The following is a 288,358-nucleotide window of genomic DNA, read 5'->3' as shown; positions in this document are numbered from 1 at the left end:
TGCGCTACAGAGGAGGTCTAGGGCTAGAATTATTGCTCTCGCTCTACCGGTCACGGCGATACCTCACATGTGTGGTTTGACCACCATTTTCATATGCGGGCGCTACTCGCGTATACGTTCGCTTCTGCGCGCTAGCTCGTCGGGACAGGGGGGGTTTTAAAAAATTTTTTTTAATTTTTATTATTTATTTTACAATATTTTATTTATTTTTACACTTTAAAAAAAAAAAAAAAAAAAATTGTGTCACTTTTATTTCTATTACAAGGAAGGTAAACATCCCTTGTAATAGAAAAAAGCATGGCAGGACCTCTTAAATATGAGATCTGGGGTCAAAAAGACCTCAGATCTCATATTTACACTAAAATGCAATAAAAAAAAAAAAAAAAAAAAAAAAAAAAGTCATTTAGAAAAATGACATTTGAAAAAATATGCCTTTAAGAGGCGTGGACGGAAGTGACGTTTTGACGTCGCTTCCGCCCAGCAGTGTCATGGAGACGAGTGAGCGCCATCTTGGCCTCACTCGTCTCTATACATACCACGGCAGAGGACGCAATCGCCTCCGCCGCTACCGACGGCTCTGGTAAGCGGCGGAGGGCACCGGATCGCAGCGGGAGGGGGGGGGCCCTCTCCCGCCACCGATAAAAGTGATCTCGCGGCGAATCCGCCGCAGGGACCACTTTTATCTGAAAGCCGGCCGCCGCACGAAAACGGGGATACCGGGGTTATGGCAGCTAGCTGCTGCCATAACAACGATATCCCCGTTCAAACTTAGGACGTACATAGTCGTGCGGCGGTCGGGAAGTGGTTAAAATTTACAACAGAAGAACACACACTGAAACCAATTTTCTAGATCTTACTCTATCTGGATCTATCCAGGACAAGACTTTCAAAGTACACTCATTCATGAAAACCACCTCCAAGAACTCCCTTCTTGCATGCAACCAATTGTCACGCTCCTCATACCATCAAAGCAATACCCCGAGGCCAATTTATTTGAATGAGACGCAATTGCTCTAACTTAACTGACTATAACAAAGAAGCATGTCTACTCATACAGAGACTCTGTGAATGAGGGTACTGCAAATCAATGGTCAAAAAAGGACCTCTTGACTTATATTTTGACACTAGATCATCAAACCAACCAGTGTTTTCAATTACAGTTCCCAATTTTCAGGTATAAAAAATATCTTTCCATCTTACATAGTGATAAAAACAAAACCATCTTAGGAGGAGGGATCAGATACATTGCAAGAAAAACATGAACAATAGGCAACATGATCTCCTCTAGTATGTATACCTCCAATACAACCACTCACACTTGTGAGTGAACAATCCACCGGATTGTTCAAATGCAAAGCTATCAGGTGTTATAACTGTAACCTTCTAGGTGATCCCCATACTATAATCTCATGCTCTAACAACTTTTCTTTAACTATCAAAGAATTAGTCAATTGTCACACGAAATATGTAATCTACATCATCATGCACTGCATGCCAATTCCAATACATAGGCAGAACCACCAGACGCCTCAGTGAGAGAGTAACAGAACACCTGTCAGGCATCAGAACCAACAAAAACATGAACATAGCGAAACATTTCAACTGATTGCACCAACGTGGTATACAAACCCTTAAGTCCAAATAATTTAAAAAGTCAATTGCCCTATCCGTGGTGGAGAACGCTTCTCCCTCCTTTGTAAAATGGAGGTCTATTGGATCTTTAGGATGGATACAAGAATTCCCAAAGGCTTAAACTATGAGAGGGATATTACTCATTAACAGTGCCATAATCACCAATAAACTGACATTATATGCATTAGGGTGATCAACCTTCTGTGCAGCAGCTCCCCCCCCCCCCAGACTCCCCCTTTTTCTTACACAAGTCTAATCCGATCCAGCGATGTGCACAACAGCAGCTGCTCCTGCTGCTGTCTCCCTCCTCATTGGGCAGCTTGATAGCAGCAAGAGCTATTGGCTTCCGCTGCTGGCAATGGAATGCTGTGACACAGGAGCGAGACCGAGTCCCGCTGTCTGTGTCAATGGACGCAGCAGCCGGACTCAGGAGCGAGCACGCACGGGTGCCCCCATGGAAAGCAGCTTTCCATGCGGGTACCTGCCGAAGAGAAGGGTCCTGTAACGCCGACGGGGGACCTCAGAAGAAGAGGATTGGGGCTGCTCTGTGCAAAACCGTTGCACACAGCAGTTAAGTATAAACATGTTTGTTATTTTAATTTAAAAAAAAAATGAGGGTTCATGCTCAAAAATACTCAAATGAAGTTGAATTAAAACGATTCGGCAAAGCAGAGTGGGCAAGAATTTCTACACAGCAATGTGAAAGACTCAATGCCAGTTATCGCAAATGCTTGATTGTAATTGTTGCCGCCAAGGATGGCACAACCAGTTATTAGGTTTAGGGGCAATTACTTTTCCACAAAAGGCCAGGCAGGTTTGGACAGCTTTTCTCAGGCTAAGGCTGTGTAATATTAAAATAAGTTTGATGATCTGAATCATTTAACCACTTAAGGAGCCTCTTTCTGAGATTTGTTGTTTGCAAGTTAAAAACAGTTTATTTTGCTAGAAAATGACTTTGAACCCCCAAACATTATAATTTTTTTTTCTAACAACCTAGAGAATAAAATGGCGGTCGTTGCAATACTTTGTCACACCGTATTTGCACAGCGGTCTTACAAGCGCACTTTTTTGGGAAAAAATACACTTTTTTGAATTAAAAAATAAGACAACAGTAAAGTTAGCCCAATTGTTTTTATATTGTGAAAGATAATGTTACGCCGAGTAAATTGATACCCAACAGGTCACGCTTCAAAATTGCGCCTGCTCGTGAAATGGCGACAAACTTTTACCCTTAAAAATTTCCATAGGCGACGTTTAAAAAATTCTACAGGTTGCATGTTTTCAGTTACAAAGGAGGTCTAGGGCTAGAATTATTGCTCTCGCTCTACCGATCGCGGCAATACCTCACATGTGTGGTTTGAACACCGTTTTCATAGGCGGGTGCTACTCAAGTATGCGTTCGCTTCTGCACGCGAGCTCGTTGGGACGGGGCGCATTTAAAAAAAAATTTTCTCTCTTATTTATTTTACCTTTTATTTTTACACTGTTTTTTAAGAAAAATAAAATTGTCACTTTTATTCCTATTACAAGCAATGTAAAAATTAATTGTAATAGAAAAAAGCAGGACAGGACCTCTTAAATATGAGATCTGGGGTCAAAAAGACCTGATCTCATATTTAGACTAAAATGCAAAAAGAAAAAAAAATCATTAAAAAAAAAAAAGCCCTTTAAGAGCTGTGGGCGGAAGTGACGTTTTGACGTCGCTTCCACCCAGCAATTGTATGGAGACAGGTGGGGGCCATCTTCCCCTCACTCGTCTCCATTCCCAGCTAGTGACCGGACCCAATTGCCTCCGCTGCTGCCGACAGGTCCGGTAAGCGACGGAGGGCACCGGATCGCGGCTGGAGGGGGGCCCCTCTCCCACCGCCGATAAAAGTGATCTCAGGGAAAATCTGCCGCAGAGACCATATTTATCTTGTAGCAGACCGCCTGCTGAAGAAGGGATACCAGGGTTATGGCAGCTAGCTGCTGCCATAACAACAATATCCTCCTTAAAACAGCCGGCGTAAAACTGCGGCGGACTGTCCGTAAGTGGTTAAGTGTGACAAACATGCAAAAAAAAAAATAAAAATCAGGAAGGGGCAAATACTTTTTCACAGCACTGTACAAATTCTACCTTCAGGTGATAAGACACTGGCAAAAAAGAAAGCTGCAGGGATATCCCCCTATATAATCCCTCACATTCCCAGCTAGCCACAGTTATGTAGCAAGGAATAGGGAGAGCATAAAGAAGGACTGATGAGAGACTGGAAAGTGCTGGTATTCTGTAACCTCTTCCAAGAAACAGATTTTTCTGATAAGTTAACTGCTTGCTGGCCCACCCCAGTACTTATACTGCAGATGGGAAGCTCGTACAGGCACTGCAATGTAGCCTGTACATTGTGCCTTTCTTCCAGATCCATGCGCGCCCAGAAACCCAAGCTGTCAGGACCAGTTTGTCAGCAGGTCCCAGCCATCAATTTTACCTAGGACCCTGCAGATCCTTTGCAACCAATGACAGATTGGCCTGTGCCTCTATTTATAAACACAGGCAGTTGATCTAACCGTTCCTTCTCATCCTGCACCCTTTTTTGGTCCAGGAAGAGAAGACCACACCACACAGTGAGTAAAAGCAGAACACTTTGCACTCACACACCTTGGATCAGGAATCTTCAAACTATGGCTCTCCAGCTGTTGCGGAACTACACATCCCATGAGGCAATGTTAAAACTCTGACATTCACAGACATGACTAGGCATGGGAATTGTAGTTCCTGAACAACTGAGGGCCGTAGTTTGAAGACCCCTACCTTAGATACACATTTAACCCCTTGATCGCCCTCATGAATGAACCTTTTGATCACCCCTGTCACCCAGCCAGTGTACAATATTTTTCACTAATCACTGTATTAGTTTTACTTGTCAGTTGGTGTCCCTTCTAGCCAGGGTTAGATTGCCTGCACGCAATCTACCGCCATTGCTTGTATAGTGTCTGTACGAATTAATATTTTGATCACAAACAGAACTATACTAGTGTCCCCAGAAATGCAGTGTTAGCAGGATCAGCCCTGTTCACTATCAGCACTTGTTTAGCTCCCCCACCCCCAACAAGTGCAGTGTTATTAGAATACTGCCACCTCTGATATATTGCACACAAAACAGCAGTGTTAGAAAGATCAGGCCTGATCTCTGCTAAACACTAGCAGGTACATTTTATTTGTAGCAGTTCAAGCATTCCCTGACAGCTGAGTCGCACTAGGTACCTGTAAATTTAGTGCCCAAAATGTGCAAAGAAAGGTACACTAGTGAAGAGGCCTGCAGGATTCTGAATATGACAGATGAGAGCAAAGGGGAGTCCGCTCTGTCAGAATGAGGCTCAGAATCCCAACCTGTAGAAAGCAGCAGCACCCCAACAGGGAGCTCGGACGATGGAGAAGAGGTCCCTGCAAAGGTCAGGCATACCCAGACCCAGGTAGCTGAAGTGCTAGCAACGCATGACTTGTCTCATATGCAGCAGGGTGCCAGTACTAGTGCTGAACTACCTTTTGGTGAGCTGGCAAGCATCAGTGGCCTAGTACATCCTGGCATTTTACACACCAGCACTGCAGTAATCACATTTTGATGTGGCGAGTCCCATAAGTGTCGTCCATAAGCTGGTGAGGTGGCTAGAACTAGTAGCATTCTGCAGCCAAAAAGAAATCATACACAGGCCCGCAGTTTCCTTTTATTTTTTTATTTTTTTTTAAATTCCTTTATTTTTATTTCAACAATGCTTGTTACAGTGTGATATACATGTTATCAAGATCTATAACATTTAGTGAGTGATAAAAAAAAAAAAAGATAAAACAGAGGCATGAAGAGGACTTTAACAGAAAACTACCGTCGACTAAAGACGTGAACACATATTCATTCCTCTAGTTTACACGGTCTGCATAAAGAAAACAGAGCCTGAGTGTATGGGAAAGTCTGATGTTATGATTATCATACTATCCGTTTGCAAGCAGTTCCCTGAGATATGTCTCGTTTAAACTAAAGGCTCGTGTATTTATCCTTAGACAACAGGCATATAGATAAACCAAGATAACAAAGATTTTTCTCTTGAGAAGCTCTCCACTGACCGGTGGAGATATTCCCTGCTGATCAGTAGAGTCCGGCAAGCGGCAACTAACGTAGAGTAATGAATACCATGATATTCAACATATCTGATCTAATCTTCCCTTAACCGAAAAAATATAGGGGGTTGTGTGAGAACCTAGGGAGAGAGGAGGAGGGGGGAGGGGAGGGAAGGGGAGAAAAGCGGGAAACAGTAAGGGGGGAGAGGCCAGAGAGAATGAGAGGCGAAGTGGAGGGGGAGAGGAAGAGAGAGGTAAAGAGGGGAGGGTGGCGGTGTCACCCTCTAGCCAGGCAGGGTCCTCGTATCAAGGAGTGTCCGCATTAAGTCATCTCCCGGAGGTAGGCCTCGGTGTAGATGAAGTGTTGCCAGGGGCGCCAGGTCTCCCGAAAGGCTTCCTCCCTGTCATGCAGGGTGGCCGTAAGATCTTCCATGTCCCGCATATCATTGACCCTTGCATACCACCGAATCTTCGTTGGTGGGATTACCGATCTCCAAAATAGAGGGATGCAGGCCTTGGCCGCATTAAGCAGATGTATGGTGAGTGAGGCTTTATATTTCTTAATTGAACTTCTAGAAAGGTGCAGTAAACAGGCCCCGGGGTCTCCCCCCAGTGCGACACCCGTCAGATGTTCGACCGTATCCGTCACCTCTTTCCAGAACGGTTTAATCTTGGGACAGTCCCAGAAAATGTGCAACATTGTTCCCTCTCCTGCTCCACAACGCCAACATAGATCCGGCACCTGCGGGAGAAACCTGTGAAGAGTGGATGGTACTCTGTACCATCTGGTCACAATCTTGTAGCAAGTCTCCTGGACCCTTGTGGCCAGAGATGATTTTTGGGCAAAGTGTAAGATCTTTTCCCTTTGTGTTTCATCAAAATGCGCTCCCAGTTCCGTCTCCCACTTAGTAAGGAAGGGGGGGACAAAACCTTCAGCCGGGGCGATCAAAGAGAGGTAGATCAGGGATAAAGAGTGGCGTATGGGTTCTCTGCGGTGGCAGATACGTTCCAATTCCGTAAGTGGGCGTGGGAGTTCGGGCGCTTCGGCGCTTCGGCGCAAAAAGTTACGCAGTTGGAGACCACTCAGGAAGTCCAATGGCCTGTCTAGGATTTCTATTCCCGCGGTTGTCTTGAGCTGGCCACCGGGATCCAGGAAGTCATGGAGGTGTGGCCATCTATCTCCCGCTGATAAGGCTCTAAAGATCGGCCCCTGGCAGCCCGGCATGAAGTCAGGGTTACCCAGGATCGGCACCATAGGGGAAGGGATAGGTGAGATCTGGGTTTTGCGAAAGGTTTCTCTGATCACTCTCAATGTGTTTCCCAAAGTTGGGTGTTCGGCAATGGATTTCGGGATCGGAGTGGTAAGCCACGGCCAACTCCTGGCCGTACCGTCTGAGTCCTCCATCTCCATGGTGACCCATTGTTTGGCCTCTAGGTGACAGTACCAGTCTATCAATCTGGTAAGATGCGTTGCCCTGTAATAGGCTTTTATGTCTGGTAAACCCACCCCTCCCCTGCGTTTTGCCAAGTAAAGTAGTTGTAATTTTATGCGTGGCGGCTTGTGTGACCAGACAAATTCTCGGAGGAGTGCGTCGATTCGCTTGAAGAAGGAGGGCGGGAGATGTATGGGGAGGGCCTGTAGAAGATAAAGTATCCTTGGGAGGGCTGTCATCTTGATGGCATTACAGCGTCCAAACCACGTTAAAGTGAGGGCGTGCCAATGCTGCAGGTCTGTTTTAAGTCTGTGTAGGAGAGTGGCAAAATTTGCTTGGTACAGGTCGGCGGGGTCCGCGGTGATGACCACACCTAGGTACGGAATGGAATCGGTTGCCCAGTGGAACTGGTAGTTCAGGCGCAATTGTCGGGTATTTTGCAAGCTCAGTGTGATATTGAGCATGGAGGATTTAGACATATTTATTTTAAATAGGGACAGAGCCCCGTATTCCCTCAGAGAATGAAGCAAGACGGGGAGTGAGGCAATGGGGTCAGCCAAGAAGAAGATAAGGTCATCTGCGAATGCGGCGACCTTGTGGGTTCCAGATGTTTTACGGAAGCCCTCTATGTGGGGGTTGGCCCGTGTCTTACAGAGCAGGGGTTCTAAGGTGAGAATGAAGATTAGGGGAGACAGGGGACAACCCTGTCTGGTACCATTCCGAATGTCGAAATAGCCGGACCTGGTTTCGTTGACCCTGACCGCAGCTGTGGGGCTAGAGTAGAGTGATAGGATCCAGCTGAGCATCGACGACCGAAGGCCAATGTGTTCGAGAGTAGCTCTAACAAACGTCCAATCTACACGGTCGAAAGCTTTCTCTGCGTCTGTTGACAGCAGTAGAAGGGGTCGTCGCGTGGTCCTAGCGGCATGTATGAGGTTCAGCACCCTAATTGTGTTGTCGCGTGGTTCCCGTTGAGGAACAAAGCCCGCCTGGTCTTTGTGAATTAGATTTGGTATATGTGGGAGCAATCTGTTTGCCAAGATCTTGGCAAATAGTTTCAGGTCGGTGTTTAGCAGAGCTATCGGTCGGTAATTTCCACACCTAAGTGGGTCCTTTCCCTCTTTGGGGATGAGAGAGATGTATGCCCTAAGGGAGTCTATGGGGAAGGAGTTGCCTTTCGTAATAGAGTTAAGTGCAGCCACTAACGGTGTGGAGAGCGTCTCAAAGAATGTTTTGAAGTAAGTTGAAGTGAGGCCATCAGGGCCTGGGGCTTTCTTTGGCTTGGAGCTCGCCATTGCCACTCCCAACTCCTCCGCCGTGATGGGGTCTTCCAACCCCTCCACAGTGTCGGCCGGCAGAGATGGCATGCCTGAGGAAGCTAGATATTCATGTGGAGTGGATCCTCCAGTAGGGTTAGGGGCGCCAGGAGAAGTTTTATCTAGGTTATAAAGACCGCTATAAAATGAACGGAATTCCTCTGCTATTTCTGTTGAGGTAGAGACCCTCCGACCCGTGGGAGACAGAATGTGGGGGATGAAAGTTTTGGTGCGGGGACCGCGTAAAGCTCTGGCTAGGAGTGAGCCAGGTTTGTTAGAGAATTCGTACATTGTACGACGTGACCACGCTAGCCTCTCTTTCGTTTTATGCAACAGAAGCGAGCGAAGCTCTTCACGTGCTTTAAGTAACTCCTGGTATACGGAGCGTGCTAGGCTAGCCTTAATCTGAAGTAGAAGTTCTTCAGTTCTACGGGTTCTTTCCCTCTTGAGACGTGCCCCAATACCTATCAAAATGCCCCTGATAACTGGCTTGTGCGCCTCCCACACCACCAAGGGATTGGGGACCGAGGCTACATTAAGTGCAAAATATTCCCGCAGTTTGGCTTGGATCTCCGCGCGGGTCTCTGCAGATTGAAGTAGTGATTCGTTCAGTCTCCACGAAGGTGGAGATTTAGACATTGGTCCCATGTGGAGCGTCAAGTGTATGGGGGCATGGTCAGAAAAGGAAATGACATCTATGGATGAGTCCACCACCCTTGGCAAGTCCTGATGGGAAAGGAGCAGGTAATCTAATCTTGAGTACGAATGGTGGACTTGTGAGAAGTACGAGTAATCCCTATCCTTGGGGTGCAAGAGGCGCCAGGGGTCCATCAGACGAAGAGATTGAAGATCGGATTCAATACGTTTAAGGCGCGCGTATGAGAGATGAGAGGCACCCCGTGAGGTGTCCAACAGGGGGTCCATTGCGAAGTTCATATCGCCTCCGAAAATGAGCATCCCCTCCGTGAACTCAAGTAGTGTGGGTATCAGCCCGCGTAGGAACCGAGCATGGTCGGCATTGGGGAAATAGATATTGGCAAGAGTGACCTGAATGTCCGATACCCTGCCCTTGATCAGGAGATAGCGGCCCTGAGGGTCCGCCTGCTGTGCCATGAACTCCCACTGTACTGACTTTGCCACCAAAATGCTAACCCCCTTAGATTTGGAGATAGGTGAGATGCTGTGGTATGCCGTCGGGAACAGATTGTTAGTCAGTTTGGGAATATGCTCGCCATGAAAGTGGGTTTCCTGTAGAAAGGCAATTTGGGTTTTAGTTCTGCGTAGGTCAGCTAGTAGCTGGGAACGCCTTTCCGGGATATTGAGGCCCCGTACATTAAGAGAGGTCACCTTTAGGAGAGCCATTGTGGCGGCCCGGGCGCTGAGGATCGTTGACAGAATGAGGAGGACAATCACCTCTGGTTTAGGTTCACGTCCCCTCCCAGCTAGAGGGCAACAGCACCAGAGAATAGAGCGGAATAAAGAAGGTGAAAACAGAGTCAGAGCAGGAAGAGGAGCGGGTAGGTGAGGGGGGAAGGGGGAGGGGAGGGAGGGAGCAATCTAAGTTAGTCAAGAGACTACGCTATGATCTCCCGGCCGAGGCACAAAAGGGATTGTGCAGCAATCGGGAGGTCGCCCTAAGGGGGGTGGTCGGTGCGTCAAAGTGCGCAACAATAAAAAAGAAAAAATTTTTTGCTCACACTTAAGTGAGCAAGTCAAGCAGTATGAGAGAGTACTTTTGGGAGTGGTAGGGAGATGCACTGAATGGGGGGCCTTCAGAATCAGAAACATTAAGAAAAAACAATATATTAACCATCATAAGTAGGGTGTAATTTACCACAAAACTGGGCATAACAATCATAAACGTAACTGTGTTTAAGGCTAGTATGTGCAACTAAGTAAACCTCTAACAGCCATGATCTACTGGCGTTGACGCATTGCAGAGGCGGCTAGGGGTCGAGGACCCCGGGGGTCAACTCACCCCTCTCCTGGACAAGGCCAGGAGGGGGCCCCCACCGCCCGGCTGTCAGTGCGCCAAGGCAGCCTGACCAGATTTGGCTCATGAGAAGAATGTATGAGCCTCCTCCTCATCGACTACGTTCATATAAAATAAACTCGGGTGGAGTGCATGAAGTCTGGCCTACAGCAAAAATACCACATTTAAACAGTCATAACAATGCGTCCCCCCTCCCTCTTCCCCCGTCCATATTTGAGAGTTAACCCATGGATAAGAGAAAAAAAAAAAAAAAAAAAAAAAAAAAAAAAAAAGGGGGGGGGGGGGGGGGGGGGAGTCCTGGTGCATGGGTTTGAATGTTCCTGGAAAAATCACCATAAGGGGGGGAAGGAGCGGGGCATCTGCCCACAAGAGGTACTGAAAGCCTTACCAAGAACCAAAAAGTGGTGAGTGTTTAGTCCTCAGATACTGTTGGATGGGCTCTTCTGTCTTCTCGGTTTGGCGGGCGGGATCTTGGGCGTCGAGCTCTCTGTTGTCTGGGTGGTGCTGGACCTTGTGAGTTCTGGGAAAGCAGATAGTCAAACCAGTTGGGCACCTCGATCACCGGCCTGGAGATGAAATGAAAGAGGGCAGGGAGTTGGTCTGGCGTGCGGAGGTAGAATTCCGCCCCCTGCCTCCTGACGATGAGATGGAAGGGGTGACCCCAACGGTAGGTGGCATCTGCTTCACGGATGATTTCCAGTAGGGGTCGCATGAGCCCCCGCATGGTGCGAGTTTGTCTGGAGATGTCAGGGAAAATCCTGATGTGAGCCCCGTCAAAGTCTATTGGGCCCTTTTCCCAGGCAAGGCGAAGAATGTCCTCCTTGATAGTGAAAAAATGCACCCTGCATAGTACATCACGGGGAGAGTCTAGTTCGGATGATGATCTCTGTGCAGAGGGTGGGGGTCTGGGACCTGGTATACGGTGCACCCTGTCTAGTTCCAGGTCATCTGTCGGTGGTTTGCCCAGGACCTGGTTTAAGATGGCGACCACTGTGGATCTGAGGTCTGGGCCCATGGTGGCTTCTGGGATCCCCCTTAGGCGCAGATTGTTCCGTCTGCTTCTATTCTCGCCGTCATCTAGGCGTAGCTGAACGTCGACAAGATGGCGGCGGAAGGCCCCATACTCCGACTCAAGTGTAGTGAGGCGCGCTTCTGTAGTAGATTGGGAGGCTTCGATCGTGGTGACTCTCTCCTCGACAACATCCACTTGCTGTTTTAGGTCATGCAGTTCTTTGGTTAGTGCATTGACAATAGAGGTGGCCATAGCGTTTAAGTCCTGTTTGGTGGGGAGACCTGACACTATGTCTCTTAGGGAGCTTTCAATTAGGCCGCTTAGGTCATCAGCGTTCTCTGGATGCAGTGGCGTGTCAGCGGTTGTGAGAGCCGGGGATACTATAGGAGAGGGTACTCTGTGTGGCAAGGGGGGAAAGTCCTCCTCCGCTGCAGAGGTAGTTGCCGGAGCGCCCTTCTTACTTGAGGGTGTAGCGCCCGCCGTGCTGACTCGAGGTGGCGCCATCTTGCTCTGTCTCGCCGGTGAGGGAATCTGCTGCTGCCGCAGAAAGTAGTGTGAGATTTCGGGTCCCCTCCGTTCCTCAGTGACCTGTGGGCGCCTGCGGCCTCCTGGCATGAATGAATGCGCAGTTTCCTTTTAGATGCACTTTCAAAACCTGATTGGCAGCCCACAAGATTCATCAGCACCCGTTATTCCCCCATTCACTGCCAAACCTGGAATTAAGGTGGAAACAGCAAATTTAACAACTCCTCTTGATTGGTTAAGGGGCTTTCCATGGAAGATCTGTATCATTTCATTGCGGACCAAACCAATCTATATGCCGACCAGTACATCGCTGCTAATCCAAAATCAACTCTTGCCAGACAAGTCGAGTGGAAACCTGTCACGGTTTCTGATTCTAAATCTTTTTTTGGGCCTAACCCTTAACATGGGCATTACATAAAAGAATGAATTGCAGTCATTTTGGTACACAGACTGGCATTCATCATATCCCCCCATGTTCTCTGCTGCAATGACAAGGAAACGATATGAGGCGATAATGCATTTCATGCATTTTAGTGATAACACACTCTGTCATCCACAGGGTGAACCTGAATATGATCAGCTCTACAAAATTTGGCCCGTCAAACTACCTCTCTGAGAAAATGCTATGCCTAAAATGTTAGCGTTTATGAGGAAAAAGACCAAGTAGAGCCCCCCCCGAATGCCCAGACTGCATGGGGAGCCATGGCAAAATAGTATGGGACTTGGGGTCACCTTTGTTCTGCAAGGGGTACCATTAGTAGGTAGACAACCTCTTTACAAGCGTGGCAATTTTTAGATGCTTATTCAATCTTGGAATTGGCTGCTGTGGCACCGTGCAACCTAATTGCCAGGGCTTCCCTCAACGGCACATTAACACCCAACTTATAAAGGGGGAGAAAGCCTGCTTGTGCAATGGTGAACAGTTCCCAGGGAAGTGGAAGGGCAAACAGGAGGTTTTTTTTCCCATCTTCCATTCATGCAGATATGACAGTACAAATTTAAACTCTGACTGAAAGCATGGGAGACACTAACTTTGTCCTTACTAGGGCGCATAAACCTCTTGAATATGAAAATTCTCACTAAATTTACCTATTTGTTTTGGCGTGCCCCTTGTTAGCTCCCCAAATCGTTTTTCATGCCTCTTATCCAAATATTTTCCTCCTTCCTTTGGGGTCCCCAATCTCCTAGATACAAATTATCTACCTTGATGCGACCCACCTCACAAGGGGGCCTGGCCTTCTCAGACTGTTCCAATTACTTTCTGGCTACGCAGGTAGTTACACCTGCATGTTGGTTAAACCCCCCGAACCCTGCCATCCTTTTAGAAGCTGCAGTGGTCCGCTCTTTAGAAGCCCTTAAAATCTGTTTATTCAGGGGCCCCCAAAGCTCTCTACCCTCTCATCCCCTCTACGGGCTTGGATGGCAGGTCCTATGCTTGAAAACTTTCCCAGATCAGCTGTTTCCCGTAATGCCCCCTTGTGGCTTAATCCTACGTTAGCCCGTTTATATTTGCTTACAGAGCCTAGGGCTTGGACTAAGTATGGCATTAAAACAATCTCCTGTCCTCACTGCCCATTCCTTGCTTCCACTACCCCAACTTTCTGCAACCTACAATGTTCCTCTTAGTCACGTATTTTCCTATCTACAGTTCTCTCATGCGTTCCATAGTCAATTCCCGCATTCCTCTCTCCTTGTAGTGCAGTTGACCTTAGAGGAAGTTCTCCAAACAGACTTGTGAAATCCACATCTTGCCTGTTCATTCACCTCTTGTTGGTGCCCTAACCAGCCTGGATGGCAGTGTGACATACCAGCCTATGACATTGCTGACTAGGAGGATATTTGGGACCTTCCTTTCTGGTCTCTGGTCGCCTTACGGAACAAACTTATACAGTTCAAAGCCGCCCATAGAGCCTATTTTACTCCCTATAGACTCCATAGGATGAAGCCCTCTCACCCACCAGAATGTTGGCAATGTGGAGACCCCTTGGGTGATTACTCCCATATATTCTGGTCTTGTCCTGCTGTTACAGATGTGCAGGCTGCAATAAATGGTGTCATATCGGTTTCTCTACAACCCTGTGCGCATTTGTGTATTGGGTCTGGTGGAACACCTTATTCCCACTGTGGCTGAATGTACACTGACTAGCCTACTTCTGTTTTACTCTAGGAAAGCTAAAGCGTTATACTGGAAAAAGTCCCCCCCCTCAATTTCATTTTGGAAAAACATCAGTTGAACAACAGTTTGCCTCTCTTTAAAGACACCTAAACTAACAGAGGTTGCCCCAGGAAATATGATAGGGTCTGGTCCAAATTGTTGGCTGATCCCTCCAGTTTCAGAGATGACCGTCTGATAGATGAAATTGTTAGCCTAATCATTATGTGTATAATTGCCATGGGGACATGCCCCCTCACCTCTGACATATTGCCCATCATTTATAAATCCACCCACAACATGAAAAAATCCGCCCCTCACTGACATTAACTGGCCACGGGAGCGCGGGGCACAACCTGACAGAAAAATTTCTTCTGTCGGCTATTGTGCGCAAGTGCCGCCTCAGCAGCTGATCGTACAATCAGCTGTTGTGCTGTTCCGTATGGCGCATGCGCCGCTCGTCGCACAGGCACTTCTCAACACAACACCTGCAGTGCTGCAGGAGGAGATTTTGCATCCACCGTTATTAAAAAAAAGTGTATTCCCAATAATGAGGGGCCTGGGGTAGTCAGTGGGCAGATCACTCCTATGCTTTGGCATATAATTTCAAAACAAAATATTTATCCATGGGACATTAAATGAAGCATGATATTTGGATAATAAAATATCAATTTATTGAAATTGACACTGTACATATAAAAGTTGTTTAGAATGTCAAAGTGGTTAATAACATATAATAAAGTGGTCAGTTGCGCTTATATTAACCTCATCTGCCCATTAAAATAGTGAAAGGAGAAAATAAACTACTAAAAAACACCTCCCAATAATCTTAATCTACAAATTCTTTCAAAACTGATTTGAAATAAATAAATAAATAAATATATAAATGAATAGATTAATCAATCTAATCCCACCATACTGCATATAATTAACTCATAAAATGCATTAATAATAAAACTGCTCAAATGTGCATGTGCTCTTCAACATATCTACTATTCATATTAAATACATGGCATATGTCTGATTAAATATATTAAGCCGTGCTGCTTGAACTTCCAAGAATAAAATAAATAAAATATAAGTGTGCCAAAAAAATGTGCAAGAAATCTTTTTTATCTAAAAAATCCTTCCTGTGAACTGTGGACAATACAACAGTATTATGGGACGTACTAAACTGCATATTGGGATGATGGGATGATTGGATTATTGGCTGCAATACTGAGAACTCTCACTAGATGTCAGTGTACCATATCCACATATATATGGTAATGACTCTGTTGTTTCTCAAAATATGTTATTCTTTACTGCAGTGCTTGATACAATGTTGCAAGAAGCAGTTGCTAATGTTTAACTCTTCACTTGCTGATATATATGCAGCTGTACAACAGTTGCTGATATATATGCAGCTGTACAACAGGATACAGAAGTAATATAAAAATTACATTTGACCTGTTTTTGATGGGAATATGGGTAGAATTATTATTGCTCATGGGGATTATTGGAGGAATATCATGTTAACACCCGACAATGAACATATTTAATTAACAATAATAATATGCATATACTTTTTCTACATAGGGATTATGGGTGGAATATTGTAGTTAGACATACATAGGAATATATTAAACCTATTTCTGATATAAATATGTATATAATTATTTTTCTACATGGGGATTATTGGTGGAATATTGTTTATAAATATACATAGCAGCATATTAAACCCATTTCTGATGAGAATATGCATATAGTTATTTTTCTACATGGGGATTATTGGTGGAATATTGTTTATAAATATACATAGCAACATATTAAACCAATTTCTAAAGAGAATATGCATATAATTATAATTCTACATGGGGATTATTGGTGGAATATTGCTTATAAATATACATAGCAACATATTTAACCCATTTATGATATGAAGATGCATGTAATTATTTTTCTACATGGGGATTATTGGTGGAATATTGTTTATAAATATACATAGCAACATATTAAACCCATTTCTAATGAGAATATGCATATAATTATATTTCTACATGGGGATTATTGGTGGAATATTGTTTATAAATATACATAGCAACATATTAAACCCATTTATGATATGAATATGCATGTAATTATTTTTCTACATGGGGATTATTGGTGGAATATTGTTTATAAATATACATAGCAACATATTAAACCCATTTCTGATGAGAATATGCATATAATTATAAATGGGGATTATTGGTGGAATATTGTTTATAAATATACATAGCAACATATTAAACCCATTTCTAAAGAGAATATGCATATAATTATTTTTCTACATGAGGATTATTGGTGGAATATTTTTTATAAATATACATAGCAACATATTAAACCCATTTCTGATGAGAATATGCATATAATTATTTTTCTACATAGGGATTATTGGTGGAATATTGTTTATAAATATACATAGCAACATATTAAACCCATTTCTAAAGAGAATATGCATATAATTATAATTCTACATGGGGATTATTGGTGGAATATTGCTTATAAATATACATAGCAACATATTAAACCCATTTCTGAAGAGAATATGCATATAATTATAAATCTACATGGGGATTATTGGTGGAATATTTTTTATAAATATACATAGCAACATATTAAACCCATTTCTGATGAGAATATGCATATAATTATAATTCTACATGGGGATTATTGGTGTAATATTGTTTATAAATATACATAGCAACATATTAAACCCATTTCTGATGAGAAAATGCATATAATTAATTTTTCTACATGGGGATTATTGGTGTAATATTGTTTATAAATATACAGAGCAACATATTAAACCCATTTCTGATGAGAATATGCATATAATTATTTTTCTACATGGGGATTATTGGTGGAATATTGTTTAAAAATATACATAGCAACATATTAAACCCATTTATGATATGAAGATGCATGTAATTATTTTCCTACATGGGGATTATTGGTGGAATATTTTTATAAATATACATAGCAACATATTAAACCCATTTCTGATGAGAATATGCATATAATTATATTTCTACATGTGGATTATTGGTGGAATATTGTTTATAAATATACATAGCAACATATTAAACCCATTTCTGATGAGAATATGCATATAATTATTTTTCTACATGGGGATTATTGGTGGAATATTGTTTAAAAATATACATAGCAACATATTAAACCCATTTCTAAAGAGAATATGCATATAATTATAATTCTACATGGGGATTATTGGTGGAATATTGTTTATAAATATACATAGCAACATATTAAACCCATTTCTAAAGAGAATATGCATATAATTATTTTTCTACATGGGGATTATTGGTGGAATATTGTTTATAAATATACATAGCAACATATTAAACCCATTTCTGATGAGAACATGCATATAATTATAATTCTACATGGGGATTATTGGTGGAATATTGCTTATAAATATACATAGCAACATATTAAACCCATTTCTGAAGAGAATATGCATATAATTATAATTCTACATGGGGATTATTGGTGGAATATTGTTTATAAATATACATAGCAACATATTAAACCCATTTCTGATGAGAAAATGCATATAATTAATTTTTCTACATGGGGATTATTGGTGTAATATTGTTTAAAAATATACATAGCAACATATTAAACCCATTTATGATATGAAGATGCATGTAATTATTTTTCTACATGGGGATTATTGGTGGAATATTGTTTATAAATATACATAGCAACATATTAAACCCATTTCTGATGAGAATATGCATATAATTATTTTTCTACATGGGGATTATTGGTGGAATATTGTTTAAAAATATACATAGCAACATATTAAACCCATTTCTAGAGAGAATATGCATATAATTATAATTCTACATGGGGATTATTGGTGGAATATTGTTTATAAATATACATAGCAACATATTAAACCCATTTATGATATGAAGATGCATGTAATTATTTTTCTACATTGGGATTATTGGTGGAATATTGTTTATAAATATACATAGCAACATATTAAACCCATTTCTAATGAGAATATGCATATAATTATTTTTCTACATGGGGATTATTGGTGGAATATTGTTTAAAAATATACATAGCAACATTATAAACCCATTTCTAATGAGAATATGCATATAATTATATTTCTACATGAGGATTATTGGTGGAATATTGTTTATAAATATACATAGCAACATATTAAACCCATTTCTGATGAGAATATGCATATAATTATTTTTCTACATAGGGATTATTGGTGGAATATTGTTTATAAATATACATAGCAACATATTAAACCCATTTCTAAAGAGAATATGCATATAATTATAATTCTACATGGGGATTATTGGTGGAATATTGTTTATAAATATACATAGCAACATATTAAACCCATTTCTAAAGAGAATATGCATATAATTATTTTTCTACATGGGGATTATTGGTGGAATATTGTTTATAAATATACATAGCAACATATTAAACCCATTTCTGATGAGAACATGCATATAATTATAATTCTACATGGGGATTATTGGTGGAATATTGCTTATAAATATACATAGCAACATATTAAACCCATTTCTGAAGAGAATATGCATATAATTATAAATCTACATGGGGATTATTGGTGGAATATTTTTTATAAATATACATAGCAACATATTAAACCCATTTCTGATGAGAATATGCATATAATTATAATTCTACATGGGGATTATTGGTGGAATATTGTTTATAAATATACATAGCAACATATTAAACCCATTTCTGATGAGAAAATGCATATAATTAATTTTTCTACATGGGGATTATTGGTGTAATATTGTTTATAAATATACAGAGCAACATATTTAACCCATTTCTGATGAGAATATGCATATAATTATAATTCTACATGGGGATTATTGGTGGAATATTGCTTATAAATATACATAGCAACATATTAAACCCATTTCTGATAAGAATATGCATATAATTATATTTCTACATGGGGATTATTGGTGGAATATTGTTTATAAATATACATAGCAACATATTAAACTCATTTCTGATGAGAATATGCATATATGTTGCTATGTATATTTATAAACAATATTCCACCAATAATCCCCATGTAGAAATATAATTATATTCATATTCTCATCAGAAATGGGTTTAATATGTTGTTATGTATATTTATAAACAATATTCCACCAATATTCCCCATGTAGAAAAATAATTACATGCATTTTCATATCAGAAATAGGTTTAATATGTTGCTATGTATATTTATAAACAATATTCTACCAATAATCCCCATGAAGAAATATAATTATATGCATATTCTTATCAGAAATGGGTTTACTATGTTGCTATGTATATTTATGAACAATATTCCACCAATAATCCCCATGTAGAAATATTACATGCATATTCTCATCAGAAATGGGTTTAATATGTTGCTATGTATATTTATAAACAATATTCCACCAATAATCCACATGTAAAAATATAATTATATGCATATTCTCATTAGAAATGGGTATAATATGTTGCTATGTATATTTTTAAACAATATTCCACCAATAATCCCCATGTAGAAAAATAATTATATGCATTTTCTCATCAGAAATGGGTTTAATATGTTGCTATGTATATTTATAAACAATATTCCACCAATAATCCACATGTAGAAATATAATTATATGCATATTCTCATTAGAAATGGGTTTAATATGTTGCTATGTATATTTTTAAACAATATTCCACCAATAATCCCCATGTAGAAAAATGATTATATGCATTTTCTCATCAGAAATGGGTTTAATATGTTGCTATGTATATTTATAAACAATATTCCACAATAATCCACATGTAGAAAAATAATTATATGCATTTTCTCATCAGAAATGGGTTTAATATGTTGCTATGTATATTTATAAACAACATTCCACCAATAATCCCCATGTAGAAAAATAATTATATACATATTTATATCAGAAATAGGTTTAATATATTCCTATGTATGTCTAACTACAATATTCCACCCATAATCCCTATGTAGAAAAAGTATATGCATATTATTATTGTTAATTAAATATGTTCATTGTCGGGTGTTAACATGATATTCCTCCAATAATCCCCATGAGCAATAATAATTCTACCCATATTCCCATCAAAAACAGGTCAAATGTAATTTTTATATTGCTTCTGTATCCTGTTGTACAGCTGCATATATATCAGCAACTGTTGTACAGCTGCATATATATCAGCAAGTGAAGAGTTAAACATTAGCAACTGCTTCTTGCAACATTGTATCAAGCACTGCAGTAAAGAATAACATATTTTGAGAAACAACAGTCATTACCATATATATGTGTATATGGTACACTGACATCTAGTGAGAGTTCTCAGTATTGCAGCCAATAATCCAATCATCCCATCATCCCAATATGCAGTTTAGTACGTCCCCAGTATTATGTAACCAAACACCTCAGTGTCAGATATAATGTGACATTGAAACAAATTATATAAACTAAGTGAAAACAAAATGTGTCACTTTCCTGCTTTCACTTCTTCTTAAATCGCTCCTCCACTCAGATTGCGGGCATGTGAAAAGAGAAATTGAAAATCCATTGCGCAGAGATCAACCACTGATTGAATGCTATCTAACAGATAGGGTTGTTCCACTCACATAACCTCCTAGTAGGGATCGCTTTTATTGATCAGCTGCAAAAACCGGAGCACAGCGGTGAGATGCTTCATTCACCGCTGCTGCTATCTCACACACTGCAAATGCTAGGGACTTCCAAGGGTTCCTCCTACATGTTACGCCACTGCCACGTGACTTTTTCAAGGTTGCCCGTCCTCTCCATCTGCTAGGTATTTATAGCGTGTGTGTGCTGGTTGCCATAGCAATCATCACTTCAATAGCGCGATCTCCCCTGTTACCTCATGATCATACACATATATTACTATGGTTAACTCCTATACTGCCTCCATTTAAAAATACTTTATTACAATACTAAAAAACCATAGAACCTAAATATTAAAATGTAATACCCTAACTAGAACAATCTATATTGGAATTTAAAAGATATTTTATTTTATCACCTCATTGTATATTCACTATTTAATACTCCCCCTACTGTTTTAGGCATGGAACTTCACCTTTTGAAAAGTAATATATGTGTATGATCATGAGGTAACAGGGGAGATCGCGCTATTGAAGTGATGATTGCTATGGCAACCAGCACACACACGCTATAAATACCTAGCAGATGGAGAGGACGGGCAACCTTGAAAAAGTCACGTGGCAGTGACGTAACATGTAGGAGGAACCCTTGGAAGTCCCTAGCATTTGCAGTGTGTGAGATAGCAGCAGCGGTGAATGAAGCATCTCACCGCTGTGCTCCGGTTTTTGCAGCTGATCAATAAAAGCGATTCCTACTAGGAGGTTATGTGAGTGGAACAACCTTATCTGTTAGATAGCATTCAATCAGTGGTTGATCTCTGCGCAATGGATTTTTAATTTCTCTTTTCACATGCCCGCAATCTGAGTGGAGGAGCGATTTAAGAAGAAGTGAAAGAAGGAAAGTAACACATTTTGTTTTCACTTAGTTTATATAATTTGTTTCAATTTCACATTATATCCGACACTGAGGTGTTTGGTTACATAATACTGTTGTATTGTCCACAGTTCACAGGAAGGATTTTTTAGATAAAAGAAAGATTTCTTGCACATTTTTTTGGCACACTTATATTTTATTTATTTTATTCTTGGAAGTTCAAGCAGCATGGCTTAATATATTTAATCAGACATATGCCATGTATTTAATATGAATAGTAGATATGTTGAAGAGCACATGCACATTTGAGCAGTTTTATTATTAATGCATTTTATGAGTTAATTATATGCAGTATGGTGGGATTAGATTGATTAATCTATTCATTTATATATTTATTTATTTCAAATCAGTTTTGAAAGAATTTGTAGATTAAGATTATTGGGAGGTGTTTTTTAGTAGTTTATTTTCTCCTTTCACTATTTTAATGGGCAGATGAGGTTAATATAAGCGCAACTGACCACTTTATTATTTATTGACTTATCACTCATTTAGTTGCAGCTATATTATTTGATCATCTCACTTAACCATTCGGTTTCCATATCAGTATTTTAGTAGTAACTTTTAACCACGTCAGCGCTTGAGCCTTTAAATACTTAATTGTAGAAACATTGTAGTTTGTCACTTAAGCAGCAGACATGGAAATTTTTAATTTCATGGAAAACCGGTCTATTGTCTTAGAAGAAATTTTTACCACTAATCCCAGTAAAGATACAGGAGATCTAGATAGTATTTTCAGAAAATTTGGACATCTAATGGAAAAGAAGGTTAGCCTGTGGTGGGATGTTGCCACACATGAACAATATATTAAGGATAACATCATACCAAGGCGACTGAGATGGGATATTCCCATTAATGATGGACTCACTGATGAAGAGGGGATCAATGAATGGTACAAGTTTTTTAATGACAAGGGCATGGATTTACTACATTTTTTATTGAAAAGAAAGCAAAGGAAAATCGCATTGATCAATCAACAAATCGCAGAGTATAAAAACGCATTGGAAGCCTATAAAGATACACCAGCGTTTACCACACTCACAAACCAATTAAACAGAGTGCTAGAAAAGAAGGATATAGACATTAAACAAAGGAAGAGAAGAAAATATCTTAGGGATACTAATGATTACCAATTAGAACAAAGCTATAAGTGGCAATTAAATCTGAAGGAAGGAAGAAATGGATCTGTCACATCCTCACCAGAAAGGGAGGTACGGATGTTAACCCCTATAAAAGAACAAAGACAGAGATCTCCCATAAGATATTATGAGAGTGAACAAGAGAGACAATCTAGGAACTACATGGAAAAACCACCTAAACAACAGGAATATAATGGACCCAGAACACCGAGACCATGGTGGCAGAATAAGAACAACCAATCTAAACCATGGACTAAATCTCCTAGAAAACCATTCTGGAAACATAATGGTGGCAAAAAACCACGCAAACATTCCAATAACAATTATGATCACTCCAGAAATAGGGAGTATGACCAATACAAAGACCAATACCAGAATGATTACACTAACTCATCCAATTATGGACACCAAAGACAATACCATCAAGGGAGGTCTGGGGAACCCTATTCAGTCAATTATTATCAGAACTATCAAGACAGACAAGAAGCCAGACCATACCACCAGTATCAACAAAACTATGAAGGGAATCGAGAACAGAATGAACAATACCAATGTGCACCTAGATACAGCCCAAGCCAAACGCACAATCGCTATGAACCACTAAGAGACTACAGAGATAACAACCCACCCACTCCTTTTTTAGACCTTCGCAGAAATACAACCCCCCCAAGACAAACAAGACCGGCAGACCCAAGAAGTCCAAACGCAAAAGGGGATGCAGAGGAGGATACAAGGTCAAAAAGGAAAAGGGAACATTAGGGGAAGGAATATACAATCTAAGTGGAGTTGAACTATCACAGAATGAAATAAAACTGTTAGACAAGGGCTTGAAATACGCACCAAAAAGGAATCTCAATAAATTCAACCTATATGTGGATATACAAAAATATATGAGAAAACTAAACATTAAAAAATATATGTTAAGTAAACCAGTGGCCGTTGATAGGAATACCAGGAACGCAACAGAAACCTCAGGAAAAGTTGTATATAGTCAACTAAGAAATAAATCTCTCTTCAACCCTCAAGTGCATAATAATCAGCATATTGATGTTTTTAATAAAATGATTACACAGGAAATTGAGAAGATGAGAATAAGAAAAATCAGTGACCCAACAGCGATTAAAAATGGAATAAAAGAATTGGAAGAAAATAAAAGAATAGTAATCAGACTGGCGGACAAAGGAGGGGCAATCGTAATCTTGTCTAAAGAATATTACAAGGAGGAACTTCAAGGACAGCTCAATGACAGCAACACATATAAAAAACTAAGAGGAAACCCCACAAAAGAGTACAAAAGGGAACTACAGGAACTAATTAAAAAAGGAAGTACGAAAGATATTTTAACCAAGAAGGAGGAAAAATACCTTGTACCGGAGACATGTAGGGTTCCAGTAATATATACAGTACCTAAAATACACAAGGATCAAGTAAAACCTCCTGGCCGCCCAATTATTAATGGGATTCAATCCATTAATTCCAGACTTGGGGAATATGTCGAAAATTATTTACAACCATTAGTACCAAAAACACCAGCTTACTTAAAAGACACTAAACATCTGATACAGGAACTAAATAAAGTTATAATTCAACCCGAACAGAAATATATACTTGTTACAGCGGATGTGTCATCACTGTATACTAATATAGGACATGAGAATGCCATATCAGCAACAAAATGGGCCATGAATAAATACAGCAACCTAGTATCAAAACAAAAGAAATTTATACTAAGATGTTTAGCATACGGATTGCAACATAACTATTTCTGGTTCAATTCGGAATACTATAGGCAATTAAACGGTATAGGGATGGGAGCTAAGTATGCCCCAAGCGTCACTAATCTATTTATGTCTGAGTGGGAGGAGCAAGCGATATATAACAACAACACCCCTACACAATTAATAATGTACAGACGATTTATAGATGACTGCATCATGTTATGGAAGGGTGAAGAGGAACCACTCCGAAGATTCTTGGAAGAATTAAACAATAATTAAAAAAATATTGAATTGAATTATGAAAAACACTCAATCTGCACAATTCCTGGATTTGAAGATAGAACTAACCAATAATGGAATAATAACAAAAACGTTTTTCAAACCTGTAGAAAGAAATAGCTTTATTCCGGTGGACAGCTGTCATTTTGATCCCTGGCTTATAAATATTCCGAAAGGACAATTTGTACGTCTAAGAAGGAATTGTACTGAAAAAAACACTTTCCTTGAACAAGCAGGAAATGTAGGTTAAAAGTCTATCCAGAAAGGATACAACAGGATATTTATAGAAGAAAAAATAAGGAAGGTTGCAAATATAGAGATGAACTTATTCAGAACAAAATAAAAGAACCTACATTGATGTCACAAGATGTCCCCATGATTATGGACTTTAATATACAACACCGTAAAATAGAAAAGATTTTTAAAAAGCACTGGCCACTTTTATTAGCAGATCAACTGAGAAAAATACTACCGGACAAGCCAAAATTTGTTTACAGGAGGGCACCTACGTTAAGAGACATAATTGCAAAAAATGTTCTTGACCCCCCGAAAGCAACGAAAAAATTGTCTTTTTTCCAAAGAAATGGTTTTTATCCATGTAAACGGTGTTACGCATGCACAAACACCAAGTTGAACGGACAAAAATGCGTTCATTTCAAGGCAACAAGTAATGGCACTCAGTATGAGATCAAAGACTTCCTGACATGCAGAAGTGAAGGGGTTGTATATGTGTTGGATATGTGTTGTAATGCCCGTGCTCATTACAATATATTGGAAGAACAAAAAGACCACTATGGAAGAGAATTAGGGAACATATTCAAAATATCATAAAATTTCCCAAACATAGTGTTTCAAAGCATTTTTCCACACATCATCAAAAAAGTCCAATATTTTTAAAAACTTGGGCCAATAGAAAATAGAAAGAACTGAGTAAACAGGAATCAAGATGGATTTTTAACATGCGTACACTCACGCCACTAGGCTTAAATATAGATTTTGATCTTAACTGTTTTATATCAGATTTTTAAAGAAAGCATTTTCTAATATAACTTTTTATTTTTTAATATTTTTTATTTTATTCTATTTTAGTCTGAAGAAAATTTTTTTTAATTTTTAGGGAATTTTTTATGTAATAAAGGTTAGCATCAATCTGGATATATATTAATTACTAATTTCTTCATATGATGGTTAAAAGTCCATATATTTTAAATATGTAAAATCATATGTGGGAGCATGATATTGTCAAGATTTTAGAAGATGTTTTTTCAAAAGGTGAAGTTCCATGCCTAAAACAGCAGGGGGAGTATTAAATAGTGAATATGCAATGGGGTGATAAAATAAAATATCTTTTAAATTCCAATATAGATTGTTCTAGTTAGGGTATTACATTTTAATATTTAGGTTCTATGGTTTTTTAGTATTGTAATAAAGTATTTTTAAATGGAGGCAGTATAGGAGTTAACCATAGTAATATATGTGTATGATCATGAGGTAACAGGGGAGATCGCGCTATTGAAGTGATGATTGCTATGGCAACCAGCACACACACGCTATAAATACCTAGCAGATGGAGAGGACGGGCAACTTTGAAAAAGTCACGTGGCAGTGACGTAACATGTAGGAGGAACCCTTGGAAGCCCCTAGCATTTGCAGTGTGTGAGATAGCAGCAGCGGTGAATGAAGCATCTCACCGATGTGCTCCGGTTTTTGCAGCTGATCAATAAAAGCAATCCCTACTAGGAGGTTATGTGAGTGGAACAACCCTATCTGTTAGATAGCATTCAATCAGTGGTTGATCTCTGCGCAATGGATTTTTAATTTCTCTTTTCACATGCCCGCAATCTGAGTGGAGGAGCGATTTAAGAAGAAGTGAAAGAAGGAAAGTAACACATTTTGTTTTCACTTAGTTTATATAATTTGTTTTAATTTCACATTATATCTGACACTGAGGTGTTTGGTTACATAATACTGTTGTATTGTCCACAGTTCACAGGAAGGATTTTTTAGATAAAAGAAAGATTTATTGCACATTTTTTGGCACACTTATATTTTATTTATTTTATTCTTGGAAGTTCAAGCAGCACGGCTTAATATATTTTTTTTTTTTCAAATATTAGTTTATTTAGACACAAGAAAGGGCCTTACACCAGAATAACAACAAGTACAAGTTTACTATTTGAGGGCACAGGCTCTCACAGCAACATAACTAGAAATATAACTATATTTATTTCCATAGCATGAACAAATATATTCTGTAAGGCTATGTAACCATTGTTCAACATTGCTGCGGTCCTAATAAATGTCTGGATGTCCTTCTCCTTCTGTCTTATTTTCTATTTAAACTTAGAGTAAAATTATATAATTATCTAACAAAAAGAAAAAGTGAAAAGTGTGAGGGAGAAAAAGGAAACCGGAAAGACAAAAAGGAAAGAAGAGGGGGGGGGGGTAGAGAGAAGGAAGGGAGGGGGAGGGCACATGGAGGCGGCGAATACCCCTGGCCTGGGGCATAAGAAATAAATTGAAATGTCGGGTGTCTTTAGTCACCCGCCATAAGGCTTTGTCCTTCAGTGGAGAAAATAAAAGTCAACCAGATTTTGGTGTATAACTCATTTTTATGTCGAGCTGTAAGAATAGGATCCTCCATTTTCCTGATATCCTCTACCTTCCTGATCCACATGGCTAAAGCTGGGGATTTAAGTGACTTCCACAGCAGTGGAATGCAGGATTTTGCTGCATCTAATAAATGTCGGATCAGGGATTTTTTGTATTTTTTGCTCGACATGTCTGTCGCATGTAATAGGAAGAAGCCCGGATCCGCCGGGATAGGTCGTTCCATGAATTTTTGGATTGTATGTTGTATGTCCCTCCAGAACTGCTCCAGTAGGGGGCAACTCCAGAAGATGTGGAGAATCGTTCCCCGATCTCCTTGACACCTCCAGCAGAGCCCCGAGGAAGATAGAAAGAACTTCTGCAGTTTTGTAGGTGTGTTGTACCATCTAGTGAGTTATTTAAAATTTGTTTCTTGTGTCTTTGTACAAATTGATGATTTAAAAGTAAAATGTATAATATTTTGTTTTTTTCAAGGTGTGAAAGTGCACTGTAGTTCTTTTTCCCATGCCCCTAACGCGGGTATCTTGTGGTTTTCTGGTGGTGTAATCAGTAACTGGTAGGTGGCGGAGGGCTCCCTCCTCCGAGCAGTAAATTTCAAAAGTTGTCAAGGTCCGCTCGGGACCCTCAGGAGGAGGTAAGGTAGTGTTTAAGTTGGAGGGTTCTCCAGAAGTCCAAGCCGAACGGCCCCTCTGGGTTCGTAAGGTCATCTGCTGAGGGCCACCCACCATTCGTGACAAAATGTGAAGTTTGAAAGTAGCCTCTATCCCTTAGGGATCTGAAGACTGGGTCTGTGCACCCCGGAATGAAATCTGGTGTCCCCAGAATCGGGCGTAGTGGGGAGTTAGAAGACGTCAGTTTTGAGCGTGTGAAAAGGGATGAGCAGATTCTCGAGGTCACACCTATTAGGGGGGTATTAAGGGCATTCTATTTAAGGGTATGTTACTTTGGATCTGCTCTAGCTGCGTCCATAGTTTAGTAGGTTGATGCCAAATCCAATCTACGAGTCTGGTCAGGTGGGTTGCTTGCTGATATTTACGAAGGTCTGGGACCGCCAGGCCTTCATAGGCTTTGGGTAATGTGAGCAGTCTTTTGTTGAGTATAGGTCTTTTGTTTGCCCAAATAAACTTAGAAAAAAGGGCACTAGTCTGATCGAAGTAGTGAGAGGGTAATTGGATCGGTAAGGCTTGTAACAGGTACAGAAATTTTGGGAGTATACACATCTTAAGGATGTTGCATCTACCAAACCATGAATGCAGCCCTTTGTTCCATGTGTTAAGTAAATTCCGGACTGTGGATAACAGAGGAGGGAAATTCAAAGCATATATTTGTGACAATTTAGGAGGGATGTATGTACCCAAGTATTTAAGACCCGTATTAGTCCATTTAAAATTGAAACTGTCTTTAAGGGAAGTCAGGAGGCGTGGGGGCAATCCCACACTCATGGCCTCTGATTTGTTGAAGTTAATCTTCATGTTAGAGACGTCGCCATAAATTTGGAATTCTTGTAGTAGGTTGGGAATAGATATTGACGGGTTGGTAAGGGTAAACATCATATCGTCTGCATAGGCAGCGATTTTCTGCTGTGTCCCTCCCAATGTCACCCCGGTTATATGCGGATGGGCATGTACGGTCCGCAGGAAGGGTTCCAGTGACAGGGCGAAAAGAAGCGGTGACAACGGGCACCCCTGCCGAGTTCCATTCCTAATCGGGAAGGGATCCGACAGAACTCCATTCACACGCACCCGGGCTGTGGGGTCCGTGTAAACTGAGCTGATCCACTGAAGCATCCTGTCACCTAATCCAACATGTCTCAGGACAGAGATCATGAAATTCCAAACCACCCTGTCAAAGGCCTTCTCTGCGTCCGTGCTTAGGAAGACACAGGGAGTTGCTTTTTGATTTACTACGTGTAGTATATTGAGCACTTTGGTAGTATTATCCCTGGCTTCTCTTGTGGGGACGAAACCAACCTGATCCAAATGGATCAAGGAAGGGAGATATGTCTGGATTCTGGTGGCTAGTATTTTTGTAAAGATCTTAAGATCAAGGTTAAGTAATGAAATTGGCCTATAGCTCCCACAGGCCATCAAGTCTTTCCCCTCCTTGGGAATTACCGCAATGTGCGCTGTCAGGGTGTCTCTAGGTATGCATGATCCAGATCCCAGTGAGCTGAAGAATTTTACCATGTGTTCCCCCAAATCTGGCAGCAAGGTTTTGTAGTATTGGGCCGTAAAGCCATCCGGTCCCGGAGCTTTGCCCACTTTCATGGAAACTACTGCTTTCTGTATCTCCTCCAACACAATGTGTTCATCCAACAGCTCACTGAACTCTGCAGGCAATTGGGGTAAACCAGATCTACTCAGGTAATCATCTATATGTAGTTGTGGTGTGGGTGGCGTTTGCAGGTTGTAAAGTGAGGAGTAAAATTCCCTAAACTCAGTTGCTATCCTCTGTGGAAGTGTAACTTTTTGACCAGAGGATGCCGTAATACGGGGGATATAATTAGCTAGGGTCTGTTCCCTCAAAGAATTTGCAAGTAATTTGCCGCATTTGTTTCCCGACTCGTATGTTACACGACGGCATATTTGAAGTGCGGCTTTCGCCTTAAACTGCATTAAGTCCGTTATTTTACTCCGTATCTGTTTAAGTTCTGCCTCTCCATCTGGTGTCTGAGCATGTTTATGTCTCGCTTCTGCTCTGTGTAAGTCGTGGAAGAGAGATGTAAATTGCTCTGAACGTTCCCGTTTAATGCGTGCTCCGTGTTTGATTAAGACACCGCGGACTACTGCCTTATGGGCTTCGGCTTAATATATTTAATCAGACATATGCCATGTATTTAATATGAATAGTAGATATGTTGAAGAGCACATGCACATTTGAGCAGTTGTATTATTAATGCATTTTATGAGTTAATTATATGCAGTATGGTGGGATTAGATTGATTAATCTATTCATTTATATATTTATTTATTTCAAATCAGTTTTGAAAGAATTTGTAGATTAAGATTATTGGGAGGTGTTTTTTAGTAGTTTATTTTCTCCTTTCACTATTTTAATGGGCAGATGAGGTTAATGTAAGCGCAACTGACCACTTTATTATTTATTGACTTATCACTCATTTAGTTGCAGCTATATTATTTCATCATCTCATCTTAACCATTCGGTTTCCATATCAGTATTTTAGTTGTAACTTTTAACCACGTCAGCGCTTGAGCCTTTTTATATACTTAATTGTGGTTAATAACATATCATTATAAAATATGAATAAAGCGGATATACCTGTCCCTGTACATGTTTTACACGTCCAGGTTGCTTGAATTGAATGAAAGTGCATCCTATAACTCGACACGTTTTGTGAATGCAGATTCCACTTTTTCTGGAGTGGATGCCAACCAACATGTAATCTGTAAGAAATCAGCTCCAAACGTGATCTAGAATAACACCTCCAAATGGTGATTACTTCTCAATGTCTGGCCTGGGAGGAAACCATGGCACCCAATGGGAAAATCCAAGGGGCAGCACAAGAGGGCATGGATGGAATGGGAAGAAGCAAAATGATAGGAAACGACCAACAATCTCAATGCTTGCAGAGATGAGTGATAGTTGTCCATTTGGAACCAAGGCCTTTTGGAGAACTATCACATTTTGAGACACCCTAAAATCAAAAGGCTGGAAAGTTTACAGTTACGGTTCTGATAAGTTACAAAAAAAAAAAAAATTAAAAGTTGTTTTATTGAGTTAATGTTATATTGTTACTGTGTTTTATGGTTAATCCCTGCAGATCCACGCTATAGCCGAATGACAGCTACAGCGCGGACCTACTTTACTGGGAGGCCCTCAATAGATGTCCTCCCCTTTGCACGCCCCTGCAGGGTGCGCGCTGTGATCACAGAGTCAATGAAACTCGGGTGATCACAGATCCCGGACCCTTACCACGTGATCAGCTGCCAGCCAATGACAGCTGATCACGTGATGTAAACAGAAGTTCGGTAATCATTTTTTTTTCCTCACGCTGACAGCGTGGGGAGAAAAAAAGCCGATCACCGGCTTCTGTGAAAGGGACATCGGTCCCGAAGAGGAAGATGCACAGCTATCTCATCTGCGCCCACTAGTGCCGCCTGCCAGTGCCCATAGTGCCACGAATCAGTACCCACCAGTGCATAACAGTGCCAGCCATCAATGCCGAGTGCCACCTATCAATGCCCACCAGTGGTGCCAATCAGTGCCACCTAGCAGTGCTGCCTATCAGTGTCACCTACCAGTGCCCATCACTGCCACCTATTAGTGCCCTTCAGTGCCACCAATGCCACTTTATCAGTGCCCATCAGTGCAGCCTATCAGTGCCCATCAGTGCAGCCTATCAGTGTACATCAATGAAGGAGAAAAACTACCAGTTTGCAAAATTTAATAACAAAATATAAAACGGTTTTGTATTTTTTTTTTTATTTTGGTCTTTTTAAATTTTTTTTTTAACAAAAAATAAAAAACCCAGAGGTGATCATTTACCACCAAAAGAAAGCAATTTTTTGGGGAAAAAAATTATAAAAATTTCATTTGGGTACAGTGTTGTATGACCACGCAATTGTCGCTCAAAGAGTGACATCGCTGAAAATTGGTCTGGGCAGGAGGGGGGTTTAAGTGCCCAGTAAGCAAGTGGTTAACCATGGTTTGCTTTACAGAAATGCCAATTAGCTGCAGAACTGATCTGTTTATTCCGACAACAGCAGGGTGCTGCTCAGAAAATGCATACGTCAGTGCCTGCAGTGCTGGAGGAGAAGATTTCTCATCCGCAGTTATATATAAAAAAAAAAATGTGTAGGCCCAAGAATTAAAGGCTCAGGGTAGTCAGTGGGGGCGGATCGCTCCTATACTTCGGCATATCATTTTTTCACTTTTTTTCTGGCAGAGATTTCTTTATCTACATTGATGGATGTGGATGGAGGAATAAGTTAGCTTTTTTTTTTGTTCAGCGCCCAAGCTGAACAAAAAAAGGTCATTACATGTATGCCCAACATTAGAAGTGGGTGAATGCAAGTTGGTATATTCTAATGGTGGGCATAACACACATTTTTCTGGCAGAGATTTCTTTATCCACATCGAATCAATGTGAATGGAGGAATCCAGTTATTCATCCACAGGCTGCATGAAAAAAAGAACATTACATACAGTATATGCCCAACAAGGACCAGCAACGTACTGGCATCTTCCTGGCATTGTTTTTTCAGCTGGCGGTCAGCTTTCTTGTAAAGGCAATCCAATCTGTTAATTAGCCATCTCCACCCCCACAACAACTTTCTCTGGCTCTCCTGTTTCACCGGGGAACCCAAGAATGCAGCTGGCAGTTCCACAGGCTGACCAAAGAGCTGATCGGAGACCGCAACAGCTCCAATCATCTCTATGGTCTAAGAAACCAAAAACAATAAACATTAAGTAACGTCCAGTTTCACCGGAACCATTTTTAAATTGGGAAAACATCTGATCACATCAATCTTTGAGGATGTCGGGGTGAAGGGCCCATTAAAACTGATCCAGGCGATGGCAGCACTGAGGTAATATATTTTCCAGTCCTGGAATGTGGACAGCAGAGGTTGCTGGACAGCGATCTTTGTCCGTGAGATGATCTGGCTTGCTTCTTAAGGCTGTATGACTCCTGGTGATCCCTTGATGGCTTTAGACCACAACTTGAAAAGGCCCCGATTGCATGTTCTTGAAGAAGGAGATTTCAGTCTTTAAAAGCCATCCTTATTGCCCTCTAGGCTGGCTCTAGGATGTTGATAGGGAGTTTGGCTTCCATTGATGACCATATTCCCTGAACAGTGAGGGACTGGAACACTCATCCCCAACCTAAAAGACTGGCATCTGTCGTTATTACTTTCCAGTAATATGCAAGGAGAGACTTTTCCATTGTTAACTGCTTCCGGACCGCCCACTGCATATATACTGCGGCAGAAAGGCCCGGCTGCGCAAAATCACATACCTGTACGTGATTTTGTGCATACGGTGTAGGGGGCACCCGCCTGCCGTCGAAGTGCCGCTCCCGCTTTGATTGGACGCAGTGAGAGCCATCCAGCAGGTTCAGCGGCCGCCGCAACCCGCCAACCGTTCAGTGGAGAGACGGAGCAGTGGTCTGCCTATGTAAACAAGGCAGACCGCTGATCTTTTAGGGAGCAAAAGAGATCTACGGATCTCTCTTTTCCTCCAGTGTATCCGTCCCCCACACAGTTAGTAAGCACCTCTCAGGGACACACTTAACCCTTTGATCGCCCCTGGTGTTAACCCCTTCCCTGCTAGTGTCGTTTATACTGTGACAGTGCATTTTTTTTTAGCACTAATCACGGTATTGGTGTCACTGGTCCCCAAAAGTGTCACTAAGTGTCAGATTTGTTTGCAACAATGTCGCAGTCCTGCTAAAAATCGCTGATTGCCACCATTACTAGTAACAAAAAAAAAAGAGCCATAGGTCTATCCCATAGCTTGTAGATGCAATAACTTTTGCGCAAACTAATCAATATACGTTTATTGGGATTTTTTTTTTTTACCAAAAATATGTAGAAGAATACATATTGGCCTAAATTAATGAAGAAATTTGATTTTTTACATTTTTTTATTGGGAATGTTTTATAGCAGAAAGTAAAAAATATTGTTTTTTTTAATTTAAAATTTTCATTTTTTTTTTATAGCGTTAATAATAAAAACCGCAGAGGTGATCAAATACCACCAAAATTTGTTAGGGAAAAAAAGGAAATCAATTGTACAGCTCCACACGACCGCGCAATTGTCAGTTAAAGCAACACAGAGCCGTATCACAAAAAATGGCCTAGTCAGGAACTGGGTAAAACCTTCCGAAGCTGAAGTGGTTAAAGTGATACTAAAGTCTCATTTTTTTTTTAGTTAAAAATAATAAACATGTCATACTTAACTGCTCTGCGCAGTGATTTTGCACAGAGCAGCCCGGATTCTTCTCTTCTCAGGTCCCTCTTCGGTGCTCCTGGCCCCTCCCTCCTGTTGAATGCCCCCACAGCAAGCAGCTTGATATGGGGCACCCAAGCTGAAGCTCCAGGTCTATTCAGACATGAAGCCATGACCCGGCCTGCCCCCTTTCTCTCTGACTGACAGCAGCGAGAGCCAATGGCGCCACTATGCTGTCTCAGCCAATGAGGGGAGTCCTGGGCAGCCAAGACACTCCTACAACATCGCTTGATCTAGATGGGGCTCAGGTAAGTATTATGCAGGCTGAGAGGGGCTGTTGCACACGGAAGGTATTTTATCTAAATGCATAGAACGCATATAGATAAAAAACCTTCTGTCTTTACAATCACTTTAAAACTGGGGATCCACCAAGCAAGAGAATTCCCTACTTGACAAGAAAATAGGTCAAGAGAAGAATGCTTGTTCTAAGCCAACAAGATGTGTTGGAGAAGTTGTAAACAAAATCAGGAAAATAGAACAGCTTTAAAGGAGACTACCATGAGACTCAGAACTTTCATGGAAATTCTCAGAGGGATGTTCTTGACCTCAAATCCTGAAAGAAAGCAGTTTATTCTTTGAAAGGAAGACCTATATCTGGGATTGTCCAAAATAAGATTATGTATTCCAAGCAAAGAAAAATTAGAGAGCAGATTCTTGCAAGTTGATCACTCAACCAAAAGCTTGAAGTATCTGAATTGTCCAGTGGTTGTTTTCAGAAGGGAGACAAGTCCCTTAGATGAAGGATATCTAAATAACTTGTGATTTGATGCCCTAAGTTCTTAGAAAGGCAAGATGAGGCTCAAACACCTTTGTTGCATTGCCATTTGACCTATCTTCTGCTCCAAGTTTATTCACAAACTGAAAGTGATTGTTTTCTACTGCAAAATGTAGTAAGCTCTGAGGTGGTGGATAATTGTAACATGCAGATTAGGTAGCATTGATGTCGATATCTATCAACATCAATGCTACCTAATCTAGATGCCAAATATTCCTCTCGTCTCATTGAGACAAAAATGGACCTTGTGGATTTCAAGCAAAATTTAAGCCCCCGTTCACACAGGTGCGATTTGACAGTTCCAACTTGCATGACAAGTCGCACCCCATTGTCGGCAATGGAACCGTTCAAATTGACCTTGAAAAAGGTTCCTGCACTATTTTTTGCAGACTTCATTGCGACTTGCATAGACTTCTGATAAACGAAGGCGCAAGACGCAATGAAATCGGCAGTGCAAATTGCACTGATGTGCAGTTTTGAAATGAAGTAGTGCGATTTCAAATGTTATCTAACAAAGTGTAGCGTTATGTCAAACAAAAAGGCATCTGATGAAACTCATTCATAAAAAAAACAACAAATGAAACGTACATACAACAATATCATGCAAACAAAGTATAAAAAAATCAGAACCAATGATATAACAATCACTCACCGTTGCGCTCAGGATGAACACCCTCAAAATTAATAAAAACAGCAGCTACTTGTAATAAAGTCCAAGATATAATATCACCTCAAAAACATATATAATAAACATATAATAAAGGTGATCAGCAGGGCTTAGATAACAGAAAATAAAGTGCAGAGGATGAAAAAGAAATTCAGTGACACAAATCCATACGACGTAAGTGCTAGAGAATATCCATAAAAGAATCATCCAAAAGGATGATAGAGTTTTAACACTACACCGTGGGGCTGACTTACGAAAGCCGTGTGCCATCAGGAGAGGTGCATGGCGAGGCGCAACGCACATTTTCATATTTACGAAACGGTGCACCGGGAACAGAGTGGGAATCCCCTATTTACTATAGCGATCTCGGCGCACGGGAGAATGCAATCTGTGTGCCACTATGGACACGGCGCACAGCATCTTCAATTAAATATTAACAGAAGATGGAGGTGCCAATATTATGGGGTGATGCAAGGAAGTTTAGTAACAACTGCCCAAGTAACAAATATGGCCAAAGTAGAATGAGGAAGTAACTTTTTCAGAGCAAGCCTGCTGTGCCTGCAAGTACGTTTAGAACTGCGTAAGATCAATGTAAGCAGTGCGCATTCGCAAGCGTCTCTTGCACTCGTTCAAATGCGTTTGTTCACTGCGCAACCAAAATCGTAGTAAATGTCAAGCAACGTTAAATGCAATTGCGTGGGTTGAACGGGAGCACCTCTAAACTTGACTTTTTTGTTTTTTTTTACACTGGTTCACCTTTATGTCTTTTTTTAAGGAGATTTGCACACAGGTCACATTAGCATTTTAGGTTGCCAACATGTGACATGCACCTTGTTAAAATTATGTAAAAAGACTCTAGCTCTCCTAAAAGGGCATTTAACCTTCCCCCTCTAATGCATATGATTTCTTTGGGCTAGCTTTTGCATTTAAAAGGGGAACGCCACACTCCATTCTCCAATGCTCTCGTCTCCCCTTCTAATACATATGATTTCTTTGGGCTAACTTTTGCTTTTAAAGGGGAACTCCACACCATTCTCAAAAGGCTGTGAGCTGCCTTCACTAATCCAAAGCACATCCTTTTTCAGAGCATACAAGGCCAGCTAGGAAAGGGCGAGAAGAGCGTTTGCCCAACCCCCTTCTGAACCATACAAGGCCACATGCACTCAACATAGCTGGTTGCCTTTGGGGCATGTTGGGCTCAGCCCAATACCAACCACAAAGCACTATGTACCCACTACTTTAAAGGGGCTTTCCGCATTCCGTAAAGCCTTCTGTCTGCAGCCCCCCCCCCCACCCCAGCCTAGGGTTGTGTGGAAGAGGCCTTTGTCCCCCTGAATATGGGAACAAGGTGGTTGACTTTGGGGGTGTCCGAGCCCCTCCTGCCAAGCATCCACCCCCCTTTCATGGGCTGGCTTGCTCTGTGTTTGGCTAGGGGCACAATATTTTTTTCGTTTGGGGTGGGATTTTTCACGAGAGTTCTCATTTTAAGTCTTAACAGACCCAAATGACCTTGTATGTATTGGGGGGGAGACTATTTTTTGTTTTGTGATAAAATCTTGCAGCTGCAATGTAGATTTGTAACTTTTCTCTAAAGCCATACATCTTTGTAGCAGCATTTTGGATACATGCTACAGATGCACCACTATACAGGCAGTAACCCCCTCCCCCCAAAGTTACTAGCTTTTAAGCAATTTAGCATTTTTAAAGGCACTTCTCCGTGTTTTGTTTTTGGGGTTGTCCAAATTGGTGACATTGATATATGTCCCTTAAGGTGGGACCTGGGCCCCCATACCCATTTTAAGGCCAATGTCTAGAAGATAAGCCAGCCAAGTGGGGACTAGCAAAATTAACAAGTCAATTCCCATAGACTGCAGTGTTATTTGTTGTATAACTTTTGCCCATGTTAGGCTCTTTGTTTGCCCCCCTGGACCGGGGGGTGTTTGTCCCATCTGTAATTTTGTAGCATGCTGGATTCTGTGCTTAATTTTGGACAGGGGGGTGCTAGCTGCATTTGAGTTGGTCTGGGGATGCTCAGGGACTTTGATTTTTTTTTTTCAGTTTTTTGTGTGTGAACAGCACGTGGATGTTTCTGGGCATGCTCAGAGAGTGTGTTTTTTGGGTTAGTAATTTAATGACATCCTTAAAAGGTGTACCCACATTGAAGTTCTGTCTCTACATTGGGTGAACTTGCATTTTGTGTGTTTCATGGACTGTGCATGTGTTTTCAATTGCCTCATTAGCACATAAACCTATGTTATATAAAGCTTGCAGATAGCAGTCTTTACCTTGCCCAGAAAAGAGGCAAGATTGTATGTGGGGCTGGCAAGAGAGTACATTTGGGTGTCCTTATAGAATTTGTAACGCATGTATTTTCTCTTTGTATTTTGTTTGTTATGTCTTTGCAAAACATGTGTTTTAGAGCAAGTTTTTTTTTACTTTGGTTTATTGTATTTTTTTTGGTTGGGGGGATATTTTCCCCTGAAGTATTTTTGATGTTGTCAATGTGTGTCGTTTGTAGGTTGTTTCACTTTAATTTAATTGTGCTGCATTTTTTTGCAAAATCTTACTCAAGACTAATGTTTAAATCCTTAACCACTTCCGGACTGCCGCACGCCGATGTACGTCCTCACTTTGAGGACGGATATTGTTGTTATGGCAGCAGCTAGATGCCATAACCCCGGTATCGCCGTGTTCCACCGGCAGTCCAGTACAAGATAAAAGTGGTCTCTGCGGCAGGTATTCCGCAAGATCACTTTTATCGGCGGCAGGAGACGGGCCCCCCTCCGCGATCCGGTGCCCTTCGTCACTTACCGGAGCCGTCGGCAGCGGTGGAGGCAATCTGATCCTTCCCGTGGCTGTGCATGGAGACGAGTGAGGGGAAGATGGCCCCCACTTGTCTCCATGACACTGCAGGGTGGAAGCGACGTCAAAACGTCACTTGCACCCATAGCTCTTAAAAGGCCATTTTTTTTTCATTTTTTTGAATGCCAAATTTTTTTTAATTATTGCATTTTAGTGTAAATATGAGATCTGAGGTCTTTTTGACCCCAGATCTCATATTTAAGAGGTCCTGTCAGGCTTTTTTTCTATTACAAGGGATGTTTACATTCCTTGTAACTGGAATAAAAGTGACACTATTTTTTTTTTAACAGTGTAAAAATAAAAGGTAAAATAAGTAAGAAAAAAATGTTTTTTTAAAACGCACCCCGTCCTGCCGAGCTCACGTGCTGAAGCAAACGCATACATAAGTAGCGCCTGCATATGAAAACAGTGTTCAAACCATACATGTGAGGTATCGCCACGATCGGTAGAGCAAGAGCAATAATTCTAGCCTTAGACCTCCTCTGTAACACAAAACATGCAACCTGTAGAATTTTTTAAATGTCGCCTATGGAGATTTTTAAGGGTAAAAGTTTGTCGCCATTCCATGAGCGGGCGCAATTTTGAAGCGTGACATGTTGGGTATCAATTTACTCGGCGTAACATTATCTTTCACAATATAAAAAAAAATTGGGATAACTTTACTGTTATCTTTTTTTTAATTCAAAAAAGTATATTTTTTTCAAAAAAAAGTGCGCTTGTAAGACCGCTGCGTAAATATGGTGTGACAGAAAGTATTGCAACGACTGCCATTTTATTCTCTAGGGTGTTAGAAAAAAAAAAAGTATAATGTTTAATGCTTGGGGGTTCTAGCAAGAAAAACTGTTTTTAACTTGTAAACACATCTAAAAAAGAGGCCCGGTCCTTAAGAAGTTAATAGATGTGGGCGCAGTCTGTTCATTTCCTCTGCAAAATGGTCAGACCTCAAAACCCTATTCTGTTAGTGTCTCATATTAACATACATGTGTTTTTTGCTTTCCTTGCTTTTTTCCAAGTCCTGTGTTGTTGACCAAAAACATTTGTAGCAAAGTTTTATGTGTTAGGTCCCTTTCACACTGGTGCGGGGGGGGGGGGGGGGGGGGGGGGCGGTAAAACGGCGCCGTTTTGTGTAGCGCCGTTTACCGTCGTTTTAGCGGCGCTATTCAGCCGCTAGCGGGGGGCAGTTTTACCCCCCTGCTATCGGCCAAGAAAGGGTTAAAGCCACCGCAAAGCGCTGCTGAAGCAGTGCTATGCTGGCGGTATAGCCGCGCTGCCCCATTGATTTCAATGGGCAGGAGCAGTGTATACACCGCTCCAAAGATGCTGCTAGCAGGACTTTTTTTATCGTCCTGCCAGCGCACCAATTCAGTGTGAAACCCCTTGGGGCTTTCACATTGGAGACACAGCAGCGGCTCTTTCAGGGCGCTTTGCAGGCTCTATTTTTAGCAATGTAGCGCCTGCAAAGTGCCCCAGTGTGAAAGGGGTCTTATGTTAATTTTTATGGAACAGATTTCCCAGCTGCAGCTTAACTAGGCTGATTGGCATGACAAAACAAAAAAAGGTGTGATTTGTCTAAAAGCTACTTTCCTGGTGCCTTTATGGTAGCATATGCATGGATTGTGCGTATGCTGCCATGGATAGGCACCAGGAAAGGAAAATTACAGAGAGGTAAGTATTCAATTTTCCATTTTAGCGCAGTGGTTCTCAGCCTCAGTCCTCAAGTACCCCGACAGGACATGTTTTGAGAATTTATCTTAGCTAAAATAGCTGTCCAAAATACCAAGCCACTGACTGTGATTTAAAGCACCTGTACAAGATGAAGGAACACCTGCAGACATGGCCTGTTGGGGGTACTTGAGGACAGGGTTGAGAAGCACTGAGCTAAAATCTAGCTCAAGACAATCCTATTCTATTTGTGGGCATTTGAGGGAAACCAAGCGAGTGTTAGAACCCCTGCTTGTCTTTTTTAGATTGGGCTTTGTGTCCCTTTTCTGAACATTTCCTTCACTTCCTGTCACAGCCAAACAGGAAGTGAGGATAAAACGCTACCAATGTCTTTCCTTGGGGACACACAGGGCAATCTAACTAGTGTCCCCATTAGGCAAATTGCACTCTAGCACTTTGTTGTGTACACCCCAAATTATTAGGTATTTTGGGGGTTTATTAAAGGAAACTCCACTCTGCAATACAAGTGTATTTGCTGTAAATCTGAGGGAAAGCACTGGTGATTTTATCATCCAATCATATAGAAGCAAAGATGCTGTTTTTTTTTTTTATTTTCCTTGCATGTCCCCCTCAGATCTCCAGCAACTGCACTTCCAAGTGCACTTGTAGTGCAAAGTGGATTTGCCTTTAGTAAATAAACCCCAAAGTCCAAGATACCTAATAATTTGGGGTGTACACAGCAACATGCTAGAGTGCAATTTACCTAATGGGGAAGCTATTTAGATTGACCTGTGTGTCCCTAAGAAAAAACATTGGTAGGGTTTTACCCTCACTTCCTGTTTGGCTATGTGACAGGAAGTGAATGAATTTGAAGGAGAAAGTGGCAACATTTGGGAGGTGCCTTCATCCTATCAGGGGTGCAGACATCCCCAAAAACTGACAAGACTTCTAATCCCTCTGCACTCTATCCCCAAGCAAAAATAAGAAAGGATTTCATTTAGTTTGCAAAGACACATTCCTAAGTTCAACTGTGATGTATGTCAATGGCCCATTTAGACCTTGTTTAATAGAAAACACCAGTTGCCTTTCACTAGAAACATTTGTTAGTCCAGTCCTGGAAATCTGCATCTACTTTACTATTAATTTCCCTAAAAATTGGGTTCCTGCAGCTAGAGGCGCCAAATGCATCTAGATGTGCGACCGCTGTGTATGTGAGATGCGCAACTGCTGTGTGCGCGGAGGTCTGTACCCGTGGCGCATATCTGGTTCCCGAAAGCGGTGGCCAGCACACAGGAATGACATCACGCCCTTACAGGAAGTTGCTTGTACTGCTGCTAATGTCTTCCCACTACCATGCCCTGCTCACTGTTCTCTGAGGAAGAGATGATCCTTATTTGAAACTTAATAAAATTATTATTTTTTTTTTTAACATGGCATGGTGTTTGTGTGGGTCCCTAACACACATTCATACATGTTAGGGCCAATTTAGACAGGATCCAATTTACCTACCAGCATGTTTTTAGAGTGTAGGAGGAAACCCACGCAGGCACAGGGAGAACATGCAAACTTCAGGCAGATGGTGTCGCGGGCGGGATTCGAACCAGCGACCCTTTTTGCTGCTAGGTAGCGACCCTTTTTGCTGCTAGATGAAAGTGCTAACCACTACACCACTGTGCTGCCCAAATATATATCTAAAGATGTAGGTTCTTGTGTCCACCAGCAGTGGACACAAGACGTTGGCTAGAAGCCACACTCCCAATTCTGGAGGCCTAATAATGGTCTAGCACAGGGGTCTTCAAACTACGGCCCTCCAGTTGTTCAGGAACTACAATTCCCATCATGCCTAGTCATGTCTGTGAATGTCAGAGTTTTACAATGCCTTATGGGATGTGTAGTTCCGCAACAGCTGGAGAGCCGTAGTTTGAAGATTCCTGATCACTCTAGCATGTCTTGAAAAAAGGTGGTTTCTCATGTGCCTTGTATAATGCCCAAGAAATATCGTTAGGAAAATACAAGTGGTTCATGGCACATCTACATTCCAAATTTGGCACTTAAGATGGTCATGCACTATGCAATCTCATTGGCCAATCTCTGTACAACTCGATATTTCGGCAAAATAGGTAATAGGAAGACACACTTGAACAATAAATTCAAATTCTAGGAAATCAAACAGGCTCTTGCACTAAATCTAATTTTTTTTAAGATCTAACTGATTGCAGTGTATGGTCACCTTTAAAAAAAGATCAAGATCTGAAAAAATTAATTTATTGGGTTTAGAAACACTTCTCTGTTCTTTGTAATGTATTGAAATATTTGGGTAAAATAGGAAAAAAAACAAATTTCAAAGATATATTAGAAGTAATAGGAATGAGATTAGCATCAAAAGTGTTAATTAACTGAAAACACCTACTAATTTCCTAACAAGACACATCCAATGAGATGAAATTAACCAATTGTATTGGGCGTGCACTATTATCAATGAGAAAACCGCAGTTACCCTAGCACCAGTTTCAGTTTACATATTTATTATCGTTTTGCGCTTCAAAGTGCGCCGGGTCGCATGGTCGGTTACTGACTTTTCCAGTGCACCAATTAAGGTATGAACCGGCGCAGCGAATTCGTCTTAGTAAACCACCACCATGTGTCCTGCAGCCACCTCCCCGTCAGTGTTAAACTCACCAAAAAATAGCAGTAGTACATTACCCACAAAGGCTTAAGCCAACGATCTTCTCTCCACACACAATGGATGGATAGATGCAATCAATGGGAAGAGAACAAAGAAAAGGCTCCACTAGTGTGATAACGTCAAACACACTAATGTTTATTCAAAAAAACAACCTTCATACATTGCACTTACAATATATATAAAATCAGCTTAACCACTCCTGGATCAGCCACCGCAGTTTTACTGAGGCAGGTTGGCTCGGCTGGGCAAATTGACATTACCTTATGGCGGCCCCGCCGATCGGATTTGCTTCAGAACCGATCGGTCTCCAGGCCCAGGCTAATGATTTCTGGCCTGGACCTGCTGATTGGTCCTGACGAATGAAATCCTCCCCTGCATGTGTAAGTGTAAACACAGACAGGGGAAGTGATGTCATCACCCTCTCTGGAATTATTTTCCGTTCCAGAGAGAGGAGAGAGGTCATCCAAATGTGAGTTGCACCAACACTACACTGACACATATTTCACCCCTTGATCGCCCCCCCAGTTAATCCCTTCACTGTGTCACCCAGTGCAGTGTTCATATTTTTCTTTGATCACTGTACTGGTGTAATTTGTGACACTAATCAGCATTAGGGGAAATAATAGTAGCCCCAGATAGGTCTAGGGACCCCCCCTAACCAAGGTTTAACCCCTTGAACACCCCCTGTCACCAGTGATCACCGTATTCATGTCACGGGTGACGCCGGTCAGTTAGTTATTTTTTTTATAGCGTCAGGGCACCCGCCGTATAGTACCTAATAAAAGGTTTAACCCCCTGATCACCCGGCAGGTGATATCAGTTAGGTTTTAGCGTCAATTAGGGTCTGCGTCGCCCCAGGCAGCGTCAGATTAGTGTCAGTAGCGCTAACACCCACACATGCACCATACAACTCCCTTAGTAGTATAGTGTCTGAACGGATCAATATCTGATCAGATCTATACTAGTGTCCCCAGTAGTTTAGGGTTTCCAAAAACGCAGTGTTAGTGGGATCAGCCCAGATACCTGCTAGCACCTGCGTTTAGCCCCTCCGCCCAGCCCACCCAAGTGCAACATCAATCGATCACTGTCACTTACAAAACACTAAACACATAACTGCAGCATTCGCAGAGTCAGGCCTGATCCCTGCAAATGCCAACAGTTTTTTTGGTAGCCTTTGAAGCAGTTGCTGACAGTCAGATACTCTTTTTTCCTGTGAGTCTCACTAGTATACCAGTAAATTTTGAGGCCAAAACGTCCAATCAAAGGCACACTAGTGAAGAGGCCTACATGTTTCTGAACCTGACAGATAAGAGTGAAGAGGAAGTCACTCATCTGTCCGATTCGGGCTCAGAATACGAACCAGTAGACAGCAGTGGCACTCTGACAACGGAGTAGTGGTCCCTGCCAAGGTCAGGCATACCCGACGCCATTCTTCTGCTGTTGTTGAGGTGCAAGAACCGCAGGGCTCTCATATGGAGCAGAGAGCCAGTACTAGAGCTGCTCATGCTTCTGGTGAACTGGCAAGCACCAGCGGCCTAGCAAGTCCTGGTCGTACATCCAGCACTGAAGTAACACTTGGTGACGTGGCGAATCCCCTAAGTGCAGTTCAAGCTGGTGAGGTGGCTAGCACAACTAGTGTCCCACAGCCACCTAGAAGACAAACACAGGCCAGTCGAGCCCATAGTGCCCTTCCTGCTGCATTTGCCAATCCAAATTGGAAGCCCACCACTTCTGCAGCACCCGTAGTTCCCCCATTCACTGTTCAACATGGAATTTAGGTGGAAACAGTTAATTTTATGTAACTTTATTTTCATGGGCGTAGTTAAAAAAAAGTGAGTTGCGGTCATATTGGTACACTGACCAAATTCACCATATGCCCCGTGTTCTCTGCCTCCATGACCAGGACATGATATGAGCAGATCTTGCGGTTCATGCATTTCAATGACAGTGAACTATGCCTTGGGGTGACCCTGGATACGATCGGCTCCACAAAATTCGTCCCCTCGTAAACCACTTCAACCAGCAGTTTGCAGCCTTGTTTACTCCCGATCAAGTTGTCTGCGTTGATGAGTCCCTGATTAAGTTTTCTAGCCGCTTGTCTATCAAACAGTATCTTCCCAGCAAGCGTGCCAGATATGGGGTCAAGATGTATAAGCTCTGTGACAGGGCAACAGGCTATACATATAGTTTTATGGTTTACGAGGGAAAAGAGTCACGTGGAGCCGGAGAACTGCCCAGACTACATAGGGAGCGCTGGTAAGATTGTGTGGGACTTGGTGTCACCCTTATTCGGAAAGACTTGTAAGTGGACAATTATTACACAAGCGTGCCACTTTTTAGTCGCTATTTTGATTGTGGAATTGGCGCATTTGGCACCGTGCAATCTTCCCCCAAAGGCTTGTGGAATCCCAACAGACGGGGGAGAGAGCCTGCTTGAAATGTAATAATTTGTTAGCAGTGAAGTGGAGGTATACATGAAATGTTTTAGTTCTGTCCTCCCTTCACACAGATACGACTGTCCAAATTTCTACGGCGACTGGTTTTGTGGAGAAACCCCTCTGTCCATGAATACAACCTTAACATGGGAGGGGTGGACCTCAACGACCAGTTGTTGGCGCCGTACCTAACTGCCCGTAAGGCGAGACGCTGGTATAAAAAAGTATCTGTATATTTATTCCAATTGGCTCTGCTGAATGCTTTTGTGCTATACAAAGCTTCAGGACGAACTGGATCCTTCCTAAAATTCCAGGAAGAGATCATCACAGGCCTTCTGTATCCAGACAGTGCTGTAGCCCACCTTCCCAACGCAAATGCAGTGAGCCGGCTGCATGAGAGGCATTTTACGTATGTCCTCCCTGGTACCCTTACCCAAAGAGACACTCAAAGAAGATGTTGTGTCTGCAGAAAACGCGGATATAGGCGTGACACTCGCTTTTATTGTCCCTCCTGTCCTGACCAACCTGGTCTCTGCATTGGTGATGGTTTCAAACGCTACCACACACTAGTGGAGTATTAGTGTAGGGTACAGCATTGCACAGTCCTAGTGCACACGTACACAGGGTCTCCAAGATGAGATGGCCATCGCATTTTGAGAGACCCTAATCTGGAACGTTTACATTTACAGTTTATAAAAATGCAAAAAAAACAAAAATAAATAAAAAAGCCAAAAAGAGTTGTCATTTTATTTTTCTTCTCTCGCTATTGTTACTGTATTTTAGAACTGTAATGTTTTATTTTGCCTGTGTTTTATTGTATTTGCTTTAGGATGGTATGTCTTACTGTTGTACTGTAATGTTACTTTGTTTATTGTTAACCATCATTTGCTTAGCAGCTACACCATTCTCCAGCGCTGTAGGAGGTGATTTCACCAACACAGTTAAAAAAAAAAAAAAAAAAAAGAGCATATATGCCAAAAAGCATGGGGGCAGGGGTGGAGAGGCGATTTGCTCTTAACATTAGGGGCGGGCATATATTTTTTAGGCACAGATTGCGATAAAAAAATAAGTTGTTTTATTGAGTTAATGTTTTATTGTTACCATTAATAAAAACCAAAAAACAATCAGCACAAACACAATACAAGAACATACAAATGCAAGCTGGACACTAAAGGCAATCACATATACCCAGCAAATAACCAAAAAAAAAACAGATAAGTGCAGCGCATAAAAATAAATGAAAAGAAGAGAGAGTCCAATCCAGATGGAAAAATTCCATCACCGAACAGAAAGAATGACAAGATCCCTCGTGAGGAAAGTAAGAAATTCTTTCCAATGATGTGTGGCAATTCCTTCACCAGATAAGATCAAATACACTTACCAGAGTTGATGGACCCCCTATCACAGAAGGTCAAAAGCGCATATATCCCCTCAGGGATGTAGTAAGCCTCCCATTTGAGCAATCTTCAATCCCAGTCCGTGGAACTCCTGTCCAGCAGTGTAATCCAATGGCAAAGGGAGAGACCTCCAAACGGGGTATGAATAATGATAAAAGTAGTCCAAAAAGACAAAAGGGATACTCTAAGTGTACTCTGTTTATTTATAAAATGAAGGTAAAAAGTACAGTGCTGTCAAGCGCAATGCTAAAATGTACAATGCTATGATCCACAGATCAACAGCGTAGAGGTGCCAGCGGGTGACGTCCGCGAAACAAGCTCCGCCCCCGTACGTGGCATTATGTCCTATTGGACTTAGTCAGCAAGGGGTGGAACTAGGCGTCACCCTGCAAACTTATACAGAGAACCAAAATTCGCCCGTGGGACTTTAAATGAAGTGTCCATGATGATCACAGGTAAATAAAAAGAGTATAAAAATAATGACAAAATTTATTGAAATAAATATCATCCAGTACAAGTCATGAACATAGGTGACAAATACATAAGAACAGCAGCATGATAAAGTGGTCCTAAAAACATAGCCATAATGACGTAACATAAAAATATGAAGAGTCCAGATATACATGATACATCTCTAACCCGACGCGTTTCGCGAGCTCTCCTCGCTTCATCAGGGGCTGATGTGTATATCTGATGTCTGTAACAAGTAAAAAGTGTATTGGAGTATAGGTTATGATTGGATGACAACATGAAGCCAGAGCTACTGATCCAGTACCTACATGTCAGGCGATTGACCCCAAAGAGGTGACCCCAGGCAAGGGTCAGCAGAGGGTCTGTTGTTACAGACATCAGATATACACATCCATCAAAGTTATCAAAGATATATGATGAATTAATTCCGATCAGCCCCCTCAAAGAGATAATAAGCATAAGGAAATGGGAAGCAGTAATTGGAAGGCCCCTATCTAAAGAAGAATGGGAAAAGGTTTTCGAAACCATACATAGAACAACTATTGCAAATAAATATCAGGAGAGAAACTATAAAATCGTAATGAGATGGTATAGGAGCCCAGTTACCTTAAATTTAATCAGTAAAAGAAATACAGATTTATGTTGGAGATGTAAAGTGGAAAAAGGAACAATGGAACATATATGGTATGGATGTCATATGGTGAAGGGATTCTGGAATAAGATATTCGAGATTTATTACAAGGTGTCAGGAGTGGAGTTGACCCCGAGTATGGAAATCTCATTACTGTCTTTGATACCAAAAACAATAAGGTCAATTAAAAAGATATTATTCACCATATGACATCAGCAGCCAGAACAATAGCAAGAAACTGGAAGAAAACAAAGAGTCCAACAATAGCAGATTGGGTATGTGAAATGAACGAAATTCAATACATGGAGGAACAGATTAGAGAGGAAGGGTATATAACAAATCAATTACCTGCAATTTGGCAAAGTTGGGATGAGTTTCGGTCATCGCGAGAACTATTAGAAATGGTATAAGGAACGAGGTTATGAAGATTATTTTTTTTTTCTTTTGAACGAATGTGGTATGGTATGAATGTGAAGATAGGAATTGGGGGGGGGGGGGTAAGGGGGATTATATTCGTAGGTGATTAGGAGGAGTAGGTAAGGTATTGAATGTTGTAGACATTTACAGCCTATCATAAGGGTATACATTTTTTTTTCTTTTTTTTATGTATCAGAAATATGAATGAACATGCTGTAAAAACGTCTTGCATAATTGGGATGTTATGTTTGTTTTATATGAAATGAAAACTTAATAAAGAGAAATTGAAAAAAAAAAAAAAATCTCATCACATGTGACACAGTAGGGGTTGTGTATATGTTACAGTGTGATTTCAGTCTCCAATATGTGGGGAGAACCTCTCGACCTATGGGGGTCCGCACAGGTGAACATGTTAACAACATTAAAAGGGGTCTTTTGACACACACACAATGTCTCTAAGCACTTTAAAACTTTCCATAACTAGGACCCTAGATGCTTGCAATTTTGGGGTCTAGAAAAAGTGAATAAGCACTGGAGGGGAGGGAATTTTATTAGACAATTAAGTCAATGTGAATCCCTGTGGGTTCATGAAACCAAGGTTGGGGTCCCTAGGGGATTAAATGTTGAATTTGACCTCAACTGTTTTATATCAGATAAATAATGTTGGTATTACTGGTTGTTTTTTATATATACTGCTTGTCTGTATATTTTTCCTGTTTTTTGCTCCTTACTGATGTATTGTGATTTTGCCTTTTATATTGTTAAAGAGATGGCCGCGGGTATGTTTTGTCCGTTTTTATTAAAAATTCTGTTTTCTTTAATAATTGGAGGATCCACCACACTTGTCCATTTTTATTGTTGTTTGGTATTGCTAATCAGCAATTACTTTTTTTATACATTATTTTCCTTTTTATTTTAACCTTTTTTCGCTGGTGTCCCCGCTTGGATAAACGTCCGTTTTAGAAGTAACATAACTTCCGGTCTTACAGCAGCCTCCCTTGCTGACACCAGCGTCTCTATATAAGTTTGCAGGGTGACTCCTAGCTCCACCCCTTGCTGACGAATTCCAATAGTACGTAACGCCGCGTACGGGGAGTGGAGCTTGTTTCATGGACGTCACCCGCTGCCACCTCTACACTGTTGATCTGTGGATCATAGCATTGTAAATTTTAGCATTGCGCTTGACAGCGCTGTACTTTTTACCTTCATTTTATAAATAAACGGAGTACACTTAGATTATCCCCTTTGTCTTTTTGGACTATTTTTATCATTATTCTTACCCCGTTTGGTGATCTCTCCCTTTGCCATTGGATTACACTGCTGGACAGGAGTTCCACGGACTGGGATTCAAGATTGCTCAAATGGGAGGCTTACTACATCTCTGAGGAGATATATGCGCTTTTGACCTTCTGTGATAGGGGGTCCATCAACTCTGGTAAGCGTATTTTATCTTATCTGGTGAAGGAATTGCCACACATCATTGGAAAGAATTTCCTACTTTCCTCACGAGGAATCTTGTAATTCCTTCTGTTCGGTGATTGCATTTTTCCATCTGGATTGGACTCTTTCTTCTTTTCATTTATTTTTATGCGCTGCACTTATCTGTTTTTTTTGGTTATTTTTTACCATTGTTTGCTTTTCAGTTACGCCATTCAGCTGCAGCACTGATTTATTTATCATGACAGCAACAGTGTTTGCTCTCACGATACGTAAAACAGCAACTCCAGCTCTATAGGTGATTTTACCACCACAGTTAAAAGAAAAAAATGGTGCATGTATGCCCATCATTAGAAGCGGGTGGATGAAGGGCCGTATTCTAATGGTGGGCATACCCACCAACCAATCTTTTTTTTCGTTCAGGCAACAGGCTGCATGAAAAAAAAAAGAACATTACAATATATGCCCAACAAGGACCAGCAATGTACTGGTATGTTGCTGGACTTTAAATGGTTATAACAGAATGATTCCTGCAGGTTTAGGTATCATCTTGGCATTATTCTTTTCAGCCAGCGGTCGGCTTTCATGTAAAAGCAATCCTAGCGGCTAATTAGTCTCTAGACTTGCTTTCACAAGCAGTGGGAGGAAACCCGAGAATGCAGCCGGTGATTTCGCCAGCTGACCATAGAGCTGATCAGAGACCAGAACGGCTCCAATCATCTCTAGGCCCTAAGAAACTGGAAGCTATGAGCATTTCATGACTTAGGTTTCACCGGATATAAACAGCGCCATTGGGAAATTTGGGAAGCATTTTATCACACCGATCTTGGGGTGGTCAGATGCTTTGAGGGCAGAGGAGAGATCTAGGGTCTAATAGACCCCATTTAAAAAAAAAAAAAAAAAAAAAAAAAAAGGAGTACCTGTCACTACCTATTGCTATCATAGGTGATATTCACATTTCCTGAGATAAAAAAAAAAAAAAAAATGAAAGCTCACACGCAAAGACAAATGCAAGCGTCGTATGCAAACAGCAATTTCACCATGCATGTGAGGTATCACCGCAAAACGTCAGATCGAGGACAGTTATTTCAGCAGACCTCATCTGTAAATCTAAAGAGGTAACCTGTAAAGGCTTTTTAAAATGTATGTAGTTTGTTGCCACTGCGCCTTTGTGCGCAATTTTAAAGCATGTCGTGTTTGGTTTCCATGTACTCAGCATAAGGTCATCTTTTTTATGTCATCAAACATTTGGGGAATATAGTGCGTTTTAGTGCATTAAAATTTTTAAAAAAGTGTTTTTTTTTCCAAAAAAATTGCGTTTGAAAAATCACTGCGCAAATACTGTGTGGAAAAAAATTGCAACACCTACCATTTTAATCTGTAGGGCCTTTGCTTTAAAAAAAAATATATAATGTTTGGGGGTTCAAAGTAATTTTCTAGCAAAAAAAAATATTTTCTCATGTAAACAAAGTGTCAGAAAGGGCTTTGTCTTCAAGTGGTTAGAAGAGTGGGTGATGTGTCACAGCTTCTAATGTTGTGCATAAAATGCTTAGACTGCAAAACACTCACCATGCCTCTTAGCAAATACATTGGGGTGTCTACTTTCCAAAATAGGGTCATTTGGGGGGGGTGGGTGGGTTTGTGCTATCTGGATATCTCATGGTCTCTGTAACTGATAGGTAGTGAGGAGTAAAATCACTATTTTATGCCTTTAGAAAGCCTGAGGGCGATGCTTGGTTTTCTGGGTCCTGTACATGGCTAGGCTCCCAAAAAGTCTCACACATGTGGTATCCCCAAACTCAGGAGAAACTTGTGGCAAAATATAAAATATCCCATGGACACAATATGCCTCTCAGCAAATAGCTACTTTCCAAAATGGGGTCATTTGTGGGGGTTTTGTGCTATCTTGACATTTTATGGCCTTCGAAACTGTGATAGGTAATGAGGAAGTGAAATCACCATTTTACGCCCTTAGAAAGCCTGAAGCCAGTGATTGATTTAGGCTCCCAAAAAGTCTCACACATGTGGTATCCCTGTACTCAGGAGAAGCAGCAAAATGTACTTTGGGGTGTATTTCCACATATGCCCATGGCATGTTTGAGCATTATATCATTTAGTGACAACTTTGTGCCAAAAAACAAGTATGTCATTTTCCCGAAACTTGTGGCAAAATATAAAATATTCCATGGACTCAACATGTCTATCAGCAAAAAGCTTGGGGTGTCTACTTTCCAAAATGGGTCATTTGGGGGGGGGGGTTGTGCTATCTTGGCATTTTATAGCCTTCGAAACTGTGATAGGTAGTGAGGAATTAAATTAAAAATTCACACCCTTAGAAATCCTGAAGGCGGTGATTGGTTTTCGGGGTCCTGTAAGCAGTTGGGTTCCCAAAAAGTCTAACACATGTGGTATCCCCATACTCAGAAGCAGCAGAATGTATTTTGAGGAACTAATTCCACATATAGCCATGGCATGTGTGAGCAATATATCATTTTGTGACAACTTTACGTAATTTTGTTTTGTCATTTTTCAATCACTTTCAATTGGCTCAACATGCCTCTCAGCAATTTCCTTGGGGTGTCTAAAATGGGGTCATTTGGGGGGTTTGTACTGCCCTGCCATTTTAGCACCTCAAGAAATGAGATAGGCAGTCAAACTAAAAGCAGCGTAAATTCCATAAAATGTACCCTAGTTTGTAGACTCTATAACTTTTGCGCAAACCAATAAGCTTATTGACATTTTTTTTTACCAAAGACATATGGCTGAATACATTTTGGCCTAAAAGTATGACTAAAATTGAGTTTACTGGATTTTTTTTTTATAACAAAAAGTAGAAAATATAATTTTTTCTAAATTTTCGGCCTTTTTCCGTTTATAGCGCAAAAAATAAAAATCGCAGAGGCAATCAAATACCATCAAAAGAATGCTCTATTTGTGGGAAAATACGCAAATTTAGTTTGGGTACAGCATTGCATGACTGCGCATTTACCAGTTAAAAAAGCGCAGTGCCAAATTGTAAAAAGTGCTCTGGTCATTGAGCAGCCAAATCTTCCGGGGCTGAAGTGGTTAAATGTCAACCAGACCTCTACAGGGATTGGAGGTGACTTGTCAAGCCGGCGATAACTCATCACACTGCTATTGAACCTGCCAATTCAGCCTAGACATCTCTTGTTGAAATGAAACGTTCTTACTAGTTGCCGCACAACCACGCTCCAATGCTTTTCGTCATCTTGACTTCTTCCTGGGATTGGCTAACATACATTTGGAATGTGTAGTGAGTGCGGACTCTATTAATTTTTTTAGATGTCACCATACAAAAGGTGGGACCAAGATTGGATACTAGAGTTTATTTTAAGCCTACAGATCGAAATAGCTACTCTCAGTTAAAAGTGGTCATCACCCGGCATGGAAAAAAAATATACCAAAGGAACAGATCATGCGGGTCAAATGAAATTGCAGTAATGATAGTGACTTTGTTGCACAATAAAATGTTTTGAAAAAGAAATCTACTCAAAAAGGTTATGATCCAAAATATCTTGAGGTCATCATTGAAAATGTAGCTACCTCCACCAGGTTTCAGGATAATATAGTGGGTAATACCTCTGTAAGATCAAACCAACATCAATGGGGTTTTATATCAAACATTCATCATCAATATCGGGAAATAGAGGCTATTTATCAAAAACACTGGCACATACCTATGGATAGGGACCTAGGCCCGACTCTCCCCCCTAAACCTAGGTTCATTTGCAGGAAGGCCCCTAAATTTGGGGATAGGGTGGTTAAGAAGATACTAGACCCACCTGGACAACAGAAACTATTTTTTGATTAAAAACGATTTTATACATGTAAGAAATGTGTATGCTGTAGGACTATCAAACTATTAGGAGAAGTTGCACTTTGTTTAACCACTTGCTGCCCGACCACTGTCATATGACGGCGGGACGGTGCAGCTGTTATCCTGGGCCCCAGTCATATGACGTGACAGCCTTCCAGGCCCCCCAGGGGGCACGCGCCGTGTCACTCGGGTCCCGGTGCGCGTACCTGGCGTCCGCGATTGCCCAGTGACTGAGCAGGACCGTGGATCTGTGTGTAAACACACAGATCCACGTCCTGTCAGAGGAGAGGAGACCAATGGTGTGTTCCTTGTACAGAGGAACATCGATCGGTCTCCTCCCCTTGTGAGTCCCCTCCCCCCACAGTTAGAATCACTCCTTAGGAACATAACCCCTACAGCGCCCCCTCCTGGTTAACCTCTTCATTGCCAGTCACATTTATACAGTAATCAATGCATTTCTATAGCACGGATCGCTGTATAAATGTAAATGGTCCCAAAAATGTGTCAAAAGTGTCCGATGTGTCCGCCGCAATATCGCAGTCATAAAAAAAAAAAACACAGATCGCCACCATTACTAGTAAAAAAAATAAATAATGCATCCTATAAATCTATCCCCTTTCCCCTAGACACTATAACTTTTGCGCAAACCAATAAATATACGCTTATTGCGATATTTTTTACCAAAAATATGTAGAAGAATACGTATCAGGCTAAACTGAGGAAAAAATTTGTTAAAAAAAAAAAATTGGATATTTATTATAGCAAAAAGTTAAAAATAGTGTTTTTTCAAACTTGTCACTCCTGTTTTGTTTATAGCGCAAGAAATAAAAACCGCGCCGGGGGGGGGGGGATCAAATACCACCAAAAGAAAGCTCTATTAGTGGGGAAAAATGATAAAAATTTCATTTGGGTACAGTGTTGCATGACAGCGCAATTGTTATTCAAAGTGCGACAGTGCTGAAAATTGGCTTGGGCAGGAAGGGGGTGAAAATGCCCTGTATGGAAGTGGTTAACCACTTCAACCCCGGAAGGATTTACCCCCTTCCTGACCAGAGCACTTTTTACAATTTGGCACTGCGTCGCTTTAACTGCTAATTGCGCGGTCATACAATGCTGTACCCAAACAAAATTTGCGTCCTTTTCTTCCCACAAATAGAGCTTTCTTTTGATGGTATTTGATCACCTCTGCCGTTTTTATTTTTTGCGCTATAAACGGAAAAAGACCGAAAATTTTGAAAAAAAAATGATATTTTCTACTTTTTGTTATAAAAAAAATCCAATAAACTCAATTTTAGTCATACATTTAGGCCAAAATGTATTCGGCCACATGTCTTTGGTAAAAAAAATGTCAATAAGTGTATATTTATTGGTTTGCGCAAAAGTTATAGCGTCTACAAGCTAGGGTACATTTTCTGGAATTTACACAGCTTTTAGTTTGACTGCCTATGTCATTTCTTGAGGTGCTAAAATGGCAGGGCAGTACAACCCCCCCCCCCCAAATGACCCCATTTTGGAAAGTAGACACCCCAAGGAAATTGCTGAGAGGCATGTTGAGCTTATTGAATATTATTTTTTTTTGTCCCAAGTGATTGAATAATGACAAAAAAAAAAAAAATTACAAAAAGTTGTCACTAAATGATATATTGCTCACACAGGCCATGGGCATATGTGGAATTGCACCCCAAAATACATTTAGCTGCTTCTTCTGAGTATGGGGATACCACATGTGTGGGACTTTTTGGGAGCCTAGCCGCGTACGGGGCCCCGAAAACCAATCTCTGCCTTCAGGATTTCTAAGGGTGTAAATTTTTGATTTCACTCTTTACTGCCTATCACAGTTTCGGAGGCCATGGAATGCCCAGGTGGCACAAACCCCCCCCCCCAAATGACCCCATTTTGGAAAGTAGACACCCCAAGCTATTTGCTGAGAGGCATGGTGAGTATTTTGCAGCTCTCATTTGTTTTTGAAAATGAAGAAAGACAAGAAAAAACATTTTTTTTTCTTTTTTCAATTTTCAAAACTTTGTGACAAAAAGTGAGGTTTGCAAAATACTCACTATACCTCTCAGCAAATAGCTTGGGGTGTCTACTTTCCAAAATAGGGTAATTTGGGGGGGTTTGTGCCACCTGGGCATTCCATTGCCTCCGAAACTGTGATAGGCAGTGAAGAGTGAAATAAAAAATTTACGCCCTTAGAAAGCCTGAAGGCGGTGCTTGGTTTTCGGGGTCCTGTACGCGGCTAGGCTCCCAAAAAGTCTCACACACGTGGTATCCCCGTACTCAGAAGCAACAGAATGTATTTTGGGGTGTCATTTCACATATTCCCATGGCATGTTTGAGCAATATATCATTTAGTGACAACTTTGTGCAAAAAAAAAAATTGTCTCTTTCCCACAACTTGTGTCACAATATAAAATATTCCATGGACTCGACATGCTTCTCAGCAAATAGCTTGGGGTGTCTACTTTCCAAAATGGGGTCATTTGGGGGGGTTTTGAACTGTCCTGGCATTTTATGCACAACATTTAGAAGCCCACTCTTCTAACCACTTGAAGACAAAGCCCTTTCTGACACTTTTTGTTTACATGAAAAAATTATTTGTTTGCCTCTCATGCAGCCGACTGCATTTGGTTGGGGATGTGAATGGGGGAAGTACGGGCGCTGCAGAAGTGGTAGGTTCCCAATTAGGATTGGCGAATGCAGCAGGAAGGGAATTATGGGCAAGACGGGCCTGTTTGTCTTCTTCTTGGTGGCAGCAGGACACTACTTGTGCTTGCCACCTCACCAGCTTGAACTGCACTTATGGGACTCGCCACGTCACCAAGTGTTACTGCAGTGCTGGTTTGACTACAACCGGGGTGTACTAGGCCGCTGGTGCTTGCCAGTTCACCAAAATGCTACCAAAAAAAACTGTTAGCGATCACAGGGATCAGGTCTGACTCTGCGAATGCTGCAGTTATGCGTTTAGAGTTTTGTAAGTGACAGTGATCGATCGATACTGCACTTGGGTGGGCTGGGCGGAGGGGCAAAACGCAGGTGCTAGCAGGTATTTGGGCTGATCCCGCTAACACTGCGTTTTTGGGAACCCTAAACTGCTGGGGATGCTAGTATAGATCTGATCGGTTCAGATATTGATCCGTTCAGATACTACACCACTAAGGGAGGTGTACGGTGCGTGCGTGTTAGCGCTACTGGCACTAACCTGACACTGCCTAGGGCTGGTGCTTGTCAGTTCACCAAAACGCTACCAAAAAACTGTTAGTGATCGCAGGGATCAGGCCTGACTCTACAAACACTGCAGTTATGCGTTTAGTGTTTTGTAAGTGACAGTGATCGATCGATACTGCACTTGGGTGGGCTGGGCGGCAAAACGCAGGTGCTAGCAGGTATCTGGGCTGATCCCGCTAACACTGCGATTTTGGGAACCCTAAACTGCTGGGGACGCTAGTACAGATCTGATCAGATATTGATCCGTTCAGATACTATACCACTAAGGGAGGTGTATGCTGAGTGCGTGGGTGTTAGCGGTACTGGCGCTAATCTGACGCTGCCTAGGGTGACGCATATCACCGCCGGGCGATCAGGGGGCTAAACCTTTATTAGGTAATAAACGGCGGGTGCCCTGACACTATAAAAAATAAACGAACTAACCAGCGTCACCCGTAACAGTTATACGGTGATCGGTGGTGAAAGGGTTAACTAGGGGGCAATCAAGGGGTTAAAACCTTTATTAGGAAGTATATGGAGGTCCCTGTCACTATAAAACGCTGACGGCGAACCTAAATATTTACCTAACTAGCGTCACCAGCGACACTAATACAGCGATCAGAAAAATGATTGCTTAGCGACGGGGGGGTGATCAAGGGGTTAAAATTTTATTGGGGGGGTATCCTAGACCTAAAGGGGGCTAACAGTAACTGTCCCACCACACTAACTGTCACAAACTGACACCATGCAGTAATCAGAAAAAAAAACTGCTTGGTGTCAGTGTGACGGGGGGGAGGGATGATTGGGGGTGTAATGTATGCCTGCCGTGTTCTACTGTGTGTGTAACTCACATTCCAGTCTTCTCTCCTCGGCGCCGGAACGGAAAATGCTGTGCCGAGGAGAGATGACATCATTTCCTCTGCGTACAATACAGAGGCAGGGAAATGATCCCATTGGCCAGGAGTGATCGCGAGGGGGGGGCCACGAATGGATGGCCTCCCCCTCACCACCGGGGAGGATTTGCCGACCGCCGCAGGCACGGGGGGGGGGGGCCAATCGAACCCCCCCACACGTGGGCAGGCAAGGACGTACCTGTACGTCCTTTTGCCTGCCCGTGCCATTCTGCCGACGTACATCGTCGTGCGGCGGTCGGCAACTGGTTAATTCTCATATTGCGGGCGATGATCATACCATTGATGAATTTATCACCTGTAATACCACATATGTTGTATACCTATTATGGTGTCCATGTGGGTTGTATTATGTTGGCCACACTAAACGGTTACTGAGGATATGTATCGCAGAACATATGACCAATATTAGAAATTATTTCATTAAACAGTGTTTCTTTGCACTTTACAAATGTTCATGATAGAGACCTGTCACTGCTGCAGTTTTGCGGATTGATAGGGTCTTCTTTAAATGGAGGGGATCCAATATAGTAAGGGACTTATCAAAACGTGAAATCAAATGGATTTATGAAATACACTCACACCGAACAGATTAAATATTGAGTTAGATTTAAATTGCTTTATTAGTGGTTTACATTTTTCTGCCAGAAACCCATGATTTTAGTTTTTTTTTTGTAACTGTCATTATGTGCATCTATTATTGCTGTTTTAAGATGTATTATATGATTGCAAATTATATTTATAATTTTGCATGTTTAGATTTGAGGGGTGACAATTCAGTTAGCTTTAAATCTAGCGTTGTCGTCACACTAAGCCGTTGCTTGGAATCAATATGGTATTTGTGGCTCTTCTACTCGTCACTCTGGTAGCTCTGAGATGGGCATGTAGATGATAATCATTTGCATGTCTGAGATATAAGGAACGTTGCCGCACCGTAAGCCGATCCCAGGACGAAGTCAAGATGACTAAACATTTTGGGGCATGGCTGTGCGGCAACTACTAAGAGCATTTCATTACAAGAGACGACTAGGCTGAATTGGCAGGTGCAGCGGCAGTCTGTGAGATATCGCCGGTTTGACACGTCACCTCCAATCCCTGTAGAGCTCTGGTTGACATTTAAGCTGATTTTATTTATCTATATTGTAAGTGCAATGTATTAAGGTTGTTTTTTTGAATAAACATTGGTGTGTTTGACGTTATCACATACCCTTTGTGGGTAATGTACTACTCCCGAACACAAGAGTGTAAGGCAATATTTTTTGGCGAGTTTAACACGGACGGGGAGCGGGATGCAAGACACATGGTGTGGTGTGAAGACTCTATTCCCCCTTGGCTGATTCTTTTATGGACAGCCTCTAGCACTTACATCGTATGGATTTGTGTCACTGAATTTCTATTTCATCCTCTGCACTTTTTTTTCTGTAATCTAAGCGCTGCTGATTGAAATACATTGAGTTATTACTGTTTTAATAACAATATATCAATAATTAATATTGATGGAGGAAAGTTCCAAGAAAATCCATTCAGTTCTCATGTAAAAACTCAAAAATTGATTTAATAATGAAAATAGCAAAATATTACAAAAACAATGTCAAAATGTAGAATATAAAAATAGCATCAATAGGTTTCTTATTCTTGAAATAAAGATTGTATAAATGTATCTTTCTGTGTGTGCAGGGCTGGTGCAAAAATTTTTGACACCCTAGGCGAAACCTCATTTTGCCGCCCCCCCCCCCCCGGCTCTACCTCCAACCCCACCCCCTTTGTCCTGCAGTGGCTATGGCTGGCAGTTTCTGCTGTCCCCAAGGAAGCTATGGCTGGTGGCTGCAGATGGCTGTCCTGCAGGAAGGTACTGCTGGATGGTACTACTGGTGGGTATCCCTGGTGGCTGCTGTCTCAGGAGTGGAGGGATAGTGGCAAACAGGGGGGAGGAGGAGAGGGGGGGAGGAGTGGGGGGAAGACAGGCGACAGAGGGGGGAGGAGGAGGAAGAGGAGTAAGGGGAGGAGGAGGAGGGGAGGAATGGAGGAGGGGGAAGAGGGGTGGGGAGAGGGAGGAGGAGTGGGGGGGTGAGGAGGACAGGAGGATGGGGGGAGAGGAGGGAGGGAGAGAGGAGGTGTGAGGGGAGGAGGAGGGGAGGGAGAGGAGGTGGGGGAGTGGGGAGGGAGAGGAGGAGGGGGAGAGGGACCCTTACATCCAGGCCACGTGCTTGGGACGATCATGACATAACATATGTGAGGAGTCTGAGGACAGATCAGTCTATAAACACTATATACAGTGCACTTCAAGTTCACTCACTGGGGTTCTGCTCTGCAGACTGCATCCGACGACTCTGTCCAGCACAATCCCTGCCTCGATGCCTCCAGCTGTCACCACTCACCAGGTACTGACTACTCTGATCTGCTATAACATGTCTGCACGTGCAGTGACACTGCCGCTGTAACAGGACAGGCAATAGAACACCGGGGGGGGGAGCTGGCCTCTGCAAATGACGGTGACACGGGGGCGGGGCTAGTGGTCACATGACTAGGCTCGGGATACGACTCAGTCACTGAATCATGTATGGGCAGAGCTGGCAGTAGTGGAAGAGACCAGAGACACAGACAGGTCACTGATATAATCATAGAGGCGCGCAGCAGCAGGGGATGTGTTGGCTTCCATTCCGTCCGTACGTGTCCCCCAGTGCTGCGCCTCTAATGATACTACAGTTGGACGGAGCGCCTGCCTGGGTACATGTAACATACTGCAGAGGCGCTGGGCGGCATCCCCTGCATTATACAGCACCGCACCCGCACCGAACACTTACATAACGCGGAGACCGGTGGGAGACAGGGACTAGGGAAAACAGCGGCCAGGCGCCCTAGGCGGCTGCCTAGTTGTAGCACCGGCCCTGTGTGTGTGAGAATGTCTCCAAGTCTCTCGTGTCTGCTGGAGTGAGTGTCTGCCTGCCCTCATTACTAGCTTTTTACTAATCAAATCAACCCCCACCTTTTCCCATAAAGGCTGGCCTAAAAGTTTGTTTTTGTCTTATAGTTCCACAGGAAAACACAGGCTTCTAATGAACAATTTCCTCCCACCTCACTAAAAAGGTGGGGGTTACTCAGTCTCTAACATTCCCGAGGTGTGGGCTAAGAGGACCCATGTGTAAAATCTTTTAACTAAATCTGGACAAACAATATAAGTTTTCTTTTGACTTCTGAATCAAATACTATACATCAGTAAGTATATTCATTTAAAACGCAATGTTCTTAATATCCTAATCAAGGAATATTGTAATATAAAGAAATTATGATCTTTAACTACTTCAATACCGGGCCTATTCTGGCACTTCTCTCCTACATGTAAAAATCATAATTTTTTTGCTAGAAAATTACTCAGAACCCCCAAACATTATATATATTTTTTTAGCAGACACCCTAGGGAATAAAATGGCGGTCATTGCAACTTTATATCTCGCACGGTATTTGCGCAATCATTTTTCAAACTTTTTTTTTTGGAAAAAAAAAGTTTCATGAAGTAAAAAAATAACAAAACAGTAAAGTTAGCCTAAATTTTTTGTATAATGTGAAAGATAATGTTACGCCAAGTAAATAGATAGCCAAAATTTCACACTTTAAAATTGCGCACACTCATGGATTGGTGCCAAACTTCGGTACTTAAAAATCTCCATAGGCAACACTTTAAAAAATTTTTACAGGTTACCAGTTTAGCGTTACAGAGGTGGTCTAGTTCTAGAATTGTTGCTCTCGCTCTAACGCACACAGCGATACCTCACATGTGAGGTTTGAACGGCGTTTACATATGTGGGCGGGACTTACATGTGTGTTCGCTTCTGAGCCCGAGCTACCGGGGACAGGGGCATTTAAAAAAATTTTTTCACTTTATTTTTACATTTAATTTTTTTAATCACTTTTATTCCTATTACAAGGAATGTAAACATCCCTTGTAATAGAAATCTATCGTGACAGGTCCTCCAGGCTGTAAAGCATAAGATCGGAAAAAAAAATTCACCGATCTCATGCCGACAGCCGTGGCTTTGTTTATATGCGGGGTCCGGCTGTGACATCATTACGTCGTGCCCGGGTCACCAACGGTCATAGAGATGACTGGTGACCATGTGGACACCGGAAATCGCTATGGTCATCATGCGGCGACGTCCGATTCTTTCTCCGGGCCCCCGATGGCACGGGAGAGCCCGGAGAAGCACTGGATGGCGGTGGGGGGGGGGTGATGTCCCCTCCCGTTGCCTATAAGAATGATCAAGCGGCGGAACTGCTGCTATTATCATTCTTATCGTGCACAGAATCGCCGCCTGCAAACAATGAAATCTGAATGATGCCTGTAGCTATCATTCAGATATCCCTGCACAAATTCAAGGACGTTATATGACGGGGTGCGGTATTGAAGTGGTTAACTAAAACTCTGACACTTTTAGCATCTTAAGAAATATGAGACCTTTCTTCTCATGTGATGGGGGAGGCGAGAGGTCAACTCACTCTTAATTACTGCCATATGTTAGAGCTCTTTAGAAAAGCATTTTAAGAAATACAAAACGTATCTTAAGAAATCTATAGAAGTCTATACATTTCACTTCTCCATATCCAAACACAAATATAAATATTTAAATGTATCCAAGTCCATTATTCTCAGAGACGCTATCCATTTATAAATTTTGATATTCTAACATTTCCCTCTCAAAATGATTAATCTTATTTTCTTATCTAAATCCATTTATACCTCAAATGCATCACATTCTTATCCATACATAGTTTTAGATCTTAAGATAATTGACTTGAATATATTTTCAATTTTGATTCCATATAAGGAAAAGTGAACTTCATAAACCTTTTGCTTCATATACCATAAAAAATATTTTCACCATTATTATTTTCTTTTACCAAATAAATCAATCCCCTTAAATTTCACAATCCATAAATGTATCATTGTTGTACAATACTTTGAAGCATGGATATCACGTCAGACTTTCCCTCCAAATTGTGTTTAGCATAAGTCTATAATCCATACAACCTTTTAAATAATCTGTCAAAATTTGAACGTAAAATGTGTTTCTTAACTTCAATTCATTCAAATATGTGTGATGATTATTAAAAATAATTACAATGTAAAAGTTAGTCCTAACTCGTCTATATGACTCTTCATTAGCACCAGATGTTCCTTCTAACTAGAATTGACTCTATTGTAAGGATGTTTAACCCTTTCAACTCTGAAAATACACTATATATGATTGTAAAAATTAATGTGTAAAAAATATCTGATCTTGATATGATAAACATGTCCTGTCACATAAAAATGATTATATATATAAAAACTGCAATATATCTGATGGATAAATTAATTCATCAGTGGTCAAAAATCAAAAGTCAATTGTTTTTAGAATTTTCTCTTATTAGAGGTTCTCTTGAGGTTTTTTTCTTCTTCTTCCTGCACTTTGTAAAGTTGGAAAAACTTTATTGAACATTAAAATGACAACAATAATTATAACAAATCTCTTCTGTCAACTCTTCTCCCAGAACTGACGATATTAAACTTCAAGGTTTTGTTTTCATCTGGAAGGTCTAGAAATATTCAATTTCTTTTGGTGACTTACAAGTCCAATTTTGAAATAAAATGCAGTATCATTATTTTGAATTAAAATCAATGCAAAATATACCTTCATTTACTTATCCATTTTACATACCACAATTCTAACATTTTATTATGACATAAAAGATATATTTTAGTAATAACATTTCTGATTACCTTAGTTTGCTCCATTTTTCTTAAACTGACCTATACTCCTTAATTTATTATTCTGTGTATTTTAACTGTAACAAGACACAATTTCTCTTTTTTTTGTCATGATTCAAAACCTTGTTTTCACAAACAAGGAAAGGTTTCAAATCAACCCCAGAAGACTGAAGTGAACTATATCCATTCACTTCTCTATAAATGTTAGAGTAATGCGTGCTGTACTGTAATTTTTTGGCATCTTTCAATTCAGCATTTTCTGTAGAATTTTTGCTGAATAGCATAACCGTTCTTTGGGTAATAAAAGATAAAAAGGTAATGAGAGCAAGGTGTGTACGGGGGGGGGGGGGGGGCAATATCCTAGTAAATGTAACTATAAAAAGAGATATGCACTATAAGTGCATTTAGGTCGCCCTTAATGGATATTTGTACTGGCCAAAAATGAGTATTTAATCTCATAGATTGTTTTATATAAAAGTGCACTAGAGTGCCATCTTTATTAAACACATTCAATATATAAAAGGTGACAGTAGAAAATACAATTGTATAAAGTGCAAATACAAACACTGTACATTCAATTGCATATAGAGGATATAGCACCCGTGTGCCTACAGCCCGCAGCCTGTAGTAGAGGATCAGGCGGATGAGGTGTATGGCACGCAACCCGACATGTTTCGGAAATAGGTATGTATTACTCCTTCATCAAGGGATTTATGATTAGGTGCTCAAATCTATCTGTAAATATCAAAAGACAATAAAAAAGTGGTAGAAAATATCTATATCGTCATAAATTGTATGCGACTGCATTTTTGCAATATATGCGATTTTAGTAATTATTGAAAAAGTAGTATAAGAAAAGTCTAGTATGGACTAATTATACTTACATCAATTTGATTCATAAAAAAAACAGGCAGAAAATGACAAAGAACAGCGGTTAAACCAGTGCAACTGGGAGCAGGCTGGCTTCTGGTTCACATAGCACAAGGTGGGCAACCAGGAGTGCAATGCAGAGCGTTGCAGCACTTTCACAAGGGATGGCCGATGGAGATCTGTGTGTTTAAAGAGTGATGTTGTAAGTGTACAAGGCATATAGTTAAGCCAATGCTTTGCTGAAAGACAAAGTAGTCGTTCAGCTATAATAAAAGGGGAGAGTAAGCATGTAGGGTAAGTATTCAAATATATGGAGCAAAGTATCTAATCAAATTACCTTGTGGCTGTTTAGTGATCTCAAGACTCAGACCTCCAGGCAGCAGTTCAAAAGACTGACAGATGCCAAAGGAGTGTCTGTGTCTTAAATAGGACAGCTGATTGGACATCAGCCAATCAGTGTCCACTCCACGTAATTAGCTGCATCGCAGGCAGCCATGTGTGGAGATCAGGCATCCCCCAGACGACGAGGCGCGCGGCGTAGCCACGCCCCTAAGGGCGCGATGACGTCACGCGTCTCGACGTCACCGGCGAGTATGCGGTCCCGGCGCGAGTAGCGAAGCCCACACAGGGAGCCGTACAGGAGCTCGACCACATGCAGAAGGCCTATGGGGCACGCAGCCAAGTGCTGCCCCATGGCCATGCATGCGTAGAGCTTACCCGCCGGGTGTCCGTGCGCACGTACACATCCCACACCAAGGAAAAAATGCGCCATCTTGTGGATGGATTTGAGAAGTGAACAAAGATGAATCGCAAAAAGCCAGCCTGCTGTACATAAATACATGGATAAAAATAAGAGTAAATAAATGAAAAAACAAAAAAACAAGAAAAGAGAAACATACTATGCAATTGACCAGAGGTTACATATGGACAATTTTTGAAATAACAGTCAATTTCAAACAATGTTGATGGAGTAAACAAAGTCTTAAAGTGTTCATTAATTTAGAACAATTCATATTTCAACGGTATAGAGAACCCAGATATACACATTGTTCAGACATATAGTATAGCGATGATTTTAAATCAGAGACAGTCTAAATATATATAGACACAATGTCTTGTATCTATGCCTGTATATATCTGGAAATGTTCTACTACACCGATGAATACTATTTAATACATAAAGTATGGAAACTGACGAGGAAAAATAAAAATAAAAATTGGTAAAATAGGATTGTTGTTAGATTAGAAGGTAAAAGGAAACAATAAGTTATATTGGAAAGTCCCTACAAATCCAGTTCACAGACCCCTGATGTGAAACCGGGAAGAAACGGTTTAAAGTTGAAGGCCCCGTTGAGGCCAGGTGGATGGTTTGCCCGTAGATTATGTATCCATCTCAGTTCGCATTGGAGAAGACGCTTGTTAGAATCTCCTCCCCTTGGACTGAAGTGGATGCGATCAAGGGCTAAAAAGTATACTTTGGGAGTTGATGAGGGATGAGCCATTGCCATATGACGACCAATAGGGAGGTCTGGATCGCGTTTGCGTATGGTGCCAAGATGTTGGTAGATGCGTTTCCAGAACTCGTTTATGGTCTTACCAACATAGTAGCACCCGCATTCGCAAGTAAGTAGATATACTATTGCTGGGGTTTTGCAGTTAACGTAGTGCTTGGGGGTGAACATTTGGCCATTGGGCAGAATAATATTTCTTCGTTTGTCCATATATGTTCCCAATGCTTTACATGGATCGCCTCTGCAGGTTTTGTACTCACTATGGACTATTTTGTCTCCTATGGATGGTGGCCTCCTATAGGTGACTGTTGGAGCACTGGGGACAAAGGGGGCCAAAGTTTGGTCCATAGTCAATAAGTGCCAGTATTTGTTTAGAATGCGCTTTATCTGCCTATGTTCTGATGAATATGTCATGATAATTCTGGTTGTTTCATCTTTACTGGATTGTTTTTGTGCATTAAGTAAGTCGCGACGGGATTGATTGAGCGCTCGTTTATACGCTTTTTTTAAACAGGTGTTTGAGTATCCTCTTTCGAGGAGTCTCTTTTTTAGGATATTAGCTTCCTTTTTAAATCCAGCATCATCGGAGCAGTTGCGGCATGCTCTTAAATATTGGCTATATGGTATGGAGGTTAAAAGGGGCTTGGGATGGAAACTACTTGCATGCAGCAAGGAATTGCCGGCTGTGGGTTTTCGGTATAATTCACTGGAGAGATTGCCATCTGGTGATCTTTTGATCAATACATCCAAAAATGTCATTTCATTTGGGCTGTGGGTCATTGTGAATTTTAAATTAAAGTCGTTCTTGTTAATACAGTTAAGAAATTCATGTAGTAATTCAGTTGGCCCGTCCCATATCAGGAAAATATCGTCTATGTAACGTCGCCATGTAATGACATGACGCATATACATAGACAACGACTCCTGGACAAGCAGTGAATGTTATCACTCCCCCAGGTACAGATTGGCGTACGATGGGGCACAACATGTCCCCATCGCCACGCCCTGTACCTGGAGGTAGTGGGAACCATCAAAGCAAAAGAAATTATGGTGGAGTATGAACTCAAGAGAAGTCAAGATGAATTCAATGTATTTGGGTTCAGAGTCGCTATATTGTTGCAAAATGTGTTGTATGGCCGATAGCCCTTTAGCATGGGGGATAGTGCAATACAGGGATTCCACATCGATGGCTACCAATTGGGTGCCTTCTTCTATGTGTATGTCCTGAATAATCTGTAAGAAATGAATTGTATCGCGTACATACGATGATAGGCAAGTAACTAGAGGCTTTAGATGGTTATCAACTACACGACTGAGGTTTTCTGTTAAGCTTCCGCAGCCTGAAATAATAGGTCTGCCCGGTGGTTTTTTCTTTTGTTTATGCAGCTTCGGTAGCGCATAGAAAGTTGCCTCTTTAGGATGGCTAGTCCTAATAAACTCCCAAAGTTGTTTGGATATTGCATTGTATTGAAATGCAGTGTCAACAAGTGTATAAAAGTCATGAGTGAACTTATCCAATAAGGATTTAGAGATAGGACGGTACCACTCAAGATTTTGTAATATGTCCATGCACATCTCAGTGTATTGTGCACTGTCCATAACCACGACGTTGCCACCCTTGTCAGAGGGTTTGATGACAACGTCGTGGTTACGTGACAGCGCCTCCAGAGCCAACCGTTCATCACGGCTGAAATTGGAGTGTGGATGTGAAAAGTTTTTCATTTTGTTATCTGTTGATACCAATTTGAGAAAAGCTGCAGCGTTGGGGTTGGAGCTAGGCGAGGGATATAGGGTAGATTTGTTTTTCAATGTACATACTTGCGTATGTGAGGTAGGTGTAACATCCATGTTCCTATCAGGGTCATGGGTGTTTTCCTGGGTCGGAGGATTTTCAATTTCGTTTTCGTCTAGCAAGGCAACAAGATTATCTAATGCTTGAATCTCTTGATTTGTAAGCTTCTGTTCCGTCATAGGTTTTTTTGCATATAAGCTTTTAAGTAGAACCTTGCGGATGAATAGATGTATATCTTTAATGGCTTCAAATCTGTCCAAACGGGTGTCTGGGCAGAAAGTGAGGCCACGTCCTAGAACAGCCAATTCGTGTTCATTAAGTGGGTATGATGATAAGTTGACTACATTTAACGTGGTTGATGTTAATTGATCTTGTGGGCCTTGGATGACTGTGTTTTTGTTTGTTTTTGATGCGTTTGCATGCGACCTCGCATTTGATCTAAAAAAGTTCCAGGGAGCATAGATTGTGATTGTGGTGTAGTGGGCATAATGGATGATGTATTCAAAGACGATCCGGAACAGCTAGCCGGAGTCTGTACATCTGATGTGTCGCTGTTGAGGTGGTGACTTAAATGGGAGCCATTACTTGCCTGTGAAGGGGAGCTCTCCATATGTAAAGACTCGTCATATGATTCGTTGCCCTGGCGACGCCGTTTAAATTGTCGACGACCCTTGTTATGAGTGGAGGGCTGTAGGGAACAAGAGACAGATGAGTGCGCAGAGAATTCAGATGCGTTTTTCTGTTTATTTTTTTGTGGTTTTTTGGAAAATTTATTGTTTGTATTGGTTTGCCATTTGTAAGCTCTACCGTCTTCAAAGGCCTTCCTATCACGTTGTAGTTTTTTGTCCTTTTTAATTAGTATATCTTTGTTAAACTCTTCTAGATGTCTTTGGGTAATACATAGAAAGACCTGTTGAACAACTTTTTATATTATTAACAAATACTGGCTCAAAGCCTCTCTCAGCACTTGTTCTAAAATACCATTTACAGGCTTTCTGAATACATTCAACTGAGAATATTCTGTTACCAAATTTACCTGTATAGGTTTAAATTGTAAAGTTTTAAAAAATAGGCACTATTTGTCATATAATTCACCTGAATTAATTTTCGTTAAAAGAATTTTTAATGACCGATAAGGTGTTTGTAATGTGATCCTACTAGATCTCACAATCTTTTCTGTTACTTTTACTGCAAAATAAACAAACACTTAACAAGTGCTTAATATTTGTGTCAATAGTCTTTTCATATTTGTCAAACCTCTGGAGAAAAAAAACCTATTATTTCCGGTTCACCATCTTTTACCTGAGACAAATTTACTGAAATTGAATTCTAAGATACATCAGTTTTCAAAACAACAGGCACAGAAATACCAATTTTGATTGTATTCAATGAGGGAGCTTTCTGCAAGTCTTTTTTCAATTTCAAAGGCATCTGTCTGGGTTTGACTCCATTGATCAAACACATCTTTTTGTTTTAAGAAATCAAATAATGGTTTAATTCATCATCATATTCCTGTAAAAACTTGCAACAATTTACTTCACTCAAAAAATGATATAATGCCTTGTAAGATGTTGGAATTGGAATAGCAGAAATGTTTCTAACTTTTTCCTGTGATAACTGTCTCTGTCCATGACTAATTTGCATATGAAAAAATTTAACTTTATCTTTCATAAACTGAACTGACTCTGTGTTCAATTTCAGCCCTGCTGTTTGACATGTTCAGCTGTATTTTGTGTATACAGATGAGTGACATGTTCAGCTGTATTTTGTGTATACAGCAAAATTTTTTCCACATGCTGGAAAATACATTTTAGAAAATGTTGATAATACTTTCTCCAAGCACTCGTGCACTATTCCGTCACTAATATCCAGTCCTGGAATTATTTTAGTGAATGTATAAGTTTCTTTATTAAAGCTGAAGGCAAGTTTATAATGACAGCTTTTCGTTAATGGTACTGAAAAATGACTATTGGAGATTTCCAGTACTGAAAATACTGTGGCCTTGGCATCCATGTGTGCCATTAAATTAAAATTAGGAACAATAGTTTTGTTATTTGTAATACATTTATTAAATTTTTCATATTTATTGAGTTTGATTTGTCACATTGTTTCACTTTTTTGCACTGAACAACAGGGCATATATTTTGTTAGCACTACATTTTTTCACACTCCTTGTATAAATTTGTCACATTTTGTGTAGCAGCGGTTATATTTAGTTATATATTTGCGCAGTATTACTTCACCTCCCTATTAATTTAAAACGCAATATTCTTAATATCCTAATCAAGAAATATTGTAATATAAAGAAATTATGATCTTTAATTAAAACTTTGAAACTTTTAGCATCTTAAGAAATTTGAGACCTTTCTTCTCATGTGATGGGGGAGGTGAGAGGTCAACTCACTCTTAATTCTGCCATATGTTAGAGCTCTTTAGAAAAGCATTTTAAGAAATACACAATGTATCTTAAATATATAAAAGTCTATATATTTCACTTCTTCATATCCAAACACAAATATAAATATTTAAATGTATCCAAGTCCATTATTCTCAGAGACCCAATCCATTCATAAATGTTGATATTCTAACACTGATCACCTTTATTATGTCTTTGAGGTGATATTTTTATATCACGTAATAAAGTCCATGTAAATGTGCAGATCAAATGTCCCACAAGTGGTTGATGAATATATTGATCACACATAATGGAAATTGTAAAACAAGTCCATCCACCATCAGGTTGCCATACTCGCGCCCCCCCGTGGGTATAGGCTCACCTCTAGGGCTGCAACCCCCCAGTGAAGTTGGGTCAAAAGCGCCTGTGAGCCACCCCAGGACTCAATGAGATCATTCAGATCAGCTGGCTCCTATACCTCTCCAGTGGACTCCTCAGTTTGTCAGCAACAAAGAATATGCAGAGAAAAGACTCCAATAGTGCTTGAATTGTTTAAAAACTGGCAAATGTTTAATAAAAATGTACAGGGTACTCACATAGTATAGGTGCTTCCAGCACACTACACTGTAGCAAACGTAAGGACTGTATGTGTATAAACACAAAGCTGCACATCCAGTATCTCCCGATCGGCTGCTAAAACTTCTTTAGAGCTCGAGTGCGTTCACCATCCTAGCCCCTCCCGTACGCGTGTCAACACAGGGTCACGTGTCTTCCTCAGGCGGATCTCTATTTGATGGGATAGATCCTATCTATTTATATTGAACCAACCTTCATTTTGTTGTGGTTTAAACCGGCGGCAATTTTTCCTATGGTCTAAATCCATGCATAGCTAACATAAAGCTCAACACAGCCGCAATCTCATGAAATGACTTTCTTATTATTAAATAGCAACTCCAGCTAATGAATACTAAATAGGACAGTGATGGCAGCGGATGTGTGCCCGAGACACCCATGCAGTACATGCATATATATGTATGGAGGTGGGGATTATTTACCCCTTCACTTGCCTACCTACCACTATCCAAATATCAAAGTCCTCAGAATATGTATATCATATACTATTAGTGCACGGATACCCCACAACCCCATCAGCCACCTAACCTTCAATAGGATAAAATTGTACATATGTATATAAAACTACACAAAAAACTAGCCCCTATCCTATGAACAATTACCAAAGAATAACCAGAGAAAAATACTAACTACATCCTCCCATTTAGGGAATGTTCCATGACTAAAAAAGGAAAGATCCAAGGTCTAGATCTTTATTTAACCCCCCGGCACTAATGATCCCAATTGGTGTATCCACCACGATTCTCGTTTGCTTAGTTCCCTTATACAATTATTTCCCCTTCAATATCACTTAAGTGACACTATTCCCCAAAACTGTAACCCTTTAGGGTCCTGGTCTCCCTTTGGTGTTACATGAAACATCTTTAATTGTATATGACTGACCATTGTTGGGGTACTAAATGTTTTCCTTTGGTTATTTGGAATCCTAATACAGCTGTAACAACAGCCACAGCTGAGGAAGCCCTTAATATCCTAAAGGAGAGACTATTGGCTTTGGGGGTTCAACCACATTTTGTATGATTCTATCCCTTAAATTTGGTGCCCTCTTGTAAATAAATTTAGGTCTATCTGGGATACTATCCCCAATGTGTTTATCTTGTTTTAAAACCTGCCAATACTTCTATATTTTCAACTTACCTATATTGTATATTATAATCCAATACCATAGTGATTGTCCATTCCCCATTACTGATTTCTCAGGGGTTATTAACCAATAACTGCTCTCTTTCTATAGCTCAAATCCTTTCCTTCTCCTTAGCTAAAAATGCATCCTTATATCCCTTATCCAAAAACATTTTAGTTAATCTGTCAGATTGTACCTCGAAATCCTCAGTGATGGTGCAATTTCTCCTAATCCTCATATACTGCCCTCTGGGTATGTTGGCAATCCAGGGTTTATAGTGGCAACTAGTGACTGGTATATATGAATTTCTGTCTATTTCTTTAAAGTAAGTTCTCGTATATAACCCTGACGCATTAACATTAATCTGCAAATCTAAAAAATGTATCTGAGATTTACTAATTTCCCACATAAGATTAATATTCTAATCATTGAAAATCATATCCACAAGTACTGATCTCAAACCTTCAATGTCCTCATTCCATGTAATGATCAAGTCATCTATGAAACATTTGTAAACAGTTATCCTAAGATCCTGTTCATGGAGAATACCCTCTTCTTTTCATTTTGCCATATATAAGTCGGCAACGCTGGCTGTGAACTTGGCAACCATCGCTACCCGCTTAATTTGCAAATAGGTGTCCTCATACCAAAAATAGTTGTGATTTAAACAGAATTTCAAACATTTTAAAATAAATTTCACATTTCCCTTTTAGTCACTTTTATATAGTGCCCACTTGATGGCACGTATAGCCCCCTGATGATCAATGTTAGTGTATAGTGATGCAACATCTGCTGTTGCCAATACAGTATTTCCTCCAACCTCACATTCTTTAAAAATCTGTCTGTACTTAGTATGAACACACAATCTGTCTCCTCTCCCGAGAGAAACGGGATTTGTGATTACACACACAGATCCCGGTTCTCGCTCTGTCACGAGCGATTGCGGGTGCCCGGCGGTCATTGTGCCCGCCGGGCATGCGCCCCTAGCGGCCAAGAGCAAAAGCGACGTAAGGCAACGTCAATTTGCCCAGCTGAGTCAACCTGCCGCAGTAAAACTGCGGCAACTGGTCCGGAAGTGGTTAAAGGAGTTGTAAACCCTTGAGGTTTTTCACCTTAATGCATTCTTTAACCTTCTAAAAACCTTCTGTAGTGTAGCTGCCCCCTAGAGCCCTCCTTTTACTTAACTGCACCCGATCTTTCCAGCGATGAGAATGAGCCCAGCAGCTCCAGTCGCTGTCTCCGGTCCCCATTGGACAGATTGATAGCAGCAGGAAACATTGGGGCCAAGTCCTGCTGTCTGTGTCAATGGACACAGCAGCAGGACTCGGGTGTCCCCTTGGAATGTGGGTCTCCGAGGGGGCACTCGATTCGGGGAGGAGACAGGAGTGCCACTGGGGGACCCCAGAAGAGGAGGATCGAGGTTACTCTCTGCAAAACCCTTGCACAGAGTAGGGAAGTACAACATGTTTGTTATTTTAAAAAAAAAACCTTTACAACCCCTTTAAAACTCACTAGTTCTGGGTTTTTTTTCCAGCCAGAAAACACCCCTGCAAAAAACGCTGATAACAGCCTATGTGTGCATGGACACTTGGATAACATGCTGGGGAATTTACTGGCTGCAGAAAAAAACCTCTGAAGCTAAAAACAGCAGCTGTAAAGATGTCCAGCGTGCATGAGGCTGTAAACTGAATGGCTCATTTTACAGACACTTCAATACATTCCAAACACTGCTTTAATTTTTACAGCAACATTTGGAAGTATAGGGTCACCTGTACCCTGTCTTACCGGTCCACAATACTAGACTAAATATAAAGTCCAGGCTTCGCCCATTACAGTGGGCATACCCTCACGAGGAGTCTTCAGGGACTAGGTTTCATAGCAAAGGACCATAGACCTTGAACTGTATATCTCCCTGCAGCTAACTCAATGCATTGCATCAAATGCCACGTGAGTTCCCACATAGGATCCAGTGCCTTATGCCACGTACACACAAGCGGACTTGTCCGACGGACCGAATCCGGCGGGCAATCCGACGGTGCGCGGGCTTCATCGGACCTTCAGCTGACTTTTTCTGTCGAAAGTCTGACAGCCTTTAGATTTGGAACATGCTTCAAATCTTTCCGCCGTAACTCCGCCAGACCCAGTTCCTATCGAGAAATCAGTTCATCTGTATGCTAGTCCAGACATAAAAACAACGCATGCTCAGAAGCAAGTACGACACGGAAGCGCTCAGTCTGGTAAAACTAGTGTTTGTATTGTAGCTAGCACATTCCTCACGCTGAAAATTCTGTGATCGTTGAATGCAGCGCATTAATTGTCTTCTTTATAATGCTAGAAAGAACGAAGTTGTTTTGCTGCTCATATTCACACAGAGTTCTCACAAACTGATTTCTGGATTATTTCTCTTTGATCTCATGAATGATATTGTATTTTTTAAAAGCCCCATCTCCATACTAATGTTTACACATTTGTTTTTTGGAGTCTTATTATTTTTTATTTCATCAAGATTTTTTTTAGGATCGTTACAAAATTTTTTTATAGTTATCTCCATATATATATATTTTTTCTGGTGTAAGTTACCACAAGAACATTAGATATTTTCTATTTTTGGAACCTCAAGGAGGTTGTTGTCCCTTGTTAATTTGACATTGTCTTTTAAAAATGTATTTTAATAAAAACACATAGGCAAATGGAGTATGCTGTCCAGTTCTGGGCACCAGTCCTCAGGAGGGACGTACTGGAAATGGAGCGAGTACAAAGAAGGGCAACAAAGCTAATAAAGGGTCTGGAGGATCTTAGTTATGAGGAAAGGTTGCGAGCACTGAACTTATTCTCTCTGGAGAAGAGACGCTTGAGAGGGGATATGATTTCAATTTACAAATACTGTACTGGTGACCCCACAATAGGGATAAAACTTTTTCGCAGAAGAGAGTTTAATAAGACTCGTGGCCACTCATTACAATTAGAAGAAAAGAGGTTTAACCTTAAACTACGTAGAGGGTTCTTTACTGTAAGAGCGGCAAGGATGTGGAATTCCCTTCCACAGGCGGTGATCTCAGCGGGGAGCATTGATAGCTTCAAGAAACTATTAGATAATCACCTGAATGACCGCAATATACAGGGATATGTAATGTAATACTGACACATAATCACACACATAGGTTGGACTTGTGTCTTTTTTCAACCTCACCTACTATGTAACTATGTAAAATATTTTCTGAAAATAAAATATCCATTTATTCTGGTTAACAAAATAAAGATGAAGTCAACGCTGGAGAAACTTGGAATTTGTGAAGACTTTTGGCCCCAGGGCACACATCAAGTCTGTGGAAAAAAAAATTGGGATCTTGAGGAGTCCATATAATAGGGAGCACAATCTGGTCCAGGAATCCCAGAGATCAAGACCAGCAGCAGATGACATATATGTCCCCAAGCTGTGGTACTACACCAGCCTGCGTCTTCTGTCGGACCAGACTGAAGCCAGGTCATCACGTTCTCTTCGCTGCAGCCTTTCCTCCACGCTGCCCCGCAGCCTTCCTTGGAGGCTGTGGCTCTGGTGGTTGACTTGTGGCAGGAGGGGCTTGCTCATTTATTTGGGTTGACAGTTAACTCGCCCTTCAGCTCCTTGTGAAGGACATCAGAAAAAAGTTTTTCACACAGGAGGCATTGGCCCTTCTCCATTTCGAGCAACCTGCTGGCTATATAGGAGCCATAGGTCTCTTCAGCTTCGGAGGGGGGGGGGGCTCGAGGAAATTTGTAGCTTCTCACATGAGGCGCAGTGATGCCTCCTCTGTCACCGTCCCCTTTCTGGGCCTTTTTGTTTGAAGGCGGAGGGGAGGCACCTGCGATTGTGTGAGGCTCCTCCTGGGCCGGCCACCTCCTGGCTGACACTGGGCCCGGCCTCCTCCTGCCTGCCACGTTCCACACCTTCCTCCTGGCTGAGCTCATCCTGTGTATAAAAAAGGGACATAGTTTTAGTTTTTGGTTCATCAATCACACACAATTTTCAGCTCATGACTTGCAAATTCAATGTTAATACATATAAAAGAGTATCATTCTGACACTAGCATTTCTTCAAGCTAGTGACAAACATTTTTGGCCACTACTGTCAATTGATATGTCAATTGATATGTAGACATCATTTTTTGGGTTAAATCCTTAATAGGTAATCAATTAGAACATCTAGTTAACATCATTAATATTAGGACACTGCTATGTCTAAAAATAATATACCTGGCTCCAGATGGCTGCATCCGGTTCTTCCAGGATGGAAGTCCCAAGTTAGTCCTCATTAGCCTCTGCTGGGGTGGAGGGAAGGGTGCAGGGAGAGGTCGAAAGTGATTCCCTGGCTTCAGTCTGGTCATCAAGAAAACATAGTTTTCCGAAGTAACACAGCCTGGGTACATACACATCATCTGCTGATGCTCCTGATCTCAGGGAAGTTTGGATCTTGTTATGCTCCCTCCTATACATATTTCGCAAGATCCCAAATTTGCTTTTCCAAAATCTCCACAGTTGCTTCTGGGATGAAAGTCTGCACAAATGCCAGAAGTCTCTCCAGCGTTAACTTCCTTACTGGTTTAATTTAATATTGAGGGGGTTTGACCTCCCACAGATTCCTCATCTCCCTGTACTTCTCAATAAATGGTATCAGAAATTCAGGGTCCTTAAACTTGTTATTCATTTTTGCTGTAGCACAATACACAAGACAAAAACACTAATGTCAGCCTAAACTCACATAATCTTATCCCCAACATAAGTATGTCTCTTTAAGCAGTGTAGGCCGCTACAAAGTAAAGAAAATTTACCTTTGTTTTGGACGCTGATAACTTCACTTGCTCCGCGCACAGAACGTACGTACTGCACATGCGTGTCAACTTTATATACACTGTGCTTGCGTGAAACTCCGCCTGCGTCACCCGCCCCTGACGTTCTTTTTCATGAATATTCCCCGCCCCTTTCTCTATGCACAGAACGTACGTACGGCACACGCAGATTAGCTTTATATACACTGCGCATGCGTGAAACTCCGCCTGCGTCGCGCGCCCGATGTACTTTTTCATGAATATTCTCCGCCCCTTCTCTCTGCGCAGTAGGAGTAACAATGGCGGAGACACAGCAGGTGTGTACTAACTCCATTAACGAGGAAAGCCCGGAGCCCGAAATGTCCCGATCTGGGAAGAGGAGATTTAAGGCCTCCAATATGGCCTTTGAAGAGATGGTAGCAATTTTGCAGAGAAAAGATTATGATGGGAAGCATGGACCGTACGCCCAGCCTAATTTACGAAAAAGGTAAAAATAATGTCCAAAGTGGTGAAGACCCTGCATCAGAATTTTGGGGTACGACGCTCTAAAGACCAGCTGAGGAAACGATAGTCCGACCTTAAATTGAGGGAGCTGGATCAGTACAGACAAATTAAGAAAGTTCTTCAAAAAGTAAGTATTGTCGTGTATTTCCTATTCTGATTATTAACTTGCATGCTGCTCCATGAGCTTTTCTTTACTGTACAGTTTTAATCGTTATTTGTTCATTGGAAACATCGTTCGTAGAAACATCGTTAGCAAGTATATACGATGTATTTAGTCGATACAGGGTTTAAACATTTTGGTCTTGGAAATTTGTCTTATTAACCACTTAAGGACCGGACCATTATGCTGCCTAAGGACCAGAGGACTTTTTCCAATTTGGCACTGCGTCGCTTTAACTGCTAATTGCGCGGTCATGCAATGCTGTACCCAAACGAAATTTGCGTCCTTTTCTTCCCACAAATAGAGCTTTCTTTTGATGGTATTTGATCACCTCTGCCGTTTTTATATTTTGCACTATAAACGGAAAAAGACCAAAAATTTTGAAAAAAAAGATATTTTCTACTGTTATAAAAAAAAATCCAATAAACTCAATTTTAGTCATACATTTAGGCCAAAATGTATTCGGCCACATGTCTTTGGTAAAAAAAATGTCAATAAGCGTATATTTATTGGTTTGCGCAAAAGTTATAGCATCTACAAACTAGGGTACATTTTCTGGAGTTTATGACTGCCTATGTCATTTCTTGAGGTGCTAAAATGGCAGGGCAGTACAAACCCCCCCAAATGACCCCATTTTGGAAAGTAGACACCTCAAGGAAATTGCTGAGAGGCATGTTGAACCCATTGAATATTTATTTTTTTTGTCCCAAGTGATTGAATAATGACAAAAAAAAAAAAAAAATTACAAAAAGTTGTCACTAAATGATATATTGCTCACACAGGCCATGGGCCTATGTGGAATTGCACCCCAAAATACATTCAGCTGCTTCTCCTGAGTACGGGGATACCACATGTGTGGGACTTTTTGGGAGCCTAGCCGCGTACGGGGCCCCGAAAACCAATCACTGCCTTCAGGATTTCTAAGGGCATACATTTTTGATTTCACTCCTCACTACCTATAACAGTTTTGAAGGCCATAAAATGCCCAGATGGCACAAACCCCCCCCCCCCAAATGACCCCATTTTGGAAAGTAGACACCCCAAGCTATTTGCTGAGAGGCATGTTGAGTCCATGGAATATTTTATTTTTGACACAAGTTGCGGGAAAGTGACAATTTTTTTTTTTTGCACAAAGTTGTCACTAAATGATATATTGCTCACACAGGCCATGGGCATATGTGAAATTGCACCCCAAAATACATTTAGCTGCTTCTACTGAGTATGGGGATACCACATGTGTGGGACTTTTTGGGAGCCTAGCCGCGTACGGGGCCCCGAAAACCAAGTGCCGCCTTCATGATTTCTAAGGGCGTAAATTTTTGATTTCACTCCTCACTATCTATCACAGTTTTGAATGCCATAAAATGCCAAGATGGCACAAAACTCCCCCAAATGACCCCATTTTGGAAAGTAGACACCCCAAGCTATTTGCTGAGAGGCATGTTGAGTCCATGGAATATTTTATATTTTGACACAAGTTGCAGGAAAGTAACACATTTTTTTTGCACAAAGTTGTCACTAAATGATATATTGCTCAAACATGCCATGGGCATATGTGGAATTACACCCCAAAATACATTCTGCTGCTTCTCCTGAGTACAAAGTATAAAAAAATTGCATACCTATAAAGCAAACATGATAAAAACATAACAATAAAACATTGCAGTATAGAATACAATAAAAAAGAGCAGAATAAAGAGAGAACAATAAAACAATTATTTTTGGTTTTTTTATTTTATATATTTTTTGTGTTTTTTTTTTTTTACACTTTTTTTTGTAACTTTAACTTTTTTTAACTGGTACCAGGTTTAGGTCTCTCAAAATGCGATGGCATCTTGGGAGACCCTGTGAAAGTGTGTCCTAGTCTGTGCAGTGCTGTACCCTACGCTAATACTCCACTAGTGTATGGTAGCGTTCAAAACATTCACCCATGCAAAGACCAGGTTTGTCAGGACAGGAGGGACAATAATACCGGGTGTCACGCTTAAATCCGCGCTTGCTGCAGACACATCTTTTTTGGGGGGCTCGTTGGGTAGGGGTACTCGGGAGGACATATTGAAAATGCCTCTCATGCAGCCGGCTTACTGCATTTGGTTGGGGAAGGTGAGGTGGAGCACCGTCTGGAAACAGAAGGGCTCTGACGATCTCTTCCTGGAATTTAAGGAAGGATCCAGTCCGTCCTGAAGCTCTGTATAGCACATAAGCATTCAGCAAAGCCAATTGAAATAAATAGACACTTTTTTGTACCAGCGTCTGGCCTTACGGGCAATTAGGTAAGGCGCCAACAACAGGTCGTTGAGGTCCACCCCTCCCATATTTTGGTTATATTCGTGGACACAGAGGGGTTTCTCCACAACACCAGTCGCCGTAGGAATTTGGACCGTCGTGTCTGCATGAAGGGAGGTAAGAACGAAAACATTCTTATTGTCCCCCCACTTCATAGCGAGCAAGTTATTACACTTCAAGCAGGCTCTCTCCCCCAGCCTAAGACGGGAAACTACAAGCCACTGGGGAAAGCCCCGGTGATTAGGTCGCACGGTGCCACATGCTCCAATCTGATGATCAAAAAGGTGGCTAAAAAGTGGCACGCTCGTGTAATAATTGTCCACGTACAAGTGGTACCCCTTTCCGAACAAGGGTGACACCAAGTCCCACACTATCTTGCCAGCGCTTCCTATGTAGTCAGGGCAGTTTGTCGGCTCTACGTGACTATCTTTGCCCTCGTAAACCATAAAATTACATGTATAGCCTGTGGCCCTGTCACAGAGCTTATACATCTTGACCCCGTATCTGGCACGCTTGCTGGGAAGGTACTGTTTGTATGACAAGCGGCCAGAAAATGTAATCAGGGACTCATCAACGCAGACAACTTGATGGGGAGTAAACAAGTCTGCAAAACGTTGGTTGAAGTGGTTTACGAGGGGCCAAATTTTGTAGAGACGATCGTATTCAGGGTCTCCACGAGGACGACAGAGTTCATTGTCGTTGAAGTGCATGAACCGCAAAATCTGCTCATATCGTGCCCTGGCCATGGAGGCAGAGAACACGGGCGCATGGTAAATTGGGTCAGTGGACCAATATGACCGCAACTTACTCTTTTTATTCAAGCCCATGTTGAGGGAAAGGCCCAGAAAGAGCTTAAATTCGGAGACCGTAATTGGTCTCCAATCTCTGGCAAGGGAAGACTGGGGATTAGCGGCGATGTGTTGACCAGCGTATAAATTGCTTTGGTCCACAATAGATATATAGAGATCTTCAGTGAAAAACAGCGAATAAAAATCTAGTGGCATAAAATCAACTGTTTCCACCTGAATTCCGGGTTGGCCAGTGAATGGGGGAAGTACGGGTGCTGCAGAAGCGGTGGGTTCCCAATTCGGATTGGCGAATGCAGCAGGAAGGGCACGACGGGCCTTTCTTTGTCTTCTTGGTGGCAGCGGGACACTACTAGTGCTTGCCACCTCACCAGCTTGAACTGCACTTATGGGACTCGCCACGTCACCACGTGATACTGCAGTGCTGGATATACGACCAGGGTGTACTAGGCCGCTGGTGCTTGCCAGTTCACCAGAAGGAATAGCGGCACTAGTATTTCTCTGCTCCATACGAGGGACCTGCGGTTCTTGCACTTCAAGGACAGAAGAAGTTTGGGGTTTGGTACGCCTGACCTTAGCAGGGACCACAACTCTGTCGTCAGAGCTATCTGTCATGGAGCCGCTGTCCTCTACAGGATCGTATTCTGAGCCTGAATCTGACAGATGAGCGACTTCCTCTTCACTATCTGTCATGCTCAGAAACGTGTAGGCCTCTTCACTAGTGTACCTTCGATTTGCCATTTTGGGCTCTAAATTTAGGGGTACACTAATGAGACTCATAGGCAAAAAAGCTCCTGACTGTTAGCGACTGTATCAAAACGCTACCAAAAAACTGTTAGCGATCGCAGGGATCAGGCCTGACTCTGCGAACGCTGCAGTTGTGTGCTTAGTGTTTTGTGTCAGTGATCGATTGATACTGCACTTGGGTGGGCTGGGCCGAGGGGCAAAACGCAGGTGCTAACAGGTATCTGGGCTGATCTCGCTAACACTGCGTTTTTTTGGGGACCCTAAACTGCTGGGGAGTATAGATCTGATCGGATCAGATATCGATCCGTTCAGATACTATACCACTAAAGGAGGTGTATGCTGCGTGCGTGGGTGTTACCGGTACTGGCGCTAATCTGACGCTGCCTGGGGTGACGCAGACCTTATCTGATCCTAAAAACGTAACTTATATCACTGCCAGGCAATTAGGGGGTTAAACCTTTATAAGGTAATAAACAGCGGGTGCCCTAAAACTATAATAAACTACAAAAAAACAAACTAATCAGCGTCACCCTTAACACTTATATGGTGATCGCTGGTGAAAGGGTTAACTAGGGGGTTAAAACCTTTAGTAGGTAGTATATGGGGGTCCGTGTCACTATAAAACACTGACAGCTAACCTATATACTTACCTCCCTAACTAGCGTCACCTGTCACTAATACAGCGATCAGAAAAATGATCGCTTAGCGACACTGGTGACGGGGGGTGATCAAGGGTTTAACCTTTAATGGGGGGGTTAGGGGGGTACCCTAGACCTAAAGGGGGGTACCCAAAACCTAAAGGGGGCTAACCTAACTGCCCTAACACTTATAACTGTCACAAACTGACACCAATGCAAAAAAAAAAAAAAAAAAAAAAAAAAAAAACTGCTATTGGTGTTACAGGGGGGTGATCGGGGGGTGACAAGTGCGCCTGGCGTGTTCTACTGAACGTGTTGTGCACTTACTTGATGTCTTCTCTCCTCGGCGCCGGAACAAAAAAGACCGGCTCGAGGAGGGATGACATCACTTCCTCTCCCTCGGTTTAGATTACAGAGGGAGAGGAATAATTTTCATTCACCGGGAGCGGTCGGGAGGGGGTGGCCACGAATTGATGGCTTCCACCTCACCTCCCGGGAACGAATGCCGACCGCAGCATCTGGCACGGGGGGGGGGGGGGGGGGGGGGTTGTGGGGTGTCCCAGGTACGTGATTTTGCCTGCCCATGCCATTCTGCAGACGTATATCTGCGTGAGGCGGTCGTCAACTGGTTAAAAGAAGTTTAGGACATTGTTGTCAAGAAGTCTTTGAAACTAGAATGGATAACAAATTTCATTCAGTGGAATGTAAGGAGAGGACACTCAGCAGCTGTTTACACATCTGGACTCAGGAGCACTAGTGTGGGACACCAGAATAAATTTTTTAGGGTAACCCACACAGGTGCTCCAGTGGATACTTGTTGGGGTGTCTCTGTGAAATGTGGCCAAAAAAGGTAAGTATTCCGGCTGGTTTCAAAGGGGATTTTAATCATGTCTTGAACTTGGATCTCTGCACAAACAGACAATTGTACACCACTTCAATACAATGTTTCATATTCCTATTCCTGGACTCAAATATCTGTATGTTAACTATACCTTTTTTTTTTTCATTCTCATAGGGGAGAAAAGACTCAGACAACCTGATCCCAGGGCCCCCAAACTCGCCTGCTGGATTGGGAAATCAGCCCAAGCCCCACGAGGATGTGGAGGAAGGAGCGGTGGAGGAAGTGGGCGACATGGTCACCACAACCAGGTGAGTGTCTGACACCCCAGCTTCTGGTAATCTATGTATGCCTGCATATTTCTAAATACATTTTTTTCATCAATTTTAGGTGATGTTCTGGTTGTGGAAGGGGAAGCATTTACAATGGACAGCGCCCAAAGATTGATTGGCCAGATCATGGCCTGGAATGGGGATATTGATGCCATGCGCAATACCATTGACATCATGCGTAATCGGCTGGACAATATGCAGCAGGAAATAAAGAAGAACATGATCGATGTTTTGGGGAGAATCTAATCCCTTTTTCCAAAAAAAAAAACCCATCGATCATGTTCTTCATTTCCTTTTTTGCTGACCCCATTCTGGGTTTTGACTTTTAAAAATAATCTTTAATATTAATGTATTAATATTAATAATATATTCAATTTTTAATTGTAATAAAGCCTGTTTGTTAAAAAGAAAAAAAAAGCCTGTTTGTAAAAAAAAAAATTTTTTTTTAAAAACAAAAAAATATATTGTTTGAAAATATATATATTTTTAAACCAAAAAAAAAATCCTAAATGCACATGTGAATGTGCACAGATTAAAAATTATGTTTTAATCAACAAAATGTGTGGCTTGTTCTTTCAATGCTCAATACCAGTTTTGAAAGTTATTTGGTGTTTACAGTGACAATGAGGCTTATTTACTAAAGGAAAATACACTTGGCACTACAAGTGCACTAGGAGAACCTAAGAGACATCCCAAAAGAAAGGCAAGCAATAAATACATTGAGATTTTAGCTGATCATTATTTTTTATTAAAAAAATTAAAGATTGTCTGGCATTGCAATGGTCCCGGCCTCATCAGGTGCTCGCCCAGACCGAAGGCTTCATCTGCAATGAAGACAAAGGGTCAGGTGGCAATCCTAGGCCATCACTCTGGAGACGCTGGTAGAACTCCGTCTGGGCAAAGACTTCTCCATCCGACAATTCTTCCCCACGTCCACATACAAATTTATATTGTGCCGACACCACCGCCATTAACACAATACTATTAAACCCCTTATAATTAAAATAGTATGACCCTGAATGGGGTGGTGGCACGATGTGGACTTGTTTCTCATCTATAGCCCCTCCACAGTTGGGAAAGTCCCAATGGGTGGCAAAATGGGATGCCACAGTCTGCCATTCCTGTGGCGTTGAAGGAAACTGGGGAGTCAAACAAGAAAAAAAATATAAGTACTTTTGCACATGACATTGCAAGCACATTACACAAAAAACATTCTTGCCCAGCATCAATATTACATTAATTTTAAGTATTAAAGATTAAAATATAAGGCCCACTTATCAGATTCCTCACCCCCACTGATGGCCCATTGATAATTTTTTTTTTTTCTTTGGGGGGGGGGATTATAAAGCAATTTAAGGACACACAGACCATTTGGATACATTTTAGGGGGGGTTATAAAGCAATTTAAGGACACGCAGACTATTTGGATAAATTTTAGGGTAAAGCACCCCAATGGAGATGACATTGGGGAGGTTAGTGAAGGCAAATATGCATGCAGGACAAAAAAGAGCATAAAAAAATAACAGCATGCATGAGGACAAAGGGGACATTCACAGCATATTGCAATCATGGTAGTTGAGTAAAGAAATACATTACATTAGCACACATTAAATACAATAAAATGTGATGTTAAAGGATAAAAATCTTACCTTAATATAGTCCTTCTGCAGGACCTGGATGATGGCAGAACAGGTCTCTGGGATAATGATCCCCAGACCCTGGGGGGAAATGCCTGTCCAGAACTTAAGGTCCTGCAGGCTTCTCCACGTCGCCAAGTACCGCAACGTGGCAACTAGTCTCTGCTCCGGAGTGATGGTTTGCCTCATGCAGGTATCCTGCCTGCTGATATAAGGGGTCAGCAAAGCCAACAAACGGTGAAAAATAGGGTCCGTCATCCTGAAATCCTCAGGATTATTCTCACGGAGCAAAGGCATGTGAGAGAATTGGTCACGCTGGAGCAACCAATTCTTCCTCCATGAACTCCTCACCCTGTTCATGGACTGAAGAATGAACTACAGTACCAAGCACATACAATGCATTATTAGGTTTCTATTGCTGTCTGTGCCCTCATTTTGGACGATTTGCCGTATTTTTATTATTGAAAGTAAAATAAAATTAATAGAGGGGAAATCTTCTCATGGGGACACTAGTTCTGGTGACCTAGGGGTCCCTAATGGTTTCAGTTAATTTGAAGGGATTTCCTCTCATTTCCTGTTTTGGCTAAAGGACAGGAAGTGAAGGTAAATGTCACCAATGGGACACAGATGACAGAAAGAAAACTGACGGGTTATAACCCACCCATACTATATCCAAAATGGAACCCCCCCAAAAAACAGACATACTGGTGACTAATTGCTTCCAGGAGCCTTCCAAGACAGCCCAAGATATGGCTCTGCCTCCTGGTGGGTAGGGAACATGCTGACTTCAAAAATAAAATCCAGAGCCTCTGGCATCCTACCTGGTCTACATAAGCACAGATGGCTGGACCTGAAAGATATCACAGGAAAAAAAAAAAACCTCCTGGAAACAGAGTTACTGATAAGTCTAACTCCAGTTTTCCCTCCAGTTGTCTTCCAGGACAGCCCCCGAGATGATAACCAACAGCCTACCTCATTAGAGGGGACCACTGACTGGAACATTTAAGGCCGGATGCCTGATCTTGAGTAGCCACAAGGTCCATCGGAGAGTTACAAATGAAGGTCGAGAAAAAAGACCAGGTAGCTGCCTTACAGCTTTGCTCCGGGGTAGAGCCAGCTCTCTGCCCCTGAGGTGGATAATGCCCTTGTGGAATGTGCAGTAAACCATGCAGGTGGAATTTCATTCATAAGACTTGCTTGCTTTATCCATCTTGCCAATGTGGGCTTTAAAGGCTTGTTTGCCTTTCTTATTCCCTGCATACAGTACAAAGAGCTTGCGAAGAACGAAATGGTTAAGTTTCCTCCAAGCAAGTTAGAACACAGCGTTTCACATCGAGGATACTGAATTGTTTTTCTTTTTTATTAGTGAGTTTCTGACAGAGCAAGGTGTGGCAGAGCGTTGCCCTGCCAGAGCCTGGAAGGAGGTTGTGACCCAGAATTCTCAGCTGGATGGGATGAGGGGCTCCAGCGAGCTTGTAACATGAAGAGGAAACCGGCCTCTCAGTTTCCTCAGTGTTTTTTAAAGTTTGTTTTGGGACCTAGAGATTTCAAAGTGATTCGGGTGGGATGAAATGTCCAATCCTGGGTCCAGGTATTCAGAACAGCCAGCATACCGATTGGTCAGGTGTGTGCTGGGCTTTTAGTAGTAACCTGAACATGGTTCTGGGCTCCACCACGGTAGACAGGTCTAGCCCAGGAGTCAGGAGAGCCCCATGTGGGAGCCAGTGCAGCAAGAGGCTGCTAGCTGTGTGCACCAAGTTGGTCGGTGAACAGTCTGTATGAGACAAACAAGGGCCTGGAGCGTAAGGCCAGAGCAGCAGTACTGCAAGTGAGAGACAAATAGTCTGAATGTTGTTTTGTTGATGGGAAAAGGAATGCTGAAAACCCCTTCGAGGGAAACCTATGTTTATTTTGCTGAACTTTCTTTTAATAAAAATGGGCAAATAAGCCCGTAAAAAGAAGAAATAGCAAGTGGCAGTGTCCTTAAATCCCTACATTTGATGATAGTCCTTACATATGGTGGAGGTATTGCTTTGGGCAGAGATGGGAGAGTTCCAGATCCTCGCATACCAAAAACCGAGAGTAGCAAGAGAGGGTGTGTTTTGCAGCAATGCTGTGAGGAGCAGCTAATGTGAATGCAGTGGAGTCTGCATGTGAAAGTGTGCTGTTTGCAAGTCTTAAAGAGGCAGTACGCCAAATTTTTCTGTGCTAAAAAGTGTTGTGTGTCTGACTGCAGAGATGGGGCAGTCAAAACGCAAAAAGGAAGCAATGTTTGCTGAAATGAGCGAAAGAGATCTTTGGCTGGAAGGGTTACTGCCTGATCGAGCCCCATACATATCTGAACAGAGTTTGCCAATGAGTGCACAGATGGTGGCTGTTGCCCCTAGCAACGCTGATGCAAGGAGACCAGTTATGCTGATACAGAATTCAAAGCTTGCAAGAGGATGCAGTGCGGGAAACCTGGACAAGACACTCATGGAAGATCGAGGTTTGCGGTTCAGTGAGTGGGGCATGCAGTCTCCAAGTGCCCTTTGTCCCAGGCTCCAGTGCAAAGTTATCTAGCAAAGCAAAGGTCTGCATCTGTAATTGGGAAGCCTGCTCTGAGTGCCAGGAGTGAGCAACAAGCTTACCAAAAGTTTGAGAGGAGTGTGGTTGCCCATAGCAACGTCTGTGATGTCAGGTCTGTGGACTGTAAGATAAAGCTATTGCCTACAGGGGATTGTAGCAAGTTTAAAGCAACACTGCTTCATGGAGAGAGAGGTCTACGTGTTTGGAAGAGCCAGCAGAGTGCAGCTGGGATTCAAGGCTCTATGTACGAATATAAAATTGAATGACAAACAGGCTCAAATTGAGTTTTTGTGTTTGCTTATGAAGCCAAATGAGAATTCCTGATGTTAGATTTGATTTGCATATGTGGCTAAGTGTATCATAAAAAAATAGTTCAATAAAGTTTTGAAAAAATAAACTAGTTCAGCTAGCAGGGATTTCTCAGTATTGGAAAAAAAGGCCCATCATTTTAGGACACTAGCAAAAAACTGAGGACTCACTTACCGGGGTAGGATTATAGGGAAGGTGCCCAGGGGGCATGTGCTCAAAAGCTTTATTAGTGGTCATCACCTGAAGGCACAAGCCTGTGTCCTTTACTGTACAATTAAATTATGTGGTTACAGCAGAGCATCTGCATAGGATACTAGATGAGAAAAAGAGGCATGGTGGGTAGAGGATGGGTTATATACTGGGACCGGTTTACAATTTTTTCTGTTCGCCTATAATACTGCAGATGGCAGTATAACCTGACTGTTTCTGAATTTCCATATCACTCAGTGGACGAGAAAGAAAAGTGTTTACAAGTATGTTCATATACAATGGGTTAATCATCCAATAACAGTACACATTAACTAGCAAGGACATTTCTTGTTTTTTTGTTACAGTGTGGAAAATAATTTGATCCCATGCAGATTTTGTAAGTTCGCCCACTTAAAAAAATTATAGACCCTTCATTTCTTTGTATCATAAATGATAGAATATCAACCAAAAATCCAGAAAAAACAATACAAATGTTATAATTTTTTTTTCTTCCAAACAAGACGAGTAGAGTCGAGATAATGCCAAAGAGCTAAATTTTGGTCTCATATGAGCACAGCACTTTCTCCCAAACCTTCTCCGAAACATTTAGATGTTCATTGGCATGACAGTACATGTGCCTTCTTGAAGAGGGGGACTCGCCATGTTTGGAGGAAGAAAAAAAATTAGATTTTTGTACTCACCGTAAAATCAATTTCTCCGAGTTCATCGACAGACACAGCGCCACCTTAATGTTATCATTGGGTTATATTGCCTCTGCAGGATTGGACTAGGCAGAAAATAAAACTTGGCTACGCCCCATGGGCCGTCCTCAGTCTGTATATAACGCCCTCTCTGCTCTAGGTATTCAGTTTAGTGGCAAGCAGTAATAGAAGTATCAAAACTCCATAGAGGGATGGCTGCTGTGTCCATCAATGAACTCAGAGAAATGGATTTTATGGTGAATACAAAAAATCCCATTTTCTCCTTCGTTGGACAGACACAGCGCCTCCTTAATCTTGACCATTGGGATGTCCAAAAGCAGTGGCAAAGAAAAATGAGGGGTGGGGAAAATAACCCAAGGCTAACCACAGGAGCCCTAACCAGGTCACAGGAGCCCCATCTGAAAAATAAAAATTTGAAGAAAACCTTTAAACAGCAGCCTGCAAAACCCTATGGCCAAAAGAAGCATCCGCAGATGCCAAAATACCTTCTTTGTAGAACTTAGTGAAGGTATGCACCGACAACCAAGTGGCCCCCTTCAAAACCTGTGATATTGACGCTTAATGACAGAAGGCCCAAGAAGTACTAAGCGCTCGAGTAGAATGCGCCGTGACAGGGGAAGGAGGAATCCGACCCTTAACAGAATAGGCCTGAGTCATCGTCTGTCTGACCCATCTGGAGATGGTAACCGAAGAAGCAGCCAGCCCTTTCCTTGGTCCTTGTGTAACCACAAAAAGCGGGTCTGACCTCCGAAAGGACCCCGTAACTGCCAGATACCAATGAATTGCACGAACCACATCCAAGGTACGCACAGCAAATTCCTTGGGATGGACCGGCTTGGGACACAAGGATGGCAACACAATGTCCTCATTCAAATGGAAGTCAGAGACCAGTTTATGTAGGAATGATGGACAGAGACGAAGAACCACCTTATCTTTGTGGACCACCAAATAAGAAGTACGGCAAGATAATGCCGTCAACTCCCACACCCTACGGGCTGATGTAATAGCCACCAAGAATGCCACCTTCTGGGACAACATAGGTAAGGGAATCTCCTGAATATTCTCGAAAGTTAAATCCCATGGCGGCAAAAGAGACCGTACAGGTGGAGCCACATGCTGGACTCCTTGAATAAAGGTATGAACTAAAGAGTGCGTGGCTAGGGTTCACTAAAAGAAGATTGCTAAGGCAGATTCCTGGCCCTTGATGGTACTTAAGGCCAACTTCTGCGCAACGTCCCGTTGAAGAAAGGCTAAGAGCCGAGCCACAGTAAAGGAGCGAGGATGAGCACCAATCGACACACCAAGAAATGTACGCTTTCCGCGTACAATGGTATATCTTACCAGAAGTCGACTTCCTTGCCTTCAACATAATAGGGATTACTGATCCTGACAACATCTATTTCTCAGTACCTAGCTTTCAATGGCTAGGCCATTAAAACCAGTAACTGTAAAGCAGGATTGTAAATCAGCCCTTGGAACAACTGAGAGGTAGCACCCCAGGCACCTAATTTCCTGGACGTGGATAGAGGTAAGTTTGGGTAGTTCAGACGTCACCTGAACCTTTGCAGGAACTACATCCGCACAAGTAGACCCAGGGCCCCCTGAAGCAGACAAATTCTTCCCTTCTTTGGTACCCCCTTGACTATCACAAAGGAGTTCCACGAAGCTAGAAACCAACGAAGCTGTCCCCCCCAATTGTTGGTGAGGGAAGACCTTCATGCTGAAGGGGTCTTGTCTGCAGGACTGGAGAAGCCAGCTTTAGGCTTACCAGACCAAGATTGCTTGGAACCTCCTGGGAAAGACTTGTGGCAGGAAGGTACTCTTCCCTTCTCTGTGACACCCTTAATGATGTCATCCAAGGTAGCCCCATACAGACGATTGCCTTGAAAGGGCAGATCAATGAGAGCTTTCCTGGAGGCTTGGTCTGCAGACCAACCCTTAAGCCACAGCACACGTCTAATCACCGCAGCTGAAACGGAAAGCTTGTATAGCACAGGAGCTGCATCACAAATAAACTCCAGCCCATGGACCAACTGGTCCGCTAAATCAACATAAGCGGTGGGAACCTGCGCATTACTCAGACCCTGGCGCAGAAGCTTGGCCCATTCAGTTAGGGTCTGCGACACCAGGGCCGAGGCCAAGACTGGACGCAATGTCGAACCAGCCATAGAAACATGCTGCGTGCCACAGCCTTTGCTTTCCTGTCAGCCGGGTCCTTAAAAGATGGGGATTCCTCTACTCTACTGGGATCATGGTTGCTTTATTCAACCTGGAGACAGGAGGGTCCACCACTGGTGTAGTACACTTTTTTAAAAGTGATTCCTCAAAGGGATAACGTACTGAGTAACATTTGGGGATCACAAAGGGTGACTTTGGTTGTTCCCATTCTTTATAAGTAAACCTGTGAAAATAAGGCCGATAAGGAAACACTTTAGGTGTGCGAGGTGACTTATGGGTACCAAAAGACAGCCACGTCCTTGGCCCCCTCAGCCGCATCCTCCATTTTTAAGGTCTCACACACCGAAGTAATAAGTGCGTCCACCAATGCTTTTTCACTTGCTACTTTGACCGTGGAGGATTCATCCTCACTATCGGTCGGGTCAGGGGGTGTGATTTTAAGCCCCCCTGGATGGGCCACATCCTCGGCGACATCTGGCTCAGAATGAGACCGACTGAGCAGGGTACGCTTCCTTCTGGACTTTTGCCCACAAGCTACTTCCACCTGGGATACTAATGATTCTAGGACCGCCGTCAGCGGAACCATGGGAAGCTGGGGTTCCCAGGGACCTGCCACCTCCATGAGGGGATCAGTGGGTGAAATGTAACCCTGAGGCTCCATAGGGAAGAAGACCCTATAGTACAAAGGAAACTTTGGCACCACTAAGGGACACCCCAATGCCCAGGGTACCTATCAGCAGAGAGGGAGATACACAAGGACCCCCAAAGACTCAACCCACCCAGCCGGAAGAGCGCTGCAATTCAGACTTGGAAGAAACAGACAAAAAGTAAAATTTGCTAGGACCACAAGATCCCAGCAAGGAGCTAGGTCCTTACGCCGGACTAGACAGAAATAAACTGAATACCTAGAGCAGGGAGGGGGTTATATACTGACTTAGGACCGCCCATGGGGCATAGCCAAGTATTATGTTCTGCCTAGTCCTACTCCTGCAGAGGCGATATAACCCAATGGTCAAGAATAAGGAGGCGCTGTGTTAGTCGATGAACGAAGGAGAAATGCTGACTATGACTCTAAGAACATCATCCCTTCAGTCAAGCACGGAGATGGAAACATTATGCTTTGGGGCTTTCTCTGCTAAATGTACAGACCGACTTTGCCGCATTGAGGGGACAGTGAATGGGGCCATATATTGTAAAATCTTGAATGAGAACCTTCTTCCCTGAGCTAGAACATTAAAGATGGGTCATGCATGGGTCTTTCAGCATGACAATGACCAAAAACATACTGCCAAGGCAACAAAGGAGTGGCTCAAGAAGATGCACGCTAAGGTGATGAAGTGGCCTTGCCAGTCTCCAGACCTAAATCCTATAAAAAATTTATAAGGGAGCTGAAATTTCGAGTTTCCAAGTGAAAGCAAAGAAACCTTAAAGATTTGGAAACCTTAAAGATTTAGAGAACATCTGTAAAGAAGAGTGGACCAAAATCCCTCCTGAGATGTGTGCAAACCTAGTCACTAACTACAAGAAAAATCTTACCGCTGTGCTTGCCAACAAGGGTTTCTCCACCAAGTACTAAGTCATGTTTTGCTTGGGGATCAAATACTTATTTTACTCACGGAACTGCAACTCAATTTATAACATGTGTATCATGTATTTTTTCTACATTTTTGGTTGATATTCTGTCTCTATCATTTAAAATACACATATGATAAAAATGATAGACCCTTCATTTCTTTGTAAGTGGGCAAACTTACAAAATCTGCAGGGGATCAAATAATTATTTTCCCCACTGTATATGTGAAAGGCTCAGGCAAGAATGATCATATATTGTCTATGGGGCTTATGGTCTATTGACAGCCCACATTACCCACAAGGAAATTTCGTCTTCGTCTGTGATGTTACAAAACAAAGGTTAGGATAACAATGACCAACTGACTGCACTTAGTCATATATATTTGTGGTGATGAAAAAGAAAATCCTTGGGAAATCAAAACTCCTCTACCAAGAGAGAAAAAAAAAAACTGTACACAGTTGGATTCCACAAAGAATGGAAGTTCATGGCCTACACAATTGTTGTAGACTTACTATAACTATATTATTATTATTTAGTTCTGTTATTAGTAGGAAAAAGCCATGAAAATATACACACACACATGGGCACACCCAATTCCTTTAAAAGGGCAAAAGACATCCTGGTGAAAGCCCCTAATTTCTTAAAGGCTTCAAATACAATACATGAAATGCAAGTTAGGATTGTTTAATGATTATGTATTCTTTTATCAAGAACGAACACAAACATTGCAGACTGCACAATATAAATTATTATGCTGCAATCTAGAGGCCCGGTTAACTATTCACAGTCTCTTCAGGTTTTCCTTCTGGTTAGGTTTAAATCAGAACTATTTACACATATTGCACATATGAATGTATTTCCAATTATTTTTCTAACGTTTCTATAAAATAAAATAAACACAATAATAGCAACATTGCAAACTCTTTATTAAACCATTGGGGTGGGGGGATAACCATAGATTACCATCTAAATATACCAAACAGGCAAGTTGAACCAAATATTACAAAATAAACAAACATTTCAACTAATCAAGCACTATTCACAAAAATAAACTTGTGTATGAGCGCAAAGTTGCCCAGACCTATGGGGGGGTTTACTAATACTGATGCACACAGAATGTGGTGCAACTGTGCCTAGTAACCAATCAGCTTCTAGGTCATAGCCCTCATTCACACTGAAGGCGGGTTTGAAATTGTGCAAGTTCAGCTGAACTTGCACGATTTCAAACCCGCATTTCAGTGCAAGTCCGTGGGCAATTTGAAAGACATCTGTGCAGGTTCATGCACAGATATCTATTGAAATCAACCCCAAAGTCAACAAAAAGAGTGCAGGAACTACTTTTGGACGTCGGTGCAGTGCTGCAAAGTCGGCATCGCACTGATTGGGACAGTGCTGTTGCTGGCAATAGGCTGCGATTTGACATGTCAAATTGCTCCGATGTGAACGGGGGGCCTACGGATGGAAAATAGGGTCACTATCTGTCTGGATATGGCGGAGAGGATCAGATAGCAGCCAGTGTCAGCGGACATGTCCCTGCTGACATCCGCTGCCCCACAGGGGTGAATAGAGTGTCCGATCAGGTCCGCCTGAAAAACTGACAGGCGGACCTGATCGGAAAGCCCATGTGAAAGGGCCCAAAGATTCTTTTTTTTTTGTTTTAAAATAATAAACATATTATACTTACCATTGCAAAGGGCAGCCCCAATCCTCCTCTTCACAGGTCCCTCGCCGATGCCCCTGCCCCCCCCCAAAGAATGCAGTAAGGTAAAAAAACCTGCCTTTACAACCACTTTAACATATGACATTGGCATCCAAAAAAAGAAAAAAACATGCTGATAAATGCAAATTAGGAAACCCAAATGACTTACATGTGGTGTCATTAACAGTTTGTAACATATTTTAAACATGTTTCCCTTAAACATTGTAACCGAACTTGACTTCAGTCAACTACAATGGCAACACAGGTGATTGGGTCACTACGCGCTGGGCTACTGAGGATTTCAGAGCGAAAAACTTTTATAGCACTTTGTAGTTAGTTCCTAGTGCTTTTAGGGTTTCTCTGAGGCTGGAGCATTCCTACGGCAAACAAAAAACAAACATTATGCTCAAATGACTCCAGCATTTAATTTTTGACAGTTCTAAAGCAGATGACTGCCAAGTATTTCAGTTAGGTGATCTTTGCTTTCACCATTCCTTCAAGTGGTAAATTTCTTTAACATGCACAAATATTTTACAGAAAGGTGAATTTAGTGTCCAGGTTTTGTAGTACTTTTTTTGACTTAAAGCAGGATAATATACAAAGCATCCAGGTTAGGGTGACCTGTGAAAAAAACAAACAAACTTGTAGGTAATGCATAAAGCTGTTAGATGAACTTTAACATCCTTTACAATGGACTACAAACAGCATTTTCCAGCTTGCTAAAAGCAATCACAGATTAAATAAAATACACTTGGAGCATAAAATAAGCTTTTAATACATGCATACCCTTCTCCAGGGTTAAATTACAAATTTGATGATTTTCTAGGGAAAAACAATATTCAACAAAGAACAAACCTGACACTGTACTACAACACTGTTCTTTATTGTTACACTTCCATTTTTTTTAAACCCCACAATACTCGCCTCTCCTCAAACAGCACAATGTCCCTTGCTGGCTCCAGCATCTTCTATCCAGCTTCTTCTGGGTGCCGGGCTTCGGCCACTCTCATTGGCTGGTGCAGGATGACGTCGCTCCTTCATCCCAGCAAACAGACGCTGTGCTGGAATGTACACTAAGCTGCACTTGTACTGCACAGTGTACACTCCACATGCGACTAAGGGGTTGATTTACTAAAGGCAAATCCACTTTACACTGCGAGTGCACTTTTTTATTTTCCTTGCATGTCCCCCACAGATCTACAGCGACTGCACTTCCAAGTGTGCTTGCAGTGCACTTGTAGTGCAAAGTGGATTTGCCTTTAGTAAATAAACCCCTAAGTGCAGACAGGTAGGACTCTTGTACAAAGGACAGTGCATGTTTCTTCTGCAATAAAGAACCTGTCTGCTCGCAGTTTTCAAAAGTGGGACCTTGGTTCTGCTTTAAATAGTAGACACAAAGGAAAAATCTGTACAGAGCCGAGAGGGAGGAGATCAGTTTCAGCTGTGTGTACAGTTTAAGCCTGACCTACTGAGCTCTGTTAACAGGCATTTTCCACAATAGCAGATTTGTACAGGCGGCTACAGCATCACCTGCTAGGTAAAACAGAGATGAAATACTCAGAAGTTACAGTACTGTGCAAAAGTTTTAGGCGGGTGTGAAGAAATGCTGTAAAGATATATGTTTAAATTTTTTTCAATTTGCAAAATGCAAACTGAATGAACAAAAGAAAAACTACAATCAAATCAATATTTGGTGTGACTATCCTTTTGCTTCAAAAGCGCATCAATTTATCTAGATAAACTTAAACACAATGTTTGAAGGAACTCGGCAAGTAGGTTGTTCCAAACATCTTGGAGAAGTACCACAGATCTGTGGATGTAGGCTGCCTCAAATCCTTCTCTCTCTCTTTCAAGACAGAAGTGATGTTGAGAACAGGGCTCTGTGTGGGCCAAACCATCACTTCCAACTATGTTCTGCTTTATGCTGAAGATCGTTCTTAACCACTTGACCTCCAGAAGATTTAGCCCCTTCATGACCAGAGCATTTTTTGCTATACAGCACTGCGTTACTTTAATTGACAATTGCGCGGTCATGCAACGCTTTACATGAATAGTTTATGTCACCCCCCCCCCCCCCACAAACAGAGCTTTCTTTTGGTGATATTTGATCACCTCTCTGCTGTTTTAATTTTTTTGTGCAAGAAACAAACAAAATAAAAAGACTGACAATTTTGAAAAAAAAAAGTTTTACTTTCTGCTATAAAAAAAAAAAAAAAATTCTTCATAAATTTAGGTCATGTATTCTGCTACATATTTTTGGTTAAAAAAATCCCAATAAGCGTATATTGATTGGTTTGCACAAAAGCTATAGGGGGTTATTTACGAAAGGCAAATCCACTTTGCACTGCAAGTGCACTTGAAAGTGAAGTCGCTGTAGATCCGAGGGGGACATGCAAGGAAAATAAAAAACAGCATTTTAGTTTGCACGATTGGATGATAAAATCAGCAGAGCTTCCACTTATTTCAGATCTACCCCTTAGATTTAGAGCGACTGCACTTCCAAGTGCACTTGCAGTGCAAAGTGGATTTGCCTTTCGTAAATAATCCCCATAGTGTCTACAAATTATGGTATATATACTGGAGTTTTTATTTATTATACTAGTAATGGTGAAGATCAGCAACTTGTTTGAGTGTGCAAAATCAGGCTCACTTCTGCATAAAAACCAATCAGCTTCCAGGTTTTATTGCCAAAGCTTAATTGAACAAGCTGAGCTTAGAAGCTGATTGGTTTCTATGCAGAAGTGAGCCTGATTTTGCACTATCCAGCTTTACTAAATAAACTCCTAATTGACACTTTGTGGGAACCAGTGACACTAATACAGTGATCAGTGCTAACAGTATACACTGGCACTGTACTAATGACACTGGCTGGGAAGGGGTTAAACATCTAGGGCGATCAAAGGGTTAAATGTGTGCCTGTGTTTTTACCAAGGGATGTGATGGATTTTATTCCCTGCTTTGCAGGGAAAACAAAATCCAGCACATCCCCACTGACAGGACAAAGCTCTGCGTATTCAACCTGTATTCAACCACAATGAGTTTATATCCAATCCCGAATCTCAGGTAAAGGTAAATGCCTGTAGGACCAGATCACAGAGATAGATGGGGCTGAGAGGTAATGTCCATCAATCTGCTAAAGGTAGGTGTAGAATTGACCACATAAGGGGATAATAAATGTATCCACTGCTTGCTCCGCTAAATTGGATAATAAATAAAGCAGTAACATGTATACTTCAGTCACCACTTGGACATAACTGCAAAGAACATGAGCTGTAACAAATCTGGAAACACAATAGACATCTGATCTTGCCAGTAATAATATACTGTTCCATGGACTCTGGGTACCTGATAAATACCGCCGAGATGACCAATCAAGGCATTAGATATACCATGCAACACAGTGAAGACCGTCAAGTGGAGAAAACATGGCACAACAGTGACATTACCAAGTACTGGACGTCTCTCCAAAATTGAAGAAAAGACGAGAAGAAAACTGGTTAGGGAGGCTGCCAAGAGGCCTACAGCAACATTAAAGGAGCTGCAGGAATATCTGGCAAGTACTGGCTGCGTGGTACATGTGACAACAATCTCCCATATTTTTCATATGTCTCGGCTATGAGGTAAAGTGGCAAGACGGAAGCCTCTTCTTACCAAGAAAAAAATCCAAGCGCGGCTACATTTTGCAAAAGCACATCTGAAGTCTCCCAAAAGCATGTGGAAAAATGTGTTGTGGTCTGATGAAACCAAGGTTGAACTTTTTGGCCATAATTCCAAAAGATATGTTTGGCGTAAAAACAACACTGCACATCACCAAAAGAACACCATACCCACCGTGAAGCATGGTTGTGGCAGCATCATGCTTTAGGGCTGTTTTTCTTCAGCTAGAACAGGGACCTTAGTTAAGGTAGAGGGAATAATGAACAGTTCCAAATACCAGTCAATGTTGGCACAAAACCTTCAGGCTTCTGCTAGAAAGCTGAACTTCAGCATGACAACGACCTAAAGCATACATCCAAATCAACAAAGGAATGGCTTCACCAGAAGAAGATTAAAGTTTTGGAATGGCCCAGCCAGAGGCCAGACCTGAATCCGATTGAAAATCTGTGGGGTGATCTGAAGAGGGCTGCCCACAGGAGATGCCCTCGTTTTTATAATAAAATCAAAAGGTGCTTCAACAAAGCATTCGTTTTAACCACTTCCAGACCGCCACACGGCGATATATGTCCTAACTTTGAAGTGGAATATCTTTGTTATGGTAGCAGCTAGCTGCCATAACCTCGGTATCCTCTTCTTCAGCCGGCGGTCCAGTTTCCAATAGTAGCGGTCTCTGTGGCAGATTACTTTTATTGGTGGTGGGAGAGGGCCCCCCCTCTCGCCGCGCTCCGGTGCCCTCTGCCGCTTACCGGAGCCATCGGCAGCGGTGATCAGATCCTTCTGCTGACTGGGTATGGAGACGAGTGAGGGGAAGATGGCCCCCACCCGTCCCCATACCACTGCAGGGCGGAAGCGACGTCAATACGTCACTTCCGCCCATAGCTCTTAAAGGGCCATTTTTTTTTTTTTTCTCAAATGACTTTTTTTTTTTTTTTTTTTGCATTTTAGTGTAAATATGAGATCTGAGGTCTTTTTGACCCCAGACCTCATATTTTAAAGGTCCTGTCATGCTTTTTTTCTATTACAAGGGATGTTTACATTTCTTGTAATAGGAATAAAAGTGACATTTAAAAAAAAAAAAAAGAACAGTGTAAAAATAAACAATAAAAGGTAAACTTAAATAAGAGAGAGAAAAAAAAAAAAAAAGTAAAACGCGCCCCGCCGAGCTTACGTGCAGAAGCGAACGCATAAGAAAACGGTGTTCAAACCACAAATGAGGTATCGCCGCGATTGGTAGAGCGAGAGCAATAATTCTAGTTCTCCTCTAACTCAAAACATGCAACCTTTAGAATTTTTTGAACGTCGCCTATGGAGATTTTTAAAGGTAAAAGTTTGTCGCCATTCCACGAGCCGGCGCAATTTTGAAGCGTGACATGTTGGGTATCAATTTACTCGGCGTAACATTATACCTGTACAACGGATTCCTCCCGCGCAGCGCTCCAGGTTTGCGGGCTCCGGCTGTGTGAATAGCCAGGGTGACTTCTCTCACACAAGTGCGCGCGGGACCCCTCGGCTCTGGCACGGAGTTCTGAAGGGATGGCATGGGTATGCCGTCCCTTCAGAGTGCATGCGCTGGTGATGTCACCGGGAGCATCACTTATGAATATGTCTTATACTGTGTAAGTTTAGGAGATATTCACTGTACCTACAGGTAAGCCTTATTATAGGTTTACCTGTAGGTACAAGTTCAAAAGTGGAGTTTACCTCCACTTTAATACAGCAGATGAAAGACACATCATTCTTACTTCCCTTCAACATCAGATGATGTCCAGCAGGGCCATCAGCACAGAACTGGCAGAAACCAGTGGGACCCAGGCACACTAGGGTGTTTCATTTTTCCAAAGATGTGATTTTCATGACTTTGCTAACGCCCCGAGTCTCAGTGATGTAAAAGATATATATGCCAAATTACAAGAAGATTGGATAATATTTAGGGGTTGCACACATTGATCACTTTTATCAAAGCAAAGTCTGTGTGCTTCACTTGATAAGAAGTCATATACAACAATGCTGGATGAAGAAAGTCCCGTTCAAGGCTTTCTAGAAGAACAACGAGTGAAAATGGTTAACTACATCCAAAATGTCCTAAAAGAGGGAAGTCATCCAAGAGAAGACTACAAAGAGTTATTACAACTCTCACTCCTGTACTTAGGAGGGTGGTCTAAAAACAACTTCAGTTTCAGGATCCCAGGGGCACTGCATCAAGCAAGGTGGATGGCAAAGGCAATATATGCACTTAAAATTGTCCTCTTTACTAAACAGTTGAATATTCCTCAACGACAATTGGAAGGAATGAAACGGGTTGCACATTTTGTCAGCCTCATATATTCACTTTTGGCATGAGGCACTTGTAAGTCGATGGGCTCCAAAGAATGATTTGGATATGCTACTGCTTGAGCACTTACCCAGATGCAGACGTCAAAAAATGTGCTCTTACAGTTGCTAAGACACCTTTGGTATCTGTCAGAAACAAATGTAGGATTGGCTTTTTTGGACAAACGTATTACTCAGGCTGTTAAGGCAACTATGACAAAAAATTTAGAAACCAAACCTGCAAAGAAAAAGGAAGTGAAACGATTAGAGGGTAAAAACATGTTTTTTGAAGGAAAAGACCGGAGCCATTTTGTTACTAATAAGACAAAGATGTTCTTTGAATTGTTTGGGATCCACGACGTGACAGAATACTGCAGTGATTCTCTAAGAAGCCATGTGAGCGCTCTTAAGGTTGTCGATACCGCAGAAAGAGGAATTGCTCTGATAAAAAAGTATAACGAATCGGTCAGGGACGAACAATTAAAACAATTCTTGTTGAGGGTAGTCGAGCATCACAGAAAAGTCGTCACCAAGTGAACAAAACAAGGGATTGCATCGTCCAAAGTTGATTAATATAACACTTTTTGCCTATCATATTACCTATTAATCTTAGTGTATAGTTTTAATAGTATTTTAAGTTTGTGATTTCTAGTTTTCCCAAAAAAAGTACTTAACATTGAAAATTTTATTTTTTGCCTACTTTTACAAAACAGATCAAAGTGTGCAACCTCTAAATATTATCCAATCTTCTTGAAATTTAGCATATATAACTTTTAAATCACTCAGACTCGGGGCGTAAACAAAGTCTGCAAAAATTTTACAGTTTATTTTTTTCCATTAGAAAATGAAACACCCTAAGGCACACCCATCTATTGTCCAGAGAAGTCTGGCCAGAAGTGATCTTCATGGAAGAATTGCAGCAAAAAGGCTGCAAAAAAATTCAACTATGCATGAAAACTGGTGTGGCTAAGGAGTCAAAATTTGAAATATTTGGCTGAAGCAAAAGGCAGTTTGTTCACAGAAGGGCTGGAGAATGTTATAATAATGAGGGCTTGAAGGTAACAGTGAAGCATGGTGGATGTTCCTTGCAAGTTTAGGGCTGCATTTCTGCACATGGAGTTGGAGATTTGGTCAGGATCAATGGTGTCCTCAATGCTGAGAAATACAGGCAGATGCCATGCCATATCATCAGGGAGGAGTGTAATTGGCCCAAAATTTATTCTGCAGCAGGACAACGATCCAAAACATACAGCCAATGTCATTAGAAACTATCTTAAGCATAAAGAACAAGTAGTCTTGGAAGTGATCATTGAGTCGGTCTGGGATTACATGAAGAGACAGAAGGATTTAAGGCAGCCTACATCCACAGAATATCTGTGGTTAGTTCTCCAGGATGTTAGGAACAACCTAACTGCTGAGTCATTTAAAAAACTTAGCGCAAGTGTACCTAAAATGATTGATGCTGTTTTGAGGCAAAGGGGAGGGGGGGGGGGTGTCACAAAATATTGAGTTGATATGAATTTCTCTTCTGTTACTTTCAATATGGGTAATTGCTTTTTTTTTTTATTGATTTTTTGTTACTTACCGCAAAATCTGTTTGTCTAAGTTCACTGACTGACACAGCTTCTCTTCTTTAGTCTTGACCAAACAGGGTTTTATAGCGCCATCTACATCAGTATGACACTAGGCAGAAAAAAACTCGGTATCTCCTATGGATAGTCCTCTCTAGGCATAAAACCCCCTCTCTGCTATAGGCAAACCAGTTAGTTACAAGCAGTGTCAGAAATAAGAACTTCCAATAGAGGGGTGGGTGCTGTGTCTGTCAATGAACTCAGAGAAAGATTTTACGGTGAGTAATAAAAAAATCACATTTTCTCTTATGTTCATTAATGGATACAGCTTTTCTTCTTTGGTCTTTACCAAACAGGGATGTCTCAAAGCAGTGAAACAAGGGGTGGGCAAAAGAAGGCAGGGAACAACCAGGCAAACGCTCCAACACTCTGAATGACCCTGAAAACCTTTAACAGCAGCCTGCAAAACTTTTTGGCCAAAATCGGCATCCATGACAAAACATCAACCTTATAAGATTTTTTTTTTTTATAAAAGAGTGCGTAGATGACCAGGTCGCCGCCTTCCAAACCTGAGAAAACAGACGCCTGACGTTGAATGCCCAGGTGGCACCAACCACACTTGTGGAGTGTGCCGAACTGGGGAAGGGAGGCTCCTGCTCATTAACAGCATATGCCTGAAAAACCATCTGCCGAAGCCAAGAGGAAATTGTGGCAGAGAACACTACCATGCCTTTCCTCGGACAGTCCATAAGCACAAAGAGAGCAAGCCCAAGGAAGGGAGGGCAATGTCCTCCTTCAGATGGAAACCTGACACCACCTTCGGAAGCCTTGTGCAAAATCAGACGTGGAGGCTTACAAGACAGGGCTGCCATTCAGACACCCATAAACAACCATCTCTAGGGTTTAGATGGTCCAAAGAGAAAATATCCAGTGAGTGGCAGTTGTGTGGACTAGGGCTGCAACTAACGATTATTTTCATAATCGATTAGTTGGCCGATTATTGTTTCGATTAGTCGATTATTCGGTTAATAACCTTTAAAAAAAAGTGTGGTGTATAATTTAGTTAATGTATGCAACTTTAAAAAAAGGTAATTTATTCTTAAATATCTCTATGCAGTGGTAAATATAAATAACCAACTATATGGTTAGGGAGCAACATATCGAATCCACTCTGAGAATAACAGACAGAAGAGATATAATGTATAAACTATTAGAGGAGATATAATGTATAAACTATTAGAGGAGAGATATACTGTATATACTATTAGAGGAGATATACTGTATATACTATTAGAGGATATATACTGTATATACTATTAAAGGGTGAATCTGGTAAATATCTTCAGACTCAGTGATCACATTTTTTTATTAAAAACAAAAACAATGTCTTCCTTCAAAAAAAATGTAATTTTAAGAACTTCTTTCTTTCATTCAGTGAATGTACAAAGATTTTTCGTCTGAATATTCTCATCTGAAAATTGATCCATGTGGCCAGCATAAGGCTCGGTACACACCTATGCAGTTTGCTTTTCATCTGTTTCTGCAGTGCGTTTTGATTTTTGTGTACGTGATTTTGCTGCGATTTGCGTTTTTGCATTTTTTTTGACCAATTTGTTGTTGGGCAGATTAAAAAACACAAATTGCTGCAAAAACGCATTCCATGCTTTTCTGCAGCTTCTCTATTGAAGTATATTGAACCAAAAAAAGCACCATTTTGCGTGAACGTGTCCCATAGGAAACCATGTGCATGAACTGTAGTGCGTTTCTGCAAAAAAGCACCAAAAAACACATAGATGTGAACCAGGTCTAAGATGTTTAGTAACATAGTGGGGTGAAAAAAACTAAAATTAGCCCTTTATAGTACAAAAAAAAGCAGATAATCACTACTGTAAGGGGTTAATTTTTTTTTAGTGTAGAACTGTGAAAGTAATATTTGCAGTAGCGATTATTTGCTCTTTTTGTACTATAAAGGGCTCATTTTAGTTTTTTTTTAACCCCATTATGTTACTGGCCGATTAATCGATTATGAAAATAGTAATCGATTAATTTCATAATCGATTAGTTGTCGATTAATCGATTAGTTGTTTCAGCCCTAGTGTGGACGAAAATACCTTGTTGATGTCAGAGGAGAATGGGCAGACTGGTTCGAGATGAAAGAAAGGCAACAATACCACAAATAACCACTCTTTACAACCAAGTTATGCAAAATACCATCCCTGAACGCACAACACATCAAATCTTGGAGCAGATGGGCTACAGCAGCAGAAGACGACACTGGGAAAATTTGGTCAATATGTGCCTTGCCCTTTAAAAGGGTTTTGCCTCCATGCAAATTTTCATCTGTGTTTTTCTCCACATATGAACACCTTTCCTCCAAAAAGTAGCTCAAACAAAAAGAACCTCATTGTGCAATATATCAGCTTACCAGATCAATTTATTTAAACGAAGGGTTAAAATCCCACCCACAAAATTAGTGCACTTCATCCAGGGCACACGGCGGGATGATTGCCTCTTTAACCCCTTGGCGCCCGCGTTATCCATGAATTACCGGGAGGGCATCCCTGTACATCCTCCCATGCATGAGCTGGCTGCGCTCTGTGATCAGTGAGTCCATGAGACTCGGCTGAAAATAGATCGGAGTAAGGGGCCGATCCCGACCCTTACCAAGCGATCCGCTTTCAGCCAATGAAGGGTGATCACCTAAACAGAGCCAATAATCGGCTATTTTTTTCCCTCACACTGGCAGAAAAAAAACCTGTTCACCGGCTTCTGTCAGAGGGACGTCAGTCCCGTACATGGAGAGCCGCCGCCTCATCTGTGCCACCTACCAGTGCAAATCAGTGCTGCCTTGAAGTGCCCATCAGTGTCACCTATCAGTGCCACCTACCAGTGGCCATCCTTGCCACCTCATCAGCGCACATCAGTGAAGGAGAAAAATTACCTGTTTGCAAAACTTTATAACAAACTATGAACTATTTTTTTTTTTCAAAATTTTTGGTCTTTTATTGTTTAGCAAAAAATAAAAGCACCAGTAGTGATTACATAACCAAAAGAAAGCTCTATTTGTGTGAAAAAAAAATTAGAAAAAGTTAATTTGGGTACAGTATTGCATGACCGCGCATTTGTCATTCAAAGTGCGACAGTGCTGAAAGCTGAAAATTGGCCTGGGCAGGAAGGGGGTTTAAGTGCCCAGTAGGCAAGTGGTTAAACAAGCATTTTCCCCTTAAGGTTAGACTTTGGCTTCAGATACCTTTACAAGATGGTCAACATCCAGTTCCTGAGTAATGACGTCATCCGGTTATGCCCTCTCCTCATCCAATCATAACCACTTTAAAAGGAATGTCAAATGGTTGATGAAACACGTCAAGGGGTTAACTTGAAAAGGGGGAATCTTACCCCTTCAATCATAAGTTTGAATTTTAACTTGCCGAATCCACTTAGCGACAGTGGATTTCGACACTGCCTGTCCTTTCTTAGGACCCTCTGGCAGAATAAATAAGACATCAGTCTTACGAATCTGAGCAGTTGCCTTTAAATAGATTTTCACCGCTCTCACCACATCAAGACAATGTAGTGACTTTTCCCTGGAACATGGTTTTGGAAAAAATGATGGCAGGACAATATCTTGGTTCAGGTGGAAACCTGAAACCACTTTTGGTAAAAAAACCTGGACGAGGGCGTAACACCACCCTGTCCTCATGAAAAATCAAATATGGCTCTTTACAAGAAAGAGCAGCCAATTCCGAAACCCTCCTTGCTGAGGATATAGCAACCAAAATACCAACTTCCTTGTCAGAAGGACTAAGGGAATATGCTGTATCGGTTCAAATGGCTGTTTTTGTAACGCTGACAAAACTAAGTTCAAGTCCAAAGGACTCAAAGGTGATTTAACTGGCGGATTAATCCGCATCACCTCTTGCATAAAACCCTGGACTAAAGAATGTGTAGCAAGCTGTCTTTGAAATAAAATTGTTAAGGCTGAGACTTGGCCCTTAATAGTACTCAAGGCCAACTTCATCTCTATACCCAATTGTAGAAAGGCAAGAATTCTATGATATATCTCCGAGGGTGCCAACCCTTGGATTCACACCAGGAAACATAAGCCTTTCAGACTCTATAATATATAATTCTGGACGCTAGATCTACGTCCGGAGTCCCCCATCTTTGGCAAATAGCGCGAAAAATGCCGGGGTGAAGGGACCATTCCCCCGGGAATAACTGCTGGCAACTTTAAGTAGTGCGCCTGCCAATTCTCTACTCCCCGTAATGAAGACTGCCAATAGGCAGGGAACATTCCTTTCTGCCCAAGTTATAATATGGTTCACCTCTCTCTGCGCTGAGAGACTCTTGGTGCCCCCTTGGTGATTGATATAGGCCACAGCCGTGGCATTGTCGGATTGAATCCTGACAGGACAATCCCTTAACCTGGAAGTCCAGGCTTTCAGAGCCAGACACTCTGCCCGAATCTCTAGGATGTTGATGGGCAAGGCTCTTTCAGCCTTTGACTACTCTCCCTGGACAGTCGTTTTCTCTAGTACTGCTCCCCAGCCTACAAGGCTGGCATCTGTCGTTACTACTTTCCAGATAATTGGTCTGAAGGATTCTCCTTTCAGCAGATTCTGGGTTAGTAACCATCAACAGGCTTTGGGACACCCTTGGGGACAGCCGCATTGGCAAGTCCAAAGCTTGGATCGTTTTGTTCCAAGCAGACAGGATACTGTTTTGCAACAATCTCAAATGGAACCTGACCATCCGCACCAGCTCTCATATGGAGCAGATCTTTGCTGGAGGCAAGAACACCTTTTTCTGGGCTGTGTCTATGATCAGGCCCAAATACTCCAGCTTTCTTAGGGGTTTTAAGGAAGACTTCTCTAGGTTGAGAATCCAACCCAGACTTTTCAGGTAACTGGTTGTAATGCGTACACTTTGCTCCAAGCGAGCCACTGACTGGTCTATTAGCAATAGATCGTCTAGGTACGCCAAGACTGCCCTGTGCCCTTAAGGCTACAAACTGAAAGTGCTGCTGTTCTACTTCGAATCGCAGAAACCTTTGGGGAGCGGGAAATATAGGGACATGCAGATATGCATCCCTGATGTCGATGGACGCCAGAAGTTCTCTTCCTTGTAGGATGGAAACCACTGACCTGATCGACTCCATGCGAAAGAAGCGCATCTTCAGGAACTGATTTAGATTCCTTAGATCTAGAATGGGTCTGACTCCTCCATTTGGTACCGTAAAAAAGGTTTGAACAAAACCCCAAACCTTGCTTTTCTGTGGGGATCTGTATGATCACCCCCTGAGCCAATAATCGGTCTAATGCTTGAAACAGAGATAGCCTTTTCCCTGGATCTTTGGGAACGTTTGATCTCAGAAAACAAGATGGTGGAAACTGTAGAAATTCTGGTTTGTATCCTAGAGACACCGTGGAGATGACCCATCTGTCCTGAATTTCCTTTTGCCAGACTTCTGAGTATTGCAGAAGTCTTCCCCCCTGAGGGGGGGCGCCTCTTCATGATGAGGCTTTAGTATTCTGCTTTGCAGATTTCCGGCCTCAGGTCTTCTTTTGAGCCTGACATTAAGGTTTTCCTCTACAGTCTGATGGCGGGGGCCATCGCCACTGCCTAGAGGCGGATGCCCCTGGCGCAAGAGAAAAAGTCAGTTTAAATGAAGGACGTTTATACTTTTTTGACCGCCAAAAGAGTACTCTTCCCACTAGAAATCATTTGGATGTATTTATCCAAATCATCCTCAAATAGTCTCTCCCCATGAAAAGGGAAACTAGTCAGAAGCCTTTTGCAAGGTGCTGCGGCTGACCAATTTTTTAACCAAAGGGTCCTATGCATGTGTACTAGCACAAGCGCAAGGCGGGATGCCTGGTGAATAGAGTCTTTCCTAGCGTCTATGGCAAAACATAATGCCTTTGGTAGTTCGGCCAACTCACGGGCCTGTTTGCAGGGACCTCTTTAAGGGCCTCTCTGAACTGGTCCTTTAGGGACTGACAGATGCCTATTGCTGCAACTGCAAGCTGAGTAACCGTCCCTGCCAAGGAAAAAGAGGATTTTAACTGGAAGTCCAACTTTTTATCTGTTGGATCTTTAAGCAGTTGTGCATTGTTTACTGGACAAGTTAAACTTTTATTCACACTGGAAATTGCATGCGTCAACTGCTGGAACCTTCCATTTTTTGGTGAATTTCTCCTCCATGGGATAGAGAACCGAGAATCTCTTTGGAGGGAGAAAATGCTTATCCGGATGATCCCATTCAGCATAAATAAGCTTTTCTAGTAATGCATGGATTGGAAATGCATGCAAAGGCTGTAAAGGTTTTAAAGAACCCAAGGAAGAAACCAGACTTTCAGCTAACTCTGTTAGGGGTAGCATGAAAGCGGAGCAAACCATTTCCGTAATGATTTGTACCTCAGATTGTGAAGCTGAATCATCAACTGTTGTTTCCTCCGCAGAGGAAGAATCGGCTTGTTTTGTCTCTCGATTGCCTGAGGGTGATAACTCATTCTGTCTTCACTGTTCCCTTGGTAAAGGGTTTGAGGTGGGGGATCTAGCACGCTTCCTATCCCCTTGGATGGGGGATGCAATAAAAGCCACTAATCTTCCTTCTAAGCCCTGCAGGGCAGAGGAAAATGCATCTTCAGTCACTTATACAGGGGCTGAAGTGTGAGAAGCAGTTGCACCACCAATTGCTTCCAATGACTCACCCTGGCTTGCCATGTCTAGTATCTCCAGAGAGGATGACAGTGTGGAGGCATGACTGGAGTTCCCAGCGCCTGGGGGTGGAATTTTTGGTACCTTTGTGTTAGTTCTGGAAGTCATAGTGCTAAGCACAAAAGCAGAGGCATACAATGTTTAAAATATGGAAGAAAAGGCACAGGTGGACTTTTTACAGTTCCTAGGCTTCTTCCCTTACCTTATACTTGCTGCAGGATACTGCTGAAACAGACAGATCCAAACTTTACCCATCACGGCGGGCTGCGTTAGTAAACCTTCAAATACCGGGTCCCTATAATAGGCGTTTCACTCCTTTAGACCCGTATAGCACACCTCAGGAGCAACTTTAGGTAATATAGCAAGACCAAAAAGAGTCCTGGTTCCTACGGTCCAGCCCTCAAAGAGAAGCGTTACATTCTAAACCTCACTCATCTATGCGAGGCCCAGGTACCATCCTGTGGCCTCAGTGGCTTGGATGGATCCGGCAGTGGAGGTTATTTAAATCCAGCATGGATCCCTCCTGGAGCTCCTCAGATCACATCTTTACTCGTGACCAACACCTTAGACACTGGCGAAAAAACTGAGGTACTCCTGGAAGGAGGAGGGGTTATATAGGGGAGTGAACTTCCTGTATTGGGTATACCAGTGTCAACACCTGAAGGTGGCCCATAACCCATTAATTTATTACTTAGGCTGTGTCCCATGATGTATGATAAAGAAATGCTGTCTATAGCTTTTGTCAGAGCGCCGCTCACATGACCGGCCACCTCTCTCCTCCCGAAGTCAGGGGGGGATTCTCTGCCCCTCCTACTGCAGCTGTCCAATCGAGAGAGGCGAACAGTCACGTGAGTGCCGTTTGGCGCTCTGAAATCAGGTACAGACGGCATTTGTTTTATAAAACACAAACACAGCATTAGGAAACGAGATTATATTAACAGGATATAGTTAGTGGCTTAACAACCACTTTAAGGGGGAAATGCTTGTTTAAAGAGGAAATCGTTTCTATGTGCACTGGATGCAGTGCACTCATTTTGTGAGTGAGATTTTAATCCTATGTTTTTAAAAAATATATCTGGTACGTTGATATATTGCGCAATGAGGTTCTTTTGAGCAATTTTTTGGAGGAAAGGTATTCATATGTAGAGAAAGACACAGATGAAAGTTTGTATTTAGATATAACCCTTTTAAAGGGCAAGGCCCATATTGAGCTAATTTTCAACAGGCCAAAATCTAAGCAGCCTGTTTGGAAGGTAGAAGAAGCACTCTGTGGTGGGGATTAGTTTAGAATATTTACTGGTGCACGTTTCATTTTTTATGGACTCAAATTGAAGTGGAAGCAAAAAAGGAGGTGGACTAAATATAAAATGGAATGACACAGGGAAAAAAGTATTGAACATATGAAAAAAGGGAGGTGCAAAAAGGCATGGAAAGCCAAGACACCAGCTGAAATCGAACAGTAATTAGAAAGCAATCCTGTCCCTTATCAGTGCAAATTAATATCAGCTGGTTCAGTCTCAACTGATGGCGTATAAAAAAGGTGTCTCATTACCAGGGTGTTACACAAGAAACATCTCATGATGGGTAAAAGCAAAGAGCGCTCTAAAGACCTTCGCAACCTTATTGTTGCAAAACTTACTGATGGTATTGGAAGGATTTATAAACTTCTGAATGTTCCAGTGAGCACTGTTGGGACCATAATCCGGAAGTGAAAAAAAAAAAACAATTTCACCATAAACTGGAGTAAAAAGAATCAGAAGAGCTGTTCAAGAGCCAAGGACCACTTGTGAAGAGCTTCAGAAAGACCTGGAATTAACAGGTACAATTGTTTCAAAGAAAACAATAAGTAATGCACTCCACTGCCATGGCCTGTATGCACGCTCACCAAGCAAGACTCCATTGCTGAAGAAAAAGCAGGTTGATGTTAGTTTAAAGTTTGCTGCACAACATTTAGACAAACCTGTGAAAGGCTGGGAGAATATAGTCTGGTCAGAGGTGACCAAAATTGAACTCTTTGGATGCCATAGTACACACCATGTTTGGATGTTAAACGGCACTGCACATCACCCCAAAAACACCCCCATACCAACAGTGAAGTTTGGAGTTGGGACCATCATGGTGTCAGGCTGTTTTTCAGCATACAGTACTAGCAATCTTCATATCATTCAAGGAAGGATGGATAAATTTACCAAAATATTCTTGATGAAAATCTGCTGCCATCTACCAGGATGAAGATGAAATGAGGGTGGACTTTTCAGCAAGGTAATGACCCCAAACACAAAGCCATGGAAACTTAATTGATTTCAAAGAAAGAAAATAAAGCTGCTAGAATGGCCCAGCCAATCACCTGACTTGAATCCAATAGAAAATCTATGGAAAGAACTAAAAGATCAGAGTTCATAGAAGAGGCCCACGGAACCTTCAAGATTTGATAGTTGTGTGGAAGAATGGGCCAAAATCACACCTGAGCAATGCATTTGACTAGTTTCTCCATACAGGAGATGTCTTGGAGCTGTCATTACCAACAAAGGATTTTGTACAAAGTATTAAATACATTTCAGTGTGTTCAATACTTTTCCCTGTGTCATTTCATTTTATTACACATAACTTAATTTCTGAAGGTAATGTTTTGGTTTCTTTGTATGTATAGATTGCATGGGTTGTTACCGACATGTGGTGAAAATTTCATGTCAATAGCACCTTTAGAAACAGATTTACTTAGAAAAATGGTGACGTGTTAAATACTTATTTTACCCTCTGTATGTACACACACACACACTCAGTTGCCACTTTATTAGGTACACATACATATTGACATGGTAGTATTACATAGTTGCTACAAATTTGTCGGCTGCACATTATGCAAATCTCCCTTTCCACCACATCCCAAAGGTGCTCTACTGGACTGAGATATGGTAACTGTGGCGGCCACTGGAGTACAGTGAACTCATTGTTATGTTCAAGAAACCAGTTTGTGATGATTTGAGCTTTGTGACATGGTGAATTATCATGCTGGAAGTAGCCATCAGAAAATGGGTACACTGTAATCATAAAGGGATGGACATGGTCAGCAACAATACTCAGGTAGGAAGGGGCATTTACAACAATGTTCAATTGGTATTAAGGGACCCAAAGTCTTCCAAGAAAATATCCTCCACACCTTTACACCACCAGCCTGAACCGTTAATATACAGGGAGGGAAAAAAGTATTTGATCCCCTGCTGATTTTGACCTTTTGCCCACTGACAAAGAAATGATCAGTCTATAATTTTAATGGTAGGTTTATTTTACCAGTTAGAGACAAAATATCCAGAAAAATGCATTTCAAAAAGTTATAACGTGATTTGCATTTTTAATGAGTGAAATAAGTATTTGATCCCCTTTCAATCAGCAAAATTTTCTGGCTGCCAGGTATCTTCTATATAGGTAATGAGCTGAGATTAGGAGCACTCTCTTAAAGGGAGTACTCCTTTTTTTTTCTTTTTTTCTTTGCCACTTCAGCTTGAAGGTTTCTCCCGGGAAAAGATTTTTCAAATATTAAAATTCAAATTTCTTTCCCATCTTATCGTCACATCATCGTGGCTTTACATTTGCTTGGTACTCCAATTTAGTATATTACAAAACAAAAGAGGATACATAATTATCCCAACGATAGCTAATGCTTCCCTTTTACCCATCCCCCCCTCCCACCCCCTACCCCCCCCCCCGAGACCATATCCATCCAGTCCTCTGCATTCCTCTACTTATGTAGACCACATCTCAACCGCATTTGGAGATTCTTTAAATTTTTCCCAGTCTTTCCATTTTGTTTCAAAGGCCCCCATTTTTGTCCCTTCGCTAAATCTTAGGTACTCCAAGCACTGAATCTCATTAATTTTATTAAACCATTCCCTCATCTTTGGCCTCTCTTTCCTTTGCCAATACTTAGGGATTAAGCTCTTAGCTGCATCAATAAGATGTGGCAAAAGTGTTCTGAGATATGTTTTAGTCGGCATATCACTCATGTGGAATAAACAGATCCAAGGGTCATTTGGGACGTCCAAGTTTGTTATCACTTTGATAAATTTTCTTACTTCGCCCCAAAACCTTTTCATTTCCGGACATAGCCACCAGATATGGGCCATTGACCCCATCTCTGAGCAGCCCCTCCAACAAAATTGCGACTTATCCCTATGTATTTTATGCACCCGATCGGGGGTCAGGTACATTCTGGTCAGGCATTTAAAATTTAATTCTAGGAGTTTACTATTAACTGAAGTAGCTGAGACTCTTTTCAAGATCAGGGAGACTTCTGTATCTGTAAGATTTCTCCCTAACTCCTTTTCCCATTTCCCTATATAGTCCGGGGTTTCTAACCTTTCTAAATCAACTAGAACTTTATATATCCGGGAGAAACCCCCTCTCCCCTCTCTATCCACGCATATTTTTTCTAGTGGTGTTAAATTATCCACCGATCTTATTGGCTGTGGGAGTGAACCAACATAGTGTTTTAATTGGCTATAGCGCCAGGGGTTAATGACTAACATATCTCTTTTGTCCTGCATCTCTTGGAATGAGCATATTCGACCCCTATGCATTATGTCTTTTAGTTGTATATTTTCTTCTAGTAACCATTTACCAAACCATTCCTCTTTCCCTGGTGCAAACTGTTCTAAATCTTTAAGTGGCATTAAGGGTGAGTTATACTCCCAGTGTTCCTTTCTGTGAAGGGTGTCCCATATCTTAAGTGCGTGTTTAGTGATTGCATGCGTTTCAGTGCTGTACTTTCTCTGTTGAGGCGAAATCCATACAATCTTATCCAGTTTAGTGTCACTAATTTTATTTTCTATTACTACCCATTGTTTTTCTATGTTTTTGACCCATTCAGTCACTCTGGCTATAGCGATAGCTTCGTAATATTTCCTTATATCTGGTGCTCCCCATCCCCCTTTACCTTTAGTATTAATCAATTGTGAGAATTTTAATCTAGGTGACTTTCCCCTCCAAATAAATTTTGAAAACATTAAGTGTAGCCTTCTGAGGTATGTATGTGGGAGTGTTATTGGTATCATTTGCATTTTATAAGTTATTTTCGGCAGTATAACCATTTTATATATGTTGATTCTTCCCGCCCAGGATAGTTGACCCAGATGAATTCTACTCAATTCAGCTTTTACATCGTTTAACAGTGCTATAAAGTTCGCTTGGTATAGCGTTTCGGTTGATGTAGTGATTTTGACCCCCAGATAATTCAGTTCTTTTTTCCCCCACACAAAGGGGAAGTGTTTTTGGTAGGAGTGGTCACTCTCCTTGAAGTGGTTTATCTCAAGTGCTTCAGATTTAGTTGGGTTTACTTTGAAATTTGATAACTTTCCGTATTCTACTAGGTTAGCCATGATATTTGGTAGGGATATCCTTGGCTGGGTTATATACAGCAGGATGTCATCTGCAAAGGCGGCCAGTTTGTATTCCATATTCCCTATTACGACCCCACTAATATCCCTATTCTGTCTTATCCTTAATAGAAGGGGTTCTAACGTCAACAGGAAGAGCATGGGGGAGATTGGACACCCCTGCCTTGTACCATTGTACATGTCGATTGGGTCCGACAAGGTCCCATTTATTTTCACTCTTGCCGATGGTCTTGAGTATAAGGCCCTAATCCATTTACACATCCTCTCCCCACAGCCTACCTCCTCGAGCGTACTCATCATGAAGTCCCAGTCTACTCTATCAAACGCTTTTTCAGCGTCTATGGATAGAAGTAGACCTGGGACTCCGCTCTTTTTGATTTCCTGGGCTACTAGGAGGGTTTTGATGCTGTTATCCCGTCCCTGTCTACCTCTAATAAACCCCACCTGGTCCGGGTGTATGATCTTCTCTATTACCTGCTTCATTCTGCTCGCAATCACTTTTGCGAATAATTTAGTATCCACATTTAGCAGGGAAATAGGCCTATAGTTTGAACAAACTGTCGCATCCTTATCCTCTTTTTGAATAACCGTAATATTGGCTGCCAGGGCTTCTCTGCTCATTTCCCCCTTGTCTCCTATGTCGTTCATATAGGCACACAGTTTAGGGATTAGATAGTCTTGGTATTTTTTATAATAAAGCACTGTCAACCCATCCGGTCCTGGGCTCTTACCTACTTGTGTTTCTCTAATTGCCTTTCTAACTTCAATCTCTGTAATAGGGGACTCCAGTGTGGTATGCTCATTTTCCGATAATTTAGTCATTCCCACTTCACTTAGGTAATTTTTGATCTTCGCTTGTTTTTGTTCCCTCTCCTTAGTTGTTACATTTCTATTTATGGAATAAAGCTCACTGTAGAATTCTTGGAACGTCCTTGCAATATCTGGATCCCTATATTGGATCTCGTTTGTTCTAGATCTTATCTTGTCGATATATTTGTTATTTTTTTTTTTACTTAATATCTTTGCCAGGAGTCTACCAGGTCGGTTACTGCCTACATACCTTTCTTTTTTAACAAGGTTATACTTCTTCCTATTTTCCTGTTCAATTAACTGCCGTATAGCCTCCCTGCTCCTAAATAGTTTTGCCAGTGTTTCGCTATCCCCCTTTTTCTTATGATGTTGCTCTAATTTAATGATTTCCTGCTGAAGCACACGAAAGGTCTCTCCCTGGCTTCTCTTTTTCTCTACACCCGCCTTAATCATGATCCCTCTGATATAGGCTTTATGGGCCTCCCAGACCATAGTTTCTGATGTTTCCTCAGCGGTATTAACTTTAAAGTAAAATTCTAGTTCTTCTTTAATAAGTTTGTCTATCTTTTCATCATGTAGGAGGTCCTCATTAAGTAGCCAGCTACTGCTCCGTGTTTCATGCTTGCTTAATTTTATTTGTAGGCTAACCGGGGCATGGTCCGAGAACGTCATTGGCCCTATGCTTGTACCCTCAACCTCTTCCACATAGCGATGCTCCACGAAGAATAAGTCCAGCCTAGAGTATGTCGCGTGAACGGGGGAATAGAAGGTATAATCTCTTATGTTCTGATGTTGCATCCTCCATATATCTACCAGCTGCTGATGACGCAGTTTTTTCCTGAGTTTTTTCATCCACTTGCCTTCGGACCCCCGAGCACGCGACGTACTGTCTTTACCTGGCTCTAAACATATATTGAAGTCTCCTGCGATAATGGCCCTACCTCTCTTAAAGGTTTCAAACTTTGCCAAGATTCCCACTAGGAACCTTGCTTGGTTATTATTTGGGCAGTAGATATTTGCCAGGGAACATTCCATCCCTTTCAAGCTACCTCTTATGAACAAGAAGCGACCCTCCGGGTCAATTACTCTCTCCTCTATTGTGAACCCAACTCCCTTTGCAAAACCAATCGCCACTCCTTTTGCCCCTCTTATCGGGGAGTCTCCATAGATCCAGTACGGAAACTCGCTTGTAGCTATTCTCTTGCTTTTGCATAGGTATAGGTGGGTCTCCTGAAGGAGGACCACCTCTGCTTTCAGGGATCTCAATTCTCCCATTATGTTCGCACATTTTATGGGGGAGTTGATGCCCCTCACATTATATGTGACTATATTTATCCCAGCCATCCTGTTATTTTAGTCCCATTTACACCTTTACGTAGCCCCTCCTGGCTGAATAGTCGGATCCACCAAGGATTGGATTGGTCTCGTCCTACCCTTAACCCCCCCACCCCCCCTCCCTCAACCCCCCTCCTCCCTCTCCACCCGTGCTAATCTGCCAAGCTGTATAGAAACATTGCCTTATATGTGTCTTTATATTGCCTTATTAGTATACGTGACTCTACCATAACAAGACTCCTCTCTCATATGAAACTATTTCATACTAATAAGCTGGTTTATATCGGTGCTGGGGGGTGGGTAAGGGACGCAAAGAAGTACTCTCAGTAGTGTCAATCTATATGGATACTGAACACTTCTGTTTGACCAGTACACCGCTGCACCTGCATATGCGACTTTGCTGCAACTTGAGATCACAAATACACAATATCTCATTATAACAATAGGCTGACTTATTCCTGTGTCGGAAGTTGGGTGTATGATATAGCGGACTAATCCCATTGATGTAAGCAGTAAGCAGTATGGAAATAATCGCATTCTAGGGGACTGCCGTACTGATCCACATACAAAAGTGACTGTAGTATAATAATATATCGCTAAAATATAACACTATAAGTGGAGTAAATACTACGGTGCAACGAATTAAATATTTTGGGGGATCAAGGTAATCCCCAGTGCCAAAGGGAAAGTCAGAAAACACACCACACATAATAGAGGAGGAACCACTAACCAGGTATAGGTAGAAAAAATGAGAGGAAGATCAACAAAAGGACCTGCAAATCCACCCAGAACAAGTGCAAGCCCGGGAACCATCAGAAAATATATGATGAATGAAAGTAACAAAGAAAGTAATTCAACAGGTGCAAAGAATAAAACGCCAGATCGAACGGCTAAAATGGGTACAAGAAAACAAATGGCGGAGATGTAACGAGGTAGAAGTAGAAACTGCAGAAGAAATCCAGCAGGCAAACCAGCTCCCTACCAAGGGAGAAATCGCTGAAATGTTTGCGAAACTGGAGGCCTCAATCAGAGGTGAGATCAGCGCTGTAAATGAGAACATGAGCCACCTATTAACCAGAGTGGAGGAAGTTAAAACAACAGTGGACAAACAAGGAGAAGAAATAAGAAACTTGAGACAGCAGATAGAAGTGCTGCAGAAGGAACAGAGGTATATAAGGTACAAAATGGAAGACCAAGAAAATCGCAGCAGAAGAAAAAACCTCCGGATTAGAGGCCTCCCGGAAGCGCATGGTGAAAAAGAAAACCTACAGGAAAAAATGGAGGAAATTTTCAAAGATTTGAAGAGCCCTTGCAATATCAGCGGTAATTTAAACCTAGACAGAGTCCATCGAATTAGGAAACCAGCCGAAATTAGGGGAGACACTCCGTGGGATGTAATAGTGCGATTCCATAGCTTCCGGGACAAAGAACAGATTAGCATGAATTTAAGGAGAAACCCACAGGTGAAGTACGGTGAAACAAATTTACACATCTTCCAGGACCTAGCCGCAGAAACTCTAAGCAGAAGAAGAATTTTGAAGCCATTACTAGCTGCCTTAAAGGCGAACGAGGTCCAATACTCCTGGGGCTTCCCTGCCAATCTTACTGGACGTAAGGACGGCCGAAAGGCGGTGCTGAGATTTCCGGAGGAGACCCAGAATTTCTGCGATCGACTTGGAATCCCAGTAATGGAGATCCCGGGGTGGTGGGAGAAAAGCGGAAGTCAGGAACACTTAGGGGACCCTGTCAAAGGGAGTACTCCTAATCTCACCTTGTTACCTGTACAAAAGACACCTGTCCACAGAAACAATCAGATTCCAATCTCTCCACCATGGCCTAGACCAAAAAGCTATCCAAGGATGTCCGGGACAAGATTGAAGACCTACACAAGGCTGTAATGGGCTAAAAGACCATGCTGGGTGAGAGGGTGACAACAGTTGTTGCGATTATTCGTAAATGGAAAAAACACAAAATAACCGTCATCTCCCTCGGTCTGGGGCTCAATGATCATGACAAAGGTGAGGAATCAGCCCAGAACTACACACGGGAGAATCTTATCGATGATATCAAGGCAGCTGGGACCATAGTCACCAAGAAAACAATTGGTAACACACTACGCTGTGAACTGAAGTTTGCTAATGAGCAGCTAAATGATTCAGAGGAGAACTGGGTGAAAGTGTTGTGGTCAGACGAGACCAAAATCAAGCTCTTTGGTAGCAACTCAACTTGCTGTGTTTGGAGGAAGAAGAAAGCTGCTTATGCCCCTGAGAACACCATCCCCACCATCAACATGGAGATGAAAACATTATGCTTTGGGGGTGTTTTTCTGCTAAGGGGACAGGAGAACTTCTCCGCATCAAAGGGACGATGGACGAGGCCATGTATCGTCAAATCTTGGGTGAGAACTTCCTTCCCTCAGCCAGGGCATTTAAAATGGGGCGTGGATGGGTATTCCAGCAAGACAATGACCCAAAGCAAACAGCCAAGGTACCAAAGGAGTGGCTAAAGAAGAAGTACATTAAAGTCCTGGAGTGGCCTAACAAGCCTCCAGACCTTAATCCCATAGAAAATATGTGGAGGGAGCTGAATGTTCGAGTTACGAAACGTCAGCCTCGAAACCTTAATGACTTGTAGAGGATCTGCAAAGAGGAGTGGGACAAAATCCCTCCTGTGGAGATGTGTGCAAACCTGATGGCCAACTACAAAAAACGTCTGACCGATTGTCTGATTGTCAACAAGGGTTTTGCCACCAAGTACTAAGTCATGTTTTGCGAAGGGATCAAATACTTTTTTCACTCATTAAAATGCAAATCAGTTTATAACTTTTTTGAAACGCATTTTTCTGGATATTTTTGTTCTTATTTTGTCTCTCACTGTTAAAATAAACCAACTGATCATTTCTTTGTCAGTGGGCAAACGCAGAAAATCAGCAAGGGATCAAATACTTGTTTCCCCTCACTGTGTATAATTAAAAAAAAAAAAAATATAATATATATATATATATTTACACACACACACACACACACAGTATCTCACAAAAGTGAGTACACCCCTCACATTTTTGTAAATATTTTATTATATCTTTTCATGTGTATTCTTGATTTATACCACCATGAATGAATTTATTCCCTTCATGGTAATTAATATTCTAATTATGCTTACTGGCCTTGCGCCTCAGGACTGTTATAAGTACTTAAGGCTATCAGTATAGCCTTGTACCACGCCACTACCCTCCATGGCGCTCTGATGCCTGGACGTTACCTCTGAACACAAGTTGTCTGGTAAGATTATGCTGTGTCCATACTAACTTAACAAAACGCTCTGCAGCTGCACTCTGCTTGTGCAGGTAGATGGAATATCTGATGTCTTTCTCACTTTCTCTATAGATGGCGATTCTGGGACCTTACTAGATAGCTGTCTTCCTGGGTATGATTAGAGCTATGTCAGTGAAAATCTGTTTGATGCTAGGCTCACAAGTAACTAGCTGATTTATGCTGCTTGCAAGATCTGCTCAACCTGTATCACCCTACAAGGTAGGAGCAGCTCTTTGTGTAACTATCTAGCCTTATTGGTATATAAATATATATATATATATATATATATATATATATATATATATATATATATAGTGTCTATATTGGATCTGTTTGTGCTATTTGACTTACCAGTATGATGGCACATTTATAAGGAGCTGGTCTCAATATTGGCTAATTGGACATTACTTACATTCTCCAGATTAGAGTCTCTGGATTTCCTTATGCATCTTGGCCATTGGAGGTTGAATCTCTAAGTATATGGCTTTCAACCATTTATTAGCCTCTACCTGACTTGAAGACTGATTCAACTACTCTGGCTGGTACATTATTCTTTATATCTTACTCAGTTTTTCCTTCTTTTTTCCCCCTCTCATCTCCCTGTGATTGTCCACACTTCCCTAGTCCCTTCCCTCATCGCTTCCTGTCATTCCCCCCCCCCCTTTTTGTTCTTTCTCCCCCCTCTTCCCCACCCTACTTCCAACTGTGCCTTTTTTCTCTTTTACACACCAATTTACAGTCCCGTTTTCACTACATATGTATAGCGTTTAACCCTTTCATGACTAAGCCTATTTTTTGAAATTTGGTGTTTACAAGTTAAAATCCGTATTTTTTGCTAGAAAATTACTTAGAACCCCCAAACATTATATATATTTTTTTAGCAGAGAATCTAGAGAATAAAATGGCGATTGTTGCAATATTTTTTATCACATGGTATTTGTGCAGCGGTGTTTTAAACGCAAATTTTTGGAAAAGTGACACTTTCATGAATTTTAAAAAATCCAAACAGTAAAGTTACCCCAATTTTTTTGTATAATGTGAAAGATGATGTTACGCCGAGTAAATAGATACCAAACATGTCACCCTTTATAATTGCACGCACTCGTGGAATGGCGACGAACTACGGTACCTTTGAATTTCCATAGGCGACGCTTTAAAAATTTTTTTACGGTTACCAGGTTTGAGCTACAGAGGAGGTCTAGGGCTAGAATTATTGCTCTCGCTCTGACGATTGCGGCGATACCTCACATGTGTGGTTTGAACACCGTTTACATATGCGGGTGCAACTTCCGTATGCGTTTTCTTCGCTGCACGAGCTCGCGGGGACAGGGGCACTTTAAAAATTTTTTTTTTTTTTTTTTATTTAATTTATTTATTTTTGTACTTTATAAATTGTGTTTAAATTTTTTTTTTTTTTACTTTTATTGCTGTCACAAGCAATGTAAACATCCCTTGTGACAGTAATATGTGGTGACAGGTACTCTTTATGGAGGGATGGGGGGTCTAAAAGATCCCCCATCCCTCCTTTACACCTCAAAGTATTCAGATCGCCGAAAACGGCGATTCTAAATACCGTGTACTTTTTAAAATTCGGCGCCATTGGCAGCCGAGTAAACGTCGCTTCCGCGTTTACAACAAGAAGGCTGGAACGAAGCCGCTCGCAGCTTCGTTCCAGCCCGCCCCCAGCCGCCGAACGGACACCGGGCCTCCCGATCGCACGGGAGGCCCGGTAACAGCGGCGGGAGGGGGGTTTGTCCCCTCCCGCTCCTCCGGTATAACAGTCGAGCGGCTTTTAGCTGCATCGGTTGTTATACACGGGTAGCCGATCGCCCGCTGTAAACAACGGTACCGGGATGATGCCTGCAGCTGCGGGCATCATCCCGGTATAACCCCGGAAAGCCGAGTACGCATATCTGCGTACGGTCGGCGGGAAGGGGTTAATATCCTCTTTTCGGACAGCTGGGACCCTCTAGCTCACTACTCCTCTTGAGTCTATTGGTGGTACAATCTTTCTACCAGACACGTCCCCGCATGTGATCATAGGTCACCATATGCGTGTTGAATCTTTAGCCTTTGGGTTTACTTCCTCACGGTACTCAGTGGTTGTGATTGAGACGCACTACTGCAAAAGTTTTTGATGTTGGTAAAAAATGATATTAATAATCCTATGTTTTTGGTGTATGTCTTTTCTCTCTTTTTATTATTCCCCATTATAGATAACCCAAACAAGCTCCTGAAGAAGCATTTAAATTTGCGAAACATGTAGAGCTATACTGAGCTATATCAGTTTGAGGTCTTTTAGTGGGAATAGAGGGGTTGCATCCCCTCCTTTTGTATAAGGGTTATTCCCCGATCCATTTTCATATATCTATGTGGTAATATATATTACCATTTTTTGCAATGTATTGCGCTTCTTAAAATGTTTATGTCTATGTTCTTTTGTACTTTTTTGTATAAATAAAAGTTTACATTGAATTTTATGATTGGTGCCTACAAAGTCCATATGTTTCGTTCTCCTGGGTATACCCCCCCTCTTTTAATATTTATCTTTTCATGTGACAACACTGAAGATATGACACTTTGCTACAATGTAAAGTAGTGAATGTACAGCTTGTATAACCATGTAAATTTGCTGTCCCCTCAAAATAATTAAGCACACAGCCATTAAGGTCTAAACCGCTGGCAACAAAAGTGTTATCGCTCTCACTCTCTTACACTAGTCACACACACAACATGGCACCTCATGGTAAAGAACTCTCTTAGGATCTGAAAAAAAAGAATTGTTGCTCTACATAAAGACGGCCTAGGCTATAAGAAGATTGCCAAGACCCTGAAACTGAGCTGCAGCATGGTGGCTAAGACCATACAGTGCTTTAACAGGACAGGTTCCACTCAGAACAGGCCTCGCCATGGTTGACTGTATATTTTACTTACTACTATAAGGATTGTGGATCTACATTGTAGATTTTATAATTTAAATAAAACAGAATTTTACAACATGTTCGCATGACTTCTGCTACATGGTCTATAGCAATATGTCCACTAACAGAACGTTCACTGCATCGCCTAATTTTCCATTAGTATCTATAAAAAAAAAAACAATACTGTTGATTTGAATAGTTTTTTTTTCTAAATAACTTTAAAAACAGACTCTCTTGTCCCTTACAGACAAGGAAGCTGCCATCTTAGCCTCTGTTGATGTGCAGTTGCCATGGTGCTGCACATGGGCTTAGTGATGGCACCAATGAATGCCTTGACAATTGAAGTTGAGTGCAGGTGCTCAGCATCATATTCAGACTTTGTCTTTGGGAAATAGATGTACGAGTGCTGCCAGCATTGCTACAGAGTTGGGGGTCAGCCTGTAAGTGCTCAGACCATACGCCGCACACTGCATCAAATTGGTCTGCATGGCTGTCGACCCAGAAGGAAGCCTCTTCTAAAGATGATGCACAAGAAAGCCCGCAGTTTGCTGAAGACAAGCAGACTAAGGACATGGATTACTGGAACCATGTCCTGTGGTCTGATGAGACCAAGATAAACCTATTTGATTTAGATGGTGTCAAGCGTGTGTGGCGGCAACCAGGTGAGAAGTACAAAGACAAGTGTGTCTTGCCTACAGTCAAGCATGGTGGTGGGAGTGTCATGGTCTGGAGCTGCATGAGTGCTGCCGGCACTGGGGAGCTACAGTTCATTGAGGGAACCATGAATGCCCACATGTACTGTGAAATACTGAAGCAGAGCATTATCCCCTCCCTTCGGAGACTGGGCCGCAGGGCAGTAATCCAACATAACGAGCTCAAACACACCTCCAAGATGACCACTGCCTTGCTAAAGAAGCTGAGGGTAAAGGTGATGGACTGGCCAAGCATGTCTCCAGACCTAAACCCTGTTGAGCATCTGTGGGGCATCCTCAAAACAGAAGGTGGAGGAGCGCAAACTCTATAACATTCACCAGCTCCATGATGTCATTATGGAGGAGGAGTGGAAGAGGACTACAGTGGCAACCTGTGAAGCTCTGGTGAACTCCATGCCCAAGAGGGTTAAGACAGTGCTGGAAAATAATGGTGGCCACACAAAATACTGACACTTTAGGCCCAATTTGGACATTTTCACTTAGGGGTGTACTCACTTTTGTTGCCAGCGTTTTAGACATTAATGGCTGTGTGTTATTTGAGGGAACAGCAAATTTACATGGTTATACAAGTTGTACACTCACAACTTTAAATTGTAGCAAAGTGTCATTTCTTTAGTGTTGTCACATGAAAAGATATAATAAAATATTTACAAAAATGTGAGGGGTGTACTCAGTTTTGTGAGATACTGTGTGTGTGTATATGTATATGTATATGTATATATATATATATATATATATATATATATGCCCTTTTTTCACTATTCATTATTTGCATATACGTGGATGTTGCACTGCATTTTGGACTTGGCACTTTATATTTTGTGATGGAAGATATTCAGATAATATTTTTTTAGTCACATGGATTTAGTATATAATGCATTTGAAAGACTTATATGCTATGTATATTGTTTTGTTTTTGCACAGTGTTTTATTTATTTTTATTGCATTTTTGGTGTGGGAACACGAAAACAGCTGCAGCAATCATTTATATTTATTGAATGCTGGTTCATAATTTGCATGGTAGGGAGACTCTGGTATAATAAATGAGATGGTATTGATACCATGGCACCACCAGAGCATTCATAGTGTTCGTCAGAGGATCCTCCATGCTTGCCACAAACTTCAGGACTTGTCGGTTGAGGCGAGATGCCAGCAGGTCTACGTCTGGGGACCCCCAGTGAAGACAGACTTAGTGAAACACCTCCAGGTGTAAAGACCACTCCCCCCGATCCATCGCCTGGTGGCTGAGGTCATCCACTTGTCAGTTAACGCTGGAGAGAGGTACAGCGGACAGAGCTGGAACAAACAGTTTTACCCACCGCAAATTATGAGACGCATCCAGCGCTGCTGCACCTCTCATAAGGCTTTGGTGATTGACATAGGTCAACGTGATGACATTGTTCGAATGGATCCTGAGTGGAAGACCCCTGAGCAGATCCATCCAATGCTCTAGGACATTGATGGGCAGTCGAGTTTCCTCCGGGGTCCAGCAACCTTGAGCTAAGTTCAAGCCCATGACTCCTCCCCAGCTTGGCATCCGTTGTGAGCACTGTCCAGCGAAGGGGAAGAAAAGACTTCCTGAAAGTTAGGGGTGGAGACCGTAGCTACCAGTGGAGGGAGACCCTCGTCGACCGGTCCAAGCAAATCTGGCTGTCCAGAGAAGCAGGCGACCTGTCCAACCTGGACAGGCTTACCTTCTGCAGGGTCCTCACTGGAACTGGGCAAATGGGACTGCTTCAAGGGTAGCCACCATCAGACCCAGAGTCTGCGTGCAAAACCGCAGGGGAGGCTGCTTTGCAGGACAAGTGTCATCCAAGTACCTGGTCACGGCAATTCCCTGCTGTCTCATCCAGTCTCACACCTGAGGAGCAGAGGCTAGACCAAAGGGGAGCACAACAAACTGATAGTGTGCTTCACCAATCGCAAAACGCTGGTATCCCTCGCAGCAGGGATTGCACAGGCATCCTTGATGTCTATGGAGACCAGAAATTCCTCTTTGTGAAGAAAGGCCACCGCAAAGAGGATGGATTGGAGCTTTTGGACCCGTACAAAGGCATTCAAGGCCTTGGGGTCCAGGATCAGGCAAACCCCTGTCCTCCTTGGGAACCGTAAACAGACTGGAGTAAAAAAACTCTGGAACCGTGCCACCTTGGGTTCCAGAACAAACCACTCCTTGGAGGAGCAGGTCCTGCACAGCCCTGAACAGGGCCTGTAGGTATGACAGAAAAAGCTAAAAAGAGTATAGGGGAAAAAAGGCTGTCCAGTGGAAGGAAAGAAAATCCTTTTTTTATAAGCAGAAATTGTGGACCCATTTTTTTGGGTGTCAAGAAGGCAGGCCTCAACATCAGACGCGGTTCCTTCGCCACTTGGCCTGAGGGAGGAAGGAACCCTGGCCACCTGGAAGGATTATGATAATTTTATCCAACATAACCCAAAAAAAGACATTCGCCCTAAACAGGTAGGACTGCCAGGACAATTTTCGAAGTCCGATTGGCAGACAAAGACTTGCGCCAAGGATTCACCGGCATACCGCCGTCAAAACAGAAGTCAAAATTCCTCCCCAAACCTTGGCCCATTTGGTTAGTGTCCAGTATACAAGATCCACCACAAGAAAAAGAGATCCTCTTCCACAGAAGGACCTCCTCAAAGGGAGAATGTACCACAAAGTGTTTGGAATGACATAATGGACATTTCAGACGTTTCGGAGTCTTGTAAACAAATTTGTCAAAAACATGCAGGACAAAGACACCCCCCCCCCCCCCCAACAGCCTGTGCATACCGAAAGGGACAAGCACTCCAGCAGAGCCCTCAATTTTAAGCGTCTCCCGCGCAGAATCAGAGAGCGGCGACAAAAGGGGGAGCTTGTCTTGTGCAACTACAGAGCCAGGCTAGCTGGTAAATCTTTGTCTGTTTGTGTTGTGCGTTGCCCTTCCATGAGCACCGTACTGCAAAGACTAGTTAAAAATTGAGGTTGCCTACTTTTTGTATAGCTTGTTTGCTGGATTTGGCGTGGAGACACACTGGATGCCTGCAGCCGCCTACCTCCATTGTGCTTTATCCACTGCTATATGTGTTCCAACTTGGGACACTCAAAATGTAGAGTCAGAACCGCAAATACACAGAGGAGCCTTGATGTAGGCACAGCGGCTTCCACATATAAATGTGTTCAAATAAAACCAGTTTTTAATGTGAACTGTTAAGGCACTTTCACACTGAGGCACTGGGGCGTCGGCGGTAAAGTGCTGCTATTTTTCGGCTGCTAGCGGGGCAATTTAAACCCCCACTAGCTGCCGAAAAAGGGTTAAAAGTGCTTTGCTGGCGCTGCCCATTTTGTAGAACATGCCCTGAATGAGTAAACCACCTGCAGGGCACCAATAAAAAGGCAGCTGGCCACAACTACTCCAAAATGGCCATTGCTGCAGCCCATCAGCGAAGAGCCGTCATTGGGGCCAGAAACAGGAGGGAAGGAGTGTCCAGGCTAACATGTATGTGACAGCCAGCCCCATGTCAGGTCCCCATATGGAGGAGAGAGCAAAGAAGGGTGAACGCTCAAAGTCAAAATGGCAGGTGTCGCAAAGCCACGGCCTGAATTAGTGGGCAGCCTGACCGCATGGTGCGCCCACCCCTGGGAGGGCCCAGTGGAATATGACCCAGTAAAAAGGGTAGTCCTAAGCATTCCCAGCTCACAGCTGAGACACACACCAGGAGCATTGGATCTGGCCCTGCACCTCATCGCATTTTGACATCTCTCCAGGACACAAACCAAGGCAACCAGTCATATGTCCCTGCAAGATACTTAACTCACTGGCCGCCCCAGTCCATGTGCGCACGTTGGCCAGACAGGGGGGACTACTGGATTTAGATTATCCAGCTTGTCGCCCAGCCTGCCTGTTGATTGATGATCTCTGCAGGACAAATCCCAGGGAAAGAGAAAAAAAAAAGGAAAAAAGAGCTATGGAACCACAGGTCCCAGCTGGAAACTAGGTCCTTACTCTTGAAACTCTAGGTGGAAATAACTGGCTTGCCTATAGCAGAGAGGGGGTTTTATGCCTAGAGAGGACTGCCTATAGGAGTTTTTTTCCTGCCAAGTGTCCTACTCCTGTGGGTGGCGCTATAAAACCCTGTTTGGTCAAGACTAAAAGAAGAGAATCTGTATCAGTCAATGAATATAAGAAAAATAAACTATTATCACTTCTATTTTTGAAAGCATTCTTATTTACAGCATTTTTTTCACACCTGCCTAAAACTTTTGCACAGTACTGTATATTTCATATTTACCTGGCTATAACAAAGAAGGAATTTTGACTTGCCTGTAAATTGTGCATCTTGGAGTACAGTACAGGATACAGGCTTGATATTCATAGACCCTAGGTTATAAGCGAATACAAACACGAAAATTGGACAAGAATGCAATATCCAGTTAAAAGTCTGTATTGCTTTATTCTATAGAAAATATAGCACACTTAGAATTAGACTGCTCTTTGTCAATGTGGATCACAGTGGACTATCCTTGTACAGAATTATTTTTATGTGGTTGGTTTACACAAGAATTCTTGTCAGATTTTCTACTGCTTCCTTTTGATTATTATTGACTTATGCCGGATAGTAGTGAGAGGGGATTTTGCTTCGATCAATACATGTGTTGTGGTATCTTAATTTCATCTCCTGTAGCAGTGCTATAGTTCTCTGTTAGGTATCAGCAGGACTGACGTAACAGTGGTGGGTCCTAATGCTGGTAACTGCATTGAGTGGTCACTTTTCTCCGAGTTTTAAATAGCCATGGTTACTGCATGAGGCAGGCTTGACAAAGAGGGAAAACCCTTGAAATGCACTACTGTCCCCTCCCTTGACATGAGGCTTTGCCGCAAGGATTAACAGCGACGGACGCCACTCGAAGAGTGTATAGTGAGTGGGTCCCTGCAAGCAGTTGGAACCAGGACTCTTCACCGCTAATTCACAGCCCCTACCGATGATGCATAAAGGATAGTCCACGTTGGCAAAGATCAGCTTAACTTTAAGGTAAATATATTTTATATGGAATAAAGCAATACAGCTCATGCCATATGGACCTTTAAAAAAAAGACTCTTTCCCTATTCTTTCTTTCCTCGTTTTACCTGCATTTGAACCATATGCAAAGTTTTCACTTATGCCTTTTTTTGGTTTACAGATTTATTGTGTAGGTTATAGGCTGGTACCTTCAGGTAACTGGACACTGGTAATACTTTTAGACATGCCCCCCTTGGGCATACCCATATAATACTAGGGGGAGTAAAACTGGGGCAATGTTGGAGAAGGATCTGGGGGTTCTGGTAGATCATAAGCTCAATAATAGCATGCAATGCCAAGCTGTGGTTTCCAAAGCAAGCAAAGTCCTTTCTTGTATTAAGAGGGATGGACTCCAGAGAGAGAGAGATATCATTTTGCCCCTGTACAAATCATTAGTAAGACCTCATCTGGAATATGCAGTTCAGTTTTGGGCACCAGTTCTCAAAAAGGATAACGGGGAACTGGAGAAAGTGCAGAGAAGTGCAACCAAACTGATAAGAGGCATGGAGGAGCTCAGCTATGAGGAAAGATGAGAGGAACTGAATTTATTCACTCTTAAGAGGAGATTAAGGGGGATATGATTAACATGTACAAATATATAAGGGGCCAATATAGTGAACTTGGAGTTGAGTTATTCACTTTACGGTCATCACTGAGGACAAGGGGGCACTCTTTATGTCTAGAGGAAAAGAGATTTCATCTCCAAATACGGAAAGGTTTCTTCACAGTAAGAGCTGTGAACATGTGGAATAGACTCCCTCCAGAGGTGGTTCTGGCCAGTTCAGTAGATTGCTTTAAGAAAGGCCTGGATTCTTTCCTAAATGTACATAATATAACTGGGTACTAACATTTATAGGTAAAGTTGATCCAGGGAAAATCCAATTGCCTCTCTGGGATCAGGAAGTAATTTTTTCCCCTGCTGTAGCAAATTGGATCAAGCTTTTTTCGCCTTTGTCTGGATCAACTGGGGGTATAGGATTGGGTATATAGGATTGTATGATATTTTTTATTTTATTTATTCATTTTTTTATGGTTGAACCAGATGGACTTGTGTCTTTTTTCAACCTATGTAATTAGGGCTGCAATTAACGATTATTTTCATAATCGATTAGTTGGCCGATTATTGTTTCGATTAATCGGTTAATAACATCAAAAGAAAGTGTGGTGTATAATTTAGTTAATATGTAAAGTTTTTTTAAAAAAAAGGCAATTTATTCTCAAATATCTCTATGCAGTGGTAAATATAAATAACCAACTATATGGTTAGGGAGCAAAATCTCTAATTCACTCTGAGAATAACAGACAGAAGAGATATACTGTATATACTATTAAAGAGTGAATCTGGTAAATATCAGACTAAGAGATCAAATTTTTGTATTAAAAAAAAAACAATGTCTTCCTTCAAAAAAAAAAAAAAAAAATGTAATTTTAAGAACGTTCGTTTTCGATTTTCTAATTGTTAGTGAGGTCAAATTGACCTTCATTTTCAACCACAGTGACGGATAAAATTTGGAAATAATAGAAAACTTCTTGGTCAAAGGAATTTTCAGACAGCGTATGTGTTTTTCGTTCAGAGATTACATTCATTTTAAACAGAAATGTTAAAAGCAAGTGAAAATTTCAAACAACATTCTTTCATTCAGCGAATGTATAAAGATTTTTCGTATGAATATTCTCGTCTGAAAATTGATCCGTGTAGCCAGCATAAGGCTCGGTACACACCTATGCAGTTTGCTTGTGATCTGTTTCTGCAGTGCTTTTTGATTTTTGCACACGTGATTTTGCGGCAATTTGCGTTTTTGCATTTTTTTGGCCAATTTGTTGTTGGGCAGATTAAAAAACACAAATTGCTGCAAAAACGCATTACATGCTTTTCTGCAGGTTCTCCATTGAAGTATATTGAACCAAAAAAGCACAGTTTTGCGTTAAAAAAAAGTCCCTGACCCTTTCCAAACACGCAGTGGCTGAAAAAAGCATAGATGTGAACGTGTCCCATAGGAAACCATGTAAATGAACTGTAGTGCGTTTCTGCAAAAAGCACCAAAAAAAACACACATACTATAGATGTGAACCAGGTCTAAGACATTTAGTAAAATAATGGGGCTAAAAAAATTAAATTAGCCCTTTATAGTACAAAAAAAAGCAGATAATCACTACTGTAATGAGTTCATTTTTTTACTGTATAACTGTGAAAGTAATATTTACAGTAGCAATTATTTGCTCTTTTTGTACTATAAAGGGCTCATTTTAGTTCTTTTAACCCCATTATGTTACTGGCCGATTAATCGATTATGAAAATAGTAATCGATTAGTTGCCGATTAACCACTTGAGCCCCGGACCATTATGCTGCCTAAGGACCAGAGGTCTTTTTCCAATTTGGCACTGCGTCGCTTTAACTGCTAATTGCGCGGTCATGCAATGCTGTACCCAAACGAAATTTGCGTCCTTTTCTTCCCACAAATAGAGCTTTCTTTTGATGGTATTTGATCACCTCTGCAGTTTTTATTTTTTGCGCTATAAACGGAAAAAGACCGAAAATTTTGAAAAAAAATGATATTTTCTACTTTTTGTTATAAAAAAAATCCAATAAACTCAATTTTAGTCATACATTTAGGCCAAAATGTATTCGGCCACATGTCTTTGGTAAAAAAAAATGTCAATAAGCGTATATTTATTGGTTTGCGCAAAAGTTATAGCGTCTACAAACTAGGGTACATTTTCTGGAATTTACACAGCTTTTAGTTTATGACTGCCTATGTCATTTCTTGAGGTGCTAAAATGGCAGGGCAGTACAAAACCCCCCCAAATGACCCCATTTTGGAAAGTAGACACCCCAAGGAAATTGCTGATAGGCATGTTGAACCCATTGAATATTTATTTTTTTTGTCCCAAGTGATTGAATAATGACAAAAAAAAAAAAAAAAAAAAATATTTACAAAAAGTTGTCACTAAATGATATATTGCTCACACAGGCCATGGGCCTATGTGGAATTGCACCCCAAAATATATTCAGCTACTTCTCCTGAGTACGGGGATACCACATGTGTGGGACTTTTTGGGAGCCTAGCCGCGTATGGGACCCCGAAAACCAATCACCGCCTTCAGGATTTCTAAGGGTGTAACTTTTTGATTTCACTCTTCACTGCCTATCACAGTTTCGGAGGCCATGGAATGCCCAGGTGGCACAACCCCCCCCCAAATGACCCCATTTTGGAAAGTAGACACCCCAAGCTATTTGCTGAGAGGCATATTGAGTCCATGGAATATTTTATATTTTGACACAAGTTGCGGGAAAGTGACACTTTTTTTTTTTTTTTTTTTTTTTTTGCACAAAGTTGTCACTAAATGATATATTGCTCACACAGGCCATGGGCCTATGTGGAATTGCACCCCAAAATACATTTAGCTGCTTCTCCTGAGTACGGGGATACCACATGTGTGAGACTTTTTGGGAGCCTAGCCGCGTACGGGACCCCGAAAACCAATCACCGCCTTCAGCGTTTTTAAGGGCGTGAATTTTTGATTTTACTCTTCACTGCCTAACACCGTTTCGGAGGCCATGGAATGCCCAGGTGGCACAAAACCCCCCCAAATGACCCCATTTTGGAAAGTAGACACCCCAAGCTATTTGCTGAGAGGCATGGTGAGTATTTTGCAGCTCTCATTTGTTTTTGAAAATGAAGAAAGACAAGAAAAAACTTTTTTTTTTTTTCTTTTTTCAAATTTCAAAACTTTGTGACAAAAAGTGAGGTCTGCAAAATACTCACTATACCTCTCAGCAAATAGCTTGGGGTGTCTACTTTCCAAAATGGGGTCATTTGGGGGGGTTTTGTGCCACCTGGGCATTCCATGGCCTCCGAAACTGTGATAGGCAGTGAAGAGTGAAATCAAAAATTCACGCCCTTAGAAAGCCTGAAGGCGGTGCTTGGTTTTCGGGGTCCCGTACGCGGCTAGGCTCCCAAAAAGTCTCACACATGTGGTATCCCCGTACTCAGGAGAAGCAGCAGAATGTATTTTGGGGTGTAATTTCACATATTCCCATGGCATGTTTGAGCAATATATCATTTAGTGACAACTTTGTGCAAAAAAAAAAAAAAAAAAAAAAAATTTGTCTCTTTCCCGCAACTTGTGTCGCAATATAAAATATTCCATGGACTCGACATGCCTCTCAGCAAATAGCTTGGGGTGTCTACTTTCCAAAATGGGGTCATTTGGGGGGGGTTTTGAACTGTCCTGGCATTTTATGCACAACATTTAGAAGCTTATGTCACACATCACCCACTCTTCTAACCACTTGAAGACAAAGCCCTTTCTGACACTTATTTTTTACATGAAAAAGTTTTTTTTTTTTGCAAGAAAATTACTTTGAACCCCCAAACATTATATATTTTTTTAAAGCAAATGCCCTACAGATTAAAATGGTGGGTGTTTCATTTTTTTTTTTCACACAGTATTTGCGCAGCGATTTTTCAAACGCATTTTTTGGGGAAAAAACACACTTTTTTAAATTTTAATGCACTAAAACACACTATATTGCCCAAATGTTTGATGAAATAAAAAAGATGATCTTAGACCGAGTACATGGATACCAAACATGACATGCTTTACAATTGCGCACAAACGTGCAGTGGCAACAAAATAAATACATTTTTAAAAGCCTTTAAAAGCCTTTACAGGTTACCACTTTAGATTTGCAGAGGAGGTCTACTGCAAAAATTACTGCCCTCGATCTGACCTTCGCGGCGATACCTCACATGCATGGTGCAATTGCTGTTTACATTTGACGACAGACCGCCGCTTGCGTTCGCCTTAGCGCAAGAGCAGGGGGCGACAGGGGTGCTTTTTTTTTTTTTTTTTTTTTTCTTTATTATTTTTTTGCTTTTTTATCTTATTTTTAAACTGTTCCTTTCATTTTTTTTTTTTTTAAATCATTTTTATTGTTATCTCGGGGAATGTAAATATCCCCTATGATAGCAATAGGTAGTGACAGGTACTCTTTTTTGAAAAAATTGGGGTCTATTAGACCCTAGATCTCTCCTCTGCCTTCAAAGCATCTGACCACACCAAGATCGGTGTGATAAAATGCTTCCCCAATTTCCCAATGGCGCTATTTACATCCGGCGAAATCTAAGTCATAAAATGCTCGTAGCTTCCGGTTTCTTAGGCCATAGAGATGTTTGGAGCCACTCTTGTCTCTGATCAGCTCTATGGTCAGCTGGCTGAATCACCGGCTGCATTCTCAGGTTCCCTGTTGAGACAGGAGAGCCAGAGAAAAACACGGAAGACGGTGGGGGGGGGGGGGGCATTCCCTCCCACGGCTTGTAAAGGCAGTCTAGAGGCTAATTAGCCGCTAGGATTGCTTTTACATGAAAGCCGACCGCTGGCTGAAAAGAATGATACCAAGATGATACCTAAACCTGCAGGCATCATTCTGGTATAACCACTCAAAGTTGTGAATGGCGTACCTGAAGACAAAAAAATGGTTAACAATAAAGCACAGTAAACAGTAAAGTATAAATAATTACATACCTGAAAAACAAACATGATAAAACATAATAACAATAACAATAAAACACTGCAGAATAGAATACAGTAAAAAAAGAGCAGAACAATAGAGAGAGAGAATAGAGAGAGAGAACAATAAAACGACAACTATTTTTTTTTATTTTATATATATATATTTTTTTTTTACACTTTTTTTGTAACTAACTTTTATAACGGTAACCGGTTCCAGGTTCGGGTCTCTCAAAATGCGATGGCATCTTGGGAGACCCTGTGAAAGTGTGCCCTAGTCTGTGGAATGCTGTACCCTACGCTAATACTCAACTAGTGAATGGTAGCGTTCAAAACATTCACCAATGCAAAGACCAGGATTGTCAGGACAGGAGGGACAATAATAGCGGGTGTCACGCCTATATTCGCGCTTGCTGCAGACACAACATCTTTTTGGGGGGGTTCGTTGGGTAGGGGTACTCGGTAGGACATAAAGAAAATGCCTCTCATGCAGCCGACTGCATTTGGTTGGGGATGTGAATGAGGGAAGTACGGGCGCTGCAGAAGTGGTGGGTTCCCAATTAGGATTGGCGAATGCAGCAGGAAGGGCACTATGGGCACGACGGGCCTGTGTTTGTCTTTTTGGTGGCAGCGGGACACTACTTGTGCTTGCCACCTCACCAGCTTGAACTGCACTTATGGGACTCGCCACGTCACCAAGTGTTACTGCAGTGCTGGTTTGACTACGACCGGGGTGTACTAGGCCGCTGGTGCTTGCCAGTTCAATAAAAAGCTTCCAAAAAAACTGTTAGCGATCGCAGGGATCAGGTCTGACTCTGCGAACGCTGCAGTTATGCGTTTAGTGTTTTGTAAGTGTCAGTGATCGATCGATACTGCACTTGGGTGGGCTGGACTGGGCCGGGCGGAGGGGCAAAACGCAGGTGCTAGCAGGTATCTGGGCTGATCCCGCTAACACTGCGTTTTTGGGAACCCTAAACTGCTGGGGACGCTAGTATAGATCTGATCGGATCAGATATTGATCCGTTCAGATACTATACCACTAAAGGAGGCGTATGCTGCGTGCGTGGGTGTTAGTGGTACTGGCGCTAACCTGACGCTGCCTGGGGCCGGTGCTTGCTAGTTCACCAAAATGCTACCAAAAAAACTGTTAGCGATCGCAGGGATCAGGCCTGACTCTGCGAACGCTGCAGTTATGCGTTTAGTGCCTTGTAAGTGACAGTGATCGATCGATACTGCACTTGGGTGGGCTGGGCTGGGCCGGGCGGAGGGGCACAACGCAGGTGCTAGCAGGTATCTGGGCTGATCCCGCTAACACTGCGTTTTTGGGAACCCTAAACTGCTGGGGATGCCAGTATAGATCTGATCGGATCAGATATTGATCTGATCAGATACTATACCACTAAGGGAGGTGTACGGTGCGTGCGTGGGTGTTAGCGCTACTGGCGCTAACCTGACGCTGCCTGGTGCTTGCTTGCCAGTTCACCAAAATGCTACCAAAAAAACTGTTAGCGATCGTAGGGATCAGGCCTGACTCTGCGAACGCTGCAGTTATGCGTTTAGTGTTTTGTAAGTGACAGTGATCGATCGATACTGCACTTGGGTGGGCTGGGCGGAGGGGCAAAACGCAGGTGCTAGCGGGTATCTGGGCTGATCCCGCTAACACTGTGTTTTTGGGAACCCTAAACTGCTGGGGACGCCAGTATAGATCTGATCGGATCAGATATTGATCCAATCAGATACTATACCACTAAGGGAGGCGCATGCTGCGTGCGTGGGTGTTAGCGGTACTGGCGCTAATCTGACGCTGCCTGGGGCGACGCATATCACCGCCGGGCGATCAGGGGGCTAAACCTTTATTCGGTAATAAACGGCGGGTGCCCTGACACTATAAAAAATAAACAAACTAACCAGCGTCACCCGTAACGGTTATACGGTGATCAGTGGTGAAAGGGTTAACTAGGGGGCAATCAAGGGGTTAAAACATTTATTAGGTAGTATATGGGGGTCCCTGTCACTATAAAACGCTGACGGCGAACCTAAATATTTACCACACTAACTAGCGTCACCAGTGACACTAATACAGCGATCAGAAAAATGATCGCTTAGCGACACTGGCGATGGGGGGTGATCAAGGGGTTAAAACTTTATTAGGGGGGGTTAGGGGGGTATCCTAGACCTAAAGGGGGGTAATACTAACTGTCCCAACACTGTAACTGTCACAAACTGACACTATGCAGTAATCAGAAAAAAAAAAAAAAAACCTGCTGGTGTCAGTTTGTGACGGGGGGGGGGGGTGATTGGGGGGGGATCGGGGGGCGATCGGGGGGGGGATCGGGGTGTTTTGTATGCCTGGCATGTTCTACTGTGTGTGTAGTGTGTTGTGCACTTACATTGATGTCTTCTCCCCTCGGCGCTGGAACGGAATACCGAGCTGAGGGGAGATGACATCATTTCCTTTGCTGCTGTTTAGCATACAGCAGCAAAGGAGTGTTCCCATTGGCCGGCGGCGATCGCGAGGGGGGGGCCACGAACGGATGGCCTCCCCCTCATCTCGGATCGCCGGGGAACAGAACGGGACCGCTTCGGGCACCGGGGGGGGGGGTCCGATCGGACCCCCCACCCGCGAGAGGCAAATCACGTACATGTACGTGATTTTGCCTGCCCGTGCCGCCTTGCCGACGTAAATCGGCGTTAGGCGGTCCTTAAGTGGTTAATCGATTAGTTGTTTCAGCCCTATATGTAATCCTACCTTACTCTGAAAAATCCCATTTTTTTTTTTTAGCAAGCATTGCAGGCTAACAATATAGGGACAGGGGGGAGGGTGGCCTGGGCCCTGTACTGCAAGATATGGAATTTACAGGTAAGTAGAATAATAAAAATAAATAAATCATGGGACGTTCCCAAGCATTGAAATAAGTGTGGGCAGATCATCTAAGGGGCATTCTCACATAGGTTCAAAGGGTGGTTTCTTCAGGGCAGAGAAATCTGTCTTTAAAGCGGAGGTCCCCCCCCCCCCCCCAAAAAAAATTAAAAGCCAGCAACTACATATACTGCGGGTGATGGCTTTTAATAATAGGACACTCACCTGTCCTGGAGTCCAGCGATGTCGGCTCCGCAGCTGATGATCAGCTATCGTGTGTTGCTGCCGCTATTGCGGGTAAGGGAAGACAGGTATTCTGTCCCCCTCCCCCCCGAAAGGTGCCAATTGTGGTGCCAGAGGGGGAGAGGAGACAAATGAGCAGAAGTTCGCATGCATTTGCAAATGTGTGCAGACTAAACCCCTGCTTTTAACGCATACTGTTAGGTTGTTTGGTTGTCTGCGGGCTGGTCGGTAAGTTAAGCTTGGTTTTTTCCTTGGATTTATCTTTGGCCTTGTTTGCACCTGTTGTTAGCCTTCTAATGCTTCTTACTGCAATAGCCATCTATAGATGGGAGCAAGTGGCATCTTTTTTGGATCACTGTCGTGTTTTTTGGTCAGGCAACGCACTGACACCTTTGCAGCCATTGTGCTATATGCTGGGTGTTCAGTGTGCCCCTGTACCTTTAAGATGTGGCTCCCCTTCAGTCCACCTGCTCTCACCTATCCATCAGAATGCATGTGCCTCCACTGTGGGGACGCTTATAAGTTGGTGTTAGGTACCACAGAAACCAGGGTGCCTTGACAAGGCTCTGTGGCTTACGCATGCATTTGCAAATGTGTGCAGACTAAACCCCTGCTTTTAACGCATACTGTTAGACAGGTCATTTGGTTGTCTGCAGGCTGGTCGGTAAGTTAAGCTTGGTTTTTTCCTTGGATTTATCCTTGGCCTTGTTTGTAACTTTTGGGTGGAAGTCCGCTTTAGGAGAACGTAAGGTCAAGTTGTGGTCAAGTCCTGATTGCATGAAGGCCAGAATGCGAGTCACCTCTGAGATTGAAATGCCCGTGTCCACAGCAGGCAAAGGATTTCTAGGTACAATAGTAGATCTTTTTGGAAGTGGCTTTTCTTGCTTTTAGCATAGACGGAATGACAACCTCAGAGGCCTTAATGACCTGGGCTTAAACAGCCATGTAGGAAGCAGGATAGAATAGGGGTCCTTAGAAACATCTGGCCTGTAGGGAAGAGGGTTAGGGGCCCTCCCCTAATAATCTGAGCGTGTCTATTGTGGGAGCCAGGCTATCCACATCCTGAGTCTCCCATCTCTGACTCATAAGGTTGAAGATGTCAGGGTGAAGGACCCATACACTTTGGTCCAGGCGATGACGGCTGGGCTAATCTGCCTTCCAACTGTCCTCTCTTTGAATGTGGACAGCAGAGCTTGCTGGACAGTGTTTGTTCACCCCTGAGATGAACAGGCTTGCTTCCTTCCTTGCTGGATTGATGTAGGCCATGATGTGGTGTTGTCCTATTGCATCAACTGGGTGTCCCTGCAATAAGGGGTCTAGTGGTGCAGAGCTATTCTTATCACTCTGAGCTCCAGGATGTTAATGGGCAGGCTTGGCTTCCTCTGGTGATCATGTTCCTGGAACTGAGGAATTGTAACACTCTTACCTTATCTGAATAAATGGTATCTTTCACCACCTTCCAACGATGTGGCAGAAACTACTTTCTCATTGTCAAGGCTAGGTAAGAAATCTGACAATGTAGGGAATTCATTGCATAGCCGAGTAGGTTGAGAGAAGGATCCAGCTGGTTAATGAGGTGTTTAGTCTTGAATGAAATTGGGTAAGTGGGCCAGCCTTAAATAAGTCCACCATGAAAACCAGAATTCCCATGAATTGTGGGTCTTAGAGGGGGCGTCTGCTTGATCTCAAGTCCCAAGTGTGAGTTTTGATAGACAGCAGTTTTTTTCCCTTTGGGTCCAGGACAGGACAATACTCCTGTTGTGTTTCGGTACCATAAGCAGGGGTTAAATAGAATCCTTTTAACCCTTCTTCTAGAGTTACAGAACAACTATTCCCAATGACAAGACATGGTTTAGAGCATTCTTCAAATCTCACAGTCCTTGGGCAGATTTTGGTTGGATTTGACAGAAGAAAGCGTGCGTTTTAAACTCAGAGTTTTAGACTCTGTTTTGTACCTCTTGAATAACTTGGGTACCCCTTGAACAATGTGGGATGTCTGACTCAGAGATACGAAAATTGTAACCAAAATACCATACCCCCACTCCTAGGAGTGAGGGCAGCCTTTAATTGGAAAAAATAGGGTTTTGGGGAAGATTGGTGGGCTTCGTTTTTGCCAAAAGGAAGGATTTAAGTTTAGGCATTTAAGCCTGAGTGGAGTGTTGAGGTGCTCTGCATTTGGAGAAGGTAGAGGCTCTTGAGATGGGGGGGGGTGTTTGGAACTTTCCATTATGGAAGAAGAACCTTCCATTCTGTGACATCCTTTATAAATTTGTCAAGTGCCGCACCAAAGAGACATACTCTTTCAAAGGGCATACATGTGAGATGTCTTGCAGGCAGCTTCACCTGACCAGGCTTTGAGCCACAAGATTCTGTACTTGTGAATGGAAACCAGAGTCATTATGGAGATTTGTCATTACTTGTTCTAGGGCATCCACACAAATAAGCAAGGCTGAAGGTAATTGCTCAGTTAAAAGTACAGTCCCGGAATACAGGATTGTTTTGTTTTGTTTGTTCACTGCCCCAGTTCAGTTCAGCAAACAGAAATTGCAGCAATAGCTGGGCCTGCAAGTGCTGGTTGCAGAGCTGGGCTTGCAAGCGTAAAGCCTTTAAATGAATCTCAAAAGTCAGCAGAATCCTTGATCGAAGGAACATCTTCAACTGGTACAATGACATGTTTAACCACTTGACCACTGGGCACTTAAACCCCCTTCCTAACCAGACCAATTTTCAGCTTTCGGTGCTCTCACACTTTGAATGACAATTACTCAGTCATACAATACTGTACCCATATGAAATTTTTGTCCTTTTTTTCACACAAATAGAGCTTTCTTTTGGTGGTATTTAATCACCGTTGGGTTTTTTATTTTTTGCGCTATAAAAGAAAAAAGACTGAAAATTTGGTAAAAAAATGAATTTTTCTTTGTGTCTGTTATAAAATTTAGCAAATTAGTAATTTTTCTTTGTAAATTTTGGCCAAAATTTATACTGCTACATATCTTTGGTAAAAATAAGTACAACTTGGTGTATATTATTTGGTCTTTGTGAATGTTAGAGAGTCCAAATGCTATGGTGCCAATATCTGAAAATTGATCACACCTGAAGTACTGACGGCCTATCTAAATTCTTGAGACCCTAACATGCCAGAAAAGTACAAATACCCCCCAAATGACCCCTATTTGGAAAGAAGACATTCCAAGGTATTTAGAAAGATGCATGGTGAGTTTTTTTGAAATTGTCATCTTTTCCCACAATTCTTTGCAAAATCAAGATTTTTTTTTTTCTTTTTTTTTTTTCACAAAATTGTCATATTAGCAGGTTATTTCTCACACACAGCATATGCATACCACAAATTACACCCCAAAACACATTCTGCTATTACTCCCGAGTATGGCGATACCACATGTGTGAGACTTTTACACAGCGTGGCCACATACAGAGGCCCAACATGCACGGAGCACCTCCAGGCGTTCTGGAGCACCCAGGCCAATTCTTATATTTCTCTCCTACATGTAAAAATAATAATTTATTTGCTAGAAAATTACATAGAACCCCAAAACATTATATATATTTTTTTTAGCAAAGACCCTAGAGAATACAATGGCAGTTGTTGCAACTTTTTATCTCGCACCGTATTTGCGCAGCAATTTTTCGAACGCTTTTTTTTGGAAAAAAAACAGTTTTGTGCTTTAAAAAAAAATAAAACAGTAAAGTTAGCCCAATGTTTTTGCATAATGTGAAAGATGAAGTTACGCCGAGTAAATAGATACCTAACATGTCACCCTTCAAAATTGCACACTCTTGTGGAATGGTGCCAAACGTCGCTACTTAAAAATCTCCATAGGTGACGCTTTAAAATTTTTTACTGGTTACATGTTTTGAGTTACAGAGGAGGTCTAGGGCCAAAATTATTGCTCTCGCTCTAACGTTCGCAGTGATACCTCACATGTGTGGTTTGATCACCGTTTTCATATGTGGGCGGGACTTACGTATGTGTTCGCTTCTGCATGTGAGCACACGAATGTGGGCGCTTTAAACATTTTTTTTTTTTTTTTTTTATTGTTTATTTTACTTTATTTTAGTTTGACACTTTTTCCCCCCCAAAAAAATTTTTGATCACTTTTATTTCTATTACAAGGAATGTAAACATCCTTGTAATAGGAATATGGCATGACAGGTCCTCTTTACAGTGACATATGGGGTCAATAAGACCCCACATCTCACCTCTAGGCTGGGAAGCCTGAAATTAAAAAAAAAAAAAAAACGATCTTGGCTTCGATCGTAGCGGTGAGTCGGTAGAAGCACCGGAGGGTGGCGGGAAGGGGGGGGCGTCCCCTCTCGCCTCCCGTAAGAACGATCAAGCAGTGTAACAGCCACTATGATCATTCTTATGGTGTAGGGAATCGCCGGCTGAAAAAGCTGATATCTGAATGATGCCTGTAGCTGCACCCATCATTCAGATATCCCCGCTCAAAGTCAAGGACGTCATATGACTGTGGGCGGGAACTGGTTAAAAATTGCGGGGTATTGCAGAGTATTGCGGAGTAGTGCAGGGTATATTGCTGGGTATATTGCAGAGTATTGCGGGGTATAATGCAGAGTATTGCGGGGTATTTATGCAGAGTATTGCGGGGTATAATGCAGAGTATTGCGGGGTATAATGCAGAGTATTGCGGGGTATAATGCAGAGTATTGCGGGGTATAATGCAGAGTATTGCGGGGTATTTATGCAGAGTATTGCGGGGTATAATGCAGAGTATTGCGGGGTATAATGCAGAGTATTGCGGGGTATTTATGCAGAGTATTGCGGGGTATAATGCAGAGTATTGCGGGGTATAATGCAGAGTATTGCGGGGTATAATGCAGAGTATTGCGGGGTATAATGCAGAGTATTGCGGGGTATAATGCAGAGTATTGCGGGGTATTTATGCAGAGTATTGCGGGGTATTTATGCAGAGTATTGCGGGGTATTACGCAGAGTATTGCGGGGTATTACGCAGAGTATTGCGGGGTATTACGCAGAGTATTGCGGGGATGGCTGAGCATGGAGGGATGGATGGATGTGACTGCAATTGTCACTGAGCACCGCTGTGAGCACTACACATCCAGCCCACAGCGGTGCTGCCACCCGATCCCTCCCCCTCTCCCCTCACATTGTACCGATCGGTACAGAGAGGGGAGGGAGGAACCGGCGTCATGACATGACGCCGGTCTGTTGACATGTGATCGCTCCGTCATTTGACGGAGCGATCACATGGTAAACGGCCGCGATTAGCGGCCGTTTACCGTGATCCGTGATGCGCCGGGTCCTCTGGACCCGGCGGTCACGGAAGTTCTCGGGTGCGCGCCCCAGGGGGCGCGCGAGAGCAGTATTCTGGGAGGACGTCCCAGGGACGTCCACCCAGAACTAGCCGACCGCGCTGTAGACGTCTTTCGACTATGGCCCGGTCGGCAAGTGGTTAAGACTGAAACAGCAGATCCTAATACCAGAGCAGACCATTTTTTTTGGTGAACTTTTCCCTCCTTGATATACAGTGCATTCATAAAGTAATCAGACCCCCTTCACTTTGTTCAATTTTGTTATATTGTAGCCTGATACTAACGTTGTTTACATTTTTTTTCTGATTAATCTAAAGCCAGTACCCATAATAACAAAGTGAAAAACTGAATTTTAAAAATGTCTGAATTTATTAACAAGAAAAAACTGAAATATCACATGTACTTAAGTATTCAGACCCCTTACTCAGTACTTTGTTGAAAGCACCTTTGGCAGCAATTACAGCCTGGAGTTTATTACGGTATGAAGCAACAAGCTTTGCACACCTGGATTGGGGGATTTTCTGTTATTCTTCTTTGCAAATCCTCTCAAACTTAGCCAGGTTGGATGGGGATCATCGGAGGACATTTTCAGGTCTCTCCAAAGATGTTTAATAGGGTTCTAGTTAAGGTTTTGGCTGGGCCACTCTAGGACATTCACAGAGTTGTCCCCAAGCCACTCCTGTGTTGCCTCGGTTGTGTGCTTAGGATCGTTGTCATGTTGTAAGGTGAACCCACAGCTCAGTCTGAGGTTCTGAGTGGTGTGGAACAGGTTTTCATTGAGGATATCTCTGTATTTTATTCCATTAAGCTTTCCCTCAACCCTGACCAGTTTCCCAGTCCCTGCTGCTGGAAAACACCCTCACAGCATGATGCTGCCACCACCATGCTTCACTGTTGGGATGGTATTGAGCAGGTGATGAGCGATGCCTGGTTTCCTCTAAACTGAACATTTACAATAGAGACCACACACTTTATTCTTGGTTTCATCAGATTAGAGAATCTTAATCCTCAGTCTGAGAGTCTTTCAGGTGCTTTTTTGCAAACTCCAAGTGAGCTTTCAAATGATGTCCAATCAATATATTTTACCACAGGTGGGCTCCAAATCAAAGTGTAGAAACATTTAAGCAACGATCAAGAGGAATCGGAGGCATCTGAGCTAAATTTCAAGTGTTGTTGCAAAGGGTCTGAATACATATGTCAATGTGATATTTCAGCTTTTCCTTTTTCATACATTTGCAAACATTTCTAAAATTCTGTTATAACTGTCATTATTGGGTACCGAGTGTAGATTCATGGAAAAAAAAATGAATCTAAACTATAGTATCAGGCTGCAAACATAACAAAATTTAAAAAAAACGAGAGAGTCTTTCAGAGAATACTTTATGCACCGTAGAGCAGCAATGATTTTTGAAGGGATGAAAATCTTTTTTTGGATTGACCCAATCGTCATAAATTGCTTATTCTATTTGGTCATGAACAGAAATGTCTTTTTTTTAGATTTAGCAGGTCTCGTTGGGCATGGCGAGATGGAGCACATTCAAGTACAATACAGAGGCTTTTGCACACAGCAGAAGTGAGCGTATCAACACTGGCAAGCATATTGTGGGACGCTGTAACATCAGGTGCATAGAAGCCTGGTGGTGAGAAATCTTGTTACACAAAGTGCCATGGCAAGCACCCATGCAGGATCCAGTGCCGAAACATTAAAAGCTGCACCCTTGATGTGGGATCCAGGTACAGCTTCCAAGGTTTTACTGAGTTTGCACTGAGCTGCATGCACTGCTTCTATTGTTGTATTAGATGACAGTGTAGATTGAAGAATTTGAAGTAATAAATTAGACTAAGTGATGTCTCTGTGCAGAAGAGGTTCATCACCGTAGGAAACTAGCAAACAACTGAGGAATCACAGAGCAGATTAGGAAAAGGTTACAGGGAGGGGGGGGGGGTCACTCAGTGGGCATATTCGCGAAAGCTTGGCAGTGCCCAATCACCTGAAAGTACCAGCCTATAACCCAGGGCACATGAATATCCAGCCTTTGTCCTGTGTTTTGCGATTAGGAAAAAACACCACAGTGTGTAGATGCAGCCTTTGGGGATTATGGAAAACAGCGACGGTCAGATATTGAATGACAGAATTTAGGTATTTGGACACCCATAGCCACAAACTCTGAGGGATCCCTCTGGTTGAGAACACCGATAATCTAGCACCCCACAGACATAGTGAATGAAGTTATACATGTCAGTGAAGAAAAAAAAAAAAAAAAACTAAAGAAAAAAAAAAAATTCCCTCAGTGCTGGAGAAGTATTTCTCTGAAAGATTTTTACGTACGGAGATATTACAAGTCTAACTATACATAAGACAAATAGTGGTGTCAGGGGGCTCGTGGAAGACTGACTACCAAAACAATCCTACCATTGCATCTTGGGCAATGTGGTATGAAAACCTTTAAAAGGACAGGAATTCCTATGTAGTGGTTGGTCCTGAAATCTTCTCTGAGAAGGAAAGGAGTCGAAGACTTTGTAATGATACGTAAGAATGGAGTTCATGAATCTTGTTCTTTTTCCAAGTAGAAATGCAGAAGAAGTAGAGAGGCAAGGAGAAGACCAGAAATAAAAATACATTTATATGTCCTGGAAAGGTAAGGAGAGATTTTTTTTTTTTTACATTTATTTTTTAAGTTGGAGTGAAGTGTTAGTAGACTACCCCGCTGCCTTCAAAAGGGGGTCCCCTGTTGGCGTGACGAATGATTTTTAGCAGCTCTGGTGGGCTTAGAGAGGGCAGGTTTGCCAAGACCAGAAGAAGTCACAGTAGATGATTGCGTTTAGGAGGGTTACGTGAATGAGAACTGCACTGTATGAAATGTGTAAGTGTGATTTGGATAGTGGGTTCTGAAACCCCTCCCATGAATAGCTGCCTCTAAGTATTTATTGAGGAACTTGGCACAGCAGAAGCTTGCCTTTGAAGGGCATGCACAGCCACCTTTTTTGTACTAGATCAATTGCCCAGGATTTAAAGCGGAGTTCCACCCAAAATTGGAACTTCCGTTTTAAGTACTTGTGACCCCCTGACATGCCACATTTGGCATGTCATTTTGGGGGGGAGCGGGTACCCAGTTTTGACAGGTACCCAGCTCCCACAAGTTCACCTCCCTGCAATCTTCCGGGACTGTGGCGTGTCTTCTGGGACACGCCACAGGTCCCGGCAGATTGCCCGGCCATTCAAGACCGTGCAGCGTGACTCGCGCATGTGCAGTACGCGCCCAGCTGTGAAGCCGCAAGCTGTCACAGCCGGGCGCCCACACTTGCAATGTTGGAGCTGCAGAGAGGAGGGGGAGAGGAGCGAGGCTTCAGACGGCCGCATCGCTAGACCATGGGACATGCGAGTGTCTATTTAAAGCCAGAAGCTATACTTTTTGTAGCTGTTGACTTTTAAATGGGTAGAACTCAAGTGTGATTAATTAGATCCCCAGAATGCTACAACTCAAGGCTAAAACTACTCATGCAAATGCCCGGTATCGGCATGGATACCAATACTAGTATTGGTGCAACCCCATACAGAACAAAGTGCAACCCAACACAGAACAAAGATGGCATGAATTAAACTTAAGTATAACTGTAACCTGACTTTACCATACATACATTGCAGGTTCATGCTCATGGCATCTTCTTTGCTGTCAGTTTGGAGGATGTTTGTCTCACAATCTGTGGAATGGTCATGCCCCCAAGGGAGCCTTCTCTGCCAATTCTAATTTCCTCCAAAGAATTAGCAATATCATCTCTGAAAGACAAATAAAAAGAAGAAATATAAAAACTTTAAAGTGATACTAAAGTCTCGTTTTGTTTTAGTTAAAAATAACAAACACGTCTATACTTACCTGCTCTGTGCAGTGGATTTGCACAGAGCAGCCCAGATCCTCTTCTCAGGTCCCTCTTCGATGTTTCTGGCCCCTCCCTTTTGTTGAGTGCCCCATAGCAAGCAGCTTGCTATGGGGCACCCAAGCCGAGCTATAGTTTACTGTGTTTATTCAGACACAGAGCCGCGGCCTGCACCCGCCCCCTTTCTCTCCTCATTGGCTGACTGACTGAGACCAGCGGGAGCAGCTAATGGGGAGGGGAGTCCCGGGCAGCCGAGACACTCCTACATCGCTGAATCTAGATGGGGCTCAGGTAAGTATTAGGGGGACAGCTGCACACACAAGGCTTTTTATCTTAATGCATAGAATGCATTAAGATAAAAAACCTTCTGCCTTTACAATCACTTTAACCACTTGTCGACCAGCCGCCGCCGTTATATGGCGGTAGGTCGGCAGGTTTCCGCAAATCGCCGTTGGTGTATTTCGGCTCCTTTAAGGAGCCGAAGCAGGTGCGTGCCAGCTGTACGATGGGGGACCTAAAGCGCGTGGCCGGCAGCCGCTATGTGCGCTGGCCATCCTGCGATCGCAGGAACGAGAGCCAGAACGGGGATCTGTCAATGTAAACAGATCCCTGTTCTGGCAGGGGAGTTAGAGAGAGATCAGCTGTTCCTAGTGATTAGGAACAACGATCTCTCTCCTCCTCCAGTCAGCCCAGCCCCCATACAGTTAGAAAAACTCCCAGGGAACACACTTAACCCCTTGACCGCCCCCTAATGTTAACCCCTTCCCTGCCAGTGACATTTATACAGTAATCAGTGGCTATTTTTTTAAGCTCTGATTGCTGTATAAATGTCAATAGTCAAAAAAAGTCTCAAAAGTGTGCGGTCTGCCGCAATGTCACAGTCCCGCTAAAAATCTCAGATCACCACCATTACTAGTAAAAAAAAAAAAAAAAAATTTTTAATTTTTTTTTTTTACCAAAAATAAATTTACAAGAATACATATTGGCCTAAACTGATGAAGAATTATTTTTGGGAACATTTATTATAGCAAAAAGTAAAAAATAGTTTTTTTTTTGTTCAAAATTGTCGCTGTTTTTTTTGTTTATAGCGCAAAATATAAAAACTGCAGAGTTGATCAAATACCGCGATAAAAAAAGGACATCAATTTTGTTTTGGTACAGGGTCGCATGACCGCGTAATTGTCAGTTAAAGAGATGCAGTGCCGTATCGCAAAAATGGCCTGGTCATTAAGGGGGAAAATCTTCCGGTCTGTAAGTGGTTAACCACTTGTCGCCTGCCGTATAGCAAAATGATGGCGGCAATGTGGCTGTGTTATCCTGACCGGACGTCATATGACGTGATCAGGATAACAGAGCCAGGCGGGGGTGCTTAGCGCAGCGATTGGAGGTGCTATATGTCAGTCTGACACACCGCAACTTCGATCGTGGTATGGAGCCTCTGACAGAGACCAATCACAGCTGATCATCGCATGAACCAAGTAGTGCCGGTAAACGGCTTTCCTCGGTTCATGCTGTCAGGAAGAGCCGATCGATGGCTTTCCCTATTGGGGGGGGGGGGGGTCTGTGCTGATAATGCCTGTCAGTGCCCCAAAGTGCCAATCAGTAATGCCTGTCAGTAGTGCCAATCAGTGCCGCCTATCAGTAACGCCAATCAGTGCCCATCAGTTTATTTTTTCAAAATTGTCTTTTTTTGTTTATAGCGCAAAAATTTGAAACCGCGAAGGTGATCAAATACCACCAAAAGAAAATAATAAAAAATGTAGTTTGGGTACAGTGTTGCATGACCGTATGTAAACTTTTGATCAGAGTAATTTGGGTGGTTTCTGTTGCCATTATGATTTAAAAAGAGTAAACACAGTTGATTGATAATAAATGGCTTCAGCCAAACACTAACCAGCCCCCTTAAACATCAATGACAGCTTGAAGTCTTTTGTGGTATTTGTGGATGCGGCTCTTTATCTTCTCAGATGGTAAAGCTGCCCATTCTGCTTGGCAAAAAGCCTCCAGTTCCTGGAAATTCTTGGGTTGTCTTTCATGAACTGCACGTTTGAGATCTCCCCAGAGTGGCTCAATGATTTTGATTTCAGGAGACTGAGATGGCCACTCCAGAACCTTCACTTTATTCTGCTGAAGCCAATGACGGGTCGACTTGGCCTTGTGTTTTGGATTATTGTCATGTTGGAATGTCCAAGTATGTCCCATGCGCAGCTTCCTGGCTGATGAATGCAAATGTTCCTTCAGTATTGTTTGATAACATACTGCATTAATCTTGCCAACCATTTTGACCAAATTTCCTGTGCCTTTGTAGTTCACACATTCCCAAAACATCAGCGATCCACCTCTGTACCTTTCATCATAGGCCTTGTTGATTCCTCTCCAAATGTAGCGTTTATGGCTGTGGCCAAAGAGCTCAATTATGGTTTTGCCTCTGTACTGTTTGGCATATTGTAAGGGGGATACTTTGTGGCATTTGCGTAGTAATGGCTTTCTTCTGGTGACTCGACCATGCAGCCCATCTTTCTTCAAGTGACTCCTTATTGTGCATCTTGAAAAAGCCACACCACATTTTCAGAGAGTCCTGTATTTCACCTAGAGTTATTTGTAGGTTTTTCTTTGCATCCCGAACAATTTTCCTGACAGTTGTGGCTGGAATTTTATCTGACCATGGTTTGGTTTCAACAGAACACCTCATTTTCCACTTCTTGATTAGAGTTTGAACACTGCTGATTGGCATTCTCAATTCCTTGGATATATTTTTATATCCCTTTCTTGTTTTATACAGTTCAAGTACCTTTTCCCGCAGATCCTTTGACAATTCTTTTGCTTTCCCCATGACTCAAAATCCAGAAACGTCAGCGCAGCACTGGATGAAAGATGCAAGGGCCTGTCAGGAGTCCAGAAAAGCATTGACCTTTTATACACACACACTAATTACAAGCAAACAGATCACGTGAGGATGGTTAACTTTAATAGCCATTCAAATGTGTGTCAACGTGTATGCATATTATCAGGCCAAAATCACCAGGGTATGTAAACTTTTGATCAGGATCATTTGGGTAGTTTCTGTTGATTTAAAAAGTTAACACAGTTGATTGATAATAAATGGCTTCAGCCAAACACTAACCATGAGTGAAAGAAAAGTTTTTGTGTTCTCACTCATATTCTCTGAAAAATGGCCAAGAAATCAAATTCTGCCAGGGTATGTAAACTTATGAGCACAACTGTATGTCCCAAACATATTTCCCTTGGCCAGCAAGCATTAGAGACATTCTCTTCCATTTAGCCTGTCCCTCAACCTCTTTGTTGTGATTATTGCGGCTGATGGGACGGCTTAGTGATGTCACTGGGCCCACCCAACCTGCCAGCCCTATCTAACCACTCTAAAGATGGCCCACGGCCCTGCCTGAAGAAGACGCACGCATGCATAATCCTGTAGCCGCCCACTAGCAACTACCTGACACCAGATACGTCCTGCTGACGACTTTCTCTTGCACCCTCCACATCCAGCCAGGGACACCGAAGCCACCAGCGCCACAGAGTGTGATGAGACCACGCTGCACTGAAGCAGCTCCAGACTCCTGGAACCCTTTGGTTGCTAATACCAACGTGTCTACAAACCACTTATGTCTAGTGAGTGCAACAATTTGTGAATAAACCTTGCTTTTTTAACTGCTACACTTAGATTGGCGCTGCTTTTTGTTTTTATGTTTCCAAACACAGAGTCACTTCTGCTCTTCAGCATGCTGCCTTCCATGTGTTAATCTCCAGATCGTTACATATTCCTGAGGTTACCACCCAGGATACATGGACTCTGTCTTTTTGGACTACCTCCATTAATTATCTTCTATTTTAATTGTAATTTTACTCAACCTGTAACATTATCCCCTATTCATTTTCCCCATTCCTTACCCATACCCCATACTGGTTTAACGTCAACTTTTTAAATAATTTTATTATTGTGTATGGCTACATGTTGTCTTTCCTATATTAGTGTCGCTGCTCATACCTGGGAGTGCCTAGCGTGACAAATATTGTTGTTCTAATATCACAGATTTACCTACCATGGTGTCCACAATAATTTGTATTATGTGACTTTTTTTTAGGTAGCTCCATTTTATTTATTTTTTAATACCTGGGGACCTTCTGTACCTGTTATGACCCATGCCTCCTCCTTTTTTGTGGTGGTATTGGGACTCAGGTATGATTTGCATTGCCATTCCTGTGGAACCTGAGTGGTTCCCTACAATGTTTGTGTTATGAATAAAATAGAACACAAAGCGCTCGGAGAATATTCTCTGGAATTATTTCCACTGTTTAACCACTTGCCGACCGCCGCACGACGATGTACGTTGGCAGAATGGCACGGGCAGGCATAAGGGCTTACCTGTACGTCCCTGCCTGCCCGCGGGTGGGAGGGTCGGATCGAAACCCCCCCCCCCGGTGCCTGCAGTGGTCGGCTTAGTTACAGGAGCGATCCGTGCTGAGGGGAGGCCATCTATTCGTGGCCACCCCCTCGCGATCGCTCCTGACAAATGAAATGCTTCCTCTGCCTCTGTAACGTAAACAGCGGCAGAGGAAGTGATGTCATCTCTCCTCGTGAAGCCTTTTCGTCTCGGCTTCCGAGGAGAGAAGACATCAAGTAAGTCAGCACCAACACAACACTTACAGTAGAACACTCAGGCACACATTTCACCACCCAGTCACCCCCCTGCACCCCCTGTCACAGTGACACCAAAAGCAGTTTTTTTTTTCTGATTATTGCATTGGTGTCATTTGCGACAGTTATAAGTGGTAGTGCAGTTAGTGTTAGGTCCCTTTATATCTAGGGTACCCCCTTAACCCCCCCCCTAATAAAGGTTTAACCCCGTGATAACCATCCGTCGCCAGTGTCACTAAGCGATCGTTTTTCTGATCGCTGTATTAGTGTCACAGGTGATGCTAGTTAAGGAGGTATTTAGGTTTGCCGTCAGCTTTTTATAGCGCCAGGGACCCCCATATACTACCTAGTAAAGGTTTTAACCCCCTGATTGTCCCCTAGTTAACCCTTTCACCAGTGATCACCGTATAGCTGTTACGGGTGACGCTGGTTAGTTATTTTACTTTTTAGTTTTAGGGCACCCACCATTTACCTAATAAAGGTTTAACCCCCTGATCGCCCGGCGGTGATAAAAGTTACGTTTTAGGGTCAGATAGGGTCTGTGTCGCCCCAGGCAGTGTCAGGTTAATACCAGTACCGCTAACACCCACGCACGCAGCATACACCTCCCTTAGTGGTATAGTATCTGAACAGATCAATATCTGATCAGATCTATACTAGCGTCGCCAGCAGTTTAGGGTCACCAAAAACGCAGTGTTAGCGGGATCAGCCCAGATACCTGCTAGCACTTGCGTTTTGCCCCTCCGCCCAGCCCACCCAAGTGCAGTATCGATCGATCACTGTCACTTACAAAACACATAACTGCAGCGTTCGCAGAGTCAGGCCTGATCCCTTCGATCGCTAACAGTTTTTTTGTAGCATTTTGATACAGTCGCTAACAGTCTAGGATCTTTTTTTTTACCTGTGAGTCTCACTAGTGTACCACTAAATTTAGAGCCCAAAATGGCAAATCGAAGGTACACTAGTGAAGAGGCCTACACTGAGCATGACAGATAGTGAAGAGGAAGTCACTCATCTGTAAGATTCAGGGTCAGAATACGAACCTGTAGACAGCAGCGGCTCCAAGACAGATAGCTCTGACGACGGAGTTGTGGTCCCTGCCAAGGTCAGGCGTACCAAACCCCAATCTTCTTCTTCTGCTGTTGAGGTACAAGAACCGCAGGGCTCTCGTATGTAGCAGAGAAGTACTAACGCCGCTATTCCTTCTGGTGAACTGGCAAGCACCAGCGGCCTAGTACACCCTGGTTGTACATCCAGCACTGCAGTAACACATGGTGAGGTGGCGAGTCCCATAAGTGCAGTTCAAGCTGGTTAGGTGGTAAGCACAAGTAGTGTCCCGCTGCCACCAAGAAGACAAAGACAGGCCCGTCGTGCCCATAGTGTCCTTCCTGCAGAATTCGCCAATCCTAATTCAGAACCCACCACTTCTGCAGCACCTGTACTTCCCCCATTCACTGGCCAACCCGGCATTCTAGTCGCTGTTTTTCACCGAAGATCTCTATAGATCTATTGTGGACCAAAGCAATCTGTACGCTGGTCAACACATCCCCACTATTCCCCAGTCCTCCCTTGCCAGAGATTGGAGACCAATTACGGTCTCTGAATTTAAGACCTTTCTGGGCCTATCCCTCAACATGGGCATAGTTAACATGAGTATGTTGTGGTCATATTGGTCCACTGACCCAATGTACCATATGCCCGTGTTCTCTGCTTCCATGGCCAGGGCACGATACCAGCAGATTTTGCGGTTCATGCACTTCAACAACAATGAACTCTGTCGTCCTCGTGGAGACCCTGAATACGATCGGCTCTACAAAAATTCGTCCCCTCGTAAACCACGTCAACCAACGTTTTGCAGACTTGTTTACTCCCCATCAAGTTGTCTGCGTTGAGTCCCTGATTAAGTTTTCTGGCTGCTTGTCATTCAAACAGTACCTTCCCAGCAAGCGTGCCAGATACGGGGTCAAGATGTATAAGCTCTGTGACAGGGCCACAGGCTATACATGTAGTTTTATGGTTTACGAGGGAAGAGAGCCACGTAGAGCCGACAAACTGCTCTGACTACATAGGAAGCGCTGGCAAGATTGTGTGGGACTTGATGTCACCCTTATTCGGAAAGGGGTACCACTGGCTTGTAGATTCCCGTCTTAGGCTGGGGGGAGAGAGCCTGTTTGAAGTGTAATAACTTGCTCGCTATGAAGTGGAGGGATAATAAGAATGTTTTCGTTCTTACCTCCCTTCATGCAGACACGACGGTCCAAATTACTATGGCGACTGGTGTTGTATAGAAACCCCTCTGTGTCCACGAATATAACCAAAATATGGGAGGGGTGGATCTCAACGACCAGTTGTTGGCGCCGTACCTAGTTGCCCGTAAGGCCAGACGTTGGTATAAAAAAGTGTCTGTTTATTTATTTCAATTGGCTTTGCTGAACGCTCATGTGCTATACAGAGCTTCAGGACGGACTGGATCCTTCCTTAAATTCCAGGAAGAGATGGTCAGAGCCCTTCTGTTTCCAGACGGTGCTCCACCTCACAATCCCCAACCAAATGCAGTAAGCCTGCTGCATGAGAGGCATTTTCCTTATGTCCTCCCGCGTACCCCTACCCAACAAGCCCCCCAAAGAAAATGTTGTGTCTGCAGAAAGCGCGGATATAGGCGTGACACCCGCTATTATTGTCCCTCCTGTCCTGACAATCCTGGTCTTTGCATTGGTAAATGTTTTGAATGCTACCATACACTAGTGGAGTTTTAGCGTAGGGTACAGCATTGCACAGACTAGGCACACTTTCACAGGGTCTGCCAAGATGCCATCGCATTTTGAGAGACCCGAACCTGGAACCAGTTACAGAAGTTAGTTACAAAAAAAAGTGTAAAAAAAAAAAAAAAAAAAAGTAAAATAAAAAAATACAAAAAATAAAATAAAAAAACAAAAATAAATTTTTACTGTATTCTATTCTGCAATGTTTTACTGTTATCATGTTTTACCCTGTTTGCTTTTCAGGTATTTTTTTTTTTATACTTTACTGTGTTTTCTTGTTAACCTTTTTTTGTTTTCAGATATGCCATTCAGCTGCAGCACGGATTTATCTATCTTGACAGCAACAGCGTTTTGCTCCCACGATACATAAAGCCTTGACTCCAGCGATGTCGGAGGTGATTTCACCACCACAGTTACATACTTCAGCATATATGCCGAAGCATGGGGGCAGCAGGGGCGGAGGAGCGATTTGCTTCTAGCTTTTGCGGGTGGATGCCCCCCCCATGCTTCGGCATATATATATTTTAGGCACAGGTTGCGTTAAAAAATATTTTATATTTTACTATTTTTTTTGTATTTGCTTTGCAGGTTTGGTAAGTCTTACTATTATACTGTAATGTTACTTTGTTTTATTGTTAACCATCATTTGCTTAGCAGGTACGCCATTCAGCTTCAGCGATGATTTATTTATCTTGACAGCAACAGCGCTTGCTCCCACGATACATAAAATAATAAAATGCAAAGGTAAGACACAATTTACTATACCTGTCTCCCTCAACATCCTCCAAATTGCTGAGTAATAGTATTTGAGGATCCGGTAAATTTAAACCTGTGACATTGCTCAGTGTGGAGGCCACTGCTGACCAAAAGGGTCGGAGTTTGGGACAGGACCAGACCATGTGCCAGAAGGTGCCCACCTCCTGTCTGCACCTCTGACAATTGGGATCTCTTTGATGGTAAATGCGCGCCAGTCTCTGTGGGGGTGAAGTACGCTCTGTGTAGAAACTTAAATTGTATGAACCTATCTTTTGCCGCGATCATGGAAGGAATGTAGGAGATTAAACACTCCTTCCATTCCTCCTCGTCCAAAGAAGGAATATCAATCCTCCACTTTTCCCATGTCTTAGTTAATTTGGTATCATACTCTACTGTAAAGGTATAGATATAGTGTTGAGAGAGGCTTCCTCATCACACTGGAAATCAAGAGCCGCTCAATGGAGGCTGGTTCCAAAATGAGGGGGGCAAGGAACTGGGCTTCAAAAGGCGTGCTTCAGCTGCCAGTACCTGAATTGGAAGGAGGATGGGATAGCAAACGATTGCCTCAGGGCATGAAAAGTCATAAGCCTACCGTCCTGAACTATATGTTTTAATGTAAGGATTCCCTTTTTTGCCCATAGAGAGGGGTCCGGTATACTGTAAAAGTAAGGGAGCATAGGGTTACCCCATAGGGACATGTGATTAGGTGAAATGTGATTAGGTTTCCCGTATATCTTCCTAGCCTCCTGCCAGACCCTCACGGTGGTTCGCATCAGAGTTGTCATGGACGGGCTGGCCATAAGTCCATGAAACGGGAGATTGCTCAGGGCAGCAAAGGAACCCAGAATGGCTGCTTCCAGAGTGACCGCTGGATTATGTGTGGGCTGGGAGAACCACCACCGAATTGTGACCAGAACTGCTGCCCAATAATAAATTAGAAAATTCGGTAGTGCCAGCCCCCCCCCCCCCCCCTCAAAAGTAGGAGATATAAGATCTGTTTGGCCACCCTGGGTGGCCTCCCAGCCCAGACAAAGTATATCAGCAGACTCTCCAACCTTCGGAAAAAAGTCCTAGGGATGTGTATGGGTGTGTTGCAGAAGAAATATAGATATTTGGGAAGGTAAATCGTTTTTAGCAGATTGACTCTGAAAACAGGGGTCAATGGAAGGGAATGCCAAGTAGCGCACCTAGCCGTTAGATGTGTCATGAGTGGTCGCAGATTGTTGTCCATATAGTCCTGGACTTTACCACTAATTTTAATCCCCAGGTATTTGAAGTCATCTACCCATTTGAACTGCGGGTGTGGCACCCTAGGGGTCAAGGGATGGAGCGAGAAAAGAACCGACTTGTCCCAATTAATGCGAATCCCCAAATACCCGCCGAATCGGTTAATCAGACCCAGTGCAGTCTGTAAACAGGATGACGCATCCGCTAAGTAGAGCAGAGCATCGTCCGCATACAGCGATATCTTCTCCTCGATTGGGCATACCTGGAGCCCCCTTACACCAGGGTCGGCCCTCAGCAATATAGCCAGGGGCTCCATCGCCAGAGCAAATAGGCCCGGGGAGAGGGGACACCCCTGTCTCGTGCCCCAAAATAATTTGAACTTCTCTGATAGGCATCCGTTGGTACGTATTCTAGCTGAAGGTCCATGGTATAGCATGCGGAGCCATTTCGTGAAACCCGGGCCAAACCCGAATTGCGAGAGCACTTCCCATAAGTAGCCCCACTCGACGGAGTCAAAAGCCTTCTCCGCATGGAGTGAGGCCACCGTTCCTTTAGTCGTCTCGTCCGCTCTGTCTATGCGAGTATGAAGACGTCTAATATTATTATTATGTCAGTACCTCTCCCGGGCATGAAGCCTGTTTGGTCCCTGTGGATCAGGGCAGTAATGACCAAGTTGAGCCTATTGGCCAATACTTTTGCCTCCACATTCAGGAGGGATATGGGGCGATACGAGGAGCATAATGTAGAGTCTTTCCCTGGCTTGGGGATCACCACTATAATCGCTTCACTCATTGTGTCCGGGAGTTTCTCGAGGCGCGTCGATGCAGAGAAGAGGCCCTGAAGTTTATCAACTAGTTCTGTAGCATATTATTTGTAAACCTCCACAGGGATGCCTAAGGGTCCCGGTGTTTTCCCTGTCTGCATTGATTTAAGTGCCTGGAGTATCTCCAAGGACGTAATTGGGGCGTCAAGCTTGTCACAATACGTTACTGTAAGGGTTGGGATAACAATGTCATCTAGGTATGCTACCAGATCCTCTCCTCTATAGTCTGCCCTGGACGTGTAGAGGGATTCGTAAAATTCCGCAAAACAGCAATTGATTCCTTCCGGTGTGTGGACCATCTGTCCTGAGGGATCCCTGATATGTGAGATGCTCATCCCTCCCGCCTGCTCCCTGGAGAGCCAGGCCAACAGATGGCCTGACCTCTCCCCCTGCTCAAAGATCCATTGGGATTGAGCTAACATTTTTTTCTGAGTAAGAGAGGTACGGAGACGAACCACCTCCTTCGTCATAAGTTGTAATTGTGAATAGTATATAGGGTCTCGAGTACGAACAAAAAGAACCTCTGCACTACTCGCCTCCCTCTCAGCCTTTACCAAGTCTGCCTTACGCTCTCTGCGAACTCTGGCTATGATGGTGTGGTACTGTCCCCTCGTCGTGGCCTTAAAGGCATCCCACACAACTGTGGAGTGAGCCGAGCCCACATTTACCGCCCAGAAGTCAAGCAACTCCGTTCTGAATTGGGAGTCCACAGCAGTGTCTGAAATCCAAAATCTAGAGAGCCTCCATATCTTGTCTACTGAGCCCAGGGAAACTCCAATGACAACAACAAGGGTGCATGATCGGAGATTCCCTAGGCAATATTTGTATGTCTGTGACCCGTGGGAGGACCGGGCTCCCTGCGAAGACTAAGTCTATTCGGGAAAATGTTCTGTGAGAGGCTGAGTGGCATGCGTATGCCCTGGTCTGGGGGTGTCGCCACCTCCAGACATAAGTCAGGCCATAGCTATCCGCCCACTCAGCCAACCCAGGGCAATGATGTCCCGCAGACGTTAGTCTGTCAAGATCCGGGTCAGGGACCAGATTAAAATCACCCAGTATGATATTATTGTCAGATGCAAAGTCGGCTATTTTGCTGGTGATCTGATTGAGCAGCAGCAAGGAAGCCGGAGGGGGCAAATATAAGCCCACAATGGTCCACGTTAGAGAGTATATTTTAGCATGATAACATACCGACCATCAGGGTCCAGGGCCAAATCCAGGAGCCGGAAAGGAAGAGATTTCAGTATCAGGATAGTAACACCCCTGGAGAAACTGGAATGCGTGGAGTGGTAGCCCACCCATGTTTTTTTTTAGGGCCAGAACCCTACTTCCTATTAGGTGCGTTTCTTGGAGCACACATATATGTGAGTTATAAGCTTTAATGCATTGGAACACCAGGGAACGCTTGACCGGGGAGTTCAGTCCCCTGGTGTTCCAGGAGATGATATTAAGGGAGGACATGGTTACTAAGGATGACAAGAATGTTAGGATCAATGTAGGTCACGGCTCCTGAATTGGACCCCCGGACCCAAAACGGGCACATCTGGAAACAGTGCAATGCTGATGAGTCAATTATTTTAGTACAATTATAAAACAAAAACAAACCCAAACTAAAAACAGATATAGGAGCCCAATATCTAAAGTAAATTAAACTAGCCCCGTTAGGGGAACTTTCTCCACCCCCCACCCCACCAAACTGAGGCGGGTTTCAATCCCGAACTGATTCAGCTCTCCAGCTGCAACAGGGGGTCCGTGGAAGAGGCGAGCTTAACCCCCCGAGACGTCACACGGGGGGGGGGGGGGTAAGCAGCAGTTCAAGCACCCTTCCAAATGTGAGATCTCCACTATTGTAATATAGCAGGCTGTGAGGTACTAAAAGTCAAACGGAGGGAACCATATTGCGACCCCACAGTAAAGTCGATCCAGCATTAGGAGGATACACAGAACAGGAACTCCAGCGCTCCTCAAGGGAGCAAGCAAGTGTAAAGGAACCTCATATCTCAATAGTTAGTTAGCTACCGCCCTCAAGTACGCACAGACCATGGGTCTGAACTGGGCACAACCTGTGCAACGAAACTAAGTCATCCATGGGGCAGTTCATGTGGTAACTCAGACCTGGGCCCAGGTTATTGTGAGTAAACAATGAAAGGGGTCATATGGCACATACCGGTTAGGCGATCAGCGGATCTGCGGTAGCGAGTCCAGCCAGGCAGAGGCCTCTCTAGGTTTGCTAAAGAATCGAGTTGTCTCGCCGTCCTGGACTCTCAGGCGAGCAGGGAAGAGTACACTGTAGCGAATGCTGCGTGATCTCAATGCCGTTTTAACTTGGTCGAAAGATTTCCTGAGTTTCTGGGTCTCCACCGAGTAATCAGGGAAAATCATCAACTTAGTGTTCTGGAATCTGAGGTCCCCAACATTTCTAGAGGCGCGGAGAACTTCGTCTCTGTCTCTGAAGTTGAGGAGACGGGGAATGAAGGTGCGGGGAGGAGATCCAGGAGGCCCCAGCTTAGGCGGGATGCCCTCTCGACCGTGTAGTAGGGTGACCAACGGGCCTCGGGTAGAAGGTCACGCAACAAACCCTCTATGAAGGAAGTAGGATTGTTCCCCTCCATCTCCTCTGGTAATGCGAAGATTATTGCGCCGGTTTCTGTTCTCTGCGTCTTCGGCTCTGTATTCTAGGGCCTTTACTTTGGTTTGAAGCGTACGGAGTGTTGCTCCATGTTCCGCCGTGGTGTCTTCAGTGGTACTCAGTCTTTGCTCCGTCTCAGTGACTCACGACCTGAGTTTGTCTATATCTTGGCGGAATAGATCCATATCCAGCTGAACAGCTTCAACTTTTGTTGTTAACGTGGATTGGCAAGTGGCGATGGCCGCCGTGACGTCCGCCAGCCAGGGGGGGGTCGAGAGTCATCCGACTCCATGAGGTTCGTCTGCGAGGCTCAATGGGCACTGCGTGTGATGTGAGCCTCCGGAGAGGGACAGGTGGGCGTCTGAGGGGAGTCCGACTGTGGTGGAAAGGTCAACCTTTTGCCCCCTTTACTGTATTTTTGCGCTGGAATTCCTGCGCCTCATTCAGATGTCTGGGGCCCTGATCTGGGCAATATTCAATAACTGGCTGTGGGAGCCTGTCTGTGGGGTCAGGGGTATTCAGGCAGTAGGTGCAGTGCAGCTTGTATCCCCCAGACAGTCTTCCCCCTCACCTGCGATTTGTGTAGTGCAGGAGCTATCCTCTTCAAACGTCCACAGGCCTACAGGGGTATTCAACCCAGCCACAGCCTGTCTCACTCGCAATGTCAGGGGTGGGTATACTCCAGGGCTTGTTCCGCTTCCCAGGTAGCGATCTCCAGCCGTCTCAGGGCCCCTTCTTCCAGGCCAAAGGGGTCGGGCACTCTCCCAGCCGGTCCGGCGGCTCCGGGCCCTCAGGAAAGGCCGCGGCTGCGGCCTAGTTGTTCGTGGGGGGGAGGAGAACAGACCCGGAACACTGCCTATGTCCAAACCAGCTGTCTTGCCTTCACCCACGGTCCGTGGCGGCCAGTGAGACTCATCGGTAGAGCCGATCGCGCCAGGGATCCTCCGACTCGCGGCGTGGCCCGCCAGTCTGGGAACGTCTGGCGGGATGCCGATCGCGGCCCAGGAACAAAAATCCTCCTCTCCCTTCAGCAGTCGGGAGGTCCCTGAATCCCCACGGTCAGCAGGGATGTGTTTGCAGGGGATTTGGTGCTGATGGATCCGGATATACGTTGCGGATTTGCGGAGCTCTCTAAGAAGCAGCTGCTCACAGCGCTATCTTGGCCACGCCCCACCAAGCAAGCCATCATTGGGCTGAAAAAAAAAAAAAGAAACCATCAGAGAGATAGCAAAAACATTAGGTGTGGCCAAATCAACTGTTTGGAACATCCTTAAAAAGAAAGAACGCACCGGAGAGCTCAGCAACACCGAAAGACCCAGAAGACCATGGAAAACAACTGTGGTGGATGACCGAAGAATTATTCCCTGGTGAAAACACCCTTCACAACAGTTGGCCAGATCAAGAACACTCTCCGGGAGGTAGGTGTATGTGTGTCAAAGTCAACAATCAAGAGAAGACTTCACCAGAGTGAATACAGAGGGTTCACCACAAGATCTAAACCATTGGTGAGCCTCAAAAACATCCTATGGACAGATGAGACCAAGATCAACTTGTACCAGAGTGATGGGAAGAGAAGAGTATGGAGAAGGAAAGGTACTGCTCATGATCCAAAGCATACCACCTCATCAGTGAAGCATGGTGGTGGTAGTGTCATGGCGTGGTCATGTATGGCTGCCAATGGAACTGGTTCTCTTGTATTTATTGATGATGTGACTGCCGACAAAAGCAGCAGGATGAATTCTGAAGTGTTTTGGGCAATATTATCTGCTCATATTCAGCAAAATGCTTCAGAACTCATTGGACAGCGCTTTACAGTGCAGATGGACAATGACCCGAAGCATACTGCAAAAGCAACCAAAGAGTTTAAGGGAAAGAAGTGGAATGTTAGGCAATGGCAAAGTCAATCACCTGACCTGAATCCGATTGAGCATGCATTTCACTTGCTGAAGACAAAACTGAAGGGAAAATGCCCCAAAAACAAGCAGGAACTGAAGACAGTTGCAGTAGAGGCCTGGCAGAGCATCACCAGGGATGAAACCCAGCGTCTGGTGATGTCTATGCATTCCAGACTTCAGGCTTTAATTGACTGCAAAGGATTTGCAACCAAGTATTAAAAAGTAAAAGTTTGATGGATGAAATTAAAGCTGAAAGTCTGCAGTTAAAGCACATCTTGTTTGTTTCATTTCAAATCCATTGTGGTGGTGTATAGAGCCAAAAAGATTAGAATTGTGTTGATGTCCCAATATTTATGGACCTGACTGTATATAAACGGTGCATGTATGCCCATCATTAGAAGTGGGTGGATGAAGGGAGGTATTCTAATGGTGGGCATACCCACCAATCAATCTCTTTTTTTCGTTCAGCCCACAGGCTGCATGAAAAAAAAAAAAAGATTACAATATATGCCCAACAAGGACCAGCAACATACTGGTATGTTGGTTCGTGAACCAACAGTGCGGCCGCAGGAGTGCCAGACCGCGGACCAACATCTAAGCCAGTGACTCCAGCGTTCACCCAGAAATCAGAGCGGATGAACTATATTCCATGCCTGAACATACTACACTTTTAGTGGAGACACTGGAGCCTCCTTCCCTTCCGCCCGTGGATGATTTTTCTGCCCTGAAGTTGGAAACTAGGTGGTATCGCAGCTTTGAGACTGGGATCACATCTATATATTTTACGCTTGTACCCCTGCAGGGGTGAAGCGCTCTGGTGAGTGAAAGCACAAGAAGGGAGCACAGTCACTTTTGTTAACACTTTCTCTGCTTATCCTTGGATAAAAACTTTTCACTAATCGGAAGAAGCACTATGTCACTTTATATGGACACTTATTTTTAAATCGGTTGACTCAATACTGGACATCACCTACAGCAGTTACATTATGTTTATAATTTGATATTTATCACAACAGTTTGTTTTCTGCTGACTGATGGGCATTATTAGCATCGGTTGATGTTATTTATTGATTGCATTTTCATATATACACTTTCATATTTCTAATTTATTCTTTATCTTCTGCACATATTAATTTTTAAGCACGTCACTTTTTATGGTTACATGATACGAAGGATTTATCCTTGCTGGAGATACATAGTTTGTACACCTTATATACAGTATATGCACACACATATATATATGCCCACTTGGTGGTATACACACTATAAATAATTATATATACACAGGTTTTTTTTCACACAGAACAGCGCCATTTCCCTTTTTGATGTTTCTTATACTTAAATTGGGTTTCACCTCGGTGGGACTTTTCTATAGGGAGGCAGCAGTTACACACATCCTAAGCGTGGATTCCTCTGATAATTTTCAACCTCAGAATGCAGCCAGTGGTTTCACCAGCTGACCATAGTGCTGATCAGAGACCAGAATGGCTCCAATCATCTCTATGGCCTAAGAAACCGGAAGCTACGAGCATTTCATTACTTCGATTTCGCCGGATATAAACAGCGCCATTGGGAAATTGGGAAAGCATTTTATCACACCGATCTTGGTGTGGTCAGATGCTTTGAGGGCAGAGGAGAGATCTAGGGTCTAACAGACCCCAATTTTTTCAAAAAAGAGTACTTGTCTCTACCTATTGCTATCATAGGGGATATTTACACTTCCTGAGATAACAATAAAAATGATTAAAAAAAAAAATTAAAGGAACAGTTTAAAAATAAAATAAAAAAGCAAAATAAATAATAAAAAAAAAACCCAACATCCCTGTCCCCCCTGCTCTCGCGCAAAGTCAAACGCAAGCGGCGATCTGGCGTCATATGTAAACAGCAATTGCACCACCCATGTGAGGTATCACCGTGAAGGTCAGATCGAGGGCAGTAATTTTAGCAGTAGACCTCCTCCGTAAATCTAAAGTGGTAACCTGTAAAGGCGTTTAATTACTTTTAAAAATGTATGCACTTTGTCGCCGCTGCACGTTTGTGTACAATTTTAAAGCATGTCGTGTTTGGTATCCATGTACTCGGCCTAAGATCATCTTTTTTATTACATCAAACATTTGGGCAATATAGTGCGTTTTAGTGCATTAAAATTTAAAAAAAGTGTGTTTTTTCCCAAAAAAATGTGTTTGAAAAATCGCTGCGCAAATACTGTGTGAAAAAAAAACACCCACCATTTTCATCTGTAGGTCCTTTGCTGTAAAAAAATATATAATGTTTGGGGGTTCAAAGTAATTTTCTTGCAAAAAAAAAAAATTTTCTTCATGTAAACAAAAAGTGGTTAGAAGAGTGGGTGATGTGTGACATAAGCTTCTAAATGTTGTCCATAAAATGCCAGGACAGTTTAACCCCCCCCCCCCCAAAATGACCCCATCTTGGAAAGTAGACACCCCAAGCTATTTGTTGAGAGGCATGTCAAGTCCATGGAATATTTTATATTTTGACACAAGTTGCGGAAAAATTTTTTTTTGTGCACAAAGTTGTCACTAAATGATATATTGCTCAAACATGCCATGGGCATATGTGAAATTACACCCCAAAATACATTCTGTTGCTTCTCCTGAGTACGGGGATGCCACGTGTGTGAGACTTTTTGGGAGCCTAGCCGCGTACGGGACCCCGAAAACCAATCAATGCCTTCAGGCTTTCTAAGGGTGTAAATTTTTGATTTCACTCCTCACTGCCTATCACAGTTTCGAAGGCCAAAAAATGCCAAGATAGCACAAACCACCCCCCCCCCCCCCAAATTACCCCATTTTGGAAAGTAGACACCCCAAGCTATTTGCTGAGAGGTATGGTGAGTATTTTGCAGATTTCGCTTTTTGTCACAAAGTTTTGAAATTTGAAAAAAGAAAAAAAAAATACATTTTTCTTTTCTTTCTTCATTTTCAAAAACAAATGAGAGCTGCAAAATACTCACCATGCCTCTCAGCAAATAGCTTGGGGTGTCTACTTCCCAAAATGGGGTCATTTGGGGGGGGGGGGGGTGGTTTGTGCTATCTTGGCATTTTTTGGCCTTCGAAACTGTGATAGGTAGTGAGGAGTGCAATAAAAAATTTACGCCCTTAGAAATCCTGAAGGTGGTGCTTGGTTTTCGGGGCCCCGTACCTGGCTAGGCTCCCAAAAAGTCCCACACATGTGGTATCCCCGTACTCAGAAGCAGAATGTATTTTGGGGTGTAATTCCACATATGCCCATGGCATGTTTGAGCAATATATCATTTAGTGACAACTTTGTGCAAAAAAAAAAAAAGTTTGTAATTTTCCCGCAACTTGTGGCAAAATATAAAATATTCCATGGACTCAACATGCCTCTCATCAAATCGCTTGGGGTGTCTACTTTCCAAAATGGGGTCATTGGGGGGGGGGGGGGGTTGTGCCATCTTCGCATTGTATGGCCTTCAAAACGGTGATAGGTAGTGAGGAGTGAAATCAAAAATCTACGCCCTTAGAAATCCTGAAGGTGGTGATTGGTTTTTGGGGCCCCGTATGCAGCTAGGCTCCCAAAAAGTCCCACACGTGGCATTCCCATACTCAGAAGAAGCAGCAAAATTTATTTTGGGGTGCAATTCCACATATAACCATGGCATGTGTGAGCAATATATCATTTAGTGCAAACTTTTGTAAACAAAAAAAATTAAATATTCAATGGGCTCAACATGCCTCTTAGCAATTTCCTTAGGGTGTCTACTTTCCAAAATGGGGTCATTTGGGGGGGGGGTTTGAACTGCCCTGCCATTTTAGCACCTCAAGAAATGAGATAGGCAGTCATAAACTAAAAGCTGCGTACATTCCAGAAAATGTACGCTAGTTTGTAGACGCTATAACTTTTGCGCAAACCAATAAATATACGCTTGACTTTTTTTTTTTTTTACCAAAGACGTGGCTGAATACATTTTGGCCTAAATGTATGACTAAAATTGAGTTTATTGGATTTTTCTTATAACAAAAAGTAGAAAATATTTTTTTTCAAAATTTTCCGTCTTTTTCTGTTTATATTGCAAAAAATTAAAATCGCAGAGGCAATCAAATACCATCAAAAGAAAGCTCTATTTGTGAGAAGAAAAGGACGCAAATTTCGTTTGGGTTCAACATTGCATGACCACGCAATTACCAGTTAAAGCAGCGCAGTGCCAAATTGTAAAAAGTCCTCTGGTCTTTAGCCAGCCAAATGGTCAGAGGCTGAAGTGGTTAATGTCAAGAGTTAGTACCACAAAGAGCTCAGTACAGTCAAAGTATTAAAATTGCAAAGCATCCATTTATTGAAAAGATCAAACAAAATAAAGCCAGCAGTGTTGTGCAACTGAAGGATAATAACAGCAATAGGGAACATTTGGATGACAATCCAAGCTTACATAGTCCCAGGGTCCATTATGTATGCTGATGGGAATAGCAATAGCCATGAGATGATAAAAAAATGGCAGTTGACAGGGGCACTGTCATACACCATAACCTCATTGGAAAGTTCCGCAAGATGACAGACATCAGTCTCTGGATCCCGGGCTGAAGAGGCGGGTCACCAGAAGTGATGCACTGGACCTCCGAAGGAAGGCCGCATGTCAGAACACACAGCAGGGGCACCACAAGCCAAAACAGTGATGTAAACTGCCTTCACAACCGTTACGGTTTATGCTTTACACCTCCTTTTTTCCCAACATTTTAAACATCTTCCTTCCTGTCCTGTTTCTTCTCTTGTGCCCTCCTTTCCTTCCCCTCTTTTATATCCTCTCACCCCAGAGGCCGTATGTTGCGCTCCCAGCGACACTAACATATGTGTTAAGAGTATAACATATATGGTATGCTCTTAACTGGCTGTTCCTTAAAGTCCAGGGCCTTAATTCAGCTCAAAAAAGGGTAAAAGTGTTCAGAATTCTTTGTTCCCACAGGATACATGTGACCCATCTCCAAGAGAATCACTTTGCTTCCTAGTCCACTATGTGTTATTCTGCTGCCCAATACCAGCAGGTGTACCATGCTACAGCTGCTTGTAAGAAACTTTTTAAAAGAGAGTTCCCTTTGACAAAGCTATGTCGGACCCTCAGGGGCGTCATTTGCTGCTCCTTGGATGTCTGTTGGACACAGAGGTTTCAAACTGTACCTTTTATGTTCAAAAGTTTAAACAAATGCCCTTTATTTCTTACCTCTTTAATTTGCTTAAATTCCATTGAAAGGGACATTGTTGCTATGTGGGGACCAATCCCCATCAGATCAACCGCTCTTAGATACCTCTTCCTGGACATATAGAGATCTTGAGTAATTTGGCCATGTTGATATATGGACAGAATTCCACCCTATCGCTAGAGGTCATACATATTAATCTCATGCCCATGCTAGCCTCTCCACTTTGGATTGTGTGTTCATTCATAGACAATTTATCCCGGAGGTCACTTCTGCTTCTATTCTCATGGCCCCTTGGTCTTATCACAACCGTATTTTAGTAACCTGTAGCTCATTTCCCTCCTGTCCTTTTCTAGCACAACTGAGCATTTAGAAATCAAATTTAAGGAATATTTCCAACTAAATTAAAACATGGTCCAATCTCCTGTCATTTTATGGGAGATTTATAAAGCGGTAAATCAAATCAGCATGCCTCTTGAGGCAAAAAAAAGTTAAGTGCGTATGAAGCAACTGGAACCTGACCTCTTCACTGTGACTGAACTTTTAAAAAACTGCCCCTCAAAGGAAACTACAACCCCAATTCCAAAAAAGTTTTATTCTACATAAAACCGCAATGATTTGCAAATCTCATAAACCCATATTTTATTTACAATAGAAAACATTAAATGTTTAAACTGAGAAAATGTACAATTTTAAGAAAAAAAATAGGGTAATTTTGAAACTGATGGCAACAACGAGCATATAAGAAGTTGTAACAGGGTCATGTTTACCATGTTGTAGCATCCCCTCTTCGTTTAACAACTCTCTGTAAATGTCTGGGAACCGAGACCAGTTGTATGTATGTGAGACGCTCAGGCTGCTTGGAAATGTAGTCCTGTGCCTGCTCCTGTGAGTGCTGGCTGGGAAGGAGCCAACCCACGCTCCAGACAACGACAGATAAGAGCAGAAGATCTCGGGAGCCGCACATATATTAATTCACTATCGTCACAACTGGGTGGGCTCACATACAGCCATGTGCTTCAAAAAAAAACAAAAAACCAAACCCCATTGGAATCCATGCATTCAGCACCCTGTATGTAGAGTAGGGGGCCAGATGCATGGATTGGGGGGCGGCGCCCATAATGGACGGGCCGCCATTGCCCAGATAGTCTGCAATGTCTCTTAAGACAAGATTTCGGGTTTATACCTCCAACCCAGTGAAATGAATTTCAATATCATTTAGCAGACATTTACTCACGGTAATGACCAACCATCCACTGATCTTGACGCATTTTCTCTCTTAACCTCATCTACTGATCAACAGTCAGGTTTAGATGCAGGCGTCACTGTGCAGGAGGTCCAACAGGTCATTAAAGAGCGAACGACTCACAAGCATCCGAGCCTGGACAGATTTACAGCCCTATTCTACAAGATGATATCAGGTTAGCATGTTCAATCGCCTTAAACGGCATCCCCTCATTCTTACGTTTATATAGGGTTCCACTAGGCTGAGGCTGCACAGAAACCTATTATACAAGCCAAAAATCAGGGGTGGGCTTGGTGTCCCTAATCTTTCTTATTACTATCAAGCTACCCAAATAGCTCCCTCGGTCCATGCGCCACCATTGTGGACCCTTCTAGATGTGCTTGACATTGACCCTGTTCCCCTCTCCACCTTCCCTCACTCCACCCGAAGCCCCTCAATCCAGTACTGGCTCGTACCCTATCTGGGATTTGATAAATTACTCAGCGAGTTTGATCTCCCCTCATTTCCCACTGTTTAACTACCCTCTCCTGCCCCAAAGGTTAGAAAGCCCCTATATATATCGCTGGTTGTATTCACATGGCTTCTCTACCATTTGTTCCTTATTGAACTCACAGGGAATCCACACATTTTAACATCGGACAGAGACCTGACCCTATGTGATACGCAAGGCAAGCTTGTGCTCAACGCTGCATTGGAAAAGGCCAACATCCGAGCCATCGAGAAGGCACGTGGAGGGACAACTGTAGCTTTGAATAATATAAGCCTGCAATGATAAATATTCCAGGAGGCACATTTACAGACCTCCGGCATGGCAGGAATCAAACAGTCTGACAGGTCTCGTCTCTCAGATTTCAGCATCGCCAAGCTGGCAAGTAAGCGTAGGAAAGACAGGGGAGGAAGACTGGCCCTTGGTACAGAAGATCTTCCCTTAGATGCAACCACCAGGAAGTGTCCGCTACCAGCCATATCATGTTGGCACACCAGGGTAAACAAGGCCAAATCAGGGCGACCAGAATCCCTTTGGCCTCTATCCTGTGTTGCAGACGAGGGAGGAGCTCAAGAGGAGGAGATGAGAAATGAGATAACAAGGACTCCAGGGCACCACCAGAGCATCTGTCACATCCAGATTATCCCCTTGCTCGCGCCACAAACCGTGGCACTGTTCTGTTGAAATTGGATGCCAGGAGATCCACGTCAGGTGTGCCACATCATAGACAGAGATGTCAAAGCACTTCTGGGTGTGGAGACAAATGTCCTGATCCAGCCCCTGCCAGTTAAAGCGGAGTGCCACACAAAAATGGAACTTCCGCTTTTCGGAACCCTCCCCCCCTCTGGTGTCACATTTGGCACCTTGCAGGGGGGAGGGGGGTGCAGATACCTGTCTAAGACAGGTATCTGCACCCTCTTCCGGCATAGACTCCCATGGGAGTCTATGCCTCTTCCCGTCCCGACCGCGCTGTCTGCTGGGAACACACAGCTCCCAGCAGAGAGCGGGGACCACTAGGGACGCGCAGCGCGACTCACGCATGCTCAGTAGGGAACCAGGAAGTGAAGCCGCAACGCTTCACTTCCTGATTCCCTCACCTAGGATGGCGGCGGCAGCTGCCGAGAACCGAGCAGGTTCTCGGCGTCCCCTGCCGACATCGCTGGACCCTGGGACAGGTAAGTGGCCATATATTAAAAGTCAGCAGCTGCAGTATTTGTAGCTGCTTGCTTTTAATATTTTTTTTTTTTGGCGGAGTGGGTGAACCCCCGCTTTAATCACACCTGGAATGTACACGGCGAACAGAGCTGGTACATGGAGCTTTGCCTATCAAAAAATTCTGGTAGCTTCCAGCACTACTGTTACGCTCCATGTGCCACCCTGATTAACATCAGTGTGGCATTGTCCAAATGAAAACTGACTGGGCCCCACAAAAAATGTAGCTGCTGACTTTTAATAAACACACACTCACCTGTCCCATGATCCAGTCGCCTGAAGCCTCGGTTTTCTCCCCCGCCTCTCCCCGGCAACACTTGTGTGGGCACCCGGCTGTGACAGCTTGCGTTCTCACAGCCAGGTGCGCACTGCACATGCGTGAGTCGCAATGCACGTCCTGAATGGCCGGGCAATCTTCTTTTTTCACACAAACGTTTTTATTTGAGGATAGAAAAAGACAATACAGATCAGATATAGAGAACACAGCACATGTTGGCATGCAACCCAGGTGGTAAACATACATAGGATAAAGGCTCCATTTACAGCGCTCAAACCCTATTGTGTAAACTGTATGATTTGGAGTCTTACGTTAGTGCATCCCTGTATCCATTTCACTCAGAGAAAAAGAACAAAATCATAGGAAAGGAAACAATATAGCCAATAAAACAAATTAAAAAAAAAACTCTGTAGAACAACAGTGTTATGTTGATGTAAAAGGCCAGGGGATAAACGATTTCAGATGTCCCAGCTGCAGTAGTCATATACTGACTGGGCCTATGGATGTCTCTGGGAACCATATAGGAGTTGCACATGTTCCTTAGGGAAAAGTCCAATTTGTTATGAAAAACCTGCAAGGTGTCCAGTATAGTGTGATGGATCCTTTCCATTAGTTTAATGGTTTCCATTCTTTGGAGCACCTGGGCCCAAAGTACCGTTGGGGAGCGCCAATTCAAGGCTATGGCCCACAGGATAGCACAGAACAGTGTATTTACCAGTTTTTGGATTGGGGAGGCATGTCTGGAATAGGTGTGAAGAGCAAACACATTGGTGCCTTCAACGTAACCATGGTTCCTGATATCTGTGCTACCCTGGAGGCCGCCTGACTCCATATGTGCTTCAACTGTGGACAGCTCCAGAATATGTGGAGAAATGTTCCAGGGACCTGTCAGCCTCTAAAGCAAGTGGCTGGGACTCCTGGGTAAAATTTATGTACTCTGTCCGGGGTGAGATACCACCTTGTGTGTAGTTTTACAACTGTCTCTTTTATAGCCATAGAGCAGGAGCATTTGTGCATGTTTAACAGCATGTTCGGTCAGTCCTCTGTGGAGAATTCTTGGCCTATGTCAGTTTCCCAATGGATCATAGCTGTTGATTTCTCTGGAAGGTGTATTTCATTGAGGTATCTATATATCGTGGAGATAGTCCCCTGCTCTCTGGATAAATTGAGGCATATCTTTTCATATTGAGAGAGTATGGGATTAGCATTCAACAAGTATAGAGATTCAAAGAAGTATATCTCTAGAAGAGATATTTATAGAACTCAGCTCTCGGGATATCAAACTGTTCCTGGAGTTGTGTAAAGGAGCAAAATTGTGAACCGTTTGTTAAGGCTCTTAAAGTGGTGAGAGTTTTAAGTTCCCACCAGTGGAACTCATTGTGTGAGTTCTAGGTGGGGGGGGGGGGATCTCTTGTCTCCTAAGAATTAACTAAGAAGGGGCCTGTCTGATCGTAACTTAAACTTCTGGTGGTATAGGTTCCATAGGTGGATAATTTGGCCCACTATGTTGTTTAGCATGCCGATCTCTCTGGGTTTTAATTCAGTTTGCCATGGAAGACCTGGCACATAGAATGGGAGAGCTGAAATAATTTCAAATTGTAGCCAGAGGATCAAAGCTGGGGGGGCATGCCACTGGGCTGCTTGTGCAAGTCTAACTGATAAGTAATACAGGCATATGTTAGGTAATCCTAAGCCTCCCTGTGAAAGGGGTCTATGGGTGAGTAACTTACCATAACTGGGGGATTTGTTTTTCCAAATGAATTTATTAATGGCTCTTTGGATTAAGTTTATGGTTTGGCGAGGCACATAGAGGGGAAGGGCCCTAAAAAGTTTTGGGAGGATGGACATTTTGATGGTTGCGACACGTCCCAACAAAGAGATAGGAAAAGTAGACCATAGTTGCAGCCACTGTTTAGTTTTGAGGAAGGCCTGAGGGTAGTTGGCGTTGTACATTGCTCGAAGGGAGGGAGCTAAGCGCAATCCCAGGTATTGCAGGGTGTTATCTGTAAGGACAATGCTAAATGAGTCCTTAAGGTTAGTGGAGATATGTGGTGGGATGTTGATGGGGAGGGCAGAGCATTTTGCTAGGTTCACTGCTAGCCCAGAAATGCTGTGAAATTATTGTAGGGTCAATAGGTTAGGGAGGGCAGGTAGTTTAAGCCCTTGCAGGATAGGATTACTCTTGTAAGTTTGGGGGCTAACATTCCTGCAAATTTTTTGTAGTAAGAAGAGGTGTAACCATCTGGGACTGGGGCTATTGAGGTTTTTAGGGATTTTATGATGGACAAGATCCCTTGTTCTGTGCAGGGGGTATTCAAGCTAAGTATCTGCTCCTCCGACAGTGATGGGAGGGATACAGAACCCAGCCATGAGTCCGAGTCGTTTGGTGAGGTTGTTTCAGGGGATGTCAGTAGGCATCGATAGAAGGACGTGAAGATTTGTAGGACCTCCTTAGGGTGGGATATCAGTTGACCCGATCCATTCCTCCGCTTGTAAATGCGAATCGGTTGAAGGGATTGATGGAGTTTGCATGTGAACATGGCTGAGGCAGAGTTGCTATGAAGGAGGAACCGTGCCTTAGACTATCGAATGGATTTTTCCATTCGATCCAAAAGGATCGTGTCTAGTTCTACTCTCTTTTGGTTGATTTGTATAAGTGTTTCAGGGGAATGGTTTAGGGTGTGAACATGGTATAGTTTATCCAATTCTAGGGTGAGAGTCTTGATTTTGGCGTTTTTTGATAGTATCCAATTCTATAAAGTGACCGCGGAGGACCGCCTTATGGGCTGCCCACAGTATAGGTGGGGATAGGTCTTCTATATCATTTAGTCTGAAATATTCAGCTAGGTGGTCCGCTATTTGTGAGGTTATCTCGGGGTCTGTTAAAAGGGCGTCATTCAGCCTCCAAGAGGCTGTCATTGGGGATAGCCCGATGTGGGATGTGTGGAATGAAACCAGGTAGTGGTCAGACCAGGGGTGGGTGTGAACGCCAGCAGAGGATGAGTTCGCGAATAGAATTGGGGAGCCAAAAATGTAATTGAGCCTAGCATAACTGTCGTGCGGGCACGAGTAGTGGGTGAATTCCTTCACCCCGTGTTAAGGGCTCTCCAGGTGTTAATTAGTTGATACGTTCCTAAGGATCTCATTAAGGATTTGGGGAAAGCATTGGCCACACTAGTAGCCTTACTTCTTTTTAAGGCCGAGTGAGCAAGTAACTTGAAATCTCCCCCCTACTAGCATGAGTAGAGGTATATCTATGCAACACTTGAGTTCTCTGAGTCTGAGTTCTCTCCCTTCAGAAACAAGGTGGGAGAGAAATAGGGACGTGGTCGAGAGCAGGTGTGGAGGGGGGGCTGATCAAGCGGGGGAAAGTGCCACTTGCCTGAGGGTGCGAGTCCAAATTGCTCTCATAAATGCCTATGTGGTAGAGAAAAGTTGTAGGCAGTGGGAAAAGAATTTTCAGCATTAAAACAGTACTGTAATGCAAAACAATCTCCCCTGATGAGGGATGACAAGAACGGCTCTGTCGATCCGGGTTCAGGTGTTTAAAAGTCCCTGGAGCATTGGCGATTCCTCCGGTTCCATTGGGGCTATGGGGTAGCCCATATTGGTGTTGGGCGCGGAGTTGGCGGGGGCCTCGGGGTGGATTGAGGATCCAGGAGGCCCAATTTCAACAGAATCTCAGCCCTCTGTGACCGTAGTGGAGTCATGCCATTGTGCGGGACCGACAGCTTAAATGGAAAGCCCCATCTGTATCGAATCCTCATTGATTGCAGGACTGCGGTGACTTCCTTCATTCTTCTCCTTTTCTCCAAAGTTGCTGGGGAGACATCTGGGTAAATTTGGACGGTGATCCCGTCCAGCTGTATACGGGTCCTTCAGGCACATCACAATGTCCCTAGGAGGCTTCTCAGGTGGCGGTTTGGGCCTCAGGGCTCTATGAAGCCTGTCACACATGAATGAGGCCTCAGGTTGGTCTGGGAGCATGGAGGGGAACAGTCTCTTAATGGCGTCAGACAGGTCAGTGACCGATTCTGGCACTCCGCGTACGATATTATTTCTCCTGTTATGGTTATCCAAGGTCCTCGAGATGATTTTGTAGCTGGAGAACCGTATCGGAGAGTATCTCATGGTCTTTGCGGAGGTCTACACATGCCAGGTGTAATTTGTCATGTTTAATTTCCAATATGTCTGTCCGCCCCCCCAATGTGGTGATCTCCTGGGTCAGAGTGTTTGTAGACTTGTGCAGTTCTGCCTGGAATTTATGTGCCAGCCTGTCATACATCGTGAACAGACTATCCTTCAGGTCTGCCTTGGTGAGATGGGGCATGTACTCGCTCTGTTCTGAGGATGCAGTGTGAGAAGCTGCTGGATCCGGGATGTCTGGCATAGCATGCTTCGGCTGGGTGCCATCGCTGTCTGCTCCCGTACCTGGAGCAAATAGTTAGTCAGGGACCGCCGTGTGGATATTGGTTTATTTTTCTTAGCCGCCAGCATGCACCATGGGGGAGTTGGAGCAGTTAGATGATAAATTGCGAGATTGAAAGCCCTGGTGAGTTTTATAGGGTCTCAGTTACCCTCGGAGCTCTGGCTCTTAGCTTCCTGCCAGTTTCCCGCTGCACATGTGCCCCCGGCCGAGCAATCTTCTGGGACCTATGACGTGTCCCAGAAGATTGCAGGGAGGGGGGAGAGAACTTTCGCCCAGACCGCCTAGGCAGCCTGAGTGAAAGTAAGAGCTGGGTACCTGTCAAAACTGGGTACCTGCCCCGCCCCCCCCCCCCCAAAAAAAATTCCATGCCAAATGTGGCATGTCAGGGGGTCAAGAGTCCTTAAAGCGGAACTTCCACTTTTGGGTGGAACTCCGCTTTAAGCTAGGGGTGATTTTCTCCAAGAAGGAGAAAAAGTCCATCACCTTTATATACTAGCACAAAACTGAGGACTCAGGAAGTGGGGTAGGGGTACAGGGAAGGCACTCTTGGCGTGTCCTCAAAAGCTTTTTCAGTGGAAAATAACCAGGAGGTACCCACCTATAACCCATAGTGAATGAGCTCTGTGTCTTGTACTTTACAATTAGGATAGTGATTTTTGATCTCAGTACAACCTTGTCCTTATTGTTCCAGTGTAATACCAGGAACGGCTCTTTACAGGAGAAGGTCGTTGACTCAGACCCAAAGTAAGAGCGAAGAGGAAAGAAAAACAAAACACAAAGCTAAAATGTACCCCTTGATGGTTCTCAAGACCAGACGTGCCTGATGGAGTATTTTTTTTAAGATGGAATCCTAGCCTTGTATTACACAATAGATGCTCTCCAGATGCAATGCAAGATTTTCTTAGTTTTCAGAAGGCCAGGGATGACCAAATCCCACAGGTCCCTGTCTCTCATTACATGAGATTCAACAGCTATGCTCTTGAAGTCAGAGATCAAGAAGCAGCAAGGTGTACCACTGGAACAGAAGGTCCAGACAACCAGAACTACCCATGGAGAGTATGCCTTGAATTTAAGTATGCCTGAGTACCATGTCCTGGACCAGTTCGGTGCAAATGAAAATGACCGGAATGCAAATCTCTACAAGAGAGAATCCGCTTCCCTGTAATTAGCAAGACTACTGGTGCCTTCTTCCTGAATAATGTAGGCCACTACAGTGGCATTGTCCGACTGGATTCTGACTAGGTGGCCTCGCAGCTGAGAGGTCCAGCGTTGAATAGAAAACTAAATTGCCCTGAGTTTCAAGATATTGAGGGGGAAGTCGAGCTTCCCCAGACAATCTAGTCACTTGAACTAAAAGGAGTCCAGGATTTCTCCCCAACCTGACAGGCTGGAATCCATTGCAAGAACTTTGCAGGCCTTTGGGAGCCCAAAATGACAGTTTTTAGTCCCTGGAAATGACAGCCTGGACCTAAACGACTAAAATTTTTTTGTTCATTTCAGAATTGGCCTGGAACTGGAAACCTCAGAGACAAAAGAAACGTTCTAATCTTAGGAGTAGGTGGTCTGCCTTCAGGAGAGAAAGCCGGGGGGGGGGGGTGAGGAGCGTACCCTTACTTTGTGTATTTGTTTGAGGAACCAAACAGGCTTTCTCTCTTAAGGGCACTCGCATATGGACTGAGTATGTTCATCTTGAAAATCTGTTGAATTGTTTCTGCCAGGCAGTTCGGGCCCAGTCAACGGTTTCCGAAGTTGCAGAAGGAAGCTGCAGCTGCTATGGTGAAACCAGGAAACTTAAACTGATATTACAATTACTGTAAAGGCATAAGATTTTTTTTTTAACCTTAATGCATTTTCTGCATTAATGTAAAAAACTTTCCATTATCAGCCTCCCCCAAATACTTACAGTAAGATCCCTTCCAAACTGCCAGCGCCCGGGCCTCGACAGTGGAGCTTTGCGGGTGCTTTTACCCCTTTATTCGGCCACTAGCGGGGGTTAAAAGCCGGTAAAATGACGGTATGATGATAAAGCGCTGCTAAAACTAGCGAAGCTTTAAACCCCCGCTAGCGGCCGAATAAAGGGTATCAAGCACCCACAAAGCGCCGCTACCGCGTCGCTTTGCAAGCGTTGCCCATTTCAAATGGGCAGGGCCGCTTAGGAGTGGCGTATACACCACTCCTAAAACGCCTCAAAGAAGCTGCTTGCAGAACTTTATTTGACGTCCTGCCAGCGCAGCGCCCCAGTGTGAAAGCACTCGTGTTGCAGGTGAGGCTTTTTTCAGGCGGTTTACAGGCACTGTTTTTAGCGCTAAAGCGTTTGAAAAATGCCTCCAGTGTGAAAGGGGTCTTATACTAAAAGCTTATTTTATTATTATTTTATAAAACTACCATGTCATACTTACCTACCCTGTCCAATCGTTTTCTACTGAGCAGCCCCTATCCTCTTCTTTTTGGGTCTTCCACTGGCGGTTTTGGCTCCTCCCCCCTGCCGAGTGCCCCCAATTTCAAGCCTCTTGTTATGAGGGTACTCAAGAAAGTCACTCCCAAGCATGTACATTGCCCATTCACATACAGAGCTCTGCTTGGCTCCAGCTGCTGTGTGAGCCACTGAGGAGAGAGAGACCCTGAAGAACCGCTGTTCTCATGCACATTGCTGAATCGAGATTGGACTCAGGTGAGTATAAGGGGGAGAGCTGTACCCAGGTGTTTTTTTTACCTTAATTTGTAGAATGCATGAAGCTTAAAAAAAATCTTCTGCCTTTAGAACCACTTTAACTGAGTTCTATATTGATCCAGCGCTGTACTCAAGAGGAGCAGCACCACTCTCTCCAAATAATGCTCAGAGGCTCCTGCTACTGTCAATCAAATCCTGTGAGGAAGAAGTGGGGGGCGAGGCTGAGCTGCATGGTGTGAGTCTATAGACGCACACAGCCTGGCTTGGGATTGAGCCTGCATGAGTGCCCTCCACAGCAAGTGGCTTGCTATGGGGACACTCAGGAGGGAGGATGAGAAGAAGGCTACGACTGGGGACCCCAGAAGAAGCAGAAAGGGACCGCTTTGTGAAATATCAATGTACACAGCAATGTACACATAACGTTTGTTATTTATGGGGAAAAAAATACAAGCCTTTACAAATCACTTTAAAGGAGAAGTCCAGCCTGAGCTCGTTTGGCTGGGCTTCTCTTTTGGGTCACAGGAGTGCAGTTCATTTTGCACTTCTGTGACCCGTTTTTAGCAGAGAGCGGAATGAAGCTTGCTCTCTGCTTACGTCACGAATATCAGTCCAGGCACCGCGTCATCCCGACCACGGAGTCTGGATCCGCCAGGTGTCTGGACTGATACCAAAACAGGTTAGGTTTAATCATGTATAAAAAATTCAAACATATAAACATTAAATCATACAAATACTATGTTGCACAAAAACAGGTGACAAAATAAGCACTAAGAAGTTAAAATTGGGGTATGCCCATGTTGAGGCAGGTAATTAAGAAAGGCTGACGCGTTTCAAGGGTAACCTCTTCATCAGAGCCAAGAGAACAGGAGCACAGTCTGTATGGGCCGGTAGGCCGACATGTGTACATGGGAGGGAGTGGCTAGGTTGGAGAGTATGTCCTGTAGTGGATAATTAGTTATTCTAAGTTCCATATCAGTCCCCGTCCAGGCGATCTAGGTGGAATACAGATCAGAACAGTATAGTATGGGGCACATGGCAAGTATGTACACTACAGACTGGAGACGTATAGTAAATTTATATTAGGAAAGGTCAGATGTGTAGACTTAAATAATAAAGAAGGTACCATATCAATAAAGTGAATCAATGATAGGTGGTAGACATTGAAACAGGAAACATGAGATTCTAAATAATAAAAATATATTTAGAGAGAAAGGGGACATAGGTGAATGATGTAAAATGCACAGAGAAACGCTGAGAGATCTTTTTCCACATGTGCAGTTGTGCAACAAACATGAATATATTCATATACACATGGAAACAAATGTATATACACATACAAATATAAATATAGAGAAAGGGCCCACCTATAACCACATGACATGTGCCTATGTTGAAAACGTGTCATGCCAGTGGGGTGAGAATATACAGTTTATGTAACATGATGGCAGAAAGTGACGGAAGTGAATGCTTTGGAGTATGACGGTGCATGTAAGCTATGGAAGTACAGGAATATAGTGGTACTGGTTCCAAAAGGTGAGAGTGGCAGACAGGTAGATTGATGAGGGATGACACCTACCTACAAATGTAAATATAATTGTATTCCCTTGCGGTGGTGCTTGGCTGTCGGATGTGCTTATAGTGGAAACAGAGAATGAGCAGGGGAGGCACGGAGTGCGACCTGAGGGACGCTGATGGAATGACAGGAGGATGGGAGATACAAGGTTGGTGGGGAGAACTTGTGACTGACCTGTCTCCAGTGGGTATGGAGGAGCAGCTGCAACCTGTATGCGTCCTTAGGGGCAGGAAGCCGTTTAATCCTGGAAGTTGGAGGGGGAGGAGGTGTTCTTGAGGTAGCTGGAGTCTTGGATACCTGAACATGATGTATCTCCCATCCTCCTGTCATTCCATCAGCGTCCTGAGAACCCCCCCCCTCAGGTCGCACTCCGTGCCTCTCCTACTCATTCTCTGTTTCCACTACAGGCACATCCGACAGCCAAACACCACCGCAAGGGAATACAATTATATTTACATTTCCTATTACATTTGTAGGTAGGTGTCATCCCTCATCAATCTACCTGTCTGCCACTCTCACCTTTTAGAACCAGTACCACTATATTCCTGTACTTCCATAGCCTACATGCACCCTCATACTCCAAAGCATTCATTTCCGTCACTTTCTGCCATCATGTTACATAAACTGTATATTCTCACCCCACTGGCATGACACGTTTTCAACTTAGGCACATGTCATGTGGTTATAGGTGGGCCCTTTCTCTATATTTATTTATTTGTATGTGTATATACATTTGTTTTTATGTGTATATGAATATATTCATGTTTGTTGCACAACTGCACATGTGGAAAAAGATCTCTCAGCGTTTCTCTGTGCATTTTACATCATTCACCTATGTCCCCTTTCTCTCTATATATATTTTTATGCGTATATATATTTATATATATTTTTATTATTTAGAATCTCATGTTTCCGGTTTCAATGTCTACCACCTATCATTGATTCACTTTATTGATATGGTACCTTCTTTATTATTTAAGTCTACACATCTGACCTTTCCTAATATAAATTTACTATACGTCTCCAGTCTGTAGTGTACATACTTGCCATGTGCCCTATACTATACTGTTCTGATCTGTATTCCACCTAGAACACCTGGACGGGGACTGATATGGAACTTAGAATAACTAATTATCTACTACAGGACATACTCTCCAAATAGCCACTCCCTCCCATGTACACGTCGGCCTACCGGCCCATACAGACTGTGCTCCTGTTCTCTTGGCTCTGATGAAGAGGTTACCCTCGAAACGCGTCAGACTTTCTTAATTACCTGCCTCAACATGGGCATACCCCAATTTTAACTTCTTAGTGCTTATTTTGTCAACTGTTTTTATGCAACGTAGTATTTGTATGATTTAATATTTATGTGTTTGTATTTTTTATACATGATTAAACCTAACCTGTTTTGATGTGAGCGTCTGATCACGCGCCTTCCATCCACCTCCTACTAAACAGTCTTTTCCAGACCACCCCTGGTCAGCTAAGGCAGCGGGACACGCTTCACCATTTCCTCCAGTCCTCCCACCTTCTACAATACTACCCTTTTCTTATAACAAATGGCCTCATTGGTGCAGGAGCATTTTTCACCATACCTTGTCTGGACTGATACCAGTTTTGGCCGCTCCTCGCCTCTCCACAGCTCAGCGCTCCAGTGAGCGTAGGGGGGGGGCGCAGAGCGGAGAGCTGCTGACAGACAGGCAGCAGCTCTCTGCTCAGGGGGAGCTGTGTGAACCGAGCCATCGGCGGTGTTAGATCGCTCGGTTCTCAGTGCAGAGGCAAGGGGGGGACAGATGTAGCATCGGTCCCACGCTGCATCCACCTAGGTAAGTATAATGGGTGAAAAAACAAAACAAAAACATATTTCTCTTTTAAAACCAAAATAGAATATATTGCAGCTTATCAGTCATTCGATGTGGTTGCTCTATTAGTGTTTTCTTTTTAAGCTGTTTTCACCTGGTGATCTGGGCAGTAACACTTCCTGCCTTAGGGTGCTTATACTCTGGATGAAGGAGAAACAGAAATACCTTTGGACAGCAGCATTGTCAGTAGGGGAGTGTTAGATGAACTAGCAGATTTAGATTATACTAAACAAACTGAAGCCAATAATATAATAAATGTTTGTTTTGGGGTTTTACACCACTTTAAAAGAATTTTGAGGAAAAAACTAAGCACAAAATAAGTAAGCATCTCTCAATGGCAAGAAAATGTCTGTCACCCAAGGACACTAGCAAAAAGCAGAGGCTTTCTTTGAGTGAAAGGGGTTATATAGGTGATGTCCCTTCAGCTTTCTTCTTTGTCCAGTCTCCTGAATGTAATTTCATATAACTTACGGTTATGACCAAATTCCTGTCTTGTACTATATGATTAATACTAGTTTCCTATACATTTTAAGTAGGTTTAGAAGTAAATACAACAGCAATTTAAGAAAAAACATGGTCAGGAAAATATGAGCAAGCAGGTGGCGAGTGTTTCCCAGGGTTGTTTTTTTTTTCTTACTGAAGGACCTCTGATTTAACCCTCCCTCCACCCAAATGGCTGAATAACACAGTCTGAAGGAGCAGTCAGCAAGCGCAGAGTTACTAATAAGTTGCTTCTCCTAAAGGAATACCAGCATGCGCTGTAAACACTAAGCATAGAAGCAACCTGAATGAAAGATTAACTCCACTTTTGTTGAGAAAAAAAAAACTAAAAAAACAATTTTCCTCGATCCTGTGATCGATGTACATTGGGAGTATGTGAATTCCTTTTGGGAGTATCACACCAAAAATTTTGTAGCAGGGGATGCCAAAAATATGAATTGTATTTAAGTGAAGACTTTTGGCAGTAAGCCAATTACACAAGCAGGAAATTACATATCTGGGGGATGTTCTGTAAACCATCTTTGTACAGAACACCTCCAGGTAGCCATACTGCATTGCATTTTACAGAAAATTGCAGAGCTGCAGATTGAAAAGGAAATGTTTAATAGCATTCAATTACAATGTGACTTGTGTCACAATTGTATACGCTATATATTTTTTTATTTGCCATTTTTTCCCCCACAAAAGTGGAGCTACCCAATGAATATTTATTTGTAAGCTAAGAATTTTACATACATAATTGAGAAAAATAAAGTTTCCTTTTAACCCCTTTATCATAAGGTTAAAACAAATCTTAATGCCTGAATACAGTTTAGTAACCTTGACATGCATTAGTAAAACTGTACTCATCATCGCAACTGCTTGGTGTATCAAGGTGGATTATACCTTTTTTTTTCAGGACAAATTGAGCTTTCATTTGGTGATAAATGGTAATAGATATCTCCTGGCACAAAATAGTGAAAAAACATTTAAAATGTAGCTGTTTATTTCTTACCATTACCATAACCTACCATCAAAGAACAACTGAAAATGTATTCGCCTGCTTTTGAGGATTGCAGCAATACCACATTTGTAGGTTATTAGCTGTTTGTGCCTGTAGTGAGGCCCAGAAACAATAGTGCAATTTTTTTTTTTATCCTACCTAAAACATACTGATACTAAATTAAAAAAAATGTTTATTATCTTTTCTTTTAATTCTACGTAAAATACACTGTCATGGCGGAGACACATCAAAATATCATATTTTTTCATTTAGACTTTAAACTGAGTCAGCGCTCCAAGAGAGCCCCTCCCAACAGAAATAGTTGACTAAGTTATACGATCCTTAGGCTAAAATCAAGAAACAGAATCCTGTATTGAAGCTGAATAAACATGGACACTAATGTCATTCTACACGAAGTCAGCTGACCAGGAACAAAATTTGTGTTTCCAAATCCAAGTGACAAAGCTTTCAATTAAGAAAATGGAGTGGGTAAATAACCCCATTGTTTCCAAGGGTCAAATTATATCCTTAGTCAACCCCAATGTTGACTCAAGCAGTCCCTCAGACAATGACTGAGATACATTATATGACACCAAAACATCAATAGTCCCAAATGTATGAACAGACTATAAGGTTATTGACCAAAAGTGTCTCTAAGGAAAGATTGTTTGTACAGATAAACCTTTCTTCAAATCCTAAGTAAAAACGGCCAAAGTCTATTTCCAATACACAAGGAATTTTAAATCATATATATATATATATATATATATATATATATATATATATATATATATATATATATATATATATAAATAATCATAAGTAATGCAAATGCTATATATCAGACGCTGTAAGGAAACCTAAAAGTAGATATATATTTTAATATAGTACAAATGAAGAACTGTGTTTAGATACCCATCATGGTGGTAAAGACATAGAAACCGTGACCGCATCTATATGAAAATACCCATATTACATGTGTTGTCTCAAGACAAATAGGTTTGCATAGGATATACAAGAGTCATGCATTTGTTCATATAAATATCCATTGAGTGTGATATTAATTACCGTAATCAAATGTATACTGAATGTATTATATTTTGTACCAATTGCTGGGGGTCCTAAACAACATATACATATATTCATAGCCCCAATATATAGATCAATACCCATTATAAAAGAAGATATTTTCTGTCCTCAGACACACCTAGTGGCTGAAGATGACATTACTTAAGCTTTCCAGGTAAATCATTAGAATTCCCCAACCAATGGAGAATGAGCCAAACCTTCTGGGATGAGCTTATAATTTTATGACCTTAATGTCCCAAATGGTATGAAGGTTGTGAGGGCCATAGAGAAGGGATCACAGACCCACACACCAGATACACCCCTAGACGATCAGGAAGTCTGCTGATATTTGACCACTCCCCATCTTGCTGGACCTTGTGACTGGAACCACTTGATGTACTTAGATATTGCTGGACATCTTCCCCTTTTAAGCTGTTGGTAAGATACAGATCATACAAATCCTATTTATCTTTTTTCTCAAAATTGTAGGGATTATATTTTATAGTTTATTTATTGACATTAATTGATTGTCTAGGCCGTGTATTATTGTAGCCGTGTTTAGGGGAATTCAGACAAACTTTGTTAACATCCATTTAAATTTCCGTGGTCCTAGGGAGAGTTCCATTGCCCCATTTAATTTTAGCAGCTCTGTTGGTTCAATATTTATTTCAAATTGACAATAATTTTCTGTTGACTCCATGAGACATACTTTGGATTCCTTCCGGCCGGAGAAATTCAGAGGACTGTTTCCCAGAGCGACAAGGGATGCTGAGTTCTTGAATATAAAGCGCGATTACCGCACATATTTTTCCAACAGACCAATTTGGGCTCCCCTGAGTAAATTGTAATATTTAGATATATTGTTTCATTGCCGCGTTGATGTTTTGATAATGTTTGTGTGAAATATCAATCAACAGAAAATCTAGTTCTGTATGAAATTGTATAAATATACTCGTTAATTAATAAAGTCAAATTATTTACTTATTAATTTTGCTGGGAGATATTTATACCTTGGTAAGAAAACCCCATAAACGAACAAACTCAGGAAAGGATTGTGGTATGCACTGACTTACTGTAAGGTTGGAGGCACTGAGAAATAAAACACGGAGATCTTAATTAAGATTCCATACCACACTCACAAAATATCTCAGCAGTGCTTGCCAATTTTATGTTGTAAGAGGGAATTTTACCACATTACAGAACATACTGGTGATTGTATTTAAATATACATTGTAAAAGATATCGGTTGTATAATAACATGGCTTGTAGTGATAATGAATTATTGTGTTCATCTAGAAACGTCCAGGATGGTGATACCGCCCCAGCGGTAGCTACCTCAAGCCAGAAGGCCACTGGGCCTCAGGAAAACTTAGGTAGGGTCCTTGACTATGGTGTGAACGAATATATTCACAAAAGATTAGACCCAGGAGGCAGTTTAGAGAAATTTATTAAAGAGGAGAAAGAACAGGCCCAAGGACTAAGTGATATTTTTTTTTTTGAAGATGGTTGGGTTTACCAAATGATTATGGCTTTTGCTAGCGCAAAAGACACAAGACAAGACCAGCTCAATATAGAGTCTTGGCCGATCTTGTGTTTTTTGTGTAATGAAGTTGCTGAACAAATGCCAGCTTTAAAGAGAGAATTGTTGGACACCCGCACCACCATAAATAAAAAAAACAGAAACGATAGAATCCCTGTCAAACCAAATCAGACAGGCTGAGAGTAAACTCAGACAATCTAAACAAGGCCAGGAAGAGTTAATGGGCCAGATCCAAAATGCTCAAGACTTATCTGAAGAATCCAGTCGCCTATTTAAAAAACTACAAGAGAAATATCAAAAATGTAAAGGAATAGAATATTACAAACGAGAAAGAAAAGGCACCACTGAAGCAAATTCTGCCGATAAAGAGAATGAAGCAGAAATTGAGAGACTCAAATCTGAGCAGAGAGCAATTGAGGGATGGATAGAAAAATTAACAGAACAATTAGACTATGAATCCATGAGCTGAAGTCGGTTAGAGGAACAGGAAATGGAAAAACGGAAATATTCAGGGGACACAGGTAAGTTACAATGAGACAGGGTCAGAAGACAGGTCACCCCCTAAGCTGCAAAGATATTCCCCAGAATATACAATGGAGGAAGTAGAAAGAGCTTCATATGAGCAGGAAAAAAAGCCTAGGACCCTAATAAAAAAATGACATCCCCAAGATAATAAAATTCTTAAAGGAAACTGTTCCAGTTTTCTCCAAGAAGGGTTCCCAAACCATCACTGACCATATGGGAACCTACGAACATACCCTGAAAATCTTAAACATTCAGGACGATCATACCAAAATGGAGTTACTGCCATGGATATTTGAAGAAAAGTACAGACAATTCTTTGATTCATTGCAGGCTCTATACAGTCAGTCATGGAGAGAAATTAAACATAGGTGTCAAATGGAGTTCGGGCCCTACAAAACTGTTACCGCTGCCTACAATTTAAAATGTGGCCCTAATCAGAGTCCCACAGAATTCCTAGCCGTGTTGAGAAGCGCATACTTTCTGGCTGAAAAGGACCCCAATCCGGACCAGTCAGAATTCATGATTCTATTTTTTGAAGCATTACCGGCTTATATCAAATTAGGACTGGCAAGGGATTTTAAGAAAGGACATTCCTTGGATTGGTTAGTCAGAGAGTGATCACCTGTACTCAATCCAGCAGTCCAGCGAAGGTGGGGTGAAAAGAGAAGCCAAACCTTGCCCTAAAACCATAGCAGCCACTACTGTGACCCCCCAACTTCATGGTCTACAAACAGAGAGGCAGTCCAAGATGGGAAACCCATGGGACCACCCAGAGTTTCGCCCCAGCCACAGCAGATGATGGAGGACAGACAGAGGTTGCCAGGTTACGGTAGTGAGAGTGAAAGGGGCCCCGGGTACAGAAATAGCCAGAGGGGATATCTGCAGAGGTCCCAGAACAACCAACAATCAAATTGGAATTGAGATCCCAATTCTACTAGGTACCCCTACTATAACAGGAACCCCAACTTTGGCAGGTACCCCAACTTTGGCAGAAACCCTAACTTTCAAGGGTACCCACGCTTTAACAGAAATCCCAACTTCCACAGCAACCCTGGTCACTACAGAGACCCCAACGTCATAAGAGACCCTAATATTAATGAGTCCTGATAATCGCAGGGCACCTCCCAATCAGGAACATGTCGATCACCCCAGGGTTGGTGTAGCTCCCCAAAATCAAAGGGAACCACAGGAACCCCAGAGAGAAAGGCCAGAGCACCAAGACCAGAGGAGTGGTGATGAATCTGATGCATCACTGCAGTCCCGTCCTGAACGAAACCGGTTCAGGCGAAATAGGGCAAATCGCCAAAATACCATGGGTCGGCGAATCGAGAAGGTAGAGGCGCAAATCAATCAGATGTGCAAACAAAAGACACATCTGATCGATTATCAATCTACCAACCCGTCTTTTTTAGGGGCCGCTCCTGTGACCAACACAGGGTCACAAAATGCTTAGAACCTCAGACAGTCCTCCAGCAGGAACAACCCTGGGTGCGATGACAGGAGACACACACCACACCCCTGACATGCCCCTAAACAGGGGGGATCAGGGTGGGATTGTTAAGTATGCTCCTGTTTATCAGTATCCTTCAAACCCCTCTAATGTGAGTTGTTGTAAATAATCGGGCAGGATGCCTCCTACTCTGTGTGCTTCGGTCTCGAATAGACCCCGCAGGCCATCCTGCAGGAATCATAAGCACAAAGAAGCTGTGACATGCGGTGAGATAAATGCCAAATATAAATTGTTGGAAAACCCACAGATCCTCAACCACTGAACTTCATGTGTGAGTTGACTGAATCTGGTGGAAGATATTTCACTAGTGTAAAGATACATTAGGCCAGTGATCACCCCATTTCAGGTTTAATTGACACAGGATCCCAAGTCACGTCCTGTCGCAGGAACAATTTAATAAAGCAATAAATTCAATGCCTGAATAAATTCAAGAGGCAGTTTGATGCTTTTTTCAACTGCCCCTGAACTCATCCGAAGTCATCTTATGTGTACATGTACACATGTTCGTTTAATGTCGTTTTTAGGCAGTTGCGTTTATAGGCTTTTCTTTAAAGGCAAAAAAATGAGTTCAGACGCCGAAGTTTATGACGCCAAACGCGGCAACTCGTGTTTAGCCGCATCGTTTACGGGCGTTTTTCATTTTTGGCTATTTTGATCAAAAAAAAAAAAAAATTAAAAAATAGGATTTTTATTACAGCTTACCTGTAAAATCCTTTTCTTGGAGTACATCATGGGACACAGAGCCTTAAGTAATTACTTAATGGGTTATGGGCCACCTTCGGGTGTTGACACTGGTATACCCAATCAAGGAAGTTCACTCCCTATATAACCCCTCCTCCTTCCAGGAGCACATCAGTTTTTGTAGCAAAGCAATATACTTAAATCCCAAAAAGAGGGGAGGGACCTCTGTGTCCCATGATGTACTCCAAGAAAAGGATTTTACAGGTAAGCTGTAATAAAAATCCTATTTTCTTTATCGTACATCATGGGACACAGAGCCTTAGGTAATTACTTAATGGGACGTCCCATAGCAATGCTACTTGAGGGGAGGAAGAGACAACCCGCAGGGTACCCCCAGACTTGAGGACTTATACTGCTGCCTGCAGCACACTGCGCCGAGTGCGCCTTAACTTGAAAAGGGGGAACCTTACCCCTTAAATTATAAGTTTGAATTATAACTTGCCGAATCCACGTAGCGACCATGGATTTTGACACTGCCTGTCCTTTCTTAGGACCCTCTGGCAGAATAAATAAGACATCAGTCTTACGAATCTGAGCAGTTGTCTTAAAATAGATTTTCACTGCTCTCACCACATCAAGACAATGTAGTGACTTCTCTTTCCTGGAACATGGTTTTGGGAAAAAAAACGATGGCAGGACAATATCTTGGTTCAGTTGAAAATCTGAAACCACTTTTGGTAAAAAGTCTGGACGAGGGCGTAACACCACTCTGTCCTCATGAATAATCAACCATGGCGCTTTACACAAAATGCAGCCAATTCCGAGGGAATATGCTGTATCGGTTCAAATGGCTGTTTTTGTAACACTGACAAAACTAAGTTCAAGTCCCAAGGGCTCACAGGTGATTAAACTGGCAGATTAATTCGCATCACCCCTTACATAAAACCCCGGACTAAGAATGTGTAGCAAGTGGTGTTTGAAATAAAATCGATAAGGCTGAGAATTGGCCCTTAATAGTACTCAAGGCTAACTTCACCTCTACGCCTAATTGTAGAAAGGCAAGAATTCTGCCTATGATATATCTCCGAGGGTGCCAACCCTTGGATTCACACCAGGAAACAGAAGCCTCCCACACTCTATAATATATAGTTCTGGAAGTTGATTTCCTTGCATTAATCAAAGTAGAGATAACTGACTGGGAAAGCCCACGTTTCTTCAGAATGTGGGTTTTAATAGCCAGGCTGTTAAATTTAACATTCGTAAACTAGGATGGAATATCAGGCCCTGTGAGAGCAGGTCTGGCCTTAGCGGAAGAGAATATGGATCCTCCACTGCCTTCTTTATGATTTCTGCATACCATGACCTTCTGGGCCATGCTGGTGCTGCCAGAATTACCGGTTTTCCTTCCAGCTTGAGGCAGCAATTGAATAAGGGGAAATGCATAGATCGGTGAGAACTGATCCCACAGTATCACCAACACATCTGGTAGTTCAGCTAACTCACGGGCCTGTTGTGCATGGACCTCCTTAAGGGCCCCTTCGAACTGGTCATTTAGGGACTGATAGATGCATATTGCAGCGACTGCAGGCTGAGAAAAGGCACCTGCCAAGGCAAAAGAGGTTTTTAACAGAAATGCCAACTTTTTAGCTGTTGGATCTTTAGGCATTTGTGCATTGTCTACTGGACAAGTTACATTTTTATTGATGTTGGAAATCGCAGCGTCAACTGCTGGTACTTTCTATCTTTTTGAGAATTTCTCCTCCATGGCATAGAGAACTGAGAATCTCTTTGGAGGGAGAAAAATGCTTATTCGGGTGAGCTCATTCAGCATAATTAAGCTTTTCTAGTAATACATGGACCTGAAACGCATGAAAGGTTTGGAAGGGTCTTAAAGAACCCAAGAAAGAGACCGAACTTTCAGCTGACTCTGTTAGAGGTAGCATGAAAGTAGAACGATCCATCTCCGTAAGAGTTTGTACCATCAATGTCTCAGATTGCGAGGTTGTAAAAGGTTCATCAACTGTTGTTTCCTCCACAGCGGAATAATCGGCTTGTTTTTCTATATGATCGTCTGAGGGTAATACCTCATCCTGTGCCCACTGTTCCCTTGGTAAAGGGTTTGAAGTGGGGGAAGGGGATCTAGTACGCTTTCTATCCACTTGGGAAGATGCGATTAAAGCCGCTAATCTTCCTTCTAAGCCCTGCAGGGCAGAGAAAAATGTATCTTCAGTCACGTATACAGGGGCTGAAGTGTGAGAAAGAGATGCACCATCAATAGGTTCCAATGACTCACCCTGGCTTGCCATATCTGGTATCTCCGGAGAGAATGACAGTGTGGAGGCAAGACTGGAGTTCCCAGCGCCTAGGGGTGGAATTTTTGGTACCTTTGTGGTAGTTCTGGAAGTCATAATGCTAAACACAAAAGCAGAGGCACTTTAAAGACAAATATACTATTTGCTGAGCAATAGTAGTAACTGCTACCATACAGATCAGCTTTTGATGCTGAATAACAATTGTATTTTCCTGTACTGGAAATGCCTGATACATCGCTTACTTGACTCAGTGCTCCTGTGTCCTGTGTGACAGCCTTTTAGCTGCTCTGATAGAGACTGTTTGTCCTAAGAGTGCCGGCTTTCTTGAAGAGGTTTCAGGTGTAAGCCTGATTATTCCCCAGTGCGGGTGCCATGTGTTCCACGAGGATGCCAAGTCCTGCACATGGCGCTGCTTGCCTTAGCCATGCCCCTTTAGTGACCCGCCCTCCTCGCATGGCATTTGGGTCTGAAAGCAGACCCGAAGGAGAGGAGGCTGCCGCCCGCCATCTGCCTTTCCTGGCAGGTCTGCTTTTGCATGGGCACAACTTTAAAGGCAGGTAAAACATAGAAAAACGTTTTAAGATCTCAAATTCTCTCTGGTTGGCCGCTAAACTCCCTAACCACAAGATGTACAATAAGCCGCCCCGCACTCCTCTATGGGGGGGGGGGGAATCATTTTATTTAGAAGTTGAGGCTTATATAGTTTAGCGCTGTCATTTTGCCAATTTAATGTGAAGCTGGCTTCCTTGCATTTATTTAGACATGCAACACTACCCAATGTAGGATGTAATAGATGTAATACAGTTTTTTACTAAAAAATGCTGTACCCCCAGCCCCTTAGTTTCCCCAAAGGGGGCGGGGGGAAGAGGAACATTTAGTTCAATTACAAACCCCCACCTGCTACTGGGACACACACTGCTGTTTGTAGCTGGACACAGAGCTTCTGCACAAGGTAATTTTACTCCCTCTAGAGGAGATTTTAAGGCATTTACAATGTTTACATATGGAAAAAAGGAAGGCATAGGTGGACTTTGCAGTTCCTAAGCTTCTTCCCTTACCTTTTCCTCGCTGCAGGATACTGTTGAAACAGACAGATCCAAACTTCACCCATCACGGCGGGCAGCGTTTAGTAAACGCTCAAAGACCGGGTCCCTTTTTATAGGGGTTTCACTCCTTTGGCCCTTTATAGCACCCCTCAGGAAATCTTTAGGTGATGTAGCATGACCAAAAAGAGTCCTTGTTCCTAGGGTCCAGCCCTCAAAGAGAAGCGTTACAGGCAAAACCTTGTTCTTCTATGCGAGGCCCAGGTACCATCCTGTGGCCTCAGTGGCGTGGATGGATCCGGTAGTGGAGGTTTTTTAAATCCAGCATGAATCCCTCCTGGAGCTCCTCAGAGCACATCTTCACTCGTGACCAACACCTTAGACACTGGCGAAAAAACTGATGTGCTCCTGGAAGGAGGAGGAGTTATATAGGGAGTGAACTTCCTTGATTGGGTATACCAGTGTGAACACCTGAAGATGGCCCATAACCCATTAAGTAATTACTTAAGGCTCTGTGTCCCATATGATGTACGATAAAGAAATATATATTTTTTCAAGCGCTTCTAAAAGCAAATGCGGCATGTAAACGCGGCAATGACAGCAGACTAACGCTTGCGTTCACCTTTGCGCGCAAGCACGCGGGGACAGGTGTGCTTTTTTTTTTATTTATTTATTTTGCTTTTTTATTTTTAAACTGTTACTTTAATTTATTTATTTTGTTAATCATTTTTATTGTTATCTCAGGGAATGTAAATATCCCCTACGATAGCAATAGTACCCATCACAGTTTTGAAGGCCATAAAATGCCAAGAAAAAAACATATACATACATGAATGGCGCTCGGAATTACTGTTAAACCATAAAAAAACAGGCAATAAAAGCTCTAGAAAATTCTAAAATTATGTATAAAACAATAGGTCCATAAATGAGTCTATAATTAACACCAATAAAAGCTGATGATGGATGATTTGCTGGTAGGGAAGATAGTTGTAACACAGTCAGCAAAGGGCAGCTCTTCTCAGGAGTGAAGCCAGCTCGGAGTCATCCAGGAAAAAAAAGAGAGAGACAGGAGCGCCTCTAAGTAAAACTGCTTTATTCAATGTAATAACAGGAAAAATAGCCACTTACATATTGGCAAGAAACAAAGCTCTCCATGAATATGTAACTGATAATAGGCTGCGGATGGAACACAAGCTGAGGAGGTGTCGCTGATCCGTTGCTGCAATAGAGGACAGAGAACCGGGACGGGAACCGCCGCTCATGCAGGGAAGGAGAGGACAGCTCGCAGAGCCTGCGTGTGACGTCAGCCGGGTGGAGAGTGAGACACAACGCGTTTCAGAGCATGCACAATGGCCGTGGGGCGCATGCGCGATGCTTTCTCAAGTGAATAAGTCAATAAAATGCCAAGATGGCACAAAGCCCCCCCAAATGACCCCTCAAACATGCCATGGGCATACGTGGAATTACACCCCAAAATACATCCTTCTGCTTCTCCTGAGTACGGAGATACCACGTGTGGGACTTTTTGGGAGCCTAGCCTCCCGAAAACCAAGGCTTCAGGATTTCTAAGGGCGTAAATGTTTGATTTCACTCCTCACTACCTATCAGTTTTGCAGGCCATAAAATGCCAAGATGGCACAAAACCCCCCAAATGACCCCATTTTGGAAAGTAGACATGAGAGGCATAGTGAGTATTTTGCAGCTCTCATTTGTTTTTGAAAATGAAGAAAGAAAAGAAAAATGTATTTTTTTTTTCTTTATTCAATTTTCAAAACTTTGTGACAAAAAGCGAGACCTGCAAAATACTCACCATACCTCTCAGCAAATAGCTTGGGGTGTCTACTTTCCAAAATGGGGTCATTTGGGAGGGGGGGGCTCCGAAACTGTGATAGGCAGTGAGGAGTGAAATCAAAAATTTACACCCTTAGAAAACCTGAAGGCGGTGCTTGGTTTTCGGGGTCCCGTATGCGGCTAGGCTCCCAAAAAGTCTCACACATGTGGTATCCCTGTACTCAGGAGAAGCAACAGAATGTATTTTGGGGTGTAATTTCACATATTCCCATGGCATGTTTGAGCAATATATCATTTAGTGACAACTTTGTGCAAAAAAAAAAAAAAAAATTGTCTTTTTCCCGCAACTTGTGTCAAAATATAAAATATTCCATGGACTCGACATGCCTCTCAGCAAATAGCTTGAAGTGTCTACTTTCCAAAATGGGGTAATTTGGAGGGGGGGGGGGTTGAACTGTCCTGGCATTTTATGCACAACATTTAGAAGCTATCACACATCACCCACTCTTCTAACCACTTGAAGACAAAGCCCTTTCTGACACTTTTTGTTTACAAGAAAAAAAATTTTTTTTGCAAGAAAATTACTTTGAACCCCCAAACATTATATATTTTTTAAAGCAAAGGCCCTACAGATTAAAACGGTGGGTGTTTCATTTTTTTTTTACACAGTATTTGCGCAGCGATTTTTCAAACGCTTTTTTTTTTTGAAAAAACACACTTTTTAAAAATTTAATGCACTAAAACACACTATATTGTCCAAATGTTTGATGAAATAAAAAAGATGATCTTAGGCCGAGTACATGGATACCAAACACAACATGCTTTAAAATGGAGCACAAACGTGCAGCGGCGACTAACTACATACATTTTTAAAAGCATTTAAATGTCTTTACAGGTTACCACTTTAGATTTACAGAGGAGGTCTACTGCTAAAATAACTGCCCTCGATCCGATCTTCGCGGTGATACCTCACATGCATGGTGCAATTGGCGTTTGACGCCGTGCCCGACGCTTGCGTTCGCCTTTGTGCGAGAGCAGGGGCTGACAGGGGTGCTTTTTTTTTTTCAATTATTTATTTTGCTTTTTTTATTTTTAAACTGTACCTTTCATTTTTTTTTTATTATCTCAGGGAATGTAAATATCCTCTATGATAGCAATAGGTAGTGACAGGTACTCTTTATTTAAAAAATTGGGGTCTATTAGACCCTAGATCTCTCCTCTGCCCTCAAAGCATCTGACCACAGATGCTTTGATGTTTTATTGTAACGCAATCTGTGCCTAAAAAATATATGCAGAAGCATGGGGGCAATCCGCCCCTAATTTTAGGAGCAAATCGCTCCTCCACCCCTGCCCCCATGCTTCGGCATATATGCTCTTTTTTTAAACTGTGGTGATGAAATCACCTCCGACAGCGCTGGAGTCACGGCTTTACATATCGTGGGATCAAACGATGTCAGAATAAATAAACCCGTGCTGCAGCTGAATGGTGTACCTGCTAAGCAAATGATGGCTAACAATAAAGCAAAGTAACATTACAGTATAACATACCATTCCTGCAAAGCAAATACAATAAAACATACTAAAAATAAAACCGAGAGAGAACAACAGATATACAACAATAGTGAGCGAACAATAGAGCGGAGAGTAGAGAGGGAACATGAGAGAGAACAATAGAGCAGAGAAGAAAAATAAAACCACAACTATTTTTGGCTTTTTAATTTTATGTTTTTGTGTTTTTTTTTTCACTTTTATAAAAACTAACCTGAACGTTGCAGATTAGGGTCTCTTGAAATGTGACGGCCATCACATCTTTTGAGACCCTGTGTTATTGTGCCCTAGGACTGTGTAGTGCTGTACCCTACGCTAATACTCAACTAGTGTGTGGTAGCGTTTGATACAGTCACCGATGTAGAGACCAGGTTGGTCAGGGCAGGAGGGACAATAAAAGCGGGTGTCACGCCTAAATCCGTGTTTTCTGCAGACACAACATCTTCTTTGGGGTGTTCTTTGGGTAGGGGTACCAGGGAGGACATACGGAAAAAGCCTCTCATGTAGCTGGCTCAATGCATTTGCATTGGGAAGGTGGGCCACAGCACAGTCTGGAAACAGAAGGGCTGTGACGACCTCTTCCTGGAATTTAAGAAAGGATCCAGTCCGTCCTGAAGCTTTGTATAGCACAAAAGCGTTCAGCAGAGCCAATTGAAATAAATATACAGACACTTTTTTGTACCAGCGTCTGGCCTTACGGGCAATTAGGTACGGCGCCAACAACTGATCGTTGAGGTCCACCCCTCCCATATTAAGGTTGTATTCGTGGACACAGAGGGGTTTTTCTACAACACCAGTCACCCAAAAAATTTGGACTGTCGTATCTGCGTGAAGAGAGGACAGAACGAAAACATTGTGAATCCCTCCACTTCACTGCTAACAAATTATTACACTTTAAGCAGGCTCTCTCCCCCCGTCTAATTTGGGATTCTACAAGCCATTGGGGGAAGCCCCAGGGATTATATTGCTCGGTGCCACATGCGCCAATTCCATAATCAAAAAGGTGACTAAAAAGTGGCACACTCATGTAATAATTGTCCACGTACAAGTGGTACCCCTTTCCGAATAAGGGTGACACACAATCTTGCCAGTGCTCCCTATGTAGTCTAGGCAGTTCTCCGGCTCTACGTGACTATCTTTTCCCTTGTAAACCATAAAACTATATGTATAGCCTGTTGCCCTGTCACAGAGCTTATACATCTTGACCCCATATCTGGCACGCTTATTGGGAACATACTGTTTGATAGACAAGCGGCCAGAAAACGCAATCAGAGACAACTTGATAGGGAGTAAGCAAGCTGCAAAATGTTGGTTGAAGTGGTTTACAAGGGGCCGAATTTTGTAGAGCTGATCAAATCCAGGGTCACCCCGAGGGCGTCAGAGTTAATAATCGTTGAAGTGCATGAACCGCAAGATCTGCTCGTATCGTGTCCTGGTCATGGAGGCAGAGAACACGGGCATATGGTGAATTGGGTCAGTGGACCAATATGACCGCAACTCACTATTTTTAGTTATGCCTATGAGGAGGGATAGGCCCAGGAAGGTTCTTAAATTCGGAGACCGTAATAGGTCTCCAATCTCTGGCAAGGGTCAACTGGGGATTAGCGGCGATGAATTGACCAGCATACAAATTGCTTTGGCCCACAATAGATCTTCCGTGAAAAACAGCGAATAAAAATCAAGTGACGTAAAATCAACTGTTTCCACCTGAATTCTGGGTTGGCCAGTGAATGGGGGAAGTACGGGTGCTGCAGAAATGGTGGGCTCCCAATTAGGATTGGCGAATGCAGCAGGAAGGGCACTATGGGCTAGACGCGCCAGTCTTTGTCTTCTTCTTGGTGGCAGCGGGACACTACTCGTGCTAGCCACCACGCCAGCTTGAACTGCACTTATGGGACTCGCCACATCACCAAGTGTTCCTGCAGTGCTGGATGTACGGCCTGGATGTTCTAGGCCGCTGGTGCTTGCCAGTTCACCAGAAGGATGAGTGGCACTAGTACTGGCTCTCTGCTACATACGAGAGCCCTGCAGTTCTTGCACCTCAATAACAGCAGAACGGGGTCGGGTAAGCCTGACCTTGGCAGGAACCACAACTCCATCGTCAGAGCTATCTGTCAGGGTACCGCTGCTGTCTACCAGTTCGTATTCTGAGCCTGAATCTGACAGATGAGGGACTTCCTCTTCACAATCTGTCATGCTCAAACATATAGGCCTCTTCACTATTGTACCTTCAATTTGACATTTTGGTCTCTAAATTTACTGGTACAGTAGTGAGACTCAAAGGAAAAAGAGCTCCTGACTGTCAGCAACTGCTTCAAAAAAAAAAAAAAAACTGTTAGTGTTCGCAGGGATCAGGCCTGACTCTGCAAACACTGCAGTTATGTTGTGTTTTGTAAGTGACAGTGATCGATTGATAATGCACTTGGGTGGGCTAGGCAGGGGGGCTAAATGCAAGTGCTAGTAGGTATCTGGGCTGATCCCGCTAACACTGCGTTTTTGGGAACCCTAAACTACTGGGGACGCTAGTATAAATCTGATCAGATATCGATCCGTTCAGACACTATACTACTAAGGGAGGTGTATGGTGCGTGTGTGGGTGTTAGCGGTACTGGCACTAATCTGACGCTGCCTGGGGCGACGCAGACCCTATCTGACACTAAAACCTGATATCACCCACCGGATGACCAGGGGGTTAAACTTTTATATAGGTAAAATACGGCGTGTCCCCATACGCTATAAAAAATAAACTAGCTAACCAGCGTCACCCGTGACACTAATACAGTGATCACTGGTGACAGGGGGTGATCAAGGGGTTAAACCTTTATTAGGGGGGGGGGTTAGGAGTGGTCCCTAGACCTATCTGGGCCTACAATAAGTATCCGAACGCTGATTTTTGTCAGTAATGACACCAGTACAGTGATAAAAAAAAAATATGAACACTGCACTGGGTGACACAGTGACGGGGGTGAAGGGGTTTACTGGGGGGGGGGGGGGTGTGCAAGTGTACCTACATGAACTGGTGTCAGTGTAGTGTTGGTGCACTTACTCAGATATCTTCTCTCCTCTCTCTGGAACGAAAAGACTTCCATGAGGAGAGATGTCATCCCTTAACCTGCTGTGTTTACATTTACACATGCAGGAGAAGGATCTCATTCGCCAGGAGCGATCACCAGGTCCAATCCAGATACCATTGGTCTGGCCATTGATCGGTTCTGGATCAAATCCAAACGTCGCGCGTGCCCCCCAGGTGGACGTATTGCTACGATGCTTCATGCAGCCGGGCCAACCTGCCACAGTGTAACTGCGGCAGCTGGTCCGGAACCGGTTAACAACTGTTGAGAGGGTGGAGCTACAAACTCCAAAATGGAAGTTAGAGAAATATTTAGTCAGTTCTCTAGAGCAGTTATTCTTTTGTATATGTGGGACTCACAAGCCATTCTAAGGCCCTGTTCACATCTGTGCAGTACACTTTAGATGCATTGAACCCTATATAACGTGCATTTTGATGAAAATGCATCAAAGATACAGAAAGCAGAATTTCTTTTAACACACTGCACCTAAAGCGCGCAAGAGTACACTGGTGCCAACACTTACCTGGTAACATCTGTATGATGCTCTGCCAGGTACTCTGTAACTTTTTCAAATTGGCTCAGATTCAACCGGTTGGGGATGAAGACTGGGAGCTCAGACGATAGTTGAAGTTTTGGATACACACCCCATTCCTATGTGCACATAAACAAGAAACCACATAATCCAAAGTACATTTGCTTAAAGTTTTCACTGACAAATTAGTACATTAGGCTGCTAGTTGCAATAAGAGGTACTTTGGTACTATAGTTAATACTGCAACATTACAATTCTAATTCATACAGTACATTACTGAACTCTGGACTTTGTGCCCCCAAAAAGGCTAATTTAGACTAGCATAACTCTCTGAAGAGTGATTCCTCTGAGGATTGCCTTTCAGAGGGCATTTGACAGGTAGCAAGGAGGTCGCTTCCTGTTTTATCCCATAAATTCCTGCACCACTGTGCAATGCCGCAACCACATTGCAAGTGAATTAGGATAATTTTTGCCACGTGCCCACACACATCTACTGCCTTTGCAGGTAGAGGGTAATAGTACAGTATTGCTCTAGCGATCTCCCTGCAGCTGTTCTGTTTCTCTGTGTGGAGGTGGCCTTCTTGGTAGAGGCAGTGCTTTGTCTCCTATCATAGCCTCCAGCAAGGAAAGCAGTGAGAAGTACAATATTGACACCAATTCTCAGCAGTCAGAGGTAGAACTGCTTTAACCACTTCAGCCCGGGAAGGATTTACCCCCTTCCTGACCAGAGCACTTTTTACAATTTGGCACTGCGTCGCTTTAACTGCTAATTGCGCGGTCATGCAATGCTGTACCCAAACGAAATTTGCGTCCTTTTCTTCCCACAAATAGAGCTTTCTTTTGATGGTATTTGATCACCTCTGCAGTTTTTATTTTTTGCGCTATAAATGGAAAAAGACCGAAAAATTTGAACAAAAAAAAAAAATATTTTCTACTTTTTTTTAATTAAAAAAATCCAATAAGCTCAATTTTAGTCATACAGTTAGGCCAAAATGTATTCGGCCACATGTCTTTGGTAAAAAAAAAAGGCAATAAGCATATATTTATTGGTTTGCGCAAAAGTTATAGCGTCTACAAACTAGGGTACATTTTCTGGAATTTACACAGCTTTTAGTTTATGACTGCCTATGTCATTTCTTGAGGTGCTAAAATGGCAGGGCAGTACAAAACCCCCCCAAATGACCCCATTTTGGAAAGTAGACACCCCAAGGAAATTGCTGAGAGGCATGTTGAGCCCATTGAATATTATTTTTTTTTGTCCCAAGTGATTGAATAATGACAAAAACAAAACAAAATTACAAAAAGTTGTCACTAAATGATATATTGCTCACACAGGCCATGGGCATATGTGGAATTGCACCCCAAAATACATTTAGCTGCTTCTCCTGAGTACGGGGATACCACATGTGTGGGACTTTTTGGGAGCCTAGCTACGTACGGGGCCCTGAAAACCAATCATCGCCTTCAGGATTTCTAAGGGCGTAAATTTCACTCCTCACTACCGATCACAGTTTTGAAGACCATAAAATGCCCAGATGGCACCCCCCCCCCCATGACTACATTTTGGAAAGTAGACACCCCAAGCTATTTGCTGAGAGGCATGGTGAGTATTTTGCAGCTCTCATTTGTTTTTGAAAAGACAAGAAACTTTTTTTTTTTTCAATTTTCAAAACTTTGTGACAAAAAGTGAGGTCTGCAAAATACTCACTATACCTCTCAGCAAATAGCTTGGGGTGTCTACTTTCCAAAATAGGGTCATTTTGGGGGGGGGGGGGGGGGGGGTTTGTGACACCTGGGCATTCCATGGCCTCCGAAACTGTGATAGGCAGAGAAGAGTGAAATCAAAAATTTACGCCCTTAGAAAGCCTGAAGGCGGTGCTTGGTTTTCGGGGTCCCGTACGCGGCTAGGCTCCCAAAAAGTCTCACACGTGGTATCCCCATACTCAGAAGAAGCAACAGAATGTATTTTGGGGTGTAATGTCACATATTCCCATGGCATGTTTGAGCAATATATCATTTAGTGACAACTTTGTGCAAAAAAAAAAAAAAAAAAAAAAAATTTGTCTTTTTCCCGCAACTTGTGTCACAATATAAAATATTCCATGGACTCGACATGCCCCTCAGCAAATAGCTTGGGGTGTCTACTTTCCAAAATGGGGTCATTTGGGGGGGGGGGGGGGTTGAACTGTCCTGGCATTTTATGCAAAACATTTAGGAGCTTATGCCACACATCCCCCACTCTTCTAACCACTTGAAGACAAAGCCCTTTCTGACACTTTTTGTTTACATGAAAAAATGATTTTTTTTGCAAGAAAATTACTTTGAACCCCCAAACATTATACATATTTTTTTTTAAAGCAAATGCCCTACAGATTAAAATGGTGGGTGTTTCATTTTTTTTTTCCACACAGTATTTGCGCAGCGATTTTTCAAACGCATTTTTTTGGGGGAAAAAAACACGCTTTTTAAAATTTTAATGCACTAAAACACACTATATTGCCCAAATGTTTGATGAAATAAAAAAGATGATCTTAGGCCGAGTACATGGATACCAAACATGACATGCTTTAAAATTGCGCACAAACGTGCAGTGGCGACAAACTAAATACATTTTTAAAAGCCTTTACAGGTTACCACTTTAGACTTACAAAGGAGGTCTACTGCTAAAATTACTGCCCTCGATCTGACCTTTGCGTTGATACCTCACATGCATGGTGCAATTGCTGTTTACATTTGACGCCAGACCGACGCTTGTGTTCGCCTTTGCGCGAGAGCAGGGGGGGGCAGGGGTGCTTTTTTTTTCCCCTTTATAATTTTTTTGCTTTTTTATCTTATTTTTAAACTGTTCCTTTCATTTTTTTTAAAATCATTTTTATGTTATCTCAGGGAATGTAAATATCCCCTATAATAGCAATAGGTAGTGACAGGTACTCTTTTTTGAAAAAATTGGGGTCTATTAGACCCTAGATCTCTCCTCTGCCCTTAAAGCATCTGACCACACCAAGATCGGTGTGATAAAATGCCTTTCCAATTTCCCAATGGCGCGGTTTACATCCGGCGAAATCTAAGTCATGAAATGCTCGTAGCTTCCGGTTTCATAGGCCATAGAGATGTTTGGAGCCACTCTGGTCTCTGATCAGCTCTATGGTCAGCTGGCTGAATCACCAGCTGCATTCTCAGGTTCCCTGTTGAGACAGAAGAGCCAGAGAAAAACATGGAAGATGGTGGGGGCGCATTCCCTCCCACTGCTTGTAAAAGCAGTCTAGAGGCTAATTAGCCGCTAGGATTGCTTTTACATGAAAGCCGACTGCTGGCTGAAAAGAATGATACCAAGATGATACCTAAACCTGCAGGCATCATTCTGGTATAACCACTCAAAGTCCAGCAACATACCAGTACGTTGCTGGTCCTTGTTGGGCATATATTGTAATCTTTTTTTTTCATGCAGCCTGTGGGCAGAACGAAAAAAAGATTGATCGGTGGGTATGCCCACCATTAGAATACCTCCCTTCATCCACCCACTTCTAATGATGGGCATACATGCACCATTTATATATGCCGAAGCATGGGGGCATCCTCCCGCAAAAGGTAGGAGCAAATCGCTCCTCCGCCCCTGCTGCCCCCATGCTTCGGCATGTATCACCTCCGCTGGAGTCACGGCTTTATATATCGTGGGAGCAAACGCTGTTGCTGTCAAGATAAATAAATCCGCGCTGCAGCTGAATGGCGTACCTGAAGACAAAAAAATGGTTAACAATAAAACACAGTAAAGTATAAAAAAATTGTATACCTGAAAAGCAAACATGACAACACATAATAACAATAAAACATTGCAGAATAGAATACAGCAAAAAAGAGCAGAACAATACAGAGAGAATAGAGAAAGAGAGAACAATAAAACGACAACTATTTTTTTTATTTCATATATTTTCTTTTTACACTTTTTTTTGTAACTGTTGTAACTGTAACCGGTTCCAGGTTCGGGTCTCTCAAAATGCGATGGCATCTTGGGAGACCCTGTGAAAGTGTGCCTAGTCTGTGCAATGCTGTACGATAATACTCAACTAGTGTATGGTAGCGTTCAAAACATTCACCAATGCAAAGACCAGGATTGTCAGGACAGGAGGGACAATAATAGCGGGTGTCACGCCTATATCCGCGCTTGCTGCAGACACGACATTTTTTTTGGGGGGGTTCGTTGGGTAGGGGTATTCGGGAGGACAAAGAAAATGCCTCTCATGCAGCCGACTGCATTTGGTTGGGGATGTGAATGGGGGAAGCCCGGGTGCTGCAGAAGTGGTGGGTTCCCAATTAGGATTGGCGAATGCAGCAGGAAGGACATTATAGGCACGATGGGCCTGTTTGTCTTCTTCTTGGTGGCAGCGGGACGCTACTTGTGCTTGCCACCTCACTAGCTTGAACTGCACTTATGGGACTCGCCACGTCACTAAGTGTTACTGCAGTGTAGGGCTGCAACTAACGATTATTTTCATAATCGATTAATCGGCCGATTATTTTTTCGATTAATCGGATAAAATCATAAAAAAAAACGTAACGTGCCATTTTTTTTGTTTATTTAAAAGTAATGATGGAAAAACTGAGTGTTACACTCAAACTGCAGAATAACAAACGTTTTAACATTAACATTACACAACTTTGCAGTAGTACAAAAACAACAAATATTCTGAAAAGAGGTGAACTATAACTGTTCAAGAAACTTTGCATTTGAATGTAAAAAAGTTAACATGTTAACATGCTTGGGGCTAAGGCTGGCTCTCTTTTTACAAACAATGTTGCCTGCAGCAGAAAAGAGGCGCTCTGATGGAGTGGAGGTGCCTGGGATGCACAAGAAGGATTTTGCAAGTTTTGCCAAAGTAGGATATTTATCTTGGTTACCCTTCCACCAATTCAAAGGGTTTCCCTCCTTCGGAAGTGGCTGAATATCCTCCTCAAGTTGCCCCTCTTCCTCTTCACTGCTGCCCCCAGACTCAAGGAGTATGTCAAGTAGAGAATGAGATGCTGTAGATGTTGAAGTCTCAGCATCTCTAGTTACAGGCGACGTGGTGGTCATTTGCTGCTGCACCACCATCTCCCTTTTTAAAGCAAGCGCCTCTGTCTGTACTTTTGCCTGCACATTTATGATCTGTTCTGGTGATAAAAATTTTTGTCTTCTAAATCGTGGGTCCAGGGCAGAGGAAAGGATTACAGTGTTTGGGACGTCTTCAAGGATCCCCTTCCATCTGCTTTGAAGTTGGTCTGTTGCAGTGGCTTGGAAGCTCTTTAGCGGAGATGTTTCAAATGAAGCACCTTCATTGGACCGCAACAGCCCCTTTACCAGTGCAGGCACGGATGATAGGGTAACATATTCTTGGCCACTCATGAATACAGTGCAGCATTCAAAGGGCTTAAGAGCAGTGGAAAGTTCTTCAAGAATACTCCACTGGTCTGGTTTTAAGTCCAGATAACGTTTGCCCCTTTGTGTAACTGATGGGTCAGACAGAGTTCAGTTACCGGCCACCTTTGTTCAATGAGTCGTTCAACCATATAGTAAGTGCTATTCCATCTTGTGCTTACATCTTGAAGAAGCTGTACATCTTGAAGAAGTCAGATGTACCCATTTGCTTTTGTTTCTCCTTCAATTTGCTGCTGGCTAGCTAACTTTTTAAAAAATGTTCAACTAGACCTCTTGCAGCACTAACGGCTCTCTCAATTCCGGAATTCTTTAACGCAGCACTGATCACCAGCTGCAAGGTGTGGCCAGTGCAGCGGATACTGGCCCAGCCATGCGTGTCCATCAGGATTTTCACAGCAGCCACAATATTTGCACCATTGTCATGCACAATGGCAATTATTTTCTGAGCCGGAATTTCAAATTTTTCAGTGACTTCCTCCAACCATTCTGCAATATTTGCTGCTGTAGGTCTGTCTTCCAGAGGCATGGTAGTGAGGCAGATAGCAATCATCTTCTAATCCTCCGCTATGTAGTGGCATGTAATGCCAAGGAAAGCCTCGGTCGCTATACTTGTCCATATGTCTACAGTAATGGCAATTCTGCTTTCATTAGCGCTGATGGCATCCTTCACATTCTGAAATGCCTCCTGGTACTTTCTCTCCACTAGTTTGGTAAAATGGGTTCTTGATGGTAAAGTATATCCAGGGTTCAGTACACTGATCATGCTTTTAAATCCTCGGTCTTCAACCAGGGATAGTGACCGCATGTCAGTGACTAGCATTTTCACGATAGAATCTGTAATAATTGCTGGGGAGTGCACGGACGATTTTGCTGCACAAACTCTGTCATGGTGTGCTGTTTCTTTCTGCAATGAAAAAGATAATATGAATGATTAGTATGCAGGAAAAACTATTTCTGTGTAACTCTATATATCATTTGGGTTTTAACTCACCGTCCTGATGTTTCGCCATCCTCTGTGAACCCCACGTGTTTCCGTTTCATGTGCTTGTTCATTGTTGTTGTGCTTCCGTGCCATGCAAGTTCCGTTTTGCAAAGTTTGCAGGTGACCACCTTCTTTGCAGCATTTAAATTAAAATGCTCCCATGCCTTAGAAGATTTGGGTCGCACACCTTTTTCTGAGGTCATTGTGTCAGCAGCACCCTCTGCCATTTTTATAATGCGTTTTATTTGCAGCTAGAAGTTAAAAAAAAAAAGTGCGGAGACGGAGTGCAATTAATATTATGTATTGTACAGTTTTATATAAATAAATGATTCTTCATTATTTATATGCACTGCTATTACTCCCAGGAACACCAGTGATGGGGCATTATTCTTCCTGGGAACAGCAATGATGGGGCATTATTCCTCCCAGGAACAGCAATGATGGGGCATTATTCTTCCTGGGAACAGCAATGATGGGGCTTTATTCTTCCTGGGAACAGCAATGATGGGGCATTATTCCTCCCAGGAACACCAATGATGGGGCACTATTCCTCCAGGAACACCAATGATGGGGCACTATTCCTCCAGGAACACCAATGGTGGGGCACTATTCCTCCCAGGAACACCAATGGTGGGGCACTATTCCTCCCAGGAACACCAATGGTGGGGCACTATTCCTCCCGGGAACACCAATGATGGGGCACTATTCCTCCCGGGAAGACCAATGATGGGGCACTATTCCTCCCGGGAAGACCAATGATGGGGCACTATTCCTCCCGGGAACACCAATGATGGGGCACTATTCCTCCCGGGAACACCAATGATTGGGCACTATTCCTCCCGGGAACACCAATGATGGGGCACTATTCCTCCGGGAACACAAATGATGGGGCACTATTCCTCCCAGGAACACCAATGGTGGGGCACTATTCCTCCCGGGAACACCAATGATGGGGCACTATTCCTCCCGGGAACACCAATGATGGGGCACTATTCCTCCCGGGAACACCAATGATGGGGCACTATTCCTCCAGGAACACCAATGATGGGGCACTATTCCTCCCAGGAACACCAATGATGGGGCACTATTCCTCCCAGGAACACCAATGATGGGGCACTATTCCCCTCCCAGGAACACCAATGGGGTACTCTTCTCCCCCTTCCAGGAACAGCAATGGGGCACTATTTCCCCCAATCCCAGGAAACCCAATGGGGCACTACTATTCCACCCACCCCCCCAGAACACCAATGAAGGCCCCCCCCTTTAATACTAGAATGGGGTACTATCATAAATGTACTGTGTTTATTTTACTATCACTGTTGGCTACCTTCCTTTCACAGTTAGTGTGTACTGTGCAGCTCGCCAGCTCAGCTCCCCTCACAGCTGCTTCTTGCCTCTCTGTTCCCTCGAGGCAGCAGCGGGTGGGGCTGAGAAGTTCAGTGGGGAGCTGACGTCAAAAGGGGGAGGCGTGCCTCGTCATACGGCGGCGCCTTGTACTCAGGCGGACATGCGGCGCGGACGTGCGGCGTCATACGGCGGCGCCTTGTACACAGGCGGACATGCGGCGTCATACGGCGGCGCCTTGTACACAGTGGGACAGAGAAGGTTTAAACGGACGGAAGGTGCAGAACAAGCGGATCAACTAATCGATAATGAAAACCGTCGACAACGATTTTCATTATCGATTAATCGTTGCAGCCCTACTGCAGTACTGGTTTGACTACGACCGGGGTGTACTAGGCCGTTGGTGCTTGCCAGTTCACCAAAACGCTACCAAAAAAAAAAAAACTGTTAGCGATCGCAGGGATCAGGCCTGACTCTGCGAATGCTGCAGTTATGCGTTTATTGTTTTGTAAGTGGCAGTGATCGGTCGATACTGCACTTGGGTGAGCTGGGCAGAGGGGCAAAACGCAGGTGCTAGCAGGTATCTGGGCTGATCCCGCTAACACTGCGTTTTTGGGAACCCTAAACTGCTGGGGACCCTAGTATAAATCTGATTGGATCAGATATTGATCCGTTCAGATACTATACCACTAAGGGAGGTGTATGGTGCGTGCGTGGGTGTTAGCGGTACTGGCACTAACCTGACGCTGCCTGGGGCGACGCAGACCCTAACACCTAACTTACATCACTGCCGGGCGATCAGGGTGCTAAACCTTTATTCGGTAATAAACGGCGAGTGCCCTGACACTATAAAAAATAAACTAACCAATGTCACCCGTAACATTTATACGGTGATCACTGGTGAAAGGGTTAACTAGGGTGCAATCAAGGGGTTAAAACCTTTATTAGGTAGTATATGGGGGTCCCTGACACTATAAAACGCTGATGGCGAACCTATATATTTACCTCCCTAACTAGCGTCACCAGTGACACTAATACAGCGATCAGAAAAATGATCGCTTAGGGACACTGGCGACGGGGGGTGATCAAGGGGTTAAAACTTTATTAGGGGGGGTATCCTAGACCTAAAGGGGGCTAACACTAACTAACCACTCCTAACTGTCACAAACTGACACCAATGCAGTAATCAGAAAAAAAAAAAACAAAAAAACTGCTTGGTGTTACTGTGACGGGGGGGGGGGGGGGGGGGGGGGTGATTAGGGGGTGTAAAGTGTGCCTGGTGTGTTCTACTGTGTGTGTGTTGTGCACTTAGATGTTTTCTCTCCTCTGCGCCGTAACGGAAAATACCGAGCCAAGGAGAGATGACATCACTTCCTCTGCCGCTGTTTACTATACAGCAGCAGAGGAAGGATTTTATTGGCTGGGAGCGATCGCGAGGGGGGGGGGGGGGGGGCCACGAATGGATGGCCTCCCCCTCACCTCTGATCACTCAGGGACAGAAGCCGACCGTCTCGGGCAATGGGGGGGGGGGGGCCCGCGGGAGGCAGATCACGTACCAGGTACATGATTTTGCTTGCCCGTGCCATTCTGCCGCAGTATATCTGCGTGAGGCGGTCGGCAAGTGGTTAAACCCCACATTCTGGATATTCAGCTACGAGGCTGCAATCACAGGTGCGCCCAGATGACCTCACATAGCAAAAGTGCACTGCTATTTTTTAGAAGGGGAACTCAAGACAGAGTAAATGTCAGGGCACTGCATATTCACAATTAACATTTCCAAATGGTCCCTATACCATAACAAATCTTCACTGAGTTCAGGTCCACTTTAAAGATCTTGCATTAAAATCTTGCGTCAGAAACAAACTCTTCCAAGCAGTGTTAATTTTAGTCTTAGGACTAAAATGGCATTTTAGTTTTAGTCCCATTTTAGTCTTCTGCAATTGTTTTAGTTTTATTCGTATTTAGTCGACTACATCTCCAGTACATTTCAGTCGACTAAAATGTCCTACGTTTTAGTCGACTAAAATCTCCAGTACATTTCAGTAATTGCAATTTAGTTAAAGTCATAGTCTTTTGACTAAAATGGCATTTTCGTTTTAGTCTTATTTTAGTCTTTTGACTAAAATGGCATTTTAGTTTTAGTCTCATTTTAGTCTTTTGACTAAAATGGCTTTTAGTTTTAGTCGTATTTTAATCATCTCAATTGTTTTACTCCTATTTTAGTTGACTAAAATAGTATTCATTTAGTCGACTAAAAGGTTTTAGTCATTTTAGTCGACTAAAATGTTTTAGTCGACTAAATTAACACTGATTCCAAGTCAAACACTGGCCTCTGTTCCTGTTATCCTGGACAGCTCAATGTTCAGTCAGTTCTGACGATGTTTGCAGCTCTACTCCAGAGTGTTTGAACTCATTTACAGTGGGGACGGAAAGTATTCAGACCCCCTTAAGTTTTTCACTCTTTGTTATATTGCAGCCATTTGCTAAAATCATTTAAGTTAATTTTTTTCCTCATTAATGTACACACAGCACCCCATATTGAAAGGAAAACGCAGAATTGTTGACATTTTTGCAGATTTATTAACCTCTTCACGCCCGTGCTACAGCTGAAAGACGGCTGCAGCGCGGACGCTAATTGCAGGGAGGCCGTCCCTGGACGTCCTCCTGTTTACTACCGCAATGCGCGCTCCTGCGGGCACGCATTGGGGAAGTTCTGTGCTGGCCGTGTCCCTTGGACACAGCCAGTCACAGATCACTGAAAACGGCCAATCATAGCGGCCGTTTTCAGCGCGATCGGCGGTGCCAATGAGAGTTGATCTCATATGTAAACATATGAGATCATCTCTCATCGCCGGCTCTCCCTCCTCACACAGAGACAGCGTGTGAGGAGGGAGAGCGAACCGCTGCAGCGGTAAGTGTACAAAAAAAAAAAAAAAAAAAAGTGTCCCCACTGCCATGTCCCTGTCATCTGTCCCCACTGTCATGTCCCTGCCATCTGTCCCCCACTGCCATGTCCCTGCCATCTGTCCCCCACTGCCATCTGTCCCCAGTGCCGCGTATAAGTGCCATCTGTCATCAGTGCCACATAATAGTGCCATCTGTCATCAGTGCCACCTGTCAGTGTCACGTGCCATCTGTCATCAGTGCCACCTGTCATCAGTGCCACATATTAGTGCCAACTGTCATCAGTGCCACCTGTCAATGTCACGTGCCATCTGTCATCAGTGTCACGTGTCATCAGTGCCACATATTAGTGCCATCTGTCATCAGTGCCACGTATTAGTGCCATCTGTCATCAGTGCCACGTATTAGTGCCATCTGTGCCACATCAGAGTCACGTGTTGTTGTCCTGGTGCTCCAGGGCCTTCAAAAGTGTATTAGGTAGTCAACAAGTTAGATGTGTAATTTATGCTCCTAGAACACATGATGGCGCTCCCTGCATGTTGGGACTCTCTATGTGGCCAGGCTGTGAAAAAGTCCCACACATGTGGTATTGTAATACTCAGGAGCAGTAGCAGAATGTATTTCGGGGTGCTATTTGTGGTATATACATGCCATGTGAGAGAAATAACCTATTACAATGACAATTTTGTGGGGGAAAAAAAAAAAAAATCTTCATTTTGCAAAGAATTGTGGGAAAAAATGACATCAAAAAGCTCACCATGCATCTTACTAAATACCTTGGATTGTCTACTTTCAAAAAAGGGGTCATTTGGGGGGTATTTGTACTTTCCTGACTTGTTTGGGGTCGCAAGAAATGAGATAGGCCACCAGTACATCAGGTGTGATCATTTTTTTATGATTTGCACCATAGTTTGTAGACTCTCTAACTTTCACAAAGACCAAATAATATCCACTAATTTGGGTTATTTTTCACTAAAGATATGTAGCAGTATAAATTGTGGCCAAAACTTATGAAGAAAAATTAATCATTTGCAAAATTTTATCACAGAAAATGTTTGTTTTTTTTTCAAAATTTTCGGTCTTTTTTCATTTATAGCGCAAAAAATTAAAAACCCAGAGGTGATCAAATACCACCACAAGAAAGCTCTATTTGTATGAAAAAAGGACCAAAAAGTTAATTTGGGTACAGTATTACATGACTGAGTAATTGTCATTCAAAGTGTGAGAGCGCTGAAAATTGGTCTGGGCAGGAGGAGGGTTTAAGTGCCCAGTTGTTAAGTGGTTAAAAAAGAAAAACTGAAATATCACATGGTCTTAAGTATTCAGACCCTTTGCTCAGTATTTAGTAGAAGAACCCTTTTGATCTAATACAGCCATGAGTCTTTTTGGGAAAGATGCAACAAGTTTTTCACACCTGTATTTGGGGATCCCCTGCCATTCCTCCTTGCAGATCCTCTGCAGTTCTGTCAGGTTGGATGGTAAACGTTGGTGGACAGCAATTTTTAGGTCTCTCCAGAGATGCTCAATTGGGTTTAAGTCAGGGCTCTGGCTGGGCCATTTAAGAACAGTCACGGAGTTGTTGTGAAGCCACTCCTTCTTATTTTAGCTGTGTGCTTGGGGTCATTGTCTTGTTGGAATGTAAACCTTGGCCCAGTCAGAGGTCCTGAGCACTCTGGAGAAGGTTTTCGTGCAGGATATTCCTGTACTTGGCTGCATTCATCTTTCCCTCGATTGCAACCAGTCGTAAAAAAAAACCCACAGCATGATGCTGCCACCACCATGCTTAACTGTTGGGACTGTATTGGAAAGGTGATGAGCAGTGCCTGTTTTTCTCCACACATACCGCTTAGAATTAAGGCCAAAAAGTTCTATCTTGGTCTCATCAGACCAGAGAATCTTATTTCTCCCCATCTTGGAGTCTTTCAGGTGTTTTTTTTTTTTTTTAGCAAACTCCATGCAGGCTTTCATGTGTCTTGCACAGAGGAGAGGCTTTCGTTGGGCCACTCTGCCATAAAGCCCGGACTGGTGGTGGGCTGCAGTGATGGTTGACTTTCTACAACTTTCTCCCATCTCCCGACTGCATCTCTGGAGCTCAGCCACAGTGATCTTTGGGTTCTTCTTTACCTCTTTCACCAAGGCTCTTCTCCCCCGATAGCTCAGTTTGGCCGGACGGCCAGCTCTAGGAAGGGTTCTAGTCATCCAAAACATCTTCCATTTAAGGATTATGGAGGCCACTGTGCTCCTAGGAACCTTAAGTGCAGCAGAAATGTTTTTGTAACCTTGGCCAGATCTGTGCCTTGTCACAATTCTGTCTCAGAGCTCTTCAGGCAGTTCCTTTGACCTCAGGATTCTCATTTGCTCTGACATGCACTGTAACTTCTTATATAGACAGGTGTGTGGCTCTCCTAATCAAGTTCAATCAGTATAATCAAACACAGCTGGACTCAAATGAAGGTGTAGAACCATCTCAAGGATGATCAGAAGAAATTGACAGCACCTGAGTTAAATATATGAGTTTCACAGCAAAGGGTCTGAATACTTAGGGCCATGTGATATTTCAGTTTTTCTTTTTTAATAAATCTGCAAAAATGTCAACAATTCTGTGTTTTTCTGTCAATATGGGGTGCTGTGTGTACATTAATGAGGAAAAAAAAATGAACTTAAATGATTTTAGCAAAGGGCTGAAATATAACAAAGAGTGAAAAATTTAAGGGGGTCTGAATACTTTCTGTCCTCACTGTACATGCTCGAGACAGAGAACTCCAGGTACCCACATGCAGCTCCCTATGTCAGTTTATTTGGCTTACCCTCTGACCAGTAACGTTTATATCAAATATAAAGTATTTGTAAAAGCACAGTTTACAAAGAGAGGTAATGATTAAAACAGTGCTAAATCTTTAACCACTTGACAACTGGGCACTTAAACCCCCTTCCTAACCAGACCAATTTTCAGCTTTCGGTGCTCTCACATTTTGAATGACAATTACTCAGTCATGCAACACTTTACACATATGAAAATTTTGTCCTTTTTTTCACACAAATAGAGCTTTCTTTTGGTGGTATTTAATCACTGTTGGGTTTTTCAATTTTTTGCGCTATAAGAAAAAAAGACTGAAAATTCGGTTAAAAAAAGGAAATTTTTTTTGTTTCTGTTATAAAATTTAGCAAATTAGTAATTTTTCTTTGTACATTTTGGCCACAATTTATACTGCTACATATCTTTGGTAAAAATAAGTAAAAATTGGTGTATATTATTTAGTCTTTGTGAAAGTTAGAGAGTCCAAAAGCTATGGTGCCAATATCTGAAAATTGATCACACCTGAATTACTGACGGCCTATCTATATTCTTGGGACCCTAACATACCAGAAAAGTACAAATACCCCCCAAATTACCCCTTTTTGGAAAGAAGACAATCCAAGGTATTTAGAAAGATGCATGGTGAGTTTTTTGAAGTTGTCATTTTTTCCCACAATTCTTTGCAAAATAAAGATTTTTTTTTCTTTTTTCACAAAATTGTCATATTAACAGGTTATTTCTCACACACCGCATATGCATACCACAAATTACACCCCAAAACACATTCTGCTATTACTCCTGAGTATGGCGATACCACATGTGTGAGACTTTTACACAGCGTGGCCACATACAGAGGCCCAACATGCAGGGGAGTACCTCCAGGCGTTCTGGAGCACTCAGGCCAATTCTCTCCAACATGTAAAAATCATCATTTATTTGCTAGAAAATTACATAGAACCCCAAAAAATTATATATTTTTTTTAGCAAAGACCCTAGAGAATACAATGGCGGTTGTTGCAACTTTTTATCTCGCACGGTATTTGCGCAGCAATTTTTTGAACGCTTTTTTTTTGGGAAAAAAAAAGTTTTGTGCTTTATAAAAAAAACAAAAAAAAAAAAACAGTAAAGTTGGCCCAATATTTTTGCATAATGTGAAAGATGAAGTTACACCGAGTAAATAGATACATAACATGTCACCCTTAAAAATTGCACACGCTCGTGGAATGGCGCCAAACTTCGCTACTTAAAAATCCCCATAGGCAACGCTTTAAAATTTTTTACTGGTTACATGTTTTGAGTTACAGAGGAGGTCTAGGGCCAAAATTGTTTGCTCTCGCTCTAACGTTTGCACCGATACCTCACATGTGTGGTTTGAACACCGTTTTCATATGTGGGCGGGACTTATGTGTGCATTCGCTTCTGCATGCGAGCACACGGACAGGGGCGCTTTAAAATTTTTTTTTTTCCTTTTTATTGTTCATTTTACTTTATTTATTTTAGTTTGACACTTTTTTCCAAAAAAAAAATGTTTTGATCACTGTTATTCCTATTACAAGGAATGTAAACATCCCTTGTAATAGGAATTTGGCATTAAAGGTCCTCCTTACAGTGAGATATGGGGTCAATAAGACCCCACATCTCACCTCTAGGCTGGGAAGCCTGAAATTAAAAAAAACAAAAAAAAAACAAAAAAAAACGATCCTGGCTTCTATCGTAGCGGTGAGTCAGTAGAAGCACCGGAGGGCAGCGGGAAGTCCCCTCTCGCCTCCCATAAGAACGATCAAGCAGTGGAACAGCCGCTATGATCGTTTTATGGTGTAGGGAATCGCCGGCTGAAAAAGCAGATGATATCTGAATGATGCCTGTAGCTGCAGGCATCATTCAGATATCCCCGCACAAAGTCAAGGACGTCATATAGGACGGTGGGCGGGAAGTGGTTAAAACACATTTTTTTTAACACAAAGTTGTCCATTTATACAATATTTCCAACACATAGCATGTACATACCAAAAATGACACCCCAAAATAGATTCTCCTACTCCTCCTGAGTACGGCAATACCACATGTGTGAGACTTACACAGCCTGGCCACATACAGAGGCCGAGTACAGCCGAGTATGACAGAGTATTGCAGAGTATGGCTGGGTATGACTTGGTATGGCTGGGTATTGCGGAGTAGTGCAGAGTAGTGCTGGGTAGTGCTGGGTATTGCAGGGCATTAGATTATGGAGGGATGGCTGATCATGGATGGATGGATCCATGGATGTGACTATTTGTCACTGAGCGGCGCTGTGGGCACTACACATCCAGCCCACAGCGCTGCTACCATCTGATCCCTCCCCCTCTGTACTGATCATGACATGACGCCAGTTTGTTTACTAGCGATTAGCGGCCGTTTACCGTGATGCGCCGGGTCGGAAGTTCTCGGGTGCGCGCCCCAGGGGGCGCGCGAGAGCAGGATTCTGGGAGGACGTCCATGGACGCCCACCTAGAATAAGCCAACCGCGCTGTAGCCTTCTTTCGGTTATGGCCCGGTCGGCATGTGGTTAAACCAGAGAGCAATTCTTTATATTAAACACACTGTATATTAAGAAGCTATTGATATTTAGTCTACAGTGGGAAAAATAATTATTTGATCCCCTGCAGATTTTGTACGATTGCAGACTTAAAAAGAAATGAAGTGTCTATATTTTTTATAATAGGTGTATTTTAAAATGATAGAGACAGAATATCAACCAAAAATCCAGAAAAAAAACATGATACAAATGTTATAAATTGAGTTGCAGTTCAGTGAGCAAAATAAGTATTTGATCCCCAAGCAAAACATGACTTCGTACTTGGTGGAGAAACCCTTGTTGGCAAGCACAAAGGCAAGACATTTCTTGTAGTTAGTGACCAGGTTTACACACATCTCTGGAGGGATTTTGGTCCACTCTTTTCTAAATCCTTAAAAGTGTTACTAAACCCAGTAACAGAAAAATAGTTCATCTGCCCCCCACCCCCTCCAGCTTATAAATCTTCATTTTACATAAAAATATTGCAACTAACACATTTTTGTATCTGTATACCACAGTGATAAACTGCAGTTTCTCCAGTGCTGAGAGTTCAGGAAAGTGGAGATTTCCACATCAGCCTGACTACATTCCCACATGTGTGATGCCAGCATCATGTGACCTGGCTAGCTCTGATCAACAAGTAATTGTTCTCTCCAGCATAAAAGACAACTGAGCATATTCAGGTTGGCTACTCTATCTGGGGAAAGACAGTGCAACAGGGGAAGGATCTGTGCATACAGGATAAAAACAGCCTTTTCACACAATGCAGAGGATTAACCCCTTAAGTTCCACAGTGAGTATAACAAGCATGCTATGCTGCATATACAGACAGATTTTATGGTTGTGGGTTAAGTAACACTTTAAGGTTTCTTGGCTGTCTCTTGGCAACACTTAAAAATTTTTCTATAGTATTAAGGTCTGGGGGCTGGTTAGGCAACTCCGTGACCTTAATGTGCTTCTTCTTGAGCCAGTTCTTTGTTGTCTTGGTGTTGTTTAAAGTCATTGTCATGCTGAAAGACCCATCCATGACCCATCTTCAGTGTTCTGGCTGAAGGTTCTCATCCAAGATTTTACAATACATGACCCCATCCATTGGCCCCTCAATGCGGCAAAGTCGGTCTGTACCTTTCGAAAGAAGCATAGTTCCTTAAGCGCTAAAAAACTATGGGTCATACGGTAATATATGGCAACCAAAAAAGTTATGACTTATCCAGAGCCAGTGCAGCTGACAAAAAAACATTTGGAAGAATGTAGCATAAACAAAAGAATACTGGTGGACAGCGCTCTAAGGACTGAATGTAGAGGTGGTGAAAAAGTCAATTAAGCCATAAGTAAAGGCAATGTTTTATTCCATCAATAAACAGTCATGGATAAACAATTAAAATACAAAGAGCCAACGATACCACTGTGGATCCCAAGGGCATTAAAGTGTTAACACCATTCAAAGGGCCAACTGGTGGAGCATGGAGGGGTGCCATTGTCCATGCTGTGAGAGATGAAAACCTGGTCCAAGAGAAAGACAGATGATGGTGCACTGCCGCAGAATGCAGGATGGTGTGTGGAAATGCGGGAACCAAGCTGGAGGATCCAGTGTCACTGCCTGGGGATGTCTTGCCGATCGTGAGGGAGAGCCAACCAGGAAGCAGAACCAGAGAACAGGGGACCCAAGCCGAAGTGGCAGGTGCGCCTGGATGGCGTGCAGGACTCAACCAGATGTCTGAAGGATAGAAGCCCCTGAACCAGCGTGGATGCAGGCTCGTCTGTTGCCGTAAACGTCATCCAGGTGTGCCCGCCACTTTGGCTCGGCTCAGCTCCCTTGGTCTCCCTGGAGTTACCAGGAAACAGCCAAGGAACCTTAAGGATTTTGAGAAGATCTGTAAAGAGGGGACCAAAATCCACCCTGAGATGTGTGCAAGCCTGGTCACCAACTACAAGAAATGTCTTACCTCTGTGCTTGCCAACAAGGGTTTCTCCACCAAGTGCTAAGTCATGTTTTGCTTGGGGATCAAAATTATTTTACTCACTGAACTGCAACTTAATTTATAGCATTTGTTTTATGTATTTTTTCTGGATTCTTGGTTGATATTCTGTCTCTATCATTTAAAATAACCTAAGATAAAAATGTATAAACCCTTAATTTCTTTGTAAGTGGGTAAACTTACAAAATCTGCAGGGATCAAATACCGGTAATTATTTTCCCCACTGTATATGCCACAAAGTCTTCCGCTCCTACAATTCGAAATCTGTGGATTAACCTTTTTGGACACACCTCCATGTGCCAAAACAACAATATTCTATGGTCCTTTACAGAACTATTAGTGCATTAGTGTCCCTGTAAAGGGACATGTTGTCACTGATAGTTGCTGGTTTACAATAACAATGACGGAACAATCAGTATCGTGCCCACTCATGTGATTACCTTGACAGCCAATTATAATGCAGCCTTAAGTTTTGTTTACAAACAAACCTGCCACCTTCAGTTGCCATGGTGTCTCAACACAAGATTCTACTCCCTGGGATAAGAGATGGTTCAGGACGTTCTGCCAATCTGACTGACCCGGGGCAGATTTTGGTTGGTTGGAAAGAAGAAAGCTGTGATGGCATAGAGTTTTAAAATCTATTTTGTACCCCTTTGAAACAACTGATTTAAAGCTGGCCCAACCTAAGTCCCTCACTAATATATGAGGCCACTGGATGTGCTGTATAAACTATATGTGGCTGAGGCTACATACAGCGTATTGCACGGTGTTCCAGGTTCGAGCCAAGACCTTCCTGTCTCATACCTGGAACACAATCGTGTCTATCTGATTGGCACATGTTCTAGGGAATCAACGCAAAAGAGCAAAGTGGAGGGTAATGTTTGCAAGTACTCCCCCAAAGTACAGTCCTGGAAGACAGGATTATGTTGGTTGTTTAATGTTCTAGTCCAGTTTGCTGTGGTTTCACAAAGTAAAAATAAGTATAAATAGCTGAGTGCAGAGCTGGGCCTTCAAGAGTACAGAAAACCTTTTTTTTTAATTTTTTTTTTTAAAAGGTTTTTATTGTTGTACAAGTTAACAAAAGGGAAACAGTATAAAAGCGGTTAAAAACAGTGACACGGTACATAGTTGAGATACACAGGTGGGTATACAGAAAAGTCAAATTGTGAACAGGTTAAATTCTAACAAGCTTGCTGGTATACAATAAGGACAGAGGAAGTAGTCGACCAATCTCAGCAATATACTATGAGGAGATACGGGGGGGGGGGGGGGGGGGGGGGGGGGGCTGGGAAGCTGGGGAGGAGGGGGAAGCCTGGATGGAGAGGATCCTCTATGAGCAGTAGAGTGCTACTCCGCAGCATAGGACAAATCACATGACAATACAATGTAATGCTAGGGATGAAACCTTGTGATAAAGCAAATTGTATGACATTACAATGCATTTCAAGAGATGGAACCTTGTGCGTCTATCCATTGTGACCAGATCTTGTCAAATTTTTTGGGGGCAGTTCCTGCTTTTGTAAGTCAATTTATATAGTGGAAGCACAGAGTTAATTGTTGCTACCCAGGATCTGAGAGTCGGAGGTGCAGCCTGCTTCCACCTATAGAGGATCTCCCTCCTAGCGTAATATAGAGCGTAGAATAGAAACAGCTTTACATGTCTGGAGGCCACAACATCCTCCATAGAGCCCAGTAGCGCCAGGGTCAGATCTAGACCAAGGGACCAGTCCCCAAATTAATTCAGGGCCCCTACCACCTGCTCCCAGAATGGGCGGATGAGAGGGCATTGCCACACCACATGGAGGAACGTACCCGGAGAGGAGCTACACCTGTTACAGAGGGGGCTTGTACCTGGATAGATTTTTGCCAATCTCACTGGGGTATAATAGGCCCTATGGATGAATGAGTTGGATAAAACAGTCTCTGGCTGAAATCATTGTAGTAATATATCCACTCAGCAGGTCCTGCCAGTCTTCCTCAGTTAGTCCCGGGATGTCAGACTTCCACTTGTCATAAAGTGTCGTCAGTGTGGCTGCATGTGCAGAGGTAAGATAGAAGTATAGGGAGGATAGCGGTTTGTCTAAGATTTTTGAAATCAGGAGTCGTTCTGTGGGGTCCTTCTGAAGAGTTATGGGGTTAGGAAATTGCGCCTGGGTAGCATGTTTAGGCTGATAATACCTAAAGGTCATGGAGGCGGGTACAGCATATGTTTCTCTCAGCACCGAAAGGGGTGAGAGAGAACCTGTAGGCAAGATGTGTTTAAGGGTAACTATACCTTTGGATGCCTATGGGGGTCTGGCAATTGGTAGTAGTGCTTAAGCTGTGGGTTACCCCATAGAGGAGTATATGGGGAGAAGGTGGATTCTGCCCTGTAGATGGCGCCTGCCTGTTGCCAAACACGAATAGTGGTTTTCATTGGAGTCATGGTGGCAGGATGGTCCTTGGGTCCTCTTTCCCCCTGGGAAAGAGGGAGCTGCAACGCCCGTTTTGACAGTCTAGGGGTCCTCTCCGCCCAAACAAAGGTAGTAATAAGAGTGTCCAGCCTACGGAAAATCTGCTTAGGGATAGGGATGTTCCTAAAGAAGTACAGGAATTTGGGAAGATAAACCATCTTTAGCAGGTTTACTCTACCAACTGGTGACAATGGTAGGGTTTTCCAGGTCTGACATTTCATAGTGAACTGGGCGACTAAGGGAAAGAGGGCTGGAGAGGAGACAGTTTACTCGGACTCTAGCAGTCAGATCTTTATACAGAAGCTGGATCCAAGAAATGAACTTGGGACCAAAGCCAGAGCATTCCAGTACCTGCCAGAGGGAGAGCCATTCGACCGAGTCGAACTCCTTCTTGGGGTCTAGCGCTGCGACCACCCCCGAACTCCCCTCACCAGCCAGGTCAATGTGGGCAAACAGTCTACGAATGTTAATGTCTGTCCCCCTGCCCGGCATGAACCCAGACTGGTCCGGATGTACTAGGGATGTAATAACCGTATTTAACCGGTTAGCCAGTATCTTAGCCACACTCTTGGCGTCCACGTTGATCAAAGAGATCGGACAATAGGACTTACAGAGTTCTGGATCCTTGGAAGGCTTGGGGACCACCACTATCACAGCCTCCGTCATCGAGGCCGGCAGGGAGCCTGCCTCCAGGGAGGACAGTAACATGGCATGAATGCTGGGCGCCAGGTCTTCCTCGTAATGTTTATAAAATTCGGTAGGGAACCCGTCCGGTCCCGGTGTCTTACTTCCCTGGAGAGAGGACATCGCCTGCCTAACTTCCATAGGAGTAACAGGAGAGTCAGTCTCTACAGGTCGAGGTAAGGACCGGGAAGTCTACATCTGATAAGTATATATACAGGTCCTCCATGGAATAGGTCACCTTAGTGGAGTAAAGTTCCCCATAATAGGAAGCAAAGCAGTCATTAATGGCCCTGGACGCTGTCTGGCAAGTCCCACTCATGTCACATATGCAGGGGATACTCATAGTGGGCGACTGCTCACGGGCTAGCCAAGCAAGCAGCCTACCACTACGTTCACCTTCCTCAAACACTCTTTGGGATTGTTGTAAGTTTTTTTTTAGTCACGGAGGTGCGGAGCAAAAGGATCTCTTTAGTGCTTTCTTGAAGTCAGTCATGGACCAGTGGGTCTCTAGATTGGACATACAGTTTCTCTAGTGAGTCTGCCTCTCCCTCAGCCCTGACCAGGTCAGCCCTCAGCTGTCTGCGCATGCCCCCTATGAGCATCTGGTAATGGCCCCTACAGAAGGCCTTGAAGGCGTCCCAGACCACAGCCTCCGAGGCAGTCCCCGGATTGTGGGACCAATACGCCCGCAGCTGCTGCTGGAGGCCAAGGTCCACTCCAGGATCAGATATCCAGAATCTGGGGAGCCTCCATAATCTATCCAAGGGATGTCCCTCAAGGGAGAGTCGGAGCAGTACAGGCGCATGGTCAGAAATCCCTCTCGGGAGGATATCTATTTGACTAACCCTAGGGAGGACGGGGCCCCCTGCATACATCAAATGCGGGAGAAGGATTTATATGTAGCAGAGTGACACGTGTAGGACCTATCGAGGGGGTGTTTCCACCTAAACAGATCCACCAGGCCATATGCGTCTGCCCAGGCGGAGAGATCTGATGAGGAGCCTCCGGCAGAGGTGAATCGGTCAACCTCAGGGTTAGGTGGCATGTTGTAGCCCCCCATAAAGATCCTGTTGTCAGTGCCGTATTTGGCTGTAAGAGAGGTGAGCTTATGAAGCAGTTTGATGGAAGCAGGGGGAGGTATGTAAAGTCCTACCAACACTACTTCCAATGACTCTATCATAGCATGAACACAGCGCCCATCTGAAGCCAGTACTAGGTCTAAGAGTCTAAATGGCAGGGATTTATGTATAAGGACACTCACGCCCCTGGTAAAATTAGTGTAGCATGAATGAGTGATACTGGTCGCCCACCTATGGCTTTTTAAGGCCGAGTGTCTTCGACCCCACTAGGTGGGTCTCCTGGAACACACAGATTTGAGGAGAGTAGGTCTTTAGAAACTGGAATACCAGGGACCTTTTAACAGGAGAATTAAGGCCTCTGGTGTTCCAGGAGATCAGAGTGAGGGACACCATCGAAGTGGTGGGATCAGCATCACATAAGGAGGCTTAGAGGATGATAGTCGCCCAGGTCGGCCACCGCCATATGGCAATGAGCCAGTCTGTGAGCAGCCCAGCAAGGGTAAGCATAAAATGGTTACAAGTACGTGTCACAAAAATGTGTTCATAGGAATCAAGGAAACAAGAAAAAAAACAAAACAACCCCCCCTCCCCACTGACCCCCCTAAAACTGGAGGCGGTATAGGTTCCCATCTCAGGCACAGCAAACAGCCATGCAACGGGGGGCAACATGTGGAAATGGCATTCAGTGCACTAGCTCCTAACAGCTAGGGTCATCCGGAGAATAAATGGAGTGCAGGTCTCCCACCAAGCTGGGGGTACAAAACTTCGTTACGGTCCCAGGAACTGTCTGAGCAGCGAGGATATAGTCCAGAGCTCATATAGAGAGGGTGATAAAATGTACAAATTATAACGTGGTCTTAACAAGACCGCAGGGGTTAGGGGCTCAGGCCTGAGAATTGTTAAGGCCGGGTCAACAGGACCTCACAAACAAGGCAGTAGGCATGAGCTCGCTTTCCCGATTGGCCAAGGAAAGGCAGTGAGGAGGTAATAGAGCACAGTCTCCCACCCAGTCGCAGGCCAGCAATTAGTGCTCCCAGGAGAACAAAATCAAACAGTACCTGTGAGAGCGAGGTCAAATCAGGAGTGCGGGAGATAGCGGCCATCATCCCAGACGGACAGTGTCCAGCCAGGAAGACGCCTCCTCAGGCGATGTGAAGAAGCGTACGCGTTCTCCATCTTGAACCCGGAGTCTAGCAGGAAAGAGCATGCTGTATTTGAGGCTTTTTTCCCCGGAGGCGGGCTCGAACATGATCAAAGGATTTCCGCAGTCTTTGGGTTTCAATAAAATATGAGGGAATATGAGGAGTTTAGAATTGTCAAACTTTAGCTCCCCCACAGTCCAGGCCTCCCGCAGCACCAGATCTCTGTCCCGGAAATTCAACAGTTTAAGGATGATAGTGGGGGGGGGGGGGGTGCCACCGGAGGGCCTCTAGCAGGGGGAATGCAATGGGACTGCTCCACTACAAGTTGAGGGGAGAAGGTGGCTCTAGGGAGCAGGGTGCAAAATAAGGTCTCAGTGAATGAGATGGGATCATTACCTTCCGCACCCTCCGGCAGGCCCAGAACCCGCAAGTTGTTCCGGCGGTTCTGATTCTCGGCGTCCTCCACTCTTGCTTCCAAGTGTTTGACCTTGGTCTTCAGCACACGGAGGTCCACCGAGTGTTCCATTTGCACATCTTCAGTCGAGGAAACCCTCTGCTCCACTTCTGCCATGCAGCCTCGGAATGTGTCCAGGTCCCGGCGGATCAGTCCCAGCTCTGTGTGGACCTTGTCGGTCAGGGTAGTGCGGCATGCAGTAATTGCCTGCATTAGCTCCACAAACTCAGTGGGGGACCTGGAGGGCTCTGAAACGGGGAGAGATTCAGCCATCCTGCACGTCTCCTCCTCTGTCTGCGTGGCCAGGGTATTGCTGATGGTGGCCGCTGCAGCTCTGCCATTGGATTCTGGACGGGTCTTCGGCGGGTTGTTTTGCCGATTATTTCCCCATTTTTTGTAGCCGGGCATGGAGTGTTACAGTAACCCGCTACTTTCCCAAGATATTTCTCACTGCCAGCACTCAAATGGTGTAGGATCTAGGCACCGGACAGCGGAGCAGCTCTAAAGCACGTCTGCTCGCTGCACCATCTTGGACACGCTCCCATACAGAAAGCCTTTAAGATTGTCTCAAACTTTATGTCAGTAGAATCCTTAAATGAAGGATCAACTTTATTAAGTACAGTAGTAAGATGTTTAAGACTGAGACTGCAGGGGTCCACTACCGAAACAGTCCACCTTTTGTGAACTCTTGCCACTGGATAGATCTCAGAAATGTTACTGGGAGGGGTGAGAACATTTCAAAACTGAGCCAATCATCATAAATTGCCCATTCTATTTGTTCATGAATGGGGAATGTCTTTTTATACTTTTTAGGTCTCTTAGTACCCAAAGGGGAATTGGCGAGACAAAAGAAGTGAGCATATGAAGATTGGCAAGCATACCGGTATTGTGTGAAGCTGTAACATCAGGTTTATAGGGAGCCTGGGGGGTAAGAAATCTTCTGCGGCCTCCTCTTAGTTCCCTTCTGAGTCCTCTCCATTATATTCAGTGTCCGGCTCCTCTAGAGGATTCATTTTTCTTTCAGACCATGGTAGAGACAGTGGAGGTGGAGAAGGAGCCTGGTACCTTTGAGCCCTGGGCAATGATGGCTGTATTAAAGGCATCCAAAAAATTGTTGTCCAAGAAATTGTGGCATAGATGCAAAGAAGTCTGCCTTAGTCACATAGGCTTTTACAGCTAGAATCTGATGCAGACACTGGTATTAAAGCGGAGGTTCGCTGAAAAAAAATTATTAAAAGCTAGCAGCTACAAATACTGCAGCTGCTGACTTTTAATATATGGACACTTACCTGTCCAGGGAGCCCGCAGTGTCGGCAGACGAAGCCGATCCGTCCTTCGGCTCTCGGCGGCTGCCGCCGCCATCCTCGGTAAGAGCGTGCGGCTTCACTTCCTGGTTCCCCACTGCGCATGCACGATTCGCGCTGCGCGTCCTCCCAGGTCCCTGCTGTATTCTGTCTCACAGAATACAGCTGTGAAGGAGGACAGAGTAGGCGGCGGAAGTGGCGTAGGTCACCGCAATCACCGCGGTGATCTATGCCAGGAAGTGGGAGCAAATACCTGTATTAGACAGGTATCTGCTCCCTCCTCCCCCCCGAAAGGTGCCAAATGTGACACCGGAGGGGGGAGGAATCCAAAAAGTGGAAGTTCCATTTTTGGGTGGAACGCCACTTTAAAGAGGAAGTAAACCCTAATGGGTTTACTTCCTCTTTGTTTCCCTGCAAAGGTAAAGCATAATGGGCTACCATGCATCGCATAGTAGCCCATTATGTGTCACTTAACTGACACAGGAGCCTGCGATGTCACAGCTGTCCCCTCTTCCACAGAGCATCCATCTTCCTTCCGGGTATCGCTGCTCCGGCGCTGTGACTGGCTGGAGCAGCGATGACGTCACTTCGGCGCATACACGCGGGAGCCCCCAGTGACGGCATAATCACCTTCACTAACGGCACGTTCAGTGCGCCTGCGCCCGTTTTCAGGAAAATATCTCAAGGAGATATTTCTTGCACCTACAGGTAAGCCTTAATCTAGGCTTACCTGTATGTTAAAGTGGTCTGTAAGGGAAGGATAGTCACTCCAAGCAGTTTAAGTGTTTTGAATGCTTTCAGAAGAGCAAATATTTCTCTGAGCAACTGCAGCAGTTACTTTGCATCTTGTTTCAGCCATTGCTATTAGTGAGGGTATTCCCCTGTGGGGTACACACAGAGTATGTTGAGAAAATGGGACAAGGGTGTCCAGAAGGATACAAAGCAACCCAGGTGTTGACTGTTCTGTAGCAAAGTCCTTGTAGGGAAAGGGCGAGAAGATGCACCTGAATACGTTATAAAAGGCTCTGGACGGAAATGGCAGCAACAGTCGGACCTATGGTGTGATGTAGAGCTGCACAATAATCGTTAAGAATTCTTTCTCCCTCGCAATCTTAAAGCATTTTCCCGATTCTATGCAGAGTTCTCTGCTCAAGCCAACAGCTGTCAAAAAATAAAAAACAGGCAGTCTGCCACCTTTCATAACATTCCTCAGCTGCTAAAATATAAACATTGTAACATTTTGTTCTTTAGATCAAAGGAATGGACTTCGGGATGTAAATGAGGGAAGTTTAACCACTTAAAGACTAAACCTTTTTCTGACACTTGTTGGTTTCAAGTTAAATCCTTATTTTTTGCTAGAAAATTACTTAGAACCTCCAAACATTATATATACAGTTGTGCTCATAAGTTTTTTTTTTTTTTTTAACAGAAAATTTTATTAAACAAAACAGCATTACAATACAAGAAGTTAGTACATTCATTGCGGTGAGAATAATAACAGCAAGATCTACCATCAACCAATAGCCACTATTTAACAGATATTCCAGTTGTCCAAATGTCAGAAGTTTCACTCAACAATACTCCCTATGGCATTATAGCGTTATAAACTCTTAGATAATATAAAGTAAGTAATCAAAATTCAAATCAAGTCTGGCAGGGTCGGCGAGGAAAGGAGGGAATGGGCATAAGAAGAATAGATATGAGATGTAGGATGTCCTCTAATGTATTTCAGGTCCTGCTTATGGGGTAGGGGGTTCAGGGTCACCGGAAGCGTCCACCCAGGAAGACCAGATTTTATCAAACTTCCCTGGACATTGCCTACTTTCATACGTCAATCTATACAGGGGGAGTACCGTATTCACCGACCTTCTCCATGAGGCCAGGGTAGGAGGCTCTACTAGTTTCCACCGTAGTAAAATTTCACGCCTAGCGTAATACAATGCAAAGGTTAGACACAATTTATCATACCTATCTCCCTCAACATCCTCCAGATGACTGAGCAATAGTATTTGGGGATCTACCAGTAAGTTTGAGCCTATGACATTGCTCAGTGTGGAGGCCACTGCTGACCAAAAGGGTCGGAGTTCGGGACAGGACCAGACCATGTGCCAGAAAGTGCCCACCTCCTGCCTGCACCTCTGACAGTTGGGTTCTCTTTGATGGTAAATGCGCGCCAGTCTCTGTGGGGTGAAATACGCTCTGTGTAGGAACTTAAATTGTATGAACCGATCCTTTGCAGTGATCATGGAAGAAATGTAGGAGATTAAACACTCCTTCCATTCCTCCTCGTCCAATGAGGGAATATCAACCCTCCACTTTTCCCAGGTTTTAGTTTGGCATCGCACTCCACTGTAAGATATAGATATAGTGTTGAGAGAGGCTCCCCCATCACACTGGAAGTCAAGAGCCGGTCAATGGAATCTGGTTCTAAAATGAGGGGGGAAGGGAACTGAGCTTCAAAGGCGTGCTTCAACTGCCAGTACCTGAATTGGAAGGAGGGCGGGATAGCGAAGGATTGCCTCGGGGCTTGGAAAGTCATAAGCCTACCATCCTTAACTATATGTTTTAATGTAAGAAGTCCCTTTTTTGCCCAGAGAGAAGGGTCCGGTATACTGTAAAACTGGGGGAGCATAGGGTAACCCATAGGGGCATGTGAGGTGAAATGTGATTGGGCTTCCCATATATTTTCCTAGCCTCCTGCCACACCCTCACGGTGGTTCGCATCAGAGTTGTCATGGACGAACTGGCCCTGAGTCCACGAAATGGGGGATTGCTCAGGGCAGCGAAGGAACCCAGAATGGCTGCCTCCAGAGTGACCGCCGGATTCTGTGTGGGCTGGGAGAACCACCACCGAATCGTGACCAGAACAGCTGCCCAATAGTAGATTTGAAAATTCGGTAGCGCCAGTCCCCCCCCCCCGAAAGTGGGAGATATAAGATCTGCTTGGCCACCCTAGGTGGCCTCCCAGCCCAGACAAAGTGTATCAGCAGACTCTCCAGTCTCCGGAAAAAAGTCCTAGGGATGTGTATGGGTGTGTTACGGAAGAAGTAGAGATATTTGGGAAGGTAAATCATTTTTAGCAAATTGACTCTGCCAACAGGGGTCAGTGGAAGGGAACGCCAAGCAGCACATTTAGCCGTAAGCTGTGTCATGAGTGGTCGCAAATTGTTGTCCATATAGTCCTGGACTTTACCGCCAATTTTAATCCCCAGGTATTTGAATTCATCTACCCATTTTAGCTGAGGGTATGGCACCCTAGGGGTCGAGGGATGGAGCGGGAAAAGAACCGACTGGTCCCAATTAATGCGGATCCCCGAGTACCCACCGAATCGGTTAATCAGATCCAGTGCATTCTGCAAAGAGGACAACGCTTCCGCTAAGTAGAGCAGAACATTGTCCGCGTACAGCGATAACTTCTCCTCAATTGGACCTACCTGGAGTCCCCTCACCCCAGGGTCAGCCCTCAGCAATATAGCCAGGGGCTTCATCGCCAGAGCGAATAGACCCGGGGAGAGGGGACACCCCTGTCGTGTGCCTCGAAACAATTGGAACTTCCCCCATAGGCATCCGTTGGTACGTATTCTAGCTGAAGGGCCATGGTATAGCATGCGGAGCCATTTCGTGAAACCCAGGCCAAACCTGAATCGTGAGAGCACTTCCCATAGGTAGCCCCATTCGACGGAGTTGAAAGCCTTCTCCGCGTCGAGTGAGGCCACCGTTCCTTTAGTCTCCTCGTCTGCTCTGTCTATATGAGTATGAAGGCGTCTGATATTAATGTCAGTTCCTCTCCCGGGCATGAAGCCTGTTTGATCCCTGTGGATGAGGGCAGCAATGACCAAGTTAAGCCTGTTGGCTAATACTTTCGCCAGTACTTTTGCATCCACATTGAGAAGGGATATAGGGCGATACAAGGAGCATAACGTGGGGTCTTTCCTTGGCTTGGGGATCACCACTATGATCGCTTCGCTCATTGTGTCCGGGAGTTTTTCAAGACGCGTTGATGCAGAGAATAGGCCCTGAAGTTTATCAACTAGTTCTGTTGCATATTGTTTGTAAAACTCCACAGGGATGCCATTGGGTCCCGGTGTTTTCCCTGTCTGCATTGATTTAAGTGCCTGAAGTAGACGTAATTGGGGTGTCTAGCCTATCACGATACGTTACTGTAAGGGTTGGGATATCAATGTCATCTAAGTATGCTGCCAGATCCTCTCCTCTATAGTCTACCCTGGACCTGTAGAGGGATTCGTAGAATTCCGCAAAACAGCCATTGATCCCTTCCGGTGTATGAATCAGCTGTCCCGAGAGGTCCCTGATATGCGAGATGCTCATCCCTCCCGCCTGTTCCCTGGAGAGCCAGGCCAACAAACGGCCTGACCTCTCTCCCTGCTCAAAAATCCGCTGGGATTGAGCCAACATTATCTTCTGGGTAAGAGAGTTACGGAGACGAACTACCTCCCTCGTCATAAGTTGTAGATGTGAATAGTGCACAGGATCTCGGGTACGAACAAAGAGAACCTCTGCACTACTCGCCTCCCTCTCAGCCCTAATCAGGTCTACCCTATGCTCCCGACGGACTCTGTCAATGATGGTCTGGTACTGTCCCCTCGTCGTGGCCTTAAAGGCATCCCACACAACTGTGGGGTCAGCCGAGCCCACGTTTACTGCCCAAAAGTCAAGCAATTCCGTTCTGAATTGGGAATCTACTTCAGTGTCTGAAATCCAAAATCTGGAGAGCCTCCATATCCTTTCTACTGGGCCCAGTGAGAGGTCCAATGACAAGGGTGCGTGATCGGAGATTCCCCTAGGCAGTATTTGTATGTCCGTGACCCGTGGGAGGACCAGGCTTCCTGCGAATACCAGGTCTATGCGGGAAAACGTTCTGTGAGAGGCCGAGTGGCATGTGTATGCCCTGGTCTGGGGGTGACGCCACCTCCAGACATCAGTCAGGCCATAGGTATCCGCCCACTCAGCCAACCCAGGGCAATGATGTCCCGCAAAGGTTAGCCTGTCAAAATCCGGGTCAGGGACCAGATTAAAATTGTGCTCATAAGTTTACATACCCTGGCAGAATTTATGATTTCTTGGCCATTTTTCAGAGAATATGAAAAACTTTTCTTTCACTCATGGTTAGTGTTTGGCTGAAGCCATTTAATATTATTATCAATCAACTGTGTTTACCCTTTTTAAATCATAATGATTTAAAAAGGGTAAACACAGAACAACAGAAACTACCCAAGTGATCCTGATCAAAAGTTCACATACCCTGGTGATTTTGGCCTGATAACATGCACACAAGTTGACACAAAAGGGATTTGAATGGCTATTAAAGTTAACCATCCTCACCTGTGATCTTTTTGCTTGTAATTAGTGTGTGTGTGTGTGTATAAAAGGTCAATGAGTTTCTGGAGTCCTGACCCTTGCATCTTTCATCCAGTGCTGCACTGACATTTCTGGATTCTGAGTCATGGGGAAAGCAAAAGAATTGTCAAAGTATCTGCGGGAAAAGGTACTTGAACTGTATAAAACAGGAAAGGGATATAAAAAGTCATCCAAGGAATTGAGAATGCCAATCAGCAGTGTTCAAACTCTAATAAAGAAGTGGAAAATGAGGGGTTCTGTTGAAACCAAACCACGGTCAGATAAAATTTCAGCCACAACTGCCAGGAAAATTGGTCAGGGTGCAAAGAAAAACCTACAAATAACTTAAGGTGAAATACAGGACTCTCTGAAACATGTGGTGTGGCTGTTTCAAGATGCACAATAAGGAGGCACTTTTTTCCCAGAATCATGCAGCTCTAGTGTGATGTAACACCTAGTCATCCACAGGGATGGACCACGTCCCTGGACCTGTATAGTATCCCACAGCCAACTACATGTGCTGTACCAAATGTGTATCTGAGGGGATCTGTCCAATGATGGTTCAGATCAAAGCCATTTACAGGTGCATTGGTCAATCTGTGTGTGTTTTCTGTCATTTTTTTTAACCACTTCCGGACCGCCCACCGTCGTTATACGTCGGCTGTTTGAAGAGGAATATCGTTGTTATGGCAGCAGCTAGCTACCTGCCATAACCCCCGGGATCCTCTTCCTCATTAGCGGTCCGGTTTCATATAAAAGTGGTCTCTGCGGCGGATTCACCGCAAGATCACTTTTAATCGGCGGCGGGAGAGGGCCCCCCTCCCGCTCCAGTGTCCTCCGCTGCTTACCGGTGCCCTCCGCTGATCAGTCGGCAGCGGTGGAGGCGATCGGATCTTCGCCCTTGCTGGGCATGGAGATGAGTGAGGGGAAGATGGCTCCCAACCGTCTCCATAACAATGCAGTGCGGAAGCGACGTTTCCGCCCATAGCTCTTAAAGGGCCATTGTTTTTTTTTTTTTTGTTTTAATTTCTTATTGCATTTTAGTGTAAATATGAGATCTGAGGTCTTTTTGACCACAGATCTCATATTTAACCATTTCAGCCCTGGACCATTTGGCTGCCCAAAGGCCAAAGCGTTTTTTGTGATTCGCCACTGCGTCGCTTTAACTGACAATTGCGCGATCGTGCAACGTGGCTCCCAAACAAAATTGACGTCCTTTTTTCCCCACAAATAGGGCTTTCTTTTGGTGGTATTTGATCACCTCTGTTTTTTATTTTTTGCGCTATAAACAAAAAAAAGCAACAATTAAAAAAAAAAAAAAAAAAAAAAAAAAAAAGCGCAATATTTTTTACTTTTTGCTATAATCAATATCCCCCAAAAATAATTATATATATATAAAATTTCCTCAGTTTAGGCCGATACATATTTTTGGTAAAAAAAAAAAAAATCGCAATAAGCGTTTATTGATTGGTCTGCGCAAAAGTTATAGCGTCTACAAAATAGGGGATAGTTTTATGGCATTTTTATTAATAATTTTTTTTTATTAGTAAAGGCGGTGATCTGCGATTTTTATCGTTACTGCAACATTATGGCGGACACTTTTGGCGCTATTTTGGGACCATTCACATTTATACAGCGATTAAAAATGCACTGATTGCTGTGTAAATGTGACTTCCAGTGAAGGAGTTAACCACTAGGGGGCGCTGCAGGGGTTAAGTGTGTCCTAGGGAGTGATTCTAACTTGGGGGGGGGGGGATTGGCCTACGTGTGACACGACACTGATCACCACTTCCGATCACAGTGAGCTGTGATCCGTATCATTGTCACTAGGCAGAACGGGGAAATGCTTGTTTACATTGGCATTTCCCAGTTGTTCCTCTCCGTGAGATGATCGTGGGGTATCCCCGCGGATCACACTCGCAGGGCTCGTGGCAGGGTCACGCACGTGACCACACGGCAGCAAATTTAAAGGAACGTACCTGTATGCCCATTTGCCTGTCCGTGCCATTCTGCTGACGTAAATCTTCGTGCGGCGGTCGGCAAGCGGTTAAGAGGTCCTGTCATGCTTTTTTCTATTACAAGGGATGTTTACATTCCTTTTAAAAGGAATAAAAGTGACACATTTTTTTTTCCCTAAAAAAATAAGAAAAAAAATGTTTTTAAATGCGTCCCATCCCGACAAGCTCGCGTGCAGAAGCAAAACACATACGTGAGTAGCGCCCGTATATGAAAACGGTGTTCAAACCACACGTGAGGCATCGCCACGATCGGTAGAGCAAGAGCAAAAATTCTAGCCCTAGACCTCCTCTATAACTCAAAACATGCAACCTGTAGAATTTTTTAAACGTCGCCTATGGAGACTTTTAAGGGTAAAAGTTTCTTGCCATTCCACGAGCTGACGCAATTTTGAAGCGTGACATGTTGGGTATCCATTTACTCGGCATAACATTATCTTTCACGATATAAAAAAAAATTGGGCTAACTACTGTTCTTTTATTTTTTAATTTAAAAAAGTGTATTTTTTCCAAAAAAAGTGTGCTTGCAAGACCGCTACACAAATACGGTGTGACAGAAAGTGTTGCAATGACCGCAATTTTATTCTCTAGGGTGTTAGAAAAACAATGTATAAAGGTTGGGGGTTCTAAGTAATTTTCTAGCAAAAAAAACCAAAAAAAAAAACACAACAACAAATCTCAGAAAGAGGCTCGGTCCTTACGTGGTTAAAAGGCGCTCCAGAATTAATGAGATGTCCACTACTCTGCAACTAGTAAAGTGGGTAAACAGAACCAAGCCTGGAGAGTGCCCCCTTGCAGAACCAAATGTCCAAAGGTCACATCGCCAAGCCTAAATTGCAACGTACATCATGTTTTCTATGACCCCTAGGCCTAAACGGGCATAACACCCATTGCAGTGCAGGGCAGAGTTGGGTTTTAGTGTCCCTCAATTGACAAAATTAAACAATATGGTTTTGTTTTACCAAATACATTAGACACATAGTCAGAGATATATACCCTGCCCCAGGTGTGTCACTTTACCTTAGTTTGATAGTGAGTATTACTTGGTAGATTGAAAACACTATAAACAGAAAACTGTCTAAGATTCAGAAGCATCCACTTAATTTTACTATAAATTGATACTTTAAAAATTAACGGTGAAGGAATCTATATAAAAAAATTACTGTTTTAAACAATATGATCTCTGATGTAAAGTGATAGTAATTTGTTATTTACTCATGCATATTTATCTTTAGGTTCATTTGTATCAGTGATTTATTTAGGAATTAAAATGTGGTTATCTAGTGAGAAAATTAACTTTGCCCTTTTCTATTATTTTTGGCTGTGTTTGTGGGTACAGATCTTTGGTGTGAAATGTTACTGTTGCTGCATTTTTTTTTTGTAACTTCCATCTACTGATCAGCTGCAGAACCTAATAGTATATAGGGTTTTAAAAAAAAGATACTATCATTATGTCCTGAAGGGGCTAAAGTGACAAGAGTCTTATTAGATAAACTTAAAGTGGAGTTCCACCCAAAAATGGAACTTCCACTTTTTGGATTCCTCCCCCCCTCCGGTGTCACATTTGGCACCTGTCTAATACAGGTATTTGCTCCCACTTCCTGGCATAGATCACCGCAGTGATTGCGGTGACCTACGCCACTTCCGCCGCCTACCCCGTCCTCCCCCGCTGTATTCTGTGAGACACAGAATACAGCAGGGACCTGTGAGGACGCGCAGCGTGGCTCGCGCTGTAGGGAACCAGGAAGTGAAGCCGCACGGCTTCACTTCTTTATTCCCTTACAGAGGATGGCGGCGGCAGCAGCAGCCGAGAGCCGAAGGACGGATCGATTTCGGCTACCGACACCGCGGGCTCCCTGGACAGGTAAGTGTCCATGTATTAAAAGTCAGCAGCTGCAGTATTTGTAGCTGCTGGCTTTTAATAATTTTTTTTCAGCAAACCTCCGCTTTAAGTCCTACTCATTTTAGGGAAGCCCTGTAATTAAGACCATTGAAATTGAATGTATGACAGTGGACGAAATGCCAGTTGCTTGAAAACTCAGAATTTTGAAGCTCTTGGCTTTCTATGGACATTAATTGCCTAAGGATTGCTAAAATTCAATCCTTGAAAGAAATTAGAAGTCTTCAGAAACTCTTTAGTACTAAAGCTGCAAAAATGTTAACGATAACTCAGACTTTTTGAGGGAGAATTTTTACTTTTGTATCCTGCTTAGATTCAGGAATTTAGGAATACAACAAAAACCTTACCACTTCTTCCAAAGGAAGGGATCTACTTTGCTGAAAATCAGTGTTTGAAGGCTGGGTCAAGGGATCTTTAGTATTGGTAGCTATTGTGCTATAGCAGATTTCATCGTTTTCTGGTATGGTCACACTGCTTGGGACAAACTTTGGGGATCTCAAAGGAGCTGCAGGTGTAAAGCTGGTTCTTCCTGAATTATCTGTTGTCTTGTTCTCAAAAGGCAGCCAATTATCAGATACCACTGGCTTTTTAAGTGCAGTTGTTGTGCTTATCGGAGAAATGGATGATGCTACACAAGCTGCTTTAGTTCTTGCAGATTCTGAGTTAGCACCTTTGTTTTCACTGGATTTGGTTATAACAAAAGCAGGTTCTTTAACAGGCTGAATAGCCGTTTCTCTGGTTAGGGGACTAACAGTACTGGTATCTTTATTTGACATTCTTGTGCTGGAACTTACAGGCACTGTATTGTTGTGAACTGGATCTCTTTCAGTAGGTTGTGGTTGAACTCCAAAGCCTCCAAAACCTTCTTTTTTACCAAAAAGAAACTTGAGATTAGAATTCAAGTTCACACTTGGCTGACACATAGTGTTCACAGGAGCTTGGTAAGAGAACGGTGAGGCAACAGGAATTGTATACAAAGGGTAAGAATACTGAACATATGCTGGACTTGTTCCGCTGTTGTAGGGCACTCTGTTTTCAAGATGTAAATGCCTGCTGGCCCACTGAGATGGAGGTATGCAACCAAAGACAGAAGTAGTACTGTACATTGAAGCAGATGGAAATGCTTGGTTTGCGTCCAAGGAGGATGCTCTGTTATATGGAATGTTTGAAAAAATATTCCTATTCTCCCAGTTGGATCTCCTTTGACTTTTACTATGTGGGATAGGTTTAGAGAAAGTGCTCACATCTTCTGGTTGTGGTTGAAAACTAAAATTTTGAGGTTCACCAGTGCCAAGCTTTGTTTTATCTTCAGGTAAAGTAGCAGAAAATACTTTAATCTCTTGGGAAGCCAACTGAAAATTCTGAGCAGGTTTCTTCACAACACGAACTTTTAATTTTTTCCCCAAAAACATCTTCCCATCCATTTCCTCTGCAGCTGCTTGAGCTTTTTCTGAGCAAGTGAAGATTAGGACAGCATAACTTAGAACGAAAAAAGGAAACCATTAGCAACTTTTCATTATATATATATATATATATACACACACACACACATATATATATATATATATATATATATATATATATATATATATATATATATAACAAGATTTAAAAGTGGTCATTTTCAGGACTTCATAAGTGATTTTCTAGGAATCACTATGCACCATTGCAATTTGTAGAAACTGATCCTACCATGTAGATGGAACAACTACAACCAGTAGAGGATCTGAAAGCTGAAAATTTTACTGCAGGTACCTTACTTCTTGACCTCAAAATTATAATAAATATCCAATAAAGCTCAAGAAAAAAAAACATAATTTTTTTGCGCATTAGAGTTCTCCACCACTTTGCATGTGGTGCAATTTTTTTCATAATTTTTCAGCACAGTGGATACTAACAGAAGCTGAAACATTTTTTTTGCTGAACGACTACTTAGAACCCCCCAAACATACTGTATATTCTGAAAGCAGAGGCCCTGTAGAACAAAATGATAGCAGTTGCAATTATGTTGCGTTATATTTGCACAGCTGTTTTATCACACACATTTTTAGGAAAAATTATGATAACATGAATTTTCATGCACAAAAACAAATACCCATTGTTTTTCATAATATATTAAAGATGAGGTAGGTTGCATGGAGTAAAGGGATACCAAACATGTGAAGGCCCAAAATTGTGTGCATGTGTGAAATGTCAAAAAATAGGATTTTTTATAACAGCTTACCTGTAGAATCGCTTTCTTTGAAGTACATCACGGGACACAGAGTCATAGTAGTTACTATGTGGGTTATAGGCCACCTTCAGGTGATGGACACTAGCACACCCTAAGACAGAAGTCCACTCCCTATAAAACCACTCCCACTACTGGGAGTACCTCCGTTTTTGTAGCAAAGCAATACATGTGTATACCAGAAAGAAGGGAGGGACATCTGTGTCCCGTGATGTACTTCAAAGAAAAGGATTTTTACAGGTAAAAATCCTATTTTCTTAATCGTACATCACGGGATACAGAGCCATAGTAGTTACTATGTGGGATGTCCCAGAGCAATGCCAACTGAAGGGAGGGAGACACAACAAAAGTAGGGCACCATGAGACCAGAGGACTTATACTGCTGCTTGCAGCACACTGCCCAAAGGCGATATCCTCATGACCTTTTACATCTACTTGATAGAATCTGGTAAATGTATGGACAGAAGACCAAATTGCAGGCTTTGCAGATTTGAGCCATGGAGGCATGGTGATGCACTGCCCAGGAAGCACTAACAGCCCTGGTGGAGTGCGCTTTAATTTGAAAAGGTGGAATCTTTAAATCATGAGATTGAACAATTACTTGTCAAATCCATTTAGAAATAGTAGATTTCAATGCTGCCTGTCCTCTTTTAGGACCTTCAGGCAACACAAACAAAACATCTGTTTTTCAAATCTGAGTAGTCGCCTTCAAGTAGACTTTGACAGCTCTCACGACATCAAGAGAATGTAGCGATTTTTCTTCTGCAGAACAGGGTTCTGGGAAAAATGAAGGCAGAGCAATATCTTGGTTTAAATGAAAACCTGATACTACCTTCGGTAGAAAATTAGGAAGAGGATGCAATACAACCTTATCCTTGTGAATAATTAAATATCTTTACAACAAAGAGCAGCCAACTCTGATACCCTTCTTGCAGAAGATATGGCTACCAGAAAAACTAGTTTCCTTGTCAAAAGGACCATGGGAATATGTTGCATCAGCGCAAAAGGCTGTTTCTGTAATGCCGACAGAACTAACTTCAAGTCCCAAGGGTGACCTAACCGGAGGAATAAGCCACATTACCCCCTGAATAAAGCTACGAACCAAAGAATGCAAAGCAAGTGGTCATTGAAATAATACCGACAAGGCCGAAACCTGGCCTTTGATAGGCCAGCTTCATTTCTAACCCCGTCTGTAGAAAGTCAAGGATTCTACCTATGACATATTTCCTGGGGTGCCAACCCCTAGATTCACATCATGAGACATATGCCTTCCAGACTCTATAATATAGGACTCTGGAGGCCGGCTTCCTTGCATTAACCAAGGTAGACACCACTGAACCTGACAGCCCACGCTTCTTCAGAATGTGGGTCTCAATAGCCAAACCGTTAAATGTATCGTTTGTAAGGTAGGATGGAATACCGGACCTTGCGAGACAAGGTCTGGACGTGGCGGTAGGGTCCATGGGACCCCTACCGCCATCTTTACGATCTCTGCATACCAAGATCTCCTGGGCCACAAGAATCACCGACTTCCCTTCCTGCTTGATCCTGCGAAGAAGTCGTGTGCTGGCGACTCAAGTAGTCCGCCTGCCAATTCTCTATTCCTGGAATGAAAACTGCCGATTAGGCAAGGTATGTTGTTTTCTGCCCAAGTTAGGATATGATTCACCTCTCTCTGGGCCGCATGACTTCTCGTGCCCCCTTGGTGATTGATATAGGCCACTGCTGTGGCATTGTTGGATTGGAACCTGACAGGATAATTCCGTAGCCTGAACATCCAGGCCCTCAGGGCCAGGCGTGCTGCCCCAATCTCTAGAATATTGATGGGCAAGGTCATTTCTGATATGTACCATTTCCCTTGGACAGTCGCTTCTTCCAGGACTGCTCCCCAACCCGAAAGGCTGGCATCTGTTACCACCTTCCAGGTAACTGGTAGGAAGGATTTTCCTGTCTGCAGATTTTTTTCAACCACCAATTGAGGCTTTGGTGCACCTTTGGAGACAAACACATTGGGAAGTCTAGAGCGTGGACCTTCTTGTTCCAAGCTGATAGGATACTGTTTTGCAGTAGTCTCGAATGAAATTGAGCATAAGGAACGACCTCGAATGAAGACATCTTTCCCAACAATCTCATGAATCTCAGTCGAATAGAAGGATTCTTCTTTGCCTTGACCACCTGAATCAGTTCCTTTATGGCACTGATCTTTGCCTGGGGCAAGAACACCCTCTTCTGAACTGTATCTATGATCAGACCCAAGTATTCCAATCTCCTTGATGGTTTTAATGAAGACTTTTCTAGGCTGAGAATCCAACCTAGGTATTCCACGTAGTTGACTGTGGTGACCATTAGGGTTGTCCCGATACCACTTTTTTAGGACCGAGTACAAGTACCGACACTTTTTTTCAAATACTCGCCGATACCGATACTTTTTTTTTTAATGTCACGTGACGTTTTTTTTTTTTTTTTTTTTTTAACAGTGCTTTTTTTTTGGGGGGGGGGGGGGTGAACGTTGTGTGTGTGTTTTTTTTTTATTTACAATTTTTATTTTTTACAATAATTTTTTTTTTATTCTTTATTGCAATATGTGTTTTTTTTGTTTGTTTTTTTTTAATCAGCCCTGTTTGGGGGGCTTTGGTGAGATATCAGGGGTCTTAACAGACCTCTGATATCTCCCCCTTGAGACAGAGAAAGAGACAGAGGATACAGATTCCCCAGTCCCTTTCTCTGCAGCCTCAGCTGCACTGAAAATTAATGGAGAGAAGACAGCGGCTCCTCTCCATTCATAAACTGACTCATCGTAATCACAGGAGATTACAACGTTTCAGTTATGTGAATGGACAGAGTCAGCTGACTCTGTCTATTCACAAAGGAAGGGAGGAGGAGGACGGCGGAACGGAGGGGGAGAGAGAAGGAGAGGGGAATGGAGGGGACAGCGGAGAGGCACAGCAGAACGGAGGGGACAGCGGAGGGGGACAGAAAAGGAGAGAGGAACGGAGGGGACAGGAGAGACACAGATAATGAAAGAGGAGCGGAGGGGACAGCGGAGAGGCACAGATAATGAAAGAGGAACGAAGGGGACAGCGGAGGGGGACAGAAGAGGAGAGAGGAACGGAGGGGACAGGAGAGGCACAGATAATGAAAGAGGAACGGAGGGGACAGAGGAGAGGCACAGATAATGAAAGAGGAACGAAGGGGACAACGGAGGGGGACAGAAGAGGAGAGAGTAACGGAGGGGGACAGAAGAGGAGGATGCAGTGACATACAGCGGTGAGCGATCACCGCTGTATGTCACTAAAGCTGCTGAAAGCCGCTGGGGGAGAATCTTGTAACTCCCCCATGCGCCGATCACAGCTGACTTCCAGGTATCGGGGGAAGCATCGGGAGCATTTGTCCGAGTACAAGTACTTGGGCAAATGCTCGGTATCGGTGCCGATACCGATACTAGTATCGGTATCGGGACAACCCTAGTGACCATACTTTGGTCTAAGCGGGCTAACGACTGGTCTATCAAGAGCAGAACGTCTAAGCTAAAATCGTTATACCTTGAACCCTTAATCTGGCTAGAGGAGGAGCCAGGACCTTTGTAAACACTCGAGGTGCAGTAGCTAGACCGAAGGGCAGAGCTACAAACTGAAAATGAAGATTTTCTATCTCGAAGCGTAGATATTTCTGGTGAGCGGGAAAAATATGTACATGGAGGTAAGCATCCTTGATGTCGATTGACGCTAGAAGTTCGCCTCCTTGTAGAATGGAGACTACTGATCGGATTGACTCCATGCAAAAAGAGCGGATATTCAAAAACCGGTTTAGATCTTTAAGATCTAGAATGGGTCTGACATCCCCATTTGGTTTTGGTACCGTGAAAAAGTTTGAAGAAAACCCCAATCCCTGCTCTTCCATGGGGACCACCGATATCACCTTTTGAGACAAAAGATGGTCCATTACTTGAAAGAGAGACTTCTTTTTCCCTGGAAACGTTTGATTTGAGAAAACAAGGAGACGGACTTTCGGAACCCTAGTTTGCACCCCAGGGTTATTGAGGAAGCCAAGTCTCGACACTCTTCCTGCCAGACCCTTGAGAACCACAGAAGTCTTCCCCCCCACTCGAGCGAGCAGCTGGCTCCCCTTCATAAGGAGGCTAAATTTAGTACTTTGTTTTGTAGGTTTCCTTCCCAGGACCTCTTTTGTCCCTGGAGTTGACCCTGAGGTTTATGTAGAACTTGATGGTAGAGGCCATCGTAACTGCATGGAGGCTGATGCCCCTGGCACTGGAGAAGAAGCTCGTTTAAATGAAATACGATTACTCCTTTTCCTAACTGGCAAAAGGGAACTCTTCCCATTAGAAATTCTTTGGATGTATTTATCCAGATCATCCCCAAATAGCCGTTCACCACAAAAGGGAAAACTAGCCAGGAGCTTTTTGCATGGCGCTTCGGCTGACCAATTTTTCAACCATATTATTCTACACATATGCACCAGCCCAAGCGTAAGGCGTGAGGCCTGGAGAATAGAATCTCTTATAGCGTCTATTGCAAAACATAACGCCCCTGGTAGCTCAGCCAACTCTTGGGCCTGCTGATCAGGAATAGGGAAGGGCTGTCTGTTCGAGACGAACACGAGTTTGACTCGAACATTAGATGTTCGTCCGTTCGCCGAATAGCGAACAATTTGGGGTGTTCGCGGCAAATTTGAAAGCCGTGGAACACCCTTTAAAAGTCTATGGGAGAAATCAAAAGTGCTAATTTTAAAGGCTAATATGCAAGTTATTGTCATAAAAAGTGTTTGGGGACCTGGGTCCTGCCCCAGGGGACATGTATCAATGCAAAAAGAAGTTTTAAAAACGGCCGTTTTTTCGAGAGCAGTGATTTTAATAATGCTTAAAGTGAAACAATAAAAGTGAAATATTCCTTTAAATTTCGTATCTGGGGGGTGTCTATAGTATGCCTGTAAAGTAGCACATTTTTACCGTATTTAACAGTCCGAGAGCAAAATGACATTTCTAAAGGAAAAAAAAAAGTCATTTAAAAGTGCTAGCGCTAGTGCCGGCTATTAATGAATTGTCGGTCCAGATAACACACATAAAATTCATTGAAAAATTTAAAAAAAATAAAATTCGTGGGGATCCCCCAAAATTTCATTACCAGGCCCTTCAGGTCTTGTATGGCTATTAAGGGAAACTTCGCAACAAAATTTATAAAAAAATGGCATGGGGTTCCCCCCAAAAATCCATACCAGACCCTTATCCAAGCAACCTGGCAGGCCGCAGGATAAAAGTAACAAAAAAGGTAAAAAAAAAAAAACCACACACACACAGCTTGGCACAAGTCTTTTAATAAAAAAAAAAAAAAATTCCAGCGATGTAATCATTCTACGATCCACGAACGATACGGCCTCCTCCATAGGAGGCGCCCGGCAGAATGACGCGCAACTCGGATGACAGTTCTTAAATAACCGAGGGCAGGGCCACCTGTGACATGGACGGGTGACCCCGCCCCCTCTAACGCAAGGGGAAATGCCGGGGTTACCCAGTGACATGTACGGGTGACCCCGCCCCCTCTGACGCATCCCAAGAAACCCCTGTTGCGTCAGAGGGGGTGGAGTCACCCGTACATGTCACTGGGTAACCCCGGTAATTCCCCTTGCGTCAGAGCGGGGCAGGGTAACCCGTACATGTTACTGGGTAACCCTGGCATTTCCCCTTGCGCCCTCGGTTATTTAAGAACTGTCATCCAAGTTACGCGTCATTAGCTTGCCCCAGCAAAGGAATCTTCCAGTGGAGCTCAGCACAGCACATCTTTACTTGTGACCAACACCTAAGACACTGGCGAAAAAACAGAGTAGCGGGATGGGTTATATAGGGAGTGGACTTCCTGTCTTAGGGTGTGCCAATGTCCATCACCTGAACGTGGCCTATAACCCACATAGTAACTACTATGGCTCTGTGTCCCGTGATGCAAGATTAAGAAAAGACAGTACCTAAAATATTTAATAGGAGATATTTTAAAAATCTTTGCAATTATGGCCCTAAATTATTGCGCTTACTTTGACGTTCATGGCAATATGTAAAATGTATGGTGCAATCACAGTTTACATACACGTGCAGGGCTTAAACGCACGTTTGCAACTGCGAGTATGTAGGCGTGGAATGGTTTTAACATTTTTTTCATTAACAAAACTGTATAAAATAAAATTAAAATACACACTTAATTTTCTTTTCTTTACCTTCATTGCTATTACAAGGGAGCTAACAATTTCCCTATATGATCGTATGCACAGGTGACAGGTCCTCTTTATGGGAACATCAGGGGTCTTGACCCCTAATGTTTCCCCTGCCCTCCGATGCAATCAAGCACAGATTGTACTCGATTAGTTCCATCCTCAGCTACAGTAGTCGAGCAATGTCAGTTGTGAATCGGGAAAGTGGTGAAATATAGGTCAATGCCAGGTTCATTAGTCATAAGGGTGATCAGCTGTTCTCAAAAGGTATGGCCATTTACCATGGTCGCGGGCTCCCCAGAGAAACAAGAGACACCGGGAAACATCACAGGGGTGGGGGCCCAGACCCTTCTCATCAATGTAAAAGTGATTAGGCAGCGGAAGGGCCGCCTGGATCACATTTACTGAATAGCCAATCACCAGCTAAAAGAATGATACCAAGCTCAAGGTGCTGTTCTTAACCACTTCAAGTCCGAACATTTTAAAACAGCCCAAAAACGTGAATTGGTTCAATAAACTCCAAGTGGTTGATGTTTATTGAAGACAAAAACGGCAAAATATATTAGCAATGCCTCTGCTCAAGTATACCACTATAAACTAGTTATACCAGCTATAAAAAAATTTTTGACTTACCCATAAAATAGATTTTCTAGAGTACACAGGACACAGACCCTATTTACAGCTTGGTTAAATGCAGCTACTTTCAGGTGATTGGACTCTGGCAAAAAAAAAAAAGGACAACTGCAGTGACATCCCCATATTTAACCCCTCCCAATTCTGTCTAGTCTCAGCTTTGCAGCAAGAAACAGGAAGAATGTAACAAGGGGAGGGTTCTTGTACTGTACTCCAGGAAACAGATTTTACTGCCAAGCAAAAGTCTTAGTATTTTCCTAGTGGCACAGTACAGGACTCATGCTGTGTGTATTCCAGTTTGTTCCTTTCTCCCTAACAATTTTAATTGGTACCTACCCACACTTCTGCAATCCTCACCTAGGTGAGAAGGATGTCCTATGCTTCACCACCTCCTGCACCCTCACGCAATCACTCTGGAGCAGCTGACTGTGGTTCTGCAAGACAGTCCTGGATCCCAGGCACTGGTAAGTAACTTTTTTTTTTCAGCAGCTACAGTAATTGTAGCTGCGGATATCTAAAGAAACAAAAACAGTCCACCTGAGGGGTGAGCAACACAGAAAAATACCACCAACAGGCCACAACATAAATGAGTCAAAAAAAGCTATACAGACTCAGGGAGCAGCTTGCAGCACCTTATGCCTGAAAATGGATCAGTACATCATAGCAGGCTTTAAGACTTAAAAATCCACATAATAGAACTTTGAGACATGTAAACAGAAGCTCAATCACAGCTTGCAAAAACAAAAGTCTGACACTGAAAAGCCGCAGAAGAACAAAAAGGTCTGGTAAGGTGTGCGTAAACATGAAAAGGGAAAAAAAACCTTATTCTTCAGACTATAGTTTCAAATAATAACTTGTCTGATCCACCTAGATATGGTGGAGGGAAGACCCTTGTGGGAACCTTCAGGAAGCACAAAGAGGGAATCCGATTTCCTAAAAGTGGAAGTAGCACTATGTCCAGAAGGTGGAGAGAAATATCCCTGGAAATGTTTCTGAGCCAGAACAAAGGACACTATCCTGATTAAGATGGAAGGCAGAGGACACCTTCAGTAGAAAGGAGGTCTTAGGCATAAAGACAACTTTGTCCTTGTGTAACACTAAAGGCCCATACACACGATCCGAAAATCAGATGGAAAAATTTGCCGATCTTCGGATTGTTAGTACGATCGCTTTTTCGTCAGACAAAAAAAAGCTGGATGGGCAGACTATAAAATTTCTGTCAGATGTGAACTCAACGTCCGATTTTCGTTTCATTAGTATGGTCTTCGTATGAAAAAAAATTATAAAAGCAAGACTATGCATGCTCTGAAACGTAAGAATACATACAAAACTATTCAACACATTACGTCACTTCTGGTGGTGTAGTCTATCGTACAAAATTTTTTCTATTGTGAGTAACCTCTTTACTTTCGACATTAGACTAGCAAGCCACAAAAAACGGACGGTCGCCGATCCGAAAATCTAAGCGTGTGTACGAGGCTTAAGAAAGGCTCCTTACAGCATAAACTCACCAATTCAAAAACTTCCCTCAGTGTGGTGATAGCCACAAGAAAGGCCATCTTACAGGTAAGGTCAGACAAGGGAATACACCTAACAGGGTCAAAGAGTGGATTTTAAAGTGTCAAGAGAACCATACTGACACCCCAATGGGACACAGGGGAATGGACAGTGGGAGGAATATGAGCTACTCTCAGAACAAAGGTCTTAACTATAGAAAAAGATAAGCCAACGGTCTCCAAAGCAGAATATCCAAGGCCAAGATCTTTCTCCTATACTCCAAGCAAATATTGGTTCAAATCAGACTAGATGGAGAGTTTACACAAAGTAATGCACAGAGCCTTCCAAGTGTGATGGTGATCTTACCAAAAAGTCAATTTCCTAGCCTACAAGAGAGTAGAGATGACTTAAAGTTCCTTGTCCCTAAAGACCATGGCTTCAACAGTGATTATGAAGCAGGATGAAAGGCTGGTCCTTTGGCACAGGAGGACCCATGAAGTGACTTACAGGTGCTTGGTCATGTCCGAGTATCAACTCCTCCTTCACCAAGCCCAGGGGGTCACTGGCTCTGATGACAAACCTGACCAGTTAATGGGGTTAAAACTGAATGTCAGCAAATCCGCATGCGGCTTGAAAGACCTCTGTATGGAGAGTCCATTTCCCGGATCCAGATTCTGACAATTGAGAAAGTGCCTCCTTGCTGATTGATGTAGGCCATGGATGTGGCATTGTCTGACTGGATTCTCATCAGGTGACCTCACAAATAAAATTTCAATAAAACCACACAAAATTTCAATAAAAAACACACTAACGTGAATTTTAGGGCAAACAAATGCAATAAAATTACCCAGATTTTTGGTAAAATATAAAAGACGAGGCGCACCGAGTAAATAGATACTAACATGCCAAACCTTCATTTTTTTGTGTGCCCGTAAAATGGCGTCAAACTTGAGTATCATTATATATTATATTTTCTATATGCAACGCTTCAAAAGCCCCCTTTCGGTATCAGTTTAGTGTTACGGAGCAGGTCTTATGTTAGAAGTACTGCTCTCACTACGGCGTGCGCAGCAATATGTAATAGGTGTATCACAATCGATGTTTTCACGCATGACGCCCCGTTTTCACGCTTAGGCGCCCTGACGCATGCGTTTACGTCCGTGTGCATAAGTGGGGATGGGGCCCCAAATTATTTTTTTTCGGGTTTGTGTTTGGGTGTAGCTATTTTTTTTTTTTTTTACATAACTTTTTTTTTTCCATCACATAGATACCAGGGATGTGCGAGAGCACACGTGCGGCATGGCCACCACACAAATGCTCTCACCTGACAGGCAGGAGTCTGCCTGTCAGTTCCACACACAATCCCGGTGGCTGCAGCCACCGGATTATGTGTAATACCCCCCGCTGTCAGGTCCGCATGACGTACAGACCTTGTGGCAAAAGGGTTAAGGTATATTGGAATAGATGCAATTCTCAGAATGTTGATCGGAAGGCAAGCTTCCTTTGACCCTGCTCCGTATTCACAACTGTTTCTAAGCGCAACGGGCTGGCATTTATGAGACCCCTTCCATGACAATGAAGAAAAAAAAGATTTCCTAACTTCGGCACCTGGTTGGAAAGCCACCTTACTAAGGAAAATCTGTCTGGCCTTGGGGTCAGATGCATGGCATAGTCCAAGGACCAGTTTTGTCCCACATGGTCGGAATGCTGAACTGCAACAGTCCAGAGTAAACTCCAGCCCCGGACTTAGAGTGGAACAGATGGTGCCAAGAGACAGAAGGAACACGAGTGCCAGCAAGTGTTGATTGCAGAATTTATGGCTGGAGTCAGACTCGGTGGGTCAAGCAGAGCATCAGGTCAGGAACCAAGGCAATGCAGGATAGATCAGCCAAGGTTAAAGGGGCAATGTGCCGGGATTTCAGGTTCTGAATGCATGACTTGCTGGGGTTCCCAGCAAGCTTGAGACAGGAGCACACAGTGTCCACCGTAGCTGGGATGAGGGGCATCCAGCACAGGCACTCAGAAGTAACATGGAGGCAAACCGAAGACAGAAGCCTAGTCAGAGGGATAGCCAAGGTCAGCAATGAGCAGGCAATGAGGTACCGAAGCATCAGACAGGAATGAGGTCAGGAAAAAGCGGAGGTCAGGAACCAATGAGCAGAATCATAAAACAGAGAAGAATGTTCTTGCAGCCTTACTTCTACTGCCAGAGTCCAATCACTACCTAGTTGCATATAACCTAGTCATAATGATTAAAAACCGTGTCCCTGTACGAGTAGGAAAAGTGTTTTTCTAATCAAAAACTACTCGTAAAACCAGTGTCACATATTGGAGGGGGGGAGGTGCTGCGCTATCCAGAACAGCGGGCTGCTGGGTATAATCTCTGTATAAAATCAATTAAACTGTATGCTGATACCCCATTGTGAATAAAATCTCATAAATTTATGTTAACACTGAAAACCTTGTGCAATATTAAGGAATGCTAAAATCTTGTGCCGGTGAATATCAATGTGCAAAAACAGCTACATGTAAACAATAAATAGTAAGTATTGCAAAAAACATTCAATTCATATAAACAAAGACAAATAAATGCATCCTTAATAAATATTTTTGTGCGAAAAAAATTAACATATAAAGTGCAAGTGCTATGGTGACCTGAACATCTCTAATCAAAAGATAAAAAAATATAGTGTCCCAGCAATAGTAGTCCTAAAATAGTCTGCTAGTCTGAAGCAGAAAAAAACACAAATAGCATGCAACTAGGTGCATAGGTGCAACAACTTAAAGTGCAATGTGCTAATGTCCTCTAAGGTGCATTGACAAAACAGTCCTATGTGCTCAAATAAACAGAAGTGGGGTGTCTGAAGTACAATTCACTCTGTGTCCTCTTCGTGCATAACACACTAGTGTAAGCAATGGCCCCTTACCTAGCGGTGCTAGGTAAACCGCAAAGAGGTAGCTATAATTCTTAACTTCAGGGTCCTGAGCCAGCATCAATCCTATTTCTGTCTCCACGCTTGGCGGTGTTGGATAAACCTTATGGCAGCTGGGTTCAGATAGCTATGGTCTTAGCTGGGGTCCTGGACCAGCGCGGGTCCTAACTCTGCCTCCACATCTCAAGTTTATGTAAAAACCGGTAATGAAGGACAAAAGGTACTGGATAGTGAAGTAGGTTTCAACGGGGTGAAGCCCCTGACTTCATCAGGGGATGAACAAAATAGGCTCATTTCGGTCTTACATAGTCTCTATCATTGTAGTTAATGGGCGGCCATGTTCTCGTAGCCGCGTCCGCCATTATTTGGTAAACTATGTATGCGGCCATCTTTTTGGTTGGTGAAAACTAGGTTTCAATACTAAATGAGTGGAGACCAGGCTTACTGCATATCTCCATGATTGTGTAATATATTAAACATGGGTGCAGCCTAGCTATGCGGAGGGGACCATTTTACCTAGCATAGCATATATATAGGAGATAAAAGAATTCTAATCTCGCCATAAAAGAACCTAAAAAATATGGATATGCTATAAGCGGCCAATAAAAGTAATTTTAAAATAAGTTTAATAAAAATTTTTACTCCATAAAAAAAACATAAAAATATATAGAATATATAAAAAAATAAAAAATAGATATGGGAATAAGACTTTTAATGGATAAATGAAATGTTTCAAAAATTCAATACCAAGAAATCTCCGCGGGATAGAGATAGCATGGGCTTTTTCACTTCATTTATATGTCTGCCCTTACATATATGAATATCCCATGTAGATAAATACAATCATAAATCAAATGCGAACATAAAGGGAGAGGGGAAGAAATAGAAAGGGAAAAAAAAATGGGTGGTGGGGGGGGGGAGGGGGAACAGGACAGGAGGGGGGGAATACATGTGTGTATATAGTGACGTTATAACAATGCATATACTGATACTTTCAAGAAATAAAATAAAATAAAAATACAACCGATAAGGGCAATAAAAGAAAGGGGCCAAGACATGTTCCTAGGAATAGGAATAGTAGCACCGATAATTTTGGACTTCAATGCCCAGTATAAGAGAATTGAGAAGATCATTAAGAAACACTGGCAAATACTTCTAGCAGACAAGGAACTACAGGAAAGATTACCCTCCAATCCCAGATTTATATATAAGAAAGCACCTACTCCTAGAGATAAAATTGTGAAAAATATAATTGATCCACCAAAGAAAGCAATTTCCTTTTTTACGAGAAATGGCTTCTTCCCTTGCAAAAGATGCTTTGCATGTTTGAGAACAAGGCATCCCAATGAGAAGAAATTCCATTTCACGTCAACTAGTGCGGGAGAGACATACAAAATCAAAGAGTTCATCTGTTGTAACACGGAAGGAGCGGTGTAAGCCCTAGAATGTAGTTGCGGCCTACAGTATATAGGCCACACAAAAAGACCCCTCCGGGTAAGGATTAAGGAACATGTGAACAACATTTTAAACGCGTATGACAAACACAGTGTATCTAAACACTTTCTGTTGTGTCACAACAAAGACCCCACACAATTAAAATTTTGGGGAATCGAACCGTATGTCAGGCACTGGCGAGGGGGCCACAAGGTTAGGACCCTCAGCCAGCTTGAATCCAAATGGATATTCACATTAGATACTTTTGCACTGAGAGGCCTGAATATCGAATTTGATTTGAATTGTTTTCTGAGTGATTTTTAATCTAAACAGTAGTGTACATCATAATCTTTTTTTATTCCACCCATATACTTCAACCATATTCCTAGGAACATGTCTTGGCCCCCTTCTTTTATTGCCCTTATCGGTTGTATTTTTGAAAGTATCAGTATATGCATTGTTATAACGTCACTATATACACACACATGTATCCCCCCCCCTCCTGTTTTTTTTTTTTTCCCTTCTATTTCTTCCCCTCTCCCTTTATGTTCGCATTTGTTTTATGATTGTATTTATCTACATGGGATATTCATATATGTAAGGGCAGACATATAAATGAAGTGAAAAAGCCCATTCTATCTCTATACCGCGGAGATTTCTTGGTATTGAATTTTTGAAACATTTCATTTATCCATTAAAAGTCTTATTCCCATATCTATTTTTTATTTTTTTATATATTTTTTTATATTTTTATATAGTCTATATATTTTTATGTATTTTTATGCAGTAAAAATTTTTTATTAAACTTATTTTAAAATTACTTTTATTGGCAGCTTATAGCATATCCATATCTTTTAGGTTCTTTTATGGCGAGATTAGAATTTTTTTATCTCCTATATTTATGCTATGCTAGGTAAAATGGTCCCCTCCGCATAGCTAGGCTGCACTCATGTTTAATATATTACAGAATCATGGAGATATGCAGTAAGCCTGGTCTCCATTCGTTTAGTATCGAAACCTAGTTTTCACCAACCAAAAAGATGGCCGCGTACATAGTTTACCAAATAATGGCGGACGCGGCTACGAGAAAATGGCCGCCCATTAACTACAATGATAGAGACTATTTAAGACCGAAATTAGCCTATTTTGTTCATCCCCTTATGAAGTCACGTGATCAGTGACGTCACGCGTAGGGACGGAATAGGCTTTTTCACATTGATTGAGGCATAACGAGCTTGCCGCTCGTAGGAGAAAGGATTCGTTTTAACACTGTATAATGTGAGTACACTTCTATATGGTTTTGAATAAAGCTCCACCCTGTTGAAACCTACTTCACTATCCAGTACCTTTTGTCCTTCATTACCAGTTTTTACATACACTTGAGATGTGGAGGCAGAGTTAGGACCCGCGCTGGTCCAGGACCCCAGCTAAGACCATAGCTATCTGAACCCAGCTGCCATAAGGTTTATCCAACACCGCCAAGCGTGGAGACAGAAATAGGATTGACGCTGGCTCAGGACCCTGAAGTTAAGAATTATAGCTACCTACAGCTACCTCTTTGCGGTTTACCTAGCACCGCTAGGTAAGGGGCCATTGCTTACACTAGTGTGTTATGCACGAAGAGGACACAGAGTGAATTGTACTTCAGACACCCCACTTCTGTTTATTTGAGCACATAGGACTGTTTTGTCAATGCACCTTAGAGGACATTAGCACATTGCACTTTAAGTTGTTGCACCTATGCACCTAGTTGCATGCTATTTGTGTTTTTTTCTGCTTCAGACTAGCAGACAATTGTAGAACTACTATCGCTGGGACACTATATTATTTATCTTTTGATTGATTAGAGATGTTTAGGTCACCATAGCACTTGCACTTTATATGTTAATTTTTTTCGCATAAAAATATTTATTAAGGATGCATTTATTTGTCTTTGTTTATATGAATTGAATGTTTTTTGCAATACTTACTATTTATTGTTTACATGTAGCTGTTTTTGCACATTGATATTCACCGTCACAAGATTTTAGCATTCCTTAATATTGCACAAGGTTTTCAGTGTTTACATAAATTTATGAGATTTTATTCACAATGGGGTATCAGCATACAGTTTAATTGATTTTATACAGAGATTATACCCAGCAGCCCGCTGTTCTGGATAGCCCAGCACCTCCCCCCCTCCATTTTCTGTTTATTTTGGGTTTTTTGCTTGGCCCTTTTTCGGTGCGTGCAGCTGTCCAGTCGCATATGTTTTTTCCTTTTCTTTTTCCAATAGGGTAGCGCAGGATCACCTTTATATTATATTTCAGTGTCACATATTGATTGTTAATGTTTATGTAAAGGCAAAACACTTCCCTAACTTTTTGCTTTATCTGCAGGACTGAAAGTGAAGAGACATCTCTTCAACTGTGCACAGGCCCTGAAAAAATAACCTGATAAAAGGTTTTATCCCTTTCATACTCTATCCAAAAACTATAAAATAAAGTCTTGACTATACATACACTTTTAAAGTGATATTAAAGTGTTTTTTTTTTTTTTGTTCAAAAATAACAAACATGTTATACTTGCTTGTTCTGAGCAGTGGTTTTGCACAGAGCAGCCCAGATCCTCCCCTTCATCGCTGGCGCTCCTGGTCCCTCCCTCTTGCCGAGTACCCCCACAGCAAGCAGCTTGCTATGGGAGCACCCGAGCTGAGCCACTGCTCTGTGTGTCTATTCAGACATTGAGCTGCGGCTCGGCTTGCCCCTCCTCATTGGCTCACTGACTTTGACGGTGGCGCCTGCTGATGTGTCTCGGCCAATCATCAAAGACATCCGAGGCTCTCATGCAACATCGCTGGATTGAGATGGGGCTCAGGTAAGTTTTTAGGGGGGGCTGTTGCACACAGAAGGTTTTATGCATTTTTAATGCATTTAGACCCCTTTCACACTGGGGCGGTTTGCAGGCGGTATTGCGCTAAAAATACCGCCTGCAAACCGCCCCTAAACAGCCTCCGCTGTTTGTTCAGTGTGAAAGCCCGAGGGCTTTCACACTGAAGCGGTGCGCAGGCAGGACGGTGAAAAAAGTCCTGCAAACTGCTTTTTTGGAGCGGTGTATTCACCGCTCCTTCCCATTTAAATCAATGGGACAGCGCGGCTATACCGCGGCAATACCCGCACTGTACGAGGGATTTTAACCCTTTTTCGGCCGCCAGCGGGGGTTAAAACCGCACCGCTAGCGGCCGAATACCGCTGCAAGAACGACGGTACAGCAGCGCTAAAAATAGCGCTGTTGTACCGCCGACGCCCCCACCGCCCCAGTGTGAAAGGGGCCCAAGATAAAAAACCTTCTGCCTTTAGAACCACGTTAAGGTTTAACAACTTATGTTTTTTAGTTTCTTATTCAAATGAGAATCTCTTATTTATAATTAGTCAAGGAGAGAAGCAGTCTAAAATCTTTAAAAGAGGAAAGGCATAAATGCTAGTAATACTTTACCTGGAAGTCACAGATGATTCCTCAAGAAAAATATCAGAAACGTTGAATTTTTCAAAAGCAGTCTTCAAATCTACCTACATCAAATTGAATAGAAGATAATTTGTTGTTACACCTTATTAATAAAGCATCTCTTTATTCCTTCTGTGCTTAGTATTTAAAGGCTTATCTGGTAATAAGGATAGATTTCTGTAAAACACAAAGACACCATATAAATAAAAGGCAAAAATATTTTCGTACTTGCTGTAAAATCCCTTACTTGGAGTCCATTGAGGCACCCAGCACTTATTCATAAAATCATTATTATTACCCCCTACAGAAGAATTGGAAAAGCCAAACAAAACCCAAAAGAACTCTTCCCATAACTAGCCTGCTCAATTGTAGCAAGCTGTATAAAAAACAAAAATGGCAAAACATACAAGGGCAGGAGGGAGCCTCAATGAACTCTGGGAAAGGGATTGCTGTGAACAGCTGATTGAAGATCCAAAGTGACATAATGGGCTAGATAAGTGAAGTGTGATTTCTCCATAAGGGAGAAAAGGTCCATTACATTGGGGAACTGGCAAACATTAGGCAAGGTTATAAAGGGATGCCCAATGGGCATGTCTTATAATGTTTTGCCAGTGTCCAATTTACTAAAAAGGAACCAGCCCTACAACCCAAAGTACTGTATGAATATAAAGCCTGTGTCCTGTGCTGTAATTTAAGGAAATCCACCAGGAGAATCCTGAAACCAAAACTAGCGCAAATGCTGATGCAGTTACTTGGTGAACATGTGGGCTGAAGCCCAAATCATTGCTGTGACAAGGATGCCTGATGGGGAAAGGTTTGAATGGCACTCTCCACCTTAGTGAGTCAAGCCTTAAAAGAAATGTAGAAACCTTTTCCTTTAGCTCATTCATGAACAACATTGCAGGTGGAAAAGGACTTCCTAAAGGAAAATGTGACACTCATACACATACCTCTCAGAGGAATTTTTTTTAGAATGAGTAGGAGATGGACTCAAAAGGTAAACCTGTCTTCATTTATGTAAAATGCTCAGACAGACCTAAAATGAAAAAGCACAACCCTGAGTTTACAAGAGTAAACAGCAATGCATGTCTCTGGAGGGCTCAAATTGATGGAGGGCTGTTGAAGTGAGATCACCAAGGTTAACAGAGTTGAAAAAAGCAGCACTCTGGTGCTGAATGGAGAGACTCCTGGGATTTAGCATTCAGCATAAACCTTCCAGCAGCTTTTGATTGAAGACATTAAAAAATCCCTAAAAACAAGCCTTAAAAAACCAGCAAAGCTGAAAAAGATGTCCAATGTCCTTAACCACTTGCCGACTACCCGCCGCAGTTGTACTGACGCAAGGTGGCTCGGCTGCACGAAACAACGTACCTGTACATCGTTTTGTGCACTGGCTGGCCTGTGTGGATGCGCACGTGCCAACTGGACAGCGTGGGAGCCAATCAGCGGATCCGGCTGTTCCACACAGAGACAGAACAGGTACTTGCCTATGAAACAAGGGGAGGACACAGAGATTTGGTCGTCCTACTAAGAAGATGGATCTCTGTGTTGTCCCAGTCAGTCCATCCCCCATACAATTAGTAAACACTCCCAGGGAACACACTTAACCACTTGATCGCACCTGGTGTTAACCCCTTCCCTGCCAGTGTCAGTACAATGTCAGTGCATATTTTTTAGCACTGATCACTGCATTGGTGTCACTCGTTCCCCAAAAAAGTGTCACTTAGTGTCAGATTTGTCTGGCGCAATGTCGCAGTCATTTTTTGTTTATAGCACAAAAAATAAAAACCGCAGAGGTGATCAAATACCACCAAAAGAAAGCTCTATTTGTGGGGAAAAAAATTGATTTTTAAAACAGCTTACCTGTAAAATACTTTTCTTGGAGTACATCACGGGACACAGAGCACCATAATAATGACTATGTGGGTTATACGCTTACCTTTAGGTGATTGGACACTGGCAACCAATAGAAAGACGGTTCCTCCCATATAACCCCTCCTAAACAGGAAGTGCCTCAGTTTTGTAGCAAGCAATGACGATCCCAGTAAAAGAGGAGAGGGACCTCTGTGTGTACTCCAAGAAAAGGATTTTACAGGTAAGCAGTTTTAAAAATCCATTTTTCTTTATCGTACATCACGGGACACAAAGCACCATAATAATGACTATGTGGGATGTCCTAAAGCAATGGAACACATCATACCTAGACCCATGGATCTGAGATTATAAAGCAGCCTGCAGCACGCTGTGGCCAAAACCAGTCTCATTCTGAGATCTCACATCCACCTGGTAAAAGCTGGTGAACGTATGAACTGAAGACCAAACGGCTGCTTTGCAAACCTGAGCCATAGACACCTGCTGGCGTACTGCCCATGATGCACTAACCCCTCTAGTGGAGTGTGCTCTTAAATCCCGGGGTGGAACCCTGTGCTTTAATCCATACGCCTGGACAATAGTCTGGCGAATCCACCTGGATATAGATGAACTTGTTGCCGGCTGTCCTCTTTTAGGACCCTCAGGCAAGACAAAAAAAACAGTCAGTTTTCCGAAAGGGAGCTGACATTTCTAAGTAAGCTTTTATCGCCCTTACCACATCCAGTGAGTGAAGCGACCTTCCTTTTTTCCTAACCCTAAGACTAGGGAAGAAAGGAAAAATGATTTCCTGATTCAAATGAAACTTGGAAACCACTTTTGGTAGAAAATCCGGATGAGGTCGCATGACCACTCTATCCTTATGAGGAACCATAAAAGGTTCTTTGCACGAAAGGGCGGCTAATTCTGACACCCTTTTAGCTGATGTTATAGCCATTAGAAAAACCAATTTCCTGGTCAATAGGACAAAAGGGATATGCCTAATAGGTTCAAAAGGGCTGACTATGTAAGGCTGACAGTACCAAATTTAGGTCCCAAGGACATAAAGGTGGTTTAAGCGGTGGCCTCAGGTGAGTTACTCCCTTGACAAAGGTTCGCACCAAAGAATGGGATGCAATTGGTCTTTGGAAAAAAAATAAGGCCGGAATCTGTCCCTTAAGCAAGCTGCAAGTCTACTCCTGTTTGGAGAAAGGCGAGCACAATTCCAATCGAATACCTACGAGGGTTCCATTTCCTTTTCTCACACCAAGAAATGTATGATTTCCAGACTCTATAATAGATAGCTCTAGAAACTGACTTTCTAGCGTTTATCAAAGTGGACAAGACTGAACTTGTAATACCACGGTCTTTCAGTAGTCTGGTCTCAATAGCCAGGCCATCAAATTCAGCAACCGTAAAGAAGGATGGAATATGGGCCCCTGAGACAACAGGTCTGGGCGGCAAGGAAGAACCAACGGATCTCCTACTGCCAACTTCACAATCTCCGAGTACCATGATCTCCTGGGCCACGCTGGGGCCACTAAGATCACCGGCTTCCGTTCCTCCCGTATTCTGTGTAGTAAGTGCGGCAGAATTTGGATCGGAGGGAAAGCATATATCAGAGAATACTGATCCCAAGGAACTACTAACGCGTCTATCCCGACAGCAAGCGGATCCTTGGTCCTGGACACAAACCTGTCCAGTTTGGCATTGAATCTGGATGCCAGCAGATCCACATCTGGGATCCCCCAGCATTGGCAGATCTGTAGAAAAACCTCGGGATGCAGGGACCATTGCCCTGGTAACAATTTCTGGCGACTTAGGAAATCCGCCTGCAAATTGTCCACCCCCGGGATAAACACTGCTGATAGAAATGGCACATGATTTTCTGCCCAGGATAGTATATGATTTACTTCTCTTTGGGCTGCCCGACTCCTAGTACCTCCCTCGTGGTTGATATACGCCACTACTGTGGAGTTGTCGGACTGAACTCCTACCTGGAAAACCCCGCAATCTGGACGTCCAGAATCGCAGGGCCAGACGAGCTGCCTGAATCTCCAGTAGATTGATGGGCAGAGTCCCTTCTGTCTGGGACCATACACCCTGGACAGACGCTTCCTCTAGGACTGCTCCCCAGCCGAGAAGACTGGCGTCCGTAGTCACCACCTTCCAGGCTACTGGTGGGAAAGATTTCCCTCTTTGTAAGTTGCTGGTTCTTAACCAAGAGAGGTTCCATAGAACCTGTGGAGATAGAACCATTGGTTGATCAAAGGTTCGAGCAGACTTGTCCCAGGCTTTCAGGATACTGTTCTGGAACACTCTGGAGTGGAACTGTGCATATGGCACCGCGCTGAAAGATGACACCATCTTGCCCAATAACCTCATGCACAGCCGGACAGAAGGTGTTGGTTCTTTTTTCACCTTCTGTACAGGTTCCACTATGGAGGCGACCTTTAAGGGTGGAAGAAACACCTTTTCTTGGGCGGTGTCCAAGACCAGACCCAAATACAACAAGGTTTGGGTTGGACAAAGAGTTGACTTTAGAACTAGTGTAGGGCGAGAGCAATCCCTTAGAAGTAGATCGTCCAGGTATCCTATTATGGAAACTCCTTGAGATCTTAGGAAAGCCAATACTGGGGCCAGAACTTTTGTGAAGACCCTGGGGGCCGTGGCTAGACCAAAAGGTAGTGCCACAAACTGGAAATGACTGCCCTCTACAGCGAAACGTAAGAACCTTTGGTGTGGACCGAAGATCGGCACATGAAGGTAAGCATTCTAGATATCTATGGATGCCAAATAGTCTCACCTTATTACTGAGCGAACCGACTCCATGCGGAAAGATCGGACGTCTACAAAGAAGTTGAGAGCCTTGAGGTCTAAAATGGGCCTTACTTCCCCATTTGATTTCGGCACGGTGAACAGGTTTGAGTAAAACCCCTTGAATCTTTCTTCGTGCGGGACCTTCACAATTACCCCCTGCATCAGCAGATGGTGTAAAGCTAGGAGTAGGCAACTTCTTTTCTCTGGATCCGCCGGGACCCTTTAGTGTAGAAAGCGGTTCGGGGGAACCTCCCGGAACTCTATTCTGTAACCGTTCTTTACAGTGGAAACGACCCATCTGTCTTGAACCAGTTCCTCCCAGGCCTCCCCAAACAGCCGAAGCCTGCCCCCCACCCATGAGAGTGGGGGCGCCCCTTCACAAGGTAGACTTGGAGTTAGGCTTGGGTGGCTTTTGGGTCCAGGGTTTTTTCTGACCCTGTGGTCTTTTAAACCCAGACGGCTGAGGCCATCAATACCATTTAGGGGAAGAGGCACCAGGCCCTGGGGGATTAGGAATTTTATAAGAGGGCTGCTTCCCCTTCTTTTTAATAGGAAGCAGAGCGCTCTTTCCTCCAGAGATCTTTTGGATATATTTATCCAGATCATCGCCAAACAGGCGTTCTCCATGATATGGAAAGGCAGCAAGTAGCCTTTTACATGGTGTCTCAGCAGACCAGTTCTTTAGCCACAATACTCGGCGCATATGAACGGATAATAATGCAAAACGAGACATCTGTTGAATTGAGTCCTTTAAAGCGTCTACCGCAAAACACAAGGCGTGAGGGATCTCTGATAGCTCTTCAGCAGATTCCCCCTGGCAAGGAATGCTTTTTACTATCTTCTTAAAGCAATCCTTTAGGGATTGACAAATCCCAATAACTGCAATAGCAGGCTGAACTGCTGCACTGGCAACCAAAAAGGAGGCCTTCAATAAGGACTCTAGCTTTTTATCAGCCGGATCCTTGACCTGGGCATTATCCACTGGACAGGTTAAGTTTCTATTCACGGAAAATATGGCAGCGTCTACCAAAGGTGTGCTCCATTTCTTCCTAAACTTCTCCTCCATAGGGTACAAAACAGAAAACCTTTTGGGAGGTAAGTATATCCTGTCAGGATGCTCCCAGTCCGCATAAATCACCTGCTCCAGTAACGGATGCAAGGGAAAGGCTTGGGAGATTTGCTTATGTCGCAAAGATCCCAGAGTGGAACAAGTGAGTGCAGACTCCTGAACCGGGGGTAACTTAAACGCAATTCAAACCATCTCCATTAGAGATTGGATAAACAATTGCTGGCAATGGGAGGCTGAAATTGGCTCCTCAGAGCCAGAATCCTCAGCCTCTCCTACCTCCTGGTCCTTCATGACCACCTCCTCTGGATCCTCTGCCCATTCTGGTTCCAGGTTACCTGGACCCATACGGCTATAAGAATCCTGGGGCTCTAGTGACTCACCACTTGGCCCGGGAGAGGGAGATCTATTACGCCCCCCCCCCCGTGTTACAGAGGCAATCATGCCAGCTATCTTGCCTTCAAGACCCACTAAGGCAGATGCCAAATCATCCTTTGTAACATAAGCTGAGGCAGGTACATTGGTAGTGGCTACTATGCCTGACAAGTGCAATGGCTCAGCCAGGTCAGAAGCCGCAGGTCCCTCAGAAGAAACTGAGGCTGCATCAGCATGGGGTTGGTCTCCTATTATTTGTGGAGGAACTCTTACCCCTGTGCTTGCCTTGTTCCCTGCTCCTCGTTTTTTGGAAGACATTGCTTACACACGAGGAAACTAAACAGGAATACTCCCCACAAACTAGTTTAAACCTGTCACCGCTGTGTCCAAGACCACCAGGCTCACGTGCCCACCATTCGCTCTGCCTCCTCCATGCGCACGCCAGAGCTCCCTGCTTTAAAAGCACTAAAACGAGAGCGAGCGCGCGCATCAGCGATTGTCGACCCGCTTACCGCATGCGCCGTCCTGACGCGCACCTGTGACGTGGATAGCGGCGGCGCACTCGCACGGCGGTGGCGCACACGAGCCCCAAAGGGAGTACTCACCATCCCAAGCAGCAGGGCCTGTCTTGCCAGGCCCAATCTTCCCCCATCACGGCGGGTAGCGCCTCTAGGGACCTTCAGGGACCGGGTCCCCCATATTGGGGTCCACACCCCAGGACCTGTAAAGCACCCTTTATGGTTTCCTTGGGCAAGATTGACCAGGAATACCAATTTTAACAAGGATCCAGCGCCTAAAAAAATACATTACAAGCAACACCTTGTTCTTGAGCCGAGGTTCGGGTACCATCCACTTTAGCTTAGTAAGCCATCCGAATGGATCCAATTATAAACATCCTCAATGGGACATTTTCTTTGAAGAAACTTGAAGAGCTTCAACAGACATGACCATCACCTTCAAGACACTGGCGAAAAAACTGAGGCACTTCCTGTGTAGGAGGGGTTATATGGGATTATATGGGAGGAACCATCTTACTATTGGTTGCCAGTGTCCAATCACCTAAAGGTAAGCGTATAACCCACATAGTCATTATTATGGTGCTCTGTGTCTCGTGATGTACGATAAAGAAAAGTACATACATTTTGTGTATAGCGCCGCACGACCGCGCAGTTGTCAGTTAAGGTAATCCAGTGCTGAATCGCAAAAAAATGGCCTGTCAGGAAGGGGGTAAAACCTTTGGTCCTTAAGTGGTTAAAGGGATAGTTCACCTTTACCACAAAATGGATTATACAGATAAGGGGCATCTGTAGATAAAAACAAACTGTGAAGCTCTGACTACGGTTGAGGACGTTGCTAAGTGAGGCCTAGTCATCAGTGCTCACCTCCAACATCAAAGGGGTATTGCTCTCAAATGCGGACCACAGAGCTACTGCATCAGCGGAGAGACAAAAGAGCATGTGAGTGGGCTTGAATCAGAGCTCACTTTCTCACTTTATTTATGACTAGTGTAGAAACTCATTCAAGTGGCAGTATATTCCACGGTACTCAAATATGAAATACTGTGTCAAAAAAAATAAATAAATGAAATTGATGCACCTGTAAGGAATATAGAGTACAGGACTTCTATTCTTAGACCGGGTTATATGGCACTACCCTCACGTGACTGAACACTAGCTAAAGCTTTGTTGGGAACTGCCCCCAGTGTACCCATATAACCCTGCCCACTCTGAGGCTCCAGTTTTTTTAGCAAGCAAGAAGGAGATCACAAAGGAAAGAGCTGAAGGGAGGGACCGGAGTGCTGCAGTGTACTCTAAGATATGGAATTTATAGGTTCTTTAAAATTCCTGTTGTCTTAATCGTACAGAACAGAAATTGTATTCTTATGGGATGTACCCAAGCAATAAATAGTGGGGCGGGCAACAAAACAGCCAAAGAAGAAGTGACAGGCTCAAGGGAAAAAAAAAAAAAAAAAGGAAAGATTAATTGACCTGAACAGAAAGTTGACAGCAGAATGACCTGGTAGCTGAAGCAGAAATCAGCAGAGGCTCAAACCACCTGTCAAAAAATGAAAATATGAAGTGCAAAACAAGTGGAGGCTCTGCGACCCTTGATCAATGGCTAGACGCTGTAAGAAACACAAGAACCCCAACATGTTTGGGGGAATTGGTACAGTTAAGAAAGGGAGACTCGAGGCAAAATAACCACTCACAGCACGCTGCTCCCCGCCAGCCCCTCCTTCCCACCGCAGGTAATGAGCTCAAGGCTGAGACAAACGAGAAGAGAGGAGGGGCCGGCGGGGAGCAGCATGCCGTGAGAGGTCCCCGTTGTCCTTCTGTCCCCGTCGTCCTGCATCCCTCGCCGCACGGAATCCCTCTCTGTCCCCGTCGCACTGCACCCCTCTCTGTCCCAGTCGTCCCTCTCTGTCCTCATTGCACTGCGTCCTTCTGTCCCCAGCGTCCCTCTCAGTCCTTGTCGCACTGTGTCCCTCTGTCTCCGGCATCCTTCTCTGTCCTTATCACACTGCCTCCCTCTCTGTCCCCGGCATCCCTCTGTCCTCGTTGTACTGCGTCCCTCTGTCCCCAGCATCGCTCTCTGTCCTCATTGCACTGCGTCTCCCTCTGTCCCTGTCGCATGGCATCCCTCTCGGTCCCCGGCATCCCTCTGTCCCCAGCTTCCTTCTGTCCTCGTCATACTGCATCACTCTGTCCCTGGCATCCCTCTCTGTCCTCATCGCACTGCATCCCTCTCTGTCCCCGGCGTCCCTCTTTGGCCTCGTCAATACTGCGTCCCTCTGTCCCGCTCTGTCCCTGGCATCCCTCTGTCCTCATCACACTGCATCCCTCTCTGTCCCCGGCATCCCTCGGTTCTCGTTGCACTGCGTCCCTCTGTCGCCAGCATCCCTCGCTGTCCTCATTGCGCTGCGTCCCTCTCTGTCCCTGTTGCATGGCATCCCTCTCGGTCCCCGGCGTCCCTCGGTCCTCAGCATCCCATTCTGTCCTCATTGCACTGGGTCACTCTGTCCCTGTCGCATGGCATCCCTCTGTCCTTGTCGCACTGCGTCCCAGCATCCCTCTCTGTCCCTGTCGCATGGCATCCCGCGTCACTCTGTCCCCGGCTTCCCTTTCTGTCCTCATCATACTGCATCCCTTTGTCCCTGGCATCCCTCTCTGTCCTCGTCGCACTGCATTCCTCTCTGTCCCTGGTGTCCGTCTCCGTCCCCAGTGCACTGCATCCCTCTGTCCTCATCATACTGCATCCCTCTGTCCGTCACACTGCATCCCTCTGTCCTCTTCGCACTATGTCCCTCTGTCCCCGGCGTCCCTCTGTCCCCCCGGCATCCCTCTCTGTCCTTGGCGTTCTGCGTCCGTCTCTGTCCCCGTCGTCCCTCTCTGTCCTTGGCGCTCTGTGTCCCTCTCTGTCCTCAGGCCTAAAGCTGTGTAAGGGGCCCCAAAATTTGATGGCTGCCCTGAGAGACACCATGCTAAACCTGGAGGATCCCAGTGCTGGGACACTGCAGCAGCAATGTACTCTGTGTGCCCTGTGTTCTGCTTTGTGCCCTGTTATAAGCCCTACAGTGTGCCCCATGCCCTGTGATGTGCCCTCCTGTGTCTCATGATGTGCCCTCCTGTGTGCCCCATGCCCTGCTGTGTACCCCTTGGTGTGCCCTGTGCCCCATGATGTTCACCCTGCCCTGCAGTGTGCCATGTGATGTGCCTTACAGTGTGCCCCATGATGTGCCCTGTGTGCCCAGTGATGAGCCCATAACATGTCCTGATTTGCTGCCCCCTGTAATGTGCACTGGTGCGCCCCATAATGTGCCCTGCTGCTCCCCATGTAGTGTGCCCTGCTGACCCCCTGTGCTCTGACCTACTGACTCCTATACTTTGCCATGCTTCCACCCCCGTGCTCTGTCCTGCTGCCCCCTGTGTAGAATGAATATTTTTTTGGTAAATTTTGGAAATTTACCATAGTTGCACACATATATATATATATATATATATATATATATATATATACACACATACACACACATATACACACACACACACACTACTACACTACTTATGGACCGCCCACCACAGTTATACATTGACTGTTTGAAGAGGAATACCATTGTTATGGCAGCACATAGTGGCGAATACCCCTGTATCCTCTTCTTCAGCGGGTGGTCCGTTTTCGATACGGAATCACTTTTATCGGGGGTGGGAATGATGGCCCCTGCTTGGCTCCACACCATTGGATGGCGGAAGCGACGTCAAACATCACTTCCGCCAAATGGTCTTAAAGGGCTATTTTTTTTTTTTTTTTTAATTGCATGTAAAGCCCCATACACACTATCAGATTTTCTGCTGATTTTTGTCTTCAGATTTACCAAAACCATGTAGTGCAAGGGCCTGCTGATTGCATACAAATTGAAACTCCTAAGATTTGACCTCATATTATATGGTTTTGGTAAATCTGAAGGAAAACCATCAGCAGAAAATCTGATAGTGTGTATGGGGCTTTAGTGTAAATACGAGATCCGAGGTCTTTTTGAACCCAGATCTCACATTTAAGAAGTCATGACATGCTTTTTTTCTATTACAAGTGATGTTTACATTCCTTATAATAGGAATAAATTACAAAGAAAAAAAGTGACCCAAATTGTATTTTTTAAAAGGACAGTGTAAAAATAAAAAGTAAAATAAAGAAAAAAACATTTTTTTTTAAAGCGCCCCGTCCCGCACGCAGAAGCGAACGCATACGTAAGTCGCACCCGCATATGAAAACGCTGTTCAAAACCACACGTGAGGTATCGCCGCTAATGTTAGAGTGAGAGCAATAATTCTAGCATTAGACCTCCTCTAACTCAAAACTGGTAACCTGTAGAAATTTTTAAACGTTATGGAGATTTTTAAGGGTAAAAGTTTGTCGCCATTCCACGAGGGGGCACAATTTTGAAGCATGACATTTTGGGTATCAATTTATTCGGCATAACATTATCTTTCACAAGATAAAAAAAAAAAAACTGAGCTAACTTTACTGTTGTCTTATTTTTTAAGTCACAAAAGTATTTCTTCCCAAAAAAATTTGCTTGTGAGACTGCTGCGCAAATACGGTGTGACAAAGTACTGCAACGACCGCCATTTTATTCTCTAGGCCTAGGGTGTCAAAAAAAAACAAAAAACAAAAAAAACTATAATATATACACACATACATACAGTGGGGATGGAAAGTATTCAGACCCCTTAAATTTTTCACTGTTATATTACAGCCATTTGCTAAAATCAGGGATATCCTGGACGAAAACCTTCTCCAGAGTGCTCAGGACCTCAGACTGGGCCGAAGGTTTACCTTCCAACAAGACAATGATCCTAAGCACACAGCTAAAATAACGAAGGAGTGGCTTCACAACAACTCAGTGACTGTTCTTGAATGGCCCGGCCAGAGCCCTGACTTAAACCCAATTGAGCATCTCTGGAGAGACCTAAAAATGGCTGTCCACCACCGTTTACCATCCAACCTGACAGAACTGGAGAGGATCTGCAAGGAGGAATGGCAGAGGATCCCCAAATCCAGGTGTGAAAAACTTGTTGTATCTTTCCCAAAAAGACTCATGGCTGTATTAGATCAAAAGGGTGCTTCTACTAAATACTGAGCAAAGGGTCTGAATACTTAGGACCATGTGATATTTCTGTTTTTCTTTTTTAATAAATCTGCAAAAATGTCAACAATTCTGTGTTTTTCTGTCAGTATGGAGTGCTGTGTAATGAGGAAAAAAATGAACTTAAATGATTTTAGCAAATAGCTGCAATATAACAAAGAGTGAAAAATTTAAGGGGGACTGAATACTTTCCATAATGTTTGGGTATTCTAAGTAATCTTCTAACAAAAAAAAAAAAAAAAAGATTTTAAACTTGTAAACACCAAGTCTGAAAATTAGGCCCGGTCCTTAAGTAGTTAATGTAAGTATTTTTCTTAACCTATCAAACATTCTGTGACAAACGCATGTAATGTGGACAGTGCAATGTGTAGATGGGGCTTTGTGCGTTGGGGACCTTGGATTGTAGGGACCGATGTGAGTGTGCGATGTATGTGTGGAGCGCTGTGTAAAATTGATGGCGCTTATATGGGAATAGGGATAGGGATAATTGTAGACAAGCACCCACACTCACTCAGGTTGAACTGGATGGACTGGTGTCTTTATTCAACCTTGCTAACTATGTAACTATAGACACATACTCATATCCCCAATATATAGATAAATACCCATTATAAAAGAAAAACATTTTTCTTTTAACAAATAAGTTTAGAACACATTTTCTGTCCTCAGACACACCTAGTCGCTGAAGATATTACCTAAAGCTTACCTGGTAAATCATTAAAATTCCCCAACCAATGGAGAATAAGCAAAACCTTCTGGGCTGAGCTTATGATAATTTTATGAGCTTGTTGTCTCAAATGGTATAAAAGGTTGTAAGGGCCATAGAGAAGGGATCACAGACCCACACACCAGATACACCCCTAGATCAAGAAGTCTGCTGATATTTGACCACTCCCCATCTTGCTGGACCACTCGATGTACTTAGATATTGGCGGACATCTTCCCCTTTTAAGCTATTGGTAAGATACAGACCATAATATCTTTTTCGCTCAGAATTGTAGAGGTTATATTATACTTTTGATGTATTGATATTATCAGATACAGTGTATAGGGAAATTTATCATTGTCATCTGCCCTCGATTGTCTAGCTTGTGTATTATTGTAGCTGTGTTTAGGGGAATTCAGACAAACTTGTTTACATCAATTAAAAAAATTCTGTGGTCCCAGGGAGAGTTCTATTGGTCCATTTAATTTTAGTAGCTCTGTTGGATTAATATTTATTTCAAATTGGCAATATTTTTCTGTTGACTTCGTGAGACATACTTTGGATTCCCTCGGCCGGAGAAATTTAGAAGACTGTTTCCCCGAGCGACAAGGGATATGGGGTTCTTGAATATAAAGCGTAGATTACCGCACATATTTTTCCAACAGACCAATCTGAGCTCCCCTGAGTAAATTGTAATATTTAGATATATTGTTTTCATTGCCGTGTTGATGTTTTGATAATGTATGTATGAAATATCAATCACCAGAAAATCTAATTCTGTATGAAATTGTATGACTATACTCGTTCATTAATAAAGTCAAATTATTTACTTAATTATTTTGTTGGGAGATATTTATATTTTAGTAAGAAAACCCCATAAATTAAACTCAGGAAAGGATTGTGGTATGTACTGATATTCTGAACTAGGTTCACAAAATTACCGTAAGGTTGAAGGCACTGAGAAATAAAACACTGAGATCTTAATTAAAATTCCATACCACACTCACAACAGTGTTAACCCCGTCCCTGCCTGTGTTATTTATACATTGATCAGTGCATTTTTTTAATACTGATCACTGCAAAAATGTTGCTGGTCCCCAAAAACTGTCACTTGGGGTCAGATTTGTCTGCCGCACTATCGCAGCCCCGCTGAAAATTGCAGATCCCCGCCACTACCAGTAAAAAGAATATAAAATAAAAAAAATCCATAAATCTATCCCATAGTTTGTAGACGCTATAACTTTTGCGCAAACCAACCAAATAAGCTTAATGCAATTTTTTTTACTAAAATATGTAGAATACATATGAATAAATTTGTTTTTTAATTTTTTGGATATGTATTTTAGCAGAAAGAAAAATTTTTTTTTTTGTTTTTCAAAATTGTCAGTCTTTTTTTGTTTACAGCGCAAAAAATAAAAAATTTTGTTTGGGTATGACGTTGCACAACTGCACAATTGCCAGTTAAAGCGATGCAGTGCCGTATCGCAAAAAAAGGGCCTGGTCATTAAGGGGGTAAATCCTTAAATTAAGGGGGCTGAAGTGGTTAAAGTGGATGTAAACCCGATTCATGAAATTTGAGCTGGGCACATATATCTGTAGTGTTTTCTTATCTATCTTCAAAGCCCTAAGTCACCTGGCTTTCTCCTGCTCAGTTCTTCTGCCATCAGCATGATAACTTCTGACAAGTTCTCTGTCAACTGTGATAAAACCAGCCTGAATTTAGTGTCGGGTGGGTGTTATAAATAATTTAGCAGAGAGCTGGTTTATTCACAGCAAAGCTCTGCAAGTCTCTGCCTATGTGGAGAGGGGTGTGTGCCTTTCCTCCTATCAGGTGTCTCACAGTGTATGGCAACAATTCACACCCACAGGTGAATCAGCAGAAGACAGCAGATATACTTGTAAAACTTATGTAGGAGGATTTGTTTCATCTGTCTGTATTAGCTGTGTAAACCCTCACATATACCCACTTCACTGGGTATATGTGAGGGTTTACATCCACTTTAACCGCTTCGCATCCGGGTCAATTCTTGCCTTTGTCTCCTACATGTAAAAATCATAATTTTATGATTTTTTTTTACATTATATATATATTTAGCAAAGACCCTAGAGAATAAAATGGCAGTTGTAGCAATTTTTATGTCACACGATATTAGCGCATTTATTTTTCAAAACGCAATTTCTTTGAAATAAATACACTTTAGCCACTTCCGGAAAGCCCCATGTACATTTGCTGCACCAGGGTGGCCCGGCTGCACAAAATCACATACAGGTATGTGATTCGCGCCCGCAGCTAGGGGGCGAGCACGTGCCCGCTGTCTCCGTTGAGATCGAATTGGATTCAGAACCAATTAGTCATCAGGACTAGGCCAAATATTTATGGCCTGGAACTGCTGATCGGTTCTGACGAATGGCAGAACGTCCTGTGCAATATAAACACAGGCCCTGGAAATTATGCAATCTCTTCTTCTGGAGCAACTTTCGGTTCCAGCGTGAGAGGAGAGAGCATCAACAGTGAGTACACAAACACTACACTGACACCAGATTACATGGGAACACATTTACCCCTTGATTCGGCCCCCTCCCCTAGTTAGCCCTTTTACTCCCTGTTGCAGTGTCAACAAGTATAGTGTACAGATTTTTTCACTGTAATGGTGTCACTTGTGACGCTACATAGCATTAGGGGCAGTTAGTGTCAGTCCCAGATAGGTTTAGGGTACCCGTCATACATTCCCTAATAAAGTTTTAACCCCCTGATCACCCCCGGTTAACCCTTTCACTTCCTGTCATAGTGTCATTCGTACAGTGTACAGATTTTTTTGTGATCACTGTATTAGTGTCACGGGTGACAGTAGTTAGCGTCAGTCTTATACAGCGTCAGGGTCCCGCCACATATTCCCTAACAAAGTTTAACCCCCATGATCGCCCCCCAGTTAACCCTTTCACTCCCTGTCACAATATCATTAATACAGTGCACAGATCTTTTTTTCTGATCACTGTATTAGTGTCACGGGTGACACGAGTCAGTGTCCGTTAGCGTCAATCCCACACAGTGCCAGATTTTAAACCTTTAACCAATACAGGGCATTTTCACCCCCTTCCTGCCCAGGCCAATTTTCAGTGCTGTCGCACTTTGAATGCCAATTGAGCGGTCATGCAACACTGAACCCAAATTACATTTTTTTCCCCACAAATAGCTTTCTTTTGGTGGTATTTAATCACCTCTGCGGTTTCTATGTCTTGTGCTATAAACAAAAAAAGAGTGACAAGTTTGAAAAAAAAAAAAAAAAACAATATTCTTAACTTTTTTCTATAATAAAAATCCCAATTCAAAAAAAAAAAAAAAAATTCCCTCAGTCTAGGCTGATATGTAATCTTCTACATATTTTTGAAAAAAAAAAAAAAGCACAATAAGCGCCCGCGCTTCCGCCTTTCACTGGCCAAACCGGAATTAAGGTGTAAGCAGATTTTACGCCCCTTGTTGGAAGATCTGTGTGGATCTATTGTGAACCAAAGCAATTTCTATGCTTATCAATTCATCGCCGCAAACCCAAATTTGACCCTTGCCAGACAATTTGGCTGGAAACCCATCAAGGTTCCTAAATTTAAAACTTTTCTGGGCCTATCCCTCAACATGGGCATTACTAAGAAGAATGAGTTGCGGTCATATTGGTCCACTAACCCAATTCATCATATGCCCGTGTTCTCTGCTGCCATGGCCAGGGCTAGATATGAGCAAATATTGTGGTTTATGTACTTCAACGACAATGACCCTGAATATGATCAGCTCCACAAAATTCAGCCCCTCGTAAACCACTTCAACCAAAAATATTGTATATCCCCGAACAAGATGTCTGCATTGAGGAGTCCCTTAAGTTTTCTGGTCGCCTTGTTTTCACACAGTTTCTCCCCAGATATGGGGTCAAAATGTATAAGCCCTGTGACAGGGCAACAGGCTATACATGGAGTTTCCTGGTTTACAAGGGAAAATATAGCAGTATAGAGCCTCCCGACTGGCCAGACTACATAGGGAGCAGCTGCAAGATTGTTGGGACTTGGTGTCACCCTAATTCAGAAAGGGGTACCATTTAAATGTGGACAATTTTTATACAAGCGTGCCACTTTTTAGAAACCTCTTTCAATTTGCGCATGTGGCACCGTACAATCTAATTGCCGGGGCTTCACCAACGGCTTGTAAATGCCCCACTTAGACGGGAGGAGAGAGCCTGCTTGAGGTGCCATGACAAACAAAACATTTTTGTTCTGTCTTCCATTCACGCAGATAGGGCAATCCAAATTCCAAGGCCGACTGATGTTGTTGAGAAGCCCTTCTGTGTCCGTGACTACAACTGTAAAATGGGAGGGGTGGACTTCAACGACCAGATGATGGAGCCGTACTTTGTTGCCCGTAAGGCCAGACGCTGGTACAAAAAAGCGTTTGTATACCTATTCCAATTGGCTCTGTTCAATGCTTATGTACTGTACAAAGTGTCAGGAAGAAGTGGATCCTTCCTAAAATTCCAGGAAGAGATCATCACAGCCCTTCTGTTTCCAGAAGGTTCTGTGGCCCAATTTCCCAGTCCAGATGCAGTGAGCCGGCTGCATAAGAGGCATTTTTTCGGATTTCCCTTCCTGGTACCCCTACTCAAAGAGCACCCCAAAAAAGATGCCGTGTCTGTAGCAAGTGCGGCTGCAGGCGTGACACCTGCTATTTTTGTCCCTCCTATCCTGGCAAACCTGGTCTCTGCATCGGTGACTGTTTTCGTCACTACCACACACTAGTGGATTATTAGCATAGGGTACAGCATGGCACAGTCCAGGGCACATATTTACACAGGGTCTAGAAAGATGTTAGATGGCTATCGCATTTTGAGAGACCCTAACCTGGAACGTTTACAGTTGCAATAAAGTAAAAAAAAAAATTATATAAATAAAAAAGCCAAAAATAGTTGTTTTATTGTTCTATGTTACTGTATTTTATGCTATACTGTAATGTTTTATTGTTATTGTGTTTTATCGTTAAACCATTGTTCGTCCCTATGCTTCAGCATATATTTTTATTCACTTTTCTTGGTTTCAATTGATGTGAATGGAGGAATCTGTTAGGTTCTTTTTTTTTAGTTTGGCCCATGGTCTGAATTGGAAAAAAAGAACAGTGCATGTATGTTAGAAGCGGGTGGATGCATGGTGGTATTTTAATGGTGGGCATACCACACACTTTTTCGATTTCACATGGATCGATGTGAATGAAGGAATCTGTTAGGGTCTCTTTTCGTTCAGCCCACAGGCTGCATGAAAAAAAAAAGGAAATTACAATATATGCCCAACAAGGACCAGCAACATACTGGTATTAGTAGTCCATATTAAAGAAAATGAATCCTCTTCATAATGGCACCACAGTGACTTCAAACTAGAGAAAAGTGCCCAATCACCGTAATAAAGACCTGCTTACCAGATGGCAAGCACAAAAATGGCATTTGGCTATAACCCAGCCACGGCCTTGAGCTTGCAATTGATGACCAGATCGGAAACCCTGACAGGCAGGCTGGATGGCTGTGGATCTCCCCCGTGACCGTCTATAAAGTCTGTGTCCGTATTTACAGCAAATGACCCAGAAGGAAAAAACTGACCCTAGTGTAATATACAGTCTAGTAATTTATTAAAAAAAAAAAAAAGAAGAAGTATTGCACTTACATCAAATAGGTTGAAAACGTGCATGATAAAAAACAGTGCTGGTCGGAAGATACAATCGGAAGCCGGTCCTCCTAGTGAAATCAGTACGTACCCTCTCCAGATGCGTTTCGTCATAAGTGACATTGTCAATGGGAAATGGGCAGTGCAGTGACTCACCACCTTATATACAGAGCCAAACCTCATTCTGAGACACCAGCACTCGGCCATTGCCACCATATTGAGTATGGGCGTCAATTCCCTATTGTAAAAGACGAAGAAATAGAACAAACGACCATGCAAATAAGGGAAAAACTAACATTAAAAATAGAAAAAAAAAATTCCTTATTAGACATAGAACTCGCATGTAATTATAATATAAAGGAGTTGTGGATGTTTTATGCAAAAGAATGTCATCTCTCAGGGAGACATCTGAAGCCAAATCCCATCAAGCCCATACAAGGTAGACCTAATAACCAAGACAATTAATAAAGAATAATTAAGAAGCAGCAGAATGTATTTTGGGGTGTAATTTCACATATACCCATGGCATGTTTGAACAATACATAATTTAAGTAACAACTTTGTGCAAAAAAATATCTAAAATATTCCATGGACTCAACATGCCTCTGAAATCAGAGGGCGGCGATTGGTTTTCGGGGTCCTGTACGTGGCTAGGCTCCCAAAAAGTCTCTCACATGTGGTATCCCCATACTCAGGAGCAGCAATAGAATGTATTTTGGGGTGTAGACGCTATAACTTTTGCGCAAACCAATACACACTTCCGGAAATTTTGTTTACCCATGAGATGTGGCTGAATACATTTTGGCCTAAATGTATGAAAAAGCAGAAAATATTTTTTTTTTCAAAATATTCGGTCTTTTTACGTTTATAATCGCAAAATATTAAAATCCCAACGGTGATCAAATACCACCAAAAGAAAGCTCTATTTGTGGGAAAAAAACTACACACATTTTGTTTGGGTACATCGCAGCATGACTGCGCAATTACCAGGTAGCCTCCCTGGTTTTCCCCAGTGTGGCTCGGGGTTAAATTTCAATACCATTAGCGGTAACCCCGAGCCACACTCGAGATTACATCTCAGGATCCTGGTGCAGTGTTACCTTGTCCCCAGGATCCTGCAATGTCCCCCTGCTGTGTCTGCGGGCTCTGTCCACTGCCCCAATGTCCTGTGTGCCGGGCTCCGTTCCCTGCGAGCGTCGCAACGCACAGGGGTGGAGCCTGGCGGCAAATTAAAAAAAGTGAAAATTCATAATACATACAGTACACTGTAATCTTACAGATTACATTACTGTATGAAATCATTTCACATCCCTTTTGTCCCCAGTGCTTTTATATGATATATATTGTTCTTTCTGCCTGGAAACTGGAGATTGTCCATAGCAACCAAAAAGTGTGCCTTTACGTCAAAAGTTTTAGACCAGCTAGAAAACAGCGATAGTAAATCAGAACACTTGCAGAATAGAGCGATAGTGAATCGTGGGGAAATTAATTTTATTACTATTATATTATTATTTTTTATAATTATTTATATTTAATTATATTATAATTTATGATTTTGTGTTTCAAACTTCATCATACCGGGGATATCTACTAGACTCTTGGTGGACAGATTTAAGTGTGTTATTGCTAAGAATTACAGGCCTACAAAACTAAAACGACAAATTTCGATGCAAAATAATTGTACCACTTTGAGACGCAAAAATCTGAAATAATCATACCGCCAGGGAGGTTAAAGCAGCGCAGTGCCAAATTGCAAAAAAATGCCGGTCAGGAAGGGGGTAATACCATCTGGAGCTGAACTGGTTAATGAATTCTAATGTGAAAAACACCAGAGATAACCCAATTTTCAGTAAAGTAAAAAAAAAAACAAAAAAAAGATGATGTTACACCGAGTAAATAGATACCAAACATGTCACACTAATTATGCACATTAGTGGAATAGCACAAAATTGCGGTACTTAAAAAATCCCCATAGGTGACGCTTTAGAAAATTTTTTACAGGTCAGCTTAGAGTTACAAAGGAGGTCTAGTGCTAGAATTATTGCTTTCGCTCTAACTTTCACGGCGATACCTCACGTGTGGTCTGAAAGTCATCTACATATTTAGGCGTGACATATGCATTTGCTTCTGTGTGCGAGCACGAGGGGTCAGTGGCACTTTAAAAAAAATGTTGTTTATTATATTTTCATTTTTTTTATTTTTACACCATCTTTCATTTTTTTTCATCACTTTTATTCCCATTACAAGAAAGGTAAACACCCCTTGTAATAGGAATAAGGCATTACAGCTCCTCTTCATCAAGACATCTGGGGTCAATAATATCCCAGATATCTCCTCTACCCTGGAAAGTAAGAGATAAAAAAAAAAAAAAAAAAAGATCTCTGCTTTCCAGGATAAAAAACTGGCAGTGTTTACATCTCCCAGCGCCAGAAGTGAAGTCATGACATCGCTTCCGGCTTCCCGGGATCATAGAGCTGTCCCTGGCCAGCTCTATGGTAATCCGGAGGTGCCGCCAAATATGTTCTCTAGGTCCCTGATAACAAGGGGGAGCCCCTGGAGGATGGCGGGGAACGGACATCACTTCTCGCTGCCTGTAAAAGCACTTTTGCGGCTCATGAACTGCTAGGTTGGCTTTTACAAGCTAGGGAATAGCTGGCTGAAAAGAAAGATATCTGGGTGATGCCTGTAGCAGCAGATCCAGATATCACCACTTCAAGTCCAGGACGTCATATGACAGCCTTCTGGCAGGAAGTGGCTAAGCACAAAGGGAGGGTTTTGCATGGCCAAGAGCAACTAAGGGAGGACCCAGAGAGGCACAGAAAGTCGCAAAAGGTGACAAAGAGCACAAGCAGTGCGAAAAAAAGAAAGAAGGTGCACACAAACTAGAAGTTTAAATGTACCCAACTGGTGAACAGCAGAGAAAAATATGCAGAGAGATCTTTGGGTGAGTTTGTAATGCATAGCCCATATTCCCATCGCACATGTTCCTGGAATAAGCTCTGGGTGCTGTAACGCTTGCCAGCTGAATACTAGAACCTATATGATTTGTAGATATTCGCCAGCACACCAAGGATCACCAATTTCATCCTAATGTTTTTTTATTAAAAGAATGATAACATCACAAAACGGTGTAGTGCAACGTTTCAGAGCCACGCAGGACCCCTTCGTCAGGCATGTGATAAGTGCATAATGTTGTGCAGAAATATTTAAGTGAACATCCATCCACCAATCAAAACCAGAGATTAGATGGCCCCTCCCCCTCATGACAGCATATGCCATTAGTCCTGCCAAAAACAAAGGCTAAATAAAAAAAAAAAAAAATTATATATATATATATATATATATATATATATATATATATATATATATATATATATATAGTGGATATAAAGTCTACACACCCCTGCTAAAATGTAAAATGTCAGGTTTCTGTGAAGTAAAAAAAATCAGACAAAGAATTAATCGGAACTTTTTCCACCTTTAATGTGACCTATAAACTGTACAACTCAATTGAACATCAAACTGAAATCTTTTAGGTGGAGGGAAGTAAAAATAAAAAAATAAAATATGGTTGCATTAGTGTGCACAGCCTTAAACATACTTTGTTGAAGCACCTTTTTTTTATTATGGCACTCAGTCTTCCTTGGTAGGAGTCTATCAGTGTGGCACATCTTGACTTGGCAATATTCGCTCCGGGGACTGGCTGCACATGTACAGTGCGGCCGGTTGTAGTCGGATACAGGAGATGCTAGACAGTGAGGCCCTCGCTGTCAAGCTTCTCCTGTATGCCCATCCACTGTATGTCTCAATTCATCAAGCTGCTTCTTGGAGAGGGGGGGGAAGAAGAAAAAAAAGGCGTGCCAATGTAAAAGCAGAACTTAGAAATAGGAGAAAAACAAAAGAAAGAATAGAAACCTACATCTATAGTGCACTATTAATGGCAGAAAGAAAAGGCAAGTAGAAAAAAGAGTGAAAAAAGAAAAAGTAAAAAGAGAGGAAAAGGTAAAAAGAAAAGGAAACTAAATAGAAGGAAAAGAAAATGAGGTGAAATGAAAGGACAATAACAAACTAATATTAAAAAAGAAACTAAAATGAACAAGGATAAATGTAAACAAATATAAACTTGAAAAATATAATCCAAAAAAAAAAAAACAAAAAAACAACCTCTTGTCGAAGAAACATGCAAAAGAAAGATTGGTGTTTAATCCCCCAGGGTGTACCGTACTGAGGGTGTGAATCCAGAAAGCCTCACGTTGCAAAAGGAGGCAGACAGGATCACCACCTCTAATTGGGTGTTGAACGTGTTCAATACCCATGCCCCTCAGTTCGTATGTCTGATGTTTACAGTCCACAAAGTGAACAGCATCTGGTTTATTCATATCAATCTGTTAGTTGTTCATAGCTTTTGTAATTTCCACCCCAATGTCACTCCTGTGTTTTTGAAATCTTCTTTTAAATGGGCCAATGGTTTTGCCCACATATGTGAGTGCACAAGGACATTTGAGAATATACACAATACTCAGTGTTGCAGTTCAGATATTCTCGTATACGGCATTGCTTACTCTTGTGTGGGTGTGTGAAATGTTGCCCACAGATAAGCGAGTTGCAAACACTGCAACTGACATCTGTAGCAGCCTTTTTTCTAAAAGACTCTGGGTGGAGCCCGGACCAGAGGACGTAGTGTCATGCTATGCTTATGCACGAACAGAGGCGTCTTTTTTAAGATTAGAGGTGCAGTCAGCTTGCCGTATGTGCAGATTATATGTCACGGCCTTCCTTATCTGTTCAGATTTGCAATTGAATGTGTGTATGAACATTGGTCAGTTGTTCAGTGGCTCTAGTAAGACCGGCTATGGACTTCTCCAATGTCTGATTGAGTACCTTGGCAGGATATCCTTGTTCTAAATATGTATTGTACAATGTGTTTAGCTGTTGTTGTCCATCATTCACATTTGAACAGATCTGTAAAACCCTCATAAACAGAGATGGGCAGGCTATTGAGAAGGTTACTTTGGTAATGTAGTAGCATGTTCCGATCTGTAGGTTTAGTGTATAAAGACGTGATTAATGAACCCTGAGAGCTAGTGACCATTAACATCAAGGAGCGGAATATTGCAAGGTGAGATTTCTGGATTAAACACAACAGGATGCTATTCAGGAAATCTACAAAGTCAAACAAACTGACCTCGTCACAAACCCAGATCAGGAAAATCTCATCTATATACCTAAGCCAACATTTGATATGGTCAGAAAAAAAAAAATAGTAGAAGGATAAATATGACATTCTTCGAGAAAACCAACAAAGTGATTTGCAAATGAGGGGGCTGTGGAGCTGCCCATGGCCGTGCCACAGACCTGTGCATACCTAATCTGTAATGCAGTCACATAACTAAAGATATTTCTTGAGATGACCAGGCAAGTGCTGGGGAAGCTACAAACTACAATGTGGAGGTGAAACAATTGCATAAGGGGTACTGAAAACAGAAGCAATGTAACCATTTCTAGTAATTAAGACACTGAAAGTAGTCAATTGGTGCCAAGACTAGTTGTTTTGAGGAGGCTAGATATGAAAAACTTCTCAGCTCATGAGAAACAGGCAATCTGGTGATACTTGACCCTAATACAGGGATAAAGGGCACACCAAAATTCAGGGCAGAATCTGGTGTTTATAGGCCAGGGAGACGTGTGTAGAAAAGGGGGTTCATGAAAAAAAACTAACTTGTGGAGAGGAGTGGAGATCCAATGACCGCGAGTGGAAAAGCCAGGTACTGGCTGTTCCAAAGGTGTCTGCTAACAGAATAAGAAGGGAAATTCTCATGAACAGGTGACCAAAGGGTGTCAGTGACATTATGTTCATAGACATGGAGTCAGCGATAGACAAAATGCTGTGCTGAAAGGAAAGTAAACAATGATGTGAGGATTAGACCCAGATATCCCAAGCAGTACAAGGTTGGGAGAAGAGCCTGAGAAGGGTGCATTGTCAACTGCAGGGGGAAGTGAGAGCATCAGTGTTCTGGCCTATGGTACGAAGATTTGAACCAGGATCTTTTAAAGGAAGAGGTATCCAAGATACCCTGGGATATAAACATGATGTGACATGCATTTTTGTTGAGTTGACAAGGGTCTATGAGCAGGATTTTGAAAAGTCCTTGTAATCCTTTCCAAGAGAAAGGAAATATTGACCCTTTGTGATTGTAAGCTACAAGAAGGTGTAGAAAAAAACAGTCTGCCTTGTGAAGCAGCAAGAACATATAGCAGAAAAACAAGAAAACCGTTTGCCCCCTTACAAAGAAATTAAGGGTCTATAATTTTTTATCAAAGGTGTGTTTTAGATTATAGAGACAGAATATCAACAAAAAAATCCAGAAAAAAAAAAAAAGCACGATACAAGTTTTATAAATGGAGTTGCAGTTCAGTGAGTAAAATAAGTATTTGATCCCCTACCAACCAACAATAATTCTGGCTCCCACAGACTGGCTCTAGTATGTGCTCATGTGGTACACAGATCAGTCCTGTCAATTTAAGAAGGTGCTCCGAACGACAACTCGTTATGTGTATAAAAGATACCTGTCCACAATATCTCTTCCATTCAAGCTCACAAGCATGGGTAATATCAAAGAGCTGTCAAAGGACCTCAGGGACAAGACTGTAGACCTGCACAAGGCTGGAATGGGCTACAAGACCATCAGCAAGAAGCTCTGTGAGAAGGAGACAACTGTTGGAGTGAATATTCTCAAATGGAAGAAATACAAATTAACCATCAATTGCCCTTTGTCTGGAGCTCCATGCAAGTTTTCTCCTCATGGGGTAAGGATGATCATGAGAAGGGTAAAGATGATCATGAGAAAAATAAGGGATCAGCCCAGAACTACACGGGAGGAGCTTGTGAATGATCTCAAGGCAGTTGGAACCACAGTCACCAAACAAAATCATTGGTAACACAATATGCCACCATGGATTAAAATCCTGCAACGCCCGCAAGGTCCCCCTCCTCAAGAAGGCACATGTGCAGGCCTGTCTGAAGTTTGCCAATGAACATCCAAATGATTCAGAGAAGGATTGGGAGAAAGTGCTGTGGTCAGATGAGACCAAAATTGAGCTCTTTGGCATTAATTTGACTCGCAGTGTTTGGAGGAAGAAAAAACGCTGACTATGACCCTAAGAACACCATCCCGACAGTCAAGGATTTAGAGAAGATCTGCAAAGAAGAGTGGACCAAAATCCCTCCTGAGATGTGTGCAAATCTGGTAACCAACTACAAGAAATGTCTTACCTCTGTGCTTGCCAACAAGGGTTTCTCCACCAAGTACCAAGTCATGTTTTGCTTCGGGATAAAATGCTTATTTTACTCACTGAACTGCAACTAAATTAATAACATTTGTACAGTATTGTGTTTTTTCAGATTACAAAATCTGCAGGGGATCAAATAATTATTTTCACCACTGTACCGAAGAACAATGTAAAATACAGGTCTTGGATGTCTTTGATCAAAGATGGAGCAATTGTCAATAAAAGGTCCCAAAAGAGGAACTTGCCTTCAAAGGGCATCGACCAAGCTTTAGGCCATAAGACAGATCAGAATCTCCTTGGTGTCTACACAGAAAAGCAATGCTGGAAGGCAAGAGTGGTAATTTTGTAGCAAGATTAGGATCATCAATATTTCGGAAAAAGTTCAGTATTGATTTCCCCAGTGCAATTTGCCATTGTCTGGGAAATTGACAGGGTGGCAATTGGCAACAGCCAGTAGTAAGGCAGATCACCAGGAGTAAAAAAAATTGCCTTCAATTGCCTGCTGACAGTTTCTATAAAAGAGGAAACATCTTCAACAGAAAGAGCAAGTAGAATGCTTATTGAGAACAGAAATAAGCAAGGACCACAACCGAGCAAAGAGTTTGACAAATAAATACCTTGTCAGGAATAGATTCTTATGCAAAGTATGGTTAACTAGCATGTACAGAAGAAAAAAAAAAAAAAAATGTAAACTTGCTTGTAAATTCCACATCTTGGAGTACAGTAAAGGACACAGGCTGGATAGTCATAAACCCAGTGTTAAAGGCTGCTACCTTCAGGTGATTGGATACTGGCAAAGCTTTGCTGGACTTGCCCCCTGGGCGTATCCCTATACTAACTGAGGCCCAAGTTTTTTTTAGCAAGCCATGAAGTAACAACAGAGGGGGATTGTACAGGATGCTGGAAGTGTGTCCTGGATGACAGGTATATTTCCAATCTCGATTGTGGTCCCTTTAAGGGAGAACTCAAGATACATTGTTGGAGTACTCTGGGATTCTCACCCATGCAGAGTGAGCGGTTTCAGGGTAGTCCAGTCAGAGAGGAGAGGACGGATTTTCAGTACTGTCTGGATAAGCAAGTCCTCATTGGGGAGCCAAAATTTTGGAGGTTCTAAGTTTTGGGAGGTAAGAACCTCCACACCCTGACCTGGTACTGAAAGGCAGGGGAGTTTTAAAAAGCAGCAGGTGGGATAGTGTGGAGTGGTTCACAGCCGTGAACAATTGCGGCGTCTCTGGAGAATGTGAAGTCTCTGAGCTCATGCAGCTTGTCTTCTACCCTGAAACAAGTGGGAAGCCTGAACCCCAGTGTGGGAACGATTGCACACAAAGCCAAATCACTGTAACCAAAACTAACCCTGGTGCTGTTTATGCCCTTTGCAATATTATATATTGCTGCGCTAGAGGGCTCTGTCCCAACATGGTAAGCAATGCAGTTGTAACCTATTCAGCCAGACACAATTTTATAATAGCTTGCAATACATTTATATCCTTCACTCCCGGGCCACTCCTACCTCTATGATTAAGCCCAATCAGGGTGAAAAGCATTCATTTAGGCATTCTGTTACCTGAATGCCTTGAGTTCTTAAACTGGCTATAAAGGCAGAAGTTTTTTTTAATCTTAATCAAAGGAGGGATGTATAAAGTGGCGCTTAGAGAATGACAAATGCTAGATGGTCCAGCAAGATTATGGATAGTAATACAGGGTTCCTGGTGATGTAGTCCAGAGTTGAGGGTAACATGGACCTCACTTTAAGTTCATTACTAGATACACGGTTGAAAAAGTCAGGTGGGTTAGAGTTAAAAAATCCGGATGGATTAAAAGCGCTTGGGATGTGCAGCCAGCTATAAGAAAGGAAGCGACTCTGTGGATGCAAAATAGGGAGACAAAGCGTTGCTCATCTGAGTGCAGTAAGTAAAAGTAGGCAAATGATTTATTAAAAGTAAAATTGGCAACTCACACAGGAGGGGGTTAACCAGGCATGTCACAATGTTGGCCTCTCCAAGTAGTCTTGTCTCCAGATTGCATGCTCCGAACGCACGTCCGACAGCCCCGTGTCTCACATTCAGTGACGTCGCAGCAGATGAGAGAAACGACTGCTTAACACGCTCAGAGCCTTGGAGATGCCCAGAGCAAGCGCGTAACCAGCAGCGCCCTATACCGTAAGCGATCTGGACACAAGACTACACGGAGAGGCCAACATTGTGACATGTTTGATTAAACCCCTCCTTTGTGAGTTGCCAATTTTACTTTTATTAAATCATGTGCCTATTTTTACTTACTGTACTCAGATGAGTGGCGCTTTGTCTCCCTATTTTTTATCTTACTGCATTGTATGCAGTAAGATAAAAAGTCTTCTGTGTACAACAGCCCCCCTAATACTTACCTGAGCCTCCTCTCGATCCAGCAATGTCCACGAATGCTTCAATCATCCGGGATTCTGCCTCCTGATTGACGGAGACACAGCAGCAGTGTCATTGGCTCCCGCTGCTGTCAAACCTAGTTTAGTTAGCCAATCAGGCGAGAGAGGGGGCGGGGCCTAGACACGGCTCCATGTCTGAACGGATACACGTAGCCGTGGCTTGGCTCAGGTGCCCTCATAGCCAGCTGCTTGCTGTGGGGGCACTCAACAGGAGGGATGAACCAGGAGCACAGAAGAGGGATCCGAGAAGAGGAAGATCTGGACCACCCTGTGCAAAACCACTGCACAGAGCCGGTAAATATAACATGTTTTAAAAGTCTTTTTTTCTATTAAAATAAATCACTTTAAGAGGGCAAGAAGGGATGCAAGTACCTTTGTGAAAACTCTAGGTGCAGAGGATGGGCCAAATGGCAAATGCAACAAATTAGAAGTGTTTGTCTCCTACTGCAAAGTGTAAGTGCAGATGAGGAAGGTAAAAAGGAATATGTAGATAAACATCTTGGATGTCTACTGATGCCAAGTATTTCCTTTGTCTTGAAGAGGCAAAAACCAACCTTGTGGATTCTATGCAACACTCTCGAAGGTGAAGGTGCTTTAGGGACTTTAGGTCCAGGATGTCATGGTTAGGGGTCAGGCTCGGAAGCCAGTAGCTATAGCAGCAGAGAGGCTCCCACCGACCATCTGGATAAGCTGACAAGGAGGTCACCCTAGCAAATGACATGGGCTCACCAGAGGCGTGGGGGCCCAACTACTAACCAGTGCTGCATGTTAGTACAAGGTCACGGTACTCAGGATCATCTGACCAGGTGGTGAGTAAACCAAGCTCCATTAACAGATATAGCAGGTAGGGATCAAGCAGAAGTTCTGTAACGAGTGTTAGTAAAGATATGGACAGCAGACAAGAGCGAGATATTGCCTGGAGAGAGCACAATAATCTGCAAAGATGAAGCGCAGAGACATGGCTTAATTCAAGAAGTTCATGGTATGAGCAAAGAGTTCAAGGTTCATAAGAAGTAAAATACAGTGGATATAAAAAGTCGACACACCCCTGTTAAAATGTCAGGTTTCTGTGATGTAAAAAAAAATGAGACAAAGATAAATCATTTCAGAAATTCATCCACCTTTAATGTGACCTATAAACTGTACAACTCAATTGAAAAATAAACTGAAAAATTTTTTTTGGGGGGGGGGGGATAGTAAGAATAAAAAACTAAAATAATGTTGCATAAGTGTGCACACCCTTTTATAACTGGGGATGTAGCTGTGTTCAGAATTAAGCAACCACATTCAAACTCATGTTAACCACTTCAGTCCCAGAGGATTTGGCTGCTCAATGACCAAAGCACTTTTTACAATTTGGCACTGCGCTGCTTTAACTGGTAATTGCGCGGTCATGCAATGCTGTACCCAAACAAAATTTGCATCCTTTTTTTTCCCACAAATAGAGCTTTCTTTTGCCGATATTTGATTGCTATTTGCTGAGAGGCATGGTGAGTATTTTGCAGCTCTCATTTGTTTTTGAAAATGAAGAAAGACAAGAAAAAAAATTTTTTTTTTCTTTTTTCAATTTTCAAAACTTTGTGACAAAAAGTGAGGTCTGCAAAATACTCACTATACCTCTCAGTAAATAGCTTGGGGTGTCTACTTTCCAAAATAGGGTCATTTGGGGGGTTTTGTGCCACCTGGGTATTCCATGGCCTCCGAAACTGTGATAGGCAGTGAAGAGTGAAATCAAAGATTTACGCCCTTAGAAAGCCTGAAAGCGGTGCTTGGTTTTCGGGGTCCCGTGCGCGGCTAGGCTCCCAAAAAGTCTCACACATGTGGTATCCTCGTACTCAGGAGAAGCAGCAGAATGTATTTTGGGGTGTAATTTCACATATTCCCATGGCATGTTTGAGCAATATATCATTTAGTGACAACTTTGTGCAAAAAAAAAAATAAATAATGTGTTTTACCGCAACTTGTGTCACAATATAAAATATTCCATGGACTCGACATGCCTCTCAGCAAATAGCTTGGGGTGTCTACTTTGCAAAATGAGGTCATTTGGGGGGGTTTTGATCTGTCCTGGCATTTTATGCACAACATTTAGAAGCTTATGTCACACATCACCCACTCTTCTAACCACTTGAAGACAAAGCCCTTTCTGACACTTTGTTTACATGAAAAAATTACTTTTTTTTGCAAGAAAATTACTTTGAACCCCCAAACATTATATATTTTTTTTAAAGAAAATGCCCTACAGATTAAAATGGTGGGTGTTTCATTTTTTTTTTCACACAGTATTTGCACAGTGATTTTTCAAACGCATTTTTTGGGGAAAAAACACACTTTTTTAAATTTTAATGCACTAAAACACACAATATTGCCCAAATGTTTGATGAAATAAAAAAGATGATCTTAGGCCGAGTACATGGATACCAAACATGACATGCTTTAAAATTGCGCACAAACGTGCACTGGCAACAAAATAAATACATTTTTAAAAACCTTTACAGGTTACCACTTAAGATTTACCGAGGAGGTCTACTGCTAAAATTACTACCCTCGATCTGACCTTCGCGGTGATACCTCACATGCATTGTGCAATTGCTGTTTACATTTGACGCCAGACCGACGCTTGCGTTCACCTTAGCGCGAGAGCAGCGGGGGACAGGGGTGCTTTTTTTTTTTCCCTTTATTATTTTTTTGCTTTTTTATCTTAAACTGTTCCTTTCATTAAGTGTTCTTGCATAGCAAGACCACTTATTGTTATCTCACATATATATTATTCTTATTATTATAGCCAAATTTACCACCCTAACTCCTCCCACAGTTTTTACACTACATAGACAAGTAATATACCGAAACGTGCGGATTGTTCCCGAATGGTGTGCTATTACTTTGTGGAACGTTTCGCCGAATGGTTCACAAAATATCGTCATTTTTGCGGCGAAATTGGTCCCATAGGAATGAATGGGGAAACTAGAGTGGGAGATGACAAAAGCTGGAAAATCAGAACATGATTTCTAAACTGCCGCCACTCCCTCATTTTCAAGCCCACCTACACAAATCTTATATCAAAACGTTCAGCTATCCCTGCTGCCACTAAACATATCCACGGCTAAGCCATAGTCCTGATAGTTTTCACAATATGACCATTTGTTTGTAACTCACGCCGTCCATTGACATTCATTGAAACTACACTCTAGCCCCCTCCAAATTTGAAGGGCAATTTCTAAACTGCGACCGTGCCTTCATTTTTAATATTTCACAGACATACTATACATCAAAATCTAGGTCTGGGTCTTGTGATTCTCACAATATAAAGATCTTCGCTGTAGGATGTATAGTTTTTAAAATACGGCCATTTGTTTAGAGGTCATTTCAGGAAATTTTAGCCATTAATCAGAGTGTACTGTTAGTGTTTGTTTTGTTGCCATGGTTACCAAAGCTTCTGTTATACACAGGGGGGGAAGGTGGCTGGAGCATCTCAGCTGATTACAGAGCCCGGGGGAGGGGACAGACACACCATGTACTGATTTATAATAGAGGAATATGATGGGGCAGTTTTGATGGGGTAATTCTGATGGGGCAGTTTTGATGAAGTAGTATTTGGGAAGCATAAACAGGGCATGAGCGTTGCTAGGAAACAGTGGTTGTAAACACAAGATGCTGAGACACCCCAAATGCATGTGACTTCATCTGCTAGACTTGATAATGCTTGTAGACTCCTCCCACAGTTTTTACACTACAGAGACAAGTAATATACCGAAACGTGTGGATTTTTCACGATTGGTGTGCTATTACTTTGTGGAACGTTTCGCCGAATGGTCCACGAAATATCGTCGTTTTTGCGGCAAAATTGGTCCCATAGGAATGAATGGCGAAATGTTCAAAACTAGAGTGGGAGGTGACAAAAGCTGACAACCCCATGATCAGCCAAAACATTATGACCACCCCATGATCAGCCAAAACATTATGACCGCCCCATGTAAAAAAAAAAAATATTTTTGAAAAAAATAAAAATTTTTGAAAAAAAAAATACTTTTGAAAAAAAAAAAAATTAAAAAAAAAACATTTTTGAAAAAAACAAAATTCATTTTTGAAAAAAAAAAATCATTTAAAAAAATCATTTTTGAAAAAACAAAAAAACAATCATTTTTGAAAAAAAAAAATCACAAAGCTCTGAGGGGAATTATAGCTCCTCTCACACAGCTCTAAGGACAATTATAGCATTATAGCTCCTCCCACACAGCTTGGAGGGAAGTTATAGCTCCTCCAATACAGCTTTGAGGGGAATTATAGCTCCTCCCACACAGCTCAATGGGGAATTATAGCATTATAGCTTAGCATTATAGCTCCTCCCACACAACTCTGAGGGGAATTATAGTTTCTCCCACACCGCTGTGAGGGGAATTATAGCTCCTCCTACACAGCTCTGAGGGGAATTACAGCTTAGCATTATAGCTCCTCCCACACAGCTGAGGAGAATTAGAGCTCCTCCCACACAACTCTGAGAGGAATTATAGTTTCTTCCACACCGCTGTGAGGGGAATTATAGCTCCTTTTAAACAGCTCTGAGGGGAATTACAGCTTCTCCCACACAACTCTGATGGGAAATGTAGCTTCTCCCACACAGCTCTGAGGGGAAATATAGCTTCTCCCACACAGCTCTAAGGGGAATTATAGCTCCTCCCACACAACACTAAGGGGAATTGTATCTCCTCCCACACAGCTCTGAGGGGAATTATAGCATTATTGCTCCTCCCACACAGCTCAGAGGGGAGTTATAGCTCCTCCCACACAGCTCTGAGGCGAATTATAGCTCCTCCTCCAACACAACTCTGAGGGGAATTATAGCTCTTCGAACAAAGCTCTGAGGAGAATTATAGCTCCTTCCACAAATATCATCATGCCATCTAAAGGAAAGAGATCTAAAGCTGCAAAGATACGCTGGACTAAACTGGATCCGGAGCCCCACAGCAGCATAGTGGATATGGAGGTTTGTGACAGTGAATGTGCCCAGGAGGTACATAGTGAACCTGTGGTGTCATTTTCATGTTCAACTCAGTGTCAAGTTCAAGAGCACAGTGACAGTGTGATGGGCACTTCTGAAAACCATGGCATGCAAGAACCATGTGTACCAAGTGAGATTTCTGTGCAGGCATCATTTCATCAGGGTCATCATGGCTATGGAAGGTTAAGGAACAAACAGTGTACATGCATGGCTCTGACATTTTTGGCATACCACAGTGAGCTTGATGATGTGAGAAAGGGTGATCTTGATCAAATACTGAAGAAGGGCAACAGCTTGTATGGCTCAACAATAAAACAGCTAAAACAAAGAAATGTCTATCAGCATCAACACTTGACAATGGAAGAAGTGCCCCTCAGAGTCAACACTGACAAATATGAGTATAACGTTGTTAAATCTCCAGTGTTATCGGGATGTATGAGAGACACGGTAGACGGTGACAACCAAGGTTGGTTTGTTGACCTCTCCACAAGACTTCAGTGCCTCAATGCAGATGTTACACATGCACTTTTTATAGTAGTGCCATATTGCATTGCATTGTTCAGAGACAAGTCTGGGAGATATGGACTGTTTGATTCTCATAGTCGAAATAAGGATGGACTTCCTGCCACTGGAAAAGGAAAAGCTGTTATGATCACTTTTACACATTTGAGTGATATGGGGGCAAGGATTTATAAGTTGTATGAATTGCTCCTTACAGACACCAGAGGCCCTATTGATGGACTGCAGTATGACTTCATGCCAGTCTCATTTCATCGTGCAAGACGTCTGTCAGATGGTTTGCTGTCCCCACTGGTGCAATCTGACAAACCACATAATGCAAAGCATGTGGAGAACAAAGTGACACAGATGACCAAAGATGTAACACACACTGGATTCCCAGCCAGCAAGCATTCTCCACGGTCAGTTGATGCGAAATCCTCACAGGGCATATGGAAGGACAGTAAGGCATTGTCCAAATTAAATGCACAGAGACGACAAAAACTGAAGACAAGACACAGAAATGAAAGAAGGCGTGATTTCAAGGCTACAAAGATGTCTGTCACCAATAAGAAAAGGACATACATCACCAGCCGATACAGAGCAGATGCTGATTTTAAGTTGAAGCAGAAGCAATATATCATTCGCAAATATGCAACAGATGCCAATTTCAACTTGAAGCAGAAGCAATACATCACCAGAAAATATGCGACAAATGCAGATTTCAACTTGAAACAGAAGCAGTACACCACCAGAAAATATGCGACAAATGCAGATTACAACTTGAAGAAGAAGCAATACATCACCAGAAAATATGCCACAAATGTCGATTTCAAGTTGAAGCAGAAGCAATACATCACCAGAAAATATCATAATGATCCTGCTTTCAGAAAACGTCACTTGCAACATTGCATGAGTTACATGAAAATGAAGCGTCAAACTCAAGCAGATTTTCGCATAACCCATAAGATGCAATGTGCCTTCAAAATAAGAATGAAATACAGACGATGGACTCGTGTCATGCGGGAATGCAGTCAACCAGTGGACAACAGCCTAATGCAGACAGCTATATCCACTTTCCATGAATGTATTAAAGCTGGGCCAACATTTGTGTGCACGATGTGTCATCGCACCCTTTTCCCTAACCAAGTGAAACATTGCATTCACAGCAATTACAAGAAGAATCTACACATTGTTGCTGCCTGTTTGACAGGGAAATATGTCCATGTGTGCAACAATCACTGTCAAGGACCTGAACAATGCACCGTACCAGATGAAAGGACCAAAGAATGGATTTGTCACAACTGTGATTTACATTTAAAAGCAGGACACAAATCATCCATCGCTGTAGCTAACAACATGGAGCTGGCGCCCATTCCCCCAGAGCTCTGCGATTTGAATGTGCTGGAAAGACAACTTTTGGCCAAAATACTGCCATTTGCCAAGATCATCACACTTCCCAAAGGTCGACAGGCAGCTATACATGGCGCTGTAGTGTGTGTGCCATCCGAGGTGGAAACCACGGTCAATACTCTACCAAGATCGCACAGCAAATCCCAGTTACACAAAGTCAAGCTGAAAAGACGTCTGACTTACAAAGGCCACCAGCTGTTTCATTATGTCAACATGGGAAATGTAGTAGCAGGTCTGTCAAAACTCATTGACACACACCCCGACTACAGTGACATTTCAATTAGAGTGGATGAGACAATCGCTGATGATGATGATAATGATGATGGGATGGAACTCGACAGTTGTGACGAAACTGAAATGATGGAGATACTTGAACGCATTGAAAATTGTGATCCATCAGAGGTACAGTCTGCATGTTTACCGGCTGCTTCTGAGCAACAGGAAGGCCATGACCAACAACCTCCCAATGCAGAGGATGAGAAGGATACACTAAGACCTGGAATTGGCCTAGACAGTTGTTTGCAGCCATCTGACCTTGGAGAGGAAGCACTGACACACGGTGATGGAATATTCAGCATTGCACCTGCACAAGGAAACACACCTGTCAGCTTCTTTAAAGTTCCTAGGCTTGAGGCAATGGCTTTCCCTGTTCAGTTCCCTACTGGACAGAATACATTGGACCAGGCAAGACAAGTCAAACTGTCCCCGAGCATGTATTTCAATGCAAGGCTTTTTTGTGTTGATACTCGTTTTGCAAGAGACACAAGCTACCTCTTCTTTGCGCAGTTTGTCACAGAAACACACATGGCCAAAAGCAGCATGTCCATCCAGTTAAGGAAAGGAAAACCCAATACCAGGGATGGACGGAAAATATCCAACAAGCTGCTACAGGACAAGTGTGAGGTTGAGAGGTTGGTGCGAAACCGAGATGCCACAAGGTTCATGCAACCACTGAGAGGGAGTCCAGCTTACTGGGATAAAAATCTGAAGAATTTGCTAGCCATGGTCAGACAATTGGGTAAGCCAACATTTTTTCTTACCTTCTCTGCTGCAGAATTCAGATGGCCAGAGGTAATAACGGCAATAAAGGCACAACAAGGTCAAAAGGTGGATTTTGCGGGGCTAGACTGGGCTGAAAAGTGTGACATTCTTCGAGGCAACCCAGTGACCACCATGCGCATGTTTGACAAACGGGTTGATGCTCTGATGCGAGAGCTGCTGTTGGGTCCTGCACAGCCAATTGGTGAAGTTATCGATTACTTTTACCGGGTTGAATTTCAGGCGAGAGGGAGCCCTCATATACATTGTCTCTGTTGGGTAGCAGGAGCTCCTATATTTGGACAAGACAGTGATGACAAGGTGTGTGCCTTTATAGATCATAACATCTCATGCCAGCTGCCTGATGAAGCCAAACAGGCCTTACTTCACAGATTTGTAACAGAACTTCAAATGCACAGCAGATCTCATTCAAAATCATGCAAGAAAGGTAACAGAGTATGCAGATTTGGATTTCCAAAGCCACCTATTAGAAAAACGAGGATAACTTACCCGATGCCAGAAGAACAAGGAGATTGTGCAATGAAACCACAAGCAGCCAAAAACAAACTGAAACCAGTCTGGGATTTGCTTAATAACCCAAAAGTGCAGCTTGAAGACATGTCACAGCTACTGGCACAGTGTGATATGACTTTGAATCAGTACAACTCCTACATTCAGGCATTGACCTCCTCAAGCGTGATTCTAATGAAGCGTGATGTCAAGGACTGCTGGGTGAACAACTATAATCCACATTTGCTGACGGCCTGGAACGCCAACATGGACATCCAGTACATTCTTGATGAGTATGGTTGCATCATGTACATGTTGTCCTACATATCCAAGCCAGAACGGGAGCTGAGTGACTATCTCAAAACAATAGTCAAAGAAATGAGCCCAGAAACAGCGACAGAACGAGAAGAAATGAAAGAGGTTCTTCAGGCTTATTCAAAACACAGAGAGGTCAGCGCCCAGGAGTCTGTGGCCCGTACGTGCAGCCTGAAAATGAAGTCTTGCTCACGTGAGGTTGTTTTTCTGCCAACTGGTGACAACGCACTGAAAATGAGTCTCCCGCTCAGTGCATTGCAGAACAAACCAGCCGATTCTCTTAATGTGTGGATGACGAGTTTTGTCGACAAATACAGAGCCAGACCTGAAACACCAGAGTTTGAGTCCATGTGTCTGGCAGACTTTTCATCCCATTACAGGGTTGTCTATGGCAAGCAGAAGGAAGATGGCAAGCAAAAGGAAGACAGCAAGCGTGTCAGCCTATTGAATGAAATGGGAATGATTCAAAAACGCACGAGAGGGAAGCCTGCAATCATCAGGTACGCACGCTTCTCAGAGAAGAAGGACCCTGAGAACTACTACGGCAGACTGCTTAAACTGTACCTCCCCCACCGTTCAGAGTCATCACTGAAAACTGTAAGGTTCCCAACACACCAGGATTTTTACAAAGGCGCCTGTGTGAGCTTACCAGGAGAAGAAGCAATCCAAGCAGTGTCTGCAATTGTTACCAGCAACCAAAAGAAGTTCGAACAACACAACAAAATTGTGGAACAAGTCTTGGATGACTTTGTAAAAAACGGACCTGTTGAAGATGCTTGGAACACCTTTGCCCCAGAAGCTGAGTTGGATAGGTTGGAATGTGTAGAGGAACGCAAAGAAGGGGAGCCACTTCATGAGAATGAACAAGATGATGTTCCGGAGTATACACGTCACAAACAAACAGGTGGAATTGCGCTTACTGTGAAAGCCCCACAAATGTGCCCTGATTTCCTTCGGAAAATGTACAGAAACCTTAACCGGACACAAGCTCAGACATTCTACTCAGTTTGTGACTGGTGCACTAACCGTGTGCGTGGCCTAAATCCTGACCCATTCTATTACTTTGTCACTGGTGGTGCAGGGACAGGCAAATCACACCTGATAAAGTGCATCTATGCTGAGGCGACAAAGATACTCTGTAAACTTACCAGACTACGTGAGGAAGCAGACATATCCATGCCCAGCGTTTTACTAACTGCATTTACAGGAACAGCAGCTTTCAACATTTCAGGCAACACATTGCATTCTCTGCTGAAGTTGCCAAGAAGCTTGAAGCCACCCTACCAAGGACTTGGAAATCTAATAGATGAAGTGAGGGCACAGCTGTCAAATGCGGAGATCATTGTTATTGACGAGGTGTCAATGATTTCAAAGCCCCTGTTTGCCTACATCAACTGGAGATTACAGCAAATCAAAGGCAGTAAGAAACCTTTTGGTGGTATGTCAGTACTAGCAGTAGGAGACTTTTACCAGGTCCCCCCGCTGGGAAAAAGTAAGCCACTCTGCGTGTTTGAGGAAAATACCAATGACGTCTGGAAAGACAACTTTCAGATGATCACGCTGACAGAGATCATGCGACAGAAGGAAGACATTTCATTTGCTGAGCTTTTGAATAGAATCAGAGTCAAGCAGAAGACTGGCACCTTAAGCAATGATGACAAAGCTCTGCTTGCTCAGGCTTTTACAGATCCCACCCACTGCCCTAATGACGTGCTACACATATTTGCCACCAACAAAGAGGTTCACAAACATAATGCTGCAACTGTGTCTGTTCTCCATTCAAACGTCACCAACATAGATGCCGACGATTACAGAAAAGACCCTAAGACAGGAGTGATGCTGAGGCAACACCAACCTTTCAAAGGACACAAAGACAATCTGATTGACACACTGCAAGCAGCTGAAGGTGCCCGTATCATGATCACAAGAAACATTGATGTAGAAGACGGGCTTGTTAACGGGACATTTGGCAAGATTGCAAGAATAATCATCCAGACTGAGAATGGTGCTACTACGGTAAACAAGCTTGGGCTTGTGCTGGACAATCCAAATGCAGGACAGAGATACCGTAACAAGTCGTCTTGTGATGCTGACAACTTGGGTGTACATAGAAAGGGTAGAGGAAAACCTGAGACAGAAAGGAGTTGTTCGCAGGCAGTTCCCCCTGAAGTTGGCTTTTGGATGTACGATTCATAAGTGTCAGGGGATGTCGATACAGTCGGCAGTGGTCTCATTGAAACGGGTCTTCCAACCGGGAATGGCCTATGTTGCTCTGAGTAGAACGACTACACTACAAGGACTGTACATAACCGACTTTGATGAGAAGAAGATCTTTGCTGATCCTGAAATCACAGCTTCCCTGGATTCAATGAAGAATGCATCACTGGAAAGTGTTATGCCCCTCTTAAAGTTTCTACAGACAACAGACAAACAGCAAACATTAACAATTATCCATCACAACACGGAAGGATTACCAGCTCACATTGAAGATATCAAATCTCACCATGAGTTGACACTTGGAGATGTTTTATGTTTCACTGAAACTCATCTCTCAGGCTCTTCTGTTGCTGAAAGTCTCCAGCTGGAGGGCTACAACCTGTTCA

The 288,358-nt window shown here is 42.9% G+C and overlaps 1 protein-coding gene across 1 annotated transcript; it reads right to left on the bottom strand.

Moving 5' to 3' along the window:
- Positions 1 to 145,332: 145,332 nt before the first annotated feature.
- RBM44 (RNA binding motif protein 44) lies at positions 145,333 to 255,205 on the bottom strand. The gene is made up of 5 exons (XM_073635223.1): positions 255,137 to 255,205; positions 249,115 to 249,188; positions 231,045 to 232,176; positions 196,327 to 196,454; positions 145,333 to 145,456 (listed from the first exon to the last, which is right to left on the bottom strand). The coding sequence occupies exons 1-5, from the start codon at positions 255,203 to 255,205 to the stop codon at positions 145,333 to 145,335; spliced, it is 1,527 nt and encodes a 508-aa protein (XP_073491324.1).
- Between the last annotated feature and the right edge of the window lie 33,153 nt (positions 255,206 to 288,358).

Source organism: Aquarana catesbeiana, linkage group LG06 (assembly GCF_042186555.1).
Source record: "Aquarana catesbeiana isolate 2022-GZ linkage group LG06, ASM4218655v1, whole genome shotgun sequence".
Classification (NCBI taxonomy): domain Eukaryota; kingdom Metazoa; phylum Chordata; class Amphibia; order Anura; family Ranidae; genus Aquarana; species Aquarana catesbeiana.
This window is presented reverse-complemented; position numbering and strand designations above follow the sequence as displayed.

Excerpts from the sequence above, each read along its gene's own strand:
- RBM44 (XM_073635223.1), bottom strand. The coding sequence starts at position 255,205 with ATGGGTCCAGGTAACCTGGAACCAGAATGGGCAGAGGATCCAGAGGAG. Across the intron at positions 232,177-249,114 it reads GAATCATCTGTGACTTCCAG|TTATGCTGTCCTAATCTTCA; the intron begins GTAAAGTATTAC and ends TTTCGTTCTAAG. Across the intron at positions 145,457-196,326 it reads CATCATACAGATGTTACCAG|AGATGATATTGCTAATTCTT; the intron begins GTAAGTGTTGGC and ends TTTGTCTTTCAG.